Genomic DNA, 288,358 nt, shown 5'->3' with positions numbered 1-288,358 from the left:
GGGAGTGAGGGACAGTGAGTGAGAGTGAGGGAGTGAGGGAGAGTGAGTGTGTGTGAGGGAGTGAGTGAGTGCGAGTGAGGGAGAGTGAGTGTGAGGGAGTGTGAGTGAGGGAGTGAGGGAGTGAGAGAATGAGTGTGAGTGAGGGAGTGAGTGTGAGTGAGGGAGCGAGGGAGAGTGAGTGGGAGTGAGTGTGAGTGAGGGAGTGAGGGAGAGTGAGTGTGAGTGAGGGATTGAGGGAGAGTGAGTGTGAATGAGGGAGTGAGTGGAAGTGAGGGAGTGAGGGAGAGAGAGTGTGTGAGTGAGGGAGAGTGTGTGAGTGAGGGAGAGTGTGAGTGAGGGAGTGAGAGTGTGAGTGAGGGAGTGAGGGAGAGAGAGAGTGTGAGTGAAGGAGTGAAGGAGAGTGAGTGTGAGTGAGGGAGATAGAGAGTGTGAGTGAGGGAGTGAGGGTGCAGATGCCTGTTGTCCTCAGTAGAGCTGGGAGCTCCTGAACCCCTCCAGCCTGCGTTCCTGTCCAGAGATCTCTCTGTGTTCTTGAGCTTCCAGATGAGCACTGCCTGGTGTCAGGCAGCTCTGTAAATGCTGCCCCTGCTGCTGTTACAACAGCACTAATACTGATGCCCTCTGTCTGTGTCAGTGCAGGAACAAGTAGACAGGCTGCAGGACCAGATGGCTGCACAGTAATTTGCTGAGTGTTACTGGTTAAATAATGAAATACCATAACTGTGAACCTGTCAGACACCTTATTCTGGTGAAGTTAATTGATATTCAACACCAGCACCAAAACCACAGCAGAACAGCAACAATATCACTCACGCAGGACGGGATGGTCACAGCCCGTTGATTTACCTACTGTCTGGTTCACAGGGTCACTGCTCCCAGTAAATCACAAACCACACAATGCAGGAGCTGCCTGCTAGAATTAGGTCTCAAATGATTTCTGCTTCGATTTCCTGGTTGCGCTGGTCATTCAAAAGCAGGTACTAGTTATTCCAGTTAAAGTCACGTAGCTGGTATCAACTGATCTCTCTTTCGGGATGCTATCTAGGATTCCAGTTCCAGTAATGTACGCCTATAAATAGTTTCGATTTTAAACACTTCTCTTATCTAATCGAAAAATGTATTTGGGAAGTGGCAGGACCTGTTCTGGAGAATGTCTGAGCAATTCTTTTCCTGAAACAACACAAATCTAGATTAGTCCAGGACAACGTGTGAATACAGTGCTATTGTTATTTAGTATATCTTACCAAACTCTGCCATTTGCAGTCACAGAGTCATCGCCAAAGTGATGTACAGCATGGAAACAGACCCTTCGATCCAATTTGTCTATGCCCACTAGATACTTTAATCTAGTCTTATCTTCCAACATTTGCCCATATCTGTCTAAACCCTTCCTATTCAATTAGCCATCCAGATGCCTTTTAAATGTAGTAATTGTACCAGCTTCCACCACTTCCTCTGGCAGCTCATTCCATATACATACCACTCTCTGCATGAAAAGGTTTGCCCATTGGCCCCTTTTAAATCTTTCCCCTCTCACCTTAAACTTATGTCCTCTAGTTTTGGACTCCCACACCATGGGAAAACAGCTATTTATCCGATCCATTCCCTCCCATGATTTTATAACTCTCTAAAAGCCACCCCTCAGCCTCCGATGCTCCAGGGAAAACAGCCCACGCCTCAAACCCTCAAACCCTCAAACCCTGGCAACATCCTTGTAAATCTTTCCTTTCAAGTTTAACAACAATGCGGAGATGCTGGAATTGGACTGGGGTGGGCAAGGTCAAAAATCAAACAACACCAGGTTTAATCCAAAAGGTTTATTTGAAATTGCAAGCTTTTGGAGCTCAACTCCTATAGCAGGGAGACCAGAATTGAACACAGTATTCCAAAATTGGCCAAACCAATGTCTTGGTACAGCCGCAACGTAATTTCCCAACTTCTATACTCAGTGCACTGACTAATAAAGGTAAGTGTACCAAATCCCTTCTTTGTTACCTTGTCTACCTGTGACTCCACTTTCAGCGAATAATGAACCTGCACTCCAAGGTCCCCTCATTCAGCAACACTCCCCAGGACCTTACCATTTTGTGTATAAGTCCTGCTAAGATTTGCTTTTCCAAAATGCAGCACCTCACATTAATCTAAATTAAACTCCATCTGCCACTCCTCAGCTCAGTGGCCAAGCTGGTCAAGACCCCATTGTACTCTGAGATAACCTTTTTCACTACACCTTCAATATTGGTGTAATCTGCAAACGTACTAATCTTTCCTCCTATGTTCACATCCAAATCATTTATATGAATGACAGAAGTCCGTGGATCCAGCACTGATCCTTGAGGCATATCACTGGTCACAGGTCTGCAGTCCATAAAACAAGCCTCCACCATCGCTCTTTATCTCCAACCTTCAAGCCAATTTTGTATCTGAATGGCTAGCCCTCCCTGGATTCCATGTGATCTGACTTTGCTCGGCAGTCTTCCATGTGGAATGCGCCAAACACCTTGCTGAAGTCCTGAACATGCTGAACTTGACTCAGTTGAGCACTCTTGTCTCTGAGTGAGTAGGATATGAATTATGAGTTAAATACACAGAGAAAGCATTCGTGGCTGCTGTTGAGATGTTTGCAATTCTCTTTCTTTTACTTGCCATTCAGAGCACAATTTAGCTTTTCACACCAACATCAATGACATCGAACTCTACCTCAACACCACCGCTCTCAGCTCCTCAGCTGTGGCTGTTATCAGACTGCCTATCCAACATTCAGTACAAGCTGAGCAGAAAGAGCCTCCTTTACAATATTGTAGGGATCAGAAACCATTGTTTTTTGGTTCCCAGTTCCAAATTCCATTCCTTAACTGCTGACACCTCTTAGAGCTATAGAGCTGTACAGCATCAAAACAGGTCCTTTGGTTTAACTCATCCATGCCACCCAGATATCCTAAATTAATCTAGCCCCATTCATCAGCACTTGGCCCATCTCCCTCTAAACCCTTCCTATTCACATACCCATGCAGATGCCTTTGAAATGCTATAATTGTACCAGCCTCCACCACTTCCTCTGGCAGCTCATTCCATACACACACCACCCTTCGAGCAATCGTCTGAAATTATGGTGATCTCTTTGCAAACTTGGTGTCATATTTGAATCTGAGATAAGCTTCCAATCCCATATTTGTCTCCTGATGAACACTGTTTTCATACAAACATGCAAACAGATGGGCATAGGTCAGTTATTCAGCTCCAACACTGTGCTCTGCCATTGAATAACACCATGGCTGATCTGATTTTAAGCTCAACTCCACATTCCTTTTTGGCTTCAATCTTTTGGAGTCCTCAATTAGTCAAGAATCTATCTACTTCTGCCATAAAAATATTCAAGGACACTACCTCTCCCGTGCTCTCTGCAGAAGAAAATTACGCATTCACAAATCCCTGAGAAAAAGAAAGCTCTTCCTCATCCTTGCCGTAAAACAGAAACTTCCTTATTTTAAAACTGTACCTCCTGGTTCTTATGTTTCCCAAAGAAGGAAGGTTCATCTAAATTCCAATGGATGCAGGTCCAAACTGTTGAATCTTTCTTCATAAAGTAAGTCCCGCCCCAGGAATCAGTCAATGGATCCTCTGCACTGTTTCAAAATCAATTAGATTCTCTCTTAACTAGGGAGACCTAAACTAAGCACAGTACAAGATGTGGTCTTACCTATGCCATTTTACCAATGCCTCCTGTGGCAAATCACCCCTACATTTGTTTCCATTCCCCTGGCCACAAACAACATTCCATTTGTTGTCATAATAACTTGCTGCACCTGCATGCTAATGTTTATTCTGATCCATATACCAAAGCTCCCAGCTTCCTCTGTGGTGCAGAGTTCTTCAATCTCTCTCCAGTTTAATGATGTGCTGCTTTTGTATTCTTCCTGCCAAAGAGGAGATGTTCACATTTTCCCACATTATATATCACCCTTTGCCAACTCACTTAACCTATTTATATCCCTTTGCAAACTTCTTAAGTCCTCTTCACAATATTCTTTCCTACCAACCTTTGCGTAACTTGCAAACTTAGCGAGCACATATTTAGTCACTTCATCCACATCATTGATATGAATTGCAAATATTGAGGCCTCCATACTGACCTCTGAGACACTCCACTCATTACACCATGCAACTCTGAAAATGGCCTCTTTATCTCTACTCTCTTTTTTCCATTAGCTAAGCAATCCTCTATCAATGTTAATATGTTATTCCCAAAACCACAAGCTCTCATTTTTGTTCGGTAACCTTTGATGTAGAGTTTAGTCAAATGCCTTCTGGAAATCCAAATACACCATATCCATGGAATCCTGTTTATCCATGTTATATGCAACCTCTTCAAAGAATTCTATATCATAATTTTTGAAAACCATCTTGACCCTGCCTGATTGCTCTGAGATTTTCTAAGTCCCCAGGTATAACCTCCTTAGGAATAGATTCAATTCCACTGGTCTCAGCTTATCTCTGCTGAAACCCTGCATGCTTTTGTTACATCGAGACTCTGATCTTTTTTATTCATTCATGGGACATGGGCGTCCCTGGCTGGGTCCTTGAGAAGGTGGTGGTGAGCTGCCTCCCTGAACTATTGCAGTCCATGTGCTGTTATTAGGCCACAATGCGGTTAGAGAGGGAATCCTGAGATTGTGACCCAACAACATTAAAGGAAAGGGTACTGAGTGGATATGAGGGAAATTGCAATATTCCAAATCACAGCCAGTCCCATTTCCCTTCTAACCCTTTACCTATATTAGCTCTAGATTAAGCAACAAATTGATTTTAAAGCCTTCATCCACTGTAAATGATTCCATAGCGACATCTCTCACTAACTCTGTAATCTCCTCCAGCCTCGTAACCCTCTGAAGTATCTACACTTTCTCATTCTGGCATCTTTTGCTTTTCTCATTTTAATCACTCAATCCCTCCTCGCCCAAGAAACCCGAGACCCATCTTGTTTGGCCTCCATGACAGTCCTCCTCGGACTTCCTTGCTATCCCAGCAGCACCAACTCCTCTCATCCAATCCGATTGGTTTAATTGTACAGACAGAACTTCCTTCTATTGAGTCCACCACTCAACCTGTTAAAGGCCTCAGTCTCTGAAATACCTCGCGATCACTTTCCTCCTTTCTGCCATTCCAGCTCTTTGAGTAAATCATCAATCTACCTCTTCTCTTTACTACGGGAATTTCCCGCTGCTATGCATGCAATTCTGGTCGTCTTCCTATCAGAAGGATATTGTGAAACTTGAAAGGGTTCAGAAAAGATTAACAAGGATGTTGCCAGGGTTGGAGGATCTTGAGCTATAGGGAGAGACTGAATAGGGTAGGGCTGTTTTCCCCGGAACATCGGAGGCTGAGGGGTGACCTTATAGAATCATGAGGGGCGTGGGTAGGGTAAATAGTCAGGTGTTTTCCCTGGTGTTGGGGAGTGTAAAACTAGATGGCATAGGTTTAGGGTGAGAGGGGAAAGGTATAAAAGAGAGCTAAGGGGCAACTTTTTCTCGCAGAGGGTAAGGTGTGTATGGAATGAGCTGCCAGAGGAAGTGCTGGAAGCTGGTACAATTGCAACATTTAAAAGGCATCTGGATGGGTATATGAATAGGAAGGGTTTGGAGGGATATGGGCCGGGTGCTGGCAGGAGGGACTTGAATAGGTTGGGATATCTGGTTGGCATGGACGAGTTGGACCGAAGGATCTGTTTCCATGCTGTACATCTCTATGACTAAGACTATGACTATACTAACTGCTGTGTACACACCACCACATGCAAAAGTTGAGAAAGCTCTGGATGTGCTGTTCTCCACCACTAACACCCTGGAGATGGAACACCCCGAGGCCCTGTTTATTGTCACTGAGGACTTCAGTCAAGCCAATTTAAGGAAGGTGTTGCCCAAGTACCACCAGAACATTACCTGCCCCACTTGGGGCCCGAACATTTTAGACCACTGCTACACCACTGTGAAAGATGCCTACCGCTCCATCCTCCACCCTCATTTCAGGAACTCCAATCACAGTGCCATGTTTCTTCTCCCAGCTTACAGGCAAAAGCTCAAGCAGGGAGACCCCCTCGTGGATACAGGTCCAGTGCTGGTCGGAGGAGGCAGAGGATCAACTCCGGTGCTGTCTGGAATCAGCTGATTGGGCCACGTTCAAACAATCCGCAGGTACCTTGGAAGAGTACACCACCACCGTCACAGACTTTATCAGCAAGTGTGTGGAGGACTGCATACTGAGGAAGTCAATCCAGGTGTTCCCCAACAGGAAATCCTGGATGAATCAGGTAATACAGAACCTGCTAAAAACCAGGTGTGAGGCCTTCAGATCAGGAGACCCACTCAAATATAAGGAATCCAAGTATGACCTTCACAGAGCCATCAGGACAGCCAAGGTCCAATACTGATCCAAACTAGAGACCCAGACAGACTCCCAGCGACTATAGCAAGGACTGAATGACATCACAGGTTCTAAAAAGAAACAGTGCAAGATAGCAGACGATAACACATCCCTCCCAGATCATCCCAATGCCTTCCATGCTGGCTTTCAGCAGAATTTTGGTGGAGAGGTAATTTTGGTGGATAGACGTATCTATCCCAATAGTTACTGCATCAGAGATCAGATCAGTTTTCCTTCGTGTGAACCCAAGGGAAGCAATGGGACCAGACAGAGTACCAGGCCGTGCACTCAGAGCATGTGCAGATCAACTGGCAGAGGTCTTCTCGGACATGTTCAACCTCTCCCTGCAGCAGGCCACTGTCCCTGCCTATTTCCAAGGGCCAACATCATCCCTGTGCCTAAGAAGGCTCATGCAGCATGGCTCAATGACTACCGCCCATGGCCCTAACTTCAGTGGTCATGAAGTGCTTTGAAAGGCTGGTCATGGCATTGATCAACTCCAGCCTCCCCACTACACTTGACCCACTCCAATTTGCCTATCGGACCAACGGATCGACAGCAAATGCCATATTGCTTGCCCTTCACTCCTCTCTAGAACATCTTGACACCAAGGACAGTTACATAAGAATCCTACTCATTGACTACAGTTCAGCCTTCAACACTGAGCCTTATCCCATTGAGACTGATTACTAAACTCAGTGATCTCGGACTAAGCCCCACTCCCTGCAACTGGATCCTCAATCCTGATCCACAGGCAACAATCAGTGAAGATTGGGGACAATATTTCATCCTCACTAACACCCAACACTGGAACTCCCCAGGGGTGTGTACTCAGCCCCCTTCTGTACTCAGTATATACCCATGACTGCGTCGCCAAATACCAGACAGATGCCATTTACAAGTTCGCCGATGACACCACCATAGTTGGTCAAATCTCAGATGGCAATGAAACAGACTACAGACAGGAAGTGGAAGACCTGGAAAAATGGCGCACTGAGAGCAACCTAGCTCTCAATGTCGGCAAAACCAATGAAGTCATTATTGACTTTCTGCAGGATGTTACTCATGTCCCCCTACACTTTAACAGCACAGAGGTGGAACGAGTGGAGAGTGTCAAGCTCCTGGGAGTGGTCATCCACAACAAGCTTTCTTGGACTCTTCATGTGGACGCACTGGTTACAAAGGCCCAACAACATCTCTTCTTCCTCAGGCAGCTGAGGAAATTTGGCATGGCGGCGAATACCCTTGTCAACTTTCATAGTGCGCCATCAAGAGCATTCTGTCTGAGTTTATCACTACCTGGAATGGCAACTGTACCATCCAAGATCGGAGATGGTTACAGAGAGTGGTGAACTTGGCCTGGACAATCACAAAGGCCAACCTCCCATCTATAGAATCCATCTACCAGGCCCGCTGTCAAGGAAAGGCTGCCAGCATTCTCAAAGATCCATCCCACCCTGGTAATGTTTTTCTACAACCTGTACCATCGGGGAGAAGGTACAGAAGCCTGAACACACGCACCAGTCGGTTTCAAAACAGTGTCTACCCTACTGTTGTTAGAATACTGAATGGACTCACAAACTCTTAACTTTCGTCTGTACCTGTGTTTTTGTTTTTGCCGCTGTTTACCTATTATTTACTTCTCTATGCTCCTTAACTCTGTGATCTGCCTGTATTGCTCACAAGATGAAGCTTTTTGCTGTGCCTTGGTACATGTGACAATCAATTCAATTCAAATCTTTGATCATCTGACATAATTTTTGCTTGGGATCAATTTTCCAGCTTCCCCGCTCCCTGCTGCTGGCAGGTATGTTGTTACTGGTGGGCGAGGGTGGTGGGATGTCATGTATATAAGTCAGGTGGGTATCTCTCCACTTTGCTACCCAGCCTCAATTATACAGGAAGTCTGCCCAATAGCTTGTTAAAATGGCTGCTGCATATTGCCTCTCAGGGACAGTCTTTTTAAAAGTTACTCAATTTGCAATCAACCTTTAATCTAGCAATGAGCAGTATGAACTACGCCCTGTCCACAAGAACAATTCAGCCCCGTGTGGTTTGTTGTCATACTTTATGCTATTAAAGGAACCACTTAAAGCACAAGGTGTTTGTCTCTGTTATAATCTAGTCTCTAGTGTCTGAGGCCCCCTATCTTCAGCTGCTTCATCAATGACCATCCCTCCATCATAAGGTCGGAAGTGGGGATGCTCACTGGTGATCGCACAATGTTCAGCACATTAGCAACTGCTCAGACACTGAAGCAATCAGCGTTCAATGATCTGGACAATACCCAGGCTCAGGCTGACAAGTGGCAAGTAGCATTCACGCCACACAAATACCAGGCTACGACCATCGCCAATAAAAGACAATCTATCCACTGCCCCTTGAATTGCAATGGTATCATCTTCATTGAAAACTCCACTGGGGGTCATCATTCATGGGACATTCAACTGGGCTCACCACATAAACGCAGTGGCTACAAAAGCAGGTCAGAGACGTGGAATACTGCCTCCCCAAAGCCTGTTCAGCATCTACAAGATACAAGCCAGGAGTGTGATGGAATACTTCCTCACTAACCTTGGGAGCATTTGATTAAGAAGCTTGACACCATCCAGGACAAAGCAGCCCATTAGATTAGCACCACGTGCACAAGTATCCACCCCCTCCACCACCACCGTTCAGTAGCAGCAGTGTGTAATGGGGAAGCAATAGCCTAGCGGGATTATCACTGGACCATTAATCCAGAAACTCAGATAATGTTCTGGGAACCTGGGTTCAAATCCTCCCACGACAGGCGGTAGAATTTGAATTCAATAAAGAGTTTGTAATTAAGAGTCGAATGATGACCATGAAACCATTGCCAGTTATCAGGTAAAAGACATCTGGTTCACCAATGTCCTTTAGGGAGGGAAATCTGCTGCCTTACCTGGTCTGACCTCCACGTGACTCCAAACCCATAGCAATGGAGTTGACTCTTAACTGCCGGTCTGGGAGACTGGCCCTGGTGGTGAGTCACAGGCCATGGAGCAGGAGGCAGTCTGAACTCAGGCCGGTCTGGGAGACTGGTCCCGGTGGTGAGTCACAGGCCGGAGCATGGAGCAGGAGGCAGTCTGAACTCAGGCTGGTCTGGAGGCCGGGTCCCGGAGGTGAGTCGCAGGCTGGAGTCTAGAGCAGGAGATAGTCTGAACCCAGGCCGGTCTGGGAGACTGGTCCCGGAGGTGAGTCACAGGCTGGAGCCTGGAGCAGGAGGCAGTCTGAACCCAGGCCGGTCTGGGAGACTGGTCCCAGAGGTGAGTCTCAGGCCGGAGCCTGGAGCAGGAGGCAGTCTGAACCCAGGCCGGTCTGGGAGACTGGTCCCGGAGGCAAGTCACAGCCCAGAGTCCGGCATGAGAAGGCAATGAGGCCTGGAATTCTGAATCTTGGCACGCATGGACTGTTATTTGATTAAAAATCATACAACACCAGGTTATAGTCCAACAAGTTTATTTGGAAGCACTAACTTTCAGAGCACTACTCCTTTATCAGGTGGTTGTGGAGAATGTGGATCACCACCCGATGAAAGTGCTCCGAAAGCTAGTGCTTCCAAATAAACCTGTTGGACTATAACCTGGTGTTGCGTGATTTTGAACTTTGTCCACCCCAGTCCAGCACCGGTATCTCCACTTCATGACTGTAATTTGAATCCTTTTTAAAGATACTTTTTATTCTTATTCTGTACTTCGACTAATTCAATTTCTCTTCATAACTTTGTATTCCTGTGCTGGACAACTTATTTTTACTCGTCCAATGCAGTGTCTGTACCTAGGTACCCTGCATCTAAGATGACGTCGAGATGTGACATTACAAACTTTCCACTGCACTCATTCGAGTGCACGTGATAATATATGCTATTATATTGTGTTGTATTGTATTCTACTGTATTACCTAGTGCCAAACTCTGGCCTTCTCCTCCCATACCCTTGCACACTGTTTCTATCCAAATCATTATCCTCTTGAATGCCTCAATTGAACTTTCCCCCAGCATATTTCAAGCAGGGTGTTCTATTCCCTGACCACTCGGTGCAGCCTCGTGGCTTGTTTTGCTTGCTTTCTAGATCAGTGCTCTCTTGGTTCTTGGTCTTTTCTTGAGTGGGAAGAGTTTTTTCCTATCTACTCAGACCAGCCCGTGCATGATTTTAAAACCACAATCAGATCTCCTCTCAGCCATCCTCTTCTCTCCAAAATGAACAGCCACAAAATCTTCAATCAGTTCTCAAAGCTCCAGTGGTGTCAGACACCATGATATTGGTGTGAGTATTTTGGAATTGTACCATGGGAGTTTTGGATACTTTACAAAAGCTGTTTTGCTTCTCTTCAGTTTATAAAGGAGTGTTTTGGAGATTTATGAACTTATACTTTCACTATGCATTTAAAGTCTTTAGATTTGTAAGGTAAAGTTGCCTCAGGGCTGAGAGAGAGAGAGAGAGAGAGAGAGAGAGAGAGAGAGAGATGACTGGTGGTGGTTTAACCTGAGGGTCACCATGCCTCAGGCAACAGGAGAGATTGATAGGAGGAGAGTCATTCGTGGTAATTTCAGCTAGGGATGGGATTGAACCCACACTGTTGGTATCACTCTGTATCACTAACCAGCTGTCTCACTAAATAACTCCCTTTAGCTTTGCATTATAAACAGATACAAATGTGTTGCTGGTCAAAGCACAGCAGGTTAGGCAGCATCTCAGGAATAGAGAATTCGACGTTTCGAGCATAAGCCCTTCATCAGGAATAAGAGAGAGAGAGCCAAGCAGGCTGAGATAAAAGGTAGGGAGGAGGGACTAGGGGGAGGGGCGATGGAGGTGGGATAGGTGGAAGGAGGTCAAGGTGAGGGTGATAGGCCGGAGTGGGGTGGGGGCGGAGAGGTCAGGAAGAGGATTGCAGGTTAGGAGGGCGGTGCTGAGTTGAGGGAACCGACTGAGACAAGGTGGGGGGAGGGGAAATGAGGAAGCTGGAGAAATCTGAATTCATACCTTGTGGTTGGAGGGTTCCCAGGCGGAAGATGAGGCGCTCCTCCTCCAGCCGTCGTGTAGTTGTGTTCTGCCGGTGGAGGAGTCCAAGGACCTGCATGTCCTCGGTGGAGTGGGAGGGGGAGTTAAAGTGTTGAGCCACGGGGTGATTGGGTTGGTTGGTTCGGGCGGCCCAGAGGTGTTCTCTGAAGCGTTCCGCAAGTAAGCGGCCTGTCTCACCAATATAGAGGAGGCCACATCGGGTGCAGCGGATGCAATAGATGATGTGTGTGGAGGTACAGGTGAACTTGTGGCGGATATGGAAGGATCCCTTGGGGCCTTGGAGGGAAGTGAGTGTGGAGGTGTGGGCGCAAGTTTTACATTTCCTGCGGTTGCAGGGGAAGGTGCCGGGGGTGGAGGTTGGGTTGGTGGGGGGTGTGGATCTGACAAGGGAGTCACGAAGGGAGTGGTCCTTGCGGAACGCTGATAGGGGAGGGGAGGGAAATATATCCTTGGTGGTGGGGTCCGTTTGGAGGTGGCGGAAATGGCGGCGGATAATACGTTGTATGCGCAGGTTGGTGGGGTGGTAGGTGAGAACCAGTGGGGTTCTGTCTTGGTGGCGGTTGGAGGAGCGGGGCTCAAGGGCGGAGGAGCGGGAAGTGGAGGAGATGCGGTGGAGGGCATCGTCGATCACGTCTGGGGGGAATCTGCGGTCCTTGAAGAAGGAGGCCATCTGGGTTGTGCGGTGTTGGAATTGGTCCTCCTGGGAGCAGATGCGGCGGAGACGAAGGAATTGGGAATATGGGATGGCGTTTTTACAGGGGGCAGGGTGGGAGGAGGTGTAGTCCAGGTAGCTGTGGGAGTCAGTCGGTTTATAATAGATGTCTGTGTTGAGTCGGTCGCCCGAGATAGAAATGGAAAGGTCTAGGAAGGGGAGGGAGGAGCCTGAGACAGTCCAGGTGAATTTCAGGTCGGGATGGAAGGTGTTAGTCCAGGTGAATTTCAGGTCGGGATGGAAGGTGTTAGTCCAGGTGAATTTCAGGTCGGGATGGAAGGTGTTAGTCCAGGTGAATTTCAGGTCGGGAACCTCCACCTGTACCTCCACACACATCATCTATTGCATCCGCTGCACCCGATGTGGCCTCCTCTATATTGGTGAGACAGGCCGCTTACTTGCGGAACGCTTCAGAGAACACCTCTGGGCCGCCCGAACCAACCAACCCAATCACCCCGTGGCTCAACACTTTAACACTTTAACTTATGGTTCAGTAAGAGGACTATCTTTTAAAAACAGAACACAAATAATTGATCACAACAGGTTCCTGTTTGGGATCTGACATGTCTGGTAATAACTCCTGCCAGGGCCTGGCCAATCAAGAAAGAAATTGCTGAGATATTTATATCATCGATAGTCACAGGTGAGGTGCCGGAAGACTGGAGATTGGCTAACGTGGTCCCAATGTTTAAAAAGAGTGATAAGGACAAGCCAGGGAACTATGGACCAGTGAGCCTGATGCTGGTGGTGGGCATGTTGCTGGAGGGAATCCTGAGGGACAGGATATACATGTATTTGGAAAGGCAAGGACTGGTTAGGGATAGTCAACATGACTTTGTGCGTGGGAAATCATGTCTCACAAACTTGATTGAGTTTTTTGAAGAAGTAACAAAGAGGATTGATGAGGGCAGAGCAGTAGATGTGGTCTATATGGACTTCAGTAAGGCATTCGACAAGGTTCCCCATGGGAGACTGATTAGCAAGGTTAGATCTCATGGAATACAGAGAGAACTAACCATTTGGATACAGAACTGGCTCAAAAGTAGAAGACAGAGGTTGGTGGTGGAGGGTTGTTTTTCATACTGGAGGCCTGTGACCAGTGGAATGTCACAAGGCTCGATACAAGGTCCACTACGTTTTGTCATTTACATAAATAATTTGGATGCGAGTATAAGAGGAACAGTTAATAAGTTTGCAGATGACACCAAAACTGGAGGTGTAGTGGACAGCGAAGATGGTTACCTCAGAATACAACAGGATCTTGATCAGATGGGCCAATGGGCTGAGAAGTGGCAGATGGAGATTAATTCAGATAAATGCAATGTGCTGCATTTTGGGAAAGCAAATCTTAGCAGGACTTATACACAATGATAAGGTTCTAGGGAGTGTTGCTGAACAAAGAGACCTTGGAGTGCAGGTTCATAGCTCCTTGAAAGTGGAGTCGCAGGTAGATAGTATAGTGAAAAAGGCATTTTGGTATGCTTTCCTTTATTGGTCAGAGTATTGAGTACAGGAGTTGGGAGGTCATGTTGCAGCTGTAAAGGACATTGGTTAGGCCACTGTTGGAATATTGCGTGCAGTTCTGGTCTCCTTCCTATCGGAAAGATGTTGTGAAACTTGAAAGGGTTCAGAAAAGATTTACAAGGATGTTACCAGAGTTGGAGGATTTGAGCGATATGGAGAGGCTGAACAGGCTGGGCTGTTTTCCCTGGGGCATCGGAGGCTGAGGGGTGACCTTATAGAGGTTTACAAAATTATGAGGGGCATGGATAGGATAAATAGCAAAATATTTTCCCTGGGGTTGGGGAGTCCAGAGCTAGAGGGCATAGGTTTAGAGTGAGAGGGGAAGGATATAAAAGAAACCTAAGGGGCAACATTTTCACGCAGAGGGTGGTACGTGTATGGAATAAGCTGCCAGAGGATGTGGTGGAAGCTGGTATAATTGCAACATTTAAGAGGCATTTGGATGGGTATATGAATAGGAAGGGTTTGGAGGGATATGGGCTGGGTGCTGGCAGTTGGGATTAGATTGTGTTGGAATATAGGTCAGCATAGACGAGTTGGACCGAAGCGTCTGTTTCCATGCTGTACATTTCTATAAATGAATGACTGTATAAATTCAGCACCATCCCAGGAATCCATCTGGTGAACTGCTGCTGGTATCCTTCTAAGGCACGTGACCTTCCTTCGGTAAGGAGACCTGTACTGCACCCAAGGACTTCCCGTGAGACTTCAATTGACAATTAATCTCACACTCATCCACATTATATTCCATCTGCCAGGTTCGTGCCCACTCATTCTGCCTGCTCCCCATCCACCCTCCATGCATCCTCCTTCAAACTCTTGTTCCCACCAAGCTTCCTATCATCTATAAACTTGGAGAGAATTCAAGTGACCCTTGCATGCACATCATTAATATTGATTTGTAAATATCTGGGCCGTGAGCACTCATGTTTGCAGTACCCCCAGGTCATAGTCTGCAAACTTTAGAATTATTGCTGTTCTCTGCTTTCTGCTTGTCGTCACAGCCTCCTGGCTGCTAAAACACTGCTAGATTACTAACTTGGCAAAGCAGCAAGGGATGCTGGGTACATTGGCTAAGTGAAAGTCACAAAACCCACACACAGCAGACACACTGCAAACATAGCAAGTCAGGTGCTAATGACGTTAGCATAATGTAAAAGATAACAGTTATTCTGGACTGATATCCTCCCAACAACTTATCCACCAAACAAAGCAGAGCCCAGACACTAGGTCCTGCTACACAAAAAAACAGTAGCACGCTATCTAAATGATTGACTCTTGTTTCAAACTATTAAATGTATCTCTCTGATTGGCCAGAACTATAGAAAGTTCCAGAAACCATCTAAAGGGTATAAAAACATAGGTTCACCTGCAGACCTCTCTCTCTTGGAACCACTTTCGGAATCTCTGGAATTTTCTGAGCCTTTCCGAGGCGACCAGCGTGGAAAGAGGAAGAGACCAAGTGACCATCCAGAGACAAAAAGAGAAAGAGATAGAGCCACAAGAGACTTGAGAAGTATTAAGGGGCCAAATAGTATTAGGGGTTGTATGTTCAGTATTAAAGATTATTGAAATGTTGTTCCTAATAAAGTGGGATTGTTTTGTGTTAGCACCAGCTTGTGTCTGTATTGATTTGATCACTTCAGTATGGTGGGACACCTGGGTAAATTCATTCATGACATTCTGGTCAGTGTTGTCTGTAAGGTGTATAAAGAGGAACCAGCCAACACTGTTAACCAATCCCCAGTCTATGCTTGGATGCTACTGTGTTCCTCTGCTTTTGTTTTATTCATTATGTGGGATGTGGGTGTCGCTGGCTGGGCCAGTATGTATTGCCCATCCCTAGTTGCCCTTGAGAGGGTGTGGTGAGCTGCCTTCTTGAACTGCTGCGGTTCATGTGCCGTGGTTTGGCCCACATAGCGAGGGAATTCCAGGATTTTGACCCAGTGACCGTGGAAGAACGGCGATATATTTCTGAGTCAGGATGGTGAGTGGTTTGGAGGGGAACCTGAAGGCGGTGGTGTTCCCATGTCTCTACTGCCCTAGTCCTTCTAGATTAAGGTGGCCACGGGTTTGGAAGGTGTTGTCCGAGGATCTTTGGTGAATTTCTGCAGTGCATCTTGCCGGTAGTATGCACTACTGCTACTGACTGGTGGTGATGGAGGGAGGGGATACTTAACGGATGTGTTGCCAATCAAGTGGGCTGCTTTGTCCTGTGTGGTGTCAAGCTTCATAAATGTTGTTGGAGCTGCACCCATCTGGGCAAGTGGGGAACATTCCATCACTCTCTTGACTTGTACTCTGTAGATGGTGACATGATTTGGGGAGTCAGGTGGTGAGTTACTCACCACGGTATTCCTAGCGTCTGCCCTGCTCTTGTAGCCCCTGTGTCTATGTGGTGCATCCAGCTGGGTGCTTGATCAATGGTTACCCCCAAGGATGTTGATGGTGAGCGATTCAATGATGGTAACACCATCGAAGGTCAAGGGGCGGTGGGTGGTTTGTCTCTTATTGGTGATGGTCATTGCTTGGCATTTGCATGGTGTGATGATCTGCCCTGGTGAGGTTTGAAGCCTTGCCCCCCCAGATCATTAGTCCGCAGGCCTAACTTTGTCACTCATTTCCTGACATTGTTGGTTGTCAGGGTCAGTGTTCATATCAGTATAATTGGTAGCTTAATGATTGGTGGTTATGATGAAGGGCTTATGCTCGAAACGTCGAATTCTCTATTCCTGAGATGCTGCCTAACCTGCTGTGCTTTGACCAGCAACACATTTGCAGCTGGGAGAAGAACAACCTGGGGTGGCATGGTGGCACAGTGATTAGCACTGCTGCCTTACAGCGAAGGGGCCTGGGTTCAATTCCTGCCTTGGGCAATGGTCCGTGTGGAGTTTGCACATTCTTCCCGTGACTGCGTGGGTTTCCTCCGGGAGCTTCGGTTTCCTCTTACAATCCAAAAATGTGCATATTAGGTGAATTGGCCATGCTAAATTGACTGTAGTGTTAGGTAAAGGGGAATGGGTCTGGGTGGGTTACTCTTCAGAGGGTTGGTGTGGACTTGTTGGGCCGAAGGGCCTCTTTCCACACTGTAAGTAATCTAATCTAATAATACTCATAATTTACATCAATATCATTCCATCACAGATTCATAAATTCTAACTGAAAAGGCTGGGGTAGAGAGGAATAACTGCAATGTCAAGCTGTTCTGTTTGGAGTGCAGCGGGATGAGAAATAAAGGATTGGCTGAATCTCAGGAGAAAGGGTGAAGAGTTAAGAAAAATTAAGCCGCGTGACCGTGGTTTTGGATGTAATACATAAACTGCATCACGAGGAAGCAGCATTTTGTTTGCAGTGTTGTATACAGTGGGCAGTGCAGTAAATCGCTGACCAGCTTGCTCAGTGGCTGGGCTCAGTAAGCCGTGAGAATAAGTCACTGGCAGTGGGTTTGGGATCATTAATATGGAATAATATGAAATAGGGATGAAGTGGAACTGTTGTTGGGGTGAACTGTAAAACGCTCCTGTTTAAATGATCAATGCAAAACATCCTCACACTTAGTGAAAACATGATGTTACTTTTAGTTTGAAAAGTGGCACAATAGATGGGTGAGGCAGCAGGAAAAAAACAACTTGGTAATATAAAGAGTCCCCTCACTAACCATGGAGGTTATTCAGTAAGTTGCCAGGCCATAGACATCAGCACACTCCCAGGTTCGGTCCCTGGTCTGTGCTGTGATGAGAGGAGCCTCAGAGTTCCTGGGCGAAGGAGTGGAAAATAGACCAAAAGTTTACTGTCAGCCACTCCTACGGCAAGCCCTTGGTGCAGCCATCAGATTGTGAGAACAGGTATGAGCTCTCACCAACGAATAATGACCAGGATGAGCAAAGAATCAGCCCCTTTTAGGAGGGGGGTGGGGAGTGTGGTGTGGTGGAGAGAGAGAGAGAGAGAGACGGGGAATAGAGAACAGATTTTGTTTGTTGGAATGGCACCAGATGTAAATGTCTTTATGACTTAGTTAATTACTTTTACTGCTGATAAGGTGTTCTGCAATGACAGGAAGATAGTTGGATTGAATATTCCCGGCAGTGGGTGAATACGCCCCACCGATAGATGAATAAAATTGAAAGTGAACCCCTTTGAGCCACCCATCAGTGAAAGTGCAGCTTGTTTCTACTTTCAGTTATGGTGGCTGTACTTGCTGCTTCAAGGACACTTCTGCACCCGGGGAGAGCACATTGGTGTGGAACCTCAGCTCAGGCTGCTGCAGCACGGCCTTGCAATTGTCTACCTCTCGGCCACGTTCATCTTGGCTTCCTGCACTTTTGGGAAAGACCACCCAGAGCTTGAAGATCAGTAAGTTACTATTCAGTCAGCCCCTTCCAGCTTGTTGGGATTTTACACTGAATACAGCATACCGTTATTGAGAGGTGTACTCCATTGGAGAAGTAGAGTGGAAAGCTTTTACAATGGTTGCCTCTTATGGTTCTGTCTTCGGTACAAATACCTAGGTACAAATGTTCAACACAAAAGATGAATAATAAGTAGTCGCTTTACTTTCTAAAGTTTAAAAAATACACTATAAATAAGACATCATTAAAGGATTGACATTATAGTCAGGTCAAAATTTCAAATACACATATCGCCCACTTTACATCCTTATGTTTTTGCGAAAAACCTACATTAGTAGTTGTTATTGCGAATCTGAAGAGGATTTTCACTTTAACCAAAAATGTCAACATTTTTCCCAGATAAATCATGCACCTTCACTTGACATGATTTTCGGCTGAAGGAAGGTTTTCTGGGAATGCTGTATTTCTGGATAGCGGGGGATAACTGTGAACATGACAATGTAGCAGCCCAGCGCAGAGCCTCCACACCTGGTCAAACCACCCACACCAGGCCCCATCCAACAGCTGTCCCTGCTCCGCTCCAAGCTTTCCGACCACTCCGGACCGGCACTCGGCTGCTCCATGTTCCAGGACGGCCTCCCCCACGCCAAGGTCCAGTTGGGACTTGCACCCTGCACTTCTCTAGGACACATGCTGTGACCTAATCCAGGACTCACTGCTCCAGGACTCACTGCTCCAGGACTCACTGCTCCGGGACTCACTGCCCTCTCTGCTCTGGGACTCACTGCTCTGGGACTCACTGCCCTCTGTGTTCTCGGACTCACTGCTCTTTCTGCTCTGGGACTCAGTACCCTCTCTGCTCTGGGACTCACTGTCCACATTGCTCTGGGGCTCACTACCCTCTCTGCTCTGGCAGAGAAAGAAAGAACAAAACCCAATTGCTAACTGACAGAGTTAGCAGTTACTGCCTTTGCTGTTTGAATTCATGTATCACTGGACATCGGAGTGTATTTGGGATTATTAACAAACATTGAAATCTACAACTGAGCTTGGAGGACCCTGTTTGGGAGAGGACACAGCACAGTAACAGTTAAGTAGATTGTATGTGCAGCCTTAAAATAAGTCTGCAGTAATGCGTAGAGTGGGTTCTTTACACTTAAAATATAAGCCATTAAGTTAGCCTGGAGCAGTGTTTTGCCGAGGAACAAGGCAGTGTTATTTTCTGAGTGTGTAGTTTGAAAGAAGCAAAAATGGCCTTTAGCAGAGTGAGATGCTCTTCTTGCCAGATATGTGAGTTTAGGGAGAGCTTATGTGTTACTGAGGATTATACCTGCAATAAATGTTGTTGGTTGCAATTCCTATTAGATCGAATGGATCCGTTGGAGAAGCAGTTAGAGGCAATGAGGAATTTACAAAATGAAGGGAATGTGATGGATGGCAGTTATAGGAAGGGAGAAAGGTTGTAGATACATGCACATAGATGGGTTAACTCCAGGAAAAGTAAGAGGTGTAGGCAGGTAGGGTAGGACTCTTCTGTCCCCATTTCAGGCAAGTATGCTGGTTTGGAAAATGTATGGGGTGATGGACACTCAGGGGTGCATAGCACAAACAGCCAATTTTCTGCTATTGACATTGGCCCAAGGCTGGAGGTTGGCTAATGCGGTGCCGCTGTTTAAGAAGAGTGGCAAGGACAAGCCAGGGAACTATAGCCCGGTGAGCCTGACCTCGGTGGTGGGAATGTTGTTGGAGGGAATCCTGAGGGACAGGATGTACATGTATTTGGAAAGGCAAGGCCTGATTAGGGATAGTCAACATGGCTTTGTGCGTGGGAAATCATGTCTCACAAATTTGATTGAGTTTTTTGAAGAAGTAACAAAGAGGATTGCTGAGGGAAGAGCGCTAGATGTGATCTATATTTCAGTAAGGCGTTCGACAAGGTTCCCCATGGGAGACTGATTAGCAAGGTTAGATCTCATGGAATACAGGAAGAACTAGCCATTTGGATACAGAACTGGCTCAGAGGTAGAAAGTGGTGGTGGAGGGTTGTTTTTCAGACTGGAGGCCTGTGACCAGTGGAGTGCCACAAGGATCGGTGCTGGGTCCACTACTTCTTGTCATTTACATAAATGATGTGGATATAAGCATAAGGGTTTGCACATGACACCAAAATTGGAGGTGTAGTGGACAGCGAAGAAGGCTACCTCAGATTACAACAGAACCTTGACCAGATGGGCCAATGGGCTGAGAAGTGGCAGATGGAGTTTAATTCAGATAAATGTGAGGTGCTGCATTTTGGGAAAGTAAATCTTAGCAGGACTTATACACTTAATGGTAAGGTCCTCAGGAGTGTTGCTGAACAAAGGGACCTTGGAGTGCAGGTTCATAGCTCTTTGAAAGTGGAGTCACAGGTAGATAGGATAGTGAAGAAGGCGTTTGGTAGGCTTTCCTTTATTGGTCAGAGTACTGAGTACAGGAGTTCGGAGGTCATGTTGCAGCTGTACAGGACATTGGTTAGGCCACTGTTGGAATATTGCATGCAATTCCTGTCTCCTTCCTATCAGAAAGATGTTGTGAAACTTGAAAGGGATCAGAAAAGATTTACAAAGATGTTGTCAAGTTTGGAGGATTTGAGCTATAGGGAGAGGCTGAACAGGCTGGGGCTGTTTTCCCTGGAGTGTCAGAGGCTGAGGGGTGACCTTATAGAGGTTTACAAAATTATGAGGGGCATGGATAGGATAAATAGACAAAGTCTTTTCCCTGGTGTGGGGGAGTCCAGAACTAGAAGGCATAGGTTTAGGGTGAGAGGGGAAGGATATAAAAGAGACCTAAGAGGCAACTTTTTCACTCAGTGTGTGGCAGATATATGGAATGAGATGCCAGAGGAAGTGGTGGAGGCTGGTACAATTGCAACATTTAAGGGGCATTTGGATGGGTATATGAATAGGAAGGATTTGGAGAGATATGGGCTGGGTGGTGGCAGGTGGGACTAGATTGGGTTGGGATATCTGGTCGACATGGACAGGTTGGACCGAAGGGTCTCTTTCCATCATATACATCTCTATGACTCTCTGACTCTATGACTGGATAGTCTGGAGGCAGGAAGCATGTTTCTGCTGATGGGTGAGTCCAGAACCAGAGGACACAGTTTTAAAATAAGGAGTAGGCTACTTAGAACAGAGTTGAGGAGAAAAGTCTTCACCCAGAGAATGGTAGGTATATGCAGTGCTCTGACCCAGAAGCTGTGGAGGCCAAGTCTCTGGATACTTTCAAGAAAGAGTTGGTTAGAGCTCTTAAAGATAATGGAATCAAGGGCTATGGGGATAAGGCAGGAACAGAATACTTACTTGGAAGATCAGCAATGATCATAATGAATGGTGGTGCTGGCTCAACGGGCTGAATGGCCTACTCCTGCATCTATTGTGTATTATACAAGAAGGACAGATTGCACCTAAATTGGAAGGGGATTAATAAATTGGCAGGGAGATTTGCTAGAACTGCTTGGGAGGATTTAAACTAGTTGGGGGGGGGGGGGGGGGGGGGGGGGGGGGGTGGGGGGGATGGGGATGGTGTCTGACCCAAGGAGATAATGAGGGAAGAGATTAGTCTGAGACTGGTACAATTGAGAAAAGAAACGAGTCAAACAGTCAGGGCAGGCAGTGACAAAGCAGAGAACAAGGTAGGGCTGATAAATTAAACCGCATTTATTTTAATGCAAGGGGCCTAACAGGGAAGGCAGATGAACTCAGGGCATGGTTAGGAACATGGGACTGGGATATCATAGCAATTACAGAAACATGGCTCAGGGATGAGCAGGACTGGCAGCTTAATGTTCCAGGATACAAATGCTACAGGAAGGACTGAAAGGGAGGCAAGAGATGAGGGGGAGTGGTGTTTTTGATAAGGGATAGCGTTACAGCCCGGAATACCCGAAAATACATCCAGGGAAGTTATTTGGGTGGAACTGAGAAATAAGAAAGGGATGACCACCTTTTTGGGATTGTACTATAGACCCCTCAATAGACAGAGGGAAATTGAGAAACAAACTTGTAAGGAGATCTCAGTTATCAGTAAAAATAATAGGATGGTTATGGTAGGTGATTTTAACTTTTCAAACTTAGACTGGGACTGCTATAGTTTTAAGGGTTTAGATGGAGATGAATTTGTTAAGTGTGTACAAGAAGATTTTCTGATTCAGTATGTGATATACCTACTAGAGAAGGTGCAAAACTTGACCTACTCTTGGGAAATAAGGCAGGGCATGTCACTGAGGTGTCAGTGGGGGAACACTTTGGGGCCAGCGACCATAATTATTTTAGGTTTAAAATAGTGATAGAACAGGACAGACCAGATCTAAAAGCTGAAGTTCTAAATTGGAGAACGGCCAATTTTGATGATATTAGGCAAAAACCTTTCAAAATCTGATTGGGGGCAGATGTTCGCAGGGAAAGGGATGGCTGGAAAATGGGAAGCCTTCAGAAATTAGATAATGAGAGTCCAGAGAAAATATATTCCTGTCAGGGTGAAAGGGAAGGCTAGCAGATATAGGGAATGTTGGATGACTAAAAAAATTGAGGGCTTGGTTAAGTAAAAGAAAGAAGCGTATACCAGGTATAGACAGGATAGACGAGTGAATCCTTAGAAGAGTATAAAGGAAGTAGAAGTATACCTAAGACGGAAATCAGTCGGGGGAAAAAGGGGACATGAGATAACTTTGGCAAATCGAGTTAAGGAGAATATAAAAGGTTTTTACAAATACATTAAAGATAAAAGGGTAAGAAGGAAGTTAGGGCCCCTCAAAGATCAGCAAGGCGGCCTTTGTGTGGAGCCGTAGAAAATAGAGGAGATACTAAACAAGTATATTGCATCAGTATTTACTGTGGAAAAGGATATGGAAGATATAGGCTGTAGGGAAATAGATGGTGACATCTTTAAAACTGTCCATACTACAGAGGAGGAAATGCTGGATGTATGAAAACGCATAAAAGTGAATACATTCCGAGGACCTGATCAGGTGTACCTGAGAACTCTGTGGAAAGCTAGGGAAGTGATTGCCGGGCCTTTTGCTGAGATATTTGTATCATCAATATTTGGAAGGTGCCGGAAGACTGGAGGTTGGCAAACGTGATGCCACTGCTTAAGAAGGCCGTAAAGACAAGCCAGGGAACTATAGACCAGTGACCCTGACGTCAGTGGTGTGCAAGTTGTTGGAGGGAATCCTGAGGGACAGGATGTACATGTATTTGGAAAGGCAAGGACTGATTAGGGATAGTCAACATGGCTCTGTGCGTGGGAAATCATGTCTCACAAACTTGATTGAGTTTTTTGAAGAAGTAACAAAGAATATTGATGAGGGCAGAGCAGCAGATATTAGATTAGACTTACAGTGTGGAAACAGGCCCTTTGGCCCAACAAGTCCACACTGACCCGCCGAAGCGCAACCCACCCATACCCCTACATATACCCCTTACCTAACACTACAGGCAATTTAGTACGGCCAATTCACCTGACCCGCACATCTTTGGACTGTGGGAGGAAACCGGAGCACTCGGAGGAAACCCACGCAGACACGGGGAGAATGTGCAAACTCCACACAGTCAGTCGCCTGAGGCGGGAATTGAACCCAGGTCCCTGGCGCTGTGAGGCAGCAGTGCTAACCACTGTGCCACCGTGCTGCCCATATGATCTACATGGACTTCAGTAAGGTGTTCGACAAGGTTCCCCATGGGAGACTGATTAGCAAGGTTAGATCTCATGGAAAACAGAGAGAACTTGCCATTTGCATACAGAACTGGCTCAAAGGTAGAAGACAGAGGGTGGTGGTGGAGGGTTATTTTTCAGACTGGAGGCTTGTGACCAGTGGAGTGCCACAAGGATCGGTGCTGGGTCCTCTACTTTTCATCATTTATATAAATGATTTGGATGCGAGCATAAGAGGTACAGTTAGTAAGTTTGCAGATGACACCAAAATTGGAGGTGTAATGGACAGTGAAGAGGGCTATCTCAGATTACAACAGGATCTGAACCAGATGGGCCAATGTGCTGAGAAGTGGCAGATGGAGTTTAATTCAGATAAATGCGAGGTGCTGCATTTTGGGAAAGCAAATCTTAGCAGGACTTATACAATTAATGGTTAGGTCCTAGGGAGTGTTGCTGAACAAAGAGACCTTGGAGTGCAGGTTCATAGCTCCTTGAAAGTGGAGTTGGAGGTAGATAGGATAGTGAAGAAGACATTTGGTATGCTTTCCTTTATCAGTCAGGGTATTGAGTACAGGAGTTGGGAGGTCATGTTGCAGCTGTACAGGACATCGGTTAGGCCACTGTTGGAATTCTGGTCTCCTTCCTATCAGAAAGATGTTGTGAAACTTGAAAAGGTTCAGAAAAGATTTACAAGGATGTTGCCAGGGTTGGAGGATCTGAGCTACAGGAAGAGGCTGAACAGGCTGGGGCTGTTTTCCCTCAAGAGTCGGAGGGGTGACCTTATAGAGGTTTACAAAATTATGAGGGGCATGGATTGGATAAATAGATAAAGTCTTTTCCCTGGCGTCGGGGAGTCCAGAACTGAAGGGCATAGGTTTAGGGTGAGAGGGGAAGGATGTTAAAGAGACCTAAGGGGCAACTTTTTCACTCAGGGTGTGGCAGATGTATGGAATGAGATGCCAGAGGAAGTGGTGGAGACTAGTCCATCTGCAACATCTAAGAGGCATTTGGATGGGTATATGAATAGGAAGGGTTTGGAGGGATATTGGCCGGGTGCTGGCAGGTGGGACTAGATCTGGTCGGCGTGGACAGGTTGGCCCAAAGGTCTGTTTCCATGCTGTACATCTCTGTGACCCTATGACTCTATTGTTGGAGATGATTTGTGGGCAGTCAGTTCAGGAGAATTGCTTGAAGTTACATGTTCAGCTAATGATAACGCTTTGGAAGTTTTTCATCAATGAAGACAGACAGAAGGCTGGAAGATCACAGGAAGCCAGGCAGCAACAGGAGGTGCAGAAGTCAACGATTCGGGTGTGACTCTTCTTCAGGACTGGGGCTGGATGTAGGGGGAAGCTGCAAATAAAGGGAGTGGTGGGGGCAGGGTGGGGAAGTGGGGATAGGTGAAGACAGGTAGAGGGTATGGCCTGGTTGGTCAGTGGGAGGAATGATTCCAGTTGTTGACTGAGAGCAGTGGAAGGGAGGGGGAGGGGTTGGGAAGGGAGCTGGGGGAAGGGGAGGGAGGTTATTTGAAATTGGAGAACTCAATGTTGAGTCCTGGATGGAAGCTGCCCAGGCGGAAGATGAGGTGTTGTTCCTCCAATAGGAGCTGTGGTTCGTTGTGGCAATGGAGGAGGCCAAGGGTGATCATGTCAGAAAGGGAGGGGTTGGGGCAATTGAAGTGGACGGTGACTGGGAAGTCTGTCTGGCCCCTGCAGACCTGGCTGTGGTGCTCGGTGAATCTTGCGTTCGGTCTCCCCAGTGTAGAGAAGACCACAGCGGGAGCACCTGTTACAGTAAATTAGATTGGAGGAGAGGCAGGTGAACCTCTGTCTCATCTGGAAGGACTGTTTGGGGCCCTGGATGGAGGTGCTTATGGAGTATCTTAGATATAGACAAATTCACTGAAAAGTGCATAACTGTTAACATCTGTAGTTTGTGAGTTGAAAGAGGTTAATGTGAAAGTTATTTTATGCATCTTTTTATTAAACTCTGATATAAACCTGGTTGAGGAAAGGGAAACGAAGCAAGGACTTGTTGGTTTTAAGAGCATGGCCTTGGAATTTGACATTGGGCGATGAGTCCGGTGATCCCTGTTGTACAGGATTTACAAAGATTTGAGACATTTGCAGATTCTGAAAACCGCACAAAGTTCGTTTTTAATGTTCCATCGTTGAACTGACATAAAATGTGAGTTGAGACTGTGATGCTGGAAAAACACTGCAGGTCAGGCAGCATCTGAGGAGCAGGACAGTCGACATTATGGGCAAAAGCCCTTCATCAGGAATGAGGCTTGTGGGCCAAGGAGGGGCTGAGAGATTAATGGGAGGGGTTGGGGCTGGGGGAAGGTAGCTGAGAATGCGATAGGGAGATGAAGGTAAGGGTGACGATGATACGTCGAAGAGGAGGGTGGAGCAGATAGATGGGAAAGGTGATGGACAGGTCAAGAGGGCAGTGCTGAGTTGGAAGCTTGGGACTGGGATAATGTGGGGGGGGAGGGGTAGAGGAAATGAGGAAACTGGTGAAATCCACATTGATCCCATGTGGTTGCAAGGTCCCAAGGTAGAATATGAGGCGTTCCTCCTCCAGGCGTCAGGTGGTAACGGTTTGGTGATGGAGGAGGCCCAGGATCTGTATGTTCTTCGCGGAGTGGGAGGGGGAGTTGAAGTGTTCAGCCATGGGGCTGCGGGGTTGGTGGGTACGGGTGTCCCAGAGGTGTTCTCTGAAACAATCTGCATTGGTGGAGGTTCAAGAAAATTTCTGCCAGATGTGGAAGGATCCTTTGGGGACTTGATCGGAGGTGAGGGAGGATGTGTGGGCGCAGGTTTTGCACTTCCTGTAGGGGCAGGGGAAGGTGCCAGGAAGGGGAGGGTGGGTTGGGAAGGTGCATGGACCTGACGAGGGAGTCGCGGAGGGAATGGTCTCTCCGGAACACTGATAGGGGTGGGGAGGGAAATATATCTGTGGTGGTGGGGTCTGATGGTAGGTGGCAGAGAATGATGGCAGAGGATAAAATGTATTGTGGGTGTTCACGTGATGTCCTATGTCAGATGTTGCATCTTTACTATTTCTCTTGGGGTTAGCAATTTTTTACAGTCAGTTCAGGAGAGGAGTCTAATTCTCCACTATTTAACTGGACAAAGCAAACTGTAGATATATATATAATATCTACATAAACAAAACATTTATCACCTTCCAAACAACTCAAGCATGGATATGCCAACTGTTTGAATACATTTAAGCACAGGCCACAAAGTATCTGCATCACTACAACTTGAGCTAAAGTTTCCAAACCTCTGGCTCTGGCCTGTTATTGCTAAGAGCAAAAATTTAGATTCACCAAAACAGTAATCGGAAGTGTAAACAATTTAATTTTCTCCAAATGTAAGTATTGCTATTTGGGCATCTTAATTTAAATCAGAAGGAAATTGTAACAAATCCTCAGAAGTTTTCTCATATTTTACCCTCCGTCTGAGATGTGCAGGCAAGATGGCTTCCAACCTCATCGTCTGGGAACTCCGCACTGCCCGGTTCTACCACCATCCCAAGATCCACAAGCCTGACCACCCTGGCCGACCCATTGTCTCAGCATGCTCCTGCCCCACTGAACTCATCTCTACCTACCTCGACACTGTCCTATCCCTCCTAGTCCAGGAACTCCCCACAAAAGTTCGAGACACCATCCACGCCCTCCACCTCCTCCAAGACTTCCGTTTCCCCGGCCCCCAATGTCTCATCTTCACCATGGATATCCAATCCCTCTACACCTCCATCCGCCATCACCAGGGCCTTTAAGCCCTCTGTTTCTTCTTCTCCCGACATCCCCAACAGTACCCTTCCACCGACACTCTCATTCGTTTGGCCGAACTGGTCCTCACCCTTAACAATTTCTCCTTCGAACCCTCCCACTTCCTCCAGACCAAAGGGGTAGCCATGGGCCCTCGTATGGGCCCCAGCTATGCCTGTCTCTTTGTTGGCTACGTAGAACAGTTGATCTTCCGTAATTACACCGGCACCACTCCCCACCTCTTCCTCCGCTACATTGATGACTGTATTGGCGCCACCTAATGCTCCCGCGTGGAGGTTGAGCAATTCATCAACTTCACCAACACATTCCACCCTGACCTTAAATTTACTTGGACCATCTCTGACACCTCCCTTCCCTTCTTAGACCTCTCCATTTGCATTAATGATGACCGACTTGACACTGACATTTTTTACAAACCCACTGACTTCCAAAGCTACCTGGATTACACCCCTTCCTACCCTACCTCTTGCAAAAATGCCATCCCATATTCCCAATTCCTTCGCCTCCGCCGTATCTGCTCCCAGGAGGACCAGTTCCACCACAGAACACACCAGATGGCCTACTTCTTTAGAGACCGCAATTTCCCTTCCCACATGGTTAAAGATGCCCACCAATGCATCTCGTCCACATCCCGCACCTCTGCCCTCAGACTCCACCCCTCCAACCGTAACAAGGACAGAACGCCCCTGGTGCTTACCTTCCACCCTACAAACCTTCGCATAAACCAAATCATCTGCCGACATTTCTGCCACCTCCGAAAAGACCCCACCACCAGGGATATATTTCCCTCCCCACCCCTTTCCGCCTTCCGCAAGGACTGTTCCCTCCATGACTATCTGGTCGGGTCCATGTCCCCCTATGACCCACCCTCCCATCCTGGCACCTTCCACTGCCACCACAGGAACTGTAAAACCTGCGCCCACACCTCCTCCCTCACCTCTATCCAAGGCCCTAAAGGAGCCTTCCACATCCATCAAAGTTTTACCTGCACATCCACTAATATCATTTATTGTATCCGTTGCTCCCGATGCGGTCTCCTCTACATTGGGGAGACTGGGCGCCTCCTAGCAGAGCACTTTAGGGAACATCTCCGAGACACCCGCACCAATCAACCACACCACCCCGTGGCCCAACATTTCAATTCCCCCTCCCACTCTGCCGAGGACATGGAGGTCCTGGGCCTCCATCACCGCTGCTCCCTCACCACCAGACGCCTGGAGGAAGAATGCCTCATCTTCCACCTCGGAACACTTCAACCCCAGGGCAGCAATGTGGACTTCAACAGCTTCCTCATTTCCCCTTCCCCCACCTCACCCTAGTTCCCAACGTCCAGCGCAGCACTGTCCCCATGACTTGTCCAGACTTGTCCTACCTGCCTATCTCCTTTTCCACCTATCCACTCCACCCTCTCCTCCCTGACCTATCACCTTTATCCCCTCCCCCCACTCACCCATTGTACTCTATGCTACTTTTCTCCCACCCTCCTCTAGCTTATCTCTCCACCCTTCAGGCTCTCTGCCTTTATTCCTGATGAAGGGCTTTTGCCTGAAACGTCAAATTCGCTGCTCCTCGGATGCTGCCTGAACTGCTGTGCTCTTCCAGCACCACTAATCCTGCAGTGTACAGTCAACCATTCAGTTCCTATGAAGACTGAGAGGTATCAACCATTGGGCTTTATCTGCTGGCTGTTAGTTTCCTACTGCGACTGGCTTGGATGCTCTAGCCAATCACTAGGTGCATACTGGACTTACACATAACAGAGGTTGGCCAGTAGGGTCCTAAAAGAATTGTCCCAGAGATAGAATTTCTCAACTTGCACTGGGTGTCTGGTTTTGAAAACCATAGCATGAGGACTGGCATGTGCCTTTTTGTCTGACTCTCCCGATCATGGGCTTATGATCCTGATGAAGGGCTTATGCCCGAAACGTCAAATCTCCTGTTCCTTGGATGCTGCCTGACCTGCTGCGCTTTTCCAGCAACACATTTTCAGCTCTGATCTCCAGCATCTGCAGTCCTCACTTTCTCCTCTCCCGATCATGGCTAACAACGTGCTGAACATCCACTGAAGTATATGCCTGCATTCTTTAATTTCTTTGAAGTCATCAGAGTGCCAATTGCAATATCCGCAGCAGCAATTAATTTGATGTTTATTTTTGTTCTGAATCAAGTTGGGTAAAGGTTCTTCAATTTGACCTGTTCTGCTCTTGAGAGAAATTCTCTCAGTGGAATGATGAGACTGATTCACAAGGGGGCACTGCAGCCAGTGAGAAATGTTAGTGTGGAATTTGTGGGAGCGCCTTTTTAATCGTCTACTGCATCAGCTTCACCAGCCTCCGTCCAAGATTAATATCCTTGCAGAGTCAAATTACCATGTAGTCCAAAAAAGGAGGAAGCTATTGAACCTATAACCCAATTCTTTTCTAATTCTAAGTTGGACAGCAATCGTCTGTGTCATATTTTGCTGCCAGTACAAAAGACCATTTTTAAAAAGTTTTAGAGGTATTAGAAAAGGAATCAAGTATCTGTCAGCATCTAATACAAGAGCCACATGCTGGGAATCTAATCATAGAATCCCTACAGTGTAGAAACAGGCCATTCAGCCCATCAAGTCTAAGGAGCACCCCACCCATCCCAGTATTCCACATGGTCAACCCATCTGACCTTTGGATTGCGGGAGGAAACTCACACAGACACAGGGAGAACAGGCAAATCCACACTAACAGTCAACTGAGGGTGGACTCAAACCCAGGGCCCTGTTACTGTGAGGTAGCAATGCTAACCACTGAGCCACCGTGCCACAAGACCAAACCTTTTATTAAAGTCTGTGATTAACCGCCCCCTCCCACCTCTCCATCCCCCTCCCCTCACCAAGTCCCCCATTAGAACCAGAGTGTTCATTAGTTTGGTGCCATATTCATCACAGAATGTAACATCCAATCTAACAGCATCCACATCTCAACAGTGATTACCTGGGGAAATGTACCCTTTGTTAGTAGCTTAATGTCCGCTTTTAAATCTGAAGTAAAATGAGAAATTGTTGAAAGGATTCGGGAGGAGGGGACCTGAGGTAGTGTTCTGGTGGTATCATCACTGGCCTATCTATCCAGAAACCCAGGTTAGATTAGATTACTTACAGTGTGGAAACAGGCCCTTCGGCCCAACAAGTCCACACCGACCCGCCGAAGCGCAACCCACCCATACCCCTATATTAACCCCTTTACCTAACACTACGGGCAATTTATCCTGGCCAATTCACCTGACCCACACATCTTTGGACTGTGGGAGGAAACCGGAGCACCCGGAGGAAACCCACGCAGACACGGGGAGAATGTGCAAACTCCACACAGTCAGTCACCTGAGTCGGGAACTGAACCCGGGTCTCTGGCGCTGTGAGGCAGCAGTGCTAACCACTGTGCCACCGAGCCGCCCTCAACCCGCGTCTCCCGCCCTCTGAGGCAGCAGTACTAACCACTGTGCCACCGTGCCGCCCTCATGAAGTGTACTGTGGCAGCTGGTGGAATGCGAACATGAGAAATAGCAGAAGTCGGCCATCTGGTTCACTGAGCCTGCCCTGCCAGTTCAGGGCTGATCTTATCATGGACTCACTTCTACTTACCCAGCTGCCCACCATAACCCTTCATGTTCAAAAATCTGTCTATCTTTGCCTTAAAAACATTCAACGAGGTAGCCTCACAGTGTTTCACTGAGGAGGGAACTCCACAGGTTAAATTCAATAGAAAGTGGAATTAAGAATCTGTCATCTTCACCAACATATGATTCCAAACACGCAGAAATGTGGTTGATATTTAACTGCCCTCTGGGCAATTGGGGATGGGCAATAAATGCTGGCCCAGCCAGTGATGCTCACATCCAGTGAATGAATTATAAATAAATTCTACAGCTCTGGCAAACTCTGTGGCAGAAAAATATAGAGTTCAAGTTTGATATGACTCTTTGTCTGATTATGCCTCAGTGCACGCCTTGGACTATCATCTACATCAAAGTCAACATATAAAAGGAAGTTATTATTTGAACCAATTCCTCTCATCCCATTCCCAACATTTCTCAATGTGATACTGTACCAGAGAATGACTTGGGTTGTTCATGATGCTGTATAATTACAAGTTATTTTTCATTTTTGGGATGGTGACATTGATGGGTAACATTAGTATTCAAATCTTTCCAATGTATACCGATGGTTTAGATGGAGAGATTGACTGCTAAATTTGTTGATGCACATAGATAGATAGGAAAGTGAGTTGTGAAGAGGCATAAGGAGCCTTCAAAGGGATATAGATCACTTAAGGGAGTGGCCAAAGACCTTGCGAATGGATTACAATGTCGGAATGGGCGAAATTCGTCAGCTTGGCAGAAAGAGTAAAAAATAAACAGATTATCAAAACAATGGGTGGCTGGCAGCATCTGTGGAGAGACAATCAGAGTTAATGTTTCGAGTTCAGTATAAATCTTCTTCAGTTCTGGACTCAGACCATCAACTCTGCTTCTCTCTCCAGGAATACTGCCAGATCTGCTGAGTTTCTCCAGCATTCTCTGTCTTTGATTCAGATTTCTAGCATCTGCAGTATTTTGCCATTACACTGCTCTTTACAATTTCCCACCAGTTGCCAGTCTGCCTCCTTCAGGTTTCTCTGTCTGTAGGTGGTGAAGCAGGCACACTAGTAATGTATAAGATGTTTCTTGATAGATACACCAATAGGAGATGAACAGAGGGATAGAAACCGTTTATGGGTAATAAATCATGGGTCTAAATAAAGACTAGGAATCAGAGGAGGCTTGGTGGGCCAAAGGGCCTGTACTGAATTGAAGAAATTTAACCAGAACATAGTAGACCAGATATGGCCAGGGTGGTGTGGGAAAATGGGCTAGGTCACAGTTTTTGTTCACAGCTGAATGTTGCAATGAGAAAATGTATGCACTTGGAATCACTGAATCATGCTGCCACCATGGGGATGTTCCCTCCTAAAGTCCAAATAGACAGCACATAATGTATCATTCACATAAAAGGACCATTTTGACGAGGTGAGTTTGGCTTTTACTAAAAACCAGAAAACTCACACCCTGGATCTTGGGGGTGTGTGTGTGTGTGTGTGTGACGCATGTTATCACAGGCTGCAGCAAAAACATTTGTCCTGGCTGCAGCGTCGATCCAATGGGGAAGTGATTGTAAATTGGCATAATCCTCATTAAACCATTCCCTCTCTGCAGATCTTTGGTGGGTTATTTTTGACAATTTTTAACACATTCTTTGATTGAATTTGAATTTCAGATCACAAGCTAATCTGATACATTGCGCTGTACACACCTATCTCTGTGACCCGGTACAGCCAGGTCTCATCTTTCTGAGTGAGAGTCATACAGTCATACAGTGCAGAAACAGACCCTTCGGCCTAACTCCTTCATGCTGACCAGGTTTCATAACTGAAGAAGGTCCACTTGCCTGCATTTGGCCATATCCCTCTAAACCTTTCCCATGTGTGTTTCTGTCCAAATGTCTTTTGAATGTTATAATTGTAACTGCCTCTACTGCTTCCTCTGGTAGCTGTACACACACACCACCCTCTGTGTGAACACGTTCCCCCTCCGGTCCCTTTTAAATATTTTTCCTCTCACCTTAAACCTATGCCCTCTAGTTTTGGACTGATCTAGCCTGGGGACAAATGACATCATGATTTTATAAACTTCTGTAATGTCATCCCTCAGCCTCCTGTGCTCCGGGGTAAAAAGTCCCAACCAATCCAGCCTCTCCTTACAACTCTCGATAACATCCTTGTAAATCATTTTTGCACCCTTTCCAGTTTAGATTAGATTACTTACAGTGTGGAAACAGGCCCTTCGGCCCAACAAGTCCACACCGGCCCTCCAAAGAGCAACCCACCCAGATCCATTCCCCTACATCTAACACTACGGGCAATTTAGCATGGCCAATTCACCTAACCCGCACATTTTTGGACTGTGGGAGGAAACTGGAGCAACCAGAGGAAACCCACGCAGACACGGGGAGAATGTGCAACTCCACACAGACAGTTGCCTGAGGCAGGAATTGAACCTGGGTCTCTGGCACTGTGAGGCAGCAGTGCTAACCACTGTGCCACCATGCTGCCCAAATAACATCCTAACCAGAATTGTATGCAGTACTCCAAAAGTGGCCTCATCAATGTCTTGTAAGGCTGTAACATGACATCTCCATTGCTGTACTCATTGCTCTGACTGATGAAGGTAAGTGGGCCCAACACCTTCACCACCATCCTATCTCCCTGTGACAGCACTTTCAGGGAACTATGTACCTGCACCTCTTGATCTCTTACATTAAGAAATTTGCAAATTTAAAAATATTTTGTGACATCAGATATTTTCATGGTGAATGTTTGTGTTCTTCAAATTTCTGCATTCCTAAAACTGAATGCAGGGTGATGCATCATTGTATCAATCACAGGAAGGCATGAAATCTCTGAGGAAACTAAATGGCACTGCAACATGTAATCTTTGAACATCTTACTCCAGTTCAGCAGTGGTTGGAAAGAGAATCTTTCATTTCTACATTTCAAACCAGCAATAAGAGTGCATATATTAACATGTTACTCTGAAAACTGCTCCTTTAACAGATTATTGTCCATGTCAGATTCCCCAGTTTGATTTTTGACAGCTTGGGCTGTTGTCCATTCATCACAGTCATTGAGAATGCTCGAAAATCATGACCTGAGTAGATCATCTATTTATGCCTTATGCTGGGGTCCCACAGTAGCCCAGAATCACAGAATTGCCATTCTCTGACCCTTCCTCCATAGCCCTGCACATGTTTCTATTTCAATAATTACCCACTGTAGTTCCAGGCAGTGTGTTCCAGATCCAAACACAAATGGTTGTTCTCGCATCACATTTTCTTCTTTTGCAAATCATGTTAGAACTGTGCCCTCTCACTCTCGATCGTGTTACACACAGGAACCGTTTCTCCCTATACACTCTGTCCAAATCCCTCATGATTGAGAAATCTCCTACGAAATGTCTCCACAGCCTTTTTCTCTCGAATGAAAACAGATCCAGCTTCCACAATCTTTTCGCATAATTGAAATTTCTCACCCCGAACCACTCTCACAAACCACTTCTGCTCTTTCTCCAAAATGTGTGTATCCTCCCTGAAGTGAGACTCCCAGATCTGTACACAGTACTCCAGCTGAGTCTAACTCATGTCCTGTGTAGGTTCAACATAAATACTCTGTTCTTGTATTTGATGGATTTACTGGTAAACATCCCTCCCCCCCCACCCCGCCCACCCGCACCCCCACCATCTCCAAGGCAACTCTATCCTTCTGTCGATAAGGAAACCAAAACAGGCACATAATCTTCCAGATTAGGTCTCACCAAGGCTTTCCATGGCTTGAGCTGAAAATGTGTTGCTGGAAAAGCTCAGCAGGTCAGGCAGCATCCAAGGAGCAGGAGAGTCAATGTTTCGGGAATGAGCCCTTCTTCAGGAATCCTTTCTATGACTTGAAGCAGGATATCCTTACTCCTAAACAGAAATCCCTTTATGATGAAGGCCAATATACCATTTGCCTCCCTCATTGCTTGCTGAATCTGCATGCTTACATTTACTGATCCATGAATGAGAACATCCCTTTAGATATCAGCACCTTCAGTCCCTGATCATTGAAGAACTGCTCTGCTTTTCTGCTTTGTTTTTGAACAAAGTGAATAACTTCACAAGTTTTCATATTATCTACCATCTGCCACGTCGTAGCCCAAACGTTTGCCTGTCCAAATTTGCTTGAAGCCTCTTTGCATCCTGTTTATAACATGCAATCCCACCAGTTTGGGGTTGTTAGATTATTAGCAAATTGTATAATTGGTTCTCACACCCAAATCATGTCTGAACATGTTGTGCACTTAGTTATTGGGTACCCCAGTAGTAACAGCTTTGCTAACCTGAGAACGATTCATTTATTCCTGGTCTTTGCTTTGTCTGTTAATCAATCCTCAATCCATATTAATATATTTCCTCCAGTCCCCTTCATTCTAATTTTATTTATTAACATCCTGTGTGGCACCTTATCAAAAACCTTCTGAAAACTCAATACATCACATGTACTGGTTCTCCTTTATCAATGCAACAAGTAATATCCTCAAATAATTCCAACTGATTTGTTAAAACATGATTTCACCTTCATTAATCCTTGATGACACAGCCCAATTTACTGTTCTTCTCTAACTGTCCTGTTACGGAATCCTTTATCATAGTTCATAATATTTTACCTACTACTGACATTAACATAACAGGTCTGCAATTCTCCATTTTCCCTCTTCGCCCCTTCTTAAGTAGAGTGGTTACATTTGCCACATTTCAATCTGCAGAAACCTTTCCAAATTTTGACTGTTAACCACCAAAGCAACGATAATTTCTCAAACTAATTTTTGCAACATTCTGCAATAAATCCAAAGGATTTGTCAATCTTCAACTTTGCAAGTTCTACCAATTTGCTAATACTAATTTAATGTTATTTTTGCACTTGTGAAGGGACAGCATTTTCTGAGATATTCTTTGCCTTTTCACATAGCTAATCAATTTTCTGCAGTTTGCATTCATGTATTGTATAATAACGTCATGGGGATAACTATTGACCAAAAACTCAACTTCACCAGCCACTTCCATAAATACTGAAGCTACAAAGATAGGTCCGAAGCTAAGAATTTTGCAGTGACTATCTTACTCCTGACTTCCCAAAGTCTCACCATCTACAAGGCACAAGCCAAAAATGTTATGGAACACTCTCCATTTGCCTGAATGGTTGCAGCTTCAACAACACTCAAGAATCTCGATACCATGCAGGACAAAGCAGCCTGTATGATTGCCACTACATCCACCACTTTCCATATTCACCCCTTTCACCATTTACATACAGTGACAGCAGTTTTTGTCATTTACAAGGTGCAGTAGCTTACCAATGCAGCACTTCCTAAAGCACTTTCCAATCCCGTGACATCCACCATCTAGAAGGAAAAGAACGTAGATTTATGGGAAAACTGCCATCTGCAAATTCCCCTCCAAGCCACTGGCCATCCTGACTTGGGAGTATATCACCGCTCCTTCACTGTCGCTGCGTCAGAGTGTTGGAAGTCCCTCCCTAACAGCGTTGGGAGCATAGTTCCACCACACGGACTAGAGTAGTTCAAGAAGGCAGGTTGCCATTAGCTTCTCAAGGGCAATTAGGGATGGGCAATAAAGCTTGGCTTAGCCAGTGATTTTCCCATCTCCTGAACAGCCAAAAAAACCCTGAAACATTCGGTTCCCTGTCTATATACCACATGCTTCTTAACAATCTATCAATTCTCTTCTCCATCCATTCTGCTCTCAGAATAGCCCAAGTGACAGTATTTGTGCACTGTCACTCAAGACTCTTGGTCCTGGAATTACTCTTGTAAACCTTTTCTGCAGCCTCTCTAAAGCACTTCATCGACCCTGAAGTACTTGAAATGGACACAGCCCTCACTCACAGTATTGTTTGGAAAGATTGTAAATAATGGCCAGATAGCGGTAACGAAAGGAGGATTCTGCAGACTGTTAAAAAATGTCAGGCAGAATCCAAAGCGAGAATTCCACTCCCATTCCTGATTTTTGACTCAATGTTTGCCGGTGGGTGGAGGGACTTGATGTGAATCATGCAGGGAGACCTCGGCAGGGCAAGGTCAAGGTAGTGCTGAGTTCAGGAGGACACCACTTGGCTGTCGAAGGGACAGAAGCCTCAGTGTGGAAGTCACAGGTTGGTGGAGTGGATCAGACTGCTCTTGGAAGTCTGACTGGTTTTCGAAATCCTCTGCAACTTGGCTTTGCCTGGCATTGACATGGTGAGGGTGGCATGTATGAGGGTCTACGGTGGAGGGTGGGTGTGTGGAGAGAAGGGCAAGGGCTAGACGGCTGACTGATCTGCCCTGGTGAGCACCTAGGCTTGGGTAGGGCGACCCTTATTCTATGCTATCCCCATCTCTCTGGAGTGAAAATTGACCCTAAAGGAGCCCTTGAACATATAAAACTTCGGATTTGTTCTACTTGCTTCAGTGCAGCAAATCCAGCTCTAACTCTCCTCACAGAGAAAACTACATCAGGAAAAATACCTCCCATTAGGCTGTGCATTGGGTGTAGTGCAGTGTAAAATTAACAATGAAAGAGGAAATTGCTGGAAATTTATAACAAAATCAGCAGATATTGGAATCTCTTGACATCTCAGTCTGATTCTGTAGAAGAACAAATAAATTAATGCTGATGTGTGGATACTTCATTACAGATGAAAGTGTTTTAAAAAAATAGAAACATTCTCACTGTGTGTGTGAAGCGATTTTGACTGTGTGATAGATCAGCTGCCTAATATATGCATCTCTCTAGTATTATCCATTTGCTGTTCTATATGTACACTGTCACCAAAGTCAAACATGGGATACACTCTAATCTCACAAGGGAAGAGATAGAAAGATTTGTAAAGCACTTGTAATGAAAACAGGAGACAGTTAAATGGCAAAGTGATAATGACATGAGAGATATAATGAGAGAAATCAAAGGAATTACAACACTTCAGGATGTGTTTGCAAACATATCTTGACTTCCATCGACTGCAGCCTGAAGCCTCAAATGCTGTCACTTCCCCCACCGTGTGAAGTGCTCACTGCGCATTTCATTGGCCTTGAGAATAATTAAACCACCATCTGGCAGCAACAATTTAGAGTACGGTTACATCCCTCATCATCATTACGACAGCACACAAGAGATTAATTAGGTTGCTTCGTGAAGATACTTTTGCAACTTCATGCGTTGTTCGGGTCTTTCATGGATAGATTGCCAACATGAATCCAGAGGACCACTGCAGTGCCTCTCTGAGTAACAATCCTAGCCATAATTTTATCTATTAATATCTCATTGGGATTTTATTCTTCCATCAACACTGGTGACAACTCACCTATCTTTGTGTCCTCTGTAGCATATCGGATTAATAGCTTTTTGCCAAATATGTAGGCCATACATCTCAAACACTGGTGAGTCATTGCTAACAACATGAGCCTTTGACTGTGCACATGGAAGGTACTAACTGCACCCCACCAGCTTGCTCCCGTAAAACTCAACGTGCAACATTTAACATTCGACAAATATTTAAAGCCAAAACTTTGGGAAACATATTTCTGAATGAGGAATATGGATAGTTATACATCTTGCTTCCGGCCCCTGGGAAAGTGGTGTGAGATTGCTAAATAAAGGTGATAGTGTGTTGCTACCCTTGATTTACCCCAGGCCTGATTTTCCTTTGCAATTATTTCATTCTAGGTACAAGGCCATCAGACAGTGTGGATGTAGTAAAGGTCTTCCCTTCAATGTCACACTGTGCAGTGAATGAAAGCATCACCTGCTGTGAGAGTTGGAAAACAAGACAGTGCTCATGACTGTCTGTCTATGGAGATTACCAGCCTTCAGCTACATTAAACAGCACTGTAATGTCCTCTGTACATCTGTTTTCTCAAGAGCCCAGCCTTGACTACCTGTCATAGCAACTTGCACAGCTTTACAAAGTTCCTTCACAGTTGGAGCACAATAAATATGAAGATCCTATTTTCAATTTGGGCCAAGTGTGCTCATGGCCTATTTAATATCACCGGTCAGAGATCCTTACTCAGTTCGGTGTCATCAACAGGCCATTAGTGAGTGGCCAGTGCACCAATCAATGCTGGCTTTGCTGAAGAGCCTAGCCTGATAAATGCTGGTGATAGAAAGGGGCAGAGGGTCCAGGCTGAGAGACATGGCCTCTCTCTGGATTGATGATTCATTACATTCAGGAGAACCTTCCAGCAGCTCCTTTAAGGAGGACTGGTCAGGTCATTCCACACTGAACCGAGCAGGGCTTGTGCAGAACACATTTGATAGAATCACAGAACTGTCACACAACAGAAGGTGCTCTGATGAAGAGTCATCCAGACATGAAATGTTAGCTTGCTCTCTCTCCATGGATGCTGTCTAACCTGCTGTGATCTCCAGCATTTGTTATTTTCCGTTCTGATTCCAGCATCTGCAGTAATTTGTTCCTGCTCTCTGTTCCCTATCACTCAGCCAGCTTGAGATCCACATTACCACAGTCCCTTTTATACCACAGCCTGTAACTTTCCTCACAGTCTGTTGTGTTTGGCAGTATATCAAGCACCTTCTGGAAGTCCATGTATATGACATCAGCAATGTAACCCTCATCAACTCTTTACGTTCAAAAAATCCTTTTCAAAAAAGTAAGTTAGTTATACACAATTTTCCATCTGGAAATCCATGCTGACTATTCCTAATCAACCCACCTTTTACCATCTGATTACTAATTCTATCCCAAATAATTGTTTCCAGTAGTTTCCGTACCAGTGGACTGAATCTAACGGCTCTGGGATTAGCCTTACAATCTTTCTTGAACAAGGCCATAACGTTTGCCATTCTCCAATCTACTGGCACCTCCCCCAAATCCAGGGAAGGCTGTAAGATCATGGCCAAAGCTTCCTCAATTTCTGCCGTAAACTTCCTTCAAAATCCTTGGATGCATCTCATCTAGTCATAGAGTCATAGAGATGTATAGCACGGAAACAGACCCTTCGGTCCAACCCGTCCCTGCCAACTAGATATCCCAACCCAATCTAGTCCCAACTGCCAGCACCCAGCCCATATCCCTCCAAACCGCTCCTATTCATATACCCATCCAAATGCCTCTTGAATGTTGCAATTGTACCAGCCTCCACCACATCCTCTGGGAGCTCATTCCATATAAGCACCACCTTCTGCGTGGAAAAGTTGCCCCTTAGGTCTCTTTTATATCTTTCCCCTCTCACCCTAAACCTATGCCCTCTTGTTCTGGACTCCCCCATCACAGGGAAAAGACTTTGTCTATTTACCCTATCCATACCCCTCATAACTTTGTAAACCTCTATAACATCACCCCTCAGCCTCCAATGCTCCAGGGAAAACAGCCCCAGCCTGTTCAGCCTCTCCCCATAGCTCAAATCCTCCAACCCTGACAACATCCTTGTAAATCTTTTCTGAACCCTTTCAAGTTTCACAACATCTTTCCGGTAGGAACGAGACCGGAATTGCATGCAATATTCCAACAGTGGCCTAACCAATGTCTTGTACAGCTGCAACATGATCTCCCAACTCCTGCACTCAATACTCTGACCAATAAAGGAAAGCATACCAAATGCCTTCTTCACTATCCTATCTACCTCCAACTCCACTTTCAAGGACCTATGAACCTGCACTCCAAGGTCTCTTTGTTCAGCAATACTCCCTAGGACCTTACCATTAAGTGTATAAGTCCTACTAAGATTTGCTTTCCCAAAATGCAGCACCTCGCATTTATCTGAATTAAACTCCATCTGCCACTTCTCAGCCCATTGACCCATCTGGTCCAGATCCTGTTGTAATCTGAGGTAACCCTTATCGCTGTCCACTACACCTCCAATTTTGGTGTCATCTGCAAACTTACTAGTTATACCTCTTATGCTCACATCCAAATCATTTATGTAAATGAAAAAAAGTAGAGGATCCAGCACCAATCCTTGTGGCACTCCACTGATCACAGGCCTCCAGTCTTAAAAACAACCCTCCACTATCACCCTCTGTCTTCTTCCTTTGAGCCAGTTCTGTATCCAAATGGCTAGTTCTCCCTGTATTCCATGAGATCTAACCTTGCTCATCAGACTCCCATGGGGAACCTTGTCAAATGCCTTCCTGAAGTCCATGTCGATCACATCCACTGCTCTGCCTTCATCAATCTTCTTTGTTACTTCTTCAAAAAACTCAATCATGTTTGTGAGACATGATTTCCCACGCACAAAGCCATGTGGACTATCCCTAATCAGTCCTTGCCTTTCCAAATACATGTCTATCCTATCCCTCAGGATTCCCTGCAACAGCTTGCCCACCACCGAGGTCAGGCTCACTGTTCTATAGTTCCCTGGCTTGTCCTTACCACCCTTCTTAAACAGTGGCACCATGTTAGCCAACCTCCAATCTTCTGGTACCTCACCTGTGACTATTGATGATACAAATATCTCAGTAAGAGGCCCAGCAATCACTTCCCTAGCTTCCCACAGAATTGTAGGGTACACCCGATCAGGTCCTGGGGATTTATCCACCCGTATGCATTTCAAGACATCCAGCACTTCCTCCTCTGTAATATGGACATTTTTTCAGGCATCTTGTCAACTTTAAGTGCCAACAATCTATCCAAGACGTCTTTCTTATATGTTTTGAACTGTTCCAGTGTCAGAGTTTTTTCTTCTGTCACCACGGTGTGGACAGCATACTCCTGGTTTGCAAAGACTAATGGATTCAGTTAACAACTTAGCTGTGCTCCTAGTGGCACCACTTAACCCAGTGGAAGTCCAAACCCAAACTGGACCCAGAGTCACAGAGTCAATTACAGCATGGAAGCAGACCATTTAGACTGTGCTGGCTCTCTGTGAAGCAGTTCAGTCAGCCTGACTGTGTTGTTCGTCCCCCATTGTCTTGCATGCCTATTTCCATCAAATGCCATCCAAATGTGTCACAAAGCCATTGATATTCTTCCACTTCCACCATTCTCAGAGACCACCAGTTGCAGATCATTAACACACGCTGTATGAAAACATTCTTCCTCTGCCTCTTTAGCCCAAACTCTGCAATCCCTACTCCTAGTAGAATCAGCTAGACAGCTTTTTCTCTGTCTAGTATTATCAAGCAGCTTCCTGAAGGGGAAATCATACTTGAAAATTCCATTACAATTTTTTGAGGTGATAACATGCATTATCGATAAGGGGGAACCAATGGATACAATGTATTTGAATTTCCAAAAGGCATTAGATTAGGTACCACATATTAGTCTACCTACCACAGTGTAGGCAGCGTCCCATGACCATGGATAGAGGATTGGCTAATTGTTAGAAGACAGAGTTTGGATGAGGGCTGGTATTTTCAGAATGGAGCCCTGTAACTACAAGAGTGCCAAATATATTAATAGAGGGGTCACAATTGATGGGAAATTGCACAAGGAGAGTGACTATACTATCAGCAAGTTTGCAGATGACTAGGTGAGACAAGGATACAAGGATCTACAGAAGGATATAGAAGGGTTAAGTGAGTGGGCAAAAAAAATTGCTAGATGGAATTTGAAGTTGTAAAATGTGACATTATGCACTTTGGCAGGAAGAAGAGAGGAGCTGGATGTTATTTAAATCAGGAAATATTGCAAACAGATCCTCAGAAGAGAGGGATTTTGAGTCCTTATCCATAATCATAAAGAGCTGAAAAATGTGTTGCTGGAAAAGCGCAGCAAGTCAGGCAGCAACCAAGGAGCAGGAGAATCGATGTTTCGGGCATGAGCCCTTCTTCAGGAATGAGGAGGGTGTGCCAAGCAGGCTAAGATAAAAGGTAGGGAGGAGGGACTTGGGGGAGGGGCATTGGGAATGCGATAGGTGGAAGGAGGTTAAGGTGAGGGTGATAGGCCGGGGTGGGGGCGGAGAGGTCGGGAAGAAGATTGCAGGTCAAGAAGGCGGTACCCCACCACCAGGACAGAACCCCACTGGTCCTCACCTACCACTCCACCAACCTCCAGATATATCGTATCATCCTTCGTCATTTCCGCCATCTCCAAACAGACCCACCACCAAGGATATGTTTCCCTCCCCTCCCCTATCATGTTTGGGAAAGACCACTCCCTCCGCAACTCCCTCGTCAGGTCCACACCCCCCACCAACCCAACCTCCACTCCTGGCACATTCCCCTGCAACCGCAAGAAATGCAAAACTTGCACCCACACCTACCCCCATACCTCCCTCCAAGGCCCCAAGGGATCCTTCCATATCTATCGCAAATTCACCTGCACGTCCACACACATCATTTACTGCATCCGCTGCACCCGATGTGGCCTCCTTTACATTGGGGAGACAGGCCGCCTACTTGCGGAACGTTTCAGAGAACATCTCTGGGACACCCGCACCAACCAACCCAACCGCCCCGTGGCTGAACACTTTAACTCCCCCTCCCACTCTGCCAAGGACATGCAGGCCCTTGGCCTCCTCCATCGCCAGACCATGGCAACACGATGCCTGGAGGAAGAGCGCCTCATCTTCCGTCTAGGAACTCTGCAATCATAAGGAATGAATGCAGATTTCTCCAGCTTCCTCATTTCCCCTCCCCCCACCTTATCTCAGTCCCAACCCTCGGACTCAGCACCGCCATCTTGACCTGCAATCTTCTTCCTGACCTCTCCGCCCCCACTCCCCTCTGACCTATCACCCTCACCTTAACCTCCTTCCACCTATCGCATTTCCAACATCCTCCCCAAGTCCCTCCTCCCTACCTTTTATCTTAGCCTGCTTGGCACACCTTCCTCATTCCTGAAGAAGGTCTTATGCCCGAAACGTCGATTCTCCTGCTCCTTGGATGCTGCCTGACCTGCTGCACTTTTCCAGCAACACATTTTCAGCTCTGATCTCCAGCATCTGCAGTCCTCACTTTCTCCTAGTTCATAATCATGAAGGCTTAGTACCCAAGTTCATCAGCTAACAGGGAAAGCAAATGAAATGTTGGCTGTCATTTCAAAATGAATGGTGCACAAAAATAGGGAGGTTTTCCAAAATATTTCACTGAGTGAGTAGAATCGGTGGAATTCTTCACGTGGGGCAGCATTCCCTCTAATTGTCTTTCCAGGTGAGCAGGTTGTCCAGAATCAGTGCTGCAGGTGTCACGCTGACCCAGAGCACTGTGTGCAGAATCCTGGAGCATTGTCACAGAGGGTGGTCAAGGCTGGGTCATTGAATGTATTCAAGACTGAGACAGGTTTTTGATCAGTAAGGGAATTGAGGGTTACGGGGAAAAGGCACGAACATGGAGTTGAGGATTCTCGGTTCAGCCCTGACCTCATTGAAAGTGGAGTGGACTCAAGGGGCTGGTGATCCACTCCTGCTGTAATGTTTTATGATCTTAATCCTGTACACCTCTCGCAAATCTCCCCTCAGTGTCCTTCACTCCGAGGAGAACAAGCTTAGCTTTCGAGCTTAACTCTGTCGATAAAATCCTCCTCCCCAGAACTATGTTGTAAACTTCCTCTGTACCCTTTCAAGAACATCTGTACTTAGGTATGGAAGCCAGAATTAGGAAACAGTACCTTCGTTAGGGCTCGACCAGAACTTTACAAACGCTCAATATAACTTCCCTGTTTTCTACCAGTCTGAGATTCCATATAATTTGCTAGCTATTCTCTCAAAATGCCACCTTCAAACACAGATACACATGTGCCTCGGATCCCTCTGCCCCTGCTCACTCTTTAGAGCAGTTTTATTATTGTGCCATTTCTCTCCATACCCCTGTGCTAAAATGCACCATATTGCACTTTTCTGAATAAATTCCATGCGCCTCTTGTCTGCCATTCTACCAGCCTATCCTTGTCTCAAGCAAGTGATTTGATTCCCCACTGTTTACAACTCCTGCCAATTTGTTATAATTGACCAATATTGAGAGTTTACTTTGTATTCCAAGATCCAAATCATTTATATCCAGCAAAAAATGCAGTGGCCTAGCACAGACCAGTGTCTCCCAGCCTTACATTTGAAGAATAACCAGGCACTATGACTTGCTCCAGGACTTTGCTCCATTAGCCAAATTTATCTTCCAATTGGATATTGATTCTCTGATTCCAAACAAGCTTCAATTTTGTTAACCATTTGTGCGGCACCTTGTCAAATGCTTTCTTAAAATCTCAGGAAGGGCCTGCATACATCATACATAGTCCATGTCAAAGTCCTTGCGTTAGTGTAAGTAAGCAGTCCATATACCCAGCACTGTAACTTTAAACGTACTATAATGTTATCCTCACCCAAAACTGGGGAAAACAATTAGCTACGTGGGGTCTGCCACAATAATTTGTTGTGTTGCTATAGTCTTACCAGACCATGAGGGCTGCTCTCTCCTCAGATGCTGCCTGAACTGCTGTGCTTTTCCAGCACCACTCTAATCTAGACATTAGAGAGAAGAGACTTAATTTAATCTGAGGACCACCAAACCTCAGGCAAGGGAAGAGGATAAGAAGGAGAGTCCCCTCATGGCAACCTCAAACCAGTGGTGGGAATTGAACCCACACTGATGGCATCACACTGCTCTGTAAACCTATTCCTGCCACAATAATATGTAAATAAAATTTCTATTCATGCCTGTTGAACTGGACGTGGCTACCAATATATATATTGAAAGAAATCTTTAATTATTTAACAAGTTGAAGCAGTAACATGACCACAACACTATGAAGACTCCACATTCCTTTGGTACTGACAGGCAAATAGATTTACAACAATTGCTACACCTCCTAAATATTGCATTTGGTGTAAGAGTAAACGCGTTTTGGGACATCTGATCGTGAAAAGCACTACTTAAGTACAAGTTTTGCTTCATGTTCAATTATGCAAGTAGGATCAGCCCCACCATAGCCAAACGTCTTCTGTCATGGATTCACCCTCCTGAGATTTCAGCCTTTTATCTTTCCAGCTCTTCACACCAATATTGTGCCTAATCTGCTGCAACTCACTTTCTTAGCTCTAACATGAACGTTACTATACTTGTCGAAGCAGATAGCATCTCCCTGCTGCTGATGTCCTTGTAATCAACCTGATGTCAACTACCCATCATTCAGCATCATCCAACCCTTTCTGATGCCCATTTGACTTGTTTAACTTTCCCATCCATGCACACTGCTGTGACATCCAATAGCAGCATTTGTCAAGAGCAGTTTCTTAGATGTTCCAGGTGTTGTTTAACTGTTCCCTTAACTTAAGCATTTAAGAAAGCGATCAGGAATGGGTTGAAAGGTTATGGAGAGTGGTAGGGAAGTGGAGTTGAGGCCGAGGTGAGATCAGCTAGAAATAATCGTATTGAATAGGGCAGCAGGTTCCGGGGGCTGGGTTGCTAACTCCTGTTCCTGGTTCTTCTCTTCTTCCCCTGGCTTAAGTCTGTAAAACTGCATTGCTTAAAGGAAAGATGAAAATTCCAAACACTTACAATAAAGAAATCAAAGTATAGTGATACTTCACTCTTCAGACATTTCGGTGAATCAATTTGGTTGTATTATTCCTGGCTGAATTTTTCATTCAGATCTCCAGTCTTCTGTCTCTGCATTCCCCAAAAACAAAGACCTAACAGTGCACATTCTGATCAATAATGCACCTTAGAGCCGGGCTGGAATAGCTTGAAGTCCACCAATGAATGAAGACCCATGCGACGAAATATCATGGAAGGGTCTGCCTCAGAATGGGATGTCTTTGGGCTTGAGTTTGAAACAATGTAAATAACAAGATTCTAACACCTAAGTCAGCAATACAGCAATCCAGAGTTTAGTTGATAATTGACAATTCACCCGGATTTATTCAGAAGCTTAGAGAGGTAGATCAGTCAATATGAGCTTGGACTTTTTTCACATGGTTCCCTCTAAGGATAGAGAGTTACTTCATGGAATTCTAAGCTGGTGAGGCAGTATGTAGTTACTTAACCAATACCTCAATACACTCGCTGCAATCACAAAGACATGATGCCTATCAAGCTACACACAATGTCTCTGTGCTTAGGTATCTGGAGAGTAACCCTATAGACAGACAGTATCAGGCACAATTAAAGTCTAATTTCAAGATTAGTTGAGCTTTACGACTATGAAGACGTATTTTATTAAGACTTAAGATGCATGTCAGAGAAGGAGTTGGCTTTATAAAGAGCTAACCTGAGAGAAAGGAGAGGGGTTAGCACTGGTGGTGTTCCCATGTAGCTTTTGTCCTTGTCTTTCAAGGTTGGAAAATATTGCCACAGGATTATTGCAATGTATCTTGTAGACAGTATTCACTGTCGCCATTGTGTGTCAGTGGTGATCTGAGTGAATATTTGGGATAGTGGAGATGAGCAAGCAGACTGCTTTGTCCTGGATGGTATCAAGCTTCTTGAGTGTTGTTGGAGCTGGACACATCCAGGGAAATGGGGAGTATTCCATCACACTTCTGACTTGTACCTTGTAGATGATGGACAGTCTTTGGGAAGTCAGGAGGTAGGTTACTCACTGGAGAATTCCCACTCTTGATACACTTTTGTAGCTACAGTTATTTTATAGATGGTCCAGTTCCTGCCAATGGTAATGCTCAGGAGATTGAGAGTGAACATCAGTGAACCAATTGGACTACTACAATAAAAAACACCTAAATAGTTCACAAGCTTTTCACCTTGTTTGATTCAGTTTCATACCTTAATGTCATAGAATTTTAAACCATAACTTTTATGAGTCTAATAATAATGGGCATTATGCTGTATGATTAAGCAGGTAAGCTGTGTGGAATCTAATTCCTGTGGCTCAACTGTTTTATTTTCCAAGCACAACAGTGGCGTAGCTATTTTAGCTCCTGAATCATTGTCGTACCCTGATGTGTTGACAAAGTGGTTTTGAGAGTTCCTGGTTAAAGACTAAGCGCTCTTCTCTGTTCTGACGTCATTGTTTTCCTCACTGAATGTGGCTCAGTGTGTTGGGTATTGCAACTTGATAACATTCCAATCCCTCTCCATCTGAACCCCATCACACTGGCAGCACAGGAAGGCACCACTATGTGTGAATGGCACGGGTGGTTTCAGAGCAGGAGTGGGTATAGCTGGATGGAAGAATACTCTGGGCTAATATTGTGAACATCCTTATGTGTCCTCCCAGCAAGAGGATTTTTAAAACTTCAGTCAGGGGCTGGGCCAGCATTTATTGGCCATCCCTAGTTGTCCTTGAGAAGGTGGTGTTGAGCTGCCTTCTTAAACTGTAGGTGGACCCACAATGCCATTAAGGAGGGAATTCCAGGATCTTGACCCAGCAACAATGAAGGAATGGCAATAGACTTCCAGGTCAGGATGGTGAGTGGCTTGGAAGGGAATGTGGGTTCAGGATGAAGTGGATGTGGTGCCAGTCACTGGGCTGCTTTGTCTGGATGGTGTCAAGCTCCTTGAGTGTTGTTGGACCTGCGTCCATGCAGGACAGTGGGGAGCATTGTCCTAACTTGCAGAGGGTGGTGCTGGAAAAAGCACAGCAGGCCAGGCAGCATCTGAGGAACAAGAGAGTGGACATTTCAGGCTTAATCCTTGGTCAGGGTGTAGGATTATGCCCAAAATGTCAACAATCTTGCTCCTCAGATGCTGGCCTGGCCTGCTGTGCTTTTTCCAGCTCCACACTTTATCACCTCTGATGACTCCAGCATCTGCAGTCTTCACTATCTCTTTGTAGAGGGTGGACTCTCTATGGGGAGTTTGAAGATTTCCTAGCTTTTGACCTGCTCTTGTAGCTGCTGTATTTATGTGATGAGTCCTGGAGAGTTTGTGGTCAATGATAGTCTCTAGGCTGTGGATAGTGGGGATTCTGTGATGGTAAGGCCATTCAATGACATGGCATGCTGGTAAACTTGTCTCTTGTTGGAGATGGCTATTGCCTGGCATTTGTGTGGCATGAATATTTGTCAGGGCTAGGAGGGGAGTTACCCACTACAGAATTCCAAGCTTTTGACCTGGAATTGTAGCCACATGGCTGGTCCTGTTCAGTTTCTGATCAATGGATATCCCTAGGAATGCTGATAGTGAGAATTCACAGGATGTAGTTAGCAGGGAATTCAATAATGAAAATGCTATTGACCATCAACGAATATGATATTGAATATCAAGGAAGTAAATGTGCGTCTCAAAGATTGGTGTGGGAGGGAAGGGGCATTGCCAGCTGTACTGGGCTAGAGGGAGCCATTCTGATGAGACAGGCTTCCCTTAGCTGGGGGAAAAAAAAAATGACCCGGCAAATTGAATAAGTGGAGCTTTAGAGAGGGCTCGAAACTAAATTGGGATGTTAGGGGGAGGATTTGGGACAGAGGAAATGTAGGCTTACAGAGCAAGAGGAAATGGCAGAATTACTAAGCATTTGTTTGGATAATAATACCCAATTGAGAAAATAGTCATGGCTTTCAGCAAAGATATATTCCAGTGAGGAAGAAGGGCTCCTGGAAGCAGAAAAACCAACCACGGTCAGCCAAGACAGCATCCGATCGAAAGAAAAGAACATAAAAAGTGGCAAAGTTTTAGTGGTAAGCCAAAGGATTGGAAACATTTTAAAAACCTACAAAAGACAAGTAAAAAAATCATAAAGAGGGAGAAAATAAACTTTGAGGGTAAGCTGGGAAGGCATGCTAAGACAGACAGCAAGAACGTCTTTAAACATGTAAAAAGGAAGTGAGATGGCAAAGTGAACATTGGGTCTGTTAGAATGAGCTGAAAATGTGTTGCTGGAAAAGCGCAGCAGGATTCCTGAAGAAGGGCTTCTGCCCGAAACGTCGATTCTCCTGTCCCTTGGATGCTGCCTGACCTGCTGCGCTTTTCCAGCAACACATTTTCAGCTCTGATCTCCAGCATCTGCAGACCTCACTTTCTCCTCTGTTAGAATGAGGCTGGGAATACCAGTGGGCAATGAGGAAAGGGAAGAGGATTTGAATGCCTACCTCAAATACTCTGCACCAGTCTTCACTGTTGAAAGCATGAATAACATCCCAAAATCACTAAATACGCAAGAGGTAAAAAGAGGAGAGGAAGTAAATGGAATAGCTATCAGTTGAGAAAAAGTGTTAGGAAAAGTAATGGGGGGTGGGTGCCAAAGACCGATAAGTCCCCTGGACCTAATGGGATACAGCCTAGGATATTAAAGGAAGTAGAAACAGAGATAGTGGATGAATTGGTAATGACTTTGTAGGAATTCTTAGAATCCTTAGATTCTTTTGTAGGAATCCTTAGAAATGTTCCCGACGGGCAATGTAACACTTACTTAAAAAGGAAAGGAAACAAGACACAAATAGCTATGAGTCAGTTCGTATAATCTTTGTGATTGGGAAAAATGTTTGAATCCATTAGACAGATTTACCAGCAGAGTAGTTCGAAACACATGATGGGATCAAGCAAAGTCAGAATGGCCTCATGAAGGGAAAAGTGAGGACTGCAGATGCTGAAGATCAGAGTCAATTTTAAAGTGGTGCTGGAAAAGTACAGCAGGTCAGGCAGCATCTGAGGAGCAGGAAAATCCTGAGGAATTCCTGATGAAGGGCTTTTGCCCTAAACATCAATTTTCCTGCTCTTCAGATGCTGCCTGACCTGCTGTGCTTTTCCAGCATCACTCTAATCTTGACTCATGAAGGGAAAATCCTACCTGGCAAATTGACTAAAATTTATTGAGGAGCTAACAAATGGGATAGTTAAAGGGGAAGCAGCGGATGCAATAAATTTGGATGTTCAGAAGCTGACACACATGAGGCGACTGAAGATAAATGCCCATGGTGTTGGAGGTAGTCATCAGCATTGACAGAGGCTTGGCTCACTAATAAAAGACATTAAAAATTGTGAAAAATGGACAATTTCAGGATGGCAAAGTGTAACTAGTGGAATGCTGCAGGGATTAGCAGTGGTACCACAATAAAGATTTGGATCAGGAAAGAGAATGTACTGTAGCCAAGTTTGCAGATAACACAAAAATAGATAGGAAGGCAAGTGGTGTGCATGACACCGAGTCTGCAGAGAGATATAGACAGGTTAAACGAGTGGTAGATGAAATGTAATGTTGGAAAGATGGGATTATGCACAATGACAGGAAGAATAGAGGATGTGGATGTCATTTAAATTGAGAAAGACTGCAGAAAACTCCGGAACATAAGGATTTAGGGGTCCTCATACATGGATCACAAAAAAGATTAGCATCCAAGTTCCTGGGTAATAGGGAAGGGAATGGTGGGCTTCATTTCGAAAGGAGTGGAAGGTACAAGTAGGGAGATTTTACTAAAACTGTACAAGGCACTCGCCAGACCAAAGTGGAAATGCTGTGATTTGCTTTGGGCCCTTGTCAAGGAAAGATATAGTGGGATTGGAGGCAGTGTAGAGAAGGTTAAACAGACTGATCCCAGGTAGGGAGGGAGTAGTTGAGTAAATTGGGCCTGTACTCATTGGAAGATAGGAAAATAAGAGGCAACCTGATTGAAAGATATAGGATTCTTACAGAACTTAACAGGGTAGATGCAGAATGATTGTGGGAGCATTCAAGACCGGAGGGTTTAATCTTAGAAAGTTGTGAATCTGTGGAATTCTTTACTATAGAGCACTGTCAGGGCTGATCATTAAGTGTCTTCAAGGCTGAGATAGACTTTTAATCAGGAAGGGAATCAATGCCCCTGGGGAGAAGTGGAGTTGAAGATTATTAGTGCAGCAATGATCTCATTGAATGAATGAGCAGACTTGATGGGCTGAACGGCCTCATTCTGCTCCTATGTCTTATGGTCCTATGGTCAAATAGGATAACGGTTAAATTCTGTGTTGTTGGAAATGGTCATCGCACAGATCTCTTTGCGTTTGAACATGGACCGCTCCAATATCACAAATGATGCTGAATATTGTGCAATCATCAGCAAACATCCTCACTTCTGCCCTTATGATGGAGGGAAGGTCATTGATGAAGGAGCTGAAGATAGTTGGACTGAGGACCCTATCCTGAGGGACTCTTGCAGAGCCATTCTGAATGGTGAATGACCTCAAAATGCAGAAATATTGCACTTTGTCCTACATCACACCCAGACTCTGGATGAGCTCCCCAATTTCTTACAATTCCAGACCAGAGTCCTGGGATACACGGAACACAAGCAGGGCCCTGAAATGAATATGGTCAACTCGGTTTTGTGGAACTGGGCAGGCAACTCCAAGTTGTGAAACTAAATTCTGCAGCTTGTGTGTTCAGGTGAATATAACCATGAAATATAACCATGGAAACTGTTGGCTTGTTGTAAAACCCCAAGCAGCATATTGACATTGTGCTCTGCTGACTTGTAAAGGTATAATTGAGATCACCACAGCAACATGCTCACACATATTAGTGATGCACTCAGAGCATATCAAGAAATATCACGTTGAGAAAGAAAGTCGGTATATCTAAGTGCATTATTCTGAGAATGGTTACATGTGAAAAAAAGTGAATTTACATACAGTGTTTCACACTGGGCAGTCCTGACCCTACTAAGGTAATCATCAAGTCCATGAGAAAGATTAGTTAATAAGTGTAATAGGTATGTTGCGTGAGTAGGGGTAGTTTACTTCGTATTAGATCCCACCTACCATTGCTTAACGTAAACCTTTAATTATTCACAAATAACATAGGGCAGATCTGTCATCAGTTCCAAACAAATGAGTTGCCATGGTATCCGAAAATCATGGCCGAACCAAAGAGGACCTTGTACTTGCCAGGATTAGAAGTTAAAGATTAAAATCACATTTCTTCTACAATGGCTATTTGTAGTAACAGCAACAGGTCTGATCTTTTACTGAATCCTTGACATTGCTTATCTTCAACAAAGAAAGGATGGGGGGGGTGGGGGTGGGGGGGGGGTGGGGGGGGGGGAGGGGGGGCTTAAAGTTCCACTCAGGGCTGGATACCATATCAACATTTCTCACAATAATTGTTTCAACCTGAAAGAGTGCTAGGAGGAAAATGAATATATGAACAAGGGACAAGGATAGGCCATTTGGGCCTCCGAACCTGCTCCCCCTTTCAATAAGATCAAGGTTGGTCTGATTTTAACCTCAACGTTCCATTCTTGCACATCCCTGATAATCTTTCATCCCTTGGCAAAAGAGAATCTATACACCTTTGCCTTAAAAATATTTAAAGATTCTACATTCTTTGTCTTTTGAGGAAAAGAATTCCAAAGACTCTGAAACCTCTGAAAGCATTTCTTTTTCCTCATCTCTGTCTTAAAAGAGTGACTTCTTATTTTTAAACAATGACCCCAAGTTCTAATTCTCAACATCCACCCGGTCAAGTCCCACAGGATCTTGTATATTTCAATATATTCTCCTCTGATTCTTCTAACTTCCAGAGGATACAGACCTAGCCTGTCTCGCCTTTTCTCAAAAGGCAATCTGCTCATTTCAGGTATTAATCTAGTAAATTTTCTCTGAATTACCTCCAATGCATGAACATCCTTCCTTAAGTACAGCGACCAGTACTGTGTGCAGTACTCTGGATGTGACCTTTCCAATGTTCCATACAAATGAAGCATAACTTCCCTACTTTTAGTCCAAAGGTTTATTTGGAAGCATTAGCTTTCGGAGCGCTGCTCCTTCATCAGGTAGTTGTGGAGTATAAGATCATAAGACACAGAATTTATGCAAAAGTTTACAGTGTGATGTAACGGAAATTATACATTGAAAAAGACCTGGATTGTTTGTTAAGTCACTCATCTTTTAGAACGACCATGTTGGTTTCAGTTCTTACATATGTAAGTCCCAGAACTTTTTAAAAAGTTACATTCTCACGTGAACTTGAACAATTGGTGTCATGTCGGCCCAGATAGTGCATTGAAGGTGTGACCTGCCCTGTGAGAGACTGTCTGAGCCACAATGGTCAGACTGATTCTAATCTAAAAAAGGGATTTACAAAATCTTATATGGATTCATGCAGTTTTTGAGCAAAATAAAATGTAATTCTGCAAGTACACCCCACAAACTTATATGTGTTTGTTTGTGTGTGTGTGAGTGTAAAGGGGTAAAAGTTTGTGAGAGGCTACATGTGTGAGTGTGGGTGTGCATGTGTGAACGTATAAGAGAGGGTCTATGTGAGTGTGTGTGTGTGTGTGTGTGTGTGTGTAGGAGTGTCTGTGTGTGCGTCTGTGTGTGTGTATAGTGCAGTGGGGTCACCTGTAGTGTGCCATGAACCCAAGATCCCGGTTGAGACCATTCTCATGAGTACCGAACTTGGCTATCAGCCTCTGCTCGGCCACTTTGATGTTGTGTGATTTTTAACTTTGTACACCCCACTTCACCACAGGCACCTCCAAATCATTCCCTACTTTTGCATTCAATTGCCTTCACAATAAAACAGAACATTCCAGTAGCTTTCCTGACATTTATGATTTAACGTCAGAGGTGAGTATGGAATCAAGAGAAATAGTGTAGCGAGGTCGAGTTAATCAATCTGGAACCCATACTTGGAAGTCATTGAGGAGCAGTATGCAGAGGAGGCTGCCACAGACCCTCACAGACAGAGGACAGATGATGGTTGATGATGTACAGTCAATCACATTCACATTAAAGAGGACAAAGCTTTCTCCTGCCCCATGGTCACAGTCACAGAGCGGGCTGTCATTTGTGACATCAGTCAGAAACTGCAGCTATTCTCACAAAGCCCGTCCTTTTTCTAAAAGATGCTCCTTTTCTCAAGGATACTGCGTCCTTGATTTTTTTTCAGGGGGTCAATAAAACCCTCCGGGGACTGAAGCGGCTTGGGTTTGGCCAAGAGATGAAAGGGTATTGGGAGGCCTTTTTGTTTATATGTAAACAGATGAGACTTTAGACCAAAGCTTATGTTTTAGAAGTGACCTGTGTAATGAAAGGGGAGTGGTCAGTCCTGAAAGCTGATGTCTTGGTTGAGTCAGCTGAGCAGTGGGCTGTGTGGAAACAGGTTGCTAGACTCTGTCTCCTTCTACCCTTCTAACTTTGACCTGTAAGCCTCTGTTTCATTGTTGTTCTGTGTTGAAGGGGTTTGTTTATTGGGACTGTTGTGTATATTTGGAACAGCATGACTAAGATTAGTTTGGATCGACTGGATTCTATAGGGGTTCTTCATTCTGTTCTTTGTGTTTCATTCCATGATTTTGTGAATAAATTTTTGTCGGTTTTAAAAACTGGTAGTCAGCCTTGCTAATTTATTCCGGTTAAGTTACACTATACACTTACTGAAACAAATTGCAAAGTCATGGTCTGAGCTGCCTGCTTAAGAAATGTTTAGAGTGGTCTGGCTTAGTCCAGAACATTATGGAGGAAATTAAAGAACAAATTTTGAGAGATGGCAACATCAAGGGGAAGCAACACTATTGTAATATTATGATGTGAAACGTTGGGCTGAAACTTACAATGTTTTGAGTTACGTTGAAGTTTTTGAATGTGCTGCGATACCGAGTGGACTTTCTCCCCAAGTCTGATCTCATTCATTACGGATCCTGCCCAGGGTATGGTGTGTCTCACAGTTGACTTCTGCACCATCTTGGCTGAAAATGTGTTGCTGGTTAAAGTACAGCAGGTTAGGCAGCATCCAAGGAACAGGAAATTCGATGTTTCGGGCCAGACTCTGGCCCGAAACGTCGAATTTCCTGTTCCTTGGATGCTGCCTAACCTGCTGTGCTTTAACCAGCAACACATTTTCAGCTCTGATCTCCAGCATCTGCAGTCCTCACTTTTTACTCTTCTGCACCATCTTATCACGCACCATTCTCAGAACCACTCACCACTTAGCGGATATTCTGAAATTCATCATTAAAAGGCCATTACGTACTTGCTGATGGAGGGTCAGTCCTGAGCTGGCCTGCACAGTGTGTGACACTTGGCTTGGACATGGAAGACTGGGGGAACTCAGCACCTGCTTTGTGGGCAGGGGCCTGAAGCTCCTACTGGATGGGCTGGTACATAGAAGGGACTCCCTGCTCCCCCAGGATTGGCAGCACAAGCTACAACACCAGACTGTGCCAGCCTGCTCCGAGGTTGTCACCCGGGTTAAACCAGTCTCTGCCAACGGGAGGAATGTCTCAGTGCCGAAGGAAAAAGGTCAATATCCTTCTCCAATCCGCCAATCTAAGTGTCACCACCATCTCTCTGATACCTCCCACTCCCTCCCTCTCAGATACTGTACCAATCTCTAAGCAAGGCCCATGCCCCCACCACTCGCACTGTTACCTGTAACATCACTCACCCCAACCCCATCACTAACCCTGCCTGCTGTCTGTGCCATCCACTCAGTGCACCTCCCCACCTGCACTAACAGTAATTGCTGTGTCACCCACTTCCATCTCCCTTCAGATCTGCCTCTGTCTCATTCCAGGAGGAAAACAGCCCACAGCAGGGGCAGAGGGACTCAGGCTTTGAGTTTGATGAGATCTCTCCAGCAGACCCACCAGGTTCTGACTGAGATCTGTGATGACCTCTTCCATTGTGGGTCCACAACCTCAGATGAGCTTCTCCTCTATAACAGTTTCTGCTCAGGGAAGGTCACTGACTATCTCACGCTGTCTGTGACAATGCTTTTCTGGAGCAGTGGCACTGCCAAACAGCACACACAACCATCCTTATCCCCTGAAAGATGTCCAGATTGTAGTTGGAAAACTGCTGCATTCACTTGGCTTTATGTGGCCGTCACCATCCTTCACATCAAGGACAGTTAGAACCTTTCTGGGCAGTTGGTGCTAAGATGTCTTCGCCACCCGGCATGGAATGATAAGAGCCGGAGCTAAAGCTTTTCCGAGTTTTGTTAGGAACCTTGGGATCCCGGCCTTCTCTTGGTTTTCCAGTTGCGTCTGGCAGCTCTCATTGCTGCTAATCCAGTCTCCACTAGTTGTCACTTCCCTTGCTTCCTATTTTGTAGTTTATCAGATGTACATGTAAGTGGCTTTGAAATACAAAACGGCAAAGTGACCCGAATTATAATTCCACTCAGCAAGTCTATCATGTTTAGTTTTGGCAATTGGATGATTTGACCTATCTTCTCCAAACAAGAGCTAATAATGGCACATTTGATGATACAAATCTTTTCTGTTGTATTACCCTGTACTTTTATGATGATGCACACTGAGAAATTGTCTCCTGGTGAATTTAAACTCGGATGACAAACAGGATAGTAAATGCTGAACTAGTCACGTTCTGAATGTAATCGCATGTGTCATATTATATTGTGGAATATCAAGGAGGAAGTTTTAGTGATTGCACCTACAATTGTATTTTGTACTGTCTTCTTATTTAATCTTAAGTAGGTCTTCTGGAGTGTTGTGTGCAGTTTTGGTGTCCCTACCAAGAAAGGATATACTGGTCATAGAAGGCGTGCTGTGGAGGTTCACTAGACTGGTATTGGGGTTGGTAAAAACAATGACTGCAGATGCTGGAAACCAGATTCTGGATTAGTGATGCTGGAAGAGCACAGCAGTTCAGGCAGCATCCAATGAGCAGCAAAATCAACGTTTCGGGCAAATGCCCTTCATCAGGAATAAAGGCAGTGAGCCGGAAGCATGGAGAGATAAGCTAGAGGAGGGTGGGTGTAGCATGGAGTACAATGGGTGAGTGGGGGAGGGGATGAAGGTCAGGGAGGAGAGGGTGGAGTGGATAGGTGGAAAATGAGATAGGCAGGTAGGACAAGTCCGGACAAGTCATGGGGACAGTACTGAGCTGGAAGTTTGGAACTAGGGTGAGGTGGGGGATGGGGAAATGAGGAAATTGTTGAAGTCCACATTAATGCCCTGGGGTTGAAGTGTTCCGAGGCGGAAGATGAGGCGTTCTTCCTCCAGGCGTCTGGTGGTGAGGGAGCGGCGGTGAAGGAGGCCCAGGACCTCCACGTCCTCGGCAGAGTGGGAGGGAGAGTTTAAATGTCGGGCCACGGGGCGGTGTGGTTGATTGGTGCAGGTGTCCCGGAGATGTTCCCTAAAGCGCTCTGCTAGGAGGCATCCAGTCTCCCCAATGTAGAGGAGACCGCATCGGGAGCAATGGATACAATAAATGATACTAGTGGATGTGCAGGTAAAACTTTGATGGATGTGGAAGGCTCCTTTAGGGCCTTGGATAGAGGTGAGGGAGGAGGTGTGGGCGCAGGTTTTACAGTTCCTGCGGTGGCAGGGGAAAGTGCCAGGTGGGAGGGTGGGTCGTGGGGCTTGATTGACCTAAGAAGAGAGATTAGCTCGACAGTTTATATTCACTTGAGTTTAAAAGAATGATGGGGAAATTTGATTGAAACATAAAAAAATTCTAACAGAGCTGGACAGGCGAGATGCAGGCAGGATATTTTCCCTGGTTGGGAAGTCTAGAACCAGGAGAGAGGATACGGGGTAGCCCAGTTAGGACTGAGGACAACTTTCTTCACTCAAAGTCACTGAATATATTCCAGAAATAGATAGTTTCCTTTAGATTTTAAAGGCACCAAGGAGGTATGAGGAACAAGTGGAAATAAAGGATTAGCTGCAATTATACTGTATGGTGGAGATGGCACAAAGGCTCAAAGGACCTACTCCTGTTCCTCGTTTTTACGTTTCAATATTTACAACATATTCAACATTAAGGTACTGTGCAGATCAGAACCCCACTTTAACTCCAAAAGGAATCATCATGAAAACAGCCGTGAGTGACTTTATTATTCCTTTTGTTTGTTATTTTGACGGAAAATTGAGAAATAGGAGTAAGTGTTGGCTATCTTCGCCAACTGCTCCTTGTCCGCACTCAGATCCCAACAGCAAGTGTGAAAACCATCTTCAACCCTGAGACTGGCAGCATTTCTGCAGCTGCCTCCGCAACTTCCTTATCTTCACATCCCCCTGTGACAGATTCCCCACTGTCTACCCATAAACCTCCTCCATGCTCAATTCCTTCTGACCTTTGACCTCCCCTTAGTCAATTCCTCAGCCATTTTGAGCTTGCTTTATCCCATCTTTACCATGACAACAAAGAGAGGCAGCATCGAGAGAGAGAAAGAGAGACAGAGAGACAGAGAGAGAGAGAGAGAGAGACAGAGAGAGAGAGAGAGAGAGAGAGAGAGACAGACAGACAGACAGACTGACAGATAACAGGTCTGAGCAATGTGTGGTAGAGACAAAAAAGCTGCAGATGCTGGAATCCAAAGGAGACAGGCAGGAGGCTGGAAGAACACAGCAAGCCAGGCAGCATCAGGAGGTGGAGAAGTCGATGTTGCAGATGTAACCCTTCTTCCCGACTGGGGGTGGATATAGGGGGAGCTGCAGATAAAGGGGATGGCGGGGGCAGGGTGCTGAAGTGGGGATAGGTGAAGTCAGGTAGAAGGTATGACCTGGTTGGTCAGTGGGAGGAATGAATCTGGTTGGTGGCAGGGAGCAGTGAAAGAAAGGGGGAGGGGAACAAACTGGGAAGGGAGTCAGGGGGATGGGGAGGGAGGTTATTTGAAATTGGAGATTTCAATGTTGAGTCCTGGGTGGAGGCTGCCCAGGTGGAAGATAAGGTGTTGCTCCTCTAACAGGAGCTGTGGTTTGTTTTGGCAATGGAGGAGGCCAAGGATGGTCATGTCAGAAAGGGAGGGGTTGGGGCAATTGAAATGGGCGGTGACTGGGAGGTCCGGTTGGCCCCTGCAGGCCTGATTGCAGTGCTCGGTGAACCGTTCCCTAACTTTACGTTCAGTCTCCACAATCTAGAGCCAGATGACCAGTATGGCAAGGCCCAGTTCACCAGATGCTGCCAGTCCTGCCGAGCTTTTCCAGTGACCTCTGTTACTATTTCTGACTTACAGCATCACAGTCCTTCTGGTTTTTATGAAGAAGATGAAGTTATGAAGAAAGGCCACACAGTGGCTCAGTTGTTAGCACTGCTGCCTCACCCAGCCAACTGTCAGTGTGGGGTTTGTACACTCTCCCTGTGTCTGCGTGGGTTTCCTCCGGGTGCTCTGGTTTCCTCCCACAATCCAAAGATGTGCAAGTTAGGTGAATTGACTGTGCTAGATTGTCCATAGTGTCCAGGGATGTGTGAGTTTGGTGCATTAGTCAGGGGTAAGTGTAGAGTAATACGGTAGGGGAATGGGTCTGGGTGGTTTACTCTTTGGAGGGCCAGTGTGGACTTGTCGGGCCAAATGGCCTGTTTCCACACTGCAAGGATTCCATGATTCAATTGCAGGTGCCTGACAGCAAAGTACTTCACTTGCATCCTGACAAGGTGAAAGCTGTAGCTCGGGTGCAGCATCCAAAAAGTACAGGACCCAGCACCGATCCTTGTGGCACTCCACTGATCACAGGCCTCCTGTCTGAAAAACATCCCTCCACCATCACCCCCTGTCTTCTTCCTTTGAGCCAGTTCTGTATCCAAATGGCTAGTTCTCCCTGTATTCCATGAGATCTAACCTTGTTAATCAGTCTCCCATGGGGAACCTTGTCAAACGCCTTACTGAAGTCCATATAAATCACATCTACTGGTCTGCCCTCATCAATCGTCTTTGTTACTTCTTCAAAAAACTCAACCAAGTTTGTGAGACATGATTTCCCACGCACAAAGCCATGTTGACTATCCAGAATCAGTCCTTGCCTTTCCAAATACATGTACATCCTGTCCCTCAGGATTCCCTCCATCAACTTGCTCACCACTGAGGTCAGGCTCACCAGTTCCCTAGCTTTTCCTTACCATCTTTTTCTTAACCAAACCTTCACTTTCTTTAGTCATCCAGCATTCTCTATACCTACCAGCTTTTCCTTTCACCCTGACAGGAATATACTTTTCTGGATTCTCATTAGCTCATTTCTGAAGGTTTCCCATTTTCCAGCCGTCCCTTTACCTGCGAACATATGCCTCCAATCAGCTTTTGAAAGTTCTTGCCTAATACCATCAAAATTGGCTTTTCTCCAATTTAGAACTTCAATTTTTAGATCTGGTCTATCCTTTTCCATCACTATTTTAAATCTAATAGAATTATGGTCGCTGGCCCCAAAGTGTTCCCCCACTGACACCTCAGTCACCTGCCCTGCCTTATTTCCCAAGAGTAGGTCAAGTTTTGCACCTTCTCTACTAGGTACATCCACATACTGAATCAGAAAATTGTCTTGTATGCTCTTAAGAAATTCCTCTCCATCTAAACCTTTAACACTATGGCAGTCCCAGTCGATGTTTGGAAAGTTAAAATCCCCGACCATAACCACCGTATTATTCTTACAGATAGCTGAGATCTACTTACAAGTTTGTTTCTCAATTTCCCTCTGACTATTAGGGGGTCTATAATACAATCCCAATAAGGTGGTCATCCGTTGTTATAATCTTGGCTTAGAATCATAGAGATGTACAACACCGAAACAGACCCTTTGGTTCAACTCATCCATGCTGACCACATATCCCAACCCAATCTAATCCCATTTGCCAGCACTTGGCCCATGTCCCTCTGAACCCTTCTATTCATATACCCATTCAGATGCCTTTTGAATGCTGTAATTGTACCAGCCACCACCATTTTTTTCTGGCAGCTTATTCCATACACTCACCACCCTCTGTGTGAAAATGTTACCTCTTAGTTCCCTTTTAAATCTTTCCCTTTTCCCCTTAAACTGATGGCCTCTAACTCTCCCCCACCACGGGGAAAACATCTTGCCTATTGACCCTATTCATGCCCCACATAAACCTCTTTAAGATCACCCCTCAGCCTCTGATGCTCCAGGGAAAACAGCCCCAGTCTATTCAGCCTCGCCCTATAGGTCAAACCCTTCAACCCTTGTAAATCTTTTCTGAACCCTTTCAAGCTGCACAACTTTAATCAACTTTGTTCAACCATTGGTCTGGGTTTCTGGATTGCTAGTCTGTTGATATTACCACAATGTTACTGCCTCCCCTTAATGAAAATAAAAAAGCAACAGGTGTTACCATGGCAGCAACACTCACAATGATCTTGACACTGACCACAGACGAACCACTGACCACCCGAAGCATGAGTCGATCTCAGAAAAACACTCAATGGCAATGCTCCACGTGCCATTAGGAAACCGTCAAGATTTAAAGCAGGCACGTGGATGTGGAACTGACTAGAGTTGAACGTACAGTTGTTAATGAAAGATGAATTTCATTGGGTATTGGGTAACTTGTAACTGGAGCAATAGTGCTAGTACACCTTTCTTTTGCGTTTGTTTGTGAGAAGGGCATGTCTGGGAAAATGCAATTTTATACTTAGTGTGCTGACTGGTTTTTCATCATCCTGTGAACTCTATCTTTGTTGTAAGAGCCTTTGTATGTCATCTGCCACAGCCATTATACACCTATCACTTATAACAATCATGCACATCACTGGGTATAAATAGAGCAGGAAAATTGATGTTTCGGGCAAAAGTCCTTCATCAGGAATGGAGCCCTCAATTCCTGATGAAGGGCTTTTGCCCAAAATGTCGATTTTCCTGCTTCTCGGATGCTGCCTGACCTGCTGTGCTTTTCCAGCACCACACTAATCTAGACTCTGGTTTCCAGCATCTGCAGTCCTCACTTTTGCCTACAGGGTATAAATACCAGAGTGTGGATAGAGTTAAAATAGTCTGGAAGAAGTTCACTAGATGACACATTATAATGTAAGACTCTTTGGAGGTAGGTGCTCTCTGGAGGACTTTATGTTGAGAGCATATGGACCTGAACACATGAAGAAAATATTTTTCCTTTCTGAAAATAGTTATGAAATCTGAGTCTGATATATCCAAGATTGTGAGGTGCAACAGTATTTAGTACGAAAGTATAATAAATCATGTTACTTGACGTCTAATTCTGAAGACAGCCCTTGACTTTGCCATCTCTCAACCAGTCTTTTTTGAACCTAAATTCCTATTGAAGTATCAAAAGTTACGGAAAATAATGGTGGAAGCTAGGGGATACACTAGCTGGAAAATTGTGACAGCAACAAAGATCAATAAACAGATCTGAGACTGTCTGGATAATAGAAGAACTCACAAAATCACAAAAAGTCAGGTACTGGTTTAAGAAAAGCTAACACGCAGACACGTCTCTGAGTGAAACAGCTGCTGTCAATACCAATCAAACATCACCATTTCATAGTAAATGCTTTTTACAGCTAGTCATCATGATATCGAGCTCTAAAAGAGCTTTGTGGTTGGTATGGCTCTAACCAACAGAGAACTTGAATCAACCTTTTGATTCCCATTAACTTCAATGTTGCTGGGGCTACTGTGATATCTCTCTGAAGTTTAACTTGTTTGTCTACGTTTGGACTGAAAGCTGTAATAAGAATGCAAACTGAGTGGCATTGTTGGAACACTGCTGAGCAGCCCAGTACTGAAAATGACTCCCTCCCTCACCTTTTACATTATCAATGGCAACACGTTACTGATGACTGAGTGTTGACTGATGGGCTGGCACTTGGCTAGATCGGATTCAGCCTGTTGTTTGTGGATAGGACATATCTGGACAGTTTTGTACATAGTTACATCGATGACTGTCTTCTAGTTGCAGTGCTCCTGATGAAATGTTGGCATCACCTCTTGTTTCACTCTGCACTTTCAGCCATTCCTAGAATTACTTAAACTGCCTGAAGAATTTGGGGATCCACAGTGTTGGGATCCATTATTAAGGTTAGGCAGTGTAAGAAACTTTATTGTTAGGTAGTGCTCACGTAAGGTAGTATTAGCAAGTCTGGAACTTGTTAGCTTCACTAGACAACAGTAAGCCATTATGTTATACTAAGAACAGACTGAAAAGCTGATGGCATAGCCTGAAGAGGCCCCAGGGAGGGTGAGAGATAACAGGACATTGGAGCCGTGTATAAATGCACGTAGCTCAAACTGAGGTAATAGAATGTTATCAGGTGAGAACCAATGACATACTAAAATTCTGCATTTTACCAAATAAGGATGTAACTCTGGAATGTGAGAGAACAAAAGGATAGACAAATTAAAAATATAGTCAGAACACGCCTTCTCCAGTGAGCTAGACACCTCACTGTACTGTGTACGATTCTCTCTCATTAAACCTGTTTATACTTTTAATCAGACCTGGTGTCTCTCTCCTCCAAACGAACACGGGGACAGAAGATCTGTCCCAACACCAGATAAGGCTGAGATCATCCACTTAGGCAGTTACAAATTCTTCAGCCTAGTCTTTTGTGCTAATGTGCCACCTCCTCCCATCATTGACAATGGGGATAATGAAGGAGACTAGTCTTTGTTTTCTCTTTAAGTATCCATCAACCTTCGCAACTGGTTGAAGCAGGATTGCAGAATTCCTTTCCGCCCTCATCTGTGATGAATTGGCGTAACTCCTGATCACTACGATTTCGAAAACAGTCACTCAATAACCTCCTGGCTCTTTTTGAAGTTCACAGACTGCCTTCAAACTGACTGGGTGATCTTGCGAGGAGTGATTTATGACAATGGTTCTCTGCGGTCAGTGAACATGCGAGTGATTGATCTTAGCACATCTTCACTGGCTCCTGTAATCAATCTGAGCTGAGTAATTGGTGGCACAGTCTTGTTTTTCTGTCAGTCAGAATCGGTTCAGCAGATTTCATTGCAAACTTTGATGATTTTAGTCTTTAAAAGCTTGGGCTGAGAACTAATTGCTCTGCTTACATTTGGTGGCAACGTTACCAATGCATGCCTGCCCTTCACGTCACTGAAGGGCCTTAGTAATGGGATTGATTCTTAACTGTCCTTTGAAATGGCTTGACAAGCCATTCAGTTGAATCAAACAATTAGAATGAAAGTTGAGAGACTACTTGGCATTGACTTACCGTTTGAAAACAAGAATGACACATCCCAGATCAGTCAATACAACCAGCAGGGAGAGCCTGTGCCAAGACTGGCAGTGCTGTCCCACAAACAGACCAAGCACAGTCTGATGTTGTCGTACTCAGCAAGCCACACCTCGTAGCCAATGTCCTCCATCACCACCCTTTTGTATGGCACAGTTGCCAGTCACAGGATAGACCCAACAGAACTCACAGTGCAGTGGTTGGCATCACCAGCCAGGAACACATGGACCTGAACATTGTGACAAAAGTATTGGCTTTAAGAGATTTTTTTTGTCATTTTCTTTTATGTAAAGCAAAGCTGAGAGAGAATGCTGATGAGTAGGCTACTCAGAGCCACTGGAGTAAACAGTTTGTGAAGCCTTGGCCTTTTTTTTTGAAGTTGGAACAATAGAAGCAGCCTGAGTGGGTGGGATCAAGTTCCCATAGAACCACAATTTTTTAATTCTAATTTTTCAGTAGCTGCTGCTGGGATCTTGAATTAGATACAAAGAACAAAGCACAATACAGCACAGGAACAGACCTTTCAGCCCTCCAAGCCTGGCTGACACATTTTTCCCTTCCGTACTAAAACTGCCTTCACTTACAGGATCCTTATCCCTCTTATCCCTTGTGGAAACTGTTCTTCCCTCTCTCAGTAACAGCTAAGCGATGGGGGTTCTCTTCCTGCTGCTGGAGTTGCATATGTGATACTCTGTGTTCTGAAATTGGCTTTGTCAAGGGTGTGTTTATGTGATGTTACTATATTGGAACAATTACTGTTTTGTAGTTAAATAACCTATTATTCTGGTATGTTTTCCAAGAGTTAAGTTATCTTAAGTTCTTTTCTCTTTTGTTGCATTTTAACCATAGCGTATGAATCAAGTGAGTTTTACTTCATGTCGATTAGGATCCGGAATGCAACACTTTATACTTAAACCTTTAAAATGAGAAAAAAATTATGGTTTAAATTATCTTCTGAATATATTTTGAGGGGTTTTGGTTTGGGCCATTACAACGTCTACAGCATTGACCCTGGAGTAAATGAGGTCTCTTGTCTCAGGTCATACATGGTTAAGGACACCATTTGCTAATGACCACCTCCCACCGCTGCTCCCTTCTTGCCGCTGTATCAGATCTCCACCGTGTTGGGATAAACACTGAGGAGAGCAAGGGCAGAATGTGCACTGTGTGGGGGACTTCAATGGGCCCATCACCCAACAGTAGCTTGGTTGTACTATGGCTGATAATATTGGCTGAGATCTTAAGGACAGATCTGCAGCAGATAGTGAGAAAACTGATGTAAACGAAACACCGACTTGACCTTGTCCTCACTGACCTAATCTCTGCAGACACAGCTGCTCATGACTATACTAATAGGAGTGACCGCTCACAGTCTTTGTGGACTCGAAGTCCTGTCTTTCTCCTTGATGATATCCTCCATTATATAGGGCATCATTATCAAGACTAGGCAAGCAGGAAGTGCTGTGGCCATTATTCATCTTGGCTTCCTCCTGAGGTTCCCACTTTTGTGAAAGTCAGTATCCAGACAATGCAATCTGCTCCAAAAGACATCCAAAAATGGCTCAAAGAACTGGAGACTGCAGTGCCAATGGGCCCTGACAATATTTTTGCAACAGTATCTTAGGACTCAGACTTCAGAATCAGCCATACCTCAAAGCTAAGCTGTTCCAGTATAGCTACAACACTGGCATCTACTTGGCAATATGGAGAACTCCCCAGTTATGTCCTGTCTACAAAAAGCAAGAGAAATTTGGAACAATGTTGGAATTTCTTGTGATGTTGTTCCCATCTTCTGTTCGACAGTCTAGAAGATTTTGAGTCATTCTGCCTTTTTGAGGGTTCAATGTATTTCTGGAATCTGTGAATTATGTAATGACCCATTGTAATTGACTGTTAAGGTAAGGTCAGAAATCACATGACACCAGGTTGCAGTCCACCTTTCTCAGGTAAAGTGACAAAATCACCTGATGAAGGAACAGCGATATGAAAGCTTGTGATTTCAAATAAACCCATTGGACTATAACCTGGTTTCATTTGATTTTTGACCTTGTCCACTCCAGTCCAACACCACCACCTCCACACCACTGTTTAGATAACACAGTCTGACTGAATGCTTCTGGCTAGAGTTGAATCCACAAGATAAGTCATGTGGCTTTCGGGGGCTATTTTGCCAGATTCCTTGGAGTCCACTTTATAGGTAGTTTGGTTTTCTTTACAAAATATGTAACATGATGACTGCACATTTAAGGTACTCCATAACATCACTGTATGTGCAGTAATTGCAGAACACCTGCAGTGGTTCAAGAAGGTGAAGGTCACCCACCTTACAAAGATGGTGACAACAGGGCACACCCCTAGGACAGAAGGGAAAGGATATACAATGGGTAAAAGAACCATCAAATCCTTTGTACATAGAAAGATTTTAATATCAATTTTGTGTAGAACTTGGATGCCCTTTTTGATTCCTGTGCCAATGCATTTGGTAAAATACATTAAATGGTATATCGCAAAAGGAGCCTATTCGGTCTGACACAACCTTACCAGCCCTTTGGTAAATTTCTCAGTAAGCCCCATCCCCTTGCTCTTTCCCCTTTCATCTTGTAAATTCTGTTCTTTGTTGGAGTGGATTCCTCATCACTCCTGACTCTTGATGGTTCAAGACCATATAGACGGTCATCGACTGCCTCACTGGTGTCACTGACAGGAACACCTTCAACTTCACCGATTCTTCAGCAGGGATCGAATCCAGTTTCTGAAATGGAAAGTTGAATTTTGGTTTGAATATACGATGGGATTCAAATCCCTGGTGAAATAAGAGTACTGTTAATCGTGGAGAATGTCTATTATGCAAACTAGCCCCTGAAGAGGTTGAATTAGTTGATTTTGTTCCTAAATTAATGTGAAACAATTCAGAATGATACTTAACAGTGAGAAGTGGTATGCTGAATAGTAATCAAGTTCCTGAGCAGAGTTGGAAAATGCTACAGGTTTTGTTAAAGGTGTCTAACTTGAATCCACATTTCAAAACAAAACCAGGCTCTAAGCAAACAGCATTAATCTGACAAGAAAAGCGATTTGGCTGCTTTCTGAAATTCTGAAAGTAACTTCACTGTATCACAGAGCTTTCAGATACTGCTCTGAATCCTTGGCTGGTCACATTTTGGAGAGGCTTAAATATTGATATCTCTTACGAATAGGCAGCTACAACAAAAAATAAACTTCTGCAATGATTCTTTATTTTAATCAAAAAAGAGTTTGATTAAATATGTAATGTATAATGAGCTGACAACGCCCCGTTGCAATTACTGTACACCAACACAGAGTGCAGCTGTTCTGCTGGGATTATGAAAAGGAAACATTACAAATAGGTGACGGCGCACTGCAGCATATCCAAACAATGAGCTTCTGCTGCTTCAGCGCTCATCAGCAAAACACACGGGTTTTGATACGAACAATTAACTTAGTAAAAATGGATTGGAAATGTTCAGATGTTTCATAACTCCACGAGCTATGCTTCTCTCTCTCCTTTTACAGAATGAGCTGAACTCACGCTGGGGTCCTGTTCAAGGTCACTGACAGTAACCCAGCATCTTTCCAAATGACGTTCACGGGCTACTGTCTATTCAGTCAGTGTAAGGGGCCCAAGAGAGTTCCTAAATGAGACATACTGTCCATTTACTTCTACCCGACAGATGCAGCTGGGGCCATGCTCTTTTGTGGTTATCGAGTGGTCTCGCAGCACAATTGTTACTGATGTCAAACATAGGAAAGACGATTGCAGAGATTTGCAGGCCAGTATCTCACTGAGAGTCGGCATTTGGTTAATTTTAGCGAATTCCAGATATGCACATGAAAGAAAAACGTAAAAGGTTGTGCTGATAAATGAAGAAGGATGGGGAGAAACTATCCATAAGCATCACTGAACTGAATGGTCTATTTCCAAAGTGATTTATGTTTTGATTTATTTATTGCCACGTGTTACATAATACATTGAAAATGTGGTATAGTGTCGCCACTCACTGGTGTCATCTTAAAACACAGATAAACAAACAAAAACGTAGAGTATAAAGATAGGATAATTATGAAATAAAGACAGTGTTCAATTTTATAGCGGCTGGAATGAACATCGCCATTTCTTGTCAACACTGGGGGTGCTGGCAGCCTCGCCAGTACAGGTATCAGCAATACCGCTGGGGAACACACTCAGCCCCACCGCCGTGTGAGCCCACTTCGGGCCCACCACACCCAAGGTCTCATACTCGGCCCATTCTCACTTCTGCCGCCACATCCTTGTATCAGTGCTCGACACAGATGCTGCCGAGAATGCAAACGGTCCTCCACTGCAGCAACCATGCATTAACGCTCGGACCACCTCCTCACTGCAGCAGCCTTGCATCAACACTCGGACCACCTCCTCACTGCAGCAGCCTTGCATCAACACTAGGACCACCTCCTCGCTGCAGCAGCCTTGCATCAACACTCGGACCACCTCCTCGCTGCAGCAGCAATGTATCAACACTAGGACCACCTCCTCGCTGCAGCAGCAATGTATCAACACTCGGACCACCTCCTCGCTGCAGCAGCCTTGTATCAACACTAGGACCACCTCCTCACTGCAGCAGCCTTGCATCAACACTCGGACCACCTCCTCACTGCAGCAGCAATGTATCAACACTAGGACCACCTCCTCGCTGCAGCAGCCTTGTATCAACACTAGGACCACCTCCTCACTGCAGCAGCCTTGCATCAACACTAGGACCACCTCCTCGCTGCAGCAGCACTGTATCAACACTAGGACCACCTCCTCGCTGCAGCAGCCTTGCATCAACACTCGGACCACCTCCTCGCTGCAGCAGCCTTGCATCAACACTCGGACCACCTCCTCACTGCAGCAGCAATGTATCAACACTAGGACCACCTCCTCGCTGCAGCAGCAATGCATCAACACTAGGACCACCTCCTCGCTGCAGCAGCACTGTATCAACACTAGGACCACCTCCTCGCTGCAGCAGCACTGTATCAACACTAGGACCACCTCCTCGCTGCAGCAGCAATGTATCAACACTAGGACCACCTCCTCGCTGCAGCAGCAATGCATCAACACTAGGACCACCTCCTCGCTGCAGCAGCCTTGTATCTACACTCGGACCACCTCCTCGCTGCAGCAGCCATGTTTCTTCCGCCCCCATCACGGCCACTCCCACAATCACTTCCGCCCCTCACAATTCCTCATACATCACATGTGACATCACTTCTGCCCCTCACATTATCGCTGATGCCACAAGCTCAGTGACTTCCGCCACCCCTACTACCATGTCTGCCACCACGTCCGCTCCCACCAGCGCCACTCACCTGCATTCTGCTGACACGCCCCCCCACAGACCCCACTGTCACTATCCCCACCCCCCAGAACCCTGAGGGGAACACTACCCCTGCTCATGATTCCACCCCCATTCCCCCCACCACCACACCCACACCAGATCCCAGCTCCCAGCCCTGCCGAGTTTTCACCATCTCTCCAGACCTTCCCCTCACTGAGGATGAACGATCAGTCCTCAGTAAAGGACTCACCTTCATCCCCCTCCGTCCACGCATCAATGAATTTAATACAGGCCGTCACGTCGAACACTTCTTCCGTCACCTCCGCCTCTGAGCTTACTTTCACAATCAGGACTCCCACCCACCTTCCGAGGACCCCTTCCCCCACCTCCAACACACTGCATCCACCTGGACACCCCGCACTGGCCTATTGCCCGCCCTCAACCTCATTCCCAACTGCCGCCAGGACATTAACCGTCTCAAATTGTCTACCCCCCTCCCCCACTCCAACCTCTCACCCTTATAACACGCAGCCCTCCAATCCCTCTGCTCTAATCCCAACCTCACCATCAAGCCAGCAGATAATGGGGGTGCAGTGGTAGTCCGGCGCACTGACCTCTACACCGCTGAAGCCAAACGCCAACTCGAGGACACCTCTTCCTACCGCCCCCTCGACCATGACCCCATCCTCCATCCGTAAACCATCATCTCCCAGACCATACAGAACCTCATCACCTCAGGAGATCTCCCACCCACAGCTTCCAACCTCAAAGTCCGGGAACCCCACTCTGCCTGGTTCTACCTCTTTCCCAAGATCCACAAGCCTGACCACCCTGGCTGACCCATTGTCTCAGCATGCTCCTGTCCCACTGAACTCATCTCTACCTACCTTGACACTGTCCTATCACCCCTAGTTCAGGAATTCCCAACATACATTCGAGACACCACCCACACCCTCCACCTCCTCCAAGACTTCCATTTCCCCGGCCCCCAATGCCTCATCTTCACCATGGATATCTAATCCCTCTACACCTCCATCCGCCATCACCAGGGCCTCCAAGCCCTCCATTTTTTCCTCTCCCTACATCCCAACAGTACCCTTCCACCAACACTCTCATTCGTTTGTCCAAACTGGTCCTCACCCTTAACAATTTCTGCTTCGAATCCTCCCAATTCCTCCAGACCAAAGGGGTGGCATGGGCACATGTATGGGCCCCAGCTATGCCTGTCTCTTTGTTGGCTACGTAGAACAGTTGATCTTCCGTAATTAACCGGCCCCACTCCCCACCTCTTCCTCCGCTACATTGATGACTGCATTGGCGCCACCTCGTGCTCCCGCGAGGAGGTTGAGCAATTCATCAACTACACCAACACATTCCACCCTGACCTTAAATTTACCTGGACCATCTCTGACACCTCCCTCCCCTTCCTGGACCTCTCCATCTCCATTAATGACAACCGACTTGACACTGACATTTTTTACAAACTCACTGACTCCCACAGCTACCTGGATTACACCTCTTCCCACCCTACCTCTTGCAAAAATGCCATCCCGTATTCCCAATTCCTCCACCTCCGCCGAATCTGCTCCCAGGAGGACCAGTTCCACCATAGAACACACCAGATGGCCTCCTTCTTTACAGACCGCAATTTCCCTTCCCACGTGGTTAAAGATGCTCTCCAACGCATGTCATCCACATCCTGCACCTCTGCCCTCAGACTCCACCCCTCTAACCGTAACAAGGACAGAACGCCCCTGGTGCTCACCTTCCACCCTACCAACCTTCGCATAAACCAAATCATCCACCGACATTTCCGCCACCTCCAAAAAGACCCCACCACCAGGGATATATTTCCCTCCCCACCCCTTTCCGCCTTCCGCAAAGACCATTCCCTCCGTGACTACCTGGTTAGGTCCACGCCCCCCCTACAACCCACCTCTATCCAAAGCCCTAAAGGAGCCTTCTACATCCATCAAAGTTTTACCTGCACATCCACTAATATCATTTATTGTATCCATTGCTCCCGATGCGGTCTCCTCTACATTGGGGAGACTGGGCGCCTCCTAGCAGAGCGCTTTAGGGAACATCTCCGAGACACCCGCACCAATCAACCACACCGCCCTGTGGTCCAACATTTCAATTCCCCCTCCCACTCTGCCGAGGACATGGAGGTCCTGGGCCTCCTTCACTGCCACTCCCTCACCACCAGACACCTGGAGGAAGAACGCCTCATCTTCCGTTTCGGAACACTTCAACCCCTGGGCATCAATGTGGACTTCAACAGTTTCCTCATTTCCCCTTCCCCCACCTCTCCTTCGTTCCAAACTTCCAGCTCAGCACTGTCCCCATGACTTGTCCGGACTTGTCCTACCTGCCTATCTTCTTTTCCACCTATCCAGTCCACCCTCCTCCCTGACCTATCACCTTCATCCCCTCCCACACTCACCCATTGTACTCCATGCTACTCTCTCCCCACCCCCACCCTCCTCTAGCTTATCTCTCCGCGCTTCAGGCTCACTGCCTTTATTCCTGATAAAGGGCTTTTCCCTTAAACGTCAATTTTACTGCTCCTCGGATGCTGCCTGAACTGCTGTGCTCTTCCAGCACCACTAATCCCGAATCTGGTTTCCAGCATCTGCAGTCATTGTTTTTACCTCATTGATTTTAACCCTACTGCGAATCCTCTTGCAAGGATGCCTGCCTTGAAGAGGTTTTCCTCCTCTCTCTACAAGAATCTCAGGGAGTCCCTCTCCCACTCCAACTCCCAGGTCATTTCCTCTGCCCTGAAGCTCTTCAACCATGTCCTGAAACAAACTCACTACTTGAGCCACATTTGCTTCCTCAGTGCCTGCCTCCGTAACCAACTCAATCCACACACGGACGCTGGACCACCTTTAAGCAGCCATGTATCAACACGATAACCACCTCTTCACTGCAGCAGCCCTGCATCAACACTAAGACCACCTCCTCGCTGCAGCAGCTCTGTCTCAACACAAGGACCACCTCCTCGCTGCAGCAGCTCTGTCTCAACATTCGGACCACTGCCTCGCTGCAGCAGCCCTGCATCAACACTAGGACCACCTCCTCAATGCAGCAGCCATACATCAACACTAGGACCACCTCCTCACTGCAGCAGCCATGCATCAACACTAGGACCACCTCCTCAATGCAGCAGCCATGTATTAACACTAGGACCCCCTCCTCGCTGCAGCAGCCATGTATCAAAACTGAAACCCCCTCCTCGCTGCAGCAGCCATGCATCAACACTAGGACCACCTACTCATTGCAGCCGCCATGTATCAACACTAGGACCACCTCCTTGTTGCAGCAGCCATGTATCAACACTCGGACCACCCCCTCACTGCAGCAGCCCTGCATCAACACTAAGACCACCTCCCTGTTGCAGCAGCCATGTATCATCACTAGGGTTGCATTGAGTCTGCATTGGGCCTTACCTGCCTCCGCTGATACTGTCGCCGTGACAGAGCTCTCTAACAAGTGGTAAGTCAAATTATAGAGAAGAAAAATACCAGAAAAGAGAGAATCAAAGAAAAGAAACAAAAAGAAAAGTGGACGCATCGAATAAGTCCCAGGTTCAGAATCCTGGTCGAGCTCCTGATGAAGGGCTTATGCCCGAAACTTCAATTCTCCTGCTCCTCTGATGCTGCCTGACCTGCTGTGCTTTTCCAGCACCATACTCTCGACTCTGATCTCCAGCATCTGCACTCCTCACTCCCTCCCAGGTTCAGAAGTCCTACTCCACCATCATCTTCCCAGAAAATGTGTGCATTCAATGTAATTCTATTCACACCCCCAAAACAGCAACTAAAACGGTCAATTATTGAGACCGGAAATTAGAGAATGAGTTGGCCAATATGACAAATGTAACTTAACCAGGACAAAAGTAAACTACTGCACAAAGAAGGAAAAAGATGATATGAGCTATCAATGGGATTGAAATAGTGAAAGGTTACATTGAAAAATAGCTAGGTGTCTTAGCAGCGCTACAGCTCAATATGTTTTAGCGATATGAGGTACGAAGGTAAACTGGCCAAAAACATAAAAAAAAATAAAGGAGGATAGTAAAAGCTTTTTTAGATATGTGAAAGGCAAAAAAATGGTTAAGACTAAAATTGGGCCCTTGAAGACAGAAACAGGGGAATATATTACGGGAAACAAAGAAATGGCAGAAGAATTGAATTGGTACTTCAGATCTGTGTTCACTGGGGAAGACACAAGCAATCTCCCTGAGGTAACAGTGGCTGAAGGACCTGAACTGAAGGGAATTTATTTTTGCCAGGAATTGGTGTTGGAGAGACTGTTAGGTCTGAAGGTTGATAAGTCCCCGGGGCCTGATGGTCTACATCCCAGGTACTGAAGGAGGTGGTTCGAGAAATCGTGGATGCGTTGGTGATTATTTTCCAGAGTTCGATAGATTCGGGATAAGTTCCTGCGGATTGGAGGGTGGCTAATGTTGTACCACCTTTTAAAAAAGGTGGGAGAGAGAAAGCAGGAAATTATAGACCAGTTAGTCTGACCTCAGTGGTGGGAAAGATGCAGGAGTCTATTATAAAGGATGAAATTACGACACATCTGGATAGCAGTAACAGGACAGGTCAGAGTCAGCATGGATTTATGAAGGGGAAATCATGCTTGACTAATTTTATGGAATTTTTGAGGATGTAACTCTGAAGATGGACGAGGGAGATCAAGTAGATGTAGTGTACCTGGACTTTCAGAAAGCTTTTGATAAAGTCCCACATAGGAAGGATAGTGAGCAAAATTAGGGCGCATGGTATTGGAGGTGAAGTACTAACTTGGATTGAAAGTTGGTTGGCTGACAGGAAACAAAGAGTAGTGATAAACGGCTCCATTTCAGAATGGCAGGCAGTGACCAGTGGAGTACAGCAAGGATCAGTGCTGGGACCGCAGCTTTTTACAATATATATTGATATAGAAGATTGTATTAGTAATAACATTAGCAAATTTGCTGATGATACTAAGCTGGGTGGCAGGGTGAAATGTAAGGAGGATGTTTGGAGATTACAGGGTGACCTGGATAGGTTAGGAGAGTGGTCAGATGCATGGCAGATGCAGTTTAATGTGGATAAATGTATGGTTATCCACTTTGGTGGCAAGAACAGGAAGGCAGATTACTATCTAAATGGAATCAATTTAGGTAAAGGGGCAGTACAAAGAGATCTGGGTGTTCTTGTACACCAGTCAATGAAGGCAAGCATGCAGATACAGCAGGTAGTGAAGAAGGCTAATAGCATGCTGGCCTTCATAACAAGAGGGATTGAGTATAGAAGCAAAGAGGTTCTTCTACATCTGTACAGGGCCCTGGTGAGACCACACCTGGAGTACTGTGTGCAGTTCTGGTCTCCAGATTTGAGGAGAGACATTCTGGCTATTGAGGGAGTGCAGCGTAGGTTCACGAGGTCAATTCCTGGACTGGCGGGATTGCCTTACAATGAAAGACTGGAGCGACTGGGCTTGTGTACCCTTGAGTTTAGAAGACTGAGAGGGGATCTGATTGAGACATTTCAGATCATCAAATGATTGGACACTCTGGCGGCAGGAAACATGTTTCCGCTGCTGGGTGAGTGCCGAAACAGAGGACACTGCTTAAAAATACGGGGTAGACCATTTAGGACAGAGATGAGGAGAAACCTCTTCACCCAGAGAGTGGTGGCTGTGTGGAATGCTCTGCCCCAGAGGGCAGTGGAGGCCCAATCTCTGGATTCATTTAAGAAAGAGTTGGATAGAGCTCTCAAGGATAGTGGAATCAAGGATTATGGAGATAAGGCAGGAACAGGATACTGATTAAGGATGATCAGCCATGATCATATTGAATGGTGGTGCAGGCTCAAAGGGCAGAATGGCCAACTCCTGCACCTATTGTCTATTGTCTACTGATATAGAATAGCAGTGAACAAAGCAATCAGCATTAAGTAACACAGCCAGGACAATAATACAATTCAGAGGGAGATGTAATCAAACTCGACAGTGCTTTATCTTAGACACTCTGACAACCAAGACTTGAAAGACATGTTTATTTGTCGGAGGCAACAGCACAGAGAAGAACCACAAAACTGATCTGGTATTTCAGAGATCTGAGTGAACGGCTGCAAGTGAAAACCAGGGAACCACACACCAGTGAGTCTGATGTCAGTGCTAGGTAAGTTATTGGAGGGGATTCTAACCGACAGGTTCTATGAATTTGGAAATGTTAGGACCGATTAGGGGATAGTCACCATGGCTTAGTAGGTGGGAACTGTCTCACAAACTTGCTCGGGTTTTTTTGAAGAGGCGACAACACCTTGTCTCAGTCGGTTCCCTCAACTCAGCACCGCCCTCCTAACCTGCAATCTCCTTACTGACCTCTCCGCCCCCACCCCACTCCGGCCTATCACCCTCACCTTGACCTCCTTCCACCTATCCCACCTCCATCGCCCCTCCCCCAAGTCCCTCCTCCCTACCTTTTATCTTAGCCTGCTTGGCTACTCTCTCTCATTCCTGATGAAGGGCTTATGCTCGAAACGTCGAATTCCCTATTCCTGAGATGCTGCCTGGCCTGCTGTGCTTTGACCAGCAACACATTTTCAGCTGTGATCTCCAGCATCTGCAGACCTCATTTTTTAGACAAAGTAGATGAAGGCAGAATGGTAAGCGTTATCCACATGGACCTTAACAAGGGTTTGAACAAGCTTGCTTCCATCTGTCAGAGCATTGAGTACAGAGTTAGGATGTCATGTAATAGCTGTACAAGACATTGGTAAGGTCACATTTGGAGTACTGCATATAATTCTAATTGCCCTATTCTCAAACTGGAAATGGTGCAATAAAGATTTACAAGGATGTTACTGAGACTGGAGGGCTTGAGTTAAAAAGAGAGGCTGGATAGGGTGGGATCTTTAACCTGGAGCACAGGAGGCTGAAGATGACCCTATAGAAAGTTTAGGTAAAAACAATGACTGCAGATGCTGGAAACCAGATTCTGGATCAGTGGTGCTGGAAGAGCACAGCAGTTCAGGCAGCATCCGAGAAGCAGGAAAATCAACATTTCAGGCAAAAGCCCTTCATCAGGAATACAAAATCATGTGGTGCACAGATAAGGTGAATTAGAGTAAAAAGTGAGGTCTGCAGATGCTGGAGATCAGAGCTGAAAATGTGTTGCTGGTTAAAGCGCAGCAGGTTAGGCAGCATCCAAGGAACAGGAAATTTGACGTTTCGGGCCAGAGCCCTTCATCAGGAAGGTGAATTGCCAAGGTCTTTCCCCCAGGGTAGGGGATTCTAAAACTAGAGAGGGTGAGAGGGGAAAGATTCAGAAGGGACCTGAGTGGCAATTTTTTCACACAGAGGGTGGGGCGTATATGGAATGAGCTGCCAGAGGAAGTGATGGAGGCTGGTACAAATGACAAGATTGAAAAGACATTTTGAATAGGTGCATGAATAGGAAAGGTGAAGAGGGATATGGGCCAAATGCTGGCAGGTGAAACTAGTTCAGTTTAGGATGTGTTAGGCTGAAGGATCTGTTTCAGTGCTGTATGACCGTATGGCTCTGTAAGGAAAGACTGAAGGAAGTTGGGTCCGTCAGCCTGGAAGGAGGTGTTTGATATGTGAACTTCTATAGGTATATAATTGTATGAAAACAAAGGCAATTTGAAATACTACTTAAAACAATGAAATTAGGACAAAAGGCCAAAGAAAGTCCTCTTCCAAGGCACACAGTATTCTGACTTGGAACCAAATCACTGTTCCTTCACTTTCACAGGTTTCCTGAAGCTAACATGTGGGTCTCCCTACATTCCATGGACTGCAATGGTTCTCCAGATTAATTAGGTATGGACAATAAACACTGACCTAGCCAATCACACCCACATCTTAAAGGAATAGTGAAGTGAAATCCTGGAAAACAGACTGGGAACCTATACCCCTTCAGGCAGTGAGTGGTTAATATTTGGATTGAGTGTTTGGGTGGAGTAGAAACCCTTTATGAAACAGCCAGATGCAGCAACAGGGAAGCAGGGAAAGGAGTGGTGTGGTGTTGCTTTGAAAGTGTGAGGTTCATGGGATATTTGTTATTTGCAAATTTTGTGATCTACAGCATTTGCCTGTAAGAACCAGAGAGGTCTGGCAGTTTCGGAGTGTGGCTTACCCTTGTGACTACCTGGGAACGTGTGCCCTCAGCATATGTTCAAGTGAATTAAACCTGTGGCTGCTGCAATGTAAGAAGCAGCCTGTTCTAAAGCAAGGTTGTTAATGCGATCATAATGACAAATCTGTATTGTCCCTTCCCACACCCTGGGTGTTGACATGCCTGTGCTGAGTGTAGCTCCGGTTGCACAGTTACACATTCCAGTCGTGTGAAACTCCACCTCACATGGAAGAGACAGAGAACTATAGAAACTGGGAGGAGTAGGCAATTCTTTGAACTGACTGTGCCTCAACTCTCAGTAAGTGGAGTAAGGTTACCATACCTTCTGAGCTTCCACTCTTTGATGCTCACCTGTACTCAGAAAACAGCTCCGTTTTATTCCTTTATGCCCCCATGTTAAGACATTTCAGGCACAATATGATGTTGAACTCTTCTTCTATGGCCTTCATCTCTGTCCATTGTTTCGGACAGGAATCCTCTCCCCGTGCCACAGACCCACTCCTACCTTCAACACTCTCCCTGCATCTACACAGGCCCAGTTCACTGGCAACATGACATTGATCGCTTTAATTTCCCTGTCCCCCTCAACAATTCAAACCTATGGCCTTCTGAATGTACTGCACTCCATGCTCTCAGATCCATGCCTGACTTTGTCATCAAGCTTGCCAACAAAGGTACTATTATCTGGCACACTGACCTCCTCATTGCAGAAGCTGAGTGCCAGATACCTCCTCCTGTCTCCCTCTAGTCATGACCGCACCATTCAATATCAGGCCATTGCATCCACAACAATCTCATTGGATAAGCTGGGTCATTTTTCACTGCAGCGTCAGAGGTTGAGGGGTGACTTTACACAGGTTTACAAAATCAAGAGGGGCATAGATAAGGTAAACAGCATGGCTCATTTCCCTAGGGTTGGGGAGTCCAAAACTAGATGGAATAGGTTTAAACCAAAAGGGGAAAAATTTAAAAGGGATCTGAGTGGCAAACGTTTAACAGAGAAGGTGATGCATATATGGAACAAGCTGCCAGAGGAAGTGGTAGGTGCAGATACAGTCACAATGTTTAAAAGAGATTTGGACAGGTGGAGCAATTGGAAAAGTTTATGACTGTAACGAATACCCCAGGATGTTCAGTTCCCATCCTTGGTCACCTTGCAGCTTATCTCTATTATCGTAACCATGTATATTTATTTCCAAAATTGATAATAATCAGTTTATCTGAGCTTTTCGCTGGCCCTTCCTGATAAATTCCTACATTCCTGATAAATAAATAAGTTGAATAAAATACGGATTTCCTTAGGCTATTTATGAACTCAGAAGAGACATGGACAGGTTAATGGAATGAAAAGATTTTCTGATCTAATTTAATAGAGAAATGTGAAGCCATACATTATGGTAAGACAAACAAGAAACACAATACAAAGTAAAGGATCGAATTCTAGGGAGAATTCCTTTAGGATGACAGGATTGGAAAGATAACATGTAATCATATTTATTAACACACTGGAGAGTTTGCAATCTAGAACATATTGTTTGGTAGGGTGTTGGAGGCTGACACAACTGCAATATTAAAAATAAATTTGTTCAGCACCTGAAGATCAAAAAGAATGTAGGGTTACAGAAGCGGGTGGGCGAGGCTGGACTCTGGCAGAAATTTGAAACAGACTTGGTCAGGTGCTATAACCATTAGCCTCCAAGTATCTTTAAGCATTTATTGCTCAAATTAAAATTAATATTGGGAAAGATGGAATATTCTGGACATTTAAAACTTACTATTGAAAAACTCATTAATCCAGTGCTCAAACTTCCTTGCACTGTCCTGCCCGAAACTTAGTGTACAGTTAGTTCTCCCAGTTAGTGAACTGCATTATCAGATTAATTCTATCATTACTGAGTTCCTCCTTCATTGGAATGTCAGCAACTAATGATGTGGGCAGGTCATTTAAAAGGCTTTGTCAGCTCTGCATCTCATTTCCACATCGTCAACTCTTCCTATATTTCAAACTTTCCAGATTTCAAACAATTTATTAAATCCATTTTAGCTGCATAATATCACACAGAATACCTTTAGTCCTTTTTTAAAAATGAAAATATGCTGTACATGCTCCATTATATACATAAACGCCATAATCTATCCAATCATGTTATAATTATATACAATAATGACCCACTATTCATGTCTTTGCCATCCATAAATTTGCTTATCAGTGCAAAACATTACGTGCATTGAGTCCAATGTTCACTAAGTATTTTTTTCTTAAGACCCTTGGGTAAAAGTGACAAAAATGAAAAAAGCACTTAAAAGAATGTGAGAATAAAACTAAGAAACAGAAGGTGTTCATGTTGTATTGTCTTTGGATGAGAAAGTGTGGACTAGCTTAGATTTGGCCCTCGACATTGTGCCAACTAGTTATCCTACTCTAAGATCAGACTGACGTACACACCCTTCATTGTCTATCTGCCATGTGCCGATCCAAGACTCACTAATGTATCTGACTCTACCACCACTCACTCTGCATTATAGGGTGACCATTACAGAATTATTCATGGCCGACGGGCCCACACAGATTCCTAGGCCTAATGTATGACTGACAGCATTTACCTACTTGTTAGCTGATATAATCATATTGTCACAAACCATACACCACTGGCCTATCAGCAACAATGCGCTACATTGTAAAGGCCTTTCAGTTTTCTCTGAAGGGTATAAATCTGGACACATAAACTAGGAGCATGGGCCTCAAACAAAAACTAGGTAATTCCTTATTAAGCATTAGAGGGAGAAGGCAGAAATAGCAACAATCTAGTTACAATACAGGATAGAAAACTCAAAACAACATAATTCCTTTAGCAGAATATTTTTGGAGTTATTTGGAGATATCTACCTTGGATGGGCCGAATGATAATGTTGGTTTGCGTGGTGTCAGTTCACCTTTGACAACTGCATTTGGACTCAACATACACCAGGGGATGGAGGTCAATTATTTTGCAAAACTATGAAGATCATCAGTAAAGTTTGTTTCATTAGCTCCCAATGAATAAAGGTTTGATACACAAAACTATTCATGATCTGGCACAATTAACAGTCTGGCTCAGAGAAGCCTGAAGAACATATGTTAGAAATGAAAAATGACACCTGTCCATTGAAGCGCATTCTCCAGTCAAATGCACTAGTATTTCTTTTGTGGCATCTAATTACATTCTGAGTACTTTGTATGTTTTGGCTTCCACAGCATTGTCCTAATTACCTTTAACGAATCAAATACATTTTGCCTGCTATCTAAATTTACATTCTATTCATTTGTTGAGGCGGTTTTGTTTTGATAATAATTGGCACTTAACGTATTCACAACAATTTGGGAACTTTCCAATGAGAAATAATTTTTCTGAGCAGTAGGGTCAGGTTGGTGCACAGCAGAGTGTGCTTGATACTGACACCAGATGACAAAGGTGGACTAGTGTTCAGACTTGCACCCCGCTGCTTTTCCTTGTAGGACAGATTAAAAATATAACAATGATTCTGTTGAACTCTTTACGGCAGAATGCTGTTGGGGTTGAGTCATTAAGTGTATTCAAGGTTGCGATAGTCAGATTTTTAACCAGTACAGAAATCAAGCATTATTGGGCAGGAAAGTGAAGATGCAGATTATCAGATGAGTTCTGATCTCATTGGTGGTGCGGACTTGTTAACCGAATAGTCTGTTTCTGCTGCTATTGTCTTATCATCTAAATATTATTTTCTCTTATTTCTTCTGAGAGAATGAATGGCTGACGTTTGCTGCAGCAGCGATTGCTTTGCTATTCTTCATCCCTGGTGGTTGAGGGCACTTCAATAACAAGCACATTCGAGGCTGGAACAGGTGTGTTTTTGATTTCTCAGGGAAATCGCAGGGTCAAGGTAGGAAGCAGGTGGGAAAGTGGAAATCGGACATGGAAACAGCTATAATTGTCTTGAATGGCTCGGTGATTTCAAGAGCTCCAGTGCTAATCCCTGCTTCTAAGGCATTTATATTTTATGGAGACAGTTGAGGCAAAAACCTCTACAATTGTCAAGGGAAAGTAGGATAACAGTAAACAGAAGAGGAGGCTGTATGAATACATGATAGAATAGGTCAATTGGATAATTTTGGATTGCTGATGCAAAAAGCCTCCACAGATATGCTGGGCTGAATCGTCACCCATGCTTCAAATCTCTACGGTACTACACAAGAAATCACAGTGCAAAATGACTGTGCATCTGAAATACTTAGCATCTGTTTAGTTTTGACCATTTCTTTTATTATCGCACGTCCACTAATGTCTATAATTAATGCAAATAATATTATACTACAGACAGCTCTAACAGAAATTAGATCAGCTAATTACTTAAGATACTGTAAAAGACTATGGTAAAAGTCTGAACAAAGATTGTCACAACATGCCTCAGAGGAACTCCTATCATTTTTTCCTGGAATTTTAAACAAATTTGAATTGAAAATCTTAGTCAAAACAATTTTAGTGTTGATTGAACCATGTTTTTCATATTCATCAAAAACATATTTTTAATAAACCTAGTTATTGACAGAAAGTGGACATTGCTGACAAAACTAGCATTTACTGTCTACCTGCCATTTCCCTCAAGGAGGTGTCAATGAACCACTGGTTGAGCTCCTTGGGTTAATGCAGTAATAAGACTTGAAAATTGCTCTTAGGAAGACAGCTTTAGTGATAAGAGTCGAAAAGTGTGGTGCTGGAAAAGCGCAGCAGGTCAGGCAGCATCTGAGGGGCAGGAGAATCGACGTTTCGGGCATAAGCCCTTCTTCAGGTATGGGCTTTAGAAGGGCTTATGCCCGAAACGTTGATTCTCCTGCTCCTCGGATGCTGCCTGGCCTGCTGTGCTTTTCCAGCACCTCACTATTCAACTCTGGTCTCCAGCATCTGCAGTCCTCACTTTGTCCTAGCTTCAGTGATAATGAAGTTTTTGTGATATAGTTTTAAGTCAGGATGCTGTGCGATTTCAGATGAATGTGTAACTTATGTTGTTCTTATGTCCTTTTGGATGTTAGAGGTCCCAGATTTGGGGAGGGTTGACAAAAGAGCCTCATCAAGTCTGCAAGCAAAGTACATTCCATTAAATAAAAGTAATCTGAAACAAAAACAGAGATTAAGAAACTCAGCAGGTCTGGCAGGATCTGTGGACAGAGAAACAGAATTAACGTCAAGTTCAGTAGAACTCTTCTTCATGTGTTCACATGCAAAGGCAGAAAATCTACTCATTGTTCAGTGCACAGATTCTGTAGGCCACAGTGGTTATGGGTCTGTTAGTTAAGTTTCTGGTCAGTTGTGAGCCTCAGGATGTCAATGATGAGGAATTCAATAATAATAATTGAGTAGTGTGGTGTGTAAACACTTGACTGGTAACCCTGGTTGTGACAAGTTTCACCATGGCATGCTGTGAAACTGGATTCAATAAACCTGGTGCCGGAAAAATGACAAAGAAAACTACTGACTAGCTGTAAAATCCTAACTGATTCAGTGACCATTTATGGAAGGGAAACTGTTTTTCCATTGCATCTGGCCTATACATGGCTTGACTTACCCTGACTCAATGGCAAATAATTCACTGGCATCAGGGGAAACAGAGAAACACCAACTATTTCTTTGTCAGTGTTTCCCTGATCACAACGACAAATAATAAAGTAAAAGGTACTGAAGAGAGGAAACTTCCTTCCATTTTGGGAAAAGACTGAGCATGGCTTAAGAAAATTACACTGGTATTATAAAAAAAGTTCATTATTTACCCAATTCTCAGTCAGGTATGAGGAAATTCCATTATTTAAACCCAAGATTATACCAATATCCTTTCCCTAAACCTACTTATTGCCTATTATTTTCCTAGCCAGAGACACGTCCACCTCATGAAAGCATGTTTTAAACATGACTGTGCAGTACACATGTGCCAGAAAGTAAAATATTCTTCCTAAGGCTAGTTGAAACATTTCTTTAGCTTTCAATTTTGACTCATTTTTAGCCTTTATTACAAATGGTGTTAGTACTGATTTGACTACATGGCAGTGTTACTGAACCGGTCGACTGGGGGAGTAGTTTAAGCCCACCCCAATGGTATGGCTGCATAACATTACTGCATGGAGGTTTCAGTCAAAGAGGACATTACAACTCGCATGGAGGAACTATAAACCAAAATAACTAAATGACAACTTTTAAGAATTCATTCATGGGATGTCAGTGCTGTTGGATGGATCAGCATTTATTGCCCATCCTTAGGGAAGTGGTGATAAACTGCCTTGTTGAGCTGCCGCAGCCTCTTTGATATAGATATAAGCAATTACCAACAAGATTTCATATTTTAAAAATATTAATACAAATCAAAATCGTCGTAAATCAAACTTGAGACAATCAAACTACATTCAGTACATAAGTTACACATGTAATAGCAAAGCTTAGAGATACAAAGATTATCTCAAGCATCTCCATCAAGTCTCACATGAATGTGCCACCACACACAATCTCAGTCTTTACAATTCTAACACGTTAGATCTCTCATGCTTCACACTGAACAGATGATACTGCATTATCCACAACAGTTGCACCATTCCTTTCAAATTGGTCAGAAATAGATGCCATCCTAGTTGTAAACCTCTTTAGAAACTCAAGTTAATTTTACGTTAGTCTCCAATGCAGATTTCCAAAGTGTTCCTTTAATAAACTTCATTAAACAGTCTGGCTGGCTCTGGTAAAACGACAGAGGGATTGTCAACTTTGCAATCCTTGCTTTAATCCAGTCATCATCTTTATGTTCCATTTACCCATATTAAGTTCACAGTTCATTGTAAGTGTACCTTTGGCATTCTTCCCCTACTGCAGCAGCTTTGCTGAGGTTACATGGCCTTGACTTCTTGTTGGTACTGCTGCCTGCAAGGACAAACATTTCTTACAGTAAACCTTAAGTCTTAAATGTCCTTATTAAATATTCTTAGAACAAGTACAGATTTCCTCACTGTTTGTAAAGTAACTGTTGCATTTCCTACAATGCAGGTACTTTGAAAAATCTGCATTGTTTTTACCTAGAGGTCTGAGACATGCTACCAATGTGAAAAGGTGTTCTGTGTATGCAAGTCTTTCTTTCCCATACATTGCAGAAACAAAAACACTGCAAATGCATCAAAGTGGACCTTACAAGATGTGTCTAGACTCTGAATAAGGTTGATATGGGCATTCCAACAAAGCAAAACAAATCTTCCAGATAGGTTTTCAACCATACAGCTACGATTGGCTGCTTGACACCTTAAAGTGAGTGTTATGAGGTACCACTGTGTGATGAAGCCTAGTTTCCACAGAGCTGCAACCATTTCAGTTAGAACACATTATGAAGAATGCTGGATGCGTATTAATGAGTTGTTTCTAAGACATTTCTTGCTGGTAGAAAATGATCAAGGAATGTTAAAAATCAATTGTGATGAGCAAAACAGATTTGTGGTGAAGCAAATATTTTTAATTCCTCTGCAATCTAGATAATGTGAATCTGAGAGATTATTACTGTGAAACAAAAATGTGTGGACAGAACCTACTATAAACAGGTTTTATAATGAAAGTACAATTTTATTACCTGAAATAATAATTTCTTTTACATGCGATTCCTTTCCTATGATAAAAACAACACAGATTCCTATAACAGTCATCAACTTTCTGCAGAAAAATAGTTATAAAATTACAGGAAAGGAATACTGTTTGCCCTTACAATTCATGCTTGGTAATTAAATGTCTCTAACTGAGGTATTTCAAAGATTCATTTATCAATTCTTGGTGTTCTCCAGCTCTTCTTGTTGAATGTGATTACAAATGCTCCAGCACAGAAGGGGGCCATTCGGTCCATCTTGTTCATACCAACCATGTGTTTTGTTCTGTGTTATGTATTTTTGAAGGTGATGGTCAAATTTTAAAAAAAAATCCCTAACTGCTGTTCGTGTACAATTCCAATGATCTTACTAGCTGCCTGTAATTTATCTTTCTGCTGTTTAAAAAGCACCATTATACTTGACGTGAAGAAAACAAATTGCGTAACTATGTTAATGTCAGTGCTTGTTAGATTTAATAAATGAATCAACCAGGAATGTGCATTATTGTCAACTTTATTCATGTCTCAGGAGTAAAGACACAATAATAGCCCAGCCCTCAATCAAATTGTGTGCAGAACTGGCAACAAACAAATTATAACAGAGATGCTTTATCCCACTTGTAACAAATCTTAATAAAACATTAATGCAAAATCATAACTTGGAGCAACTAACTGTTTACAATGAATATTTGCCCAATATTCCAGATCCACCAGGTTTGCAGATTTCTAATCAGGTGGATAGCTGAATTCATTTGGTGCAGCACATTTTGCTAATTTTCTGTGACACTGTCTCAGAAACAAGAGGGAGTATTTCCTTCCATGTGACCTCTCAGGGGGTTTTGACCAGATGGCCCACCTAACTGTGGATTTGCCCCATTCTACTACCACTGCCTAGTTCTGTAGCCACTACAGGTGGTTTTGATCTGCATGATTCATGCTCCTGGCTCCTCAATGTTGTTTACAATCCAGAATTCAGCTCCAGCTGCTGGCTATTGATCTGCTTTCTCTCCTCTCTCAATGGGACTACTTCAGATCAGGGGACTGCCAGTCAGTCAGGCTAGGCATCCGAGAGCTTCATGCCCACTCCGATACGCTTTCCTGGCATCAGGTTCTCTCGGCATCACAGGCTGCCAGTTGCCCTCCTTACTTCGTAAAATTTGGCATTGCCCCTCAACTTGCCAAAGACACAGCTTTCTGCAAGAAGGTGCCACATGGTCACCTGCTTCCATTCTGCTCCATCACCAAATGCTGTTAGTAAAACATGTTGCCCCAACTCACAGAGGTGAATGTACAGTACCACATATCCCAGAGAGATAAACAAATCATCATTAAGTTTCCTACTCGCGGCTGCCTCTACGGTCTGAAGTAATTCACTGCCTGTAAAATGCTTTGAGTTACTATGAATCCAGGATTGATTAAAATCTCCTTGATATACTTAAAAATGATAAACAATTTATAATGAAAATCTGTGTAACTGTGGATTATTTATTTTCTAAACTTTGATCAGAATCAGGGAGGAGTATACCAACACTTATTGCTTTTAGGGCCTAAAATCCACATTTGCTGGCCATCCTAGAAGCCTCCAAATAAATTGGCTGGCCCAATTTCAAAATGTTTCCTTTTGAAATGGTGCAGAAGAACTAATTTTTACCTTTTACTTTATTGAAGTGAATGGCTTAATCTGAAATAAAACATAACAGGGTAAAGTAAGTTCACAGATCGACACAAATATTGGAATGGTAAACAGCCAGGAGGAAAGCTGGAGGTTACAGGAAGGTATAGACAAGCTGACCAGATGGCAGAACAGTGGCAGATGGAATTTAATCCTGAAAAGTGTGAAGTGATATATTTTGGTAGGATTAATAAGGCAGGGGAGTACATGATAAATGGTAGGACATTTGTCAGTACAGAGGATCAGCAGGACTTTGGTGTGCATATACATGTAAGATATATATTCTATGCCTCTTATATACATAGAAAACAAGAGTTGCATAGTTTTAATGGAGCAGTGGAAGTTAATTGCTTAAGACGCAGCTCTGTTATTATCTGCAGGTCTCGTCCTCATATTACAAGAAGGATTTAGTTACACTGGAGAGCATGTAGAGGTGATTCACCAGGATGTTGCTCGGACTGACGCATGTCAGCTATGAACAGAGGCTAGATAGGCTGGGGATGTTTTCCTTACAGCAAACAAGGCAGAAGACAGATCTTGATTGAGATCTGGAAGGGATATGGATAGACAGAAGCTCTCCCTTCGTAGAAGGGTTAATTACCAGGGGCATAGATATAAGATCAAGGACAGGTGTTTTGGACAAGACTCAGGAGAAACCTTTTCATTCATAGAGTGGTCTGGGGAGTGTTGTTGAACAGAGAGACTTAGGGCTGCAGGTACATAGTTCCTTGAAGGTGGCATCACAGGCAGACAGGGTGGTGAGGCAGCATTTGGCCCACTTCCCTTCATTGGTTACAGCATGGAGTTTGAGTTGGGATGTCATATTGCAGCTATATAAAACATTTGATAAGGCCACTTTCAGAATTGTGTACAATTTGGTTTCCCTGCTATAGGAAGTATGTTATTAAACGGGGAAAGGTGCAGAAAAGATTTACAAGAATGCTGCTGGGACAGGAGGGTTTGAATTATAGGGACAGGCTGGGACTTTTTTTCCCCCTGGTGTGTCAGAGGCTGAGGGGGTGACCTTATAGAGATTTATAAAATCATGAGGGGCACTGATAAGGTGAACAGCCAAGGTCTTTTTCTCAGGGTAGGGGAGTCAAAAACTAAAGGATACATATTTAAGGTGAGAGAGAAGGATTTCAAAGGAACCTTCAGTAGGTGATGCGTACATAGAACGAGCCACCAGAGGTGGCTCCCCACCAACCCAACCTCCACTCCCGGCACCTTCCCCTGCAACCGCAGGAAATGCAAAACTTGCGCCCACACCTCCTCCCTTACTTCCCTCCAAGGCCCCAAGGGATCCTTCCATATCCGCCACAAATTCACCTGCACCTCCACACACATCATCTATTGCATCCGCTGCACCCGATGTGGCCTCCTCTATATTGGGGAAGACAGGCTGCCTACTTGCAGAACGCTTCAGGGAACACCTCTGGGACGCCCGAACCAACCAACCCAACCACCCCGTGGCTCAACACTTTAACTCTCCCTCCCACTCCACCGAAGACATGCAGGTCCTTGGACTCCTCCATCACCAGAACATAACAACACGACAGTTGGAGGAAGAGCGCCTCATCTTCCGCCTGGGAACCCTCCCGCCACAAGGGATGAACTCAGATTTCTCCAGTTTCCTCATTTCCCCTCCCCCCACCTTGTCTCAGTCGATTCCCTTGAACTCAGCACCGCCCTCCTAACCTGCAATCCTCTTCCTGACCTCTCCGCCCCCATCCCACTCCGGCCTATCACTCTCACCTTGACCTCCTTCCACCTATCACATCTCCATCGCCCCTTCCCCAAGTCCCTCCTCCCTACCTTTTATCTTAGCCTGCCTGGCACCCTCTCCTCATTCCTGATGAAGGGCTCTGGCCCGAAACGTCGAATTTCCTGTTCCTTGGATGCTGCCTAACCTGCTGTGCTTTAACCAGCAACACATTTTCAGCTCTGATCTCCAGCATCTGCAGACCTCATTTTTTACACCAGAGGTAGTAATAGAGATGTTTACAAATAGATGTTTAAAAGGCATTTGGACAGGTACGTGAACAGGAAAGGTTTCAAGGGTTACAGGCCAAAAGCGGGCTGTTCAGTTTAGGATACTTGGTCAGCATGGATGATTTGGACTGAAGGGATTGTTTCCATGCTGTGTGACTCTATGCCTAAAAGGATGGTATTGGCAGGAACCTTCATAAAAGTTAACTAGCATCTAGATGAACTCCTAAAATGCCAAAGTGTACAAGGATATGGGCCAAGTGCTGGGAAGTGCGATTGGAGTAGACAGATGCTTCAGGAACAGTAAAGACATGATGGGCCAAAGGGCCTTTTTCCAAGCTGTAACACTCGGATTCTTAAGTACCGTAAACTCTTCAGCACCAAGTAAATTTGAGTGAACATTTTACAGGAGGTTGGTTCAGCGCATGGACTAATAAATGCTCTTCAAATTAGGAGGACCAGTGTCAGCAAGCACATTCCACTGCTGGTAATGGTCACCAGATGGCAGAGATTAGTAATTATACTGGAAATAAAGTAGAACATCGAGATTTAATCAACTCTAATAGAGATTTACCACAATTAGATAAAGTGGGAAGCTTTACAGCTTATTTGTAGTGAAATAATAGCTTTAAATACAAACTAAAAGGCATTCATCCTTTTTAATAATTTATGCAAATGTGATTCTTCAGCATTTTATTTAAAACAATCACAACATTCTAGTTAAAACTGGATAGCCTTCCACTTAACCACCTATTAGTTAACACACATCATTCATCTCGGTGTTTACATACTGCTGAAGTTGGTTTAGAAACATCGTTAGTCATTTTATATTCTGCTATAAAGCATACGCTGCATAAAATTCAGAAAAAAAATGAATAAAATGCACCAGTGGCTACTGAAGAGGGCAATTATAAGCTATATATAATAGATCTCCCAAGGCTAGCATGGAAGCATTCTTGAAATAGAACCTGGCATAAGTCAGCAAGAGGCAGTTAAAATGAAGGCATCAGATCTGTTCTGTTTTCAATCTACCTTTTTGTTACTTGCTTGTTCTCCAAAATCAAACTGAAGTTTTCTAATTAAGATTTCGCCCCTAAATTGCATGAAAATTCTGTTCTTCAAAAGTAGATTTATAAATATTATTTTTAAAAAGTATCAGCTTAAATATTAAAATTATATCAATAACCATTTAAAGTTAGTGAGTGTTCAGTAAAAATAAGCTTGATGCATTTCTTTCACATCTGTAGTTTAAACTATACTTGCCAAAGATGAAAAACAGCAATGAGTGAATCTGCAGAAACTGTAATGTTTTATATTAAATCCTGTAATATTACTAATGCCTTCCAAAGAAAAAGTTACTTGCTGGTGGCTTTTCTTTGAAAGCATTTTAAAATGTTAACCGCAATACATTAATGGCAGGGCCAACACTTATTGATTAATCATATTGTATTTTACAATGCTATTCGACGTGGACACAATGGACACATTTTTTGATGATATTTGGAGTGATTGCATTAATGTGCAATTCCCCTCTCCCCCAGCAGCTGTACCATGCACAAGAAAATTAATTTTGGATTAACACTAACAAAGTCAACATTTTATTAAACACAATGGATTTTATTTGTTTTATGATGGAAGACAACAAACTTTAACATATGTTCACAAAGCTCCACTGTTCCAGATAAAGAAACTGCAACGCACTGGAAAAATATTTAATTAGCCAATCCTTTCATCCATAAACTACGATCAGGACTGATGTTGTTAAACATGTCATCCTTCTGCCTTGTGTCATGTGCTGCAGAGACTGTGTTCTCAGCCAGGATCTCTCATTTTCTTTGCAAATTCAGTAAGTAAAACTGCCTTAACAGCATTTACCAGGAAGTACCAGGTGGTCACCAAATTGTACGCTTGACATTTGCCCAGACTGATTGTTTCATACCCTGTGCTGCTTTCACTTCACTCCAGTCCAATTTGGTGTCGGGAATTTCATCTTCAGGTTCAGGCATCTTCCTGACTGGTCCTCGTGGGGAGGCAGCAATCAGGGGGAAAGGCCCACGCTCATTTCGAAACTCTACTACATGTAACCCCTTCTTATCAGCTAAGTCTTGATGAGTCTCCTGTGGGATTGAAGCACGAAGTAGTAAACAGGATGAAATATTTTAATTCTATAGTTTACCACCACTTTTAGCCAAATTAAAGTCAATAAAAATTTTGTTGTTAATTTATCTATTTCAAAAGATACAGGAGTAACAGACAACATATACCTTATTATACCTTAATATATTCATAATTTAAAAATATACACTGTTATTTAGAGGGTTTCAGGATATAGGTGAAAGCAGATTAAACAGCTGATAGAGACAGACTTATAAAATTCTCCAAAAATTGTGCATAAACTCAAGTCTGCTAAATAATTTGCTTAAATGTTTTTTGTGGGTATCCAGGGACAGCGATAAATGGAGAACCTGAGAAGCCCAGTTGTGAACAGATACGAAAATGCTTAATGCTGTATCTCGCTTCCTGGAATTATACTGATTTACGACTCAGCAAAGGCCTTTCTGCTCATCACATCTGTGCTGATCAAAAACAACCAGTTAATTATTGATAATAGAATGACTACAGTGTGGAAGCAGGCCATTTGGCTCAACAAGTCCACACTGACCCCAATCCCCCAACCACCACCACCACCACCACCCCACCCCCCCGCCGCCAAGAGTATCCGACCAGACCCATTCCCTTACGCTGTTACTCCGCGTTTCCCCTGACTAATGCCCCTAACCTACATATCCCTGAACACTGGGCAACTTAGCATGGCCAATCCACCTAACCAGCATATCTTTGGACTGTGAGAGGAAACTGGAGCCCAGAAGAAACCCACACAGACACGGGGAGAATGTGCAAACTCCACACAAATAGTTGCCTGAGGCTAGAATAGAACCCGGGTCCCTGGCGCTGTGAGGCAGCAGTGCTAATGACTGAGCCGCTGTACTGCTCCCCCATGAGCACAACTTCCTGTTTTTTGTGATATTAATTGGGAGATAAATAATGACCCCAGGGAGAAACCCCACATTCTTTTTGTTGGGATCTTTAATCATCACGAAAAGACCTTAGTCTGAGATCTCTCCTGAAAGAGGCATTTCTGGCACTGCAGCAATCCCTCAGCACTGAACAGCCAAGAGTGGACTTTGTGGTGCTGGAAAAGCATAGCAGGTCAGGCAGCACCAGAGGAGCAGGAGAATTGACGTTTTGGGTAAAAGCCTTTCAACCAAGGTCTTTTCCCCAGACTAGGGGAGCCCAAAACTAGAGGGCTTAGGTTTAAGGTGATATATTTAAAAGGGACCTACAGTACAACTTTTTCACACAGAGGGGTGTATACATGGAATGAACTGCCAGGGGAAATGGCAGAGGCTGGTACATTGAATAGGCATCCAGATGGGCACATGAATAGGAAGGATTTAGAGGGATGCTGGCAAATGGGACTAGGTTAATTCAGGATAACTGTTCAGTGGGTTGAACCGAAGGGTCTGTTTCCATGCTGTACTTCTTCATGATTCTATTCATGATGATGTGGATGTGTCGGTGTTGGACCGGGGTGGACAAAGTTAAAAATCACAACAGCACTCCGAAAGCTTGTACTTCCAAATAAACCTGTTGGAATATAACCTGGTGTTGTGTGATTTCTAACTCTCGTCATGATGACATCTTTAATATGAACAAGAAGGCGGGCAAGACCTTAGTTTGAGATCTCATCTTTATTCCCATTTTCCAATACTTGGCCCATAGCCTCGTATGCCTTAGCAACACAAGTGCACATCTAATACCTCTTAAATGTTATGAGTGTTTCTATCTCTACCACTCTCTTAACCAGGGGTTTTTGATTCTCAATACTTTCAGAGTGAAAAAGTGATTCCTCACATTCCCGTGAAAGATTCTGACCCTTGCCTTAAATCTATTCCCCAACCACCGATCCTCCCATAAAAGGAGGAGAGTTCCTTCCTGTTCATCCTACTTATGCCCCTCATAATTTTACACATCTCAATCGTGTCCCTCCAGTCTCCTCTAAGGAAAATATTCCAGACTATCAAATTTCTCTTCATAACTATAACAAATTTATCCCAAGCAGCATTCTGGTAAATCTTCTCTGTACTGGAGTGTGTGTGCAATCACATCTTTCCAATGATGTGGATTCCAGAACTGCACACAATACACTAGTTGTGGCCTAACCAATGTTTATACGATTTTATATCTCACGTGAAGTTTTCATTCTCTAATTCCTCCCTCTTAAAGGAATCATCTGAAAAGTGGTAGTAAATAGACAGCAAGCAGATCTGGAGGTGGTCTTGTGGCAATGTTCCGAACCTCAGAGCCAGACGTTCTAGGTTTCAGTCCAGACCAGGACTTATTGGCATAGCAAATGCATTTGTAATGTGACCAAACACACCGACTGCCTGCTTGTAAATCCTTCCAACATGTCTGATGACAGGCAGAAAGAGTGAGAGCGTTTTTTGGTTAGCCATCCTAAAGCAATGACAGTGATTAGCAGTGATTTTGCCCATAAGAGTGGGCCAGTCCAATGGAAGCCTATGGCCTAACCCTCAAAAATGACAGACCGAAGTCAATAAAAACATTTGGCAGGATGTTTAACAGAGCAGGTGAGACAGATTGCTGCAGCCACATCATCTTATTCTCTTGAGCTACAGGGATTACACCAAGAGAGAAAACGAGGCAATACAGGGGCTGACAAAAATTAATTGACCTTTATTAACAAAGTCTAGATTTAATATACTAAGTTCAGATCAGTTCAAATATAAACTTTAATAAACAACTTGATATCTGACTGACAGCAGTCCAGACTGGTTTGCTGTCGCTTATCAAATGTGATTCAGTCAAAACTGAAAAGAGACAAACAGTAACCATTGGATTTTAAATGCTTTACCTGTTTTGACAATCCTTGGAAGAGGGCTCTGGTAATATTCAATAGATTGGTTGATCCAGTAACCTTGGCATACATGTCCTTAATTCCAATTAATTTGCATATTGTAATGATTGCTCGATGACAATGCAGTCCATACCCTGAAGCACAAGTATAATTAATATGCTTAAAAACCTCACATATTTGAGGATTAGCACTACTGAAATTACAATAAGAGAGGTGGAGAACAGCTGCATGGTATCCAGAAGGCTTTACAGAGGAACCTCGATTATCCGAAAGAGATCTCGAGGTCCCGACAGAAACATGACGTCAAAAACGTGTTTCCAACACTGATTGCGTCTTTTGTTTACAGTAATTCAAAGTGAACACTGCTTACTGAAATGCTGCTGAGAACAATGCTAGACTGATGGGAGCCCAGGCACCGTCTCTAAATGACTGACCTCCCGCCCTCTGTCTCTACCCCCACACCTCCCTGGAGTTCTACACAGGGGTGTACCTTAAACCCCCCCCCTTCCCCAGATAATCTCCCCCACACTGCCCTGTACAGGCAAAGGTGGAACCTGTCAAAAAGCTGCAGTAAATAAAAAGTTGTGTGCATGCATCCCCGAAAGGCAGCAGCAGCAGTCTTGCTGTTGGTGTCCAATCTGGCTACCCTGGTGAGTGGGTGGGGCGGTGTTGGACAGGTTTGGGGGGGGGGGGGGGGGGAAATCGGGGAGTGGGGGGCAGTGTTGGACGGGGTTGGGGAGGCGCGAACAGGGGGCGGTGATGGATGCAGTTTGGGGGATGGGGGGGGAAGTTGGGGCAGTGTTGGACAGGGTTGGGGGGGTGGTGTTGGATTGGTTTTGGGGGGGTGGATGGGGCATGGTGCTGGACGGGGTTGGGAGTGTGTGGGTGGGGGCAGACGGTAGGGGGGGTGGGGGGAGACTCGCGCACGGTGTGCTGCTGCCTCATCTCCTGAATGGGGAGTGGACTTTACAGAAAACTCCAAGCCCCAGAGGAAAGGCCTTGAATCAATTAACTAAATAATCAATTATCCAAACGAAATAGTGCCCGCTTACCTCGTTTGGATAATCAAGGTTTCCCTGCAAATAGAAGTTTAGAATTTCTTTAAACCATCAGCAGACTCTACTTTGATTTCCACTCTCCTAGTTTTGATCTTGGAATAAAAATACTGAAATACTGATGTGCATTAAAACTCATTAACATCACTGATTGTGGGGCTAACAGAGACATTACCATCATTTATATTCCTATGCTTATGAATAATCTGAGTCATGGTTTAGACAAATGAATTGGCTAAGAATTTCTTTGACAAAGGTTGTGCAGTGGAAACCAGAGTCTGAAAATTTGAACACAGCAGAGTGACTGGAGAGTTAGGTATATTCATAGTTTGAGGGGGCAATGAGAAATTAAATGGAAATTTGAGGGGCTTTGATGAAAGTGACTTTGAAGAACATATCAGCTGTCCTTCAAAAGGACAAAATTATGCCAGTAAACAGTGAAAAAAATAACAGATTTATGTCATGAATTTCCTGCACATTTTTTAGTGTTTTTAATTCTCACTCTGCCAAAAGAATTAAGAAAAGAAATTATGAGAAGCACCTGAAAGATAATTTCAACTTTTGCATTTTGACCAAAACATTCTTCATTGTTAAGTTAATGACACAATCCACTTTACTGAAGTAATGGATGTTCTCCTTCAACATGATGCAAATGTATATGAATTAATTAGTACTGTGCACCTAAAAATGCAGCCAATTTTCACACATTAGTCTTACCATAGTTTTGTTTCTTCATTTTGATTGTTGTTCGTTTGAATTTCGATGTTATATCCTGATAAACTGAATTAAAGACAAAATATATTTTAAACAGAACATATAAATTTCAAAGAAAATCTCAAAGGAAACCTCTTTGGACAATTACCTGAGTTAGAGGAAATTGGCATAAACAAGATTAGACAGATTAATTCATCCAAAGACTCAAGGGCACGGGTATAGGTGACAGTGGGAACTGTATCATTGTGAAAAGGCTTCATCTAAACTGTGTTCTGTCAAGTTGTATAATATGGATGGTACATTATTTAAGCTAAATTTGAGAGGGGGTGGGGAGCTGTCATGGGAAGTGATCACACGAGAAGAGAGGCGGTATATCAAAGAGAAACAACAAAGAAATAGAGCAGTGCAGTGATTTGGAAATGACAATCAGAATGTGGTAGGCAGAGAAAGTATAAATTTAAAAGTGCACCACTAGATAAGGCATGACATTGCAAAAGATCAGAGTTAATCGTTCGATATCTGAGTGAATGCTGCATAACAAAACAAAGAATGGTTAGCAATGATTAAACTGTGTACGACCTGATAATAACAGAGACTTGGTTGTAGGGTGACCAAGGTTGGCATTGTAAGTATTGATGGGTCTTAATTTACGTTAACATAATACCTCAAATTCCATAATTTCGAATTTTGTTGATTAACTTTTTGTGTGGGGCCTAATCAAAAGCCTTTTGCAAATCCTTATACAGCATACAATTAACATGCTCAAAAATTCCAATGTTTGTTAAACATGATTTCTCTTTCATCTATCTGAGTTGATTGCCAATTTTTCCATTATTTTGTCAAATAGAGTTAAGGAGAATCCAAAGGGTTTTTGGATTAGATTAGATTCCCTACAGTGTGGAAACAGGCAGTTCTGCCCAACCAGTCCATACCAACCCTCCGAAGAGTAACCCACCCAGACCTATTTCCCTCTGACTAATCCACCTAACACTATGGGCAAATTTAGCATGACCAATTCACCTGACTTACACATCTTTGGACTGTGGGAGGAAACCGGAGCACCCGGAGGAAACCCACGCAGAGAATGGGGAGAATGTGCAAACTCCACACAGACAGTCACCCGAGGCTGGAATCGAACCCGAGACCCCAGCACTGTGAGGCAGCAGTGCTAACCACTGAGCCACCATGAACACATTAAGGACAAAAGGGTAACTAGGGAGACAATAGGGCCCCTCAAACCTCAGCAAGGCGGCAGTTGTGTGGAGCCGGAGGTGGGGGTGATACTAAATGAGTATTTTGCATTAGTGTTTACTGTGGAAAAGGACATGGAAGATATAGAATGTAGGGAAATAAATGGTGACATCTTGAAAAATGTCCAAATTACAGAGGAGGAAATGCTGTAAGTCTTGAAACACACAGGAGTATATAAATTCCCAGGACCTGATTAGGTGTACCCTAGAACTCTGTAGGAAGCTAGGGAAGTGATTCCTGGGCCTCTTGCTGAGATATTTGTATCATCGATAGTCACAGGTGAGGTGCCGGAAGACTGAAGGTTGGCTAACGTGGTGCCATTGTTTAAGAAAAGTGGTAAGGGGAAACCAGGGAACTATAGACCGGTAAGTCCAACATCGGTGGTGAGCAAGTTGTTGGAGGGAATCCTGAGACATGTATTTGGAAAGGAAAAGACTAATTAAGGATCATTAACATGGCTTTGTGCGTGGTAAGTCATGTCTCACAAACTTGATAGAGTTTTTTTGAAGCGGTAACAAAGAGGACTGATGAGGGCAGAGCGGTGAACGTGGTCTATATGGGCTTCAGTAAGGTGTTCAACAAGGTTCCCCATAGGAGACTGGTTAGCAAGGTTAGATCTCATGGAATACAGGGAGACCTGGCAGCAGGAAACATGTTTCCGCTGATGGGTGAGGGCCGAACCAGAGGACACAGCTTAAAAGTACGGGGTAGACTATTCAGGATAGAGATGAGGAGAAACTTCTTCAACCAGAGAGTGGTGGCTGTGTGGAATGCTCTGCCCCAGAGGGCAGTGAAGGCCCAATCTCTGGATTCATTTAAGAAAGAGTTGGAGAGAGCTCTCAAAGATAGTGGAATCAAGGGTTATGGAGATAAGGCAGGAAGAGGATACTGATTAGGAATGATCAGCCATGATCATATTGAATGGCGGTGCAGGCTCGAAGGGCTGAATGGCCTACTCCTGCACCTATTGTCTATTGTCATAACTAGCCATTTGGATACAGAATTGGCTCAAAGCTACACGATAGAGGGTGGTGGTGGAGGGCTGTTTTTCAGACTGGAGGCCTGTGACCAGTGGAGTGCCACAAGATTGGTGCTGGGTCCACTATTTTTCATCATTTATATAATTGATTTGGATGTGAGCAAGAGGTGTAGTTAGTAAATTTGCAGATGACACCAAAATTGGAGGTGCAGTGGACAGCAAAGAAGGTTACCTCAGATGACAACAGAATTTTGATGAGATGGGCCACTGGGCTGAGAATTGGCAGATGGAGTTTAATTCAGCCAAATGCATTTTGGGTTCGCAGGACTTATACACTTAATGGGTAAGGTCCTAGGGAGTGCTGCTGAACAAAGACACCTTGGAGTGCAGGTTCATTGTTCCTTGAAAGTGGAATCGCAGGTAGATAGGATAGTGAAGGTGGCATTTGGTATGCTTTCCTTTACTGGTCAGAGTATTGAGTACAGGAGTTGGGAGGTCATGTTGCAGCCATATAGGATATTGGTTAGGCCACTTTTGGAATATTGTGTGCAATTCTGGTCTCCCTCCTATCGGAAGGATGTCATGAAGCTTGAAAGGGTCCACAAAAGATTTACAAGGATGTCGCCAAGGTTGGAGGATTTGAGTTACAAGGAGAGGTTGAATAGGTTGGCCTGTTTTCTCTGGAGCATCGGAGGCTGAGGGGTGACTTTATAGAGGTTTATAAGATCATGAGGGGCGCGGATAGGTCTCTTCCCTGGGTGGCGGAGTCCAGAACTAGAGGGCATAGGTTTCGGGAGAGAGGGAAAAGATATAAAAGAGACCTAAGAGGCCACCTTTTCATGCAGAGGGTGGTACGTGTATGGAATGAGCTGCCAGAGGAAGTGGTGGAGGCTGGTACAATTGCATCATTTAAAAGGGATCTAGATGGGTATATGAATAGGAAGGGTTTGGAGGGATACGAGCCAATGAGATTGAATTAGCATATCTGGCTGGCATGGATGAGGGTCTGGTTCTGTGCTGTTCATCTCTATGACTACAAGTGTGCAGTAATCAAATTCTTCATAACAGATTCGAAGGTTTTCTCTTATCAGTTCTCCAAATGCTCTCTCCTCTACTCACCCCTTCTTAAACAGTAGAGTCAATTTTGCTACTTCCAGCATGTGTAGAATTCTGAAAGACTTTGCTTTTAAAGCTACATGGCGTGTTTGATAAAGACCCTACTGCTATCAAACAGATCGTAGCACACAAATACATTGAGCAGAGCTTTTATTTATCTAATTGTCTGAAAGCAAACACAAGCAGGTGTTAGGCACTACACAATGGAAATCAGCTGTTTCAAGTGGGGACAGACAGTATGTTTAAAATCAAGGCAATGCATAAAAAACACAATGAGGAAAACGTCTTCTTGCAGTTTCATGGTCACTGTTTTCATTTCTGTCCTAAATCATAAATGTTCTTGTTCACTCTGGCCTGCTGGCAGGTACACCTTGTATGCATCTATAGGTTCAGAGATGAAGCAAATAGGCGAATATTGCAAATCCTGAAAATTATTCTGATATAAATACAGAGACCAGTATCTGTCTTCACTGCCACACGATTCTCGCACACCCATCAGCCATGGTTTCTGATGACATACTCAGTTATAATTGTAAAGTTAAGAGAAGTTTGGAATGATTCACAATAGATACTTACTGGTTTGGTTGTTGTATCGTTCAATGTAGTACAAGTAGTGGATAGCTCTGTTCTTAGCCTATAAATTCGACAAAATAAACAGCTAAAATGAAGCATTGAATGGTTTATTGAACCAGACAATTAAGACAAGAAACATGATGATGTTTATAAATGAGGTAAATAATTTAATTTCAGAAGCAAAGCAGTTCAACTCAGCTCTGGTCTATTCAGCCAATAGAGAGATACAGTTCCAGGATATGTTGGCTGATCTTAGCTAATATTGTTGCTTTTTCTCAGAACAGCCATTGGATTGGGGAGTGATACACAGCAATAGGAAAACTGGTAGAAATGGTGGTGACCTACCAGAGGCCCTTTGCCAGTGAGCTGACATCAAGGCTGCACTGAGGGTGCAGTGGAGGAATTATTGCCATGGATATTTCTCTCATACAAGCTGGAGTTGGCAAATCAATGTGTACTTGGAGCACTTGAAGGTGGGTAAAAACTGGTATTCTGCACAGTGCTAGCATGCTGAGGTGAGCTTACAGCAGTTCTTCACATGAAAGTGGCGCTGTGCTTGTAACTCCAGTAACCAATTTTGTGCTCCCCAGTCAGTGTGCTATGGAGCATTGACAGCTTGGGTAATAGCTCAATTTTATTCCATTCTACACTTAAACATGTTAGAAGTCAAACCATTTGTTAGTAACCATCTTGGGCCAATAAATAAAGCCAATGGTGAAAACAAATCAGAAGCAATATAATGTGTGTTTGAATGGAGATGCTGCAGGTTACTGTATGGTTCACTCACTTCTGGTGTACAAAATAAAAGTAAGTTCAGAGGACATCATGAAACTGTAAATGTGAAGGTTAATGAAATCAACTTTTAAAAAATATCCATTCAGGATGTGGAGGGCTTTCATAATCACAGACACAGGCCGATGGCCTGGGAGTTGAAACTTGCATTTCCCCTTGGCTCTCCACACTCTGTTCTCACTGCTTTGACTAGGCTAGAAAGGAGTGGTGGAAACAGATACCAATTTGGCAACAAAGGCCAAGTAACAGGATAATGTAATATTTTCAGAGCCACAACTGGAAAGGAGATGTTTTAGGAATTAAATATTTGAACTTTGAAACTACTACTTCGAAGCAGGCGCATAAAAATATGGCGTTTCCTTTATTTATTCTCAAAATGTAGCTCAGTCTAACCTTAAGTACAACATCAAATGCATAATAATTAAAAAAACATCTCAAATTCCTACCTTTCGGAGAGCAGTGGTTCTGTCAGGTGCTTTACCTAAGGCAAAACCTGAATAGAATTGTAATAAATGTTAATCCGTTCCTACACTGGCTTAGCAGAGGACATATTAAAGAAAATCTTATCAAGTAGTATAGGTCACTTAAAAATAAATAATCAATTAATAAAAAATTTATTGCAAGAACAGATATAAAAATGGATCAAAAAAAAGGATCTACAAGAGTCATATGTCCTTGGCACTAAAACTCATGAGTACATGTCAAGATTAGAGTGGTGCTGGAAAAGCACAGCAGGTCAGACAGCATCCATGGAGCAGGAAAATCGATGTTTCGGGCAAAAGCCCTTCCTCAGGAAAGGTTGATGAAGGGCTTTTGTTCGAAACATTGATTTTTCTTTTCCTCGGATGCTGCCTGACCTGCTGTGCTTTTCCAGCATCACTCTAATCTTGACTCTAATCTCCAGCATCTGCAGTACCCACTTCTGCCTCATGAGTCCATGTGTTTATTTTAAGATAAGATGGACATTATGGAGAACACCACTGTCTTGGAATAACAGATCACACATGCATAGAAAGATCCAATTAAATTAACCATCACCTCCTAAAGAGCAAATTAGATGTTAACAAAAGCTTTTAAAGGTACTATTTATTCTAAAGGGACTGTAAATCAGGATTCTGAGCACCAGGTGTTTGAGTTGTCCAAGTATTCTGTGGGTACTTACATGGCATACCTCAATTCATCATTAAGATTAGATTAGATTCCCTACAGTGTGGAAACAGGCCCTTCGGCCCAACAAGTCCATACTGACCCTCTGAAGAGCAACCCACCCAGATCCACCTCCCTCCAACTAATGCACCTAACACTATGGGCAATTTAGCATGGCCAATTCACCTAACCTGCACATCTGTGACTGTGGGTGGAAACAGGAGCACCCAGAGGAAACCCATGCAGACACGGGGAGAATGTGCAAACTCCACACAGACAGTTGCCCGAGGCTGGAAGTGAACCTGGGACTCTGGTGCTGTGAGGCAGCAGTACTAACCACTGTGCCACCGTGCCGCCCCAATTGATCTAAACATCGTGACAGTTAGTCAGGGACTTTCTACCTCTGTTTTAGAAATTTGTAGGAACAGTTAATCAGGAATTTCTGCTGGTGTGAAAACATAGGCTGTTGTGTCTCAAAAAAGGAACAGATTTCTACATGATAGCTATGTTTGGACCCAGTTTGATGAAGATCTTGTATTTCTGATCTGTACCTTTCATTTGTTAGTTAAATGCTTCTTAATTTTCGAGAACTATCTTACTTGATTATTTTGAATGATAGATCTTAAATCTTCAGTATCTGAATGACATTTTGAAGAGTTTAATTCAAGCCTTTAATTAGGCAAGATTAACCCAAACTAATCTAAATTTTTGAAATACCCTCTTTTAAAACTGACATTTTGTTAAAAGATCTGCTCCCTAGTGCCTTTATTTTATCCTTTTGGTATGAAAAGTGTTTTCATTCCATTTGACGTCTATAGAATCACAGGTATAAAGTACTCAAGCTTTAAAATAAATTGTTAGACATCTATAGGTGACAAAGTCCCTCCAGGGTATGTTTTATAAAATATTCAGACCAGAACAATCATTGCAGAATTATTTTGATCTTGCATGTCTTAAATTATCGACCGGCTTATTTGTAAAGCCACTATGCAAGTTACCTCACCTGCAGTATTGTGTATGGTTGTGGGCTCCAAAGTAGAGGAAAGCATTGGACTCAGTGCAGAAGTGATTTACACGAATGGTGCCAGGAATGAGGAATTTCAGTTGTGAAGATAGATAAACAAGTTGGGACCATTCTCCTTGGAGAGGTGAAGGCTGACAACAAATCTGACAGATTTTCAACTTCATGAGCAGGCTGGATAGAAAGAATCTGTTCCCAGTTGTAAAAAAGAAAGTCAGGGCATAGATTTAAAGTAATGTGAGAGTAAAGCAAGGGCGATATGAGAAAAAAACTTTTTCACACAGCAAGTAGTTATGATATGGAATACAATGCTTTGAAAATGTGGTGGAGCCAGGTTCAACTGATGCATTTAAGAGAGCATTGGATGGTTATTTGGATAGAAATAGTGTGCAGAGATATGGGGAAAAGGCAGGAGTTTGGCATTAGGTAATAGAGCTGGTGCAGATATGATGGGCCAAATGGCCTCCTTTTGTACTGCAATAATTCTATGACTGTAATGCAGGCAAGTGCGAAACTCAAAGTTTAAATCATTTAGATTGTGTGGAACCATAAGGATTGCAGGGAGTACAAGAACTTGCTCTTCAAATAAAGCCAACCATTAAAAGATGATTTTCTTTATTCCACTGGATTGTAAAAATGTCAAATGAGCTGCTTAGACATAATTAGAAATGAAAGAAACCAAATACTTGATAAATTTCAAATCGGTATTGGAAATTCAGCGTGGCCAATGAAAATACTCAGAGCATATACAGGCTCAATGCAGGCATATTGATAAAGCACATGACTTTGATGGAAAGCGACACCTTAGCTTGGTTTCTACATTCAGAACAGTAATTTTTCCACATCCTGGCATTTCAAAAGAAAAAAACCCTGAATTTCAACAAGCAAACCCCAGGCTTAGAAACTAAATACAAGATTAACGGTAAAGTAGTGATCATCCACTCACAAGAGGCAGATTTGTGTTTTTTTTCATTTGCAGTTAGATTTGAACACTGTGTAACTTCTGGGATTCCTCACTACCAGAAACATACAGCAAGCGGTGAAATAGAGGATAACCCCAGGGTACAGCTTACTAGAGTAGGAATCAAATCCCCTCTCCCTGGGGCCTTCAAAATAGGTTGCATTGCTATTATCAGAAACAAAAACTAAAATTGCTGGAAAAGCTCAGCACGTTTGGCAGCCTCTGAAGCCATGTCTAAGGTCCCTTATCTCTGTTATCCCTACATGGTATCTTGGTGACATTATCCACAGGCACCTGCTCAGCTTTCATATGGATGACCAAGTTTAGCTTAATACTGGGTGGATCATCTCCTCCCTACCCTGGCCATATTTTCAAGTCGGGGAGAAAGTGAGGTCTGCAGATGCTGGAGATCAGAGCTGAAAATGTGTTGCTGGAAAAGCGCAGCAGGTCAGGCAGCATCCAAGGAACAGGAGATTCGATGTTTCGGGTATAAGCCCTTCTTCAGGAATTCCTGAAGGGCTTATGCCCGAAATGTCGAATTTCCTGTTCCTTGGATGCTGCCTGACCTGCTGTGCTTTTCCAGCAGCATATTTTCAAGTCTCCTCACAATCTTTGTATATCTTCAATTCCAAGCTGAATTTAGTTAAAAATGATACAACACCAGGTTATAGTCCAACAGGCTTATTTAGAAGTATGAGCTACTTCGTCAGGTAACTAGTGGGGCAGGATCATAGGACACAGAATCTAATTGCATGACATTGTGACCTTTTGCAATAAGTTCTGTCCTATGATCCTGCCCCACTAGTTACCTGAAGGAGCAGTGCTCTAAAAGCTGGCACTTTCAATTAAATCTGTTGGACGATAATCTGATGTTGTGATTTTTAACTTTGTCCACCCCAGTCCAACACTGGCACCTCCACATCAAAGCTGAAGTTAGTACTGACCGTGCTGGGCTAGAAGGTTGACATTTTACCAATGCCCTTCAGGGGATACAAAACACAACACCTTTCCATATTTATAATCCTTCCATGTGCCTTAATCACCATGAACAATGTTGTACTTGCTATCTTGCCAGCCAACCGTAAAAACCTGTATCTGACACAGCACCCACATCCTTGCTGATACAAGTCATCACCTCATCTACCAGTGCAATACATTCAAAATCCTTATCCCATCCATGAATCAAAACATAACTTGACATCTATGTCTGTATATCCCCTATTTTGACATCCTGGATGTTCAAAGACCCCTCTGCTTTTTCAGGAAGAAATATTTGACCAATATTGTGGCCATTCGTTACTTCCTTTTGTTTTCCTGCAAAACATTTGGGATAGAAGAGATGCCATGCAAATGAAAGTGGCGCCGTCATATTCGTCCTGGCTGCCTATTTTTGAGCCTAAAAACCTCCAGGCTTTCTTCACCTTTCAAAAAAGGTCATATGTGCTCAGTGTCATGGCTCCGAGTTTCACCAGCTGACTGGAACATCTCCACAGCCAGAAGTGGATAAAATATTCAAGGTGCAATCTGACTATACAGTGTGAGCAGGACTTCAGAAAATGCTGGGAATACTCCAATTGGGCAGCTTTTTAAAAAGATCAGCAGCCTGAAATGTTAATTCCATCGGTCATCTTCCCCTCATATCTCAGATTTCCAAAATTCACATTGCTTTGAGACATTTTCTTATTTGAGCATGACTTTCTTTTCCTTGCATTTTACTATTTTTGCAGAATTCCATTTTGATTTGTTCTGCTGATTACACGTTCAACTACAGCAGGTCAATGAAGTGTTAAGTTTACTCTCAATTTCAGTTATATCATGTTGTCCAGTTTTCTTCCTACGGTCAATACTTCATTTCCTTTGCATTACATTTTTCTCTCCATTGGCTTGCCCACTCAAATTTTGTCCAATTGCTTACATTTCTCAAGCTGACTACAATCAAGTTTGCACAGGATTTCTAATTATTTAACAATGCCAAAATATGAAGCTATTTGGCAGAAACAGTGTTCTTTTGAATGATATGACAGTAATTATATTTCTTTACACTGAACCTTCAATCTTTTCTCCAATTCTGGCTTTCCATCCTCCACAGGCCATTTCCCATCCTCCTAATAGAGTATCTTAACCTTTTTAAGGCTTATGGTTTCAATCTGCTTTCCTCCTAACTCCAACAATGTCACAGTGTTCACCATTTTCCTCTCCAGCAGCATATTATATTTATGAGCTTGCCCGACAACATAGTACCAAACAGTCTGTTATCTCCTTTATGCTGAGTCTCCATGCTCTTCCATCCGTATCAAGAGCACTCTCACAGTGCATCATAAAATCTGCCACAACAGCTGAACGTGCATGAACTGAATAATAATTTTGTCACGTTTTGGACACTTTGGCACTTTTGGCAGGCCTTTCTGCAAGTTGCGACATGTACTTCATAAAACTTCATTGGACTTTAAAATTGTTTAAAAAACATCCAAAAGCAAATCTTTGCAGAAAATAATCAAGCAAGTTAATGGAATGCTAGTGTACAAGAATGCAGACATTATAGTGCGAGTTATCCAAAACCCTGGTTAGAGTGCTGTGGGCAGATCTGGGCACCACATCTTAGTAAGGACATATTAACCTTGGAAGGAGTACAACGTAGGTTTACAAGTCTTCAAGATATTAACAGGAAAAGGCGGTAGATAAAGATAAATTATTTCCACTGGTTGGCAATTCTAGAAATAGGGTCATATTCATCAGGAGAGATGTTAGGAAGTCCTTATTCATACAAAGCTGGATGATGTTTGAAACTCTGTTCCACAAATGGTTGTGAATGCTGGATCAGTTGCTAATTTTAAATCATAGATAGATCTTTGCTCAGCAAAGGCATAAACGTCTCTGGGTCAAATGCAGATAAATGGAGTTAGGCCTCAGATCTGCCATGATCTCACAGCATGGTAGAAAAGGTCAAGCAGATGAATAGCCTATTCCTGTTCGTATTTCTTATGAATTCACCTGTATAGCTCACTCACTCTAATTTTGGGAATTATGATCCCAATTATGATTGAATAACAAATTGCACTATTTTCCCAGGTAAACATCAAATCACATGCCACTTCCATCAATCAATCAAAATGATTATGAATGCAACAGTATAATTATGATTTAATTAGAGATTACTGCATGATGGCATAAAGAACATGCTACAGTGTTATTTTCAGATCGTAAAAGGTAGCAGTGATCCAATTTAATGCCTATCTGCACAATTAAAATCTAGACTAGTTGGTATTTATAATGGATTATTTTCATCTTCATAGATTGAATTACAGTGTATAGTCAATTTATCAATAATGTAACTTATTGGTAATGACCAGTAGCAAGGTTTAATAATTATGATCCATAAGATTTTAATTATAAGCTGAAGTCAAAGGAATAACAAGTACCAATTTGATTTGCCATTCTATGCAAGCACAGAACTCCAATATACATTTTAAAAATGTTTCTCAGTCGCATGTATTTTACAGAATGGCTAATCCAAAAATTCCATGCCCAGTAAATGAAACATAATAAGCGGTTTTTGAAAAGGTCATTTGATAATGCTTCATAATTGAATGCTTTAAGGTATATTAAAGCTCAAGGAATTAAAACAAGATTATTGAGAATTGCCAATTCCTTAGAATGCAGGCAAGACTGAATTATCATTTAAATAAGACCATAAGACATAGGAGTGGAAGTAAGGCCATTCGACCCATCAAGTCCACTCTGCCACTTAATCATGGCTGATGGGCATTTCAACTCCACTTTCCCACACTCTCCCCATAGCCCTTAATTTCATGCCCAGTAAATGAAACATAATAAGCGGTTTTTGAAAAGGTCATTTGATAATGCTTCATAATTGAATGCGAGATCAAAAATGTATCAAACTCTGCCTTGAAGACACCCAACGTTTGAGCCTCCATTGTGCGCCTGGCAATGAATTCCACAGGCCCACCACTCTCTAGCTGAAGAAATGTCTCCTTATTTCCTTCCTAAATTGACCTCCTCTAATTTTAAAGTTATGCCCACGGATTCTAGTCTCCCCACCTAATGGAAACAATTTTCCAGCATCCACTCTTTCTAAGCCAAGCATTATCTTGTAAGTTTTTATTAGATCTCCCCATAACCTTCTAAACTCTAATGAATACAATCCTCAGCCGTTCATTGTATGTTAGGCCTACCATTCCAGGGATCATCCGTGTGAATCTCCACTGAACACACTCCAGTGCCAGTATGTCCTTCCTGAGGTGTGGGGACCAAAATTGGACACAGTATTCCAACTGGGCTTTATAATGTCTCAGATGCACATCACTGCTTTGATATTCCAACCTTCTGGAGATAAATGACATTACATTCACTTTCTTAATCACGGACTCAACCAGCAAGTTAACCTTTAGAGAATTCTGGACTAGCATTTCAGCTTTATGAATGTTCGCACCGTTTAGAAAATAGCAATTTTCCAATCATCTGGGACTTTCCCTGACTCTAGTGACTTTTGGAAGATCACAACTAGTACCTCTGCTACTTCCTCAGCCACCTCCATCAGAACTTTAGCGTGTAGCCCATCAGGGTCAGGAGATTTATCAACTTTTAGACTTTTTAGCTTTTCTAGCACCTTCTCTTTTGTAATGGTACCATACTCAACTCTGCTCCCTGACTCTTCTTAATTGTTGGGATATTACTCACGTCTCCCACTGTGAAGACTGACACAAAGTACTTATTAAGTTCTTCAGCTATTCCCTTATCTCCTAGCACTAGCCTTCCGGCATAAAGTTGGAGCGGCCCAATGTCCACATTTATCTGTCATTTGCTTCTTATGTATTTAAAGAAAAGTTCAAAATCATTTCTAATATTACTGGTGAGTATACCTTCATATTCAATACTCTCCTTCCTTATTTCTCTCTTTGTTATCCTCTGGTTCTTTGTGTAGCCTTCCCAATCTTCTGATTTCTCAGGCCACTTTATCGGCTCTTTCTTTTTCTTTGATACATTTCCTGACTTCCTTTGTCAGCCACAGCTATCTAATTTCCACCCCCCCCCCCAATTAAATAGCACTAAGTCCAGAATATCCTGCTCCCTTGTGGGGTCTATCACAACCTGTTCCAAAAAGCCATCCTGTAAGCATTCCATGAATTCCCTTTCTTTGGATCAGCCGGCAACATTATTTACCCAGTCCACCTGCATAGTGAAGTCCCTCATGATCACCATGACCGTGCCTTTCTGACATGTCCTATGTATTTCCCGCCCCTGGTCCTGACCACTGTTAGGAGGTCTGTACATAACTCCCATTATGTTTTTTTTGCCTTTGTGGTTCCTCAACTCCACCCACACAAACTCCACATAATCTGACCCTATGTCATTTAGTGCACAGATTTAATTTCATTTTTAACTAACAAGGCAACCCCGCCCCCTCTGCCCACCTCCCTATCTTTTCGATAAGTTGTAACTCCTTGGGTATTTATCTGCCCGTCCTGAACCCTCTGCAAACATGTCTCTGATGCCTACCACATCATAATCATTCACAATGATTAGTGTCATTAATTCATCTACTTGTAATGAATACTGTGAGCATGTAGGTAAAAAGCCTTAGTGCTAACTTTCTTATCAATATTAGAGATATTGGAAATCATAAGATGTCCTAAGTTATCCTTCCTTTTTGAAAGACTTTTGAATGGGGCCATGATTCACCAAGTACTAAAGAACTCAGCGCCACAGAGCTAGGTGGTTTTGAGAAGAATAGCTCTGTGCTGTTATACACTGCTGCATTGGTACTCAGAATCATGCCCAAGTGAGAAATAGAAAAATAGCCCTTGAAAGAAACCCAGTTTAGTTCAATGAATTAGCTTTGTAATTGTGGATGATTTTATTAATTTGCAAAAAATATAAGGGATGCATAACTTGAACAGAAATAAAAGTTGCACACAGTGAAATAGTCCAATAATGATCTTTTATTAGTGACAAGGATACTTAAGTATAAGCGCACCTTTAAAATCTAATCTTGTAAACATCATATGTTAGATCCTTGTGGCGATATTGCATGAGGCTTTGAGGACAAACAGGAACAGATGGTCATGGGATTCAAGTTTGAAAGTCTGCTGTAATAAGTTGGATAGTAGATTTACTCCAGTATCAAAATAGGGATAAAGTGCAGCAGGTCAGGCAGCATCCAAGGAACAGGAAATTCAACGTTTCGGGCATAAGCCCGTCATCAGGAATCGCCCGAAACGTCGAATTTCCTATTCCTTGGATGCTGCCTGACCTGCTGCGCTTTAACCAGCAACACATTTTCAGCTCTGATCTCCAGCATCTGCAGACCTCACTTTTTACTCAAAATAGGGATAACTGAGCTGGCAGATCAGAGGTATGCTATTAGTTTGTTCCTTGGTTTGAACCTAAGATTCATTTGCTCGCTGAGTGGTAGTTAATTTTTTTAATATTATGAAAGCCTTTTTCTAACAGTAAGAGCAATTAATACCAAGCCATGAAAGCTTCCCAAGACGTACAGTGTAACTAAATTGACAAAATTAACCATCAAAGGCGAGCTCACACAGTTGGACTTTAATGTCTCTGGTTCCTAGATCATTTCTAGAAGACAAAGTTATCACCTTCACATATTTGCTCGAACACTCATTTAGCCCTTCCATTAAGACTGTGACAACAAGGTGGAATGCCAACTCATACCAAGTTATTTACAACAGCGATGTTCACCACCATTTCTTCATGACTGGATCAAAAGTCTAGTACAGCATTTCCTAACTTACCCTATTATGGAAGCAGCATTATAAAGAACATTACAGCACAGAAACAGGCCCTTCGGCCCTCCAAGCCTGCGCCGATCCAGATCCTCTCTCTAAACCTGCCGCTTATTGTCTAAGGATCTGTATCCCTTTGCTCCCTGCCCATTCATCTATCTGTCTGGAAACATCCTAAATGATGCTATAATTCCTGCCCCACCACCTCCACTGGCAGTGTTTGCCAGGCACCCACCATGCTCTGCGTGAAGAACCTTCCATGCATGTCACCCCTAAACTTCTCCCCCTCCCTTTGAACTCGTGACCCCAAGTAATTGAGACCTTCACTCTGGAAAAAAGCTTCTTGTTATCCATCTGTCTACATCTCTCAAGATTTTGTAGGCATCAATCAGGAGCCCCCTCAACCTCTTCCTTTTCAATGAAAATCATCCTAATCTGCTCAACCTCTCTCATAGCTAGCACCCTCTATACCAGACAACACACTGGTGAACCTCCTCTGCACCCTCTCCAAAGCATCCACACATCCTTTTGGTAATGTGGAAATCAGAACTATACACAGTATTCTAAATGTGGATGGACCAAAGTCTTATATAACTATAACATAACCTGCCAACTCTTGTATTCAATACCCCGCCCAATGAAGGAAAGCATGCTGTTTGCCTTCTTGATCACTCTATTGACCCGTGTTGCCACCTTCAGGGAACAATGGACCTGAAAACGTAGATCTCTCTGTACATCAACATTCCCCAGGAATTTTCCATTTACTATGCAGTTCGCTCTTGAATTGGATCTTCCAAAATGGATCACCTCGCATTTGTTAAGATGGAACTGCATCTGCCATTTCTTTGCCCAACTCTCCAATCTATCTATATCCTGCTGTATTCTCTGACAGTCCCCTTCACTATCTGCTACTCTACCAATCTGAGTGTCATATGCAAATTTGCTAATGAAGCCACCTACACCTTCCTCCAAATCATTTATGTGTATCACAAACAACAGTCCCAGCACGGATCCCGGTGGAACACCACTAGTCACAGGTCTCTATTTTGATAACCTCCCTATCACTACTGCTCTCTGATTCCTGTTGCCCAGCCAGTTCTCTATCCATCTAGCTAGAACACCCTGGACTCTACATAACTTCACCTTCATCAGCCTACCATGGGAACTTTATCAAACGCCTAACTGAAGTCCATGCATATGACATCTACATCCCTTCCCTCCATCAACCAACTTTGTCACCTCTTCAAAGAATTCTATTAGGTTTGAAAGACATGACCTTCCCTGCACAAAACCATGCTGCCTATCCCTGATCAGCTCATTTTCTTCCAAATGGGTATATATCCTATCCCTTAGGGATGTCACTGGAGAAGATCCTATCAGTGATGTCAGGCTCACAGGTGTGGAATTATCTGGATTATCTGTGCTCCCCTTCTTAAACAAAGGGACAACATTAGCAATTCTCCAGTCCTCTGGGAACTTGGTATTGTTCAAGGATGCTGCAAAGGTATCTGTTAAGGCCCCAGCTATTTCCTCTCTCACTGCCCTCAGTAACTTGGGATAGATCCCATCTGGACCTGAGGTCTTTTCCACCTTAATGCCTTTTAAAATATCCAACACTTCCCCCCCCTTCTTGTGCTGACAAGCCCTAGAGTAATCAAAGCTTTATCCCTAACCTCAACATCTGCCATGCCCCTCTCCTTGGTAAATACCGATGCAAAGCATTCATTTAAGAATCTCGCCCATTTTCTTTGACTCCACACATATCTTTCCTCCTTTATCCTTGAGTGGGTCAACGCTTTCCCTAGTTACACTCTTGCTCCTTATATATGAATAAAAAACTTTGGGGTTTTCCTTAACCCTGCTTGCTAAGGATATCTCATGACCCTTCATGATGGACTGCAAATGTGTTTCCTGATGAAGAGGTTTTGCCCGAAACATCGATTTTCCTGCTCCTTGGATGTACCTGACCTGCTGTGTTTTTTCAGCACCACTCTAATCTAGACTCTGCAAATGTTCAAGTAGTAGGCAGGGCCACCACCACCTTGAAGAATCAGAGACAGACAATGAAACGTGGCCATCAGCATCACACACCTCCTAAAAACCAGGAAATGAAAAGACCTGCACAGAATGGAACTAGCTTTTATACAAGAAGGAACCACTGATATAGGACAAATTCTCATTGTCCATCATGGTTACAGATGAGCAAGGAGGCTGTTTATATCAAATACAATCATATAAAAATGCAACAAGATTAATAAATTTTAATCAAAACTAAAAATTTTGCAATTCCCTTCCCTGCAGGTTCATTGGTCAGCTGAACAAAACACCAGACCAGGATACCCAATTTATGTGACCATCTGACCAGAGGTCCAGCAAATGATTTTAAAAGTAGACCCCTGAATTCTTCTTCAGTGACCCTGAACTGTCCTGAATGAAAAGTTTAAATAATTATTGAAAACTTTACAATAAGCACCTCCCTTTCTGCTGGGTACAACTGAATGATAATAGCATTTTGAAACAGTCATTTGTAGCACCTTTGGAATGAAGTACACTCCAAGGGTTACATTCTCTCAGAACATGGAAGTGGATTTTAACAGAATACATTTTCAATTAACCAGGTTAAAAAGAGATGGAGTTTTTTTGATTGGGAACACAGATATAGGACATAAAACATTACAGCGCAGTACAGGTCCTTTGACCCTCATGTTACGCCGACCTGTGAAACGAATCTGAAGCCCGTCTATCCTACACTATTCCATTTTCATCCATATGCCTACCCAATGACCATTTAAATGCCCTTAAAGTTGACGAGTCTACTATTGTTGCAGGCAGGCCGTTCCACGCCCTTACTACTCTGAGTAAAGAAACTACCGCTGACATCTGTCCTATAGCTTTAAATTGAGGGGTGATAGATATGTCCCCTTGTGCTAGCCATTGCCATTCAAGGAAAAAGGCTCTCACTGTTCACCATATCTAACCCTCTGATTATTTTATATGTTTCAACCGCTCAACCTCCTTCTCTCTAGTGAAAATAGCCTTAAGTCCCTCAGCCTTTCCTCATAAGACCTTCCCTCCATACCAGGCAACATCCTAGTAAATCTCCTCTGAACCCTTTCCAAAGCTTCCACATCCTTCCTATAATGTGGTGACCAGAACTGTACGCAATACTACAATGCGGATGCACCAGAATTTTGTATAGTTGTAACATGACCACATGGCTCTGAAACTCAATCCCTCAACCAATAAAAGCTAACTACCGTATACCTTCTTAACAACCCTATCAACCTGGCTGGCAACTTTCAGGGATCTATGGATCTGGACACCGAGATCTCCCTGTTCAGCTACACTACCAAGAATCTTATCATTCACCCAGTGTTCTACATTCCTGTTACTCCTTCCAAAGTGAGTCACCTCACACTCTTCCACATTAACCTCCATTTGCCACCTCTCAGCGCAGCTCTGCAGCTTATTTATGTCCCTCTGTAACCGACATCATCCTTTGGCACTGTCCACAACTCCAATGACCTTCGTGTCGTCTGCAAATTTACTAACCTATCCTTTTACAACCTCATCCAGGCCATTTATAAAAATGACACACAGTAATGGCCCCAGAACAGATCCTTGCGGTGCACCATTAATAACTAAACTCCAGGATGAACATTTCCCAATCACTTCCCTCTGTCTTCTTTCAGCTAGCCAATTTCTGATCTAAACTGCTAAATAACCCTCAATCCCATGTTGCCGTATTTTGTGCAATAGCCTACCATGGGGAACCTTATCAAACGCCTTACTGAAATCCATATACACCACATCAATCGTTTTACCCTCATCCAACTGTTTGGTCACCTTCTCAAAGAACTCAATAAGGTTTGTGAGGCATGACCTACCTTCCACAAAACCACGTTGACTATCCCTAATCAACATATTCCTTTCTAAATGATTATAAATCCTATCTCTTATAACCATTTCTAACACTTTACCCACAACCGAAGTAAGGCTCACTGGTCTATAATTACCAGTGTCTCTACTCCCCTTCTTTAACAAGGGAACAACATTTGCTATCCTCCAAGTCTTCCAGCATTATTCCTGGAGACATGAAGATCAAAGTCAAAGGCTCTGCAATCTCCTCCCTGGACATAAAGCACAGCAGCCACTGAAGTGGAAATGATCAAAAACTCAATGGATGAATTTTCCCAGGCCTTGAATGATGTCAGCTGTGATGAGAAATTTGGGGAAAAAAAAACTGAATGAGATGTGGAGTGACACCCTTCTTGATGTTGAGACCAAACGGTGTGACTTTCCAACTAAGTCCAGAACATCAAGGCAAGCTTCTCACAAGTGGGCAGCGAGAAGCTTATTGTTGGAGATTATCACTCATCATCACACTCAATACTACCTATTCTCACCTCATTAATATGCAGGCTCTGACATGAAAGTCTGAGCAGGTACCTCGAAGCTCCAGTTCATCATTTTCTCTTATGGACCTCCATTTTGCACAGCCAACACTAAATTTCAGGGCACACTCCATGGACAGCGACTGCAAACATCACTCTTCCAGGGCCATTAGCATCTGACACATAACAGCCTCACTGTACGATCAAGGCACATCTAATTTGCTTACAGTATGCCTCTGCTCTTCAGTGCTGGACTGTGGAGAGCACCAGCGTCTAATCAATATAATGTTGCAAGAACAGCTCATGGTTGCTTGCTCACTCCCTTAACGCACCCAAACACTGCATCTACCTAGATGCTCAATTTCCCTGCCTACCTTTTCGTACTTTGCCTTGGTGTTTGGTACAGACAAAAAAGTCAGGCACCTTGCTTATCACAGGGAGAACTAGCCATGTGGATACAGGACTGGCTCGAAGGTAGAAGACAGAGGGTGGTGGTGAAGGGTTGCTTTTCAGACTGGAGGCCTGTGACCAGTGGTGTGCCACAAGGATCGGTGCAGAGTCCAAATATAAATGATTTGGATGTGAACATCGGAGGTATATTTAGTAAGAATGCAGATGACACCAAAATTGGGGGTGTAGTGGACAGCAAAGGCTACCTCAGATTACAACAGGATCTTGATCAGATGGGCCAATGGGCTGAGGAGTGTCAGGTGAAGTTTAACTTAGGTAAATGTGAGGTGCTGCATTTTGGAAAAGCAAATCAGAGCAGGACCTATACATTTAATGATAAAGGTCCTGGAGGAGTGTTGCTGAACAAAGAGACCTTGGAGTGCAGGTTCATAATTCCTTGAACGTAGAGTCACAGATAGATAGGATAGAGAAGACTGCTTTAGTATCTGAGAATTTGTAACTTGAACATTGTGCAATCATCAGTGAACATTGCCATTTCTGACCTTGAGATGAAGGGTCAAGGACATTGATGAAGCAGCTGAAGATGGTTGGACCAAGGATGCTACCATGAGGAACTCCTGCAGATACGGAACTAAAATGACTGACCTTCAAACACCACAAGCATCTTTCAACTTGTGGAGAGTTTATCCCCCACCCTGATTCCCATTAACTCTTGTTTTGCTAGGGCTCCTTGATGCCACATTTGGTCAAATGCAGCCATGATATCAATTATAGAATAATTTGATTGTACTAGAAGGGGTGCTGAGGAAATTTAATACCATGCTGTCTGCATCAGCGAGTCTGAGCTATGAGGAAAGATTGAATAAGCTGGGTTTGTTTTCCTTGGATAGCAGAGTTTGAGGGAGAACCTGATAGAGGTACATAATACCACAAGATACAGAAAGGTGAATGGCAAGACACTTACATCACTAGTAAAGGGACCAATAATCAGAGGGTATAGATTCAAGGTACAAGACAGAACATTGACAGAGAAGTGCCAGAGAAATTGTTTCAGAGGGTGGTTAGAGTGTGGAACTTACTACCTAGAAATGTAGTTGAGTCAGAAACTCTTGTAACATTGAAGCAGTCTTTGAACATTCACTTGCGTCGTCATGGCCTCCAAAGCAAGGGGGCCAAAGAGTGAAAAATGGGATTAGAGTATTCAGATCTTTGTCGATTGGCACAGACATAGAGGCTGGATGGATGTACCTACTAGAGAAGGTGCAAAACTTCATCTACTCTTGGGAAATAAGGCAGGGCAGGTGACAGAGGTGTCAGTGTGGGAGCACTTTGGGTCCAGCAGCCATAATTCTATTAGATTTAAAATAGTGATGGAAAAGGATAGACCAGATCTAAAAGTTGTAAAAACCCTTGTAAAAGGGTTTTTACAAATACATTAAGGATAAAAGGGAAACTACAAGAGAATAGGGCCCCTCAAAGATCAAAAAGGTGGCCTTTCTGTGGAGCCACAGAAAATGGGGGAAATACTGAACGAGTATTTTGCATCAGTATTTACTGTGGATATGGAAGATATAGGCAGTAGCGAAATAGATGGCGACACCTTGAAAAATGTCCATATTACAGAGGAGGAAATGCTGGATGTCTTGAAATGCAAGAAGGTGGATAAATCCCCAGGACCTGATCAGGTGTACCCGAGAACTCTGTGGGAAGTGAGAGAAGTGATTGCTGCGCCTCTTGTTGACATATTTGTATCACTGATAGCCACAGGTAAGGTGCTGGAAGACTGGAGGTTGGCGAACGTGGTACCACTCTTTAAGAAGGATGGTAAGGACAGGCCAGTGGACAAGAGACCAGTGAGCCTGACGTCGGTGGTGGGAAAGTTGTTGGAGGGAATCCTGAGGGACAGGATGTATATGTATTTGGCAAGGCAAGGACTGATTAGGGATAGTCAACATGGCTTTGTGCGTGGAAAATCATGTCTTACAAACTTGATTGAGTTTTTTGAAGAAGTAACAAAGAGGGATTGCTGAGGGCAGAGCGGTAGATGTGATCTATATGGACTTCAGTAAGGCGTTTGATAAGGTTCCCCATGGGAGACTGATTAGCAAGGTTAGATCCCATGGAATACAGGGAGAACTAGCCATTTAGATACAGAACTGGCTGAAAGGTAGAAGACAGACCGTGGTGGAGGAGGGTTGGTTTTCAGACTGGAGGCCTGAAACCAGTGGAGTGCCACAAGGATCGGTGCTGGGTCCTCCACTTTTTGTCATTTACATAAATGATTTGGATGCGAGCAGAAGCGGCATACTTAGTAAGTCTGTAGATGACACCAAAATTGGAGGCGTAGTGGACAGCGAAGAAAGTTACCTCAGATTAGGATCTTGATCAGATGGGCCAATGGGCTGAGAAGTGGCAGATGGAGTTTAATTCAGATAAATGAGAGGTGCTGCATTTTGGGAAAGCAAATCTTAGCAGGACTTATATACTTAATGGTTAGGTCCTAGGGAGTGTTGCTGAACAAAGAGACCTTGGAGTGCAGGTTCATAGCTCCTTGAAAGTGGAGTCGCAGGTAGATAGGATAGTGAAGAAGGCGTTTGGTATGCTTTCCTTTATTGGTCAGAGTATTGAGTACAGGAGTTGGGAGGTCATGTTGCGGCTGTACAGGACATTGATTAGGCCATGTTTGGAATATTGCGTGCAACTCTGGTCTCCTTCCTATCGGAAAGATGTTGTGAAATGTGAAAGGGCTCAGAAAAGATTTACAAAGATGTTGCCAGGGTTGGAGGATTTGAACTTTAGGGAGAGGCAGAACAGGCTGGGACGGTTTCCCCTGGAACGTTGCATGCTGAGGGGTGACCTTATAGGGGTTTACAAAATTATGAGGGCATGGATAGGATAAATAGACAATGTCTTTTCCGTGGGATTGGGGAGTCCAAAACTAGAGGGCACAGATTTAGAGTGAGAGGGACACGATATAAAAGACAGCGAAGTGGCAACCTTTTCACACAGAGGGTGGTATGCGTATGGAATGAGTTGTCAGAGGAAGTGGTGGAGGCTGGTACAATTGCAACATTTAAGAGGCATTTGGATGGGAATATGAATAGGAAGGGTTTGTGGGATATGGGCCAGGTGCTGGCAGGTGGGACTAGAATGGGTTGGGATATCTGGTCAGCATGGACAGATTGGACCAAAGGGTCTGTTTCCATGCTTTACATCTCTATGACTCAATGAATGGCCTCCCTCCGTCAAGTGCATGAGAAAATTCACAATGTCTTACGCACGGAAATTCTCTGTGAAACTTGACCAAACTGACACTCAGATGATATTTGGCAAAATACAGCCCAATATTCCCAAAGCTGTTGAAACTGTAAAAATACGGCATGGAAAGGAACTGGTTTGGGATGAATAATGCAAGTTGTCAGACTCATGTTGTCTAATCCTCCAGGGAGCAAGGCCATTCCAGCAAGCTGCTATGTGTATTTGAATTGCGCGATTTTTGTATAGAGCAGGATCACACAGGAACATGACTATCACGTTCTGGAAGCAATGACTGTACAAAAGATCCAATGGTACTGCCAAAAAGGGCAGGGATTCTTGCACAATCCTTGTCCCATTGCCATCCAAAATAGGTCATCTGATTTATTGCTATGTGCCAAGGCAACAACAGTGAATGCACTTCTTAAAAGTGACTAACTGCTAGAAAAACACACTTGCAGCAATCAAAATGTGTACTTACACTGCATGTGGAACACAGGAAAGCACTTTTCACGAGCACCCTACTGCACCTAGCAACGCTACACGGCTCATCTCCCACATGGGTGGCACAATGCTCTCACTCCGCCGCAAATCCAGGTTTGATTCCACCCTCTGACTAATTGGAGTTTACACATTCTCCTCATGTTTGCATTGGTCTCCTCTGGGTGCTCCAGTCTCCTCCCACAGTCCAAAGATATGCATATCAGGTGGATTGGCCGTGCTAAATTGTCCATAGCATCCAGAGATGTGTAAGTTAGGTGGACTAGCCATGGTAAATGTGGAGTTACAGGGCTGGGACAGGATGATCTTTGGTGGCTCGGTGCAGACTTGATGGGCCAAATGGCCTCTTTCTGGAATGTAGTAATTCTATACCTGCACAAACTGTTAGCAATTTAACTGTAATGCTCTCATCAGCCACATTGTGCCATACTGACTGGTATCTCACTCTGCAGGGCAAGGTAGTAGACAAGCAGGATCTAACCTATAGGAAGCATGCACAGCTACATGCACTCAAACCCATGGAGCAGATAGTACTTGATATCATTTCCATGGCTAGCAAGCAGATGACAGTATCTGCAAACCCAACTCTTTGAACTTCTCATACAACAATTGATTTTCAAGCTACAAGCAATGTAGGTATCCATCTGAGCATAGCCTGCCACTTTAACACACACATGAAATATACATTTTCCCTTGCACATCTCGAAAAACCCCTGCCATTCCTCATTCAGCAGTTAAGATGTGGGGAATCATATAAAGGACCATTGAGCAGATGAAAGTTTAGGCCTGAATGTGCTGCAGTGACAGGAGGGAGGTGTCAGCTCTCCCAAGGTCGTGTTCACACATGAGCACTTGGTGCAAATACCTTCCCATCCCAGTGCACCTTCAATTCCCTCAAACATCAAATAATCTGTTCCATTCAAGTTATTTCAACATTATTTAGTTTCAAAATGATTACAAAATAAGATTTGCCACCATAAAGTTGAAGTGTAGGCTAACAGAACCATAGGTCATCCAAGTAAAAGAGCTTTTTTAGCTTTCGCTTTTGACAATCTGTATAGAAAGGTTAAGCCTACAGGTTCCTTCACCTCAGAACTCACCTGCAGCTCCATTTGCATTTCCAACCACCACCAGAGCACTAACAGATCTCTTCCTTCCTTCTTTTGCTGTCATATTGAAGACACTTTTAACCTGTCAAAAAGAATAAGTTTGGTTAAATATTAAAGACAAGCTGCACAGCATCTCTGCACCAGAAATCACTATGTTAGTCAAGACAAAAACTAAAGCTCCCAAGAATGCACTGCCTTAAGCAAATCTGTCACTTTTCATGGAGTAACCTACACTAGGATTTCTACCAATGTTTTGGAGGTTTTGTACCATTCCTGTACAGAGTTTTAGTGCAAGAGTTCCTTTCCTCTCAGCTTTGCATACAATTCAGTCACCAAAAGCCTTGCAACATATTTAATTGTAGGTTGCTGTCATTACGTCTGTAAATGACAATAGACCAAATTAGATTAGATTAGGTTAGATTCCCTACAGTTGGCCCTTCTGCCCAACCAGTCCACACCGACCCTCTGAAGAGAAACCTACCCAGACCCATTTCCCTCTGACTAAACACCTAACACTATGGGCAATTTAGCACGGCCAATTCAACTGACCAGTACATCTTTGGACTGCGGGAGGAAACCAGAGCACCAGGAAGGAACGCACGCAGACATGGGGAGAACGTGCAAACTCCACACAGACAGTTCCCAAGGCAGGAATCGAACCTGGGTCCCTAGCACTGTGGGGCAACAGTGCTAACCACTAAGCCACTGTGCTTTTACAGCTCAACATATTTGAACATCTTTCGGCTAATTTTATAACCTGCTGATTTGAGCTATTTTTACAGATACAGGATGAACTCCAGTTCAAGGTGTTTCTATTAGAATGTGGGGAACAATTCATTGTACTCATTGTCAGTGACTAAGGGAGTTCTGAGGGAAAGCAAAAGGTCATGTTCATGGGATGACCAGGCACCATGTAAAACTACAGCAGTTTTCGTTCTTCCATTAGAAAGAGTTTTAGCATGTTTAGATCCTGCCCTTGATAATTTTTTAGTATTACTTTGTCAAGTGCCACATATAACAGTTGAGCAAGTTGATGCATTTGGAGCAGATGAGAATATATTAATGGCTGGAGTGGGGAAGATGTTTAATTAGAGTCACAGAGATGTACAGCACGGAAACAAACCCTTTGATCCAACTTGTCCATGCTGACCAGATATCCCAACCCAATCTAGTCCCACCTGCCAGCACCCAGCCTATATCCCTCCAATCCATAGACCCATCCAGATGACTTAAATGTTGTAATTGTACCAGCCTCCACCACTTCCTCTGACAGCTCATTCCGTACACATACGTGAAAAAATTGTCCCCGTTACGTCTCTTTTATATCTTTCCCCCCTCACCCTAAACCTATGTCCTCTTGTTCTGGACTCCCCCACCCAGGGAAGAGACTTTGTCTATTTATCCTAATCATGCCGCTCATGATTTTGTAAACTTCTATAATGTCACCCCTCAGCCTCCGATGCTCCAGGGAAAACAGCCCTAGCATGTTCAGCCTCTCCCTATAGCTCAAACCTTCCAACCCTGACAACATTGTTGTAAATCTTTTCTGAACCCTTTCAATTTTCACAACATCTTTCAGATAGGAAGGAGACCAATTGAATTGGTAACACCAATGCAGCACTTCATACATTAGCTTGGACTTTGATAACACAGTGAGGAGCTTCAAGAAACCAGACTGTTTAGTAGAATACCAAATTAGACCATAAAACCATAATACAAAAGGAGCAGAATTAGACCATTCAGACCATTGAGTGTGTCCCACCATTCAATCAGAGCTGATATGTGTCTGAACCCCATTTACTTGCCTTCTCACTGTAGCCCACAGAGTTAACGTTTTAAATCCTACTCTCCACAGATGCTGCTAGATCAGCTGAGTTTCTCCAGGATATTTCTATTGATACAATACAGCACGGTGGCACAGTGGTTAGCACTGCTGCCTCACAGCGCCTGTAGACCCGGGTTCAATTCCCGACTCAGGCGACTGACTGTGTGGAGTTTGCACGTTCTCCCCGTGTCTGCGTGGGTTTCCTCCGGGTGCTCCGGTTTCCTCCCACAGTCACAAAGATGTGCGGGTCAGGTGAATTGGCCAAGCTAAAATTGCCCATAATGTTAGGTAAGGGGTAAATGTAGGGGTATGGGTGGGTTGCGCTTCGGCGGGTCGGTGTGGACTTGTTGGGCCGAAGGGCCTGTTTCCACACTGTAAGTCTAATCTAATTCCAAGGGTAAATTAACCAAGTATATACTCAATGCTAAGATGCTAAAGGATGTTATCAGCAACATTTTAGATACTTTGATGAGGTTTCTACTTGACTGCTTTCATAAACAGTCTTGTCACTGTTTACTACATGCTTTCCCTACCAATTCAAACTGAAAATGCTGGAAACATTCAGCAGAACAGGTTGCATCAATGCAGAAAGGAGGGTGGAGTTAACATTTTGGACTAATGTCATTTGGACAGAACCTGTTTGGTCAGATAGATCCTGATCTATAGTACGCTAACACCATTTTATTTTAATTTTAAATTTTCAACAGCTACAGTCTTCAGAAACAAAAGTAGAATCTGTTGGAAAAGTTCAGCAGGTCTGGCAGCATCTATGGAGAGAAATCAGAGTGAATGTTTAGAGTCAAATGACCCTTCCTCAGAACTCAGATCTTTCTAAGAAAGGGTTACTTGATGTGAAACGTTCATTGATTTCTCTCCACAGATGCCGCCAAACTTGCTGAGCTTTTCCAGTAATTTCTACTTTTGTTTCTAATTAACAGCATTTGTCTTTTCTTTCCTGCTGTCTTTTGCTTTTCATTGCATTTTTATTTTTCCGTGAGTTCTCTATATCCAAACAGTATTCAGAGCTTGATCTGAACAATGCACTTTAAAATTTATACGAACTCTGTGGGTTTGCTGTTCTGGTGATCAGTGTTCTATTAGTTTTTGTTACTTGCCATACAATGCAGCAATTTACTGAGTCATTGAGATGTGCAGCACGGAAACATGTTGAAAATTGCAATCCAACTTGTTAATTGAATTTTATTAACATAAATTAACATTAGTACTCTTTGACTAATGTACAAGGCATTTGAAATACAATTGTTAATTTCATAATAAAACGAAAATCCTTTCTTTCTCAGTCACCTCTGTTTCCACTGACTTCGTCAATAGTTTCGTTGCAAATTTGATGAATCTTATTCCTCACAATAAGTTAACTTTCGTGGGCCAAACTTTCTGCAGAGGTACAAGCACCAGCCCTGAGTGAACCTCCTCAGCTCTTTTTGCACTGTTTCTGGTTCCTTACATCATTCTTTTATCAATGCCATAGACTAATCTACACTTGTGCATCTTTTACTTTTATGTATCTGAAAGTCAAACCACAAGTTTGCAACTTTTAAGTTCATGCTGCTTCTTAACCAATTATTCATGCACCAGTAAGACTTCGAATAAATTCCACACACAAATAGGTCAGGTCTTGCTCAACACACAATGATGCCACTGTGGCTCAGTGGTTAGCATTGCTGTCTCACAGCGCAAGTGACCCAGGTTTGATTTCAGCCTCAGCCAAGTGCCTCTGTGGAGTTTGCACATTATCCGAGTCTGCGTGGGTTTCCTCTAGGTGCTCCAGCTTCCTCCCACAGTCCAAAGATGTGCAGGTTAAGTGGATCAGCCATGCTAAATTGCCCTCACTGTCCAGGGATGAGCAGGTTAGGTGGATTATCCGCAGGAAATGCAGGGTGGGGGAGGTGAGGAGGAGTGGAGGGAGTGTTGAATCTGGGTGGGATGCTGTTCAGAGAGTTGGTGTGGACCTGTTGGGTCAAATAGCCTGTTTCCGCACTGTAGGCATTCTGTGGCTGCCACATGTGTCCACATAATTACATTTATTGTACAAGGCGAGTGGAAAGCGTTTAAGACCCTTTCATGGGACATGGCTGATATCAGCAAAACTAGAATTTTTTGGGCATCACCAGTTTCCACAACTGAATGCTATTTCAGAGGGCAGTTATGAGTCACGCAGGCCAGACTGAGCAAAGAGGACAAATTTCTGTCTTGAAAGGATATGAGTGAACTGGAGCAGGTTTCATGACATTGATCATAGTTTCATGATCAGCATTACTAAGACTTGTTTTCAATTTGGTTTATTAATTGGATTTAAATACAGCAGCTGCTGCAGTGAGATTCAGCAACTTCCATGTCTCCAGAGGAAAAGGCTCAGTCTTGGGATTACTGGTGTAGTGACTTTACAACTATACCATCATCTTCATAATAAAAGTACAATAAATCTGCAAATTTTATCTTATTTTGTGCCACTGATATAGGGTAATTATCACCAGCATAGAAATCAAGGTTAAAGACGTGCATACAATTAGGAAAAGAAGATGTCCCCTTGGCCCCTTCAGTCTCCTGTTATTTAGTAAGAACATAGACCATTACAGCGCAGTACAAGCCCTTTGGCCCTCAATGTTGCACCTACCCGTAAAACTAACCTGAAGCCCATCAGAACTTACACTTTTCCCTTTTTATCGACATGTCGATCCAATGACCATTTAAATGACCTTAAAGTTGGCAAGCCTACTACTGGGGGGGGAGAAGAGAGAGAGAGAGCGAGAGAGAGCGAGAGAGAGAACTCCAAGACTTGCAATCTGGGCCTGAACAACCTCCCTCATAAGGTAACCGGTCCATACCAAGTACAAGTCCAGTGATATCTTCCGCAACCTAATCTAACAGATTTGCAGTCTTTCTTAAATAAGGGAAACCAATACAGCGCACAGTACTTCACATCGGATATCACTAAAACCCTGCAGAATTGAAACATACCTTTTGTATTGAATTCCCTTTGCAATAAACAATATAGTTGTGTTAACATTTAGGTACAGGAAGTAATTAGGAAAGCTATATTTCATGATTAGGTCACTCAGATCACTCCACATTTCTACATTACATCACTCTACAGTATAGCATAGCTGATGGAATTACATTCAATGAATGAGACAAATTTAACATCAATATGTTAGTTGGGGGTTGGGTTTTGGGGTTGGGGGGGAAACGGGGAGGTGGCATGAGATGGTTGGTACTCAGTGCTGTTAAGAAAAGGAGTTTGAGAATTTTGACCCAGTGACAATGAGTAATATATTTCCAAGTCAGGATTATAAGTGGTTTGGAGTGGATTGCATAGGTGGTTGTGTTTCCATACATTCGCCCCCTGTTCTTCTGGATGATGCAGATTGGGGGTTGGAAAGTGCTGCTGAAGGAGAATAACCAACTTGCTGCAGTAAATCTTGTAGATGGTGCACACGGTTGTCACTGTGTGTTGCCTGAACAGTCAATGCTGGAAGTGATGGATGAAGTGCCAATGAAAGTGGCTACTTTCTCCTGGCATCTTGAGTGTTGTCTAGATGATTGCAGCTCCAACAAGTGGAAATACTCCTTCGCACTCCAGACATGTGTCTTGTAGATGGAGGATAGATTTTGGGAAGTCAGAAGGTAAGTTACTCATTGCAGAATTCTTAGCCCCTGATCTGCTCTCGTCACCGCAGCATTTATCTGGCTGTTATAGTCATATAGCATGGAAACAGACTGCTCAGTACAACCAGTCCATGCCAAACATGATCCCAAACTGAACTAGTCGCACCTGCCTGCGCTTGGCCCATGCCCCTTTAAACATTTCTTATTCATGCACTTATCTAAAAGTCTCTTACATGTTGTAACTGTACCACATCCACCATTACCTCTGAAGTTCATTCCAAACACAAACCACTGTGTAAAAAAAAACTGATTTTAAAAAGTCAAAAGGGTTTCTCCTCTCTTCAAAAAATTGCTCCTAGTCTTAAAATCCTCACCCTCAGGAAAAGACACCCGCTCTTCACCTTATCTATGCTCATGATTTTATAAACTTCTATAAGATCACCCCTTAATCTCCTATGCTCCAGTGAAAGTCATCCCAGCCTATCCAGCCTCTACTTATACTTCAAATCCTTCATTCCTTGCAACATCCTGATCAATAAGTTATTCTAGTTCAATAAATGGCATCTTTTGTTTCAAAAAATGACTCTGAACTTGATAATCACATTTTGTTGTCTGCTTTCAAAAATAAGTCATAAACTGTCAGCTTAACAGCCAGAAGTCCAACACTAGCAGCAAGTTATCCGAACAGTCTAGGTTGTAAACAGAAAATGGAAGATCTGAACAAAGATAATGACTTTCCCCATCTATTCCAAGAAACAATGAGCAAGGAGAAGGTCGGAGAACAGTATTAAGACAGTTGCTCATTTAGAGAACTGGTGCATTCACGATGGGCTGAATGGACACTTGCTGTGCTGTAACAATCCTGTCCAAGGTCATATGGCAGACATGTGTAAATGTATAAAACAATCTATTTTTCATCAGCTTGACAGACAGATATAAATAATAATTGCACTCCCTTTATTCATTGTGCAATTTTACAACGTATCATGTCTCTGCTTCCCAGATACTCTTAAATCTGCAAACTATTAAACAGTGAGGATTCCATGAGATTGATTTCCTCAACTGACATCTGGAGATTTCCTAACTGCTTTTTAGAGATTGACACCAAATACTGGACGCTGGAGTACTCCCTGTGCATAAATGAGAAAAGCCTTCTCAGCTCAAATCCAAAGGCTCGCTTCAAGGGTTTTCAGCAAATAATATATCGATTCTGTAATTTACCAGCATACTGACTAACCTGCAGTAACCTTTTATTATTTTGCCTGTAGTAAACGATCAAGGTTGGAAGCTATTCTCAATTCAGCTGAGCACACAATCAGTAACTGTTTGAGCACATGAGTTTTCCAACTTGAATAAGACTCCGTATCTGGATGCTTTACACGGAGGATACAAACTACAAAGAGAATGCCTAGTACATTCAGTGATAAGGATTAAGACCATGCAAGAATGTTAGAACAATTTTCCTGGTAACTGTTATAGATCGGGTAGGCTCAGTTCATTTGTATTTCATTTATATTACAGACCACTGTAGTTACAGTGACCCAGATTTTTCCATGTCTGTCAGAATAGATTGCCCAACAATGATCTTTTCTCAAATTATCCACTCCTTGTCAGTATTTTGAATCTGGCCTGTTCCCAAAGTGTACTATTGGAAGTTAAAACAAAAAGGGAGAAATCCAGTCAATACAAAGGAGGGAATTTATGTGTGGAGCTGGAGAAACTGGGCATGATCATTAACAAATTCTTGGCATCAGCATTCACAAAGGAGAAGGACATAGGAGATGGCGAGTCTAGGGAGGGGTATGGCATTCTAGGGTAGGTCAATATAAAAAAGGTGGCATTGGGTTTTTGAAAAGCATTAAAATAAACAAGTCTGCAGGACCTGATAGGATCTATCCCAGAACGTGGAAGGAGGCAGACGAGGAAATTGCTGGGGGTTTGGTTGAATATCTTTGTATCCGCTTTAGTCACAGCAAAGGTTCTACAGGATTGGAGAATAGCCAATGTTATTCTTTTGGAAATTACAGGCTGCTGAGACTTACACCCGTGATAGGGGAATTATTGGAGGAGATTCTTAAGGATAGGATTTACTCACATTTGGAAAAATATGAAAAATAGCGATAGGCACTATGACTTTGTTCGGGAAGGTCATGTATCACAAACTTGATTGAGTTTTTTGAGTAAGTGATTAAGGTGATTGGTGAGGGCAGGGCAGTAGATGTTGGCTACATGGACCATAGTGAGATCTTAACAAGGTCCCTCACGGCAGGCTGATACAAAAGGTGAAGTCACCTAAGATCTGTGTCAGAAGATAGAAGTCAGAGAGTACTGGTAGAAGGGTGTTATTTTTACTGGATATCTGTGACCAGTGGTGTTCCACAGGGATCAGTACCAGGATCCCTGCTGTTTGCAATGTTTATACATGATCTGGAGGAGAATGGAGGTGACCTGACCAGTAAGTTTGCAAACACACAAAGATTGGGAAAGCTATGGATAGTGAGGAGGATGGTCAGAGAATACAGCAGGATGTAGAAATGGCAGATGGATTTAATCCTGACAAATGCAAGGTGACACATTTTGGGAAATCTAATGCATGAAGGAAGTATACTGTAAATGGCAGAATCCTTCAGTAGCATCAACATACAGAGGGATCTAGGCATACGGGTCCAGAGTTCCCTGAAAGTGGCAACACAAGTGTTTAAAATGATCAAGGCGGCGTGTTTTGAGAAGATGAAGGCATACTTGCCTTCACCAGTCAGGGCATAGACTAAAAGAAAAACTGGTAGGTCATGTTGCAGCTGTTTAGAAATTTAGTTAAGCCATATTTGGATTATTGAGTGCGGCAACCAGAACTGTACAATCAGAAGGATGTGGAAACTTTTGAGAGGGTACAAAAATTGTTTAGCAACATTTTGCCTGGTTTAGGGGGTACTAACTTTGAGGAATGATTGGCAAACTTAGTCTGTTTTCCCTTGAACATTGAAGGATGACAGCTGATCTGATAGAAGTTTACAGAATTACAAGAGGCATGGATAGAATGGATAGTCAGAATCTTTTCCTCAGGGTAGAAATGTCAATGTCTAGGGACATAGGTAAGAGGGGGGAATGTTTGATGGAGATGTTACACAGAGGATGTTAAATGCCTGGAATGTGCTGTGAGAGGAGGTGTGGAGGCAAATACAATAACAATGTTTAAGAGGCATCTTGATAGATGTATGAATAGTCAGGGAATTTAGGGAATCGGACTGTGTAGAGGCAGGAGATGCTTTGTTTAGAAAGGCATCATGTGTCAGTGTGGTCTTGGGGTGCTAAAGGGCCTGTTCCTGTGCTTAACTCGCTTTGTTCTTTATAAAATTAAGTCAATGCAAACATAGCTGTGACTTTGCATAAAAGCATTTTAATTCAAATACATTTCCACATTTGTTAGCCTGAACATAAATTAGTTTGAGGAACAAAAACAACCATAAGACTATAAACTGTGGCCTTTTGACCAGGCCAATATGGCTACTTTCCCTTACAGTAGCGATTTCCAACAAACCCCAACCAAACCAAATATAGCTCAACTTTTCATTCGCTTAATAAAGTTAAAGCTAAACATCATTGTAAAGTATCTCAACTTACAACTGAAAAGACACAAATAAATGCTTTCAAGCCATCACATATTGACAAGCGTAGAAATGAGATTGCACATGGACAGAAATAGGCACCTTGAATGCCCACTTGTGAACACTACTTTGGAAGCTATGGCATGACAAGAAATTAGTCCTTCAGAGCAACTCACTGTAGCAACAAACATCACAAAAAGACATGTTACATGGCACTTCAACATGCAAGTACCTTGTTTCACCTTGTTTTAATTTTTGTTAACTGCATGTAGTCTTCTCACACTGAGAACAATGCTTACTTTCAAGCTAGCTATGACAAAGTGAGCTAGACTGTCATGTACAGAGGGTAAAAACAATGACTGCAGATGCTGGAAACCAGATTCGGGATTAGTGGTGCTGGAAGAGCACAGCAGTTCTGGCAGCATCCGAGGAGCAGTAAAATCGATGTTTTGGGCAAAAGCCCTTCATCAGGAATAAAGGCAGTGAGCCTGAAGCGTGGAGAGATAAGCTAGAGGAGGGTGGGGTGGGGAGAGAGTAGCATAGAGTACAATGGGTGAGTGGGGGAGGGGATGAAGGTGAGAGGTCGGGGGCGGGGGGGGGAGGGTGGCGTGGATAGGTGGAAAAGCAGATAGGCAGGTAGGACAAGTCATGGGGTCAGTGCTGAGCTGGAAGGTTGGAACTAGGGGGAGGTGGGGGAAAGGGAAATGAGGAAACTGTTGAAGTCCACATTGATGCCCTGGAGTTGAAGTGTTCCGAGGTGGAAGATGAGGCGTTCTTCCTCCAGGCGTCTGGTGGTGAGGGAGCGGTGGTGAAGGAGGCCCAGGACGTCCATTCCTCGGCAGAGTGGGAGGGGGAGTTGAAATGTTGGGCCACGGGGCAGTGTGGTTGATTGGTGCAGGTGTCCCGGAGATGTCCCCTAAAGCGCTCTGCTAGGAGGAGTCCAGTCTCCCCAATGTAGAGGAGACCGCACCGGGAGCAATGGATACAATAAATGATATTAGTGGATATGCAGGTAAAACTTTGATGGATGTGGAAGGCTCCTTTAGGGTCTTGGATGGAGGGAAGGGAAGAGGTGTGGGCGCAGGTTTTGCAATTCCTGCGGTGGCAGGGGAAGGTGCCAGGATGGGAGGGTGGGTTGAAGGGGGGCGTGGACCTGACCAGGTAGTCACGGAGGGAACGGTCTTTGTGGAAGGCGGAAAGGGGTGGGGAGGGAAATATATCCCTGGTGGTGGGGTCTTTTTGGAGGTGGCGGAAATGTCAGCGGATGATTTGGTTTATGCGAAGGTTTGTAGAGTGAAAGGTGATCACCAGGAGCATTCTGTCCTTGTTACGGTTGGAGGGGTGGGGTCTGAGGGTGGAGGAGCGGGATGTGGATGAGATGCATTGGAGGGCATCTTTAACCATGTGGGAAGGGAAACTGCGGTCTCTAAAGGAGGGGGGCCATCTGGTGTATTCTGCGGTGGAACTGGTCCTCCTGGGAGCAGATACGGCGGAGGTGGAGGAATTGGGAATACGGGATGGCATTTTTGCAAGATGGAGGGTGGGAAGAGGTGTAATCTAGGAAGCTGTGGGAATTGGTGAGTTTGTAAAAAATGTCATTGTCATGTCGGTCGTCATTAATGGAGATGGAGAGGTCCAGGAAGGGGAGGGAGATGTCAGAGATGGTCCAGGTAAATTTAAGGTCAGGGTGGAATGTGTTGGTGAAGTTGATGAATTGCTCAACCTCCTCGCGGGAGCACGAGGTGGCGCCAATGCAGTCATCAATGTAGTGGAGGAAGAGGTGGGGAGTGGTGCCGGTGTAATTACGGAAGATCGACTGTTCTACGTAGCCAACAAAGAGACAGGCATAGCTGGGGCCCATAGGTGTGCCCATGGCTACCCCTTTGGTCTGGAGGAAGTGGGAGGATTCGAAGAAGAAATTAAGGGTGAGGACCAGTTCGGCCAAACGAATGAGAGTGGAAGGGTACAGATGCAGAACACAAAATCATAGGCATGGTCTGAAAAAAGTTAGACAACTAGCAAAGTAGGTCACTTTGGAAAAGGTACATATCACAAATAACAACAGCTGAAGGCAATATTCTAAACTCAGTTTTCACTCTCATGCATGGTGAAATTGTTCAGCCCATGACTGAATTATTGCCTTACTATTACGTTTTGGGCTGTATTATTCTCCACATAATCGGCAGTAGCTAGTTTCACTGGATGAAGATAGATAAACTGCCAGGCAACTGTTTTTACGATCATTGATCAACATAAAACGGAACCATTTGCAGAAATTGAAATTTGATGGGATAAATGAATCAACGGATGTGATAAACCAAACCATCAGGTCCACGACAATTTTCTATCATTGCCAAGTTTTGCTTTACCAACAAAGTATGTTATGAACAGAAAAAGGGCAGTTTAACATTTGCAACCACAATGGTGAGAGTAACAATTTTCACAATAAGAGCTAATAAAAATAGGAATGAAATTACATCATTTCAGAGTGAGAGTGGAGTGGGAGGATACAGTTAGGGATGTGTAGGCTTAAGCCATCTCCCTTTAGGTAGCTCCTGCTGCTGTTGTTCACTACCCTTGTCCTGCAAGAGCAAGGGAAGCATATTTGGAATATGTTGGTCCCTTTGCTGTGAGTCAACATGGGCTTCAGAAAAAGATACTGCAGGACATCAAAACTGAAAGGAAGGAATTGCAAAGTCTAATTGGCTGGGCAACCATGCTAGGCAGATGAGAGTTTTGAGTTCTTAACGGGCTGCGGACAACAAGTAGAGTTCCAAGTCAGATGATAATTATTCGGAAAAATTTGAAACAAAAAGAAACAATAACGCGTCTTGGGAATTGTCAGAAATACGATGCTTCTTATTCAAATCTCTGATGGGTTCTCAAGCGCGGGAGAGTAGTAGGTTCTTTTTATTTTGAGAGAAGGGGAGATAAGTATTTCCCTTTAGTCTGGGAAACTGAATAGAAGAGAAGAGTAGTAAAACATATCACTGTGGCAAAAATTTGTTTGTTGAGGATGTGGATAGGATGGTTTTCCACCTGATTTAGAATAACCTAGCTCTGAACATTAGCTCGCTTTGTTTTCATGGATGCTGCCTGACCCAACATGTTTTGTTTTCAGAACGGATTTCAGCATCTGCAGTAATTTGTTCTTACCTGATTTTCTATCAGCATTGGAAATGATTCTAAAAAGGTATTCAGTAGCAATATCCATTGAGTGCCACACTGATAATACATATTCAATGAATTGCATGAGTGACAAAAAAAATCATTAAAGCAGTTTTAAAACAGGAGAATTTTTAAAATCTCAAATTGAAGTGGATTATAGTAGCAAATGGCTCACTTTTGTTTTTAAAAAGGAACACATTCTAAGAAGCTATTAGAATTACCGGAAAAGAGGACATTTGGAAATTTACTGTATACTAAAAAGACTGTAGCAGAAATATAACGGTCAGATGTATGGAGGAACAGCAAACAGAGACAAGTTGTCACTCCACATTTTCTTTAGATGAAGAAGCTTATTATTGAGCTCCACATTTGTAACAATGAATTTTGACTCTGCCTCTTTCAGAAATGCAGAGGATGTGAAAACCAAGTTTTCCCTAGTGCAGAAGTCTAACCCAGGATGGTGCCAACACAGAAGGAGCCACTTGTGGGAGACTGGCCGCTCCAGTTCAGTAGTACAGTTTTCTGTGTACTTTACATCTTTTTCCTTTTTTCATCTTCACAGCTGAAGTGTTGTCAGAGGGGCAGTGTGGATCGGGACTCTCAGCGGCGGCATGGCACCAAGCCTGGAATCCCAGCGATGGCGGGCCCAGTAGTTAGCTGATCAAAAACCTCATCTAACCTTTCCTTCAGAACTATTGGCTTGACTGAAGTAGAACCCTCCGAATTAGATTTCCAAGAGGGTTCCAGATGCAGGGGAACTGTCTATCAGAATCTTCAACTTCCCCGGCAATTCCTATGGAGTCTGCTACACCTTGAATTCCATATAGTCCTGAGACACTATTCTAATCTGCATTGTTTGAGTGACTGCCTGGCTACCAGAACATCAAGGCCAATACATTTTGCATTTTTTTTTTGCTTTGTTTTCGCATTAACTAATGTACAACAACAGAATAAATAAAAGTTATCTCATAGGGTCTGGTCAGATGCCAGAGATCAAATGGAAATAGTGCACAGGTAGGATAAGTGGTTATTAATTAAATGGTTAATTTGATGAGATCTACATTTATAAAAATGGTGAGGAAGTAATTGGTGTTCCTGGAGTAGGTGGGATAGGCTCTAGAAATAAAATGGATTGGAATAGTATTAACTGGACTCTGTCTAATCAGCATTTTAACCTCTGGTACTTAACAGCTTGAACTTGATTTCATTGACACAGCCACCAGTGCGGAGACTAACACTGGGCATAACTTCAGGGACAGATGAGAGGCATATTCAGGAAGGGCTGAGCCATTGTGCATAACTGGCCAGGATAAAAGGCTGAAGCCAGTTTAGAGGTCACACAGGGTTACCACTCCAGAGGACTTTGATGGGCTGTCTACAGACAAATATAAAAAGTGCCTTGGGTACACTGGCAGAAAGGAAGTGTGTAATAATAAAGGAACTGGAGAAGAGAGTTTGTAGCCTATCCTTTCCAGTATTCACATACTTGTAGGCCCAACCTGTCCACGTCATCTTCAGGATTGATGTCTCAACTTCTATTTTATCACAAGCAGCAGGCACTCAAAGCCTGAACCCCTGTGCTGTGAAAGCTCAGGCTGATATCTTCATTGGAATGGATTATCATGTACAAAAGCATTTTAAGGATGTCAAGCATTCTAACAATGTGCCCTTTGATAGATTACTGGGATTGGGGAGATGTCAACTCAGGAAGGTGACAGCTCGTTCACAGGAGAAAAAAAAATCATTTGCTCTCCAACCCTCAGCACTTCACCAGTGCCCACTAACCAACCCAGCGTATCAGCTCCCCAGCCCACTTCAACATAGTCCATCCTAACAGTTGGACCAGACACGACACTGCTCCTTGAGACATCTAGGACATAAATACAATGGTAACTAGACACTGTCCTGGCTTTCTTACAATCTACAACAATATTGTAATTTTAAGGAGTTGAATAATCAAATAAAGCCTCAACCTATTGCTCAATCAGTTCAGTTAAAAAACTTTCTATAAAACAGAAAAAATATACTGCTTGTAATTTAGACAAGCAAATCTAAGGCTTAGCAGGCATCACGAGAAGATAAAATCTGTATTAGGCTCACTTAGAGATTCTATGATTACTTGAAGTAATTTTCATCGCAAAAATGGCAACTCAACTGAAGTATTAGCAAGCAACAAGGGAAATTTACACCTAATATATTTTTCATAAATATGAAGTAGTTATTGTATGGCTGTTACAGCTGCAACGTTGCTATAGAACACCTCTGGTCAAAAGAAGGCAGATCTAAATGGGAACTAATGTATAGTCATAAAAATGAGGAAAATTACAATAGCTTTGATACTTTATGCTGGAATTACAATGTTAATTTTTGTTCCACAGAGTGTAAAACTGAATCAAACTAATTATCAATTGGTAATGATGTGGTCCTATGCTACAATGTTCACAGAACAAATGGAGTGATACAGCTTAGCAAACTACACAACAAACAGCATTTTAGTCCTTGCACGGTTAGCTATATAGAAAGTATATCAGTACCCAAGACAGATATTAGACAGGAAATCAATAATGCTGCAAAATCTAGAAGCATCATTTACTCATCTATACACATCAACGTGCTGCTGGGACTCCAACTGTCACTTGTGTAATACAAGTGGCCAGAATTCAATTGTACTGATCGACAAGTTACATGAATATTCTGGAACCAGACTAGATTGCCAACTGGGTTTTCAAAACAGGCTTTACCTGGAGATTAAGCAGAATTAAATCAATGACAGAGGCATACAGCATAGAAACAGGCCCTCACCTTACCACATTTGGCCTGACGAAACTACACTAATACCATCTACCTGAACTAGGCCCATAGTCTACTATACTCTGGCATCCTCCCTACCTTTTATCTTAGCCTGCTGGACACACTTTCCTCATTCCTGATGAAGGGCTTGTGCCCGAAACTTCGAATTTCCTGTTCCTTGGATGCTGCCTGACCTGCTGCGCTTTAACCAGCAACACATTTTCAGCATTTTAAGTGTTTATCCAGATGCTTCTTAAATATTGATGAATACCCGTCACCACCACCCTCTCAGTCAACAGGTTTCCTATTTCTACCACCCTCTGGGTGAAATTTAATTTCATCAGATCTCCTCTAAACCACTTGTCCCTCACCTTAAACTTATATCTTCTGGTCTTACACACATCTGTCATGGGGAAAGAGATTCTCACAATTTACTCTATGCCTCCCGTAATTTTGTATTCCTCAATCAGATTCCTCCCTCTGTCTCCAAGGAAAACAAATCTAGGCTATCTTAACAACAACCCAGGAAAGAAACTGTCCACAGTGATTTGGAACAAGCTGGCCCTATGAATTTCTGCTTGCTGCATTTTCCTTGGTTATTTCCACAATTAAAAGCCTTACTTACTTCCATGGGGTGGTCAACCCTGGAATAACATGCTCTAGGGTCATTCCTGCTGTCCAGTACTGTGATGTTCTCTTGTTGTGGCCTCTTTGAGTTCATTGTCTTTTTATTTATTTATTTTCCCTCAGAGTAACTTACACAACAGAAGGAAGACATCCAACCCAATGGAGTCACCTAGCCTAACTCCACTTTTCAGCTTTGAACCCACTGCTTTGGGAGTTATTGCACTTCAAGTGTGTGTCAAGTATATCTTACATGTTGGAAGGGTGCCTTCCACTACCACAATTTCAGTCAATAAGTTCCATTTCACCACCAGCAACTGGGTTAAAAAAATACCCCCTGAATTCCTTCTAGAACTAGTATTTGTCCCCGAAATCTGTGTCCCTTAGTTATGCAAAAGGAGAACAGGCTTGCGTTTCACAGTGTGTGTCATGACTTTAGAATATCCCAAAACACTTCACAGCTGAAGTAGTACTTCTGATGTGCTGTAAAGTTATCTCAAAGGATAATAGAGCTAGAAGCGATTAAAGAAATAAGGGATAAAGCCATGGAGGGATCTAACTGCATGGATGAAAATTTAGAAAAAATCCAAGGCACGTCTTGCCCCACTAGCCAGTGTAGGTCAGCAAATGTGCGTGATAGGCAAACAGGTCATGGTGCAGAATTTTGGAGAAAGTTTACGGAAGGTAGAATATGGGAGATTGTCCAGTTGCATTTTGAAACAATGAAGCTTGGAATATGAAGAAGTAAAAGTGCTGATGGGCAAAATCTACCATTGAAGTGTATGAAAATAACGTTTTTCATAAATATGATGTAGTTAGGAGTAAAATCTCTCAAGTGCTTGCCAATGCTCGAGCTCATTTGCCATTCTTAACATGAAAGCCTAAATCATGGATGTTGGGAGATCTACTGTAAAGCATAACAGTTATAACTTCAATTGATAGGAAAGTAAAATACTGTGAATGTTGGAATCTAAAATAAAAACAGAAATCGCTGGAAAAATGCGGCAGGTTTAGCAGCATGTGTAGAGACAGAAAGAGTGCTAATGTTTCAGGTCCAAAGAGATTCTTCCTCAGAAGTTTCTTATTGGACTCAAAGCATTAAATCTTTGATTGCCCTTGTTTGATGGTCAAATGTATATTTCCCAAGCAGTGTCACTGGAAAGCAATCAGTATTAGGAAATCCACTTAATATTACCTGCCTAACACCAGTCTTCCACTCATTCCCATCCACCTCCCCCAACACTTCCCAAAGGCCAAATGTACCAAACCTGCCCATTACTATAATTATAACTACATTTGTTAGTAGTGAACAAATAAATTGCAGTTTTCCTACAGTTCACAAGCTCTAACAGAGGGCAGATTATTGAGATAGAAATCAGTTTATTCAGTGGTCTAGGATCTCATTTGCCCAAACTGTGATCAAAGAACTTTAGAATCTTTACAATGTAAATGGAGGCCATTTGGCCCATCAAATGTGTGCCAACTATCTGAAGAGCATCCCACCCTATCCCAGCATTTACCACAGCTAATCCAGTTTCCCTGCATCTCCCTGGACAGTATGGGGCATTTTTTAGCATGGCCAATCCACCTAACCTGCACATCTTTGGACTGTGAGAGGAACTGGAACACCCAGAGGAAACCCATGCAGACACAGGAAGAACATGCAAACTCCACAAGACTGTTGCCTAAGGCTAGAACTGAACCTAGGCCCCTGACGCTATGAGGCAGCAGTCCTAACCATTGAACCACCATGCTGCCCTGATGTTTCCCACTATACGTTTTCGAATAAAAAAAAGACTATAAACAAATATTTACAAAATTCCATTAGCTATATGGAAAATTCAGGACTAATTTATGATTGGCAAACTCTCAAGGATGGAATTGATAAGACTGGTATGGTTTGGATGCCTTTGACCGAGCAACAAATTTACTTTTCATGCAAGTTGCCACAACCTTTTCAATAAGCCACACAGTCAATACTCAATAGTAAATATTCATCAAATTTATTCCTGAAAATGAATATTCACTTCACGACTTTGGCCAACAGGCTAGGAAAGTCAGAGAACAAGTCATGTGATGAGTAAAAGCTCGCATTAAATCAAAATAGCAGAATCAATCACAAACATTTACTTGTCCCTAGCACAGGCTTTAACTCATTGAAACGTCAACTACTTTTCTTTCTCAGCCAGATCCACAAAAATGTCCTTAGTTGCTTCAGAAAAGGACATCAATCATTAGATCACTGTGGAAGGCCCTGACTTTTGCCACTTTACATCAGGGGAAACCACTTATAGCAAGTTTTAATGAAATCTGCTGCTTTTGCAAAAGTTTGAACAGTCAGTTCACAGTGGTTCCCAGATCACACACCCTTTAGAAGAACGTAATGGCAACACCGCGTGGCAATATCGTCTTTGTCATCATGGAGGCAAAACGAGGGCATTCGCCAACTTTTATCACAACAGGATATCACAACATCATCGCAGCTTCAGGATGAGGTAGGAATGGGCAAGACATTCATCCCACCTGCTCCCTGAGCACAGGGTATTAAAAATGTTTGAAAATTCAGTAAAAACTATGTGCAGCTCAAACCTGAAGATAGCTAAATGCTAATATCTACTAAATTAACAACATTAAATAAGCAGTTATAACTCACTTTACATTCAATTAAAATGAGCATTTGCACTATTTTAGCATGTCTATGCAAAGGGAAATATAATATTTTCATTTGGTATTCTTTCTTTCATTGTCACTATGTTTCATCCAAAATGGGACAGAAAGTCAACAGGAATGAGTAAATCAATATTCTAACTAAACAGGGCATTGATGGGAGATTAAATTTTGCCAAATCTGTGCAAGAGTTATAGAAATTAATCTACAATGATTTCTGGAAATAAATTTGCAACTAGTTGGCAATTACATTGTGAATTCTGTCATTCTATCACCAATTCTATGCTAACTAAATATATGGTTGAAATAAAAACAAAGCCAGGGTCACCATTTTCAATATGAGTGATTAAAGAGCGCACGAGAACTCATCAAACGATGATGTGGGTGTACGCTCAGTATCATGTCTAGCAGTTGCTGTCACCTCCATAAAAGAAATGGCAGCATCTCAGTCCCTCACACCCACACCCTGACCATTTGGTCTGTGGTACCTCTGCTAGTTCTCTGAAGGAGCACTTACCTGATGTCTCCCCTGCAGCTCTGCATATTTTTATTTCTTCAATGAAAGCTGTGATTGAACCTGCCTTCAGCGTCAGGCAATGCATTCTAGATCCTAATTATTTAATGCATCAAGAAAAAAATCTGTCACCGTTACTTCTTTTGCCAGTTACCTTAAGTTTGTGCTTGCTGGATCTTTCCATCAGAGGAAACAGCTTTCACCTATCTACACTGTTGAGACCCGTCCAGATTTTGAATATCTTTATCATATTAAGGCACATGTGAAGCTCCAGCTGATGAAGATAAACAGTACGCATAATCATGTGATTGAGGACATATTTTAGTTACAAGAAAACTTGAAATAAATGCTCAAGCTTATTCTCCTGTAAAAAAAATTAAAAATTTACATAGTATCATCACAAATAACTGTGGAATAGAGTTTCAAAGACACCTGAAGGCTGTTATACAAATTCAGGTAATAACAATGAATCTATAACAGAGGGCTTATCAGTATCTGTTTAACTTGAAAGTGCCTTGAAATTAATGATAGAGAATGTATGTATGATAGAGATGTTCCAGAAATGTAACAGGGAACAGAGTAGGCTATAATAGAAGAGAACTGCTAGCATCAAATAATTAAATTAAGACAAGGGCAATATTTGTTTGGCAGTAATATAAAAACATTACTGAAATTGAATCTCAATTTTGACTAGTGTTTGCACAGGTTACCCCTAGGGGGCAATGTTGACCATCATTAGCTCAGTTCAAGCAGCACAGAGGAGGAAGAAAGCAGATCAAAAACAGACATCCCTTTTCACATTTCTCAACCACAACATTACAAGACAGCTCAGCAGACACATCAATATGCCTGCGGTTGAATAAACCAGCACCCTCAGCTTCTATATAGAAAGGGGTGGTCGAGAAGCGGAGAAATTAACAGATAAATTGCTGCGGAAAACAAAAAGACAGCCCTATTCATGGCAGCCAGTACAAGGGACTGTAGATGAGACTTCAATAGATAAATCTAACAATGTTTATGGGAATTAAAATATGAAGCAGAGCTTGCCTGTATTAGCCTATACTGTATGCTTACATCAGAAAATTCAATTGTCCGTTCCCATGGCATTGTTGCAGCTCCTGCATTCTGTCGCTCATTGCCAATTCAGAGTAAGCTGTACTGTATATACTTTAAGATTTTCATGGGTGGAATTGGTAAAATGGGTGGATATTACACAGTTTCTCTGCTTGCCAGCTAATAACTTGCTCTAAGTACTGGAGGATTCAAGCACATTGATCAATTTAATGGAATATTTAAAGAACACAACATGATTTATCAGTGTTTTAGAAAAGTTTGAGGCATCTTGAATCCTGTATATCTATGTAGATAGATGTTAAATGTCCTAACAGTGCTGCATCAGTGGATTTCATTTAAAAAAATCCTTCAGAATCACTGATGTAGTATGAATGTAATTATTCATCTGTCCCATTACAGTAAAAAGAATTTCAACTACACATTGTGCTACTAGCATACAGAGAATGTTTCTTTTACACAGCACTTGCAGTGAAATAAATACTAACTATTGAATTTTGCGCAAAGAAGCTTTGTTGAATTATTGAGGAGATTAAATAAAATCTGTGAGGTAATACCGTAGAATTTGGTATCATTCTGAAGCTAAGCATCACATATTAACGTTCAGATACTGTCCCTTTTCCAGTTTATTCTGTGCAGTGATTATTGTTATTGGTAGTCTTTTAGACTGCACATATTTACAAGTATGGCAGTATGAGAGAATACCTTGGACTGCTTTAATGTAAACCGATAACGCTTCTATCGTCGTGAAAAGTGAATCAATTCATGTTTCCAACTACCTATTTTGATTTTCAACTAACAGCATTTGTATAGGGAATATAATGCAAGTCGGCTCCTTGAACTGGCTCTGCCACTCAATAAGATCACGACTGATGTTATACATCAACTTCACTTTCCTGACCTTTCATAACACCTTTCAATTCCCTTAGTCTCAGCGAAGTTGATTATTTCTGTCTTGAATACACACATAATGGCAGAGCATCCAGCCCCCTTAGAGGCAGGGAATACATTAGATTATAGAACACTCCCCCAACCTGTTATGAATTAATATGTGCAAACATTTTACAACTGAACTGTGAACTGGTTACAATCTGCTTTGGTTATGTAAATAAATAAAAGTTATTTAATATGTTCATGTAACAGATTATTTCAATAATTCTGTGTGAGATACTGAACTAGCAATCTGTAGGCATGAATAAACTACCATAGCAATTTGCAAGTTTCAACTTAATCTTTTAAAAAAAAATCTGGAAACATTGTGTGATGAATCATAAAAATACATCTGGAACACTGACGTCCTTCAGGAAACATGAGTTGGTGGTTTTACCTAGTAAACATTCATTTGCATTCACACCACAAGTGCTGGGCAATAACCATCCCCAATGAGAGAAACTCACCATCACGTAGTGATGTTCAATGACATTACCATGGCTGAATCAATCAGTATCAACATCCTGGGAGTAACCACCGAACAAAAACTGAACCGGACTAGCCTGTGGTGACAAGAACAGGTCCGAGACTAGGAATCCTGCAACTCATCTTCTGACTCCCCAAAGCCTATCCACCACCTACAAGGCACAAGTCAGAAATGTGACTGAATACTCCTAAGTTGCCTGGATGGGTACAGCTCCAACAACACTCAAGTAGTTTAGCACCATCCAGGAAATACCAACATGTTTTATCACACTGCAACAACAAATATTCACTCTGTCCACTGCTGATCTATCATCTACAAGACACAATGCAGGAGTTTTCCAATTCTTGTTGGACATCAGCTTCAAAGCTCACAATTGCTACCATTGAGAATTATGATCTCCACGACGCAGATAGCAATCAACCAGTCACTGTGCACACAATCACCTTGTTACTGCATGGCTTCTGCTCCTGGAAGCTACACAACCAGAGAAGCATGCATGCTCTTCACAGCTTTTTCCAGCTTGCTGCATCATTTCAGTTTGGTCAAGATGGACCATCTTTGTAAGGTGAGGGGGTTGTATGGTTGCAATGCAACAACTGAATAAGAAACATACTAGGAACAGACCTGTGATTCCAGTATCTTACAATAGAGGAAATATGAGAGGCTATTCATCTCATAGGGTTTATGCGAACTCTCTGCAAGAGCAACTCAGCTATTCCTGCTCCCCACTGTAGACCGGCAAGTTTTCCTCTTCAGCTACTTGCCCAACAAGTCTGTGCAGAATGAATAATAAACAGTCATGCTCATGTCCAACATCCGAGCAATACAAGCCGACCAGGACCTCAGAGACAAATCACGTCTGCAGAACTTACCTTCTGTGCCTCCATGCCTGAAAGCAGTCAGCAACATGCTGGATGTTTCAGAGGCATGGATCCAATGGCCAGCCTGCTATATGATGAGAGTGCAGAGAGATGGTATAAAATTTAAGACCTAAGCAATAATGATCAGCTTGCACCATCTTGAAATAAACCAATGGAATGGAACATAAATTTATGTTCACTACCGAAACAGATAAAGGTGCTTGCCTTACACCACCACGGCATTCCAATAAAAGGAGAATATGGAAACGACACCATGCAACAATGCAAAGTGAATTCAGGGATAGTTTATCTTTGAACAACATACATTAGACAAAGAAATCTTATGAAGTGCAAGCTGTTTTCGAAGCTCAGCAGTTTGTTTCTAAAGGCAAGGTCTGCAGCAAAGATACAGAGAAGCATCATTTCATGTTAGCTACCTTCTGATAAAACTCAAGAAATCATTCAGAGATGGCAAGATAATTAAAGAAGCAATAACTGTGGTCACTGACTCTTTATTCAAAGACTAAGAAGGAAGAAAGAACACCAGTCTTTGTGCAATTACAGCAGGATCTGAAGGTCTGTGAATGTTTCTCACCCAAGTTTGATGAATCAATTGACATGACCAACATAACCCAGCTAATTTTCTTTCCTTAAAAGCCATGCACACTAAAACCAAAAAAGATCTTCACATCCTTTTGCCTTTTAAAGTGGAAGCAATGTGCAAGGATATCTATAAATTGAGAAGGTAGGCACTTGAAAAAGACATTACAATTAAGATTACATCACAACTGAGCATGCACCAGCCATACTTGGTGCAATTGAGGGCTTAGTTGCATTTTGCTGAAGTGATTCAGATTTCTTTTTTGCCAATTACCCGCTGTAAATCCACCAAAAGGAAAGAGGAAGTTATGGACACTTCTCATGTAATGAAAGTTGTTGTTACGACTGTACACTCAATTTGAGCCAGCACCCTTAGCATTATTCATTTAAAATGATAGAATCATACAGCTCTGAAGAGGCCATTTGGTCCATTGAGTCTGTACCAACAAAACTGCTCTAAAATCTTTAATACTTACCAGGACTTGGCCCATTAGCCTTGTATGTTAGAGCAGTTCAAATTCTTTAAAAAGAATACATGGATAAGCACAAGTTTCCTGCCTCAATTTCCCTCCCAGGCAGTCCATTCCAGATTCCCACCACCCTCTGGGTGAAAACATTTCTCCTCAAATCCCCTCTGAGCCTTCTGCTTTCACCTTAGAATTATGTCCCCTGGTTATTCACCTTTCAACTAACAGGGACAGCTGCTTCCTATCCATCCTGTCTATGTCCTTCAATCTTGTACGCCTCAAGTCAGGTCTCCCCTCAACCTTCTCCACTTCAAAGAAAACAACCCATGCTTGTCCAGCCTCTCTTCATTGCTAAAGTTCTCTATCCTAGGCAACATCCCTGCATGCACTCAGATCCTTCCTATTGTGTGGTGACCAGAACTACACACAATACCTCAGCTGTGGCCTAACCAAAATTTTGCACAGCTCCAATAAAACCATATAATCCATGCCTGGACTGATAAAGGCAAGTATTTCATAGGTTGCCTTAAACATCCTACTCACCCCTTCAGGGATCTGTAGACAAGCATCCCAAAATCTTTCTGTTCCTCTTTTATGCAATGAAATCAATGCAGCTTATGGTGAACTAATTCTCCATCCCAATGTGAGATGATTAAGTCGTTGGAAAGACTCGCAAAGAGTTTTCGATCTGATGTCTGAAATTGCCACTTCGAGTGGAGGAGCAAAGTATACAGTGTGCTATCAGACAATGCATGATTGCTCGATTTTGGATTCCCACAGACATAAAGGTTAAATGCGAACGAGCTGAATTGTGAACTGCACAGAAAGAACACTTAGCAGCACATAAGAGCAGCACAAACTGAAACTGGATCTGTGGACTCAACAATTAAACAAATAAAATGCTGTTAACATTTTGAATCTGGAGAAAATACTAGATAAAGAAAAATGGTTCCACTGGAAACTGTCTGTGCCCACCTGAGGAAGAGAACAGAAGAATCCAACAGGCAAAGTCCCGATTGTCTCAAATCCACTTCTTCAAGTAGACATCAGCAGGCCGGCTACCAAATTCCATCAGGTATTTGACTTAGAGAGCAGTGGAGTTGATATAGCAATAATTACAGTGCAAAATGATCAAGGACGTGATTTTTTTGGGGGGACTTGAACAGAGAAAGATGTCAATCTTGTGCTTTTAAAGTGAAAACTGACTGACTCTTCACACCTCTGTGAGACAGCTTTCGCTCAAATGGAGACAATCGAGTCCATGTATTGCACTTGCCTCACAGATACCCATTTGATGGACCGCGGACTACTAACAGTCTCAAACCACTCCCCAGACTTCAAGGCACTGACAGATAATGTACGGTCACAGGTGTCATGCTGAGACTTGTGGTGAGTAGAGGTCAGAATGACTTGGTCAAAATATATTCTATTTTATAATTTTATATAGCACTAAAAATAAGCTTCCGTATATTTTTTGGGTAGATTCTAGGTTTCACTCAACTTCAAAAAGTACTTGTACTTAAAATTTTGGAAACTGTTACCATCCGAAAGGACAAGGGTAGCAGATACATGGGCACATTGCCACCTGCAAGTTTCCTGCCTGGCCAATGCTCACCATCCTGACATGGAAATACATCGCTGTTCCTTCAGTTTCACTGAGTCACAATCCTGGAATTGGCTCCCCAATGACATTGGGATTCTATCTATACCAAATGGACTGCTCGGTTCAAGAAGCAGTTCACCACCAACACGGGGAGCAACTAGGAACGGACAATTAACGCTGTCCTATCCAACACCACCCATATCACGGGAAAGAGTTAAAAATTACTTCAGAATTCAGCCTCAGACTGCACAGGGTCAACTCTCAACTACCTTATGAAGTTAGTTAGCAATTCCTAGGGCAATTCAAGATGGTCAATAAATCATGACTGCCACTGATACACACATGCCAAGCGAATACATTTTTAAAAAGTAATAATTCCCAGGCAGAGAAAATTGTGGGCATATGTGCTTCAAGTTGTCTTTGAATTGGATGTGATTGAACGTTTCCATCAGAACAACTGGGCTGCCAGAAAACATCTATTATTTAGACCCTGAATGAATTATACATAAAATCATTCATAAAAAAAAAGAGTAGGCTCTATTTTGTTGAGAGAGACAAACTGAGATTCTTGTGGAGGGAGGAGGAGAACTACTTCTTAGTCTCTTTCTCACTGCACCCCATGTCATCACCTGTGCCCCCAATTCCACTCCCCCAAGCCCCACCCCCTTCTCCTACTTACCTCTCAGCACCCCCCCCCCCAACATTCCTCATGAAGGACTTATGCACGAAATGTTGACTCTCCTGCTCCTTGATTGCTGCCTGACCTGCTGTGCTTTTCCAGCACCACACTTTTCGACTCTTAAATTACAGCAAGTTTTGGTCCCCTATCATCCCTGCGATAAAGTGGCTCCCAGTACAGAAACACCTTGACTTCAAAATAGTCATCCATATTTTCAAATCTCTCCATAGATTTGACTTGCCCCATCACTACAAACTCCACAATCCTTCAAACTCTGAATTTCACAACAGAAATCACTCACAGCGTTCCAAAATCATTAAATAATCAAAGGTAAAAGGAGGAAAGGAGGGAAATAACCATTAGTAGAGAAAATGTGCTTCTGAGATTAATGGGGCTACAGTCCCTCGACGTGATGGGGATGCATCCTAGGATATTAAAGGAAGTGGTGATAAAGATACTTGATGCCGTGGTAGCAATCTTCCATGAGTTCCAAGACCGTAGAAAAATTTAAATTTACTACCCTCATTTTAAAAGGGAAAGCGACCAAAAACGAACAGGTAACTATAGCTCAATTATCCGTCACTGAGAAAATGCTTGGAGTCTATTATAAAGGATGTCATAGCAGAACAAAGGTTCATGAAGGGGAAATAATGCCTGACAAATTTATTAGAATTCTTTGAGGGTGTGAGAAGCAGGGGAAGTACTGGCTGTAATATATTTAGACTTTCAAAAGGCATTTGATATGGAACAACACATTAGGCTACTGAATTAGATAAGAGCACATGGTTTTGGTGGGTAGTACATTCGTTGAGTGTGGGATGCTGGAAAAGCACAGCAAGTCAGGTAGCATCTGAGGAGTAGGAGAATTAATGTTTCAGGCATAAGCCCTTCATCAGGAAGGACTTATGCCCGAAATGTCAATTTTCCTGTTCCTCGGATGCTGCCTGACCTGCTGTGCTTTTCCAGCATCACACTCTCGATTCTGATCTCCAGCATCTGCAGTCCTCACTTTCTCCTAGGGTAGTACAATAGCATGGATCGAGGATTTGCTGACTAATAGAAAATAGAACTGGGGATATTTTCAGGAAGGCAAGCAATAACTAATGGAATGCCACAGGAATCAGAGTAATTTCTTACAATATAGTTTAATGACTTGGATGAAGAAAGTGAGCATACTATAGCCAAGCTTATGGATAACACAAAAATAAGTGGGAAGGCAAGTGGTCAGCATTGACACACAAGTCTACAGAGGGATAGGGACCGGTTAAAACGAGTGGACAATAAGTTGGCAGATGCAATTTAATGTGGAAAAATGTGAGGTTATATACTTTGGCAATATTTTCAAAGGGAGAAATCTACAGCACAGAGGGACTTGGAAGTCCTTGTGCATAAATCACAAACCATTAGGACACAGGTTCAGCAGGTAATAGGGAAGGGAAATGAAAGGTTGGCTTTTATTTCAATGGTAATGGAGTATTAAAAAATAGGGAAGCCTTGCTGAAACTGTGCATGGCATTAATCAGACTGCAGCTGGAATAATAGGAACAATTTTGGGCCTCTTATCTAAGATTATAATGACATTGGAGACAGTCCAGAGAAGGTTCACTAGGTTAGTGAGGAATATGGAGGGACTGTCTTATGTCAGAGGAGAGGTTGAGGTATTTGGGTCTGGACTCATTGGATTTAGAAAAATGACAGTTGACCTTAATGAAACATACTAGTTTCTTAGTGGATTTGACAAGATAGATATGGAAGGGTTGTTTCTCCACGTGGGAAGAGTCTGGGACAGGAGGACATAAACATATGGCCACTCATTCTAAAGTTATGACAGAGATGAGGAGGTGGTTTTTCTGTTAGTTGGTTGTGAATCTGTGGAACTCTTTACTGCAGGCGACTGTTGAGGTTGGCTGTTTAATATGTTCAAGGCTGATATAGGCAGATTTTTAAATTAGTAAGGGCTGACAGGAAAGTCAAAGATTACCTGATCAGCCATGTTCTCATTGAAGGGTAGAGCAGACTTGACGAGCTGAACAGCCTCCTTCTGCTCCTATGTCTTGTGGTCGCTTTAAATTCTCGCCTAACGTGCATCCCCAATTTTAACTCATCCACCATTATAGGTTGGATCTTTAGTTGTCTAGACTTAGCTCTGAAACTCTCTTCCCAACTTTCTACCTTGCTTTCCCCTTTAAACTTTGCATCTTTGGCCAAATTATTGCACATCAGAGCTAATACCACCTTATAGGGCTCTGTGTCATACAGAAGACCACAAAGAACATTGACTAGTACAGCAAGTTCCCATTTAACTACCAGCCCTTGGCTGAAAGGAAAGTGATGCCTTTGAAACAAGAAATGAATGCCTTCAGGAAAGGGGAAGAACACCTCACCCCACTCCACTCCACTCTACTCTACTCTCCAGACAGGGAAAAACAGCATGGCAGAAAGGCCTCACTTGTTATATACTTCAATGTTAGGCCAGTCAAGACATTGTGTTGCAACAAATTCAAGAGTATTTATCATATTGGACACCATGATTATTTCTTGAGGAATGTGGATTAGGATTCCAAAGAAAGGACATTTCCTGAAATATCAGTTGACCTTGATGCCAACGTGAATGTGACAGGTTCTGATGAAAGGTCATTAACCTGAAATGTTAACTCTGTTTCTCTCCTCACAGATGTTTAGATTAGATTAGATTAGACTTACAGTGTGGAAACAGGCCCTTCGGCCCAACAAGTCCACACCGACCCGCCGAAGCGCAACCCACCCATACCCCTACATTTACCTCTTACCTAACACTACGGGCAATTTTAGCTTGGCCAATTCACCTGACCCGCACATCTTTGGACTGTGGGAGGAAACTGGAGCACCCGGAGGAAACCCACGCAGACACGGGGAGAATGTGCAAACTCCACACAGTCAGTCGCCTGAGTCGGGAATTGAACCCGGGTCTACAGGCGCTGTGAGGCAGCAGTGCTAACCACTGTGCCACCGTGCCGCCCATGTGAACAGAACTGCACAGCATAGCCAACATTTTCTGTTTTTAAGTCCCCAGTAAATCATGGTTAGAAATAAATATTCCTGATGTTCTTACCGTGGCAGCATAGTGAAAATTCAGAATTTAAAAAAAAAAGCTACATTAATAGTGACTATGTTGATTGTTGGAAAAACCTATCTGGCTCACTGATATCCTTTAAGGAAGGAAATCCGCGGAACACAAGACAAACAGCAGTGTGGTTGGCTCTTATCTGCACTTCGGACAACTGGGGGTGGGCAATAAATACTGGCCTTGCTTGTGACATCCACATCTCAAAGGAATAACGATAAGACTTTTTATCAACTCCTTAAAAGAGGTAGTTTGCCCCTTATAGTACTTTGTATTTGGGGAATACACTAAATAGAATTCTATATAAATCAGAAACAGATCCACCGACCTATCCAATCTGTGCTCCACGTAGAATCCTCCTGTTTCATCCACTTTACCTCAGCCTTTCAATAAATCTTCTGTTCTCTTTGCTCTCATGTACTTGTCTAGCTAGATTCTTTTTTAAAAGCACCCCAAGGTATTTGCCTCAACCACTCCCTCTAGTAACAAGGTTTACCTTCCAAACATTTCAAGTAAATAACACTAATTTAAAGATATATAAAATATTAAATGCTCCATGGAATTATAAAATAAAATATTTTTCTTCTAATAAACAATCATATTTAATTTAACACAAGAGCAGTGCTCCTTTCCAAATACAATATAACCATAGCCAAGCTCCCGAGGTAATCGTTGTTAGTTTTATTCCCATAACATGGATCACTGTTTACCCATATATCTTTATTACACAGTTTCAGCAGCACCAAGCTGAACAATTTTGCGTACTTCACCTAAAATGGATAATAGACTTTCAATTTCAGTGTAATAACAGGAGGCAGCATCATCGGTAGCCAAGTGGCAATGCTGTCACCTCAAAGTCAGAATGCCGGAAGTTGTGTGGTAAGAGATTACCTCCTGTCTCCTAAGCCTGTCCACCAGCTTCAAGGCACAAATCAGGAGCGTCATGAAATACTCTTCATTTGCCTGAATCAGTGCAGCTTTAAAATCCTTGACAGTGTCCACGATAAAACAGTTGGTTCATTTGATTTATTATAATCACATGCACCAAGATAGTGAAAAGTATTGTTTTGCATGCTAACCAGATAAATCATACCTAACATAAGTACATCAGGGTAATAGAACAGACTGCAGAATCTAGTATTACAGCAGAGAAAGATCAATTCTAATACCAGTGGTCCATTCAGAAGCCTGACAACAGCTGTTCTTAAATCTGTTTTATGTTTTCAAATTTTTGTATTTTCTGCCTGTTGGAAGAGGGTGGCAGAGTAAAACCTGAGTGGGAAGCGTCTTTGATTATGTTGGTTGCTTTCTGGAGAATGCGGGAAGTGTAGATGGAGTCAATGAAAGGAAGGCTGGTTTTCGCAATGAACTGAGCTGTGTTTACAACTCTACTTTCTTGCTGTTTTGCGCAGAGCAGTTGCCATACCAAGCTGAGATGCATCCAAATAGGATGCTTTCTGTGGTGCATCCATAAAACTAACAAGAGTCATTTTGGACATGCTGAATTTCCTTAGCCTTATGAGGCAGTAGAGGCATTGGTGTACTTAAGACTGTTAATAGACCAGGATAGGTTGTTGGTGATACTTACTCCTAGGGACTTGAAGCTCCACACCAGTACCATTGATACAGACAGTGCCATGTCCTCCACTCTGCTACCTGAAGTCAATGGCCAGCTCGTTTTGCAGATGTTGAGGGAGAGATTGCTGTCTTTACACCATGCCACCAAGTTACCCATTTCTTTTCTGTATTCTCTCATCGTTGTTTGAAATCTGATCCATTATGATAGTGTCATCAGCAAATTTGTAAATGGAGTTAGAGCTGAATTTGCACCCCATCCACTGCCTTCAACTCTCACTCTCTAGACCACCAATGCAGTTTGTACAAGATGTCTTTCTGCAACTGTTCGAGGTCCTTTTAACATCACGTTCCAAACCAGAGATCTGTGCCAATTATAATGGGCAACAAGTACATGGAAACAGCACCGTCTACAAGTTCTCTCCCAAGCAACACACTGTCCTGACCCCTCTCAGTTGGCTGGATAGCTGGCTTGTGATGTGCCAATAGTGCGGGTCCAATTTCAACGCTGCAGTTACAATGTAGATCTCACCTTCTCAACTTCACTCCTCACCTGAGACATGGTGACCCTCAACAATTAAACATAAAACAGGTACATCACAGAAACAGGTCCTTCTGCCCATCATGTCATTCTACATTAATCCCATCTACCAGCACATGGTCCATTTCTTTCTATTCCTGCCTGTTCATGTGTCTGTCTAAAAGCCTCCCAAATGTTGTTATCATAACCTGCTTCTCGCACCTGCCCTGGCAGCAAATTCCAGGCACCTACCATGGTCTGTGTAAAACACTTGCCTCCCACATCTCAAAGATTTTCCCATTCTCACATTAAACCTATACCTCCAGTGTTTAAGGGGAGGCAACACCCTAGGAGGTATTATCGCTGGATTGTTAATCCAGAGACACTGGTAATGTTCTGGGAGCCAGTTATGAATCCCACCATGGCAGATGGGAGAATATGGATTCAGTTAAAAAATAAATCTGGAACAAGAGGTCTAACAATGACCACGAAAACCACTGCCAATTCTCAGAAAAAAAAATCTGGTTCACTAATGTCCTTTAGGGAAGGAAACTGCCATCCTTACCTGGTCTGGACTATACGTGACTCCAGACCCACAGCAATGTAGTTGACTCTTAACTGCACACTGGGATGGCCAATAAATGTTGGCCGAGACAATGATGCAAATTCATCCTGTGAAAGAATTTTTAAAAAATTGACATTTCCACCCTGAGAATATGACTCTAACTATCCACCTTATCCATGCCTTTCATAATTCAATGCACTTCTATCAGGGTACCCCATAGCCTCTGAAGCTATAGCGAAAACAATCCAAGTTTGTCCACCCTTTCCTTACAGTTAGTACAGTCCAATACAGGCAACAACCTGGTAAATCTCTTTTGCACCTTCACCAGAACCTCCACATTCTTCTTATAGCATGGCAACCAAAACTGCCCACAATATTCCTAACCTGGTCTGACTAAAGTTTTATTCAGCTGCAACAGGACTTGCCAATTTTTATACTCAATGCCCTGAATGATGGAGGCAAGCATACTGCATGCCTTCTGTACCACCTTACCCACTTGTGTTGCCACTTTCAGGGAACTATGGACTTGGTCTGAAAAGATCCCTCTGTACATCAATGGTCCTAAAGGTCCTGCCATTTACTGTATACTGTCCTCTTGCATTTGACCTCCTAAAATGCATCACTTCACACCTGTATTAGATTAAACTGTCTATCTGCCATTTTTCTGCACAAATTTCCAACTGATCGACACCCTGAATGGAATGAATGAATTAGGTTTATTGTCACTGCTGTAGCCTCTCCTGTGGAGAGACAGCAGAGTTAATATTTTGCGTCCAGTGACCCTTCCACAGAACTCATTCCATAATAACCAACACCAACTCTACCTAATAAGTCCAGGATACATCTGGTCCCCAAGAATTTTCTTCAATAAGTTTCTTACCATTGATAGGAAGCTCACTGGCCTACAGAATCTCCTGTATTATGCCTAATGTTCTTCTTAAACAAAGGAACAGCAGTGGCTGATTTCCAGCTTTCTGGCACCTTGCCTGTGGCTAAACAGACAAACATTTCTCAAAGTCCCAGCAATCTCCTCCCTCCTCAGTATCCTGGGATAAATCCCAACAGACCCTGGGGACATATCAACCTTCAGACAACCAACACCATCTCCCTGCTCAACAGCGATATGCTCTAGGATATCAACATACCCCTCCCTGATCTTACCATCATTCATGTCCTTCTCCTTGGTGAATGCCGATGTGAAGTACCCATTAATGACCTCACTCATTTCCTCTGGCTTCATGCATAATTCCCTTTGTCAGAGAGTGCCATACCCTTTCCCGAGTTAACCTCTGCTTCAAATATATATACTCAATGCCCTGGGATTCTCCTTGCCTACTTACCAAGGGCAGTTCATGGCCACTTTAGCCCTCCTAATTCCTTATTTAAGTTCTTTCCTGCTCCCTTTATGTTCCTCAACAGACTTGTCTGATTTCAGTTTCCTAAACCTTAAACATATGCTTCTTTTTCCTTTCTGATCAAACTTTCAATATCTTGTCGTCAGGGGTTACAGGGGTTTCTCAATATATTTTCCTCAGCCCAACCACCTTTGGACATTTCAAGCCTTGCCTTTGGTGCAGTGCCACCATGAAGGGTTGACCATAATTATTTTTCCAATTCTTACTCTTGAGCAAAATAAACAAAAGACAGGTGGGCATGTTTGGTCATTGAGTAGTGCATTCCCATGGTTAGAATGGGCCTGAGCTCAAGTTAAACTCTGGATTTAAGTGTCGGATTTGACTTGCATTCACAGCGAATTTCTCATTGGCCAGGGCCACACAATTCAGAACACGCAACATGAGCAGTCTCTCAGTATGTATGTTTCACACATCAGAGTTTCTCACCCTCAAAGCAACAGTCCAGAGACATTGTGGTCTTCTGTTCAGGTAGCATGGTGGTTCAGTGGTTAGTGTGCTGCCTCACAGCACCAGGGATCCAGGTTTGATTCCACCCTCAGCTGACTATATGGAGTTTGCAAATTCTCCCCGTGTCTGCGTGGGTTTCCTCCGGGTGCTCACGTTTCCTCCCACAATCCAAAGATGTGCAGGTTAGGTACATTAGTCAGGGTAAATGTAGTGTAATAGGGTAAGGGAATGGGTCTGGGCAGGTTACTCTTCGGAGGATCAGTATGGACTTGTTGGGCCAAATGGCCTGTTTCTACATTGCAGGGATTCTATGATCTGTGAGTGTCATTTCCTTCCCAGTGGGGAATTGACATGGATGCTATAGCACATAGCAGTCCCATACAATTTTAGATTAAATTGGCTCACAAACTCCCAGGCAGGCAGTCTGCAATTTCTGCAGCCTTGGGATGACCATGTCCTATGTCTAGAGTTTGCAAGCCCCTTTTCATTATTTGAGGGGTTGCTGCTCTGCTTTTGGTTGCACTTCAGCCCCATATTCCTGACCTTTGGCTATCTGCACCTGGGGGAAACAGGCAGATTAGAGGACGCCCTCATTAGTCTGCTTTTGGGGCTAGCCAAAATGTCCATAAACAATTTCAGACAATGGACACTGAGGGTGATCTACCAACCAGATTTTCTGTCTCTTTGCTATGATTGCACTCACGCTGATACCCTTGGAGAGGGAGCCCCTGTCCATGTGAGGCCATCTGTGAATGATGGATGCAGCAGTGCTGAAACACTTCATCAAAATGAAATTTCAGTTACAAAGCTTCTGTTAGTTCACTTTAGTTACAACCCCCTTCACAAGTTTATGCTTTACTCCATTTATTTGGTTATTGCTGATTCACAAAGTAAAATAAAAGGCAAATCTGGAATCAAGTGGAGGAAGAAATGGAAAAACAGATTTGAGACAGGGCATGATACTGATGGCAGAGCAGGTTAAAGGGTTATATGGTGTACCTCAGCTCCTAGCATGCTCTCATCACCATGTGCCCCACCACGAACCTCTTGGGTATCACCATAGACTGGAAGTCCCCTGAACCAGTCTCAAAGGTCTTTATCAATACAGCAGGCTTGGTATTTTACAGCAGGTGGCTTGAGATCTAACTGCATAGCTTCTTCACTTACAATCTTACAATGAGCTATTTTTCAATTGATTGGATAAATACAGTCACCATAACACACCAGCACAATGTGTCACACAACATGCTTCCTTTACTCTATTTGAACCATCTACCTAGGATTTTACTGTATTTACATTATATACTATTACAACTTCAGAGTTGGATATGGAGGAGGCAGACAGCTATAATATTGTAATTGGTTATAAGTACAATCTTTAACGAGAGATTGGCATTTAGAGTCATAGAGATGTATAGCACAGAAACAGACCCTTCGGTCTGACCTGTCCATGCCGACCAGACATCCCAACCCAATCTAGTCCCACCTGCCAGCACCCGGCCCATATTCCTCCCAACCCTGCCTATTCATGTACTCATCCAAATGCCTCTTACATGTTGCAATTGTATTTGGTTTCCTAATTCACAAACTAGCTTAGAATGAACAACTCCCACATACCCCATGAATCAATAAGTTACGAAACTATGAATTGTGTTTTAACTTGCTAACATTTTCTGTTTGGTTACATTCATTGTGAGCTGAGAGTTCTCATCAGCTCTCAGGAGATCAGCGAAGCCACGATTACAAATATAAACAGGATAAAGAAGAAAAAGTATCATTTCTTAGAACTCTACTTCACATATTGAATATATGAAGAATATTAAAATAAAGCTCAAACGCAACCTTTCATAGGGCTTAAAAATGTTTTTTGAGATCCAAAATACGGACAGAATCCAACACATATCAGCAACAGATACAAAATGGCAATGTGCCAAAACCTGTTTGCAAATGTGAAGTATTTCTTTTATCTGATTGACCTTTTTGAAACCCTTTCCAATAATCCTGACATCCACCAAAAGCTCCCTGCAGGCAGCATCTTATCTGTGTTCCAAACCAACTAACTTTTTATCAACATTCCTTCCACATCCTGTTTCTACTTTCACAGCAACTCTGAAGTACTTAAGTTGTACTTTCACATTCTTACCCCTGAGAATTCAGCATCGCTGAGTATTATTTTGAGTGATACAAGTTGTTAATTTTGGAAAATACTCTACACTCCACACCAGATACTAACCACCATCCAGTTTTTGTTTCCCATTCATTCTTTGCAAAGGACAACGATGGGGGTAAGTTGTCTATCATTGCTGTCTGTGAAGCAAAGGTGCACTCAAAAGAGTATAAGAAAATTTTGATGGAATGGTCAAGTATATCCAAAATCTTGATGGCATGTGAATTGAAACGGGGAGGTGATGATATTCACATGCACCTACTGTCCACTTCCTTCCCAATAATGCAGACTGAGAGTTTGGATATGCTACCAAGGAAGCCATGGCAAGTTACGACGGTACATTTAAATTGAATAAACTGCGAGGTACATAGACAAGGAAGGAATTGCACAACGAGAATAGGGAAGCAAAGATAAAGCAGATTACCTTGTTCTGGATAACGTTGAGCTTATGCATCATTGCAGCTACGTTTATCAGAACAATTAGAAACACGGTTTCACGCTTATGGCTTATAAATGTTGAATGCAGACAGGTCATGACAGAATTATTATAATGCAAGAGTAGCTATTTGGCCCACTGTGCCTACATTGGCACTTCATGTAATTTCTATCCAAAAAAAGTCAAATGCCATCTTGATTGTCACCATTAAACCTGCCTCCACGCATGAGCACTTGTCACAGAATACAGCAAGCTTGCTGTAATCATAAAATCATTTGAGGTTGGTCCAGGGGTTTGTGGTCTATACTGGCACCCAACAGGTTGGTGGTGAGAACATCGTAGCAGAAGTAATATATATGATCCCTCAAAAATGTCCAGATTACAGAGGAGGAAGTGTTGGATGTCTTGAAATGGTTAAAAGTGGATAAATCCCCAAGACCTGATCAGGTGTACCCGAGAACTCTATGGGAAGCTAGAGAAGTGATTGCTGGGCCTCTAGCTGAGATATTTGTATCATCGACAGTCACAGGTGAGATGCCGGAAGACTGGAGGTTGGCAAACGTGGTGCCACTGTTTAAGAAGGGCAGTAAAGACTAAGCCGGGGAACTATAGACTGGTGAGCCTGATGCTGGAGGGAATCCTGAGGAACAGGATGTACATGTATTTGAAAAGACAAGGACTGATTCAGGATCGTCAACATGGCTTTATGTGTGGGAAATCATGTCTCACAAACATGATTGAGTTTTTTGAAGAAGTAACAAAGAGGATTGATGAGGACAGAGCAGTAGATGTGATCTATATGGACTTCAGTAAGGCGTTCGACAAGGTTCCCCATGGGCGACTGATTAGCAAGGTTAGATCTCATGGAATACAGGGAAAACTAGCCATTTGGATACAGAACTGGCTGAAAGGTAGAAGACAGAGGGTGGTGGTGGAGGGTTGTTTTTCAGACTGGAGGCCTGTGACCAGTGGAGTGCCACAAGGATCGGTGCTGGGCCCTCTACTTTTCGTCATTTACATAAATGATTTGGATGCGAGCATAAGAGGTACAGTTAGTAAGTTTGCAGATGACACCAAAATTGGAGGTGTAGTGGACAACAAAGAGGGTTACCTCAGATTACAACAGGATTTGGACCAGATAGGCCAATGGGCTGAGAAGTGGCAAATGGAGTTTAATTCAGATAAATGCGAGGTGCTGCATTTTGGGAAAGCAAATCTTAGCAGGACTTAAACACTTAATGGTAAGGTCATAGGGAATGTTGCTGAACAAAGAGACCTTGGAATGCAGGTTCATAGCTCCTTGAAAGTGAAGTCGCAGGTAGATAGGATAGTGAAGAAGGCATTTGGTATGCTTTCCTTTATTGGTCAGAGTACTGAGTACAGGAGTTGGGAGGTCATGTTGCAGTTGTACAGGACATTGGTTAGGCCACTGTTGGAATACTGCATGCAGTTCTGGTATCCTTCCTATTGGAAAGATGTTGTAAAACTTGAAAGGGTTCAGAAAAAATTTACAAGGATGTTGCCAGGGTTGGAAGATCTGAGCTGCAGGGAGAGGCTGAACAGGCTGGGGCTGTTTTCCCTGCAGCGTCGGAGGCTGAAGGGTGACCTTATAGAGGTTTACAAAATTATGAGGGGCATGGATAGGATAAATAGACAAAGTCTTTTCCCTGGCGTCGGCGAGTCCAGAACTAGAGGGCATAGGTTTAGGGTGAGAGGAGAAAGATATAAGAGAGATCTAAGGGGCAACTTTTTCACGCAAAGGGTCGTACGTGTATGGAATGAGCTGCCAAAGGATGTGGTGGAGGCTGGTACAATTGCGACATTTAAGAGGCATCTGGATGAGTATATGAATAGGAAGGGTTTGTAGGGATATGGGCCGGGTGCTGATTGGGTTGGAATATCTGGTCAGCATGGACGCGCTGGACCGAAGGATCTGTTGCCATGCTGTACATCTCTATGACTTTACAACTCTAACCTGCTTTATCAACAGTACAATGCTCTGCCTCAAATCTATTTTTGTCGGCTCATCACATTGTTAGATTCCAAATGATGGAAAGTATATGTCAACCTTAACTATATTTAAAGGCTTTTAAGGGAGGCAATTAACTAAGATTCACAGCCCAATGTGAGAAGAAATCTTTCCCATCCCACTTCAAAATGATCACTCTCTTATCTGGAAACTAATTTTACAATCTATATCGAGACCCATAATGCAAGACTCAACTTTCAGCTGAAAGACGTAGGAATAACTTGGCAAAAAGTTAATGTTTTCAATTTTTTTACTGTAGCAAATGACTAAAAGCACTAAAGACTAAACACTTTTTTTTAAGGGAACTTCAAAGTAGAGAGACAAAAAAAATCCCTTTTCTATTTATCACATATTTCATTCTCCAGAGATTTGCAGTTCTTATAGCAAACAGTCCCCAGCTCCTCCCAATTTTTCATGTGCTCCTGCTTTATCAAGTAACTTTGACTGTGTCCAGATGCTTTCCTCAGTTTTTGGAGTTTCTTAAATTCACCACCAGAATTGAAGTTAAGCTAGAGGAATCTCCCAGAATCAAACAAATCTGCAGATGTAACAGAGACAGAGACAGAGACAATCTCCTTTGATATCTGGCTGAGCCAGCTTGCAAAGTCAAGCAGCCTTTTCTCTTTTTCTCCTTACTGACCACTTAGAACCACTGCTGTTTGATATTTCAGCCTGTAACCCAACTTCAAAAATGTTTTTCTCTTTCATCTTCCCTTTGGCAATATGAAATACTTTGTATTTAGCAAGAAATGTTCTTTAGCTCTCCTTGATCTCACTCTCTACACAGCGGAGTTTTTCATTTTGGAGGTAAGCAGACTATAACCTGCGATATGTTTCTGGAACGTTGAGAGACATGATAACAGCTACTTTATAGTCGAGAACTCTAGTACTGCTGAAAACATGAGCTACACTGTTGAAGTTTTACTCATCAGGACAGATGAAAGAATATCAGTCTTCAAAAGGAGCAATAACTGCACGAGAACCAATACTGATTTGTTAGGAAGAGAACTCTGGTCAAGACATTGTCATGGATAGAGTCAGTAGTTATATGGATAAAGGTAGATTGGAGTCAGCATGAACTTCTAAACAGGCAATAGCAATTAAATAATTTGGAGTTTTTTTGGATGAGGTTACAGGCTCAGTTAACTTCCAGAAGAATTGATACAATTCAAGGCAAGATGAGGCAAGCTATCAGGTTTAGAATAAAAAGGACATTGGCAATACGGAGCAAAATTGGCTCAGTGATAGGGTACAGCATTGTGGTCAATGGACACTTGTTGGGTTACAGAAAGGCTAATAGGAGACCTGATAGAGGCTTTCAAAATTATGAGGGAGCTCAATATAACAGATAGGGAGAAACTATTCCTGATTGTAAAATAATCAAAAAACCAGAGGGCACAGATTTAAAGTCATTTTCAAAAGAAGCACAAGGGGATGAAAACCCTTTTCGTCACAGGAGCAGCTGGGGTCTGGAATGTACATTCAACTGAGGCACTCAAGAGAGCACTGGACGAATATCTGAACAGAAATAAAATGCAGAGGTCTGGGAAAATGCAGAAGGTTGCCAGTGGTAACAATGTTCAAATTTAGGGCGGCACGGTGGCACAGTGGTTAGCACTGCTGTCTCACAGCGCCTGAGACCTGGGTTCAATTCCCGACTCAGGCGACTGACTGTGTGGAGTTTGCACATTCTCCCCGTGTCTGCATGGGTTTCCTCCGGGTGCTCTGGTTTCCTCCCACAATCCAAAGATGTGCGGGTCAGGTGAATTGGCCATGCTAAATTGCCCGTAGTGTTAGGTAAGGGGTATATGTAGGGGTATGGGTGGGTTGTGCTTCGGCGGGTCGGTGTGGACTTGTTGGGCCGAAGGGCCTGTTTCCACACTAAGTCTAATCTAATCTAAGGGCACAGCAGAGACAAAGAACTAAATATCCTCTTTTGCTGTAACATTGCTATAATCTTGAGAATGGACTAGAATTAGCTTTCATTTCATTGGAAAGACACGTGCCCAGACAAATTCCTTTACCCTGCACAGGAGTGGATCTGTGTATGAATACATACGCACCTTCTAGCAAGGCTGAGAGAGCCACATTGCAAGCCCAACGAAACCTTAAATCACTGTTAGTGGAATTATTAGCACACTTGGAATAGTTGAACAAGTGCTGTTTAATTTCATCTAAAGTTGGACACTATATCCTGAGTTTGCATGCATAGTCTTTATGAATACATGCAGTACTCTGTTGGTTGTGAAGGTTATACTGTTTGATATGATCAGCCAGTCATTGAGATAAATAGCCTAAGTACCTGGCATCACACCAGCACCAAAATTCATTGTTCATTTATGCAGAACATCTCTTTTGCCTTGACAGCTGCATTCTGTCATGATAACATGCGACAATACAATATAGTAGGAGTGTGAAGTGGTTAGCTTCCCCTATAGATCAAACCCTTAGGAGATCTCATCCTTCGAGGCAAATTTGAGGCAGACTGGGCACTTTTCATCACCAAAATAATAAGCCTTAAGGTTATGCATGAGGATGCACTATATCTGATCAGTACAGCCATTATCCAGTAGGGTGGCTTTGACGTGTCCTATTTTGAACTGTAGCTTGTACCATGAGCGAATGGCTAGAGTCTTGTTCACAAGATTCTTAGATAGTCTTACAGGATTTTGACCCAGTGATGAAGAAGGAGCGCTAATAAATGCCTAACCCGACTATACAATTAGGGGCTACAGAAAACATATTCACATTTCCAATGACATTTAAAATCCTGCTTGGTTTAGATAACATAAATGAAGAGAAACTGATTTATGTTCCCAATGGCTGAAGGGTCAGAGTGCGCCCAGACTGATGGTGATTGGCAAAACAGTCACTGACCACACAAAGAAAAACATCTAATTTCAGTAGCAAGTAGTTCGGATTTAAAATTCACTGTCTGATTAGATGATGGAAACAGATTCAAAAGTAATTGGATTAACACTCGAAGATAAAATCATGGCAATCTGAAGGAAGCAGATGAAAGTGAGTGACTGGAATGAAGAGCTGACGCAGCAACTGACTAGACTGAAGAGCTGACGCAGCAACTAACTAGACTGAAGAGCTGACGCAGACCTAATGGGCTGCATGCTCTTGTTATTTGTTATACCATTCTACAACAAGTAGAAAGAGACCCATTCATTGTCTTAGGACAGAAGGTACATCCTTCTAGCTGAATACTCCACACAACTGTCAATACATAATCATGTAGTTAGCAAAGACTAACCCCAAAAACTTCAGCCAAACTTTCAGTCTGCTCCTTTCCAACTACCTGTCTATTTATTCGAGGTGTTTAACTTTTAATGCAGAAGAAAATCCATCAAGATTAAGAATCACTTTTATTTTCCACACTTAAAAGTAGTTTTAGACCAAATCTTCCAGAATGAAATTTCTCAGGTGCCATTTCAGAACATAGTGACAACAGAGCAGCATCAGAGTACATGCTGATGGTTTCTGCCACACTGCTTACAACATGGGTCATTTGGAAGTACAGAGACTGAGCATGGGCTCAGTAAAATTATATTATCCTTTCACTAAATTATTATAGTTTCTGAAATGAAAGTATAAATTTGGATTGCTTTAATCCTCCCTTTTGCCTGGGTTGTTCACTGTTCCAGCTCCAAGTGTTCTTTCAGGGTTATTAATGATTGCAAAAATAAAATGAAAATTTGCTGGCCTAAATTAGCTCTGATTCAATTCAACATAAGGTTGATATGTGCAAGAACTTCTAAATTGTAGTCATACTTGAAAAGCTCTATTTCCATTACAAACAGCAAATAATGACAACCTTCCCATTTACCTCCACTGTTAACTGTGATCACACCATTGCCCAAGACAGACCACTACAATTTGGCCTGAATCAGTGATTTGTTTACACTGATTGGTGGGCTCTAGCAACTAGATACAATAACATAGTTAAAGCTTGTGTGCAGACCTTGCTATTTCCCACTCTCTTAAAAAGGTCCATCAATGATCCAGGGAAAATCAAATTGTGTCCATGCTAAATTCTTTTCAAAAGTAGGTTTCTGTGAACAATGGGGGTTTGTAATGGTGAAGAATATCTTGGACAATGACAAGAGTATTCTCTCATATAACAAGAAAGATTCCTTTCAGGGCTTCAACAAATCTTCAGCAATTCATTGCAGGAACAAATGGGTTAGTAATCCTAGTGGTGAAAATCCAGCTAATGGAGGGTTCAGTTTTGCATTTTACTAGTCTGAAACTATAACTGCAGTAACTATCTTTGCTACAATACTTTACTTGCCAGGACAAAGGCAGGCAGCCTGTCTTATTCCTAAGTGAAGTCTTGTCAACACAAAGACACACAAAAGGTGACAATGTCTCCAGTACATGGAGATACCACTGCCAAGTTCCCCTGCAAGTCACTCACCATCCTGACTTGAAAATTTATTGCAGTTTCTTCATGTTTGGTGGGTCACACAAATTCTCTCCCTAATGGCATTGTGGGACAAACCACCATGTGTGGACTGCAGCAGTTTGAGAAGGCAGCTCATCACCTTCTCAAGGGCAACCAGGGATGGAAAATAAGTACTAACTCAGCCAGCGATGCCCACATCTTACAAATGGATAAAAGAATTTCTTCAGACTCTGACTTTCAGCAATGTAGTGATGACCAAATTATTATTCTCTTTATTGTCTCTATATTAAGAAAATATTACATACTTTGGACAGAAGGCAGTTAAAAATCAACTATACTGAAGGGGAAAGGGGTCCAATCAGGAAACAGAGGACTATTGAGGGAGACACCAACCATATTTCTTCCCAGCCAAAGCCCAAACAAGCAAAATTGTTAGTGTTTCCACCGTGCCTCAATCCCTACCTGGGGCTGAAATTAACAAGAAGGTGGGAAGCAGCCCATTAGTTTGCTACATAACGGTCTCAATTGGAGAGAAGGCAAGACAGGCCACTCTAGGTCTCATCCTGCACCAACCAAATTGTGCCCAGCAGATGGGCAGAGGGGAGGCATCTTTACTATTATTTCTAATTAGGACAGACATCTATCCTCGACTTGAAATTTGTGATTATATTATTTGTTCACAATTCTATAGACTCGGGTTGAAAAATAACATCTCTAAAAATGGATTTCAACTCTAATATAACCTAGAAATGATAAAAATGAGGAAGTTACACACCATGCATTAAAATATTATTAGAAGAATGGAGATAATAGACTCGAGGGATCCAAATTATGCTTGTACTCTTTAAGGACAATGTATTGTAGCTAACTACAGCGAACAATCAATTAATCACTCTTCTAAAACAAGGAAGAACTTGAAAAACAATTGTGCAGCAGTAAGATATCAGAGTCTTCCAAATGTATTTTGCCACAGCTATTAAGTATGTCATAACCAGGAAACCTTGTGTCCAATCCAGAAAGAATACATGTCCTATATATCCTAGTACTATTGAAAATAAAGGAAGAAAGCATGTTGTCAGGTCCCTGTGCCCCATGAATGGGTGTGTTTTGGACACCCAAAAACATTTATCTTCAAAAATAAAATGTTAACCACTCAGAAATTACAAACTATTGACAGTCATAAATGCATCAAAGAAGTGGGCTCAGTCAAGCTGCTCTTTCAGGGAGCTAGTATTGCCAGATGGACCAAATGGGACTCAAAGAACAGTGTGAAAATAGATGTGGAATATGACAAAGCATGAGCGCTAATTTGGGATTTTGAGACTGCTGGGAACTCATTTATAGAATCCCTACAGTATGGAAACAGACCATTTGGTCTAACAAGTCCACCAACCCTCCGAAGAGTATCCCACCCAGACCCATTCCCCTACATTTACCCCTGACTAATGCACCTAACCTACACATCCCTGAACACTATGGGCAATTTAGCATTGTCAATTCACCTGACCTGCACATCTTTGGACTGTGGGAGGAAACCAGAGCACCCAGAGGAAACCCACGCAGACACGGGAAGAATATGCAAACTCCACACAGTCAGTCACTCCTGAGGCTGGAATCGAACCCGGGTTCCTGGTGCTGTGAGGCAGCAGTGTTAAGCACTGAGCCACCGTGCTGCTCTATTGCAAAGGAGAGGGGAAAGGAGGCTGCTTTTGAAAATATAAAAGCAAGCTTTTTAACCAGGAAAGGAGAGGGTTTTGGTGAGACTAAATGGAGACTGGATGACTGCTTTACAAAACATCTCCACTCAGTCTGTTAGCGTGACCTGAACCTGACCTTTCAGTCACTTGCCATTTCAATGTACAATCTTGTTCGCTTGCTCACATTTGTGACCTAGGCCTGTTAGTGTCCACTGAGGCCCAAAACAAGTTGCAGCAACAGCACCTCATCTTTCTGCTTAGGAACTTTACATCCTTTAAATCCAAGTTTTGTTTTGTAAAATTTATGACCAAAAAAGTGTTAGAAATTCGGAAAAGACATTCAATGGGACAAAAAATACAAAAAATGTACCTCAAGTGCTGAAACAGTTTAGATCTTTAAGATCTTCTGGGAGCCAATTGGCTCAGGGGCTGAAGAAAATAAAGAGCAAAATCCACAAGTACCTTGCAAAAAGGTGCTAGGTATTCATTTACACATTCCTCGTGAATCTGTGGCTTCAATACTACTAAGTGGTAATACTTCCTCTAGCATGTAATGCAAGACTGTTAAATTGTATCACAGTAGGAAATACATGCATTGGTGTAAATCATGAGATATGGTGTTCCCTCTTTCCCCTGATCCATTCATTACAGGGACAAACTTGCTTTCTTGTAAACAATACAAATAGACACCTTTTTTGAAAAATTTTAAAAAAGCAAAGGTATGATAAAACTTGAAATAACTTGCATTGAGAGAAATAGTCATTACTATTAAGATGTACGTACTTGAGCTCCTGGTTTCCATATATCTGTAACATTACACAGAGGAAAATGCAGAAGACAGTTTTCTTATCAGCATGTGGTTACATTGAACAACTTGATATGAGTGTGCTAAAATCACTTTCATGCCTGGTGTTTATCTCATATGCCTCGGCCGCCTCGATGTCACTAAAGATGAGGACACTTCAGGCTACCGATAAAGATTTCTATTAAAATTCAAGGAGCCCCATTTTGTTGCATAGAGGCATGAATACTGGACAGGCTGTAGTACATGAGTCTGCACTGACAACTGAAAATACAAGCAGACCATTTCTGAGAAGGATAAAAATCTCCTTCCACATACTGTCCCTACATTTGCTCAGTCAGTAAAGAAGGTATTTGCCATTTCTAAAGCAGAGACATCCACATTCATTTTTTACGAACACATCTAACATCTTTGTTGAGTTCAGACTAGACCAAAGAGAAAGGAGACAGTATTTTCTCTCTGTCCTGTTATATAGTGATGTAGAATTGTCAGATAGAAATGCAAGTTCCTTTAAGATTCAAACACAACACCTTCAGAGTTTAAGGAGATTAGGTAATGCTCATTGGGCTCTAGGTAAGAATGGAGATCTTCACTAGTGGGGTGCTGTTTTCCAGATAGCATCAAAGTCACACAGCACAGAAGAGGGAAAGTGAAAACTGATGTTTGTACTCAACTATGGATACAGCAATCTCAAAGTCTTTGCTGTTTACTTCAACACATGGATATCAGTGTGTGAAACAATGATAACAAATGCCCTTTGCAACACATTTTAAAACACGGTTCCACCCTTAAAGAGGCACATCTTATTTCACTTGGGCTATTTATATATTTGTTTTGATTGTAACAATGCATCTTGCATGTTTGCTTTCTTGGTGCTTTTGTTTTGACACCGTAACTGTTTAAAACTATGATTTGGAGTTGCTGGTGTTGGATTGAGGTGTACAAAGTTAAAAAATACACAACACCAGGTTATAGTCCAACAGGTTTAATTGGAAGCACTAGCTTTTGGAGCGACGCTCCTTCATCAGGTGACAAACACCTGATGAAGGAGCAGCAGTCTGAAAGCTAGTGCTTTTGATTAAACCTGTTGGACTATAACCTGGCATTGTGTGATTTTTAACTTTGTATAAAACTAAGTTGAAAATGAAAGAATTAACAGCAATCTTGGTTTGTTCTAAATATTGCATCTATGTATGTCACTATGATGTTTTGCTATAAATTCTGTGTCCTATGATCCTACTTCACTAGCTACCTGATGAAGGAGCAGCTTCCAAATAAACCTGTTGGACTATAACCTGGTGTTGTGTGATTTTTAACTTTGTCCACCCCAGACCAACACCAGCACCTCCACATCATGTATAAAACTAGTGAAAGGGTCACTCGGTGAAGGCACTTGTCTCACAATGCAGTACTAATTCAGCTGTTTTACAATAAGCAGCTCTTCCTGGAGGCTTTTCCCTTTCTGGCTGGCGTTCTTTAACCGTAAAGTTTTCTTTCTTTTCAATCAAGAGTTTGAATCTCACACAGCAGCATCAGGCTAACTTCATGCAAAATCAGCTCTGAAAACTGATCACACTTTGATGTTTGCGACAAACTCCACCACAGCAGTTCAGACAAGTCATAACATTCTTAATAGAAGTTCATTTGGCCTTTGTACCAAAGCGAAAAGATCTTTACAAAAACTCTAGGTTCTGCACCCACATCCCTCCAAAAATTAATCTATCTTCCCTCAGGCCATACTCTCAGGTTTCACTGAAATCTGCTCACTAGTTTTTAAGAAACATTGTTTGACCATAAACAAACTAAAGGGCAAAAATATTACATCTGCCCAACTTCAGTGTCACAACTGAAATAAAAGGCTTAGATGTATTAGTTCATTAATTCAACAATTCTTACCTCGATCACTCTGGAGTCAAAATCTTCATAAGTTTCTGTAAGTAAAAAAAAAATGGGAATTTTCACTTCAATGAGCTTCTTGATAACACAATCAAATTACTCAATGTTAGGTTAATTCAAATTAAAATGTCTTGACTGCTGACAGTTCACAAGAACCAGTCTCTCTGCACTGACTATTTAAAGCTTCTAGATTACACTGCAAATGAAGAAACAAATTTGATTATAAAATTATAATCTAAAGTCAATTTTGCATTAAACTATTGAGATGTATGAGCTCAAGTTTCATTTCCAGCTAATATTAGACTCTTTTATATAAACAAAAATCAGATAGAATACACTCTTAATCAGTTTGCAATTTAATCTTCCATTCTTAATTTGCCTTCATTATCAATATATTTAAAACAATGTATTTTGTCGATTTCGGGAGTATCAAAGGGTTTCTCTCCATGAGATCCACTGAATTTTCTCATGGGACTTTATGCAGCTTACCTCATCACCCCTGTCCCTACGATACTGCTCTCGCACTACCTTGTGTTCATCAGCGGCAGAGTGATTGCCACTGCCAGGACTTTGAGTTTCCCACGGTCAGCTCCATATTTAAAGCACAGTTCAAAGGCTGCAGGCCAGGAAGAATCCTTCACAATTTCAAAGTGGAAACAGCTGCCCCCCAAATTGGTTAATAAAGGCAAGCTTACACTTTGCTTTTCTGATAGGGACCATGCTCATGCCGGACGGGGAGCATGACAACAGGATCCGTCCTCTTTTCTCAGAACTGCCAGAGGGACCAGATATTGCTAGCCTGGGCTGAAGATGCCAACAGGATCAGAATTCTTTCCATGGTCCAGGGAAATGCTTAGCAACACTAAGAAGATTTATTAGCCTTGCAGAATGCCCATAAGTGTCACCATCTTTTGTCTATGAGCTCACATTGACATTAACTCTGCCACTGGAACACCTCCCACCAAGGTCCATGGTCTACAACTTCCCCCACTGGCTCTCATCACTTCATCCCCCCAGACAACTAACCCTTCCTGCCCTTTGCGCTTCCTACCCAATCACTCCGCACCCTTCCCCATCTTTCTCCCAAATGCACCCAGCCACTCTCATCCCACACAAAATCCTTGCCGCAGTCCAAAAGAAAATCGAGCACAATACAGAGCAGAGACAGGTGGTGGGTGCCTGACATTTGCCCACTTACACCCAACAGAGAGAGAAAATCCTTGCTCGAGTTGGAGAGGTTAGAGATCCTTGATGTAGGTGATGTCAAGACAGCCATTTCCCAGCAACCAAGTAAAACCCATTGCCAAGTGCGGCACCTGTTTCTCCATTGCCACCACAGTGAACATACTCTTAACATGCCCGTACCTCAAACCTATTTCACAACTCACTCCCTCTCATCTCCTACAAGAACAAACAGCATCCATCTACACACACAATTTCCAGTCTGGAGAGAGTGTAGTTCCTTTTTTATTGCTTAGGATGACAGCACAGGCCCCTGAGAGGAACACTAAAAGTGGTCTCTTACACCCTCCATCAAATCTCACTAGAATATCCACGAAGACAGGGGAGTACATCCTCATGATCACATCACTGGCACAAACTTGATTGAGATTTTTGAAGTAGTAATGAAGAGAAGTAATGAGGGCAGAGCAGTGAACATGATCTACACGGACTTCAGTAAGGAGTTCAACAAGATTCCTCATGGTAGACTGGATTAGCAAGGTTAGATCAAATGGAATACAGGGAGAGCTAGCCATTTGGATAAGGAACTGGTTCAAAGGTAGAAGTCATAGGGTGGTAGTGAAGGGCTGCCTTTCAGGCAGGAGGCCTGTGACCAGTGGTGTGTCACAAGGATCAGTGCTGGGTCCACTGCTTTTCATCATTCATATAAATGATTTGGATGTGAACATAGAAGGTGTAAGTTTGCAGTTGACACCAAAATTGGAGGTGTGTGGTGGACAATAAAAAAAGGTTATCTCAGAGTACAATGGGATCTTGACCTAATGTCATTTACAAAATACCTTGCAGGAACTGTAACGAACACTACATTGAACGAACAGGCAGAAAACTAGCCACCAGGATATATGAACATCAACTAGCCACAAAAAGACATGATTCACTCTCACTAGTATCCTTACATACAAGACGAGGAAGGACACCACTTGGGTAACACACCCATCCTCGGACGAGTCAAACAGAGACACACATGAGAATTCCTAGCAGCATGGTATTCCAACCAGAACTCTATCAACAAACACATCGACTTGGGCCCCATTTACTACTCTGAGAAAAAGAACAGGAAATGACATTACCAACCCAAGGAAACCTAAACACACAAATTGAAAACGGGTCACTAACACCAGTGCTTCACGGGAGGCTCACTGATGATGTTACCCAGTAGGGTGACAAAACATCTGAAAAATGAACCTTCCAGCTCAGTGAGCAAACTAACATTCAGGCTGGGACTGCTTCCCTGGAACGTTGGAGGCTGAGAGGTGACCTTATAGAGGTATACAAAATCATGAGGGGCTTGAATAGGGTAAATAGATATTTTCCCTTGGGTGGGGGAGTTCAAAATTAGATGGCATAGGTTTAGGGTGAGAAGAGAAGAATTTAAAAGTGACCTAAGGGGCAACTTTTCGTGCAAAGGGTGGTGCATGTATGGAATGAACTGCCAGAGGAAGTAGTGGAGGTTGGTACAATTTCAACATTTAAACAACATCTGGAAGGATATATGAATAGGAAGATTCAGATGGATATGGGCTAAGCATTGGCAAATAGGACTAGATTAGGTAGGATATCTGGTTGGCATGGACGAGTTGGACCAAAGGATCTGTTGCCGTGCTATATATCTCTATGATTCTATGACACAGAACCCTAAATTGCTGGGCCACTATCTGCTCAGCCTCAGACCAGAAAGGACACCATGGAATCAGCTTTTAATAACGTCAAAATGCATAAATTGACATAGGAACAGGAGACAGGTTTGCCAAAGACATTCAGCAAATTAGACTGAAGGTTGAAGAAGTCCACCAATACTGTGGCACTCTGGCACGTGTGTGCCTACTATCTCCACGAACAGCCAGGTCCAGTGCACACAGTATCTGCAGGATATGCACAGTTATGTACTCCATCACAATAACCATTGGTTGCTCAGCACCAGTGGCCGGGATACAAGAGAAATTGGGACCTTAACCTCATTCCAGGTGCCCCTGCTTCACAAGGAGGCAGAATGATGACAGTAGCCAGAAGAAGCATCAAGACACTCTAACACTATAAGACTTTGGAATCTGTTGGCGAATTGAGGAACTTGGGTGAAACTTCTCAGCTCACCTGATTTTACTGCTGCTTAATAGCCATTCGGATTGATCTGCCATGTTCAACAACATGGTCAAGATCACTGGTGGCCAGGACGTATGGTCAATCTAGTTGGTCAAAGCAAGAGGTTCACACCCAACATTCTGTGATTACAGGTGCCTTAACTTGGGTTCACATTGTTCATGTTTAGAACTCACTCAGTTTAAAAACAAAAAAAAACTTATACCATGCACTCCAGGTTTGGTGATAACCATTTTTAATTTCCTAAACAAGGATTAGAAGCATTGAGTGAAATACTGTAGATGCTGGAAATCTAAAATAAAATCAAAGTACTGGAGAACTTCAGCATGTCAGATGGCAGAAACATGACAGAAACAAACACTTAACATTTTAAGTCCAATGTTCCAATGAAGAGTCATTTATCAATCTCTTAATACAAAATTGATATTATGAGTGAGTTGAAGATGTGCCATGATTGATGCCAACCTCTGGATAGAAGATGCAGGCTTTGCTGCCCCTGGAGTGTGCCCAGAGTTGTTTGAAATGTGAAAAAGTGAATACCAGAAGATGTCAAAGAGTTGCAGCTGCCAGATATCCACTCAGACTTTCATGTTGGGAATTAATCACCAGAATTTCCTTGAGCATTGCAATATAAGTGAGGCAAGATCAGGCAATAGGAGATGTTAGTGGATGGAAAAAGGCACTGCCGAAATAAACTCCTCACCTGATCACTTGGAAGATCATCATCTAATTGCTCAAACATTATTTGCAAAATTGGACTCTTCCTCAAAACTGAGAATCTCGTGTTTGGTCATACTTGCCCCAACTTTCTTACCATTGACCTTATCGTTCAGGGATTGAGAAATTTTATCACAATATTTGCTGATAATTTCAATATTGGGTGCAGGTTTCTTTCTTTCACCTTGGCATCTCTTAATAAATTCTTTGTGCCACTTCACTGTTTGTTTCTTTAGTCCTCTTTTAGTCAACTGGACCTCTGCCTTTCATTACATGCTTGTGTGCCCTGTGTGCCAATCTCTTACTTCATTTCTTGACCATGGTTGTGCGTTGATTTTGTACTACCCTAAATAATTCGCACTTTACCGAGGTTTTGAAATAAAAATTTCAAGTTTGCCTCACAAATTAAAAACCTTGGCATTTGATTCATGTTGTTCCCTCGAAAAAAAATCATGAATAGATTCCATGTTAGACCTTTTTTTGCAATTCATGTTACAAGTGAAATTATTTGTTCAATATCATACTAAGGACTTGGTATCACAGGATAACATTACTCAATGTTGATTAATGGAAAGCTGTGTCAACACAATAGACAGATTGCCAGTTATCGATCAATCTCTTCTTTCGTGCATCAGTCTGTTAGTATCCCCTATCATCATGAAACCTTAATGCAATATTGATTCAGGGATGAATTATCAATGTTGAATCAGTATGTACACCATTATGAAGATGATAATGCAACAAACTAGATGTACATATTGATGTGCTCTTTGCTTCCATGACTCTACAGCAATTTATTAACAATTTCTCAGGAAGGTTATACCCAGCAAAATTTTCAAAGGCACTTGGCACTTTCCCTACCATATAAGTTTTGTTTTTGCTTTGTTTTCTTCCTTTCTTGCTTCATATTTCTCCATTGTGTGGATGTCACATTTATAGCTTCCATTATGGAAAGATCAACCTAAACTGAAAGTGTACTTTACGAATATCAAACTGTGGATGCCATCTCATTGATCAGTACATCAGTGAGAAGTCACTTTATTTTGGGGAACCAGGTCTCATAAAGCGTTACATTATCATGCATCCATTACTCCAATATCAGAATTAGAAACCAATTTTTGATTCAAGGACAACCAGTAGCCTATGATTTAAATTGTTACTTAATGCAAGGTATGATACGATGCTGTAAAGCTGTATGCTCAGTGAGAATGAAACAAGGATATTCAACATACACAAGCACATACTCTTAGAACAGCATGCTCTAAAGCCAACCAGAGAACAGACTACTAAACAAAATTGTAGGCAAAACTCAGCAGATGAGAAGGCAGGTTAACACTGATTTTGGTGATTCTTCTTCAGAAGAGTCCTTTCTCCCCACAGATGTTGAGTTTCACCAGCAATTTCTGTTTTTGTTGCAGAGCTCCAGAATCTGCATTTCTTTATTTTGCTTAGAACAAACTATAGAGTCATAGTCATAACCTCCCAACTCCTGTACTCAATACTCTGACCAATAAAGGAAAGCATACCAATTGCCTTCTTCACTATCCTATCTACCTGCGACTCCACTTTCAATGAGCTATGAACCTGCTCTCCAAGGTCTCTTTGTTCAGCAACACTCCCTAGGACCTTACCATTAAGTATATAAGTCCTAGGAGAAAGTGACGACGGCAGATGCTGGAGACCAGAGTTGAAAAGTGTGGTGCTGGAAAAACACAGGCCAGGCAGCATCTGAGGAGCAGGAGAATCGACATTTCGGGCATAAGCCTGAAGAAGGGATTATGCCCGAAACGTCGATTCTCCTGCTCCTCAGATGCTGCCTGGCCTGCTGCATATTTCCAGTGTATAAGTCCTGCTAAGATTTGCTTTACTCAAGTTCTCTGTGCAACAAGATAGGATCAAATAAGTTATTAAATAAGAAAGGCATTCCTCATAGCAGTGATCATAGTATGGATTGAATTTTATATTCAGTTTGAGAAAGATAAGAGAGGGGCCAAGGCTAGTACAGCAAACTTTGTTTTAACCGGCAGCCGCAATGAACCGACAAAGATCATATCCCTCAAATACCATGGAGCTTATAGTGTTATGCTGCCCAACTATTACAGTTCTAATTTATTTTTCTCAAAGTAGATACACTTCTTGTTCAAGTGAAATATCAACACTTGATTCAACTGAGTCAATCCCTCCTCAAACACCACAATCTACCGCGATGTCCGGGTAGTTAGTTGACAGTGCAAGTGAGAAGGCTCTCTGCCGTTAAGTTTGATTTAAGGCAACTCTGCATTATTATTTAAACTATAAATAAGGTATAAGTGATGTGCATATCCCCTGCATTATGTTCCTACTACTTACTATGTGTTTCTACTTTGATTACATAGACCTCTTATCTGGAATATTTGATCAATTGGCACATTCCTGGTCCAACTGGTGACGGTTAATAGAACAGTTTGTTGTATGTTAAAAACTTACAAGAAGCAAATATGAAGACTAAAGTGCATGGGCAAATTATGATAAAGCAAAAAAGAGATGCAGAGCAGATATTTAAGGGGATATTTCAGAATACAAGGAACAGATACATTCCCAAAATGTTCACAATCAATGGTTATCTAAAAAAATTTAACAGTATCAAAGTTAAAAGAAAAAGTATATAATTGCATGAAGATGTATGGCAGGTCAGCAGATTGGTTAGAGTGCAAAAATATGTACAGAAAGACATAATAAACAGGAGGGGAAAAGTGACTTACAAAGAAGGTTAGTTAAAAATAACTATCTATAGAATCCTTATTTGTGCACGCTGGCTCAGTGGTAGCACTGCTGGCTTAGTGCCAGGAGACCAGGTTTGATTTTAGCCTGGTAATCGTCTGTGTGGGGTTTGCACACTCTCTTGTTGGCCTGGGTTTTTCCCAGTTAGGAGAAAGTTAGGACTGCAGATGCTGGAAAAGCACAGCAGCTCAGGCAGCATCCGAGGAGCAGGGGAAATCGATGTTTTGGGCATAATCCCTTCATCAGGAATGGGCTTCTGGGCCGAGAGATAAAATGGGGGGCCCACAAGCCTCATTCCTGATGGGCTTATGCTCGAAACGTCGATTCTCCTGCTCCTTGGATGCTGTTTCAGCAGTACACTCTCGACTCTTTTCTTCAGCTACTCTGGTTTCCTTCGCAGTCCAAAGATGTGGGATTGGTGGTAAACAGGAGTTACGGGAAAGGGAGCAGGGCACTGGGTCTGGGTGGGACGCTCTTCGGAAGCCCAGTGACTCAACGGGCTGAATGGCTTCTTCTGCACTGTAGGGATTCTATGATTCTAATATTTTTATAAATAAAAGTTAAAGGGAATGTTGATCCTACTGAAAGGGAAACTGAGGAATTAATAATGGAAAAAAAAGGAAATGGCTGATCAACTGAATAGATATTTTGTAGTATTCACTTATAGGATACAATGAACATCTCAAAAATTGCAGACGTGAGGTGAACGCGATAGTGACAACCCTTGACATCATGGCCACGTTCGATTGAATATGGTATCTAGGAGTTCTGGCAAAATTGGAATCAATGGGTATCAGGAGGCAAACTCTCGGCTGGTTGGAGTCATACCTGGCACATAGGAAGATGGTTGTGGATTGTTGGCGATCAGTCAGCTCAGCTTCAGGATATTTGCAACAGGGTAGCGTCTTAGGCTCAACCACCTTCTGCTGTTTTATCAATGACGTTCCCTCAATGATAGGTCAGACGTGGGGCGTTTGCTGATGATTCTACAATGCTCACCACCATTCGCGACTCCTCAGATAGAAGCAATCCATGTTCAAATGCAACAACATGTGGGCAACGTCCAGGTTTAGGCTGACAAGTGGCAAGTAATATTCATACCACACAAAAGGTCATGCAGTGACCATCTTCAATAAGAGACAAACTAACTTTCACCCTTTGATATTACATGGTGTTACCATCGCTAAATCCTCCACTAACAACATACTTGGGGTTCCCATTGACTAGAAACTGAACTGGACTCACTACCTAAACATTGGCTACAAGAGCCAGTCACACGCTAACATACTGCAGCGAGTAACACCTCCTGTCTCCCCAAGGTCTGTTCATCTCCCTAAGGCACAAATCAGGAGTGTGATGGAATACTCCCCTCTTGCCTGGATGACTGCAGCTCCAATAAAACTCAAGAAGCTTGACACCATCCAGGGCAAAGCAGCTCACCTGATTGGCACCAGATTGACAACCGTACCCTCTCACTACAACAGTACTGTATACCATCTACAAGAACCACTGCAGAAATTTGCCAAAGATTCTTAGACTGCACCACGATTTCTTCCATCTAGCAAGACAAGGGAACAGATACATAGAAAACAACCGTCTGCAAGTTTCCCCTCCAAGCCACTCACCATCCTGATTTGGAAATATTTTATTGGCCCTTCAGTGGCACTCTGTCAAATCCTCAAATTCTCTCTGTAACAACATTGTGGGTCAACATACAGCTGAATGACGGTAGCTCACCACCACCTTCTCAAGGGAAACCAGGGATGGGCAATGAATACTGGCCAGCCAGTGACACTCTCATATTATGAATGAATAAAAAGATTGCAAATCAGGAAATTTGGACGCACTCAAAAATTACCAGGGATTGGTACTGAATTGGAGCGTTAGTCTGACAATTCCCAGGTCCTGATGGAAGCAGCCACTAATAGAGAGTTCATGGACTGGCCTTAATTTTCCACAAGTGCCCAGATTCAAGGATGGTTTCAGTCAGATGGAAAAATCATGAGGTCAGCTACTTTATTCAAAAAGACATTAAACAGCAATCAGGAAACTAAATGTTGGTAACATCCTAGCTTAAAAAAAAAGACATTTTAGAAGCTGTTATTAAGGAGATTATGGCCAGACATTTAGAATCATTCAGCATGGAAACAGATCCTTTGGTCCAACTCGTCCACAAACAAAAGATTCCCAAACTAAACTAGTCCCATTTGCCATCGTTGGACTGTATCCCTTTAAAGCTTTCCTTTTCATGTACCTCTCCATATGTTTTTTAAATGTTGTAACTGTACCTGCATCTACCACTTCCTCTGGCAGTTCATTCCACATATGAACCACCCTGTATGAAAGAGTTGCCCCTCAGGTGCCTTCTAAATCTTTCTCCTCTTACCTTTAAAATATGACCTTACCTTTGCCACTCATGATTTTATAGACCACTATAAAGGTCACCCGTCAACCTCCTACATTGAAATGAAAAATGTCCCAGCCTATTCCAGTCTCTCCTAACTCAAATCCTCCAATTTTGGCAATATCCCAGTAAATCTTTTCTGAACCATCTCTAATTTAACAATATACTTCCTACCGCAGGGTGACTACCTGTAGAATTTGAACAGCAGCACTAGGAGCCACAGGCTCAGGTTAACAGGTAGATCTGAAAGACAGATCCAGAGTGCTCTGTTGTAATCATCAGGTAAAGTATTACATGAAAGTAACTTCAACAAGACTCATTACACATCTTTGCTGAGAGCCCAATTATCCAATTGACTGTTGAAGCAGCTACCACAGGGAAAACATTGCTCATTAATAGCTCTTGTTCCATGATCTATTCTGGCAATTGCAAAATTTTGTTTTCTTTTCAAATAAAAGTTAATTTCAAAAGCTTGCAGTTTCTGCTGATACTTTAAAAAGGGCTCTGGATGATTGGTTTTTTACAGATCTGCATACAATTTACAAGATGCATTGCAAAATTCAACCAAGCTCCTCAGACAGCATCTTCCAAACTCTGACCTCCCTAGTAGCATTGTGGGTCTAGCTGCAACACATAAACTGCAATTAAAGAAAATTCAATACCTTCTCAAGGGCAATCAGGGACAGCAACAAATGCCCAGCCAGCAACACACATGACGCAAGACTAAATAAGAAGAAAAATCCCAGGTTAGTTTTTACTGATCATTCCAAGTTAAAAACAAACCCAGGAAATGTGAAGGGCATACTAATGATTTTACTTTAATCGTTCCTGGTACATTAGCATCACTGGAGGTGCCAGCATTTTTGCTCAGCCCAATTATTCTTGAGCAGGTTGTATTGTGCCATTTTCTTGAACCCCTATTGCCTCTAACATGCAGGTAGACCCATAGGGCCATTATTGAGTTCAAGGATTGACCCCAGTGGCAATGAAGGAATGACGATATCATCCCAAATTGAGTCTGAGATTTGAAGGAGTACGGCAGCTCATGGCCTTCCAGGTGTTTGCTTCCCTTGTCCTTTACAGTGGTAGAATGTGTGCCTGGACTTTCAAAGAAACCTTGGGTGAGTTGCTGCAGTGCGCCTTTTATATGGTGCACAAAACTGTCACTGAACACTGATGATTTTGAAGGTGATTGGTGGGATGCCAATCTGCTTTTTGCAGGATAGAGCTTCTTTAAAAAGCTCCTGCTTCCTCCATGTAAGTGGAGATTATTCCACCACACTCTAAACTCGTGTAGATGGTGGATGGTTTTTAGCAGTCAGGAGGAGACTTGGACAGTGCAGAATTTCCAACCCATGACCTACTCTTTCAGCTACAGTTCATATATAGCTTCTCCAGTTCAGTTTCCACTTCAGATCAAAACAAATCAAATTTTCACTGGTCACTTCCCACTATATTGATAATAAGAGACTCTATAATTGCAATGCCTGAGGGGTGATGGTTAGATTCACTCTAGTCAGGGATGTTCATTGTCTGACGCTTGCAAATGTTAATTGCCACTTATCATCCCACCCAGAATGTTGCCAAGGTTTGTTGCCATGAGGGCACGGTCTGCATCAGAGTGTGAGGGGCTGCAAGTATTGCTGAATATTGGACAAATAGCAAATATCCTCACATCTGACTTAATGAAGGAGGATGGTCATTGATGAATCAGCTGCAAATGGTTTGGCCTACTTTGATTAAATGTTCTGGAATAGGCTGTTATGGCACTGTGGTTACATTCTTTGCTCTGAACCTGGAGGTCCAAGTTCAAATTGTGCTTGCTCAAAGATTTAAAAACATGTTACAATCCTTTGAAATTTATTCCTCCTCCAACACTATCTTTCTTAGCATCCAACTACACTTTAAACATCCTGAATGGGTGTTTTTGCTCATCACATTAATTGAAACGTTTAAGTGGAAATTATTCTTCAAATCTGTGCTAAATTTATATTAAATTTCAATGCAGATCTTCAGATTTTCTGGCTGAATGTGAAGCAATACTGAAATAACTACACAAAGGCTGGTATCCCATCACCAAGTCACCCTTTACTTACACATGCACAGTACATGGGCTCTGACCGGCCAGCTTAAAATCAGTCCCGAGAATGAGGAGAGTCTCTGACTCTCCTGTTTTATTTTAGAGGCTCTGACTCTCCTGTTTATTTATTTTTTTTATTTTATTAAACAAAGTACAAAACAGTTTACAATAAACATTTACAGCTAGACAAGAGACAGCAATTTTACAAGGGAGAGGAGCAGCAAAGCTAGGCCCCAAACCCTATCGTTTGACCATTTTACAGGGAGATGAGGACAACGCTTAAATCCCAGTTCCACATTTAACAAGACAGTGACAATGACATTTGTACATTAAACAACATGGTTACATTCAGAAGTGCAGACAATACAGACCCAGCAAGCCCCCACCCCTCCCACCTTTCGACCACTCTAAGGCAGCCCGCCCCTACCCACCTTCCGGTTCTCGGTCCACCCCGTGCCCCTTCCGGTTCTTGGTCCGCCCTCACACACCTTTACTCTCCTGTTTATATCTGTCAGCCAGGGATCCCTGATTGGCCCAGATTGACAACCCCACTCAAACATTTCAGTCAATGAATTCAACCTGGTCTGGTTCCAGTCATGACATTCCTCCCCCACTAAGTCTGGAGATGTAGGCCCGTTCTTTCTCTTGTAGCCTCTACTCGGACATTTTCGCCTCAGGTCCAATTCCTCTGACTCGCACTCCAACACAGGCGGTGTGTACTGGACCATAGCCTGGCTGGTCTCGAGACAGTTTGTTCCTTTTCATCTGGCTAACAATACCGAAGTCGCATTCAGTCTCTGAAGTTTTCATGTTGCTAAACGGAGGGGGAGAACTCACATTTTCTGACAGCCTGTCTGTCTGTTCAGAGGGGTCTGGTATCGTTTGCTCCTGGCCAGTTGGTGTGGTAGCAGCTTTCAGGTGATTCACATTTTTGTTCAGAACTACCTCGCTGACCTGAACTTCACATGTCATGGAGTCTGACCACATGTCCACCTCGCCTCGTAGCCCTGTTGAGCCATCTCCTTGGTTCTTCCATCAAATCTCGTCCGCTGAAGTAAGCGGTTTCTCTCACTTAGAGAAAACATGTGGCTGGCATTGCCATTCTTGTGGCAGCTAAATTTAACCAGATGTTAAGGGTGACATAGCTTTGTCTTCGTTAGGTAGCCCTAACAGGGGTTTGCGGTCTGTTGCTATCACAAACTTATGTTTGTAAAAGGTATTGGTGGAACTACCTCACACCAAAGGTGAGCGCCAAATCTGAGCATATTTACATTTAGCATCAGCCAAAATCCAGGAAGCATATGCTATTGGGCATTCCTCTCCATAGGGCCGCTGGTGAACTGACACAACTGATACCGTATTGCATGTCAGCACCACCTCACACCTGGGATCAGAGTGGGCCAACACCTTAGATGACAATAATTGCTTATTCATTTCCCTAAAGGCTATTTCTTGGGTACCATTTCAAAGGCTAGCCCTTTTCAATAGCAGGTGTGGGGATGCAAAAGGTGGAGGCCAGGTTATCTGTGAATTTCCTATATTTTGTGCCTGTCAGCCGGGTGTCCCTGTTTGGCCCAGGTTAATAACCCTAATCAAGGATCTAGTCAATGAAATCTACCTGGTTCTTAATCACTAAACACTTACTGATACATTTGATCCAAACAAAATATTTTATGTGCACTATTCCCTAAATTCAGTTGTTTAAAACATCCATATGATTAGTCTTTGTGCTGGATGTTCTACCCTCTTTCCAAAACAAATCAAATCAGAATTTCACTGACAAACCTGTTGTGCATGCGGCTAAATTTCAGTGCAGAACCTCACCTTGTGAACCTCATTCCAAAGTCTGTAAAATTTCATCTTGTAGATTTAAGGAAAGGAATTGACAAAGTTAAATGAAAAAAAAACAATCTTTTGTTAAATCTTGTTCCTCAGCATCAGCAATGTGCATTTTGGGAAATGCATTTTCTTTTCAGAGGGGTAAAAATAGATTTTAAATTATCAGTGTGCAGACTTCAATCTTGATGAGGTCAGCCTTACTAGTTTTCTTTTTGCATGAATTTCCATAATTATTTGTCACTGCTTTAGACTACTAATTGCTCTTCTGTGTACCATCTCCAATGCTTTTTTGAGAGATTACAACTGACAGTTTCCAGGTACTTTTCCAAGCCCCTCTGCAATGTAATTCAATGTAGATTTATGATAATGAACAATGATGTATAATGTTTTACGTATGTCAACACCAGCTTTTAATTTGCCATCTATATGGATCATTGTAAAAGCAATCAACATCTTTCATCAAATCTCCTGCTCAAATTATGTTCATCAGCATTAGCTTAAATTGAGGCCCACTGTTAATTACCTTGTTAATAGTCACATAGATTAGATGCAATAGTGACCAACTCTGTCTGTGGACCATCATAAACATCCCTGTCCTACAAGATGTTTCTCACAAGCTATCTGAAACTTCAAATAAATGATGTGAAAGTAAATTCAAAAGAACTTCTTTATCTTCAATGGTGTTAGACTAGAATCAGTCTCTTAAATCCACACAAATGGTTATGAATGTTACTGCTGTACAGGTAATCCTCCAGCCTACATATGAGAAGAGTTTCCATTCTTTTACCTCCTGGCAGTGGGCTAATGGGCCTGTAGTTATTTGGGTCAGAATTATACATTTGGTTTGGTTTCAATTTATTAAATCTCACCAATAATTAACAAATCCTTCATGATGATTGTCAATGCCTTACAACATTCCTTCCCAAATCACCTTTACTATTCTATGTTCGTAATCTGGTCCAGGAGATTTATTCTCATTAAATCTCTTTAATTTGGGAATAATTCTACCACCCTAATTAAAAATGTGAATGTTTTATCAAACGCAATTAAGCATTTTGACTATATTGCCCGATTCTAATTCAGTTCCATTCACCTTATGGAAATTTGTCTTATGAAAAAGCTGCAAGTTGGACATGTGAGATGGTTTGAGTGTGCTCATTTGTGAAAGGAATGCAGTGTCTTACATAAAAGGCAGCATTGGGAAAATGAGAGCAAATTTCACTGAAGCATTTATTTTAAAAAATGGTATAAGTGACAATGCAATGAGAATCAGACTTTCGAGACATCTTTGTTTACCCCAAGTCATTTTCTTTTAATTTGTAAAGGCATAACTGGCTAGGCAAGCACACATCCCCAGTTGCCCAAACATTTAAGATGGTTGTGGATCTAGAGTCACATGTATTCGAGACCAGGTAAAGATTGCAGTTTCCTTCTATAAATGACATTAGTGAAGCAGATGGGTACTTCTGGCAATTGAGTAAAAAATGAGGTCTGCAGATGCTGGAGATCACAGTTGAAAATGTGTTGCTGGTTAAAGCACAGCAGGTTAGGCAGCATCCAAGGAACAGGAAATTCGACGTTTCGGGCATAAGCCCTTCATCAGGAATGAGGAGTGTGTGCCAAGCAGGCTAAGATAAAAGGTAGGGAGGAGGGACTTGGGGGAGGGGCGATGGAGATGTGATAGGTGGAAGGAGGTCAAGGTGAGGGTGATAGGCCGGAGTGGGGTGGGGGCGGAGAGGTCAGGAAGAAGATTGCAGGTTAGGAGGGCGGTGCTGAGTTGAGGGAATCGACTGAGACAAGGTGGGGGGAGGGGAAATGAGGAAACTGGAGAAATCTGCCGCATCTGCTCCCAGGAGGACCAGTTCCAACACCGCACAGCCCAGATGGCCTCCTTCTTCAAGGACCGCAGATTCCCCCCAAACGTGATCGACGATGCCCTCCACCGCATCTCCTCCACTTCCCACTCCTCCGCCCTTGAGCCCCGCTCCTCCAACCGCCACCAAGACAGAACCCCACTGGTTCTCACCTACCACCCCACCAACCTCCGTATACAACGTATCATCCGCCGTCATTTCCGCCACCTCCCAACGGACCCCACCACCATGGATATATTTCCCTCCCCTCCCCTACCAGCGTTCCGCAAAGACCACTCCCTTCGTGACTCCCTCGTCAGGTCCACACCCCCCACCAACCCAACCTCCACTCCCGGCACCTTCCCCTGCAACCGCAGGAAATGTAAAACTTGTGCCCACACCTCCTCCCTCACTTCCCTCCAAGGCCCCAAGGGATCCTTCCATATCCGCCACAAGTTCACCTGTACCTCCACACACATCATCTATTGCATCCGCTGCACCCGATGTGGCCTCCTCTATATTGGGGAGACAGGCCGCTTACTTGCGGAACGCTTCAGAGAACACCTCAGGGACGCCCGGACCAACCAACCCAACCACCCCGTGGCTCAACACTTTAACTCTCCCTCCCACTCCACTGAGGACATGCAGGTCCTTGGACTCCTCCACCGGCAGAACATAACAACACGACGGCTGGAGGAGGAGTGCCTCATCTTCCGCCTGGGAACCCACCAACCACAAGGGATGAACTCAGGTTTGCAGGGCAGGTGGTATTGACGTAAAGATCACACATGATCGTACTGAAGGGCAGAATGGTCTCTTAATTCTTATGTCTTATGTTTCCCCTTGAGGGGTAATCTACAATGAGTGGTCATAGTTTTAGGATAAAAGATAACAGATTTAAAAAGGAAGAATTACATTGCTCAAAAGGTTGTGAATCCGTGGAATTCACTGCCACACTGGTGGATGCTGGGACATTGAGCAAATTTAAAGGAGCAGATAGACAGATTTTTCATTAGTAATGGGTTGAAGAGTTAGGCTTCATGCAGAGACTCAAACAAACAGCTCTGCCAACCATCCAACCCAAACTTTGGATCCGCTCCGTGGATGACACCTTTGCCATCACTAAACAAAATAAACTAGAGGAAACCTTCAAGATCATCAATAATACCCTTACTGGCATAAAATCCACTAAAGAGGAAGAAAACAACAAACTGCCATTCCTAGATGTTGCAGTAAAGGGGAACTTCAAACCAATGTCTACAGGAAAACAACACATATAGACCAAATACTGAACTACAGAAGCAAATCATCCGAACACCCACAAACGGAGCTGCATTAGAACATTATTTCAATGAGCCACCACACACTGCAGCACTGAGAAACTAAGCAGAGCAGAGGAAAATCACCTATACAGTATATTCAAAAAGAACAGATACCCAATGAACACAGTCCACTGATTTTCAACAACAAACCCAATAAGCAGACAAAACACGTCCAGAAACCCTTGCCACTCTCCCCTACAAAGACATCTTGGAAATGACTGCCAGACTACTCAGACCCCCTTGGAATCATGGTAGCCCACCAACACACTAAAACAGCAGCTAATGAACTTGAAAGACCCTATACAGTCAACAAGCAAAACTAATGTCATTTAGAAAATACTTTGCAAGGACTGTAACAAACACTACATTGGATAAACAGGCAGAAAATTAGCCACCAAGATACGTGAACACCGACTAGCCACAAAAAGACATGACACCCACTCTCACTAGTATCTTTAGATTCAGATGAGGAAGGACACCACTTCGACTGGAGCAACATCCTAGGACTAGCCAAACAGAGACACGCGCGAGAATTCCTAGAAGCATGGCACTCCAACCGGAACTCTATCAACATACACATTGACGTGGATCTCATTTACCACTCCCCGAGAAAAAGAACAGGAAGTGATATCACCAGCTCAAGAAAACTTCAACACCACAAATAGAAAGCGGGCCATATCACCAGTGCTTCAGATCTCCAGCATTTCGCAGTGCAGTTCTTTGTTATATTGTAAATGGTGTCAGTGCTGACACTTTTGGAACTCCACATTTTTGGACGTTTTGGGCATAAGCCCTTCATCAGGAATGAGGCTTGTCACCCAAGGGGGCTGAGAGATAAATGGGAGGGGGGTGTGGGGCTGGTGGGAAGGCAGCTGAGAATCCAGTAGGTAGATGAGGTTGGGGGTGAAGGTGATAGGACAGATAGTTAGGAAGGAAGAAAGATGGATACCTAGGACAGGTTAAGAAGGCAGTGCTGAGTTGGAAGGTTGGATCTGGGATAAGGCGGAGGGAGCAGAAATGAGGAAACTGGCAAAATCCACATTTTCCCCTGCCACCGCAGGAATTGCAAAACCTGCATCCACACCTCCCCCTTACTTCCGTCCAAAGCCCCAAAGGATCCTTCCATATCCTTCAGAGATTTACCTGTACTTCACAATGTAATGTACTGTGTCCGTTGCTCTTGATGTGGACTCCTCTACACTGGGGAGACAGGACGCCAACTTGTGGTACGTTTCAGAGAACATCTCCGGGACAACCCCACCGCCACTTTAACTCTCCCACCTCCCCCACTCCGCCAAGGAAATGCATGTCCTAGGCCTCCTCTATCACCAAACCCTTATTACCCGGTGCCTGGAGGAAGAAAGCCTTGAGACCCTCCAATCACAGAAGATCAATGTGGATTTCTCAATTCCTCTCCTCCCACCTTATCCCAGATCCACCCTCCCACCTCGGCACCGCCCTCTTGACCCATCCATCTTCCTTCTCCCCCATCCACTCCACCCTCCTCCCCAACCTATCACCTTCACCCCCAACTCCAGCTACCTATCGCATTCTCAACTACCTTCCCCCAGCACCCACCTCCCCCTTTTCTCTCAGCCCCCTTGGGCAACAAGCCTCATTCCTGATGAAGGGGTCATGCTCGAAATGTCAATTCTTCTGCTCCTTGGAAGCTGCCTGACCGGCTGTACTTTTCTAGTACCACACTCTCAGACGTCACACGCACCTGAATGATGACCTAGAGATACATATGGTAATCAATTCTTAACTTCATGGGTGAGAAAATGAATAAATAGGAGTTTAGAAATATATGAGGAAGAGCACTTCACACTGAAATGATTGCTCATAGGTATTCCTTCTTAGCGAATCATGTTCAATTATAAATGTGTTCAATTACGTTCAATTTATAAAAGGCAAAAAATTTGAGATTGACATGACGTATGAGATGACTGAAGCAAACTAATATAAAAAACTGAAATTAAGGGAGAAAACTAGAGTATTTTAAGCCTTCAATCAATTTAGATTCCCATGTTCTCTAATTAATAATATTCCAATATGAGACATACTGAGCCTAAGTTGTTGTAATCATGATGTTGTGGTCTCAAGATATTGAACAGAATTAAATTATTTAAATTTGCTAGGAACATCAGCAAAGTAAATGTAACACCAACTTTACTCTTGTCACAATGAACAGGACACCTAAATACATAGCTAAATCTGTTTACCCTTCCAAATGAAATGCTGACTACACAAGAAAATTAGAACATGCACACATTTATAAAGCATCTTTTACATAGTGAATGAAAAAGTCATCTTAAAAGGAGAGTGTGTCAGAAAATATAACAAGCAAAACAAAACGGAGAAATAAGGACAAAATGTTTTTTGGAATAACTGCTCCTTTATTGAGGTATTTAGGTTTTGGAGTTAATTTCCTTAAACCCCAGAAGCAGCAATTACTGGATCCAGGGAGATAGATCAGTCTGAGACTGGTACAGTTGAGAACAGAAGAGAGTCAAACAGTCAGGGCAGGCAGGGACAAGGTAGGACTAATAAATTAAACTGCATTTATTTCAATGCAAGGGGCCTAACTGAACTCCGGGCATGGTTAGGAACATGGGACTGGGATATCATAGCAATTACAGAGACATGGCTCAGGGATGGGCAGAACAGGCAGCTTAACATTTCAGGATACAAATGCTTCAGGAAGGATAGAAAGGGAGGCAAGAGATGAGGGGAAGTGGTGTTTTTGATAAGGGATAGCATTACAGCTGTGCCGAGGGAGGATATTCATGGAAATACATCCAGGGAAGTTATTTGGGTGGAACTGAGAAATAAGAAAGGGATGGTTACCTTATTGGAATTGTATGACAGACCCCCCCCCAAAATTCAGAGGGAAACTGAGAAACAAACTTGTAAAGAGATCTCAGCTATCTGTAAGAATAATAGGGTGGTTATGGTAGGGGATTTTAACTTTCCAAACATCGACTGGGACTGCCATAGTGTTAAGGGTTTAGATGGAGAGGAATTTGTAAAGTCTGTACAATAAAATTTTCTGATTCAGTATGTGGATGTACGTACTAGAGAAGGTGCAAAGCTTGACCTACTCTAGGGAAATAAGGCAGGGCAGGTGACTGAGGTGTCAGTGGGGGAGCACTTTGGGGCCAGCGACCATAATTCTATTAGATTTAAAATAATGGAAAAGGATAGACCAGATCTAAACATTGAAGCTCTAAATTGGAGAAAGGCCAATTTTGATGATATTAGATTAGATTAGATTCCCTAAAGTGTGGAAACAGGCCCTTAGGCCCAACAAGTCCACACTGACCCTCCGAAGAGCAACTCACGCAGACCCATTCCCCTACATTCACCCCTGACTAATGTACCTAACACTACAGGCAATGTAGCACGGCCAATTCACCTAACCTGCACATCTTTGGGCTGTGGGAGGAAACAGGAGGACCCAGAGGAAACCCACGTAGACACAGGGAGAATGTGCAAACTCCACACCGACAGTTGCCAGATGTGGGAATTGAACCCAGATCCCTGATGCTATGAGGCTGCAGTGCTAACCACTCAGCCACCGTGCCGCCCCTAGGCAAACACTTTCAAAAGCTGACTGGGTGCAGATGTTCTCAGGTAAAGGGACAGCTGGAAATGAGAGGCCTTCACAAAACTAGAGTCCAGAGAAAGTATATTCCTGTAGGGTGAAAGGAAAGGCTAGTAGGTATAGAGAATGCTGGATGACTAAAGAAATTGAGGGTTTGTTTAAGAAAAAGAAGGAAGAATATGTCAGGTATAGACAGGATAGATCAAGTGAATCCTTAGAAGAGTATAAAGGAAGTACGAGTATACTTAAGAGGGAAATCAGGAGGGCAAAACGGGGACATGAGATAGCTTTGGCAAATAGAATTAAGGAGAAACGAAAGAGTTTTTACAAATACATTAAGGACAAAAGGGTAAGTTGGGAGAGAATAGGACCCCTCAAGGATCAGCAAGGCAGCCGTTGTGTGGAACCACAGAAAATGGGGGAGATACTAAACGAATATGTTGCATCAGTATTTGCTGTGGAAAAGGATATGGAAGATATAGACTGTAGGGAAATAGATGGTGACACCTTGCAAAATGTCCAGATTACAGAGGAGGAAGTGCTGGATGTCTCGAAACACATAAAGGTGAATAAATCCCCAGGACCTGATCAGGTGTACCCTAGAATTCTGTGGGAAGCTAGAGAAATGATTGCTGGGCCTCTTGCTGAGATATTTGTTTCATCGATAGTCACAGGTGAGGTGCGGGAAGACAGGAGGTTGGCTAATATGGTGCCAGTCTTTAAGAAGGCTCGTAAGACAAGCCAGGGAACTTTAGATCAGTGTGCCTAATGTCGGTGGTGGGCAAGTTGTTGGAGGGAATCCTGAGGGACAGGATGTATATGTATATGAAAAGGCAAGGACTGATTAGAGATAGTCAACATGGCTTTGTGCGTGGGAAATCATGTCTCACAAACTTGATTGAGTTTTTTGAAGAAGTAACAAAGAGGATTGATGAGGGCAGAGCAGTAGATTGATCTATATGGACTTTGGTAAGGCGTTCAAATGGTTCCCCATGGGAAACTGGTTAGCAAGGTTAGATCTCACAGAATAAAGAGAGAACTAGCCATTTAGATGCAGAACTGACTCAAAGGTAGAAGACAGAGGGTGGTGGTGGTGGGTTGTTTTTCAGATTGGAGGCCTGTGACCAGTGGAGTGCCACAAGGTGCTGGGTCCTTTACTTTTTGTCATTTACATAAATGATTTGGATGTGAGCATAAGAGGTACAGTTAGTAAGTTTGCAGATGACACCAAAATTGGAGATGTAATGGACAGTGAAGAAGTTGCCTCAAATTACAACAGGATCTTGATCAGATGGGCCAATGGGCCGAGAAGTGGCAGATGGAGTTTAATTCAGATTAAATGACTGATGAACACCATATGCTTCTTTTTGATAATATTTAAGAGTTTTCTTGTTCTTTTGGCCTGAGACTGCACTTTGTAAAGCTCTTTTCTCCACCTAGCTTACCCTTAGAATCCTTCTTAAGCAGCCGATTTTCTTCCTTTGCTCTGTACGAATGCGCTACGATTCACTTTTCTTTTTATTTGTTAATGGGATGAAAGCACCATTGCCAAGGCCATCATTTATTGCCCATCATCCATTACTCTAAAAAAGGTGGTAATCCACTTTCTTAAACCTGTAATGATACGTTGGCTTTATGAGATGTATTTCGTCCTGTGGTTTTTTTGTTTTCTGAAGCAGTTTTGAGCCATAGTTGCAGAGTGGTCTCCTCCAAGTCAATAAACAAAAGTGAGGCCTCACTTTTTAAAAAAACGCTGGAAAAAAAGTAGCATGAATGGGCAGAACCAAGGTTTTAGTTTAGCTTTCAGTAGTTGGTGGGTTTTGAAGTTGGTTGTGGAACCTGCTACATCTTTCTCTGCTACAGGTAAAATCTTGGGCTCTCTCTCCGCTGTCAGAATTGCATTCCAGACAATCTCTTTTACTGACTTTGCCCAAGGGTGCATTCATGGGATGCTACTATATTGGAACAGTTGCTGTTTAGTAGTCAAATACTCTAACTCTACTGAAAATGTTGACCGAATAATAAAGTTAAAATGCAAATTTTAAAAATTGCATTTTAACTATAGGATAAGAATAAAGAGTGTTTTGCTAAAAGCCATGTAGTATAACCAAATTACACAGCACCTTACACTGCCTTCAAAATAAAAAAAGGGCCTAGGCGATCTCCTTGATATGTTTGAAGAGGGCCTGGTCTGGTCCACAACCAACCAATGCAATTCTTGGAGTGTGGAGGCTGTTCGAAAGGGAGTTCCAGGACTCCCTTGCAGTTGATATGATTCCCAAGGCACCTGCTATCTCTTGATGATTCCTGATGCAGGGCTTTTGCCCAGAATGTCAATTTTCCTGCTTCTCAGATGCTGCCTGACCTTTTGTGCTTTTCCAGCACTACTCTGATCTTGACCTGTTAAACCCCCCCCCCCTCCCCCAATCCTTCTAGGCTGTAGAGGCTGTGGATTTCAAAAATGCTGTTAAAGGAGCCTTGGGAGTTTCTGCATCTGCAGATGGAACACACGTCTGTGACGAAGGGTGGGAATGTTGGAAGTAATGCGAGGGATGCAAACCAAATGGGCTGCTTAGCCCTGGATGACAGCAAATGTCTCGAGAGTTGTTGGAACTGCATCCATCCAGGTAAGTGGAAAATATTCCACCACACTAAGTTGTGCCTTGGGCACTGGAAGGACAGAACGTGAGTTACTCTCCTGCTCTTGAAGCCACAGTTTTGATACAGCTGGTCCAGTTTTTCTTCAATGGTAACCCCATAATGTTGACAGCAGAGTATTCAGTGATGGTAATGCCTTGAAATGTTAAAGGACAATGGATAGATTCTCTCATGCTGCAGTTGGTCATTGCTTGTCGGTAGTGTGATGTGAATCAGGGAAGCGATGGACTAGTGGTATTATCTCCTGTATCCATTCCCTTAAGTACACCTTCGCTATAGAAGATAAAAATGAGCACAAGACAGAATGCAGCCTAGCTTAGAATTTTTTTTTGATTTAATTTAATGATTGGAAAACATTCTTACATTGGATTGTTGTTTCCCAATTCCAGTAAATATTTCTGATTAATTGAAGACCTTTCCAGTCAAATTTGATGTCTTCTGCAAAACCTGTATAGGATACTGATTAGAGATCAGCTGGAGTGTTGTTTACATTTCTGGGCATCACATCATATAGAAGATGAGCATGCACTGGTGACACCATACGGAATTGGTCTACAAGAATGGCTCTACGGATAAGGAACTTCAGTTATCAGAATAGATTGAAGCAGATGGGACTGGCTTCCTTAGAGAGAAGGCAGCTAAGAGGAGATCTGATCAAGATTTTCAAGCAGGTTTGATAAAGCAAATAAGGAGAAATGGTTCCCGCTCATAAAAGGAACAAGAATAAGAGAGCATGGATTTAAAAGTAATCAGCAAAAGCAAAGCTGAAGTGAGGAAAAACATTTTCACTCAGCAAGTAATTACTGAACATCTACACTATCTACAATATGACCTAATTTGTGTCATTAGCAAACTTGGAAGTGTGACATCCTGCCAATCCTACCCATTATCTTTATTTTGTCTCACCTGCAACTCAACCACTTTTCCAGCATCATCAGTAGCCTGTCCTCAATTCCATGGGCTTCTACTTTTGTTAGCAATTTCGTTTAATGGACTTGATAAAATGCCTATTGGAAGTCCATATAAATAACATCCATAGACATACCCCTGTCCATTACCTTAATCACTATTCCAAAATTTCAATGACATTTGTCAGACTTGTCACGAATCCATAATGACTCTTTCTAATTATCTGTAAACTTTCAAATTGTTCAGTTACATCCTTATTATAGACTCCAACTATTTCCCCATCACAGACGAAAGGCTAACTAGTCTGTAATTCACAGATATACTTTTTTTTTAAAAGAAATAAAAGAGGAAGAATAACGGGCAATTTTCCAAGCTAGAGGGATGACTCCTGTATCTAGGGAATACGGAATGGTATTTTAGGATACGGAATGCACTGCTTGGATGCGTAGTGGAAGCATTTGAGGGGGCACTGAATTATTATTTGGACAAAAAGAGTATGGGGAGAAAAAAAAACAGGAGATTAGTACTAGCTAATGATACTCATTTAACAAGCTGGTGCAGAAAGGATGGGCCAAATGGCCTCCTCCAATGTCGTAACAATTCTGCGATTGTAGAATTTTTGAGAGATGCGTTATCAAAACATCTATATAGTCAGTAAAGCTAGGTAGATGTTGTTTTGCATAAAAATTGTTGCTCTTTGCCAAGGGTTTCAGAAAATAAATGGTTTCATGATCCTTTATCTTTTACAAAACCAGTGTTTGAAATCTCACTTTATTTTCTCTCTAACACTTGTCATTAGGATGGAGGACAATCCTTATGCATAAATCATTAAGCTAACTGAATTGGATTTCTTTGACAAAACAATAAAAACAGTATTAAAGAGATCTTCTATGATAATGACAGAGTTGTTGATCTTGTTGACAACAAGAATTGGTTAGTATGAGAGCTTCTAGGTCTCCTATTGCTTCCATAAGTTATTTTCTCATTTCATCCAACCCCTTGTTTTCCCACTTACGTGATATGGTGCAAGGCAGCAAATTCTGTGCCAGTGTTCATATTTACAAAAGCTCTCACACATTGTACAAAAAGTACCCCTCAACTTGATCTAATAAGGAATCACAGCACGTTTCAAGCAATGTTACAGACAGTGATACTCTTAAAAATATATATGAGACCCCACAATTTTAACACATTGCCCGCATTCTCCACTCACTTTAGGGAGGCATGGTGGCTCAGTGATTAACACTACTGCCTCACAGTGCCAGGGACCCAGGTTCAATTCCAGCCTCGGGTGACTGTCTGTGTGGAGTTGGCACATTCTCCCCATGTCTGCATGGGTTTCCTCCCACAGTCCAAAGATGTGCAGGCTAGGCGAACTGGCCGTGCTAAATCACCCATACTGTTCAGCGATGTGTAGGTAGGAGCATTAGTCAGGGGTAAATATAGGATGATAGGGTAGAAGAATAGTTCTGGGTGGGTTACTCTTTGGAGGGTCGCTGTGGTCTTATTGGGCTGAAGAGCCTGTTTTCACATTGTAGGAATTCTAATTGTCAAAGAGACAGCTTATATCTTAGTACACGTGCAAAGCAGAGTAAATTTGAAGAAAGAGGAACACTGACAGCTTCCCACCAAGCAACCTTTCAGCTGAGTAGAGTGTGGAAGGACAAAAAAATAGCAATCTTAGGTTTTATGAAGACAGAGCAGACCATTTAGCATTAAATGGCTCAACAATTGATTGGTGTGCATAAACTATAGGAAAGTGGTTGGAAGTGCTAGAGAATCTTACATTTATTCAGAAATTCCATTGCAGTGTTATCACAAACATTTCAGCAAATCAAAGTGTAGGTTGCATGTCTTCAAATAAATATGGTTTAACGTGTTACTCACTGAATCAGCAATCACTTTAATATTCACATTATTACAAATGCACCATTAGGTACTGGCCCTGACTATCTAAAAAATAAATAACAGCCACAAAAAAGTACCAGTCACTACAGTCAAAGTCCTTTGCACCAATACAGACTATTTGGCATTTGACTGGAATTGGCTAAGCAGCAGTAGATTCTGAATCAGAGATACAAAACCAATAGCTACATTTTGGTAGCTCCTGAACGGTCAGATCAGATAAAATATTAAACCAAAGTGCTGCATCTCTGGGTTGGAAGAATGAGTTCACTTCATGAGGCAGACCATCTCGCCTTTCTTAGTAACAGTTATTTTTGCTACTGTTTGACAAAGGAACATATCATCCTCTCACCTCCATTAGGACCAGGGTCAGGGGGGCCCAGACTGACACCACCCCAGGAGTTTCCGGTCCAGCCTCTTTCTCTTTTGATTTTTGTTTTCCTTCTCCTATCCCATTCCTCTCGTTCTCTTAGGGCTTCAGCCTGCAAAACTTCCTGCTGGGATTGGTCACGTTTTCCAATTGATTGAATCATTCCACTTTTCACAACAGGAGCATTTAAACCAGGCCAGAGGAACCCAGCTCGTCCTAAAACCAAAAAAAAGTTTTAACATGTTACTTCTACTGTGTTCAGCCAAGGTTAGAAACACCTAGAGATTACCAGGAATTGTATGAATATAGGAACTTTCAAGATGCAAACTTTCACATCATGCTTCCTCTGGAAATTACCTTCTTTTAAAAAAAATACAAAACTTTCACATTGCAAAACTACAGACTTTTCTTTTCTCACATTTACTCTTCTTTCAGTTTCATGAATGCCCAACTAATCAGGCCTCCATTTCCTATTTCACCTTCTGTTTGTAACAACTAATGTGTGTTTTTGGATGAAATGGAGTGTTTATTGAAATAAATTGAATGCTAACAGGTATGATTTTATTTAATGCTGGCCATTTTAAGATCTATTCTATGGCGACCATCTACTAAAAACACAGGATGGTCAATATCCTTCTAAATTTTCCTATATTTACTTGCAATTTAATAAGAATGACTTTATCACATTACTTTCAGAAACAATGTCTGGTCGGCATGGACAGGTTGGCCCGAAGGGTCTGTTTCCATGCTGCATATCTCTATGACTCTAATCGAGACAAAGGCTCAATGTCAGCTGCTAATATTGCATACTGGCACAAGGCATTGAACAGTCCTTGACTATGGATTTGTACATGGTGCAGTTACTTACCTTCACCGATCATCTGGCCTCTATTCAAATCTTTCTTCATCTTCCTTTTAGTTCGTTTACCTCTGCCCTTTCGTGCTCCAGCACCGTATTCTGCCAGTACGCCACGCCATAATTCGTCTGCTGTCACTGTTGAGATAAAAAATTTCCCGTGGTGAACAAAGCCATGAATATCAATAGTTGATCGATTGCAATCAGAGGTTACCGCCATACAAATAAAATTAATTCAACAAAATCTTTGTTGAAGTCCTAACGCTGAGTTAGATGCAGACATTGATTGCAATACTGAGTATGCAAATCAGTACTCCAGGCACTTAAATAGTTCAATTTTTGCCTTGACAAGTGAAAGCATGACGTACTATGTGCCTTGGAATGAATGAACTCATCAACACGTTTTACCCAACAAAGGTTCAGCCACTTTCATTGTATTGGAATCAAGGGAAATAAAGCAAATGAAAATTTAAAACAATTTTTTTATTGTCGATCTTCAAAGTAGAAATATTTAATCATTAAATAGTCAACATTCTATTATATAGAAAAGTTATTTTCCCAATGTGCTCTAATCATAAAAGGAACCAACAGTACTCTCATTGGAGCAACAGGATAGGGGTTTACAAGATAATTAAAGAGCTGGATTGCTTGCCTTTCTCTACAATAAACCTTTATCTGTCCAGATTGGATCTGTGTCTGACAAATCAAAACAATAAAACTGCATATCAGTGTATTGTCGCATGGCCAAATAAGTATAACATATTGTTATAACACTGAAGGTCCTTTGAGTACCAAGCAGAACAAGAACAAACATTCATCAGACTGTCCATCTGCTCGCACCTGTTCCTGCTCACCACCAGCTTGACAGACATTCCAGCTTCTTTCAATAAGCATACAGCGAGAGGTCAAAAGTATAAGAATCAGAGCTCCAAACTGTGTTTGTTCAAGTGCTCACTGTTAAGGGCACAGTGGTGCGTCATTTTTGTCAATGGTGGCTGCTCTGATGTGCAGTTGAATGGAGCATGTGTTGTACGTGTGGTTAACAACAATTGCTAGTGGTACAGTCTGGGGGCAGGAGTGGGGCAAGGGTAAGGGCCTGTTTCCATTCTAAGTAATCTACTCTAATAAAAAACTTTTCTTGTTGTTATGATAGGTGTGTAGTGGATATTCCAGGAGTGATGCATCTGGCCGACCCACTTAGCTTTAAACAAAACAGAACTTATTTGCAAGATTATCGAATGAAACACAAACAAGAGAGAGAACAGAATACAGAATAACTTAACTATTTAAAATCCCATTTGACTCTATTACAACTTAATGATGCTGTTCCACGTTCCTGCAACAAATCTCCATAAACACCTATTGGCAAAGAAGGTAAAAATCAAACACAGGGTCTTACAGGAGAGAGAGAGATTCAGCATGGAACACCTACTTCCATTTAGCTGTTTCTTCTGGATTGCTAGCTAACAACTGGCCAGCAGCTCTGCCCAGCTAGACTGCCGAAAACCCAAAACAAGTCAGAGAAAAATGGAGCTGGGAGAACGGTCTCCTCCCCTTTCATTATATAACTTTTTTTCAAATGCAAAAGTTGATAAACACAGACATCACGACAACTCTGCCTCATATAACACTTCTGAAAAAAAACCCAACCTTTTTAAGGATCAGCATTGGCACATGGCTTAATAGGATTTATTTTTTAAAAAATACAAAACTGAACATTACAACACGAACACAAATACTACAGGACCTGAGAAATTTCAACATGCCCTAATGATTGAATTGAGAGAGTCATAGAGATGTACAGCACAGAAACAGACTCTTCAATCCAACTTGTCCATGCCGACCAGATGTCCCAACCTAATCTAGTCCCATTTGCCAGCACTTGGCCCATATCCCTCTAAATTCTTCCTATTCATACAACCAACCAGATGCCTCTTAAATGTTGCAATTGTACCAGCCTCCACCACTTCCTCTGGCAGTTCATTCCATACACGCACCACCCTCTCTGAGTGGAAAAAGTTACCCCCCTCAGGTTCCTTTAATATCTTTCCCCTTTCACCTTAAACCTATATCCTCTAGTTCTGGACTTGCCCCACCCCAGGGAAAATACCTTGCTATTTATCCTATCCATGCCCCTCATGATTTTATAAATCTTTATAAGGTCACCCCTCAGCCTCTGATGCTCCAGGTAAAACAGCTCCAGCCTGTTCAGCCTCTCCCTGTAGCTCAAATCCTCCAACTCTGGCAACATCCTTGTAAATCTTTTCTGAACCCTTTCAAGTTTCAAAATATCCTTCGGACAGGAGGGAGACCAGAATTATACAGAATATTCCAAAACTGACCTAACCAGTGGGTGGCACCGTGTTGCCTCACAATGCCAGGCGACTGCCTGTGTGGAGTTTGTACATTCTCCCAGTGTCTGCCTGGGTTTCCTCCGGATGTTCTGGTTTCTTCCCACAATCCAAAGATGTGCAGGTCAGAACTAGCCATGCTAAATTGTCCCATAGTGTTAGGTGCATTAGTCAGGGGTATATATAGGGTAGGGAATGGGTCTGGGTGGGTTACTCTTCCGAGGGTCGGTGCGGACCTGTTGGGCTGAAGTGCCTGTTTCCATACTGTAGGGAATCTAATCTAATCTAATCCAATCCAATGTCTTGTACAGCCACAACATGACCTCCCAACTCCTATACTCAATGCTCTGATCAATAAAGGGAAGCATACCAAATGCGTTCTTCTGCGACTGTACTTTCAAGGAACTCCGATCCTGCACTCCAAGGTCACTTTGTTCAGCAACACTCCCAGGACTTTATCATTAAGTGTATAGGTCCTGCTCTGATTTGCTTTTCCAAAATGCAGCACCTTGCATTTATCTAAATTAAACTCCATCTGCCACTCCTCTGATTAAAGAATTACAGATCCAAGGCCCTTGCTGCACCTTGGAAGAAAAGACTTCATGACTTTTCCCAATGCACCTCTGCAACAGTTGCACCAAGGTTTAGTGTATTTCTCAGCAATGTTGTCTTAGTCCTTGCAACATACCAGTCTCTAACATACAGTAGAGGACACTATAGGAGACTGGCCTCTTTTTACGTTTGTGATTCCATATAAAGAAGAATTAATAATGATGCACATATCCACATATTAGAATAGAAATAAGAGGGGAGTCCAAAAGGGATAAAATTTGCAGAGGTGCATACAGGAATCACTAAACAAAACAAAGAATCGCAGACACTGCAAATCTGAAACAAAAGCAGAAATTGCTAGAGAAACTCAGTAGGTCAGACAGCATTTGTAGAGAAGAACAGAGTAAAGATTTCTTCAGAATAGACTGTAGCTCCAGAAAAGGTGTTATATTTGCTGAAGTCAGATTTGGAGGGTGACTCCTTGTTTATATTTAAGGCTATGTAGACAGAATGTTTTATGATAGGGGAATTGAGTTATAGGGAAACAGCAGTAAGGTTGACATTGGAAATATCGATCAGTCAAGATTCTACTGAATAACGGAACAGACCTAAGGAGCCGAATAGCTTACACGCCTGTGCATTTTCTTACAGATCTTCCAGTCAGATCCTTCCTACGTAGCCAGAAACACACTCCCTCGACACATTACCCTTGAGGCAGCTGTGGTGGTTAACAGAATATTGTTTACCTTCATGTGGATTGTGTCTTTGCTGAGGTCTGGAGAGTGATGCAGTGGTTTGCAGTGAGGATCACCTCAAGCAGCTTCACGATCATGGACTCTGTGCTCTATAAGTCTAGTTTAAAACTAAACTCCTTACATTGAAAATCTATTTCTTAATAGTTCTATGACACATTTCTGGAACAACTGCTGTATGCAACTGGTTCAGCCAAGACTTCTTCTAACTAGCCAAAGTGAAACCCAAAAGCTATTTACTAAGCCACAAGTATTTGCCCTAATCAAAAAAGATGTAAATCTGATCTTCTAATCTGAAAGTCCAACGTGTCATTGTTTAACCTGACTGCTTGTAAAGATTTACCTGAAAACAGAACTCTATCACATACAAAGAACTCTTAAAAACAAATAATCAGAGAGAACCCACCATTGCTACTGAAAGACTTACAAGTTAATCATTAAACCTCTTCTTTCACATAGAAATAATTCAAAATCAAAATGAAATGTTATTAAACTATATATAAATCACACATCTGCCAACTGTTACTTGCCCACCCCCTCAGTTGGTTGCAACACGATTAATTAAAAAGGATCCCTTGCTTATGAATGGATATCTTTTTTCCAGATCTCGATGAATCCATACTTTAAATGAAGCCAATTTAACCAGACTTGCTTAGTAACTCATAAGATTAAGTTTAATTGAATACATAAACTAATGAGAATCGATCAGAGAAGTTGTAGCTGTTCTCCCTGAAAAGGAGGAAATCTGTAAGTGGTTTTTAAAATCATGAGTTCCCTTTCATAAAAAGGCAAAAGAATGAGAGGCCATAGGTTTAAAGTAACATACAAAGGAATCAGTCAATGAATATTTAATAGAGATTTAAATTTATTTATTTAATATACTGTCACTTGTACCTAGATATAGTGATGAGTGGATAGTTGAATGCTATGAAAACTGCAGTGGGGTGACTAATAGCACAGTCAGTTTCACAACCTTCAGTTTTGCAGACTGCTTAAAATTCTATAATTCTGATTTTTTTCTGAATCCAGCTTCCAGGGCGAGGCAGCAACCTTTTGTTGTCCCATTTCCTTTAGTCCGATTTACAGCATTCAGAACTTTTATCTGCAGCACAGGGCGACTAGAGAGTAGCTCTTTGACTGACCTTCATAGCATGCTAATACTCAAAGGCCAAGCTGGTGCGCATGAGAACGTTCAGTTTCACATGAACACTTCATTGCGGTTAAAACTGGTTTTTCAAATCCCTATCCTTGTGCATTCTTCGAAGGGAAACAACCAAGATATGCCTACAGTTCGAGATCTAAATCACAGAGGGTTTTCAGCCCTTTGTTATTTCAAGTGACTCGATTTCTGAAGTTTCCTTGATCATAGTCGTAATATTCGGTAGATCTCTATCTCCAGACAATTGCTTCATTTACATCTGCGTCCACTTTGAGCTATATCATCCCTCTTTAAAAAGAAAAGCACATTTTGGAATTACAAGTTAAATACGTCCAAAGGTCTTCATGGGACAGAACCCTGATCACAAAAATCCTACTTAAAATTATGTGTTCCGTACGGCTAGGAAACCTGGAATATACAAACAAAAACTGAACACTGCCAGACTCAATAGAAAGTGTGATTATAGAGTAGAGGTAGCTGATAACTTAAAAACATTTTAGTACAAAGACAATCAATATCTTCACAGTTTTTTGTTCAGATTCATCCAGGTATCAGTTTGGGTTGAAGGATTGTTAACACCTCCATATGCATCATGAGAGGATTAGCACCAAATTATGCTAGAGCATTTCTTTTCTAAATTGATGAACCCTATCAAAAAGAGAGAAAATCAGGCAGGACTTGGAATTGGAGATCTGAGTTGCAAATGCAAATCAAATGCCTCCCAGGATAATAATATAGCTTTTCCTTAAAGAGAATTAGCATTTTTCAGGCCAGAAGTCATTTCCTCCACATAGCAACTTCCAATCATTCATTTAATCTATCCATAAAACTCATATCTTCAAAAGGTTAGAAATATAGCTCATTTATATTTTAACATAGTTCAGTGAAAATCATTGAGAGAAAGATTTCTGCAGGCTATTGGTTCACAGTTCATAAAATCACGGAAGGCTACCAAGAGTGCAGAGGCAATAAAATAATTGAAACGATCGGTGCATCTAAATATTCTGCAATTTTTCTTTAAAATGAAAACCTCCATTGGGAAAATCCAACGACAAAAAGAAATTGCAGTAAAGTGGGGTCAGATCAAATGGCAGAGTTTTGTGCATATATCTCCTCCCTATGCAAGGCTCACTCAATTTCTGATTAACGCAAACATAGTTGCTAAAAATCAATGATTGTCCCCTTCTGTACAGGTCTGCACACTGTACTGAGCAGCATGAAACCGGACACCTGTTTAATAATAGACAAAGCAAAGAACAATTTGTTGCTTTCAGTTTTGTTCCAGGATAAAAATGATCTGAATTGTTTTTTTAAACTGTTAAGCGTGAAAGTGTCAAACATCAACATCAATGCTGGGAATGTGGAGCAACAGCGAGGTCACTGATATTGCAGCATCCATCTTGCCACTGGATTTTGCAGAGGCAGCACTGATGATATTTTTCTCGGGATTCGAGGTGTCCACTGTACCTTATCAATGCCTCCAATGCATAAAGAAAGCCAGCTAACACTGCTGCACTGCAGACTAAGGAGTTGCCAGGTTTGAGATTTTGTCTCAACCATCTCACTGGACGTAGCTAAAGGCTGATTTGATTTTTGTTGTCACACATATCTACATGTGGCAAAAAGTTTGGTTTTGTGCGCGCAGTACAGGCAGGTCTTAACATACAATGACATACAGATCATAGGACATTTAGACATAGAAGGTTACAGGTGCACAAGTTGTGCACAAAAACAAGAATAACAGTAGGATTTGAAATTTGAACAGTCCACTCAGCAGTGAAATAAAAGCAGGGAAGAAGCTGTTGTTCAGTTCTTTAGTTTTGTTGACATTGAGGGAAAGATGGTTACCTTTCTCCACTACACTAAGCATTTTCACCTGCTTCCTGCATTCTGACTCATCATTGTTTGTGGGGTTGGCACACTGGATCACTGATACGTTTTATAGTTGATGCCTCCTCTCACTGAGAAGTGCTTCAAGAATAGGCAAATTGATCCACATTTTCCAACAGCCCGCTACGTAATGCAATTGTAGGGAACCAGCATTGTGTAACAAGCAAGTATAGGAGCTTGGTCTTCCAGATATATGATCTTGCAACCATGAATACACTGATAATGGTTTGGAGCTTGGCCTCAGAATGTGTTATATGCATGTTGTCTGCATACGGTAACTCAATGAAAACAGTTTGGACAATTTTGGTTTGGGGGTGAAGGCAAAACAAAGGTTGAATTGCTTCCAGCTCATCCTGTAGACTTGCTTGACTTACTGGGGAAATTCATGGATCTGGGATACAGTGCTGCAGTGAGGAAGATGGAAAAGAGCATTGATGTAGCCTTGCCTAACATCAATTTACACATGTACGGGGCTGTAGTGGACCCATTATTGGGAATCCTGGCTTGCAGCATGCAGAGGATAGTGATGAATTTCTGCAGACGCCCAAATTCAAGGAGGAAACTATATTTTTTTCCTTCATGAGGTCAAAGGAGGTCATGTACAAAGGCAGCACTCTGCAAATTTCTTGCACTCAGCTTATTGTGAAGACCATGTCCACTATGCTTCTTAATAGGTGGAAAATGTATCGAGATTCCAGGTGGGGAGAAGGCAATTGATCAGAACTCTTGCAGTAACTTTTCCTGTGTCAGACTGTCGGGCAGAAGCTTATAGATGGATACACCTTTTGTGGTGTTTACTACAATGGATCTCCACTCCTTTATGAAAACGATCACAATCAAACACCTTGAAGATCTCCTGGCACGTTCTCCTCTTCCCAGATGAGAGAACGGAGGTCACCCATTCACGTCCAAAGTACTGCTTTGCTGCGTTTTAATATTTTGATGAAGAGTTCTTCTGCCATGAGCTTTCATCTGTCAGATAGCCATTTCAAACTTACGTTGGGTTGGGGCTGTGCCTAGTCTTTAGATTTAGGTTTTATTGTCACATACTCTTGTACCCCGTACTTGAGCATATCGTGAAAAGCGTACAATGTTGCCACACGCCACCATCTTAGGTACAAAAGTTTAGTTTCAGAAACAGAAAAATAAATAAGTTAAAAAAGTGCAGCACTTACACAGTCTTCCTAGTATAAAACTGGTAAAATAAAGAAATTTTAAAAAATCAAAAATAACAGTCCTTTCTTAAGCATGGGCCTGCAGATGCTCCGAGCTGCGCTTTCCCCAATGTTCATGAGATGTGGGTTCATTGGTTGGATCTGCATTTACTGCCCATTCCTAATTGCCACTTGATTGGAGTAGCCTCTTAAAGCCACTTCAGAGGGCAGTTAAGAGACAATCACATTGCTGCTATTCCGAGTCATATGTAGGTCAGACCAAGCAAAGGGATGACAGGGCCACTTTCTTCCACCTGGTCAAGCATTGGAACCTGCTTATCAATAGAAATATTCATATCACTTACGTCAGAAAGGAGTTGCCTGATGTGGGTTGTATCTCCAACCTTACCTTAAGATAGCAACAGCAGAAACGCTGCCATGGGAAAAATCAATGTCAATGGTGTCAAGGTCTCTGAAGACAGGCTGACCTCATTCGAGCTTCACAAGAATGCTCAACAAGCAGCAAGTATGAAATGCCCATAGTGTCTGATCTATCCCCGAATTCCATCATAATCAGTCCTTGCAACGACACTCAATTTTTTTTCTAGGAACCATCAAGACTGGCTCACCAAAAATATTAACCAAAGGTATTAGATTGTACCTTGTTGAAACCAATATATGGGGCAGTAAAGAAAACACATCAGAATCTTTGGATGCAACAGAAAGTTAACTATTCTGTCTAAATTGCAGGTAAATTAGACCTGTACAATTCTGGATACTACATTTCAAGGAAAGAATGCAGCCTCACAAAATAGGAAAGAACAAGACAAATAATCTGCTATGAAGGCAGAGTTACTTTGTGTTTGAAAGGTCTGAGCTTCATGACGCTGGATAAACTCAAAGCAAAAGATTTAGAAAGGCCGTCCCAGAGTGTTTCATGGCTGATGAAATTCTCTTGTAAACTCTACTACAATGTAGGAAAATGCATTTGCCAGAAGGTTCCACAAACAGCTCCAAAATAAATGACAAGATATACACTGGTTTTACGGCGATCATTGAGGGCTAAAACTCGAAGGGTCTTCCTGCTTTTCTTTGTATCACATCATAGAATCCTATAGTGTTATGATTCTAAACCACACCATCTCCAAATTGTGCTTTAAACTGATTAGGGCCTAATAACCTTTTTACTTTTAAATTAAGCAAAAAAAGTAAGATCTGGGGGGGGAATTCTAAGAAAATAAAACCACAGGATTCTATTTCTCTGAATGAAAAACGATGCTGTACAAGTAAGAGCATTAACAATGTAGAACACGTACTACTTATTTCTAACACAGTTAATTGACTGTGATTCAATATCACACAGAGCACATCAAATAGCAAATCCAAATCAACACAAATCCCATGGATTTCTCAGTAACTCCATACAGGTATGTCAGTGGGTCATCAAATCTCAAACTCCACAAGGAATTACAATCCTTTTGCCACATGGCTTTGAAACTACATCACAAGAACCATTCTCTCTTGGATTGCTCTACAATGGCTCATGTTCTGGTTGGTCACCCTGCTTTCCAGAGTTCATGCCACCCTGGACTCTGGAAACACCAGTACTAATTCACTGGCTTTCCTTCAGTTTTACACCAATGGCTAGCTTTACCAAGCTGGATCAGTTTCTGGGTTTCCCCAGAGTGCTAATTTTGCTCAGTTGTACAATTAAAGATGCTGCTTATGAGTTTTTCAACACACACCTGCAGCTGTACTAAACTATGAATGGCACCAGCTTCTTGCGAGTCCCCCCCACCTTTCTAAGCCCCTGAACCCGACAGTCTGATAGCTACTGGACTGTTAAAACAGAGAGATATTCAGCTGTTTCAGGACTTAAGGCATTGCCTCTCACCCAAAAGATGGCTCATCCACAGTGCAATATTCCCTCAAAAGTGTATGTCAGGGTTTAAAGAACAATTTAAATTTAACTACTTAAATCACAGGCTGAGGATCTGGAATAAAGCTTCGAGTGAGTCAGATGGTGTATAAAAATTAAATAAGATCCTTCTAGGGATTCAAAGCAATTTGGGTGAGGCAGATAAAATGGTGCAGTTAACTCACGCAACAGAATTGTTCACATATCAAAATGAGCAACAGTATTTGCACTTCATTGTTCAATGCCATTGGGTGACAAATTAGAAACTTGACTGAGGGAAAAACACCACCACTTTTGGTTGGTCTTAACAAAAAATGGAGCTCAGAGAGCCTGCATTTTAAAATATGAAAGTATGGCTCAATGATAGTGCCTTTTTCCATGCTCAGTCAGGCCAGAAAATCTTCATTACTAGTTGTATGCAAGGGTTACAAGAGACAGCTAACTGCAAATCCAACCAAAGGTTAAGAAGGGGGAAGTTGTTTTGTTGTGATTACATCTTCTGCCAAACATTGATTGAAAGCAAAAAATATTTTTGACATAGTTTGACCAACTTAGCACATTATGGACCGAAATAGACTAGGCCAGAAAGAATTGCGAAGCATCTAAAGGCTCCAGGGCGTGCACTGAACCTCATACTGAAGTCTTGCATTGCGATAACATTCCTGGTTCAATATTGCTTAAAGTTATTAGAGCATCTATCTCAACATTTTGTGGACTGAGTACATCAGAAGCTTAAATCTCATTAAATTTTTAGTGCAGATCTTTGCTGCTATTTAATTATTACTTTTAATAAACCCCATGGTTCATAGATTGTAGCTCAAGCCATACAATCTGCTACAGTGACTATATTTTTGTGATCCATGGACTAGAAGGTTATGAGTGTGTCATTCTCAATTAATTAATTACAATGTGGATATTTTCCTTTGATTTACAATAACCTATATTTATATAACATCTTGTAACATATTCTAAGGCATTTCGCATGATAATACTCCCAAGCTCACATTATGGATCATTGGGAGTTAGGAGTAGTAGTAATTGTTGGCAAGCACAAGAAAGGGACCCGGTATAGCCTAAAAATTGTGACTCCTGATTTTCACATCCTCAGAATAACAAAGTAAGCATTGCTCAAAATTTATTTCTGCTTGCAGATTACAAATCCAAGCCATAACTTGCAACTGATCATAACATTCAACTTTAAATATTCACACTCCAATATAAATTCTAAATAATATTAGAAGCTCTTAAAGTGAATATTCCCTCCACTCCTACAATTTATGTTAGTGACTGAAGAGAATATGGAGGTTATTTTGGACATTAAAATACTGACTAACCCAGTATTTTCTCCTGCCATATCCCTCAAAACCATAATGTGAAACAGCAGACAATTAGTCTGAGTGGCAGCCCTGCTGGCCTCACAGTGCCAGGAGCCAGGTTCGATTCTAGCCTCGGGCGACTGTCTGTGTGGAGTTTGCATGGGCTTCCTCCCACAATCCAAAGATGTGCAGGTTAGGTGAATTGCTTAATTGTCCATAGTGTTCAGGGATGTTGGTCAGGGGAAAATGTGGAATGGGTTTGGGTGGGTTGCTTGCAGAGGGGTGGTGTGGACTTGTTGGGCCATTTTGTTTCCACACTGTAGGAATGCTACAATTCTTTGAACAATTAAACATTAAAGCTTAATCACAGGAATATTTCAATGGAAAGGTGGCACTTGGGAGCAGGACGGAGAGAAGGAATTATTAAGTTGCACAAAGTTTCCACTAAAGTTTCTCAGACCATTTCAATGGGATTGTGCATGCATGTAATTTATTTACTGAGTGATATGATTTAAAAGTAACCAACCAAGCTTTAGTCTTAAGCAAGATGAAGGTTAATTTATACAAAAAATACAAAGATACTTGAATAAAATGTAAAGTTATAACTAAGGAAGATTAACTGCAGATAAGAATGGAAAATACTTAAAAAGATGAAGTGAAGTGTAGTTTAGTCCTTTAAGAAACCCATAGCTTGCAGACGAAATGTTGGTTGTTCTTCATAGCTAACATGCTCCAACCCATGTTAAATCCTGGTGAATCTCCTCTGCACCCCAGCTGAAACTGTATTTTAAATGTGTTACATGTTTGTTAAATTGTCAGACCTTTCAAGTTGGTAACACCACTTAAAAATCAATATCTACCTACTGCAAAACCAAATTTATTACAGACACGGCACCGCACATTTTGAACAAATCCAAAACTCAACTTCATTATTTTTGGATGTGATAAAATGTTCTCTAAGGAGTTAAGGACGAAAATAATCCAGATAGGAATATTGTACCTCCTCACTTTGCAAAGACAGATTGTACATCGCTTTGCTGCTGGCACAGATGGTATAAATCAGTTTGAACAGCCTCCAGTATTAACAATTTATAATGCAACAAAATAATCAAAAACTGTTCTTCGTGCTGAGCAGCAGCATGGTGTCAATCTGACCAGGTCAGAATGAAACGCAGCTACAATACTAATATGTACACGCATGCATCTACTTTTCAGCTTCACCTGAAAATGCTAATTTCAGGAGCTCCTTGGTTAACTAATAAAATCATCTTACTTCTCATTTTTAACAACATTAACAAACCTAGCCTCGAAATTCTGAATATTAGCAAGTAAATGGAAACACTAAATGTCATAGATATTAAAATCCTTTGGCCACTTTTAGCATCAGGAAAATAAACTTACATTTGTTGAAGAAGCTGCTGTATCTATACTGATGGAACACAAAAGGGAGTGGCATCAATGTGGTCAATCCAGTCTGGGGTAGCGAGGTACACTGAAGAAAGGGGCAGACTGTCCACTTCCCAATAGTGGTCGCACATACCTTTCCTACAAAAAGAAGGGGTAGAGATAGAAAAACAGGTTTTATAAAGTCAAAAATGTGACAGCACAAAATTGCAGGCTGTTAAAGAATATTAAGATGGTAAATAGTAAGACATAGGACAGAATTTCTGTCCCTAATATAAACACAAAATTTCAAAGACAACTGGTCAGTTGGCCATGTTGCAGAAGCTAGGATGTTTCAAAATTTGAAGATCCCTTGTAGCCCAAATGCAGTAATTATGCAGGATTCAAATGCATTGGTTTCATTGTTTCTAGACAAGTTCTTTGCAAGATTACACTGCAAATAAGAAACTTAGCAGCATTCAGTACAAGAAACATCTTCAACATTCTGTAGAAAACACTTTGTATTTGTTTATTATATCCTGATTTTAGATATAATTTAAGTGATTTGAATTTTGGAACTGAAGTCTGTTCTGGATTAATGGGCCAATGGGTAGAAGCTTGGCAGATGGAGTTTAATTTGGATAAATGTGAGGTATTGCATTTTGGTAAGACAAGCTAGGGCAGGACTAATATAATTAATGGCACAGCCTTGGCTTGTGTTGTAGAACAGAGACACCTAGGGGTGCAGGTCCATAATTCTTTGAAATGTGTGTCAAGTATATAGGGCGGTTGCCTTCATTGCTCAGATCATTGAGTATACAATTGGAACTGAATGTTGAGGTTGTACAGGGCATTGGTGAGGCCTCTTCTAGAGTGCTGTGCGCTTTTGGTCGCCCTGCTATGGGAAGGATATTATTATACTGGAGGGGGTTTGGAAAAAGATTTACCAGGATGTTGCCAGGAATGAAGGGTTTGAATGAAAAAAATAAGCAGGATAGGGTGGGATTTTTTTCAACTCGTGGGTAGAAAGTGGAGGGTGACCTGAGAGGTTTAGAAAATCATGAGCAGATAAGATAAACAGCAAAGGTCTTTTCCCCAAGGTGGGGGGGGGGGGGGGGGGGGGGGGGGGGGGGGGGGGAGTTTAAAACTAGGGGTCATATTTTTTTAAAGGTGAGAGGAGAAAGATTTAAAAAAGGACATGAGGGGCAATTTTATTTTCTTTAGAACATGTATATCTGTTATTGTGTGGAATGAACTGCCAGACAAAGTGGCAGATGCAGCTACAGTTACAATATTTAAAATAAATAAGTACATGAATAGGAAAAGGTTGGAGGGATATGGGCCAAATGCAAGCAGGTGGAACTGTATTAGTTTAGGAACATGGTTGGCATGGACTAATTGGACTGAAGGGTCTGCTTCCATACTGTATGACTCCAAGACATCAAATTTTGTTTGCTTTATTCTCCCCCCCTCCCCCCATTTTAATGCAACAGATGCATATTGACAGGTGTGGAAGGTTCGAGTTATAAAGAAAAGCTATATAGACTGGGACTTTTTTTTACTGGACATAGGAGGTTAAGATGTGACTTTATAGAAGTTGATAAAATAATGGCGCATACGGAGAGGGATAATGGTAGTTGTCTTTTCCTAGGATGGGCGATTTCAAGACTAGGGGGCACATTTTTAAGATGAGAGAGGAGAGAGAGATTTAAAAAAGACATGGGACAAATTATTTTACACAGGATGGTTCGCATGTAGAATGAACTTCCTGAGGAAGTAGTAGATGTGGGTACAATTTCAACATATAAAAGGCATTTGGACAGATACATGAATAGGAAAAGTTTGGACAGACATGGGCCAGAAGTAGGCAGGTGGAATTAGTTTAGTTTGGGATTATGTTCGGCATGAACTGGTTGGACCAAAGAATGTTTCCATTCTGTTTGACTATGATATCAGAGATGGAAAAAAATTGGAATAAATAAAATTGGAAGCATATCCAAATTACAGATATTAACCTCACATGAACAAGCAATCAACTGCAAGCAAGGTTGAACAGAGTTCCATCTGTTGCACAGATTTCCAAAGTTATATAAATACAGCACTAACTGCAAAAGTTTCCAGCATGCACCAGATTATATAGAAGCTGGAAAATACCACAATACTACTTCACATGAATGTTTGTCCAGATGTTTATGCAGCTCAGAATGAAGGCAGGAACCACAAAGTTGAACACTATAAGATTAGTCTTGTTTCAGAATAAGCACAAAATTGATAATACACAAATGTAAGATTTATTTGCAAAATTAAGTAATGACATATTTTGCTCCTACTGGTATGAAAATTTAAAGACAGGCAAGCAACACTTCTCTCCTGAGATATCCCTGCTTAAAGCCATTGGAGATTTGGAAGGAGCTTAAGATGTTGTTGCATGTCCATATTAATTTCTGTGAAACTGAGTCAGCAAGGCCAACAAACGGTGGTGAGCAACCAGGTTTATCCAAAGATTTTGCAAGTACCACTTTTGTTCAGTGTTGAACGCCTTGGTGACGTCTAAGAAAGGAATGCAGGTCTTTGATTTGCTCAGGAGACTTTTTTTTACATTGATATAAGTACAAATGCTATTTCTGCAGTGCCTGGATTTGCTTTGAAGCTTCAATAGGATTCTGGGAGGTTTTTTAGATTAGATTAGATTACTTACAGTGTGGAAACAGGCCCTTCGGCCCAACAAGTCCACACCGACCCGCCGAAGCGCAACCCACCCAAACCCCTACATTTACCCCTTACCTAACACTTCAGTGATGGTTGACAAGCCTGTTCAGAATACTTTAGCCAGTTTCTGTCCAGCAGTAGTAAGGAAGTGATCCCACAGTAGTTGCAGCAATATAACTTTTGCCCATTATTTTTGGACAAGGCAATGATAACAAGACCAGAATGACCTTGTGAAATGTTGAGTTTACATTATGGGAAGGACAGCCTGAAGGCTTTGGGTGGAATACCATTAAATCCAGGGACCCTTCTTTAACAAATGGTTGTGCACTTAGCATTGAAGAGAATTTCCAAGTGCTGAGACCAGCGTCCCAGAATGAACTCTTTGGTTCTTATATAGTTTCTTGCTATTGACACTCATCAGGGGATTTTTAGGTTTGATATGCTGACCCATAGACAGACTTTAGTGCTTCACAGAAGCTTATGTTGCTAGTAACAGCGGACAGTTGAGATGTTTTTTATTCCCACAAGTGCAATCCAATCATTTTGGATGTTTCTTAGTTTCTGCTGAAGGTTGCTGAACACTATTATAGGCTGTCATGTTCTCTTGGCTAGCCAGCCATACTAGGTCATCTTAACACCAGCATTATCCTGCAAAACATAGCAGTTGCTTTCTCAACTTGCCCAAACACTTGTAAACAATTTTTCATCTTATCTTAGAACTTTCAGCTCCTGAAATCTCTTTAGTATTGAACCCTTGACTTAAACTGCCTTTGCTCATTTCATGCTTGTCTGAATTAAGTTTCCACTGCCACATCTCTTTATTCTACCAGCTCCTGAGGTGTATCAATACGCTTCTCACAATTCATAATATCTAAAAGTTGAATCATTTGCAAGTTGCAAAATTCTCTCCCATCATACAATTTTAAATAGATCTAGAAAAACAGTAATCCTCTTACGAGCCCCAGGAAAACCCTTTCTGTAATTTAAAAAAAACCATTCAAGCACAACACAACTAGTTTATTAGAAAACCTTGATCAAATTAAACAATGAACGGCCCTTAACAAGCCCATTTTTTTTTTCTTACAGCTGGACTCTTATTAGTTTTACTGGCTTATAACCAAAACGTTTAGAAATAGTGACCTCTCCTTCTGAAAGGGCAGTCTGTAAAAAAAGGGAGTAGCATCCTCATTCCAGCAGACTTCTATCCTCCACTGAGCAAGGGCTCCAAGAGCTAACTGGCCACTGGGCCCAGGGATATAAGTGGCATACAGGTTGTGGCAGTGATGCCCATGTCCTTGCACCTCTCAGATATTCTGAACAGCCAACGTGGCTGTATAGGGAGAAGACTCATTTCTCTAAGCCTTCACTTTCAACCTGCCGGTAATACAACAGATGGCTTCCTCGCCAGACAGGGCCATGTGCAGAACCATGGGCTCCCCTTGATTAATCTATATTTTTACATCATAACACGTTAACATCACAAACAAATTAGGACAAATTATCCATTTGCATGGCCCAACAATCAACTATTTATCACTTGATTATTGTATTAGCACCTTTGGAATGATCATCAGATATCAAACCATGCAATGATACAACGCCAGCACTGGATGCACTAATCAGTTTTCAATCAGGTCTGAAGACCAAATAAAAACACTTCTTAAATATTAAATATAACCTTAAAAGTACACAAAGTTGAAACTTATGACTCCTACAAAGTTACAAAATTGCTCGTGCTGCACATTCTTATTTCACCTGCACTATTGCCCAGAATCAATGAAATTTTCAATTTACTGTTGCTTATTGGATTTGTTGTTTGGGATTTCAGCTGCCTGAAAACGGATACAATTTTTGTAGCAGCATTTAATAGGTGCCCAGGAAACATAAATCAATATAGATAATGTTCACCTCAAACTCCAGGCAACACAAAATAAAGAATATCTCATTTAATGCATCATGGTCTGCACTGATCATCCACTCAATATAAAAAGCAGCAGCAGTCATAATGCTGGAAGGCCAGAATGTAATCCTAACCATGGGGGTTAAATTAAAGCGCCCACACAGCAACATAATGAATAACTGTATTAATTCACATCCTCTTATGGTTAGCACTGCTGCCTCACAGTGCCAGCGACCCAAGTTTGATCCCAGCCTCAGGTGACTGACTGTCTATCTGTGTGGAGTGTGCACAGTCTCCCCGTGTCTGCATGGATTTCCTCAAAATGCTCTGGTTTCCTCCCACAATACAGAGATGTACAGATTAAGTGAATTGGCCAAGCTAAATTGCCCATAGTGTCCAGGGATGTTAGGATAGGTGCATTAGGCAGGGGTATATGTAGAGTAGTGGGAGAATGGACCTGGGTGGGTTAAAGTCGTTTAGGGAAGGACATCTGTCATGGGACTCCAGACCTATAGCAATGTGGTTGACTCTTAACTGCCCTCTGAAGTGGCCACCAAGCCAATTGGTTGTATCAAACCACAATATGTCCTCAAACAAAAGGAAAAATAAAATTGGATGAACCACCTGGAATCAATTTTGCCACCTTAACAACAGCAAACATTGCTCTGTTGACCTTGCAATGTCCTCCTTCCAAACATATGGGGACTTGTACTAAAACTGGGGAGCAGTCTCACAGCAGAGTCAAGCAACACCCTGGGAGTCTTCAATATGGACTCGGACCCCATAAAGTCTCAAGGCATTAGGTCAACATTGGTAAGGGAACCTATTGCCAATTACCAGCCACCTTTCCCCTCAGCTAATGAATCAGTCCATCTCAATGTTGAACACTACTTGGAGGAAGCACGAAGGTAGTGAGAACACATATTATATTCTGGGTGGGACTTTCATCACCAAGAGTGGCTTAGCAGACCCATTACTGAATGATTGGTCAAAGAGATGTACAGCATGGAAACAAACTCTTCGGTCCAACCCGACCAGATATCCCAACCCAAATCTAGTCCCACCTGCCAGCACCTGGCCCATCCCTCCAAACCCTTCCTATTCATATATCCATCCAAATGCCTCTTAAATGTTGCAATTGTACCTGCCTCCACCACATCCTCTGGCAGCTTATTCCATACACGTACCACCCTCTGCCTGAAAAAGTTGCCCTTTAGGTCTCTTTTATATCTTTCCCCTCTCACCCTAAACCTATGCCCTCTAGTTCTGGACTCCCTAACCCCAGGGAAAAGACTTTGCCTATTTATCCTATCCATGCCCCTCATAATAATTTTGTAAACCTCTATAAGGTCACCCCTCAGCCTCCAACGCTATAGGGAAAACAGCCCCAGCCTGTTCAATCTCTCCCTGTAGCTCAGATCCTTCAACCCTGGCAACATCCTTGTAAATCTTTTCTGAACCCTTACAATAGGAAGGAGACCAGAATCGCATGCAATATTCCAACAGTGGCCTAACCAATGTCCTGTACAGCTGCAACATGACCTCCCAACTCCTGTACTCAATACTCTGCCCAATAAAGGAATATACATCTTAAAGAAATATACACTGGCCTTGCAGCAGGTGGTGAAAAATCCTCACCAATTTGCCCGCCTACACCAGAATAGGTAAGAATGATCACCACACTGTCCTTGGGGAGATCAAGTCCCATCTTCACATTGAGGATACCCTATATAGTGTTATGTGGTACTGTGTACCATGTACAAGATGCACTGCAGAAATTTACTAAAGCTCCTCCATGCATCCATACCCAAGACCACTACTATCTAGAAAGACAAGGGCAGCAGATACATGGGAACATTGCCAGCTTCAAGTTTCCCTCTAAGCAACACAGAACCCTGTCTTGAAAATGTACTGCTGTTCCTCAGGTGTCACTGGGTCAAAATACTGGAACCCCTCGCTAACAACACTGTGGGGTCACTGACACCGGCAGCTCACCATCACTTTGTCCAGGGCAACTAGTGTTGGGCAATAAATGATGGACCAGGTAACAATGCCCACATACCAACAGGAGTAAAAATAACATGGGTAATTGTGTCTCAATGGGATGCAGCACCTTTAAGTTCTGAAGGCGATTCTCTCTTATGGCACCAATATGTCAGAGATATACATAATGTTTTTTTTAATTCAATATCAGACATTTACAAGCATATACATTTATTAAATGTAGTAAATGCAGTAAGACATAGAGAAATTCTGCTTTTGTTTCTAGTTGAAAGCAGGATGGTGTAGTCCAGATTTTTAATAATAAGGGGAATAAGAGACAGACCTGGGACAATAAGTTATACATTATAAAGAAAACACTTGTTTTTCAGGTGTACAAGTTTCCTGTAACATGCTGACCAGGCTTGGTTTCAATGAAGTAAGTGACACAAAAACCTAAATGAATAGTATTTATTTTGAGAAATTCCATCACTATAAGAAAACAAAAACAGAGCAGTGATTTGAAGAATCAACTGCCTATCTTTGTGGGAGACATCTACACACAATAAAATATCTTAATCTAAACCACAACGCCCACATAAATAAAAGCTGGGTGACATTATAGGGGTTTATTAATTCCAGGAAAATTAGATATATTACATTGTTCCACTTCTGGCACTTCAGAGATTTTTTTTTGAAAAGGTGGCTTAATCAATCTAATCAATAGAATTATGATTTTGTTTCTTTTTGTAAAGCTGATTTTGACCTTGTAAAAATCTTTAGAACATGTCCAAGTGCCTGGTGTGCCCAGTGGGGTAAAGGCTTCACCATGAATACATATTGAAGGATTTTTAAAATTTTTGTTCAGCAATGGCAGAAGTAGCGTCTGAACAAAGAAAGTGCTGAATCTACCAGCTTCTATGCTCCAGCTCCTATCCAAAATGAAGAGCGTGCTGTCACTTATTAAAAATGAGCTTTTGAAGGACTGCAAAGCAGAAATTTGCAAAGTTAAATTAATACAGGCAAGAACTGCATTATCTACTGAACAAGAATTAATAGTGGAGTCATGCTGCTGAACTGAATCTGCCAAAGATTTCAAAGTGGATTTTCTAGCAATTGCTGCATTGGAACACAAATGACATTGATAGTTAACATAAATTAGTTCACTATATTTTAGTAGCCATGGGCTCAGTATTTAGATTCTCAACTAAGTCAGTAAGTTGTGGGTTCAAGTCCCAGTTTGGAGACATGAACACAAGATGTAGACAAGCACACTACTGATGGAGCTGTCATACATTTTTGATGTTAAAGGAAATCTCTGTCCTCAAAAGATTCCACAGGTCTATTCAAGGACAAGTTGGAACGATCTGGACAATGTTTGTGCGAAGACTTGTAGCTCGGGTGCTCGTTGTTGTGGTTCTGTTCGCCGAGCTGGAAGTTTTTGTTGCAAACGTTTCGTCCCCTGGCTAGGCGACATCATCAGTGCTTTGGATCCTCCTGCGAAGCGCTTCTTTGATGTTTCTTCCGGTATTTATAGTGGTCTCTCCTTGCCGCTTCCGGGTGTCAGTTTCAGCTGTCCGCTGTAGTGGTTGGTATATTGGGTCCAGGTCGATGTGTTTGTTGATGGAGTTTGTGGATGAATGCCATGCCTCTAGGAATTCCCTGGCTGTTCTCTGTCTGGCTTGCCCTATGATAGTAGTGTTTTCCCAGTCGAATTCATGTTGCTTGTTGTCTGCGTGTGTGGCTACTAGGGATAGCTGGTCGTGTCGTTTCGTGGCTAGTTGATGTTCATGTATGCGGATTGTTAGCTGTCTTCTTGTTTGTCCTATATAGTGTTTTGTGCAGTCCTTGCATGGTATTTTGTAAACTACATTAGTTTTACTCATGTTGGGTATCGGGTCCTTTGTTCTAGTGAGTTGTTGTCTGAGTGTGGCTGTTGGTTTGTGTGCCGTTATGAGTCCTAAGGGTCGCAGTAGTCTGGCTGTCAGTTCTGAAACGCTCCTGATGTATGGTAGTGTGGCTAGTCCTTTTGGTTGTGGCATGTCCTCGTTCCGTGGTCTGTCTCTTAGGCATCTGTTGATAAAGTTGCGCGGGTATCCGTTTTTGGCGAATACCTTGTATAGGTGTTCCTCTTCCTCTTTTTGCAGTTCTGGTGTACTGCAGTGTGTTGTGGCCCTGTTGAATAGTGTCCTGATGCAGCTTCGTTTGTGTGTGTTGGGGTGGTTATTTTCATGGTTTAGGACTTGGTCTGTGTGTGTTGTTTTCCTGTGTACCCTTGTGGTGAATTCTCCGTTCGGTGTTCTCTGTACTATCACGTCTAGGAATGGGAGTTGGCTATCCTTTTCTTCTTCTCTCATGAATCGGATTCCTGTGAGTGTGGCGTTGATGATCCGGTGTGTATTTTCTATTTCCATGTTTTTGATGATTACAAACGTGTCATCGACATATCTGACCCAGAGTTTGGGTTGAATTTGTGGTAGGGCTGTTTGTTCTAACCTTTGCATAACTGCCTCTGCTATGAGTCCCGAGATTGGTGATCCCATGGGTGTTCCGTTGATTTGTTCGTATATCTGGTTGTTGAATGTAAAGTGTGTAGTGAGGCACAAGTCCAGTAGTTTAAGTATACCGTCTTTGTTGATAGGTTCCGCCTCCTGACAAAACCCTAGCCAGAGAAACAATAGCTAACCTACTGGACTTACAGAACAGAAAACAGGACGCGGAACCTATCAACAAAGACAGTATACTTAAACTACTGGACTTGTGCCTCACTACACACTTTACATTCAACAACCAGATATACGAACAAATCAACGGAACACCCATGGGATCACCAATCTCGGGACTCATAGCAGAGGCAGTTATGCAAAGGTTAGAACAAACAGCCCTACCACAAATTCAACCCAAACTCTGGGTCAGATATGTCGATGACACGTTTGTAATCATCAAAAACATGGAAATAGAAAATACACACCGGATCATCAACGCCACACTCACAGGAATCCGATTCATGAGAGAAGAAGAAAAGGATAGCCAACTCCCATTCCTAGACGTGATAGTACAGAGAACACCGAACGGAGAATTCACCACAAGGGTACACAGGAAAACAACACACACAGACCAAGTCCTAAACTATGAAAGTAACCACCCCAACACACACAAACGAAGCTGCATCAGGACACTATTCAAAAGGGCCACAACACACTGCAGTACACCAGAACTGCAAAAAGAGGAAGAGGAACACCTATACAAGGTATTCGCCAAAAACGGATACCCGCGCAACTTTATCAACAGATGCCTAAGAGACAGACCACGGAACGAGGACATGCCACAACCAAAAGGACTAGCCACACTACCATACATCAGGAGCGTTTCAGAACTGACAGCCAGACTACTGCGACCCTTAGGACTCATAACGGCACACAAACCAACAGCCACACTCAGACAACAACTCACTAGAACAAAGGACCCGATACCCAACATGAGCAAAACTAATGTAGTTTACAAAATACCATGCAAGGACTGCACAAAACACTATATAGGACAAACAGGAAGACAGCTAACAATCCGCATACATGAACATCAACTAGCCACGAAACGACACGACCAGCTATCCCTAGTAGCCACACACGCAGACAACAAGCAACATGAATTCGACTGGGAAAACACTACTATCATAGGGCAAGCCAGACAGAGAACAGCCAGGGAATTCCTAGAGGCATGGCATTCATCCACAAACTCCATCAACAAACACATCGACCTGGACCCAATATACCAACCACTACAGCGGACAGCTGAAACTGACACCCGGAAGCGGCAAGGACAGACCACTATAAATACCGGAAGAAACATCGCAGGAGGCTCCAAAGCACTGATGATGTCACCTAGCCAGGGGACGAAACTTTTGCAACAAAAACTTCCAGCTCGGCGAACAGAACCACAACAACGATCTGGACAATACTGATCTTTTGGTTTAGCAAGACGTCATGTATTTTAAGACCTTCATGTGTGCGAAGTAGCAGGCTTTTTATTATATTACAGCAGGCCAAAAATAGACTATTGAGGCATTCAACAGCTTTGAGCCATCAACAAGTGAAATCCCAAGGTACTGTTTAGCATGGTCAGATGAATAAAAGCCATTGGATGAATGGCTCAGATATACATCATAGCTGAAAGATTGAAGACTTTATGGTCTAGAAAAGGTTGTACCTCTACCTAAACTGTTTCAGAGTCATTATGAAACAGGTATCTGTCCAACAAAAAGCACGGCAAATCCAATCAGGCCAATTGCTATCCTACCCATCTCCTAATTGACGACAAAGCAATACAACCTTTAAACATCTCCATTAATAACGCCTCTAGAATTTTCAAAACCTTGGTAAGCTTCATTGTTCCATACTATCAAACAAACATTTATTTTTCTCTGGAAATTTCCAGAAGTTTGATTCAGTCTTTCCCTCAGATTTCCAAAACTTTCATCTATAAGCATCTTGTACTAACTCCTATATATTAACCAAAGCAATCTTCACCACAACATAGTCGGCAGACCACACATCTAAAAATCTTCAATAAATCTTCACTGTTTTTCCTATCAAAACATGTTGAATTTTTCTGGACAGAGTAACTTCACAGCAACTTTCTCAAGTACAAAAAACATTTACTACACTTCTTTCTTCCTTCTTCATTGAAATCTTGTTCATTTAACCGCTTCATTGTCACCATTCTTCCTCTGGTCAGAAGGAAGCTTCCAAGTGCTGTGAACATTAACTACAAGATGGATAGAAAACCTTTCAACCTCAACTAGTTGAAATCCAAAAAAAAACACAACACTGACCTAGCTTGTAAAACTTCAGTTTCACAATAAGGGAGGCAATGACCTAGTGGTATTAACACTGGGCCCTTAATCCAGAGACCCAGGTAACGTTCTGAGAACCTAGGTTCCAATCCTGCCACAGCAGATGATGGAATATGAATAAAATAAAATCTTGGCCTCAAGAATTCTGAAACCCTTCTTCTCAGGATTTGACTGTCTCAAGACAATCAAAGAATCCCTCACAGTGTGGAAACAGGTTATTCAACCCATTAAGTCCTCAGCAACTCTCCGAAGAGCATCCCACTCTGACCCACCCCGCTACCCTATCCCTGTAATCTTGCATTCCCCCAGTTACTCTATCTAGCCTGCATATTCCTTTACTATGGACAATTTAGCATGGTCAATCCACCTAACCTGCACATCTTTGCACTGTGGAGGAAAGCGGTGAACCTGGAAGAAACCCATGCAGACATGGGGAGAAAGTGCAAACTCCACATGGTCTCATCTTCGGACGACTAAACCCGGGTCCCCGCTGCTGTGAGGTAGCAGTGCTAACCATTGAGCTAGAAGCTCAGAAGCTACCTCGCATTGAAGAGTGACATCATTTGATGAGATGTTGAATCACCACAATCTGCAAGCACTGCCTTCAGGTGCCTAAGGATAACAGTTTTTGATGACTGCCATCCAAAACTGATACCAGGAGCCTTGTGTATAAGCCAATCAGCCTTCTGGCTCTTCTATATGGATCTGAAACCTGGAACTACATACAGACTCTACCTTAAGGCCCTTCAGAAGTACCATCAATGCTGTTCAAGATAGATTTGCTGCATTGCCTGTGAGGACAGGTGTACTAACAGTGCTCATAAAGCAGCTAATAGCACCAGCATAGAGGCCACAATTATACGAAACCAGCTCCACTGGGCCGACCACATGTTTAGACTGCCCAAATTCCAAATGCCAAAACAAATCACCTTTACCCAGTTCAAGGAAGGCATTTGAACAAAAGGATCACAAAGGAAGCATTACAAAGGCTCCCTGAAGGTCTCCCCCAATAAACACAACACAAATGTGACCATGTGGGAGACTCTCATTCAAAGAAAGCAACTTGGATGAAGCTCCTGTATGAAAGCATACAATTCTTCAACATCTAATTGACATTTATACGGACCAACATTTTCCTAGCTACAAATCAATTCAGAGGAAGGGACACACGGCACAAAACATTAACTCTGATTTCCCTCCATAAATGCTGCCAGATCTGTTGAGCTCTTCCAGCAATTTCGATTGCAATTCTTCCAGAACACCCTTTGGGAAGAGTAAGTATGGAAAAGGAACCAGAGAAAGAAACGCCAGCGATTTTAAGGCCAAAGAAGCAATTCCACCTCTCAGGCACATCTGCCAATGTGTGGCTCATCAATAAAACAAGGAACCATTGTTACCAGTGGCCTGGACAGATTCAATCAAACTCATTAGCAAGTGATTGCTGATAATGTATAACTGAAAAAACCTAAGATATACAACTGCCTCACAGGAATCACAGGGCAAATGCAGGAAGGATGTTTCACGTATCCCGGGGAGTCCAGCATCAGAGGACACACTGCTGATAATGTATAACTGAGATGAGGAGTAATTCCTTCAAATGGAGGGTGAACCACCTTTGGAATTCGCTACACAAGAGACAGACACTAATTGAACAAGACTGAAAATGATAGATTTCTACATACTTAACACATCAAGCAATGCAGGGATAGTGCAAGAAATATGTTGGATTAGAAAATCAGCCATAATCTCATTGAATGATTGTCAGCATAGGCTAGATTTATCACTTACTGCTCCACTGGCTGCTGTGGCGGTGGGATTTGAAAACATGTCACAGAATACAAGTGTGGGCTTAAAGGTTATGAAATCCAATGGCATTTCTGCCATTGCCAGATATGTTCCTGGCCTCTCTGAGCACAGGATTAGTCCCACAGGACTGCAGGACTGCAAACGTGACACCGTTGTTTAAGAAAGAGGCAAAGGATTACCCAGGAAACTACAGACCTGCCAGTTTGACATCAATAGTGGGAAAATTGGAGGAGGCCATAATACAGGAAAAGATAAACATACACTTCAAGAAAAATAAATAACAGACAGTCAACACAGCTTTGTCAAGGGGAGGTTAGAACATAGAACAATACAGCACAGAACAGGCCCTTCAGCCCACGATGTTGTGCCGAACATTTGTCCTAGCTTAAGCACCTATCCATATACCTATTCAATTGCTGCTTAAAAGGTCACCAATGATTCTGACTCTGCCACTCCCACAGGCAGCGCATTCCATGCCCCCACCACTCTGGGTAAAGAACCTACCCCCTGACATCCCCCTATACCTTCCACCCTTCACCTTTAATTTATGTCCTCTTGTAACACTCTGTTGTACCCAGGGATAAAGCCTCTGACTGTCTACTCTATCTATTCCCCTGATCATCTTATAAACCTCTATCAAGTCACCCCTCATCCTTCACCGTTCCAATGAGAAAAGGCCTAGCACTCTCAATCTATCCTCGTATGACCTATTCTCCATTCCAGGCAACATCCTGGTAAATCTCCTCTGCACCCTCTCCAAAGCTTCCACAGCTTTCCTAAAGTGAGGCGACCAGAACTGCACACAGTACTCCAAATGTGGCCTTACCAAGGTCCTGTACAGCTGCAACACCACCTCACGACTCTTGAATTCAATCCCTCTGCTATGTCTAACAAATTTGATTGAATTCTTTGATGAGGTGGCACAGGCAGTGGATGAGGATAGTGCTGCAAATGTGATATATTCGGACTTCCAGGAAGCATTTGCTGCAGGGCTACATGGCAGGTTGGTTAGTGAATCAGAAATTATCGTTACTGGTGTGTCCTTGGCAGCACCAATTAGAAGTTGGCTTAAAGATAGGAAATAGGAGGGTAGGTATAGATAGGCATTTCTCAGATTGGAGACAAATTGAAAGTGATGTTCTCCAAATATTGATCCCAAGACCCCTGCTTTTTCTGATTTCTATCAGTCATTTGATATGTGTGCTGACAGAAGAATCTCAATTTGCAGCTAGGGAGAATAGTTAAAATGTGAGGAGGATGCTGAGCAACTACAGAGGGATACTGAGTTAGCCAAATGGGCAGACACCTGGCAGATGAACTTCAATCCAGAGAAATGAGAGGCAATGCATCTGGTAGAAGCAGCATGGAAACACAACATAGACTTAATGAGGGGAGTACAGGAGCAGAGGAAAGTGGGCAGGCAAATTGAAATAGCAATTAAGATGACTTATTGCTTGGGTTTCATCTTAGAGGCATAGAGCTTGAAAGCAAGGAAGTGAAGCTATATCTCTACAAATTAGTGGTCAGATTATCTTTCTATGCACCTTATTTAAGGAAGATGTTAAAGCTCTGGTGAGGAAGTGCAAAGGAGACTTATTAGAATGACACCAGTAATACGGGATTTTAGAAGCATGAAAAGAATACAGAAATTGGACTGATTCCATTTGGAGCAAAGAAGATTAAGAGGGGACTTTATTTGAGTTGCTCAAAATTATGAATAGTTTCGATAGAGGTAAAGGAGGGTATTCTTGTATGTCAGTAATTAAGGGTCACAATTTCACGACTTTCAGCAAGACAGTTAGGAACAATACGAGGAAAAACTTTATTATTCAGAGTTAAGTTTTGGAATGCACATTCTAGGACAGTAGTGGAGGCAGATTCTCCACAGAAGGTTTCCAGATTTATATTTGAAAATGAAGAATATAGGACCAGGTTCAAAAGGTATGTAATTGACTGGTAAGTACTTTGCATTACCCCAAGTTCAAAAGAAGCTGCTAAAGGACATTTCCTTCTTTTGTTCCAGAGAGCAGTTCATGAATTTATTGAAGTTCCTACTCAAGAACAAACGCAGAAGACAACATTTCAAAAGCATCAAGCGTTCAGTAACCATTTGCTTGATATAAAAGTTTAAATGTTTGTAGCTACTAATTTGGTAATGAGCTGATGATTCACACAAACTTGTAAGAGATGATGATTATGGCACAGAACTGACAAGTGCCCATAATTCTTTTTTATATTTTCTCTTAAATAAAAGCATGCAGTAAAATCATAGTGGTGAGTAGAGAAATTAAAATTACTTTTAAAAATGACAGAATTAATTTAAAACGAATAACACTAAGAAAATACAGTATAGAAGAGAGGAAGCAAAAAGATTAAAGAGGACTCAGTGGAGATATAAAAAGTCAAATAAATAAAATGAACTAAACATATTATTTTAATGTTTATCTATAAAATCCTAATTAAAGGCACAGAAGTGATTAAATAAAGGCATTGATATTGAATGTATATTTTGCCTTTCTTTTAAATAAATGGGAGAGAGAGAGATATGGGAGTGAAAAAGTACGGGAAGATGGGAGTATTTGGATGTGATAGCTATAGACATAAAATCATATCAAAAAACTAGCTTTGATGTTCTGAAACTCAGTTACATTTTGCTTGTGCTTTTCCTTTCTAAGATAATGCTCCCTCACAAAAATCCATCACAAGTTTTTTAAGCTCCAACTGACTTCAGCTTTCGGATTGGAGGTAGAGAAGTATGGTAACAGAGAACAGGGGAGGGGAGGGAAAGCTGCATATTTCTACTTCCGCAATGATTTTTAAGATAATAATTCAGAGGAGGTGAGCATTGCTAGCTGGGTCAGCATTCATCACAATTGCTAATGTCCTTCAAACACGGCTGGTGAACACTCTTACTGAACTGTTGCAGTCCAGGTAGGGGCAAGTTCCGGAATTTTTGACCCAGCAATAGTGATGTATTAATAAGACAGTTCTAAGTTAGGATGGGTAGATTCTCTCTTGTTGGAGATTTGATTTGATTTATTTATTATCATGTGCAGCTAAGTACAGTGAAAAGCTATGTTTGCAAGCAGTACAGGCAGATCGTAGTAAGCAAGGACATTCAGATCATAGGGTGAAAAAAAAATTAGAGACACACAGGTTACATCACACAAGGCATGTGTAAGGCAAAATCAACATTAAACTTCAAGTAATACTGATCTTGCTAGAGAGCCATGCATCAGTTGAACAGCAAGGAAAGAAGCTGCTCTCTAACTTATTGGTATGTGTGTTCAAGCTTCTGCCTGATAGAAGAGGTTGTAGGAGAGTATTAGAGAGTATTACCACAGTGCAATGGGTCTTTGATGATATTGGCAGCCTTTCCACAGCAACCAGCCATGGAATCCATGGATGGAGGCTTGGCTTCCAATGGTCTGGGCCGTGCACACAACTTTCTATAGTTTCTTATGGTCCTGGGTACAGCAGTTGCCATACCAGGCCTTTATGCACCTGGACAGTATGCTTTGTCACTCCTAAGAACTTGATGCTCTCCACCCTCTCAAGCTCAGCTCTGTTGATGTACACTGGGGACATGTTGTCCTCCTTTTTTCTGAAGTCAATGTTCAGTTCTTTCATTTTGCTGATGTTGAAAGAGAAGTTGTTAAAAACGTACTATGTCACCAAGCCCTCTTTCTCCTTTCTGTACTCTGACTCATCATTGTTAAATATCCATCCTACCACAGTGGTGTCACCAGCGAACGTGTAGGTGGCGCTCATTTGGAATTTGGCAACAGAGTAGGGGCTGAGGATGCTTCTTTGGGGGCTGTAGAATTGAGTGTTATTGTGGAGGATGTGCAGTTGTCTATCTTCACTGATTGTGGTCTGTGGGTCAGGAAACTGAGGATCCAGTTGCAGAAGGTGGAGCCAAATTCAAAGTCTCAGAGTTTTGAGATCAGTCTGGAGGGGATAATGGTGTTGAAGGTGGAGCTGTAGTCAATGAGCAAGAGTCTGACATACGTGTCCTTATTGTCCAAATGTTCGAAGGATGACTGCAGGGCTAGGGAAATGGCATCCACTGATGACCTGTTGCGTCAGTAAGCAAATTATATGGGATCAAGGCAAGCTGGGAGACTAGAGTTGATGTGGGCTATGACCAGCCTTTCAAAGCACTTCATGAGATGGTAATTGCCAGGCACTTGTGTGGCATGATTCTGACTTGCCACTTGTCAGCCCAAGCCTGAATAGTGTCCAGGTCTTGCTGCGTTCGGACACAGATTGCCTTGGTACCTGAGGAACTGTAAATTATTGCTGAACATATATGGCCATCACCGAACATCTGACTTTCTGATGAAGGAAAAGTCATTGATGACATAAATGGCTGGAGTCAAGAGGGTGGTACTGGAAAAGCACAGCAGGTTAGGCAGCATCCAAGGAGCAGTAAAATAGATGTTTCAGGCAAAAGCCCTTCATCAGGAATGATGCCCGAAATGTCAATTTTTCCGCTTCTCAGATGGTGCCTGAGCTGTGTTTTTCTAGCACCACACTCTCGACTCTAATCTCCAGCAGCTGCAGCACTCACTTTCACCCCATAGATGGCTACAGTTTAGGACACTATCTAGAGGAACTCATGTAGTGATCCCTTGCAACTGAGATGACTTATCCCCCAACTTCAACCATGTTCCTTTGCGTTAGGTATAAATACAACTTGTATGCAGTCCCTTATGATAACACCCTAAACAGTGCCAGTTTGCACATCTACCTTGACAACATCCAGCTTACCTCTCCATCACCCCTCTCAACTCCTCTACTGTTGCTAAATTATCATATTGTTTGTTGTTCATTCAGTACTGACTGACCAGAAAGTGACTTTTTTTTTTCTTTCATTCCCAAATCCCATAAAGGAATACTAACATGGCCAGCATTCATTTCTAATTGCTTTTAACTGAGGGATCTGCTAAGCCACCAAAATACTCGGCAGACACCACAGGGAGTGGAGTGCTTTATTTCCCCCTCCAACTCTATTTTGACTTAGTCCCCGTCCTCGCCTTCACTTTTTTGATCATGCAGCATTGCCCTTGGAGGAGAAGGGCATTGCTGGTCCCTGGCCACTCAGGAGTTTCCTTTCTTGCATGTGGTAGAAATTGAATAAAGATGTGTACACTTGTTGTCTTTCACTTTGTCCTACATATGCACACACACCACATGGGTGCTGGGAAAAATATAAGCACTACTGCAGTGAGGAAAAAATATATAACCAGAAGTTAAGAAAAAGAAGGAAGCATATGTCAGGTATAGACAGGATAGATCGAGTGAATTCTTAGAGTATAAAGAAAGTAGGAGTATACTTAAGAGAGAAATTAGGAGGGCAAAAAGGGAACATGAGATAGCTTTGGCAAATAGAATTAAGGAGAATCCAAAAGGTTTTTACAAATGTAAAAAGGACAAAAGGGTATCTATGGAGAGAATAGGGTCCCTCAAAGATCAGCAAGGTGGCCTGTGTGTGGAGCCACAGAAAATGGGAGAGATACTAAATGAATATTTTGCATCATTATTTACTGTGGAAAAGGATATGGAAGATATAGACTGTAGGGAAATAGATGGTGGCATCTTGCAAAATGTCCAGATTACAGAGGAGGAAGTGCTGGATGTCATGAAACGGTTAAAGGTGGATAAAGCCCCAGGACCTGATCAGGTGTACCTGAGAACTCTGTGGGAAGCTAGAGAAGTGATTGCTGGGCCTCTTGCTGAGATATTTGTATCATCGATAGTCACAGGTGAGGTGCCGGTAGACTGGAGGTTGGCAAACGTGGTGCCACTGTTTAAGAAGGGCGGTAAAGACAAGCCAGGGAACTATAGACCGGTGAGCCTGACCTCGGTGGTGGGCAAGTTGTTGGAGGGAATCCTGAGGGACAGGATGTACATGCATTTGGAAATGCAAGGACTGATTAGGGTTAGTCAACATGGCTTTGTGCGTGGGAAATCATGTCTCACAAACTTGATTGAGTTTTTTGAAGAAGTAACAAAGAAGATTGATGAGGACAGAGCAGTAGATGTGATCTATATGGACTTCAGTAAGGCGTTCGACAAGGTCCCCATGGGAGACTGGTTAGCAAGGTTGGATCTCATAGAATACAGGGAGAACTAGCCATTTGGATACAGAACTGGATCAAAGGTAGAAGACAGAGGGTGGTGGTGAAGGGTTGTTTTTCAGACTGGAGGCCTGTGACCAGTGGAGTGCCACAAGGATCGGTGCTGGGTCCTCTACTTTTTGTCATTTACATAAATGATTTGGATGCGAGCATAAGAGGTATAGTTAGTAAGTTTGCAGATGACACCAAAATTGGAGGTGTAATGGCCAGCTAAGAGGGTTACCTCAGATTACAACAGGATCTGGACCAGATGGGCCATGGGCTGAGAATTGGCAGATGGAGTTTAATTCAGATAAATGCGAGGTGCTGCATTTTGGGAAAGCAAATCTTAGCAGGACTTAAACACTTCATGGTAAGGTCCTCAGTGTTGCTGAACAAAGACTTCAGAGTGCAGGTTCATAGCTCTTTGAAAGTGGAGTCGCAGGTAGATGGGACAGTGAAGGCGGTGTTTGGTATGCTTTCCTTTATTGGTCAGAGTATTGAGTACAGGAGTTGGGAGATCATGTTGCAGCTTTCCAGGACATTAGTTAGGCCACTGTTGGAATATTGCGTGCAATTCTGGTCTCCTTCCTATCGGAAAGATGTTGTGAAACTTGAAAGGGTTCAGAAAAGGTTTACAAGGATGTTGCCAGGGTTGGAGGATCTGAGCTACAGGGAGAGGCTGAACAGGCTGGGGCTGTTTTCCCTGGAGCGTCGGAGACTGAGGGGTGACCTTATAGAGTTTTAAAAATTATAAGGGGCATGGATAGGATAAATAGGCAAAGTATTTTCCCTGGGGTCGGTGAGTCCAGAACTAGAGGGCATAGGTTTAGGGTGAGAGAGGAAAGATATAAAAGAGACCTACGGGGCAACTTTTTCACGCAGACGGTGGTACATATTTGGAATGAGCTGCCAGAGGATGTGGTGGAGGCTGGTACAATTGCAACATTTAAGAGGCATTTGGATGGGTATATGAATAGGAAGGGTTTGGAGGGATATGGACTGGGTGCTGGCAGGTGGGACTAGATTGGGTTGGGATATCTGGTCGGCCTGGTTGGGTTGGACTGAAGGGTCTGTTTCCACGCTGTACATCTCTGTGACTCTATTAGAATCTCCATTAAAAACTCTGCAGACAAAAATCAACAAACTGTTCCCTAATTATTAACTCCAGGTGTTTCTTGACACCTGTCTGAGACCAAGTTAGTTTGTTTGCAATAATGAGCTTTTGCTTACATGTTTGAACCATTCCTATTTCCACCACCAAAACATTACCTGACATTCACTGCCTCCGAAATTTTACCTTTTATAAATTTTAGGTCATCTAAAATTGTGTCTCGGTCTTTATTTGCATCAAGTCCTCTTCATTCATCATCCCTCCACTCACAACCTGCATCAGCTTCTGCTCATGAAAATCCTCAATGTTCGAATTCATAAACTTAATAGTACATCCTGCTATGGCATCACCTCTCAGTTTTTCTGTAAAGTCCTAAACTCCACAATCTTAATTTATCTGTAATCCTCTAATTCTGACCACTTAAGCATCCCTAATTTTAAAATCATTCCACCATTAGTGGCTGCGCCTTCACTTGTAAAGGCCCAAAACTCTGGAATTTCCCCCAGAAACTGTACCACATCTCTACCTGTTTAAGGATCCTAAAAATAATCTCAGTCTGAAATCTGAAATGCATTCCATGAAGGAGTGGTAGAATCAGATTTCTTCAGAAAAGCAATTGGATATGTATAAGAAAAATTTACAGGTTTATCAGAGATAGGGCCTGTGGAACTAACTGTGAAAGATCCAAAGGCATGATCAACTTAATTACCTCAATCTAGACTCTAAGAAAGTCAATATAAATATACAAACATAAACATTGATCAAATATATGGACTCTGGAATAAGCGCTACAAAAATTTCCAGATGTCATTGAATTAAGATGAAGATGCAGTGGTGTAGTGGTTATGTCTCACAGATAATCCAGAACCCCAGGTTCATGTTCTGACGAGATGTGTTTGAACCCCACCATAACATGCAGTGAAATTTGACAAAATCAAAACAGAATCTGGAATAAAAAGCCAGTCTATTGGTGACCATATAACCACTTGATTGTCATAAAATCTCATTTGGTTTACTAATATCCTTTATGGAAGGACAATCTGCTGTCCTCAGACAGAAACATGAACAGAAGAGGAGTAAACCTTTCTGCCCTCCCAGGTTGCTCCATCATTCAAGATAATCCTGGCTGATCATCAAACTCAGAACCCTGTTCCTACTTTCTCCCAATATCCTTTAAATCCCTTTAGCCCCAAGAAACATATTTAATTCCTTGTTCAAAACCTTCAATGTTCCGATCTCTACAATTTCCTGTGGCAGACAATTCCACAGGCTGACCGCTCCCAGGGTGAAGAAATTCTCATCTGCCCTTATTGTTTGGCCACGGTCAGAGCCTAGTTCTGGATTCCGTGATCATAGAGGCTGGAAGGATATTCTCCATCTTGTCTAATCCATTAAAATTTTATACGTTTCTAGGAGGATCCCCTCATTCTTCTAAACTCAAGTGAATGTAGTCCGAACTGATCCGGTCTTTCCACGTACATTAGTCCTGCCATCCCAGGAAACCACCTGGTAAACCTTCTTTGCACTCCCTCAATAGCCAAAACCTTTGCCAGATAAGGAAGCTAAACCAGTTTACAATACTCCAGTTGTGATATTACCCATGCTCTGTACAGTGGCAGAAAGACATCCCTACTCCTGTAGATGGTCTGGTACATTGCTTTGGTTTGGAGTCAATGTGGCTGATTCTCAACAGCCCTACAGCCAATTTTGGATTGGGCAATAAATGCTGGTCTTGCCAGTAATGCCTGAATGAATGAACGAATGAATGATTGACTGAATGAATAAAAATGGCTAGCTACCTGTGAAACAGATCAACAGCAATAGATTATTAAACTGGACAGATCAAAGAAATATGAATATAGTATGGAGTCAGAGTCAGAGCATTGCAGCACAGAAACAGACCCTTCAGTCCAACTCGTCCATGCCGACCAGATTTCCCAACAAATCTAATCCCATTTGCCAGCATATGGCCCATATCCCTCCAAACCCTTCCTATTCATATAGCCATCCAGATGACTTTTCAATGCTGTAATTGAACCAGCCTCCACTACTTCATCTGGCACCCTGTGCCCTCTCACCCTAAACCTATGCCCTCTAGTAAAAATACAATAAAAGCAATCTGAAACCAAAAGAGAAAATGCTGGAAAATCTCTGCAGGTTTGGCAGCATCTGTAAGGAGAGAAAAGAGCTGACTTTTCGAGTCTAACTGACCCTTTGTCAAAGCTCAAAGGGTCAGTTAGACTCGAAACGTCAGCTCTTTTCTCTCCTTACAGATGCAGCCAGACCTGCTGAGATTTTCCAGCATTTTCTCTTTTGGTTTCTTACGCCCTCTAGCATTGGACCCCCCGACTCCAGGGAAAAGACATTGTCTATTTATCCTATCCATGCCCCTCACGATTTTATAAACCTCCATAAAGGTCACCCCTCAGCCTCCGATGCTCCAGGGAAACAGCCCCAGCCTATTCAGCCTCCCCCTATAGCTCAAATCCTCCAACCCTGGCAACATCCTTGTAAATCTTTTCTGAACCCTTTCAAGTTTCAAAACAGCCTTCTGGTAGGAAGGAGACCAAACTTGCACGCAATACTCCAACAGTGGCCTAACCAACGTCCTGTACAGCTGCAACATGACCTCCCAACTCCTGTACTCAATACTCTGACCAATGAAGGAAAGCATACTAAACGCCGCCTTCACGATCCTATCTACCTGTGACCCCACTTTCAAGGAGCTATGAACCTGCACTCCAAGGTCACTTTGTTCAGCAACACTCCCTAGGACCTTACCATCAAGGTGTATAAGTCCTGCTAAGATTTGCTTTCCCAAAATGCAGCACCTCGCATTTATCTGAATTAAACTCCATCTGTCACTTCTCAGCCCATCTGGCCTCGATCCTGTTGTAATCTGAGGTAACCCTCTTCACTGTCCACTACACCTCCAATTTTGGTGTCATCTGCAAACTTACTAACTGTACCTCATGCTCACATCCAAATAATTTATATAAATGATGAAAAGGAGAGGACCCAGCACCGATCCTTGTGGCACTCCACTGGTCACAGGCCCCAGTCTGAAAAACAACCCTCCACCACCCTCAGCAAAATACTAAAAATCTAAATAATGGAGATCTAGGGATTCACATAACAATTATTTTTTTTTAAAAAATGCAGGAAGACAAATGGCTTAGATTGAGAGACCACGTGCATCAGGTTTGACAGTATCAGAAATAAAACAGGAAAGCTGAGGAAGACCCCGATAAAAACAGCAGAGACCCTGAGCTGGGTTCTGCTGGAGGCACTGCCATCCCTTGTGACTGTGACTGACCCCCTCCCCCCCCCAGCCAGGGGTCCAGCGACTGACCCCCTACCCCCCCCATCCAGGGGCCCAGCGACTGACCCCCTACCCCCCCCCCCCCCCCCCCATCCAGGGGCCCAGCGACTGACCCCCTACCCCCCCCCCCCCCCATCCAGGGGCCCAGTGACTGACCCCCTACCCCCCCCCCCCCCATCCAGGGGCCCAGTGACTGACCCCCTACCCCCCCCCCATCCAGGGGCCCAGCGACTGACCCCCTACCCCCCCCCATCCAGGGGCCCAGTGACTGACCCCCTACCCCCCCCCCCCCCATCCAGGGGCCCAGTGACTGACCCCCTACCCCCCCCCCCCCCCATCCAGGGGCCCAGTGACTGACCCCCTACCCCCCCCCCCATCCAGGGGCCCAGTGACTGACCCCCTACCCCCCCCCATCCAGGGGCCCAGTGACTGACCCCCTACCCCCCCCCCATCCAGGGGCCCAGCGACTGACCCCCTCCCCCCCCCCCCATCCAGGGGCCCAGTGACTGACCCCCTACCCCCCCCCCCATCCAGGGGCCCAGCGACTGACCCCCCTCCCCCCCATATCCAGGGGCCCAGCGACTGACACAACCCTCACCCCCGCCCCAGTGCCCGGCCAGTCGGCCCACCAGCACCTCCCTCCCCCTCCCCCGGGGGGTCCCAGTGACTGACCTGTTCCCAGCCTGAGGCCTACACTCAGGCTCCGCGCCGCCGCCGCCATGTCACGGTGTGTTCTCCGAGCGGGAGCGAATCCTTGTCCCGGTGAACACGGTGATCCCTAACCTCTCTCTCCCCCCGGCCCCGGTCCCGGTGAGCTCTCTCCTCGCGGGCCGTGAGGCGGCAGGAGCCGGTTTTCCGGGACGTTGCCTCGCGACTGCCCTTAAAGGCGCCTGTCAGTGAATAAATGTCCGGCAACGTTTTTATTCTTCAGGGAGAGGGCTCCCTGAAATAAAGGGACCAGTTCCTCTTCATTCCCCATAAAGTCTGTAATTTTAATCTTACACATCCACTCTGACTCATCCAAGTCTTCAGTTTTAAACCAATTTGTTAGGACATGCCTCCATGGGACTTTATAGTTTTTTTTTGTCAAAGTTACATTTTCTATTCAGTTTGTTCACTGTGAGAAACAAAGCTCACGCACTGCAATAATTTCACTCTGAGACAAGATCTGAATCAGTCGTGCCCTTTATTTCACGCTTGCAAGTGGGTGTGATGTCCACAAGGCAGGGACAAAACACACTGAATTCAACAAATACTCGATATTTATATAATTTGGTTCCTACATACTTTTGTCTTATTTCATTGTGTCCCCCCCTGTTTACATCCTCCACTTCCCTAAGACCGGTACCCATTACTCCTGTTTATCTCTTGTCTTATCCGGCCTTGTCTGTGACAAAATGCTTATTCCTGTTCTCACAAGGCCATTTGACCTCTTCCTGCTGTGGGCACATCCTTGCCTTACCATTATTTGCTCCCTCCATCTGTGCCGCCCCTCCCAGCATCTTATCACTAAGCCCTTTTAGTTGGGGTTTGTTCCTGTGTTTCTGTAAAAGTGGGAAACAGATGTTTATACCTCCCGTTTATACAGGCCTGTCTTCACAGCATCTTATCTAGTGGCCTGTATTTCTACCATTGTCTTACAGAGCCATTTCTTTCTTGCATACATCTTTAGCTAATACAAAAAAACAATTATGCATTTCCTCCACATAGTTCCCATTCTTGTTGACTCAGCTCCTGGCTGAAACAATTACACACTGATGTGAGTTCATTCACCTTGTATCAAAAATTATAATTGGGAATTGCAGAAGTAACATTAATTTACCATATCCCACATTCACAGGTATCATTACACACCTTTCAAAAAGGGGAGATTTAAATCTAGCTCAGACATGGGGTTCGCAGTTGGTAGAAAGCTGGGATAGTGGCCCAGAACAGAGTAGGGATAGTGGGCTAGTGCAGAGTGGGGATAGTGGCCCAGGGCAGAGTGGGGATAGTGGTCCAGTGTCGAGCGGGGATAGTGATCCAGGGTAGAGTGGGGAGAGTGATCCAGTGTAGAGCAGGGATAGCGGGCCAGTGTAGACTGTGGATGGTGGCACAGTGACAAGTGGGGATAGTGGTCCAGTTAGAGCTGGGATAGTGGTCCAGTGTCGAGCTGGGATAGTGGTCCATTGTCGAGCTGGGATACTGATCCAGTGTAGAGTGGGGATAGTGGTCCACTGTAGAGCGGGGATGGTGGGCCAGTGTAGAGTAGGGCCAGTGGTCCAGTGTAGAGTGGGGACAGTGGTCCAGTGTAGATTGGGAACAGTAATTCAGTGTAGAGTGGGGATAATGGCCTAGTACAGAGCGGGGATAGTGCCTGAGTGCAGAGTGGGGACAATGGTCCAGTGGAGAGCGGGGATGGAGGGCCAGAATAGAGCGGGGATAATGTTCCACTGTAGAGCTGGGGTAGTGGTCCAGTGTAGAGTGAGGACAGTGGTCCAGTGTCGTGCGGGGATAGTGGTCCAGTGTAGAGCGGGAATAGTGGTCTAGAGTAGAGCAGGGATAGCGAGCCAGTGTAGAGGGGAGATAGTGTTCCAGTGTCGAGTGGGGATTGTGGTCCAGTGTAGAGTGGAGAGAATGGTCCAGTGTAGAGCAGGGATAGCGGGCCAGTGTCGAGCGGGGAGAGTGGACCAGTCACAAGCGGGGATAGTGGTCTAGTGGAGAGCTGAGATAGTGATCCAATGTAGAGTGTGAATAGTGGCCCATGTAGAGCAGGGATAGTGATTCAGTGACAAGCAGGGATAGTGGTCCAGTGTAGAGTGGGGATAGTGGTCCAGGGTAGAGTGGGGAGAGTGATCCAGTGTAGAGCAGGGATAGCGGGCCAGTGTAGACTGTGGATGGTGGCACAGTGACAAGTGGGGATAGTGGTCCAGTTAGAGCTGGGATAGTGGTCCAGTGTCGAGCTGGGATAGTGGTCCATTGTCGAGCTGGGATACTGATCCAGTGTAGAGTGGGGATAGTGGTCCACTGTAGAGCGGGGATGGTGGGCCAGTGTAGAGTAGGGCCAGTGGTCCAGTGTAGAGTGGGGACAGTGGTCCAGTGTAGATTGGGAACAGTAATTCAGTGTAGAGTGGGGATAATGGCCTAGTACAGAGCGGGGATAGTGCCTGAGTGCAGAGTGGGGACAATGGTCCAGTGGAGAGCGGGGATGGAGGGCCAGAATAGAGCGGGGATAATGTTCCACTGTAGAGCTGGGGTAGTGGTCCAGTGTAGAGTGAGGACAGTGGTCCAGTGTCGTGCGGGGATAGTGGTCCAGTGTAGAGCGGGAATAGTGGTCTAGAGTAGAGCAGGGATAGCGAGCCAGTGTAGAGGGGAGATAGTGTTCCAGTGTCGAGTGGGGATTGTGGTCCAGTGTAGAGTGGAGAGAATGGTCCAGTGTAGAGCAGGGATAGCGGGCCAGTGTCGAGCGGGGAGAGTGGACCAGTCACAAGCGGGGATAGTGGTCTAGTGGAGAGCTGAGATAGTGATCCAATGTAGAGTGTGAATAGTGGCCCATGTAGAGCAGGGATAGTGATTCAGTGACAAGCAGGGATAGTGGTCCAGTGTAGAGTGGGGATAGTGGTCCAGTGTAGAATGGGGACAGTGGGCGAGTGCAGAGCGGGGATAGTCATCCAGTAGAGAGTGGGGATAGTGGTCCAGTAGAGAGTGTGAATAGCGACCCAGTGTAGAGCGGGGGTAGTGGCCCAGTGACAAGTGGGGATAGTGGTCCAGTGTCGAGTGGGGGTAGCGGTCCAGTGTAGAGTTGTGATAGTGGTCCAGTGTCGAGTGGGAATAGCGGTCCAGTGTAGAGTGGGGAGAGTGGTCCAGTGTCGAGTGGGGATAGTGGTCTAATGTAGAGTGGGGAGAGTGGTCCAGTGTCGAGTGGGAATAGCGGTCCAGTGTAGAGTGGGGAGAGTGGTCCAGTGTCGAGTGGGGATAGTGGTCTAATGTAGAGTGGGGAGAGTGGTCCAGTGTCGAGTGGGGATAGTGGCCCAGTGTAGACCTGGGATAGTGGTCCAGTGTAGAGTGGGGACAGTGGTCCAGTGTAGAGTGGGGACAGTTATTCAGTGTAGAGTGGGAATAGTGGCCTAGTACAGAGCGGGGATAATGTTCCAGTGTAGAGTGGGGATAGTGGTCCAGTGTAGAGTGGGGAGAGTGGACCAGTGTAGAGTGGGGATAGTGGTCCAGTGTAGAGTGGGGATAGTGGCCCATTGTCGAGTGGGTACAGTGGTCCAGTGTTGAACAGGGATAGTGGTCCAGTGTAGAGTTGGGATAGTGGTCCAGTGCAGAGCGGGGATAGCGGGCCAGAGTAGAGCAGGGATAGTGGGCCAGAGTAGAGCGGGGATAGTGGTCCAGAGTAGAGCAGGGATAGTGGTCCAGTGTAGGGCGGGGATAGTGGTCCAGTGTAGAGCGGGGATAGCGGGCCAGAGTAGAGCAGGGATAGCGGGCCAGAGTAGAGCGGGGATAGTGGTCCAGAGTAGAGCGAGGATAGTGGTCCAGTGTAGAGCAGGGATAGCGGGCCAGTGTAGAGCGGGGAGAGTGATCCAGGGTAGAGTGGGGATAGTGGTCCAGTGTAGAGTGGGGATAGTGGTCCAGTATAGAGTGGGGAGAGTGGCCCAGTGTAGAGCGGTGATAGCAGTCCAGTGTGGAGCGGGGATACTGGCCCAGTGTAGGATGGGGATAGTGGTCCAGTGTAGGATGGGGATAGTGGTCCAGTGTAGTGTGGGATGGTGGCCCAGTGTAGAGCAGGGATAGTGACCCAGTGAGAAGCGGGGATACTGGCCCAGTGTAGGATGGGGATAGTGGTCCAGTTTAGAGCGGGGATAGTGGCCCAGTGTAGAGCAGGGATAGTGGTCCAGTGAGAAGCGGGGATAGTGGCCCAGTGTAGAGTGGGAGTATTGGCCTTGCATGGAACAGTGCAGAGCGGGGAATAGTGGCCTAGTGCAGAGCAGGGAATAGTAGCCCTGTGAGGAGTATGGTAGCAGTGGCCCAGTGCAGAGTAGGGTTAGTGGCCCAGTGCGGAAAATGGTGACAGTGGCCCAGTGCAGAGTATGGTGGCAGTGGCCCAGTGCAGAGCAGGGGATAGTGGCCCAGTGCGGAGTATGGTGGCAGTGTCCCAGTGCAGAGTATGGTGGTAGTGTCCCAGTGCAGACTGGGGGATAGTGGCCCTGTGAGGAGTAGTGGCAGTGACCCATTGCAGAGTGGGGGATAATGACCCAGTGGAGAGCGGGGGATAATGACCCAGTGGAGAGCGGGGGATAGTGGCCCAGTGCGGAGTATGGTGGCAGTGGCCCAGTGTGGAGTGTGGTGGCACCCGGTGGTCAGACTAAGTGGAGGCCCCCTATGCTGTATGCTGCAGAGAGGCCTTTGGAGAAAGGCTGCAATGTTTGTCTTTTTAACTTTGCTTCTTGTTTTTCTGACCAATGGTCATACAGTGTATAGCTGTAATGTAACCTTTTTCTTCATTTCTCTATTCTGTAATTAAGGATTTACCTAGGTTCTCTGTACTTAAGATGACACTCAAAGTGGCGACGTATAAACCTTTAACTGTACTCATTGAGTACATGTGACACTAAAGCTAATTCATTTCGATTCAGGTATGAACACTACCACTGCCCCTTATGGGCTGCTTAGCAGCACTTAAATTAGGGGGCTGTTCAGGACCCCACGTGGGGCTGTGAGCTAAAAGTTTGGCTGGAGTGGGTCGTACACTGCAGAGGAAGAATGGCTTGGTCAGGTGAAGCCACAACAGTAAGGCTCCAGCTGTAACCGGCCCTCACTATCACAGTTCCCACTGACATGGATTGTAACAACTTCTGACTTTGAAATGGGGTCATGGAGGGAAAAAGTTTAATCAGCCTTACACTCTGCTTTTAAATGTTGGGTGCCATGGGGCCAGATTGTTGACCAGATATGGGTAGGAATGGTGTTGGTCAGGAACATAATTTTGCATCTCCAAATCACTGGTTTGGTGGTCCCGATCCATGTTTTGAGATGGACATTCCAGGAACAGAGCGGTGACTGCCTGCAATCAGCAAACAGCTAGTTAAGGCAATTAAAAGATCAACATAACTGGTTGACGCACCCACCTCAGGCTATACCCCTTTTCCTTCCTAGCTCTATCGTCTCCCTCTGCCTTATATATTGAGTTGCTCACCTTCACAAATGTTATCCCCTCTGCATTCCAGCATGCTGCCTCCAAACTCCACAACTGACTTTCCCGCAGAAAGGCTACCAACATCATCAAAGACCCATCCCAGCCTGGTAATACTGTCCTACAACCTCCTCTGTCAGGCAGAAGATACAGAAGCTTGAACACACGCATGTTCAAGAACATGGTCAAGAACAGCTTCTTCCTTGCCATTACTGGATCGATGAATGGACTCTCTAACTTCAAACAGTGTTGATCTCGTTAATGTTGATCTTGCTTCACACACCTCCTGCGCAGTGTAAACTGTACACCTCAACTTTGTCTGAGCTTATGATCTACATAATCTTGCTTACTATGATCTGCTTGCATTGTTCACAAATAAATCTTTTCACTGTACTTAGATGCATGTGACCACAATAAATCAAATCAAAATCAAATCAAATCAAACTGCCCTCCAACACCAGTGCCCCCTCAACTTTTAGTTAAGGACTGACTGTGGACCATACCCTGAGTTGTTGATGTCTGGTGTCGAAGATGAAAGTCCAAAGGATCAAATGGCAAGCTCAATTAATGATATGTCAGCAACTTTATGTAAGCAATTCTGCCATTTCTTTTCATATTCAGCCTCCCCCCATAGCTCAAATCCTCCAACCCTGACAACATCCTTGTAAACCTTTTCTGAACCCTTCCAAGTTTCACAACATCTCTCCGATAGGAAGGAGACCAGAACTGCACACAATATTCCAACAGTGGCCTAACCATTGTCCTGTACAGACATGTCATTGCCATATCATGTGATCTTCCCAACTTCTCCGTCACTGTACATATCATTAAGAGTCAGTTGAACAATGGTCAACTCAATCAGACAGCAAAATCAATGAAAGAAGTGTAGAACTTATAATGGAGGCCAAAGGTTATAGCTTATTCTTGCTAATAGGAGGAATTTGAAGCTCATTCAACACTGAATACTTGGCTCTCCTCCTTTACCATCCGCCTTAAAGCCTCTTTGATCAAGTCTTTCTTCCTGACTCCTAACCTTCCTTGGTTTGGCATCCATTTATTTCTGCCCATTTGCTCTGAAATGCAATGAGATATTTTTCTATGTTGAAATCCTGAATTAAATCAAAGCCTTTGCCATTTTATTCATGTCTTGGGCAATGTACATTGGGGAAGAAGTACAGTTATAGCACTGCATGAAAATAAGATATAATTGTGAAGAGAGATGATTTATCCCAAACAAAGAGTCTAAGATGGAAGAACAAAGTTTCCTGCATCATAAGAAAGTGGCAGAGAAATGATATGTCAGTATCAATAAATGGTTTAATATTTCTATCACATGCTAGTCATGTAATAGTCTAAAAAGGCAGCTCAACGCCATCTATTCAGGGACAACTAACTTGGGGGAATCGATAAATAGCCAGCATCGTGCGTATCCAGAAACTGAATTTTCGAACAACTGCAATATATTGTTGCAGTAAGTTTGTGGGTAATTGTTGCAGTGAGACTTTGGATAGAAATAAACTACAGATAATGTCTCTCCCATTAGTAACTGCACAGAAGTCTGTAACAGTTCGGAATTGTTGAATAGAAAAACTGAGAATTACTTAAATGGAGAGAGAGAGAGAGAGACACTGCCAAGCTGGAGAGAGACTTGGCACTCTAGCATGCAAGTGCAGCAAGCAGCTATAAAGGCAAGTAGAATATTGTCACTTATTTCAAGGAGAATGGATATAAAGGTAGGGAACATTTGTTTCAAGGTATTGTGAAGAGATTGGTGAGAACATCAGACTGGGTTGCTACTTGGATGACATTACCACTATGCAGCTATATTAAAAAAGGCCTTTCTCCTGATAAAAGCCTACTCAATACATTTAAATCTATTCAAGCACATAATCTTTTATTTAAACATTTATATTCAAAACCCCACATAAAGGAGAGTTAAGCTCTTTATGATCCTTGGAGCTGTCGATCAAACTGAATCTTCAGATCTCTGACTGTGAAAACATTCTGGATGCCCTGGTCCAGAAGCCCTGACATCCACTGGTTTCACTGGCAGTGGGGAGAGTGGGTTGGAGGGAGGGAGTGGGGGCTGGGTTTAGAGAGATAAAGTACTTTTTTGCAGAGGTATTTCTTTGGAAGGGTATGGTACCTCTTTGGGAAATGTCATGTACTTTGGGAGAGGTCATGGAGCTTTGGAAAAGTCAGTTAGCTCTTTGGCATTGTAGACATGAATGTGCATAAAAACCGATAAGATCTACGGATCTGTCAACTTGCAAAGGCATTGAAATTCCCAGCTCCTTTAACCTTATAAACAAAGCCTGGCTGTTGGTGAATAAAGTACTGATTTAAGGTAGCTGTTTGTTGACTTAAGCCTGGCATTAGTGCTGCTTGACTGCTCCCAGCCTTGTCCTAGGGAAACCTGTAGATTCTAGTTTGAACCCATTGGTAGGCAGGGGGCTTATTATGTGATAAGCAGATCCTGACCTATTTTCCTGGGAGTGAGTTTGGGGCTGTACTCAATTAAAGGTGCTAAGGGGATGTAATGGGAGTGAATGAGGAGTTGGATGCTGAGAACCACCCGCCTGGCCTCAGTGTCAACTCCTTCCACTCTCCACCCCTGTAACCACCACTGACTGCCAACGTTTGCTCTAAACTGTTCCGAGGATCTAGACAGTGTGCCAAGACCATTCCCAGCACTGACTTCTGATTTTGGGAGTCGTAGGAGAAAACAAAATTAGAGCTAACCTACTCTACCATCCCATCCCAGCAACACTCAACCCAGGTATTGGTCTATGCTGAACTGGTGCTGCTATTGAACCTGATCACTCGCAATAGATAAGTCCTCCACACCCAAGGTCCTTGATTCCAGAATTGTGTCAGGCTTCCCAAGATGGAGGCCTGACACTTGACCTCTAAGTGTCTGAGCAGCTGTCCAAGGCATCAGATTGAAGAGAGTGGATGTTAGCTACTCACTAATGGTCTCAATTAGCAGTATGGGCCTTCCTACCACGGACTCAATCAAGGTAGAATGAGAATGGGGAGTCCCACCAACATACCAGCCACAAAGAAGGACAAAGGGGATTCCAACTCATGGATTTGCATCAAATAGATGGAGCTGTGGGACAAAAACCTTAAAATTCAGTTCAATAATCATGAGCAAAATGATAACTGATTTTTGTTTTGCAAATGCAACCTGCATTAGCTGTCCATCTTGGGAAGTTAAAGCATTCAGTCGAGTGAAACCTGACTGGTAAGAATAAACAGCTCAGTTGTCTCAGCTTCAAGGCTAATGTTCTTTCTGAATTTTGCATAGAGTTGTACTTTAGGATGGGGTAGCATGTTGAATGGTCTCCTCATGGGCCTGAAAAGCCTGGAACTCACCTTAGAGACAAATTTTAATCATTTGATTAAAATATGTGCTAACAGCTGGAAGTGACATCATTTGCAACATTAATTGCAATATTTGAGCTGGCTTGTGAAAGTATATTCATGGAGAGACAATGAAATAATGTAGCAAATTCCTCGAGTTATAATTTGTCAGCTTAGTGATCTCACATGAATCATCTAAGCATTCTTGCTGGAATTCCTTTGAATGGCAATAATGTTGTTTACTGTTAAAGCACTCTAATCTTTAAAGCCCTCTAGCAATTTCATTAAAAGAAAAATGAATGAGATGGGAAACAATCTCATCGCGTTATTACAAGTGGGAGAAGTTTTAATGTTTGGTAGATTATTCACATTTTTAATCTTCAAACTCGAAGCCACTGTAATATGCTTCATACTTGGTACCTTCCAGCTCAAGCTCTGTGAATTTGCCATGGCAACAATAGACCCATTGCGTTACGGAGAACGCTAGCCAATGGTTGGAATGTTAAATTAGTCAACAACACCTAGAGGGCTGCTGGCTGCAATTACAGCAGAGCTACACACCAGAAGATTTGAAGTTGTGCTGATAGTTGTTAGTCCAAAAGCTGCTTTACCTTGATTCTTATTCACTTGCAGGATGAAGCCACCATTGACCAGGCCAACATTCCCCACTCCTAATTGCCCAGAGGGCAGTTAAAAGTCATCTGCATTGCTGTGGGTCTGGAGTCACATGGCAGCTTCCTTTCCTAAAGGATATTAGTGAACCAGATTTTTTTTTTCGACAATGGATTCACAGTCATCCTTAGATTCTTAATTCCAGGTTTGATTGTATTCAAATTTCACCATCTCCCCTGCTAGGATTCATAGAATATAGAATGTTACAGCACAGTACAGGCCCTTCGCCCCTCTATGTTGCGCCGACCTGTGAAATTAATCTGATGCTCATCTAACCTACACTGTTCCATCATTATCCATATGTATGTCCAATGCCCATTTAATTGCCCTTAAATTTGGCGAGTCTACTACAGTTGCAGGCAGGCCATTCCACACACTATGACTCTGAGTAAAGAAACTACCCCTGATATCTATCCTAAATCTATCACCCCTCAATTTACAGCTATGTCCCATCTGAGGAAAAAGACTATCACTGTCCACCCTATCTAACCTTGTGATTATCTTATACGTCTCGATTAAGACACCTCTCAACCTTCTTCTCTCCAACAAAAATAGATTCAGTTCCCTCAGCCTTTCCTCATAAGACCTTCCTTCCATACCAGGCAACATTCTAGTAAATTTCCTCATCCTTCCGATAATGCAATGACCAGGTATGACCTTACCATTGTCTTATATAGCTGAAGCATGACCTTGTTGCTCCGAAACTCAATCCCCTACCAATAAATGCCAACACATAATTTACCTTCTTAACAACCCTATCAATCTGGGTGGCAACTTTCAGGGATTTATGCACCTGGACACCAAGATCTCTCTGTTCATCTATGCTGCCAATAATTTTACCATTAGCCCAGTAGTCTGCATTCCTGTTACTTCTTCCAAAGTGAACTACCTCATACATTTCCACATTAAACTCAATTTGCCACTTCTCAGCCCAGCTCTACATCTTATCTATGTCCCTCTGTAACCCACAACATCCTTCAGCACTATCCACAACACTGCCTACCTTAGTGTCATCTGCAAATTTACTAACCCGACCTTCTATGCCCACATTCAGATCATTTCTAAAAACGACAAACAGCAGTGGCCCCAAAACAGATCTTTGTGGCTCACTACTGGTAACTAAGCTCCAGGATGAACATTTCCCATCAACCATCACTCTCTGTCTTCCTTCAGCTTGACAATTTCTGATCCAAACCACTAAATCACCTTCAATCCTGAAATTCCATATTTTGTACAATAACCTATCACGTAGAGCTTTATCAAACATCTTACTGAAGTCCATATACACTACATCAATCGCTTTACCTTCATCCACCTGTTCTGTCACCTTCCTGAAGAAGTCAATAAGGTTAATGAGGCACAACCTATGCTTCACAAAACCATGTTGACTATCCCTAATCAACTTATTCCTTTCTAGATGATTATAAATCCTATCTCTTATAACCTTTTCCAACACCTTACACACAACTGTTGGAATATTGTGTGCCGTTCTGGTCTCCTTCCTAGCAGAAAGATGTTGTGAAACTTGGAAGGGTTCAGAAAAGATTTACAGGGATGTTGCCAGGGTTGGAGGATTTGAGCTATAGGGAAAGGTTAAACAGGCTGGGGCTATTTCCCTGGAGCATCGGAGGCTGAGGGGTGACCTTATAGAGGTTTACAAAATTATAAGGTGCATGGATAGGGTAAATAGGCAGAGTCTTTTTCATGGGGTGGGGGAGTCCAGAACTAGAGGGCATAGGTTTAGGGTGAGAGGGGAAAGATATAAAAGAGACCTAAGGGGCAACTTTTTCACGCAGAGGGTGGTATGTATATGGAATGAGCTGTCAGAGGACATGGTGGGGGCTGGTACATTGCAGCATTGAAAAGGCATTTGGATGGGTATATGAATAGGAAGGTTTTGGAAGGATATGTGCCAGGTGCTAGCGGGTGGGACTAGATTGGGTTGGGATATCTGGTCGGCATGGAAGAGTTGGACCGAAGGGTCTGTTTCCATGCTGTACATATCTGTGACTCTAAGAGCCAACCATGTTTTAAATGGTGAGGCAGAATTCTCACTAGAGAGCAGCAAGAGGCATACACACACTGACATCACATTATTACCAAATGTATCAAAATTAATAGCAGTTTCCCATTCACTTACCCACTGAATATGAAAAGAAATGGCAGAATTGCTTACATAAAGTTGCTGACATATCATTGATTGAGCTTGCCATTTGATTCTCTGGACTTTCATCTTTGACACCAGACATCAACAACTCAGGGTATGGTCCACAGTCAGTCCTTAACTAAAAGTTGAGGGGGCACTGGTGTTGGAGGGCAGTTTGATTTGATTTGATTTTGATTTGATTTATTGTGGTCACATGCATCTAAGTACAGTGAAAAGATTTATTTGTGAACAATGCAAGCAGATCATAGTAAGCAAGATTATGCAGATCATAAGATCAGACAAAGTTGAGGTGTACAGGTTACACTGCGCAGGAGGTGTGTGAAGCAAGATCAACATTAACAAGATCAACACTGTTTGAAGTTAGAGAGTCCATTCATCGATCCAGTAATGGCAAGGAAGAAGCTGTTCTTGAACATGCTCTTGAACATGCGTGTGTTCAAGCTTCTGTATCTTCTGCCTGACAGAGAAGGTTGTAGGACAGTATTACCAGGCTGGGATGGGTCTTTGATGATGTTGGTAGCCTTTCTGCGGGAAAGTCAGTTGTGGAGTTTGGAGGCAGCATGCTGGAATGCAGAGGGGATAACATTTGTGAAGGTGAGCAACTCAATATATAAGGCAGAGGGAGATGATAGAGCTAGGAAGGAAAAGGGTTATTGCCTGAGGTGGGTGCGTCAACCAGTTATGTTGATCTTTTAATTGCCTTAACTAGCTGTTTGCTGATGACAGGCAGTCATCGCTCTGTTCCTGGAATGTCCATCTCAAAACATGGATCGGGACCACCAAACCAGTGATTTGGAGATGCAAAATTATGTTCCTGACCAACACCATTCCTACCCATATCTGGTCAACAATCTGGCCCCATGGCACCCAACATTTAAAAGCAGAGTGTAAGGCTGATTAAACTTTTTCCCTCCGTGACCCCATTTCAAAGTCAGAAGTTGTTACGATCCATGTCAGTGGGAACTGTGATAGTGAGGGCCGGTTACAGCTGGAGCCTTACTGTTGTGGCTTCACCTGACCAAGCCATTCTTCCTCTGCAGTGTACGACCCACTCCAGCCAAACTTTTAGCTCACAGCCCCACGTGGGGTCCTGAACAGCCCCCTAATTTAAGTGCTGCTAAGCAGCCCATAAGGGGCAGTGGTAGTGTTCATACCTGAATCGAAATGAATTAGCTTTAGTGTCACATGTACTCAATGAGTACAGTTAAAGGTTTATACGTCGCCACTTTGAGTGTCATCTTAAGTACAGAGAACCTAGGTAAATCCTTAATTACAGAATAGAGAAATGAAGAAAAAGGTTACATTACAGCTATACACTGTATGACCATTGGTCAGAAAAACAAGAAGCAAAGTTAAAAAGACAAACATTGCAGCCTTTCTCCAAAAGCCTCTCTGCAGCATACAGCATAGGGGGCCTCCACTTAGTCTGACCACCGGGTGCCACCACACTCCACACTGGGCCACTGCCACCATACTCCACACCGGGCCACTATCCCCCGCTTTGCACTGGGCCACTGCCACCATACTCCGCACTGGGTCACTATTCCCCGCTCTGCACTGGGCCCCTGCCACCATACTCTGCACTGGGCCCCTGCCACCATACTCCGCACTGGGCCACAAACCCCTGCTCTGCACTGGGCCACTATTCCCCGCTCCGCACTGGGCCACTGTCACCATACTCTGCACTGGGCCACTAACCCCGATCTACACTGGGCCACTGCCACCATACTCCGCACTGGGCCACAAACCCCTGCTCTGCACTGGGCCACTATTCCCCGCTCTGCACTGGGCCACTATCCTCCGCTCCGCACTGGGCCACTGCCACCATACTCCGCACTGGGCCACTAACCCCGATCTACACTGGGCCACTGCCACCATACTCCGCACTGGGCCACTAACCCCGATCTACACTGGGCCACTGTCACCATACTCCACACTGGGCCACTATCCCCTGCTCTGTACCAGGTCACTGCCACCATACTCCTCACAGAGCCACTATCCCCCGCTCTGCACTGTTCCATGCAAGGCCAATATTCCCGCTCTACACTGGGCCACTATCCCCGCTTCTCACTGGCCTGCTATCCCCGCTCTACACTGGAACACTATCCCCACTCTACACTGGACCACTATCCCTGCTCTACACTGGAACATTATCCCTGCTCTACACTGGACCTCTATCCCCGCTCTACACTGGACCACTATCCCTGCTCTACACTGTACCACTATCCCCACTCTGCACTGGGCCACTATCCCCACTCTAAACTGTACCACTATTCCAGCCCTACACTGGACCACTATCCCCGCTCTACACTGTACCATTATACCCGCTCTGCACTAGGCCACTATCTCTGCTCTACACTGGACCGCTATCCCCACTCTACACTGGACCACTATCCCCGCTCTGCACTAGGCCACTATCTCTGCTCTACACTGGACTGCTATCCCCACTCTACACTGGACCACTATCCCCGCTCTGCACTAGGCCACCATCTCCGCTCTACACTGGACTGCTATCCCCACTCTACACTGGCCTGCTATTCCTGCTCTACACTGGTCCACTCTCCCCACTCTACACTGGACCACTATCCCCACTCTACACTGGAACATTATCCCTGCTCTACACTGGACCTCTATCCCTGCTCTACACTGGCCCGCTATCCCTGCTCTACACTGGACCACTCTCCCCACTCTACACTGGACCACTCTCCCCACTCTACACTGGGCCACTCTCCCCACTCTACACTGGGCCACTATCCCCACTCGAAACTGGAACACTATCCCCACTCAAAACTGGACCACTATCCCCACTCTACATTGGAACATTATCCCCACTCTACTCGGGCCCTCTATTCCCGCTCCACACTGGACCACAATCCCCGCTCTCCACTGGACCACTATCCCCACTCTGCACTGGGCCATTCTCCCCACTCTGCACTGGGCCACTATCCATGCTCTGCACTGGATCACTATCCCTGCTCTACACTGGACCGCTATCCCAGCTCTAACTGGATCACTATCCTCGCTTGTCACTGTGCCACTATCCACAGTCTACACTGGCCCGCTATCCCTGCTCTTCACTGGATCACACTCCCCACTCTACACTGGAACACTCTCCGCGCTCTATATTGGCCCGCTATCCCTGCTCTACTCTGGCCCGCTATCCCTGCTCTACACTGGACCACTATCCCCGCTCTGCACTGGACCACTATCCCAGCTCTACACTGGACCAATATCCCCGCTCAACACTGGACCACTGTACCCACTCGACAATGGGACACTATCCCCACTCTACACTGGACCACTATCCCCACTCTACACTGGACCACTATCCCAGCTCTACACTGGACCACTATCCCCGCTCTACACTGGACCACTATCCCCGCTCTGCACTGGACCACTATCCCCACTCTACACTGGACCACTATCCCAGCTCTACACTGGACCACTAATCCCACTCTGCACTAGGCCACTATCTCCGCTCTACACTGGACCGCTATCCCCACTCTACACAGGTCCAGTCTTCTGGCATTATCCCTGTAGACAATTATGACATAATGATCAAAGCCAAAGGCTCTGCAATCTCTTCTATGGCTTCCCAGGGAATCCTAGGATAAATCCTATCCACCTCAGGGGTCTTATTTTCAGATCTTCCAAAATTGCTAAAACCTTCTCTTTGTCAACTGCAATCCCATCTAATCTTGTAGCCTGTACCTCTGTATTCTCATTAACACTGCACATTTTCCAATGTAAATATTGACGAAAAGTATTCATTAAGCGCTTCCCCAATGTCCTAAGATTCCACACACAACTTCCTACTAATACCTTCGTTTGGCCCTAATGTTACTCTAGTCGTTCTTTTATCCCTGATATATTTATAAAATACCTGAGGGTTTTTCTTGATCCTATCCACCAACAACTTCTCATGTTCCATCCTGACTCTTCTTAGCCGTCTCTTTAGGTCTTTACTGGCTAATTTATAACTCTCAAACCCCTACCTGAGCCTTCATGCCTCATCCTCACATAAACCTTCTTGTTACCCTGGGTCCCCTGAAAATTCCTTGAGTCTCTGGATTAACAGTTCAGTGATTATACATCAAGGCCACCATCTCTCCATGATATCTTACACTAGGGGCTGAATCTTTCTAGAAATTAATGAAGTGCCATTTTTGTTGAGTTTCATGGAGGGTTTCTCTTTGGGATGCCTTGCAAACTTTCTCATACAATCTTCCTAAATCTACCTCAGTCATTATGTAAAAAGCCTCTAATGTGCCCATTCTGATGCTGGCCAATTCTCCCACTCACTGAAGGCAGAACTACTTGTCACAGCTGAGATATCCCAGGATTCATGGCACCATCTTTGAAAGCCAACCATGTATCCAGTAAAACACTGGCATTCTAGAGTCGACACAGTGCACATTGTGGGACAACATCCACAGAGGAAACACTTCCTAGGGTACATAGGTGACATCAGTGCTGTTGCACGTACAGCAGCTAATTCCCATACCTATCGCTATTTAAATACTGGGTCACACAGCTTTCCTTTCCCTAGCCACATCGCATTATCCAATCCATTCAAAGTCACTGCTGCTGTTACCCCCACGACCATAGTAGCCCATCCTTTTATACAGTTCTGAAGAAGAATTAAACTGGACTCGAAACACTAATTCTGTTTTTCTTTCCCTTGTTCGGACAGCCTCTCTTGACACGCTCCAGAAGCATCATGAAGAGTGTTAAGTGATGCTTATGGAGGAATTGGTGGAAGCTGGTACAATTGCAACATTTAAGAGGCATTTGTATGGGTATATGAATAGGAAGGGTTTGGAGGGATATGGGCCGGGTGCTGGCAGGTGGGACTAGATTGGGTTGGGATATCTGGTCGGCATGGACGGGTTGGACCGAAGAGTCTGTTTCCATCATGTACATCTCTATGACTCTATGACTCTACTTATCAATCTTAGACTCTTTAAATGTCTGAACTTCCTTTTTCACCATGACCTACAGAGCATCTTCCTCCTTGATAAAGACAGATATTAAGTATTCATTTAAACCTTCAGCTACATCCTCTGCTTCCACGCATTCATCCCCTTTTTGGCTCCCATTCCACGTCTTAGTACAATTTTACAATTTATGATGATGACCTCTGTAAAAAACTTCAGATTCACCTTTAGAAAAGAAGAGGTTTTCCACAGGATCACAGTTTTTCAATATTTATCAAAATGATTTGTACACAGAACCGAAATTTGCAGATGATACCAAATTGGAAAGTATGGTGAATACTGTGGAGCACTGTGACAAAATAGGAAGTCATCATTAAAATAATTGGAGAAAGTGTGTGTAAATGTCAAATGAATTTCTTTGTAGATCAAAGTGCGACAGTACATTTTGTTCAGAAGAATAAGGAGAACACATTCACCTTTGAAGCTAACTGTTTAAATGGATGGAGAACAGGGCGATTTGGGCTTACAGATATGAGAAGTGCTAAAGAAGAGATGCAGATAAATAAGGCCATTAAAAAAAAATTGTGCTCGTTTAGAAGTGATAGATTGAAATGAAAAGCTGAAAAGTTGTGTTGAAGTAAAGTAGAACCTTGATGAGACCACAGTTGGAGCACTGTGAACCATTTTGGATTCTCTTATCGGAAGGAGGTACAGGCTGTGGGGAAGACTGAACGAAGATTTACTTGGTTGAGGTTGTAACTATCAGGAAAGATTGACCCAATCACTTCTCTCTAGGAAAAAGAAATCTGAGAATGACCTGATAGAGATTGTGGAAGGGTACATGTAAAGACATTCCTATTTACAGGGAAGACCAGAACTAGGGTCTGTAAACATAAGATAAACACTAATGAATCCAATAAGGGAATTCAAAAAACTTCTTTAATAAATAGTTGTTACATGGTGGAATTACTTTTTATTCTTGTGGGAAGTAGTTGTTGCTGGCTGGCCAACATTTATCATCCATCCTTAGTTGCTCTTGAGAAGGTGGTTGTGAGCTGCCTCTTGAATTGATGTAGTTCATGTGCTGGAGATCATGCACAATGCCTTTAGGTGGAGAGTTCCAGGATATTGAGAGTGAAGGAATGGCAATGTATTTCCAAATCAGGATGTTGAGTGGCTTGGAGGGGGACTTCCAGGTAGTGCTGTTCCCATGTATCTGCTGCTCTTGTCCTTCTAGATGGAAGTGGTTCTGGGTTTGAAAAGTGCTGACTGAGGATTTTATGGTGAATTTCTACAATGCATCTTGTAGATAATACACACTGCTACTACTGAGCATTGGTGGCAGAGGGAGTAAATGCTGTGGATGTGGTGCCAATGAAGGAGGCTGCTTTGTCCTGGACGGTGTCAAGTTCCTTGAGTGTTGTTGGATCTGCACCATCCAGGCAAATGGGGACTATTCCATCACCCTCCTGACTTGTGTCTCGTAAATGGTGGAGTCAGGCTTTGGGGAGTCTGGAGGTGAGTTACTTGTTACAGTATTCCTAACTCCTGAATTTATGCATGCACTGAATTTATATGACAATAGTAAGGTCAGGAACTGAGTGGCCCTGGCAAAAGCCAAACTGGACGCCAGTGAGCAGGTTGTTTCTGCACAGAAGCAGCTTAATAACACTGTTGATGACACCTTCCATCAGCTTACTGCTTTTTGTGTACAAGATATACTTGGGCAATTTGCCACATTATTGGGTAGATGCCAGGGTTGTAACTGTTCTGGAGCAGTTTGGCTAAGGGTGCGGCAAATTCTGGAGCACAAGTCTTCAGTACTATTGTCAGAATAATGACAGGGCCCATAGCCTTTTGCCTCCAACTTGATTGATTGCTTGATATCATGTGAAGTGATTGCATTAGCTGAAGACTGGTATCTGTAATGCTGGGGACTGCTGGAGGAGACCAAGCTGGATTGTTCATTCAGCACTTCTGGCTGGAGATTGCTGTGAATGCTTCAGCCTTATGTTTTGCACTGACTTGCTGGGCGCTTCCATCATTGAGATGGGATGTTTGTGGAGCCTCCTCCTCCACTGAGTTGTTTAATTGTTCACCATCATTCACGATTGGATGTGGCAGGACTGCAGAGCTTAGATCTGATGCATTAGTTGTGGAATTGCTTTGCTATTTTTATCATTTGCTGCTTATGATGTTTGGAACACAAAAATTCCTGTTTGGTAGTTTTACCAACTTGACACACATTTTTCGGAATAATTGAAGGAAAACGCAAAGATGAATTTAATGGGAATATGGGTATGTACATAGGGAAAAATAGATAGAAGGAAATGTTGATAGTTTAGATGTTAAGGTTGGGGAGTACCTTCACTTGGGTCTGTTTGGGAATATTTACTGATGATTGCACAGTGTTGAACACCATTCATGGCACCTTAGATACTGAAGCAGTCCATGTCCAAATGCAGCAAGAGACAGATAATGTTCAAGTTTATGTTAATGAGTGACAACATTCATGCCACAGAAGTGCCAGTTATTAATTATCCCCAACATGAGAAAATATAACTGTTTCCCTTGGCATTATCTTCACTGAATCCCACACAATCAACATCTTGAGGTTAGTTTTACATAGCATCCCTACAGTGTGGAAACAGGCCCTTCGGCCCAATAGTCCACACCGACCCTCCAAAGAGTAACCCACCTCGGCCCATTCCCCTACTCTATATTTACCCTAGACCAGTGGGCAATTTACCACGACCAATTCACCTAACCTGCACATCTTTGGATTGTGGGAGGAAATTGGATCACCCGGAGGAAATCCACGCAAGCACGGGGAGAATGTGCAAACTCCACACAGTCACCTGAGGCCAGAATCGAGCCCAGATCCTTGGCGCTGTCAGGCAGCAGTGCTAGCTACTGAGCCACCGTGCCCCCCCAAGACATTTGAGCAGAAGTTTAACTGCACAAGTTACAGAAATATCATGGTCAGAAGCTGAATGTCCTGCAGGGAAGCTGGAGGGTGGTGGCTTTCCACCACCTTGCTTTCCTTGCCCATGTGTGACTTGATGCTATGAGACTTCTGTAGTCTGTAGTTTAGGATTCTAGGACAACTTTCTGCTGGTTGTAAACAAACATGCTGCTCCCTCAGTTGTAAGTTTCCCGATACTGGATAATGCAAAAGGGTCCTGAGAAAGTAATTTCAATGATGTACAACATAACAGCTCTATGTGGTCTCTTTGTAAATTATGCAAACACTTTAACATCAGAACTCTTAAATAGTATATTTAATATCTTTTATTATGTCTTTTATTTTGGGAACTGTAAGATGGGGGCTCTGTAAGGCTAATGATATTCATCTGTCAATGTCAATAGGAAAGTAGTGACGAGTAAATGAAGACATAAATTAGATAATATTTTCCTGTCCTGAACTCTTGGCTAAATTATTAAGAGCGGATGACTACTGAAGAGTCAATGTTCAATATAGAAATATTATTTTACTTCTGGTCAAATTACATGGTTCATGTGATTCATATTCCTACAGAACAAACAAAAATCCTTGTTTTATTAACTCTGCCATAGAGCATTTGAATTATTTGAAGACCAAACCTTTCTGACATTTCAAAGCTCAGATATTGACAAATCTCATTTCAGTTTGTCCAGTTACATATCTTCAACTTGTTCTCCTTCACAGTTCTCGATGTACAATCCTAAATTTAGCCTAGATATCTGGCATAGAATGAATATTGCATGATCTTGTCATGACTTTAAATTGCAGAAGACAAAGAATTTCTAAAGCACAGCCACACATCACTGGAGCTTCTCATTTTAAATTCGGATTGTTTGCCCCTTTAGGCAGGTTATTTCAGAAGATAAATGACAATGAGCCAAATGCAATTCTTGATAAACGGCACAAATGAATAAGTGGGTAAATGAAGATATAAACTCTGTAGAATTGACATTTATGCTCAGAAGTAATGTTTATTTCAGAAATATAACTCGTCAACCAGAGACATGAGCACAAACACCCAAAATTATTAGAAAGACTGAAAAGTTTCCCATGAAGTTGTTTGGAGTAATTCATATGATACACTATTTCATAACAGCGTGGAAGCAGGTTCTGTTATATTTCACAAGTTCCATGTCTTTCAAGCCACAGGATCTAACTGTTGAAACCTTGAAACCAATTAAAGACTAATTATTGCTGGTGAAGAAATTTGTAGCTTGTTCATTGCAAATGTTTGGCTCCAGGCCAGAAAGATAACTAGACATGACTAATCGCTGGAGCCCTAGGTCTCCACGCTCGACTGAGTATCGAAGGTAGACTGCAGGTTGATGAGGCATCCTATCCTTTTCTGACTCAGCCTTGTTCTGCCAAGGGATGCTGGGAATTTAGTTGCATCCATAAACCAGCACCTGTTAAAACTCATGGACCAAACTGATGTTGGAAGTATGATGGACAGCTACAAATATTTTACACAAGGTTACTACAAAGTTCTACACCTCCATAAAATGTAGCATAAAAACAAAGTTCTTCCACTCTTCATGTTTCTCTCTCCCTTCCTTGTCAAGTTCTTTCTATTTGTTTGTTTCTTTTCTCTCCTGTGCGTCTGTCTAACTCACACATTGGCTTGCCCCACTCATCGGGTAAATTTGTCCATCCACCTCTTCTCCTCACTCTTTACCCCTTTCTGAGAAGGAAAACAATGCACAATTAAGAAAACTACTTTCCCGTTCAGCCTTCAATGAAAACAAAAGTGTTTGAATGTTGATACATACTCACGAGGTATCCAGACAGACAGATTTCCCTGTATCTCATGACTCCTTACTTTCTGAATGAGCCTACCACGTGGAAATTTCTTGATAAAATCCATGTACACCCAACCACTGCTCTACCTTCCTCAACATGTTTTGTCACTTATAAACCTCTATTAGCTCCCCCCCTCAACCTCCTGCATTCCAATAAAAACAAACCCAATCCATCCAACCATTCTTCATAGCTAAAATCCCCCATACCAGGCAACATTCTGGTAAACCTTTTCTGTACCCTCTCCAAAGCATCCACATCCTTCTGGCAGTGTGGTGACCAGAACGGTACACAATATTCCAAGTGTGGCCTAGCAAAAGTTCCATAAAGCTTCAGCATAACTTATTTATCCTTATACTCAATGTCCCTTCTCATGAAGGCAAGCATGCCATAAGGCTTTTTCGCGACTTTATCGATCTGCGCTGCCACCTTCAGTGATCTGTGGACCTGCACACCCAGATCCTTTGGCATATTAATATTCCAATCCTGATTGAAATAAATGGTGTACCACGGGGAGCAGTTAACAACAATTAATGAATCATGTAAACGAGTTGGATGAAGGAACCAAAGGTGGAATTGCCAAATTTGCTGATCAGACAAAGATAGATAGGAAAGTAAGTTGTGAAGAGGATGTAAACATGATATAAAGGGATACATGTAAGCGAATTGTCAAAGATTCAGCTAATAGAATATAATGTGGGAAAAAGAATTATGTTATCTTAATGGTGAGAGATTGCAGAACTAGGAGAGAAATCTTGGTGTTCTAGTTAATCTGTTGCAAAAGGTGAGTATGTATGCATAGCAAGAATTAGGAAAGTTAATGAAATATTATTATTTATTGCAAGAGAGTCTGAATACAAAAGTAGCAAGGTTACAGTTCATCAGTACATGGGTGAGACCGCATCTGGAGTACTGTGTTCAGTGTTGGTCTCTCTATGTAAGGAAGGCTATAAATGCATTTAAATCATTCAGAGAAAGTTAACTGACAATAGCTCAATCAGTGGGTGTTTTATAAGGAAAGTTTGGAAAGGCTTGGCTTGTGTCCTCTGGAGTTTCGAAGAAGTAAGGAGTGACTTCGCTGAAACATATCGGCTCCTGAGGGACTTTGACAGAGCGGTTATAGAAAGGATGTTTCATTTCAAAATGATAAGCCTCTGGGATTCTCTTCCCTGAAAGATGGTTAAAAATCACACAACACCAAGTTGTGATCCAACAGGTATTTGGAATACTAGCTTTTGGAGTGCTGCTCCTTCGCCAGGTGATTGTGAAGTGCTTCCAAATAAACCTGTTTGACCATAATCTGGTGTTGTGTGATTTTTAACTTTGTACACCCCTGTCCAACACTGGCGTCTCCAAATCTTGAAAGATGGTGGAAGGAGAGTCTTTAACTTTTACTAAGGCAGAGGTAGAGAGACTCTTGTGACAAACGAGGTGAAAACATTTTGTGGGTAGGTGGGAATTTGGAGAAATCAGGTACATCATGATTTTACTAATTGGTTGAGCAGGCTTGAGGGACTGAATGGCCTGATTCTGTTCCTAGCTCATATTTTTGTGCATGATCAAGTAATTATAACTCAGAAATGTGTGTGTTGTTGAACTGCAGTGCAGAGCTGCAATGAAATACTGACTTTGGGGAAAATTGGCAGTTCATTGTGGACCGTATTGGAGTTTTTAAATTTGGGTCACAGAATGAGGGCGTCACAAGCTAGGCCTGCATTTACTTCCCATCCCGAATTGTTAACAGTCAACTACATTGCTGTGGGTCAGGATTCACATGTCAGCCAGGCTGATTAATGTTGGCAGTTTCCCTCCCATAAGGGCAATGGTGAACCTGTTGGGGTCTTTTTTTAACCTCAACAATGGATTCCTGGTCATTATTATTTTTATTTTTATTGAATTCAAATTCTACCATCTGCTATGGTAGGATTGGAACTCAGGTTCCCAGAAAATTGCCTGATTCTCTGGATTAACAGTCCAGTGACAACACCAGTACTGGAAGGCTGTTGCCTTCCCCCAGTGTGTGGACCAATAACCCACTGAGACCGAATTACGGTAAGCACCTGGGATTTGCCAGCTAGGCAGGTCAAAGGGCTTCATGAGGATTTCCTCAATACACCAACAGGGGTCTCCAGCTATCGTAACGGACCATCTCATGAAGTGGTTGTCGCATTACAACGAAGGCCTCATTGTTGTGGTCACTATGTCATTTAATGTATGTAAAAGTCTTCAAAGGTTACTTCCATTTGAGGTGCCTTTGCAGTCTCCCACCTACAGTGACAGTGTCCATCTCTCCTAATGGGGCTTCGGTCTCACAAAAAGCTCAGGGACTTCCATTAGCCTTCCATTAGCCATTCATCTCTCACACACTATATGTATCTGGCTAGGGCTTGCAGAGGTTTACGAATTCTCTATTCCTGAGATGCTGCCTGGCCTGCTGTGCTTTGACCAGCAACACATTTGCAGCTGTGATTTCCAGCATCTGCAGACCTCATTTTTTACTCGAAGATTTTAACCTACTGCGAATCTTCTTGCAAGGATGCCTTCCTTGAAGAAGCTCTCTTCCTCCCTCTACAAGGAATTCTCTATTCCTGAGATGCTGCCTGACCTGCTGTGCTTTGACCAGCAACACATTTGCAGCTGTGATCTCCAGCATCTGCAGACCTCATTTTTTACTTGCAGAGGTTTAGTTTATATATTAGTTCATGGTATGTGGACATCGTTAACTTGGTCAATATATAATGCCTATCCCTAATTGCCCATGAGAAGGTGGTGGTAAAGCACATTCTTGAACTTGTACAGTCCAATGTAATGGGTTGGAACACCGACAATGCTGTTAGGGAGAGAGTTCCAGGGTTTTGATTCAGTGATACTGAAGGAATGACGATATATTTCCAAGTCTGGGTGGTCAGTGCTCAGAGGGAATTATTCAGCTGCCTGTTAATTGGCTTCTGCAAGGCAATGCAGGTAGGCAGACCTCAAAAACCACTGGGGTCAGGACTAGCAAATAGTCTGACCTGGGTATATCAAACAAGTCAGCAAGATTTCAGCCAATGTAATAAGAATATTTTTTTACGTTGGAAATAAATAATAATCTTCTTTCACCACTGCAACTAAACAAGTCAACAAATAATCTCATTGAGGTGAAAATGAGGACTGCAGATGTAGGAGATCAGAGTTGAGAGTGTGGTGCTGGAAAAACACAGCAGGTCAGACAGCATCCAAGGAGCAGGAGAGTCGATGTTTCAGGCAAAAGCCCTTCATCAGGAATGAGTCTGTGAGCCAAGGGGGTGGTAAATGGGGGGTGGTAAATTGGGGGTGGTAAATTGGGGGGTGGGTGGGGCTGGTGGGAAGATAGCCGAGAGTGCAATATGTAGATGAAAGTGAATGTGAAGGTGATAGGTCGTTGAGGAGGGTGGAGCGGATAGGTGGGAAGGAAGATGGACAGGTAGGACAGGTTATGAGGGTGGTGCCAAGATGGAAGGTTGGATCTGGGATAAGGTGGGGGGAAGGGGAAATGAGGGAACTGGTGAAATCCACATGATGTTGGAGGGTCCCAAGGCGGAAGATGAGACATTCTTTCTCTAGGTGTGATTGCGGAGTGGCGATGCAGGAGATTGAGGACCTGCATGTCCTTGGCGGAGTGGGAGGTGGGAGTTGAAGTGTTTGACCATGGGGTGGTGGGGTTGGTTGGTGCAGGTATCCTGGAAATGTTTTTCGAAGAGCTCTGCGCGAAGGCGTCCGGTCTCCCCAATGTAGAGGAGACCGCATCGGGAGCAATGGCTACAGTAAATATCATGTGTGGAAGTGTAGTTGAAACTTTGATGTTTTCGGAAGGTTCCTTTGGGGTCTTGGATGGAGTTGAGGGGGGAGGTGTAAAGAATTGATATTTTTTCTTTAAATAGTGGAATTTGGGAGTTCTTTGTCACTCATAATTTCACAGATTACGAGGTGAGGTGAGCTTTTCTGGGAGGTTGGTTTAATTAGCAGAAGGGTTCACCACCGTGTCGTAACATCAGTAGCTAGAAATGGCAACATTGGCTGGGGAAATCTGTTGTATTCATACACCATAGTGGACGTGGTTGAGAGGGCCACACAGAATCTAACATGCTTTAACTCAGAGAGTGGATATCAGGCAACACTGCCTCTGAAGGACAGAAGTGGAACCCAAATTTATATTCTTAATAACCTACTTATAGCAACACATACTACATCTTACACACCTCCAAACAACAAATCCATGTGTAAGCATAGATGAGTCCCAATTTAACATCCATGACCTGAATATAATTAACATCCATTTATTATATGATTAATACTTTATGACCTTTAACACGTTTCTCGTAGTTAATGGTCTTGTACCTATAGTTACAGTTTTGTGTATGTGTAGAGGATGATACAGTCCAGAGTGTGTTTCAAGACAGTAACATGTCACAGTTTTAAGGTGCCATCAATTAACTGCTCAAGCTTCCCTCTCGGAGTTTTTAACATGCTCTCAATTCCTCAGCAATAAGAATTCATGAAATGCACTCTTTCCTGTTTAATCTTTTGCGTACAGTGAATGTACAGTGAACAATAATCGCGGTTTCAAAAATATGTATCCAGTCTCCAATGCGGCCAAGCTGAACTTAGTTTCAAGTTCGAAGTGAGTTTTGTTTGTGGGGATTCAGGGAAAAGAGGAATCTCTTTGGGACTTGGAATGGTTCTGCTTTTATAACAAACTTTTAAAATAACACATAAAAACAATCCCAAATCTTTACCTATTGGTGCAGTAAAACAATTTGGATGGGGAAAGAGATATGCATTTCTTTAGTTCTCTTTCAGGACTCCTTTTATTATAGCCATAGCAGCAATTGAAATTCCAGCAATTCTTTCAAAACCAACTGTCTGTAGATGGAGTTTTCTAAAAATTATTGTTCTTTTATGTCCTTCCTTTCTCTGCTCCTCTCCTGAAGGCATTAGATTCTTGTTAAATCTATTGTTTAATGGGTATCCTTCTATTACCCTACAATACCTCATCCAAAGGGTCATTCTTAAAGCTTAAGTCTAAACAGTGAGTTTCATGGAATGGCAGGAGGGTTGAAGGAGTACAGATTAATATCTGATCCTGAACTCACCCACAATCCACGTTCATACATTTTCAAGTAGACAACAGTCAGTGATGAGAATATTCCCTCACAGATTAGGTTGAGCTCTAGTGTTCTTGTCCCCTGAGGCCAGGAGTGGAAGGTGAGAAGTCTCTTACTTCAATGGCTCAGCAACTCACTGACTTAATCCACTGAGTTAAAAATCACACAACGACAGATTATAGTCCAAATGGTTTATTTAGAAGTACAAGCTTTCGGAGCACTGCTCCTCCATCAGACAGCTAGTCTGGTAACTAGCTACTTGACAAAGGAGCAGCGCTCTAAAATCTTGCAGTTCAAAATAAACCTGTGAACTATAACCTGGTGTTGTGTGTTTTTTTAACATTTGTCCACCCCAGTCCAACACCAGCACCTTCACATCATGGATTAATCCATTCAGTCACCATGAGGAGCTGCACATTTTTACTACAAAACATTAAATGCATGGAATTAATTCTAATTCACATCAATTCATTTTCCCAACAACTCTGCACTGATGAAATAGTACGAAAAATGAGAACAATAAATACAGAATACTCACAGCACTGTCAGTTCTGCCATGCAAGGCTGATTTTGAAAAGAATCATTTTTCACATTCATAGTTCATAACAGATGAACCACTTCACAGATTCAGGTTAATATATCAGAAGTTCCAACTTGGAATTGAACAATGGGAATGTAATGAGTTGACTGTTAAATGTGTATCTCCAACAGCACATCTGTGTCACTGCTTCTACATACCCAGACAAATGACATTTCAGTGTATTGCTCTCAAGAAAATTATTCTGTCAGTATCTTTTGTGATCCAGCTTGTGTGTTTATTTTCATTTCTAACACCCAATGCTCTTGTTGATGATATATTGTTCCTGCAGGTTTATACCTAGTAACCAATTCCATTCAATGTTTTGGCCTGTGCTGAAAATAAATGTTTCTATGTTTCGTTTTGTGTGTATCTGGTGATACAAAACAAAGCTAAACAAACAAAACCATGTTGTCTCACTAAATTTACTCATGACGTGGAAGACAGAATTATTCCAGTTTGTGTTAATGTTGGGACAGGCAAGTTAATTCTTGAAATTCACAGGGGGAGTAATTTTGTATTCTTTACATCTTCTTGACACAGTGTTTAGGTAATAATCAATAATCGATGTTATGGAAAATATCTTTTTCCACCCAGAAACTTCAAAATAAACACGCAAGAGAGTGGACTGTGATCGAAGTCATGATAGGAATTCAACACATCAGGAGAAGATGAGAGACAAGGCACAGCAAAGTAAAGGAGAGAGTCAGAGAGTTGCAGACTGCAGTCTGACTTCATGCTGATTTTTAAAGATGCTCAGGAGAATGGACCTTTGGCATGTTTTGAGAAGATTTGTGGCCCAGATTGAAGTTCTGGATATAAGTTTGCTTGCTGAGCTGCTGCAAGGTTCGTTTTTAGGCGTTTCATCACCATACTAGGTAACATCGTCAGTGAACCTCCGGTGAAGCACTGGTATTAGTAACCCATTTTCTATTTATGTGTTTAGGTTTCCTTGGGTTGCTGACATAATGTCATTTCCTGTTCTTCTCAGAGCGTGGTAAATGGGGTCCAAGTCAATGTGTTTGTTGATAGAGTTCCAGTTGGAATGCTGTTCCTTCTAGGAATTCTCATATGTGTCTCTGTTTAGCTTATCCTAGGATGGATGTGTTGGCCCAGTCAAAGTGGTGTCCTTCCTCACCTGTATGTAAGGATACTAGTGAGAGATAACAAACACTGCATTGGACAAACAAGCAGAAAACTAGCCACCATGATACATGAACATCAACTAGCCACAAAAAGCCATGATTCACTCTCACTAATATCCTTACGTACAGATGAGGAAGGACACTAATTTGATTGGCACAACACATCCATCCTAGGACAAGCCAAACAGAGACACACATGAGAATTCCTAGAAACATGGCATCTATCAACAAACACATTGACTTGGCCCCCATTTACCATTCTCTGAGAAAAAGAACAGGAAATCACACCACCACAGGAAGTGATGTCACCAACCCAAGGATACCTAATTACATAAAGTGAAAGTGGGTCACTAACACCAGTGCTTCACCGAAGGCTCACTGATGGTGTTACCTAGTATGGTGATGAAATGTCTAAAAACAAACCTTCCAGCTCAGCGAGCATACCTTCATCCAGAGAATGGACCCTTAACAACAAGACTGGTAAGTAAAGGGGAGAGGATACATTTTGGATGCAGCAAACTTTTATAACAATTTTGTTGTATGCCTTTTTCAGTTTGGTGCATTTTGCCACTACAAATTGGTACAATACATTTCTTCTGCTGAAATATCGAACTTAAACCAGACCTACTTTCTTCACAGTGTAAATCAATAACCCGGTCATTCATTCTATGGCCTGGAGCACTTTGCACCACTCACCAGGAATTTTTCCCCTTTGCCAGTCCTCCCCCATCCTCTGCACTAACCTCTCATCTGCTGCTTATGGCACACATGGCTCAGTAAGAGTCTGAATCATCTTTCACAGATTGTCTAAATGTGGAGGAACAGATTAAGTGTTGAACCAAATAGTTAATGGATCTGTTCCCTCTATGTGGGATTGTACTATGCTCCATTTGTCATCTTCCCCAGCCAGCAGTGTCGATGAGGGTTTTGCCACGTGGCTGCAGATCGGTGTGGACACGATTGCTGCATTGTTCTCCAAGCATTTTCTCACCAAGCAGATGATTGGCATAATTCCCATTTAACACTTACACATAATTTATATCAATTAGCTTTTGCTATCTATCTCTTTACTCTGAAAAATATATTCAAAGCTTTCCAGCTTTTCTTGATCAGTCTATCATGTCAGTGGACTAATCACTGTGAATAATCGTTTCTTTCAATTTGCTGGGCTGGTTTCTGTACTGCAGGAAATAGCCAAGGGAAACAGAGTAAGAGGAAATAGAAGCAACTGATTGAATGCCATCTCCCATGTCAAAGTCTATCTGGAAGCCTGCTGAAAGGATGTTAGTAATATAACCAGATCAAATTGGGCTTTGCAACCACTAATGCAGTGTCATGAGTCAGCATGACATTTATAATCCTCTCCTCTTTGTGCTATAACAAATTAGTTTCAAATGTGATCATTAATGCCCATGAGGCAACTAGAGAGACTTGGACACCTTGCTGGTTACCTGTTCCTTCAGTCATATTCTTACCTATATTCAGGGGGGATGTTCTCAGACACCCAGCATATCAGAATGATCCAGTCACCCTTTTAAACTCAGGCATGTAACAAGAGCCAACAGAAGGTCTGACACATGTTAACTGAAGGGTCTTGTGAAGAGATTGGTAAAGTTGAATTAAAATACTATAGCAGCATCTGATAAATATTATTTTTCCTTGATAAAACATTCAGTCAACAGTCGCAAATCTCTAATAAACAGTCTCGAATCGTCACTAACTTTCTACTTCTGACACATGCTTCTGAGAATTTGCTCCACCCAATCTATAGGTCCCTACTGCTGTACTTGAGCTGTTGGTCTGAAAAGACTGACAATACCAGTTCCATTAAGGCTGGGAGAGGCTGTTCCTCAGTCTTTCAGGGTTGGAGGATCTGCAGTTGTTGATTTGGATTTCCCCTCTTGTCCAAGGCTGGTCCTAGTCTTTGTGTTGTCTCACTGAGGTGGCCTTCTGGGTATGGTCAGTCTGATGATGCTCACCATGAGGTACAAGGAGCTGGAGGCTCAGGCGCCCATCAAGGGTACTTTTTGGAGATGCCATTGAAGAAGGTGCAAGAAGCAGCGAGATAGCAGGCTCACAGGTGCCTCTTTTATTCCCCTGTTTGCGTCCTCCTCGAAGGTTCTGTGGCCTGTGTGCAAAATTAGCATCGAGTGGGAGGTGGACTGGAAGCCAATGAGGTGATTATTTCCCATGTTTGGAGATTGCAGAACATGGTTTTCAATGTTCAACTATCAAGTGGTGTCCTTGTCACACCATGCCTCCAACTGAGGCTTCCTACTGAGCTGGGTGCAACCCAAGCCTTCTTACAAAGCAGCTTCATGGGAGATGTGAACAACGGTTCATCCTCAAGCAATGTGGCCATGAGTACCTGGCCAGGCAGTTCCAGGTTCAGTCTGGCTTTGACGGGAAGCTGATTGTCCAAGGCTCGACTGCTTAAATTACTGCCTGTTCCAGCAGTTTGCAGATTGTAGAGTCCCGGTAGGTTTAAACTTGGCTTCCACATTTTGAGTTTTTAATCTACGTTCAGGAAAATACAATAATTCTGTAATAATTCTGGAGGCCATGATGGTGCTATCTTTCAGGATTTGCACACTGCTAGACTCTTCTGACAGATGGTGGACATGTGGCAGAAAGAGAATAAAGCCAGGCCACCACGAGTACCAGAAATGGGACGGTTTTATAGCGGGTCCACTTCAGGGTTTTGATGCGAGGAGGACATTCCATGAAGCAAGGGTTCAGAGCGTTCTCATCACGTAAAACTGTCAGAGACACCCCTTGCATGTAAACCCTTAGAACCCAGGCAAAGAAGTGGTTTTAGCTCACCACCGTCTTCTCCAGAGTAATTAGGAATGGACAATAAATGCCAGCAACACTCACATCCCATGAATGAATTAAACAAAATCTCCTACACGTAGCATGGTTTGACATTCAAAGCCTGCTTGCAATCGTGTGTCAGATGAGTTGCTATAAAATTTAGCAAGCATGCTTGATCAGATGATCTGTGTATGATATGTGGAAGTTTTGCGTGGCATTTAAGATACATGCAGTGAAGATACATTTGTCTAGGCTATGAAGATAAATACAAGACTATTGACAAAGTGGTCACATTTGCAAGTAAATAGTTATCCCGTGTGAAAGCCTGATGAATGACCCTTTCAGGGCGTGATTGAATTCTGCGGTGCAGCAGCCTCAGGGTGTCCCAGAGGAAATGCCCTATCTATAATAGATCACTGGTCTGCGATGCCAATTTTATGCATAGGCAGTAATTTAAGATTCTACTCTACTTTCTCAAAGCTGAAGAGATTTGCTGACTTTTAATGAATGCAAAACAAAAATTTTACCAAGAAGTCAGTTCCCTCCCCTGTCTCACTCATGTGTAGGCACACACACTTTTATTTTTCTTCTAATTTTTTTTTCATCAGATATGAAGGCTGTTGCCCATTTTTAATTGCCCACGCAAAACTGATGGTAAACCACCTTCTTGAACCGCTGCAGTCGGTTCGGTGGAGATATTTGGTTTGACTGGCCAGGTCTTTTCAGAGGGTAAGAATCAACATGACTGTGGGTCTGGAGTCACGTGTAGGTCAGACACAGCTCGGACTGGGAGATAACTTTTACAGTTCAATTGCTTCATGATCACTATTACTGATACCAGCTTTTAATTGTTAAGATATTAAGTTGATATTCCACCAGGATTTGAACTTTTGTCACCACAACCTCAGACCGAACGTTTGCATTACTAAACCGGTCATGTGGCCTGGTAAGAACATGCAGAGTAAAAAGTAGAATTAGCCCTCAAGGCTGCTCTGTCACAACATAACATTGCAACTCATCCGTTTGTGTTCAAAATCTTTATTTCCATCTATTCCAGGTAACCTTTGAATCTCTTGCCTAACAGGAATCTCCCCAGCGCTATCTTAAAAAGTATTCAATTGCCTTCTCCACATTCTGAGGCAGAGGGTTCCCAAGTTGCGCAGCTCTGAGTGAGAATAAACTCCACATCTCTGTCCTGAAAGGGCAACCCCTCATTCTAAACCAGTTCTGGTCAAATTAAACCAGAGAATTGCAGATGCTAGAAATCAGAATCGAAAACAGAAATTGCTGGGGAAACTCAGCAGGTCTGGCAGCATCTGTGGAGGGAAAGCAGGTCTGAAGAAGGGTCACTGGCCCCAAAACATTAACTCTGCTTTCTCTCCACAGTTGCTGCCAGACCTGCTGAGTTTTCCTAGCAATTTCTGATTTTGCGCCTTAGTTCCAGACTGGACATTCTTTAGACCTCCATTTTGTGACAGTGTGACATGTTGATATTCCACCCTTTCAGAATCATGTGTACTTCAATCAAATCGCCCTTCATTATTCTAAACTCCAGCCTGTCCAACCTATCCTCATAAGATAAGCTGCTCCTTCCAGGTATCAATCCAGTAACTCTCCTTTGAGACACTTCTAACGCATTTACAATCCTCCTGAAATAAGGAGACTGAAGCAGTGCACTGTTTGGAGATGTGGGGCTGAAACTTACATTTGTTTGGCAAAGTGTCAGTTTCATCACATTTCATTGAGATGTACAGTGAGATAATGTACAGTGAGATCTCTCACTGTATATTATCAAACATCTCATTAACTGCCTACCTTGCCCTTGTCATATCCCTCTGTGTGATTCTAGCCCCAACCCACCACTTACCATTCCTGGAATAACTCATCACTCACCAATATCCACTGAAAAACTGGTAAACCTAGTGACTATGCCATCTTTAAAAGATCGCCGTGCAATTGGGCAATGGTTGGCAATCTGGCATTGCGTCTTGCCAGCAGTCACAAAGCCATGCTGCTCATGGCACTTAGAAGGGATGATGCCACTTCGCACATACAACGCTAATCTCTCATTCTAGTGGTCGTTTAGTCACCAGGTCACACAATTTTCCTGTCCCTTGCTATATTAACCCTCCCCAATGTTATATCACAGGGTAAACCCTCCTGTTTAATTTAAACCAGCAACACAGAAAAGATTTATTCTGTGCAGTATTCTGTGAAAATGTGAGAGGTCAAGAACTATTTAAAGTTATTTATTTCTGAAAGTATAACAGGGAATAATTAACTAACAGTTATTTACAACTCCTTCCTCTAACCTATCTTTTATTTTCTCTTCTATAACACTAGTCTGAAAAAACCCCAATTAAGACTTACCAAAAATTTCAGTTTCAAAATCAGCCAGCTGTCGAATCTTCTCTTTTTATCTTCCTCTGTCTTCTTCTTCTTAGGGATTTCTTTTTCACAGATCACTGATTGATAAAGGTACCTTTAAGAGAGCTATTCTCTGGGCAGTCTGCATGTGTTAGTGGCTTGGCAGTTCTCCCCTCAACTGTTCAATTTTCCCCAGTCTTATAAGTCTTATACCTCAAAGTATTGGGTTGTATCATTGGCTTTTAATATTATCAATATACTAAATTCAAATTTGATTGGAGGTTGGTATTTTTGGGGGGTATAATTTAAACTAATTGGCTGCATTCAAATTTGTTTTTGTCTCCAGGAAACCAGCTACATTAGCTGCTGGACCACACGTTACATTGTATCATGTTCAGAACACTTGGTGCTGTCAGGTAGTTCTGTTAGCTTTTCACTTACCTAAAGGTACAGTACACCCACATCTTCATAACACTAAATCACCACTAATTTATTCCCAACACCAATCTGTTATTGTCCAGTAAGGAAACATCACATGCAGCCAAGCAGTCGAACAATTCCAAAGATAAGCTTTTATTTAGAGCCAGCACAAACAGCACATGCAAAATGAAGAAATGAATGAGGCTGCAGTTCATCCCCACCATGCAAACCAAATGCTGGCTTCATGATCAATGACTATTTTCCATTCCATGATGGTCTGCTGCACCAGTTCTCGTCCCCTGGGACCAGGCCCTCTCTACCTTGTAGTGCCCAATGTAGTGAGCTCCGTCATGGGCAAGGAGAGTTCCTCCATCCCATTCTCCTCCTCCTCCTCAGAAACTTGTTTCTATTCATTCTTCAGCATCTCTCACATTGCCTGTTCCAAATGGACAGTGCGCAGGGTGTCAGGATGATGCAGCACACTCTGTTCTGACTATGCTGGAGAAGTCCCATACAGTGGAACCACAGCTTCAGCAGCCTGAGTGTCTGTACAAACACAGCCTTGGTCAAAATGTGGACAGCATTGTATCTGCTCTCTGCATCCTTTAGGGATTGCACAGTTGTGTCATCAGATATGGTCTCAGTCGTTAGTCCATGTCTCCCAGTAAGGTCCCTGCCCCCCTCAAACCCACCAGATGCAAGAGAGTGCTCCAAGATGTAGAAGCCAAACCAGCTGCCAGGGTAGCGGGCACACTGCTCCAGGAAGTGGGAACAGTGGTCACAGCCTGCCTGCACATTAATCTCTCCTGTCAAAGAATTATACATTGTGGTGATGTGCCCGTCTCACTGCCATGTCTGTGCAGTCAATGGCTCCCTGCTACCAGAGGAAGTCACCTCTGTACCTAAGTCTTAGTGGTCGGGCTGCAGCACTGATAACATCATGAACCAGTGTGATCTTGCACAGATGACATAGGCCACCCTCACATTGGCATTGTGAGGGCACTGAAAGGAGCCAGATTCCTCGACATTCACAGTGACTGTCACCTCCACAGGCACTGGTGAGAGTGGTCTCCCATTCCTGCACCCCTCAGGTCCCGTTCTAACATGTGGCATAGTTACGTTGCAGTGTCCCAGGACAAATGCAGCCTGCATCCACACTGAGTTTTGTGTTGAACATATGTAATTTGCTGCTCAGTGAGAGAAGTTATCCATAGGAAATAATAGCTAGATAGACCTGCCTGGAAGAAGAATAAAGCACGGTTATCACCACGGGCCACATGGAAAGTAGGTGAGACTTAATCTCTGCTTGAATTTTATGAGGGAACACAAGCTGGAAGATTGCCGAGATTGACTATAGTGGAATAATCTACAATTGTTTGTACAATGGCTTGACAGAAGTAAAAACCTCTTAGCTTGGAAGTATCAAAAATCATCTGAACAAGCAACTGAGTCATCCATAGTCTCAATTTAGAAAATTAAAGTTTTATCTTTGAGAATAGCTGGAGCTGAGGAGAATTAGATGTAATTTTCAGAGGGTCATTGCATACTTATGTAACCACAAAATTGATGCATTTTATGAAATAATTCATGATGGAAGAAGCAAACCTGAGTGCATAACAAATGTAGTTATAGACTATTATGTTATGTCAGTCATGTCGAGACTGCTTGTTTAATGTAATTCTTTTATCTACAATGAAAACATTATTTTGTTAAATAATTTATATTTTGTGTAATAGCTGTATTGCTTAAAAAGAGATATTTAGTTTTCCTTTTACATATTAACAGTCCCCCAGCCAGATTGTACAAGTGGGGGAGGTAAGACAATGTTACTCAATAGCTTGATTGTACATTAATAATGTGACAAGTCTGCACAGCCTGTTGCCCTTATAAAGGAGGACCAAGCAATTTGTCATGAAAAAGGTTGACATAAAAGTGTGACAAAACAAAACACTTTGTAAATTGCCTATGTTGCAAGTGGAAAATCTCTTCAGGAAGTTTCTTCAATTAATGCCATCGCTTCTTCTGCAATATTCATGCACCATAATTTATGTTATGTTCTTATTTCTTCACTTGTACATATTTAATACCTATTGAGCTTCATTAACAGTTATCATATTTTAACTTGCGTCAATTTTTCCATTGTTAGGATGAAAACTGCCTATGTAAACCTGCCACATGGACACACATTACATGTACACTCCCATCAATGTTGTTACTGGCTTATCATAACGTTTGTATCTCTCAGCTTCTCCTCCTTCTACTATTCCTCTATTTTTCAAGTACCAATATGTTTTGTTTATTTAGATATTAATTGTAAAATCAACTCACAGTACAAAAGTATAAGGATAAATGTCTGCATTCAAAATGGGGCTGAAATATGTGTGCACTCCCTGGACCAATTATCCCATTATTACTCTAATCATACTTCACCTGAAGATGACACGGAAGTTTGACTCATATAAACTGCATTTATATATGTCTACAATCTGAATTATTATGAGCAGGATCCTGCACAGCAATAAGCAAGGGACAGATAGTGAATATGTAAGAAGCTTCTCTATTTTCTAGGACAGAACATCTTTCATAATCTATAAATGGTTTTGAGTCACATTAAGATGACTCCCTGATGAGCGGAATGGCTTCGCTGTACGGGGCACCTTCAATGACAAGAACTGACTGATTACCAGTGTAGCACATCAATCGCTTTCTTATTTGCAAAGCTTCATGCCCAGCTGAAACCCTTCTGCCTCTTTACATGTAATCTAATATGGTGGAGTCCTAATTACATCCCAGCGAGCAGGCTGATAAAGGAAGTACACTCTGGCATGGATGATTATATTTATTTTTTTAGACTGATTGCATTTGTTATTCTCCTATGGTGATTTTGAACTTCAAAGTGCTGACTGCAAGGTACATCTTTTAACCAGATAATTTCAGATGTGTATCCAGCAGCAAAAACAGCTTACTGCAACGTGTAGGAAGATGTAAGGCTATCTGTCTGTCAGATTATTGTGACATGTCAAGCAGCAAATACATCAGCAACCTACCCCTGTCTTTAGCTCAGAAAACAATGCATGTGTTCTGCAAATTAGATTTGCTCATTTGCAATCTCCAGTGTCACCCTACATCACTTGTCACTCCCCAACATTTGCTTCTCAGTATTGCTGTGAAGCTGAGGGCTTTTCCCATTGATGCTTTGCCTTTGGATCTGATTCCCAGTTCCATCTGTGTGAAACCTCTTGCATTAATGCTTTCCTTTGTTGGCCAGAGTATTGGGTATAGTAGTGGGGAGGTCATGTTGCAGCTGTACAGGACATTGGTCAGGCCACTTTTGGAATATTACATGCAATTCTGGTCTCCTTCCTAGCGGGAGGATATTGCGAAACTTGAAAGGGTTCAGAAAGATTTACAAGGATGTTGCCAGGGTTGGAGAGTTTGAGCTATAAGGAGAAAAGGTTGAGTGTCTTTTCCCTGGAGTGTCGGAGACTGAAGGGTGACCTTATAGAGGTTTATAAAATCATGAGGAGCATCGATAAGGTAAATAGATACCACTGGGGTGGAGGAGTCCAGAACTAGAGGGCATAGGGTTAAGTGGAGAAAGATATAAAAGGAACCTAAGGGGCAACCTTTTCATGCAGAGGGTGTGCGTGTGTATGGATCGAGCTGCCAGAGGAAGTGATGGAGGCTGGTTCAATTGCAACATTTAAGAGGCATCTGGATGGGTACATGAATAGGAAGGATTTAGAAGGGTATGGGCTAGGTGCTAGCAAATGGGACTAGATTGGGTTAGGATATCTCGTCAGCATGGATGAGTTGAACCAAAGGGTCTGTTTCTGTGCTGTACATCTCTATGACTCCATAATGCATGATTGGTGGAATTGGGACATTATGAGAGGGCCGGGGTGGTTGATATCAGGCAGATTGATTCTTCAACCACAAATTCACTGTCATTCATTTCAGCCATTGTGGCTGGACAATCAGTGAATCAGCAAATTGCTGCCAGACATGGATGGAGTCTCATTCTCTATGAGAATGGAGTAGGAAAGGTGTCATTGAACTGTCAATAATAATTTCACACTGAGTAGCAGATGGGTGAGGGGGTATGGTACCAGGTTGATGAGTGAGAGGGTTGGGTGCCAGGTATGCCAGGACTTTTGAGGGATTCTTTAATGCATCTGTCAGGGTATGTGTGGCCTTGGCTTATACAAAGACTGGGTAAAAACGAGGACTGCAGATGCTGGAAACCAGAGTCTAGACTAGAGTGGTGCTGGAAAAGCACAGCTGGTCAGGCAGCATCCGAGGAACAGGAAAATCGACGTTTCAGGCAAAAGCTCTTCATCAGGAATAGATGCAAGGTGCCTGCAGAGTGGAGAGATAAATGAGAAGGGGGTGGGGGTGGGGAGACAGTAGCATAGAGTACAATAGGTGAATAGGGGTGGGATGGAGGTGATAAGTTAGATAGGAGGGTGGAGTGGAATGTGGAAAGGAAGATCTTCCTTTCTTCCTATCTTCCTTTCCACCTATCCACTCCACCTTTCTCTCTGACCTATCACCTCCATCCCCACCCCCATTCACCTATTGTACTCTATGCTACTTTCTCCCCACCCCCACTCCCCTCTCATTTATCTCTCTACTCTGCAGGCACCCTGCCACTATTCCTGATAAAGGTCTTTTGCCCAAAACGTCGATTTCCCTGCTTCTCGGATACTGCCTGACCTGCTGTGCTTTTCCAGCACCACTCTAATCTTATACAAAGACTGGAAGACCTGGGTCCTCATCTCCAATATGGATAGCTGGCCCTCTGAATATTGGTAGCATGAGTGGTAGGACACTTGCTGATTGCAGACTGAGCAATGGCATTTCTGCCTGAATACGCATGGTCCAATTAGGCTGCTGCCTTTTAAGAATCGTACAATCTCTATAATGTGGAAGCAGGCCATTCTGCCCGTTGAGTCCACACTGACCTTCTGGAGAGCACCCCACCCAGACCCAACACTCTACCCTATCCCTGTAACCCTGCATTTCCCATGGCTAACCCAACTACCCTGCCCATTTCTGGACACTATGGGCAATTTAGCATGGCCAATCCACCCAACTTTGAACTGTGGGAGGAAACCAAAGCACCCAGAGAAAACTCACACACACACGGGGAAAATGTGCAAACTTCACACAGACAGTTGCCAGAGGCTGGAATTGAACCTGGGTCCCTGCCGCTGTGAGGCAGCAGTGCTAACCACTGAGGCACTGTGAACCCCCTTGATGACCTAGGACGCAATCCATCTGAAGACCTATTTGCGTTTAGATCCAATAGTTCTTCTAACACCTTTTCCCTGGTGATGTTATTCATTTTAAGTTCACCTCTCCCTATCCTACTTGATTTTTCCATTATCTTTGGGAAGTTTTAAAAATGTTTTCCTGTAAAGGCAGATAGCAAGTAATTCTTTGTCTTCCATTAACAAACCTGAGACTCATCTTCCAATATTGGCCTATGTTTATATTATTGGCTAGCTTTCTTGATGGGGTGTAAGGCTGGTTTTAAAGATGATGCTGAAGCCTGGACTTCTGGGAGATTCTGGCAATGGCCAATATTCCTGCCTGTGGTGACTGGGGGAGTACCACGAGTGGGTAGCCATAGAAAGACTTTGGCATTGGCAATGGTGCCACTTTAGGAAGACAGTGTGAGAAAACTCACCAGGGCTCATGGAGAGAAACTCACCGAAAAGGATGTTTACCTGATATCTGTTAAAACTTAGCCCTGGGTTCGAGATTCTCCCACAAGAGAAAACATCCTCTCCACATGCACTTTGTCAAATTCCTTAGGACTTTACAAGTTCCAATCAAATCTCCTCTTTCTGTTCCAAACTCCAGATGGTACACACCTAGCCAGCCCCATCCTTCCTCATAAGATAACCTGCCTATTCCATATATTAGCCTGGCAAACCTCTTTAAACTGTCTCCGATGTCCTTACATCCTTCCTCAACCCTGAGTCCAGTATGTTATTTGCCCTCAAACCAGTTAGCTGTCCAGCATAACCTCTGTACTTTTGAATTAAATTCCACTCACTATGAAGTAGAACATTCTATCAGTTTTCTTAGCTGCTTGTTGGACCTGCATACTAAACTTTTGTTCACTAATTCAGACAGTCAGATCCCTCTACATCTGACAGCTCTGAAATCTATCACTATTGGATTAGAATCATAAAGTTTTACACATGAAAACAGACTCTTTGGTCCAACTCGTCCATGCCAACCAGATATCCTAAATTAAACGTGTTCTATTTGCCAACATTTGGCCCATATCACTCTAAACCCTTCCTATTCATGTACCCATACAGATGCCTTGTAAATGTTGTAATTGTACCAGCCTTCACCGCTTCCTCTGGCAGCTCATTCCATACACGTACCATCCTTTGTGTGGAAAGAATTGCCCCTTAGGTCCCTTTTAACTCTTACCCCTCTCACCTTAAACCTATGCCCTTTAATTTTGGACTCTCCCATCCTCGGAAAAAGACCTTGGCTATTCACCCTGTCTGTGCCCCTCACGATTTTATTTTATTGAGATAATCTCTTTTTTATTCTTCCCAATGAAGAGGACAATTTCACAGTTTCCCACATAATATGACTTTTGCCATATCTGTACCCACTCATTAGTCTATCCATGTTGCTTTGCCTGCTTCATAACCCACTCACGAGGGAAGTGACTGTATTGCCACCATATTTGTCATTGTATTAAAAATAGATGGCAAGGCAAGAAGTGAGGATGACATGAGACTCTACACAAGGATATAGAGGAGGCAATAGCCTGGCAGGGTATTACTGATGGACTATTAACCTGGGTAATGTTCTGGGGATCCAGGTGTGAATTCCACTATGGCAGATGGTGGAATTTGAATTAATTAAAAATTTGGAATTAAGAGCTTCAATACGTTCATGAAACCGTCTGGTTTCCCACCCTAATTTTTTAGGGAAAGAAATCTGCCATCCTTATCTGGTCTGGCCTTTCTGTGACTGCAGACACACAACAGTGAGACTTTATTGAGCTCTAGGCAATTAAGGATCAGCAAAAAAAGCTACCTTACCCTAACTAGTGATGTCTGTGAATGTATAAACAAAAAATATAGACAGGTCAAGCGAGTGGATAAAAACTTGGCAGATAAGATAGGAAAATATGACTTTTTTTTGGCAGGAAGAATGGAAGTGTTGAATATGATTTAAATGGAGCAAGACTGCAGAAGGCTACAGCGCAGAGGAATTTGGAAATCTTTGTCAATGAAGCTAAGATCTAAGTTCAGTAATAGGGAAGACAAATGGAAAGTTGGCCTTTATTTCAAAGGAATTGGAGTTTGAAACACTGCTAAAGGCACTAGTCAGACCACACTGGTCAGAAAGTGAGCATTGCAGATGCTGGAGGTGAGAGTGGAAGAGTGTGATGCTAAAAAGACATAGTGGGTCAGCAGCATCCGAGGAGCAGGAAAATTGACATTTTGAGTATAAGCCCTTCATCAGGAAGAGCTTATCCTGATGAAGAGACATGCAGGTCCCTTACCTAAAATATGCTGGAATTGGAGGCAGGCAGAAGGCACATTAAGGTTGATCCCAAGTGTGAAGGGATTTTCTTATGAGTACAGGTTGAGTGGGTTGGGCCTGTTCTCATGGGAATTTAGAAACACGAAGCATGCAAGCTCCTCGGGAGACTTGACAAGGTAGATGCTGAGAGGTTCTTTCCCCTTATGGGAGAGTCTAGGACCAGAGGGCATTATCTCAAAGTCAGGGATTGCACATTTAAGACTGTGATGAGGAGATATTTTTCTCTTAGAGGGTAGTAATCCTGTGAAAGTCCTTAATGCAGAAAGCTCTCAAGGCTGGGCCATTAAGTGTGCTCAAGGCAGAGGTAGACCGATATTTAATAAGTAAGGATTATAGGGGAAAGGCAGAAAGGCAGGAGAGTTAGGATTATCAGATCAGCTGTGATCTCACTGAACAGTGGAGCAGACTGAATGGGCTGAATGCTCCTATGTCTAATGTGATCTTACTATTGTATTTATCTTTGTATTATCAGCAGATTCAGCAACCAAATCTTCAGTTCCTTTGTCTAAATCAAAGTTTTTGATATAAGATATGAAAAGTGGAACTGCAGCACCGTTCCCTGTGGCACACCACTCATTAAACCTTGGCTCGCAGAAAATGACGCATCTGTTCCTGAGTTGGACATTTACACCTAGCTGATCAAAGACAGCCAATATGGATCTGAAAAGTAACAAGAAGGTTAGGAAACAAAGAAGACCCAGTACAATATGAGCATTTTTAGTTTAATTTTAATTGGAAGGGGCTAAAGTATTCTAATTTCAGTGTGATATTGTGAGTGATGTGTGAAATTTGCTGCAGGTTACATGATCCTGAAAGTTAACTGTAGTGTTATCAACATGATATTTAGCAAAAACTGCTGCTGTTTTCTGATTTTGGCTGTGACTTGATATGGGGCTATTCACTATTGTATTTAATGAAATTATGCAAACTGATTTTTCGTGGATTTGTACTGTAGACAGCTGGCAATGCAAATGATATGAATCACTCTTGGGTGCCCAATTAGAGATGATCTGTAAAAAAAAAAGACACTTTCAGAGTTCACAATAACTTTCTAAAGTCATAATTATTTTAAATGCATGAAAATCTGAAAAGTTATTGAATGTTCTTTTCAGTTGAAGACTGTGCCCTTGAAGAAAAGAAAATTTAAGGGAAAATTGCCTCTTTGCATTTTAAATTAAAGATGTGCTCATTCATTTAGACATAATTCCAAGTATTAAATAAAAAAAGTTCTAAAAAGAAAAATAAAACTTTCTCGTGTGCCATGGCTTCACTAGAGTGCCCATGTTTTCACAAGCAGAGTTAACTACATGCTACAATAGTTTTCTTAATAAGTTTGTGTCACTCCTTGAGAACTTTGCGAATTTCAATTTGCACTTCAGTGGAAAGGCAGATTTCTCTGAAAGACCCATGTATGGAATGAGCTGCCAGATAAAGTGGTGGAAGTGGGTACAATTACAACAGTTTAAAAGCATCTGAATGGATACATGAATAGGAAGGCTGCAGAGGGACATGGGCCAAATGGGACTAGATTTACTTAGGATATCTGGTTGGCATGGACGAGTTGGACTGGTTTGTTTCTGTGCTTTACTACTCTATGACTCTAAGTGGGTTGTTTTATTCTGGATCAAATCAAGCTGCTTCAATGTTAGTGGAACTGAGTCAGGATTTGGTGAAGTGCAGAGCCTGTGGGAGGGCTGTCAGGAAGGAAGCGTTTATGTTTGGGGATTCACCGGGGATTCGCCTGGGTGGAGAGGCTGACCCTGAGCTCTCAGTGGTTCCTTCTCTGGGACTTGGTGCTTCTTGGCACTGCCCTGTCTCCTTGGGAATGAGGCACACCCTAATCTAGAACAGCCCGTTTCCAAATTGGTTCCTCAACATATTGCTCTAGAAAGACATCTCATATCCATTATATGAACCCATCCTTCACAGTACACATGCTCATTCGATTTAGCTCGTCCTGTACATGGATTGAAGTCATCCCATGATTACCATACTCTGCTGCTTATATGCGCCACTAACTTCCTGATTTATAGCATATCTTACATTACCACAATTGTTGGGTTGCCCTTAAATGACTCCTACCAATGTTTGCTACCACTTGTTGTTCTTTAGCTCCACCCAAATAGATTCCACATCCTGTTCTTCTGATCTAACATGCTCTCTCACTAATGTACTGATCCCATTCCTTAATATTAGTAAATCCCACCACTTTTCCTTTCTGCCTATTCTTCCTGAATGTCAATGTATCCTTAAACATGGAGTTCTCAGTCTTGGTAACATTGCAGTACATCACTGTAATGGGGCTTCTATCTGTGCCAACAATTCACTTACTTTGTTTACCTAATTCCAGCTTTCCAATTTAGGAGAATCAGCTTTGAGTTTGACTTATTGATTCTGGAGGTTTTGCAATCTTCAAAATGCTGGCGTCTCAATGAGCAGTATGTACTTTCCCATTTTTCTGTCCAGTGAAACAGCAAGCTCAAATATCCAGGTCTGTGTTTAAATTCCACTTTTGCTTTGGAGGCTTCATTATTTGATCTGGTACAAGGCAAACAGCAGTCACTCTCTGAACATGATGCCCAGACTTTGCAGGTGCTAGTTTTGGTGCTCATTGAGTTCCCCCTGCACCCTCATTCCCCTCAGCACCCTGCCCTCTTCCTGCTTCTCTCATGTTGGACATTGAGTGTAGTTCTAAGTAGCAAGACCTCATCACAAATCACCTTGATTCTCATTCCATCTCTCATTTTATAGACGTTCACCCGAAGATTTATTGTCCTGCTGTGATTGCAAATGGGCTCCTTGTGAATCTCTGTCAAGCAAATGAGATTGTCTCAGTGCTTTGCCCATTGAGGTTTATATAACAGCATTGTGAGTTTCATCAAAACATTTACACATTGGCAAGTTTCTGTGCAGTGCAATCAGTTGTTATCTTTGACTTCAAAATGGAAGTATTCTCTCATAACTGCTTTGCTTTGTCTTGGGATTAAGGCATACCTGATTTGAGGAAGTCATGCTAACGAAGGGGCAGAGATTATTCTGGGCTTCTTTTTGAGCCCACATACAGTGAGTGTGCAGAGATGCTCAGTGTTCAGTAAGGTTAGGCCTCAGGCCTGAAGTCATTTCCTGACAATGGCAGGCAGTGCTGTAATGGCCATGATACTGGATTAGCAGTCCACAGTCCCATATCTGAGACCATTGATCGAATCCCACCATGACAGATTGTGAAACTGGAATCAATAAATTTAAAAATCTGAAGTAAAGAGCTAACTGCTCAGTGAACTGCTAATCCATTAACATCTGTAGGGAAGGGAATCTGCCATCCTTGCCTATATGTGATTCCAGACCTACTGCAGTGTGGTTGACCCTTAATTGCTCTTGGGGCAATTAGGGATGGGCAATAAATGCTGGCCTGGCCAGGGCTTATGCCTGAAACGTCTAATTTCCTATTCCTTGGATGCTGCCTAACCTGCTGTGCTTTAACCAGCAACACATTTTCAGCATCAATGTCCATATCCAATCAATAAATGAGGAAAAGAATCTCAGCTGACCCAATGAGGAAAATGAATTAGAATTGGTCTTGAGGTAAAATCCAGGAGGATGTTTAAATTGGGGAGTTTTGAGAGGTTGGGGGGCTGATTTGCTCAGCTGTGGAATCATGGTGGTTTCTCCTGGCTGTTAAATGGCTTATTTGGAAAGAAACAATAAGTTTCAAGTGAGTGGCTGAATAGGCCATTGAAATAGGACATAGTCCATTATTCCCTCACAGCCATTCATGTTCAGGTCCATATTTTATCCGTGGCTAGAGGTAATCAGTTACATCTGCCAGACCTTAGTTCCACAATTAGTGAAAGATTACAGTGTGATCCCCATACTCTCTTGTCATCTTGTCACTGTTCCCACATTATGACAATGGCTTGCTCTCCCATGTCACAGTTTAAAAAAGGATTTTCATGGTGAGACATCATGTTCTGACTGTACAAGACATTGGTGAGGCCACTTTTAGAATACCACATACAATTCTGGTCTCCCTGCTGTAGGAAGGGTGTTGTTAATTCGAAAAGGTTCAGAAAGAATTCACAAGGATGTTGCCGGGACTGGAGGGTTTGAGTTATAAGGAGAGGCTGGATAGGCTGGGACCTTTTCCACAGGAATGTAGCAAGCTGAGGAGTGACCTTACAGAGGTTTATAAAATCATGAGGAGCATTGATAGGCTGAATAGCCAAGGTCTTTTCCATGGGGTGGGGGAGTCCAAAACTAGAAGGCAGAGGTCTGAGATGAGAGAGGAAAAATCTAAAAGGGACCTGAGGGGTAACTTTTACACGCAGAAGGTAGTGCGTTTATAGAATGAGCTACCAGAGGAAGTGGTGAAGGCTGGCACAATTACAACATTTAAAAGGTATCTGGATGGGTATATGAATAGAAAGAGGTTAGAGGGATATGGGAAAATGGGACTGTTCACTGTAGGAAACCTGCACGGCATGAACAGGTTGGACTGAAGGGTCTGCTTCTGTGCTGTATGACTCTGACGCTGCAATATGTTCGGGCCAATCATCCAGGATCCAGCTCATTTGGGGAGGATTCCCCTGGACCATGCCTCATTTTCTTTCAGTAAATCTCATTTTGCTTGAATAACATGCAGCTGTAACTTCTCTATTTTTATTACTCTCATCAGCAGAGCAATGATGGATGAAGCAGGTGACAGATGGACGAACTCCTCCATCACTTTCCTTACAGGAAGCAGCCGCGGTATTCTCTGTGTTGAAATCTTCCCAGCACGTATGTGGACATATGGCTTTCTACCTCTACATTATTTGTTCCTTCATAAAGTAATTACGATCTTAATGACGCTTCCAGTGTTCAGTCAATTATTACACTTATTTTATTTTTAATGAGGATATTCTTCACTTCTTCTTCAAGCTTCAGCAGGATGTTTAACTGAAGATGTTCTGGGATGTGGTGAGTGTGTGTTGCATGCAATTGGGACAGACTGCGGATGATAGATTCCCTTCCCTGAAGGGCAGAGTAAACTTGTTGAGTTTTTATGACAATCCGGCTGCTTCAACAGTCATTTCTTTCCAATGCACAGCCGACATGTTGCTCAGAGCTACTTGGTTGACTCCTAACGTCCTCTGAAGTAAGCGACCAGCTGCCAGATTCACCTATTACTGTTGGAAGCTCCTCACGTGAACAAGACTGCAAAAATAAAAAGAAATGCTACAGGATATTCTGTATTAAGATGGACAGAATAAAAAACTAGCCAAGAGGTAACTGGGAGGCTTTATTTAAATCATCATTCTCCCCGCCACATCTCCGGCCAGATTTCAGTGCTTTCCTTCCTCAGCTCTCCACTAAGAGATTTCTCATCCTCAGTGATTAACACCACTGTCTCAACTTCATATATTATCTCTTTTCTCATTACATTCCCTTGGTCCCTTCATATCCTGCTTTACCCAATCTCTCCCCATGAGCTTCTCTGTCTGTATTCTTGGCCATCCCCTCGATCTCTCTAAATCACGTGGCCTTGTTATTAGGGGTGGCTGGAGACTTTGCAGGGCATACAAGAGGCCAAAGATCTACAGGATTGTATCTTCCATAAGACAGTCCGTGCACAACTACAGAGAGAATATTAATTGTTGAGTGATCATCCAGCAGAGTAGGAAGACTGTACAGAGTACAGGAAACCTCTGAGAGTGTAGGCATTCCCAATCCGTGTGCGCGTGTGTCTGTGTGTGTGTAGCGTAATCCCTGGATTTCCCTGTATTACGTATGACTGAGTATAGACTTAGTAGAATGAAGCAGGTTCACTCATGGCTGAAATGAGGCAAGAGGGAGAGATTCATGTTACTCAGGCATAGGGACATGGTCAAGGTGGAAAGATTGCATCCTAACACAAATTGAGCCAATGTCCTTACATGCACGTTAACTAGTGTAAAAGTTTAAACAAATTTAACAAGAGAATGGACATCAGGATGTTACATCAAAGAGAATAAACAAAATGTACAAAAGATGGAAAGAGGCAAATAGAGTTAGAGTAAAGAAATAGGAGGGGTTGTACAGGTGGCAAATGCAAAGACTTTATGGTGGGTTTGTAGTGTATGCTTTGATAAAGGTTGTAATTTATTAATATTTTGGAACTTGGGGAAATAGGGTTTTGATTTTCTGTGAAAGTAACATCTTTTAATGTTCAGAAACCCATTTTCTGATGGGTCCAAACAGCATTTCCAAGGTATGATGTGACTTCAGCTAAATTATTGGATACGCTTCTGAAGTGTACTGAAGGGATAATTATGACCCAGAGAGACACAGATTGAGAGTGGTCACAAGCTGGTCCAGGTCAGAGAGAAAAAGTCTGGACCAGCACAAAGGCAGTTTTAGTTTTGTCAGTTTTCAGGCCATTAGAACCACAAAGAGTTCTTAAGCTGTTTCAGCAGGCTAGGTAGATGGGGTATTGTTTAATTCCTGAGTTTTTTTTAGACCTCAGTGAGTTAGCTTGTATTTGTGTGTCTTGGAATGTAATGATAATGGGTAATGTGCAATAATTCAGTGAAAGGCAATTGCTTGCTAACTTGTCAATTGAGTTAGAAGTTAAAGAGTAAAAGTAGGGGTGACACTTCACTGGAATTTAGTGTCTGAAAAGACCATTCTAGGGAAAAAAAAGTTGAATCTTCCTTTTCACTATTTATCTTTCCAAACTATCATAAACAGCTTTCTTTTTCCCTCTTGTGTAATAAATTTACATTGGCAGCCCCTTGTGAATATATTCAGTGGCTAACTGCTATGGTAACCAAATTGGTAAAGATAAAATTTAAAGTGTGTCAGGCCAGTATGGGACCTGACTTCTCCAATATTACCATCAGACAGGATCGTAACAAAAAAGAACTTTTGGCAGGTTGGTAATTTGCTGAATTTAACAGGCATCTGTGAATCTTTAAAGGAAGTGATCCATGTGTGCCTAGATGTAAAAACACAAATAAAGTTTTTGTGGAGTATATTGAACTTTCAAAATGGCTTTGACTGTTGTTAAAACTTTTTCTGGGAGTAGAAAATATAGCAGCAGATTATTTGAAATCCTTGACTAAGACCACACTGAAATTGTTAGCAAATAATTTGAAGGTGGGGATAAAAGCAGCCTGGTACGATCCAGCTCACAGATTACTACATTGCCAAGTTCTGAACCCCTTGCAAACTGAAAGATTGTCCTCCCACTAACTGAGAGTATTCCTGATGAAGGGCTTATGCCTGAAACGTCGAATTTCCTGTTCCTTGGATGCTGCCTGACCTGCTGCGCTTTAACCAGCAACACATTTTCAGCTCCCGCTAACTGAGTCCATGTTGCTGCTATATCACAAGGAAAGCAATCGCCCTCATGCTCACTCTGGGGAATCCCAGTGCAGACTTCTGTCAATACTGAAAATAATCTGCTTGGCTGTACTTTCTGTCTCCCCTTCATTGTCCAGTTAAGTGCACAGCTGTCCCTCTAATATCATGCGCTTCGTTTTACAATGTAAGTATATTATGTGGTATTGAATTGAGTCTGAGAAGGAGCACTGACAGAAAGCTAAATGTAATGGATTTAAAATAGAGGGAAGGAGAGATGTCTTTACACATTGGGCTAAATTGTTCACACTGGCAGAGCAGTCTTTTGAAGAAGTAACTGGTTAGATTAGATTACTTACAGAGTGGAAACAGGCCCTTCAGCCCAACAAGTCCACACCCACCCGCAACCCACCCATTCCCCTACATTTACCCCTTTACCTGACACTACAGGCAATTTAGCATGGCCAATTCACCTGTCCTGCACATCTTTGGACTGTGGGAGGAAACTGGAGCACTCAGAGGAAACCCACACAGACACGGGGAGAATGTGTGGAGTTTGCACAGTCAGTCGCCTGAGACGGGAATTGAACCCGGGTCTCAGGCGCTGTGAGGCAGCTGTGCTAACCACTGTGCCGCCGGAGTGTTTGATGGTGTATGAAATCTTGCAGGGGTATTGGAGGCCTCTTGCAGCCTATCCACCTCTGGGCCTATCATTCACTTAAGAGAGTCGCCCTGCTGCTCCTGGCAATTTATCTGCATTGGTGTGGCTTGGGGTTGAAGAGGATGGGAGCTGGTGTTAGCAAAGAGCTTATTTCAAACCAAGATCAACTCCCTCTTTTATAATCTTGAACCTCCAGGCTCCTCACAAACCCTTGTCGTGATCCCTGGCCTCTGACCTGCCCTTGGTGTAAGATGGCCTGTAACCCTGCAGTGGCCACCACTCCAGGCTGACTTTCTAGAGATGACAGAACTGCCTAGGCTGAAAAATGTGTTGCTGGAAAAGCGCAGCAGGTCAGGCAGCATCCAAGGAATAGGAGAATCGACGTTTCGGGCATAAGCCCTTCTTCAGGAATGAGGAAGGTGTGCCAAGCAGGCTAAGATAAAAGGTAAGGAGGAGGGACTTGGGGTATTGGGAATGCGATAGGTGGAAGGAGGCTAAGGTGAGGGTGATAGGCCAGTGACGGGGTGGGGGCGGAGGGGTCGCGAAGAAGATTGCAGGTCAAGAAGGCGATGCTGAGTCCGAGGGTTGGGGGGAGGGGAAATGAGAAAGCTGGAGAAATCTGCATTCATCCCTTGTAGTTGGAGTGTTCCTAGGCGGAAGATGAGGGGCTCTTCCTCCAGGCGTTGTGTTGCTATGGTCCGGCGATGGAGGAGGCCAAGGACCTGCATGTCCTTGGTGGAGTGGGAGGGGGAGTTGAAGTGTTCAGCCACGGGGCTGAAATGCCACTTAAATGTTGCAATTGTACCAGCCTCCACCACATCCTCTGGCAGCTCATTCCATACATGTACCACCCTCTATGTGAAAAAGTTGCCCCTTAGGTCTCTTTTATATCTTTCCCCTCTCACCCTAAACCTATGCCCTCTAGTTCTAGACTCCCCGACCCCAGGGAAAAGACTTTGTCTCTTTATCCCACCCATGCTCCTCATAATTTTGTAAACCTCCATAAGGTCACCCCTCAGCCTCTGACACTCCAAGGATAACAACCCCAGAATGTTCAGACTCTCCCGATAGCTCAAATCCTCCAACCCTGGCAACATCCTTGTAAATCTTTTCTGAACCCTTTCAAGTTTTACAACATCTTTCCAATAGGAAGGAAGCCAGAATTGCACGCAGTATTCCAACAGTGGCCTAACCAATGTCCTGTACAGCCGCAACATGAGCTGCTAACTCTGACCAATAAAGGAAAGTATACCAAACGCCTTCTTCACTATCCTATCTACCTGTGACTCCACTTTCAAGGAGCTATGAACCTGCATTTCAAGGTCTCTTTGTTCTGCAACACTCCCTAGGACCTTACCATTAAGTGTATATGTCCTGCTTAGATTTGCTTTCCCAAAATGCAGCACCTCGCATTTATCTGAATTAAACTCCATCTGTCACATCTCAGCCCATTGGCCCATCTGGTCCAGATCCTGTTGTAATCCGAGATAACCCTCTTTGCTGACCATTATACCTCCAATTTTGGTGTCATCTGCAAATTTACTAACTGTACCTCTTATGCTCGCATCCAAATCATTTATATAAATGATGAAAAGTAGAGGAGCCAACATCGATCCTTGTGGCACTCCACTGGTCACAGGCCTCCAGTCTGAAAAACAACCCCCCACCACCCTTGGTGTGACCAGAATTAAATGCAGTTCACTCAGTGTAACCAAAGTCTTCTAAAGCTTCTTCAGCAACATGTTACTAACTCAAAACCTCTGCCACTTAGAAAGACATTTGATGCATGGAAACTCCATTACCTTCAATTTCCCCTCCAAGCCACTCAATGAAATAGATCCCCAATTCCTCATTGTCAAAATCCAGGAACTCTGTCTCTAATGGCATTGTGGATTTACCGAGAACACATAGAGTGCAATGGCTCAAGAAGGAGTCCACATCCCACACCTCCGCCCTCAGACCCCACCCCTCCAACCGTAACAAGGACAGAACGCCCCTGGTGCTCACCTTCCACCCTACAAACCTTCGCATAAACCAAATCATCCGCCGACATTTCTGCCACCTCCAAAATGATCCCACCACCAGGGATATATTTCCCTCCCCACCCCTTTCCGCCTTCCACAAATACCGTTCCCTCCGTGACTACCTGGTCAGGTCCACGCCCCCCCTACAACCCACCCTCCCATCCTGGCACTTTCCCCTGCCACCGCAGGAACTGTAAAACCTGTGCCCACACCTCCTTCCTCCCCTCTATCCAAGGCCCTAAAGGAGCCTTCCACATCCATCAAAGTTTTACCTGCACATCCACTAATATCATTTATTGTATCTGTTGCTCCCGGTGTGGTCTTCTCTACATTGGGGAGACTGGACGCCTCCTAGCAGAGCGCTTTAGGGAACATCTCCGGGACACTTGCACCAATCAACCACACCGCCCCGTGGCCCAACATTTAAACTCCCCCTCCCACTCTGCAGAGGACATGGAGGTCCTGGGCCTCCTTCACCGCCGCTCCCTCACCACCAGACGCCTGGAGGAAGAACGCCTCATCTTCCGCCTCGGAACACTTCAACCCCAGGGCATCAATGTGGACTTCAACAGTTTCCTCATTTTCCCTTCCCCCACCTCACCCTGATTCCAAACTTCCAGCTCAGCACTGTCCCCATGACTTGTCCAGACTTGTCCTACCTGCCTATCTTCTTTTCCACCTATCCACCCCACCCTCTCCTCCCTGACCTATCACCTTCATCCCCTCCCCCACTCACCCATTGTACTCTATGCTACTTTCTCTCCCCCCCCACACCCTCCTCTAGCTTATCTCTCCACGCTTCCAGCTCACTGCCTTTATTCCTGATGAAGGGCATTTGCCTGAAATGTCGATTTTACTGCTCCTCGGATGCTGCCTGAACTGTTGTGCTCTTCCAGAACCACTAATCCCGAATCTGGTTTCCAGCATCTGCAGTCATTGGTTTTACCCCATAGCTACCAGTTAGAGATGGGCCCTAACTGCTGGCCTTGTCAGTGATATTCACATCCTAACACCAAATTAAAAAAAAGATTTGTTTGGACTATTTGTATCTTTGTCACATCTGCTTCCTAGCAAGCCAGGATTATTCTTATTAGATTTTAAATTAAAAAGAGGAGAGGCAATAATTCTACACTGAAGCAAGTTTATGAAAACTACTTTTAATATATTGGAATTTTGTGCAGATTTAGCATAATCGTGGAATGTTATATATCTTGACTAACTTAATATGAAATTTTGTAATGTTTCTCTCGCATCTTCTGATCTCCTCTTCTCAAAAGCTGATTCAAGCTGGAGTTTTTAATCGGATCACAGAATGCATGTAGTTTCAGTTGCTAAGAGGCTCAGTGTTTAGCACTGTCGTCTCAGAGACCCAGGTTCAATTCCAGTCTTGGGTGACTGTCTGCGTGGATTTCCTCCAGATGCTCCAGTTTCCTCCCACAGTCCAAAGATGTGCAGGCTAGGTGGATTGGCCATTCTGAACTGCCCATAGTGTACAGGCTAGGTGGATAAGTCATGGAAATACAGGGTTGTAGGGAAAGGGTAGTGGGGGTTGATCTGGGTTTGAGTGGGATGCTGTTTGGAGGGTTGGTGTGTGCTCAATGGGCTGAATGGCTTGCTTCCACACCGTAGGGATTCTGTGAATCCTAAAGGACAAGCCTGACTCTGTCTGCAGCAGATGGTGAGGGAACCAACACGTGGGAAATATTTTTCATATTCAGACTTCTCCACTTACATCAAGAACAGTGAGGTATTGAGAGGGAGTGGGAAAAGTCTTTAGCAGAAGAGACAGTTGAGGGAGATTGGCAGCCATTTTAGAAAATAACTCATAGCAAAGATATATCCCAGTATGAAAGAAGGATTCTGGGAAAGGGAAAAATCAATCATGGACAACCAAGGAAGTTACTGATAGCATCGGATTGAAATAAAAAGACATACAATGTGGAAAAAGTAAGTCAACAGATTCAGAATATTTTAGGAATCAACAAAACAAAAATGAAGAAAATAAACCAAGAGGGCTAATTAGCAAGTTATGCCAAAATGGGCAGTCAAAGCTTCTTTAAATATATGAAAAGGAAGAGAAGAGCCAAAGTGAACATAGTGTCAAGATTAGAGTGGTGCTGGAAAAACCCAGCAGGCCAGGCAGCATCCGAGAAGCAGGAAAATCGATGTTTCGGGCAAAAAGCTCTTCATCAGGAGTGAGGCTAGGAGCCTCGTGGGTGGAGAGATAAATAGGAGGAGGCGTGGGGCTAGGGTAAGGTAGCTGAGAGTGCAATAGGTAGATGGAGGTGGGGGTAAAGGTGATAGGTCAGGGAGGAGGGTGGAGTGGGTAGGTGGGAAGGAAGATTGACAGGTGGGATAGGTCATGGGGATGGTGCTGAGCTGGAAGGTTGGAACTGGGGTAAGGTGGGGGGAGGGGAAATGAGGAAACTGGTGAAGTTCACATTGATGCCATGGGGTTGAAGGTTCTTCCTCCAGGTGGTGAGGGAGTGGCAATGTAAGATGCCAGGACCTGCATGTCCTCGGCAGTGGGAGAGGGAGTTGAAATGTTAGTTCCCTTGGAGAGTGAGGCTGGGGAAAGGAAGCAGGGAAATCAGGAAATGGATGTAAGTTTGCTCACTGAGCTGGAAGGTTCGTTTTCAGACGTTTCATCACCATACTAGGTTACATCTTCAGTGAGCCTCCGAATGAAGCAAAACCTCAACCTGAGCTACAAATCTTCTCAAAACACGCTAAAATCAGGAAATGGCAGAGGAGAAGAATGAATATTTTGTCTCAGTCTTCATACACTAATAACATTCCAAAATTGCTAAATAGCCAGGAGGCAAAATTGGGAGAGGAAATAAATGCAGTAACTATCAATAAAACCAAGCTGCTATGAAAACTAATGGGGCGAAAGATTGATAAGTCCCCTGGACCTGATGGGTTGCATCCTAGAATCTTAAAGAAAATAGATATAAAGATAGTAGATGCACTGGTAATCTTTAAGCTCAAGAGAAGTCTTAGAGGATTGTAAAACTGCCAATAGAACATCCTTTTCCAAAAACAAGAGACTAAAAGTAAGTAATTATTGCCCAGTTAGCTTAACATCTGTCATTGGGAAAATGCTAGAGTCTATTATCAGGGATGTAGTAGCACAGTATTTAGAAACATATAAAAGAGACAGCATGGAGGTGAAATCAGGCTGGGGCTTTGCTCCTACATTTTATTGCAAACCAGATTTTTTTAAATGGAAATTGATCATCGATATCATGTTCACCATTAATTGGTGCTAGTTTAATATTTCAGATTTAGAGGTTGAATTGAAATGAAAGTCTCCAAATACCGTGGTGGAACTTGAGGTCCTGTCCTCAGAACCTCAGATTGTGGGTTATTTGGTCCAGGGACAATACCATTACACAGCCAACACCTAAGCAAACCTGTACCTCTCAGTCATGTGTGGCTCAGTGTGTTAACCTGCTGTGCTCTAGGGGGAGACAAAATCCTTCATTTTTATTGCCAAAGTTCACTGTTTTTTTTCCCTCATCATCCTGAGGATAGTTGTCAACATACGGCAGCTTGTGAATTACTGAATTCTGTCAAATATCGGTGAGTGTAAAACTGAATGATCATGACCTTGTCAAATTTCAAATGGGGAGGGTTTTGACAGCCTAGCTCGCTGAGAAGCCTCTCCTCAGGTCACGTTGTACAAGTACATGGGTGGTTGCTTAAACAATGGTCTGCTGTCCACGTATTTCCAGATTTGATGGCCCACCATTTAGCAGTTGGTTTCACACCTTGTCAGGAGAAAGTGAGGACAGCAGATGCTGGAGATCAGAGACGAAGAGAGTGGTGCTGGAAAAGCACAGCAGATCAGGCAACATCCGAGGAGCAGGAGAATCGATGGTTCAGGCAGAAGGGCTTATGTGCGAAATGCCGATTCTCCTGCTCCTTGGATGCTGCCTGACCTGCTGTGCTTTTCCAGCACCACACTCTTCACATCCTGTTCCTACATGAAGGGACAAATATGTTTTCCTCATGAATGGCCTTTTGTCATTTCATTTGTATCTGGTGTTTATGGTTGAAGGCAGCCCAGCAGAGCTCACTGGCTCCTGGTCGCTTCCAGAGCGATCAAGGTGGTCTCCTCACCGAGCTGGAGAAGGTGAGTCTGTTTCATGTTCGGAGGGAGTGTCGGTGTACAGTGGGGGGGGAGGGGGAGGGGGGAGCAGGCAAAGCGGGAGCAGGGTTAGCAGCATCAGCGCTGCCTGGAATAGCACTGCTACTGTGCAGTCAGAAACCTTGAATAACACTGCCCATACCCCATCCAACACTGCCCAAAACAAAATGCCAGCCAGGATCTTACTGGCATCAGAGATCTCAGATGTCACTTGAACTGGGCTTACCCCCTCTGGGAGCTGCACCCTGCCACTGATTGGCAGGCCCCAATGGGCACCGCCAGTGGCCCTTATGTGGGCAGAGCAGTGAGCTATTCCTGCCAATGTCGCGGTAGTACCATCCCATTTCCACTAGCCAGCAAACTGGGCCACAGCTTCAATGATCACTTTTAAATTGTCTCTGCCCGTGTCATATATTTCTGAATGAATCCATCTCTCAATAATATTGAATCACGAAGCAATATCATTCAGCTGCTCTTTGAACCAGCTGACATACACAATGCAACACTGGTTCCGCAGAGTTGGTTAGAAACGTATTATTTCTGCACTGATAATGACATGCTTACGACAATCTGCCTTAAACACTTGATTGGCCATAATTGCTATTATAACCAAGGACAGATGCCCCATTAATATTGTTGATATTTACATTGTTCGTCAAGCAATGATTGCCTGGTGACACTTACCTTGTAGAAAATTGCTGTTGATGACCGTTTGCTGGGAGTTCTTGATTAGCTGTGAATGATGATGATGGGATTTAGTCTTGTAAGTATCAGATTTAACACCACTGGGGCCGATGGCAAGGCAATGGTACGTGACTGCTTTCTGAAACATCTAAAGTATGCATGACAATGGAGAAGCAATGGAGAACAGTTTTCACTATTTCAAAGTTGGATGTTTGGAAGAACTTCTCTACATGGGCTCTGTCAAAGGGTTTAGAAGCTGGGGCATGATAGTGGAACACTGTATTGAGGTTAAAGATTATATTGTTGAGAAACACTATTATGGTGAAGCATTATAATTTATGGTTAACCTGTGTTCATTCCATCCATTGCAGGCAACAGACAAACTTCACGCTTCCTGTTTGCTGTGATTGTAGGCAGCAGGCAGTAAGAAACACTGTGGGGCTGAGGGGTTGTATTCCACACCAGAGTCCTTGGTTTGTGGAGACTAGCATCGTTTACAACCAGCCTGCTGGTTATTAAAGGGCAGCTATGTTTCTGGCTGCACCAATGCCTTGGGAAGGGCCTGAGAAGAAAGAGCTCAAAGTACTGGTGCAACATGACAGAGAGCCGTGAGTTTCTCCGGTGCAGCACTGGAGGTCATTGTGAGGGCGATGTATAGAACATGGCAGCCCCACTCAGGGAGCAGTCTCAGAGGAGAAACCTCACCAAGCAGCCACTTTGGTGACAGTTTAAGGAGATAGGCACCAGCTTCAATGCCCTGACTCTACCTGAGTACTCCATGAAATGCAATGACTTCATATGAATGCTGCATGTCAGTGATTGAATCTTTCGATGCCACATCCTTACAAATGAGCCACATAGTTCTCATATAACTGGCTCCTTCATTCACACACCCTACAATCCTGATTCAGCAGCACACACACTTCACTCCCAATTATTTAGCATTTCTGCAAGTCTCACAGTAACAGAGAACATAGAGCTGTATAGGACAAGAACAGGCCCTTCGGTCCACCATGTCTGTGCTGACCATGATGTTATTCTGAATTAAACTAAATTGCCTGTACCTGCTCTGTATCCCTGTATTCCCTGCCTGTTCATGTGTCTGTCTAAATGGCTCCTAATGTCTGCTTCTCCCAGCTCCCTTGGCAGCGCATTCCAGGCATATACCACCCGCTGCATTAAAAAAAAACTTATCTGGAACATTTCCTTTGAACCCTCCCCCTCACACCTTAAACACCACCATTACTGGGCTTTCCCTTCCA

At 43.0% G+C, this 288,358-nt stretch overlaps 1 protein-coding gene across 1 annotated transcript; it reads right to left on the bottom strand.

The window, feature by feature from the left end:
- Positions 1–91,242: 91,242 nt before the first annotated feature.
- mrps5 (mitochondrial ribosomal protein S5) lies at positions 91,243–231,058 on the bottom strand. The gene is made up of 11 exons (XM_060855883.1): positions 230,779–231,058; positions 206,320–206,463; positions 193,839–193,964; positions 192,953–193,186; positions 167,211–167,245; positions 120,619–120,709; positions 101,512–101,558; positions 100,277–100,334; positions 96,358–96,420; positions 94,583–94,719; positions 91,243–91,763 (listed from the first exon to the last, which is right to left on the bottom strand). The coding sequence occupies exons 1-11, from the start codon at positions 230,825–230,827 to the stop codon at positions 91,539–91,541; spliced, it is 1,209 nt and encodes a 402-aa protein (XP_060711866.1). The 5' UTR covers positions 230,828–231,058; the 3' UTR covers positions 91,243–91,538.
- Positions 231,059–288,358: the final 57,300 nt, after the last annotated feature.

Source organism: Hemiscyllium ocellatum, chromosome 3 (genome assembly GCF_020745735.1).
Source record: "Hemiscyllium ocellatum isolate sHemOce1 chromosome 3, sHemOce1.pat.X.cur, whole genome shotgun sequence".
In the NCBI taxonomy this organism is placed as follows: Eukaryota; Metazoa; Chordata; class Chondrichthyes; order Orectolobiformes; family Hemiscylliidae; genus Hemiscyllium; species Hemiscyllium ocellatum.
Note: the sequence above shows the minus strand (reverse complement) of the source record. Positions and strands in the feature narration are given on the sequence as shown.

Bases quoted from the DNA above. Each gene is read 5' to 3' on its own strand.
- mrps5 (XM_060855883.1), bottom strand. From the start codon at position 230,827: ATGGCGGCGGCGGCGCGGAGCCTGAGTGTAGGCCTCAGGCTGGGAACA. The intron at 193,187-193,838 runs GTAAGTAACTGC...TTTTGGTTTTAG, and splicing joins AGGCCAGATGATCGGTGAAG to GACGAGCTGGGTTCCTCTGG. The intron at 100,335-101,511 runs GTAGGAATTTGA...TCGAATTTATAG, and splicing joins GAACCACTGCTCTCCGAAAG to GCTAAGAACAGAGCTATCCA.